The sequence below is a fragment of the Talpa europaea genome, assembly GCF_964194135.1.
Source record: "Talpa europaea genome assembly, chromosome: 7".
In the NCBI taxonomy this organism is placed as follows: domain Eukaryota; kingdom Metazoa; phylum Chordata; class Mammalia; order Eulipotyphla; family Talpidae; genus Talpa; species Talpa europaea.
In genome coordinates this window covers 68,586,305-68,874,662 of record NC_140074.1, presented here as the reverse complement: position 1 = coordinate 68,874,662, position 288,358 = coordinate 68,586,305, and the positions used below count along the sequence as shown (strand labels likewise).

Below are 288,358 nucleotides of genomic sequence, written 5' to 3'. Positions count from 1 at the left end.
GGAATCTATGTAGATTTCTGGAGTTAGTTATGTAATTCCCTTCTTTCTGGTACTATATCTTGCAAATTATAGTTATGTTGACTCGCTTGGACTACATTGTCCATCTTCTCAACTTGGTGAAAGTTCAAAACCATAATTCATGCCTTGAGGTGTGACCTGGGAAATGCCACTTGCAGTGATTGGACATAATCTTGACATTCACCTTGCAACCTGACATTTCTTGTTGTTCAAAGTCTTATCTTGAACTTATTTTTTTTTATTTTGTCTTATTTTCTAATTTTAAAAGATAATTGCAGTAGTGGTTAATACTTCATAGGCAGATGTAAAAGTATTATCCATGCATTTTGAAGGGAATCACATCTGTTGGCTTTCAGATTTTTTTCCTCACATATTACACATTCTCCCTAGCACATTAAATGTTATTCAACAATCTAATTTTAGATTCTTTGAAGTAGCATATGACTATTGAGGCAACACATTGTAGTTGGATATATAAGTAATTTCATCTCCAAAATAATGCCATTGTACATCTTTAAAAAAATAATAACTGAAAGTATCACTGGGTACAGTCAAAATACAGTACTAGAAAAAAGTGTCATAGAATCTTTGACGAGGGTATTCATTACCAGAAATTAGACTTTTCAGCTGGCTTGACCTCGAGATCCGAAACAGAGAAATATAACAAATAGTGTGAAATGCCATCAAAGGGAACATTTTTGGTGGGGGAAGCTTATCCACTCGACTTCTTTTTGGAAGAATCTTGAGCAATAGCTGCATATATTGCATGAGATGGCTTTCATGTTATGAGAAAAGGAGGGAGATACAGGAAACTATATGCTTTATTAATTTAATTTAATTTTATTTTTTTAAAGATTTATCTATTTATTTATACAAGCACTGAGTATAGTCAGAAGTGCAGGAGGGTGAGAGAATTCATCAGAGCCAGAGCAGGGAACAGAATAGGCAAAGTGACAAAATACACTGCTGAGGGGAGAAGTGTGCGTGGCAGGAGAGGTCTGTAGTGCCATGTGGGACACTCACTAGTGGCCGGGGATTGAACTGGCACTGCAGAGGCTCCAGGCAGCCTTGCAGCCCAGCGCTCAACCACTGTGCAACCAGGGGAGGCCCACTTTATTAATTTTAAAAGTTACCTTCTAAGGCATGATCTTACAATATAATTATTTTATTCACTGTCATTGTCTTCCTCATCAAAACTTAGAGCAATTTTTTTAGACTTATTTTATTTATACAAGAACTGGGGTACAGATCAGAGGTGTGGGAGGGTGAGAGAATTCACCAGAGACATCAGGGAGCAGAACAGGCAGACAGACTGAAGACACTGCTGAGGGGAGCAGTGGGTGAGACAGCAGAGGTCTGCCGCGCCATTTGGGTATCTCCCTGGCTGGCTGGGAATCGAACCCACGCTGCAGAGGCTGCGGAGGCTGCAGACAGCTTCACAGCATGGCACAAAACCAGCTGTGCCACCGGGGAGGCTCCAACTTAGAACAATTTTAAAGGACTTTTTTTCTATTGATGAAACAATGGTTTATAATATTATATGGGTTTCATGGGTACAACATTATAAATCACCATCTGTATATACCACCTTATGTTCACCACCAAAAGACTTAATTTCATTCTTCACCCTACAAGTGACCCTTTTAAAACAGTGGTTTTAGCCTCCCCTGGTGGCTCAGCGGTTGAGCGCTGGGCTGTGAAGCTGCCCGCAGCCTCTGCAGCACCGTTTTAATCCCTGGCGCAGGCGAGCATCCCACATGGTGCAACAGACCTCTCCTGCAGCGCCCGCTGCTCCCCTCAGCAGTGTATTTCATCAGTCTGCCTGTTCTGTTCCCCGCTCTGGCTCTGGTGAATTCTCCTACCCTCCCACGCTTCTGACTGTACCCAGTGCTTTTATAAATAAATAAATCTTTTTTAAAAAAATAAAATAAAACTGGTTTTAGTAACACTTTTGATAGTGCCTCCCTACCTGTAAGCATGGACTAAATATGGAATAAATACACACTCTATACACGTAGCACATGTATCCATAAGTGTTATACATTGCTGGGCCTCCCCCATGGCGCAGCAGTTGAACAGTATACTTCCTCAGTCTGCCTGTTCTGCTCTCCATTCTGACGCTGGTGAATTCTCTCAACCTCCCGCACTTCTGACTGTACCCAGTGCTTGTATAAATAAATAAATAAATCTTTTAAAAAATGTTATACATTGCTACACATATATAGTATATTTTTCATCACTAATATTTTCTTCTCAAAACTCATAGTGGGTTATCTTTGCTTGTCAAAGACACAGTTTTACCGACCTTGAAGATCACTACTTCTCAAATATAAAATAGTATATGTATGACATAAGCAGGCAAGGTAACTAATTTATTGAGTTCATATATGACAACTCAAAAAGTCATAAAATTATTATTCACATTTTGTACATAAGGAAGCTGAGGTTTAGAGAACAAAATGACTTAGCATATAAGGTAAATAGAAGAGTCCAATCTAAATGCAAGTCTCCTCATTCTGGATCTAATTAACTTTGCTTTACACCACTGTGTCCCATCCTTTGAATAATGATACTTCATCTGATATCTATAAACAATATCACCAATCAGCCTAATAAATACCATTAACTCAAAATCCTTCATAATATGATTAAAATCTTAGTTTCCAAAACAAATCACATAAGATATTTTATTAAATTAATACTATTTAATGATGATAATATCAATAGTAACAATATTTGCATATACAGAGATGGCAATTAATCCTGTGTTTCTATATCATTTGGGCTTAATGCTTTTTCTCATATTAGGTATAAGGTCAGTGGGAATTAACTTTTCATTTCCAGTTAATGAGGGGGGTTTAAGAGAAGGAGTATGCTTTAGAAAATGACATGGACATGAGCTAGAAGGAAGGAGGGAGAGCATTTGGAGAATAGAGCATGGGGAGTCCCAAATCCAGCTTCTAAAGACCAAGTAATCATACAGAGCAGACAGTGAAAGACTAGACTAGATTCAGTCACTGACCTAGAGATGAAATTCTCCATTTTCCATTATCGACTCGGCCAGAAATCCACTCCCCCTGGAGTCATACTTAGCCAACTTGCTATCTCCCTTACCCTGCCTGGTTCATAAACACAAATATAGGCATGGAGGTGCACAGCCCCAGCACTCTCTTCCCAAAGGGCAAACTATTTTTGTACAGCATCAAGCAGAGTGCAGGGGGCAGAAATGGTTGTAGTAAATAAAATAACAATATTAAATCCTGTTCACAGACCTGTGAGTGATGGGTAAAGGGAGATAAGAAGAGAAGATGAAGAATCAGAACTGAGAATCGTCAGCCCACTGGCTATAGTAAATACATTTTAGAGAGGTACAATTTGGTATAGGAAAAAGAGCATGGGTTTGACATAGAAAGCCCTGCGTTTATTCTTCCAGTTCTACCCTTTCCTGTAGCTATTTTTTAGTACAGCACCTCCACTTTCCTTGGCCTCAGTAAGCTGACATTTCTTTCTTTTTTTTTTTTTCTAGAGGCATGTCTTATTTATTTATCTATTTGTTTGTTTGTTTGTTTGTTTTATACATGCACTGGGTACAGTCAGAAGCCGGGAGGGTGAGAGAATTCACCAGAGCCAGAGCAGGGAGCAGAACAGGCAGAAAGACCGAAGTACACTGCTGAGGGGAGCAGCGGGCGGCAGGAGAGGTCTGCGCACCATGTGGGACCCTCCTCTGGTGGCCGGGGAGCAGCCGGGGATCGAACCAGCATCGCAGAGGCCGCAGGCAGCTTCGCAACCCAGCGCTCAACCACTGCGCCACCTGGGAGGCCCAGTAAGCTGACATTTCAATTGGGAATGCAATTATTGATGTTACCATGAGTTGTATCTGGATTATGTTACATTATCAATGTGAGAATGAACATGAGAATGTTTAGTAAACAGGTATTATTTACCTTTTACTAATTCTTCAGAGTCATGGTTTAGCCACTCTTCCCTCTCAGGACCTTATCATTTTATTACTTTCAACTAAAGTGACCCTTCCCGCTCTGAAAATTCTTTGGGATAGTTAAAAGCCACATTATAAAGAGCAACATGAAACCGATGGAATTCATTATAACATCACTGAATCTGAACAAGTAACCAGTATAAGTATTATTATAAATACCTGACATTCCTTTTCCATACAAACTATTTAATATATGTGTTCATTGTGCACTCACTGAACATAGCAGCTCAGACTACCCACGTTTCAGTTTCTCAAGCACATCTAATTGCTCCCACTTCCAAGAACTGGTACCAATGAAAACAATTTTCCTCCTCTCACCAAACTGGATGCTTTTCTCAGGATGCTCTTGAATGGTGACAACCAACTGCTCTGTGGTCTGGGGAAGACTCCATAATACCAACTCGGTGCTGTAATTTTAATCATTCTAACAATCATCCTGATAACTGAGATTCAAACATCAGATTGACATGGACGGAGTGTAGGACCGTTCAAGGTCATTTTAGCCCTGATTGAAGTACCCAGGGATACTTTTAAAGCCACCTTCAAACTTTCAGATAAGTAAAGCTGAGAAGAGAGTGGACAGACCAGATTAGAATACCATTGCTGTCCTTTTCTTCTCTGATAATGTTCAAAAGCTGGCATGCTGTTGGATTCCAAGAGATTCTTTTTGTGCAGTGAGAATGTAGATATGCCCAAGTGTGTGAGACTCTTGCTCAGTCTACCATATCCTAAATTTGGCAGACTCACTAAGGCATGGAGGATTATGTGGTTTAAATTGGATGAGAATAGTAATGGTTGATAAAAATTTCATCAACAACAGCCAAAAAATCAGAACCAAAAGTAAAACACAGACTCCCTCATCTACCAACTCAATAACATTTTATCTCCAGCCTTTAGATTAAACCAAAGATCTCTTAAAACCAGAACCATCTCAACTGAATCTGTTAATCCTAAAAATTCATAGCTATTAATTTGATGGAGGGGTTTGGAAAATGCCCTTGGATTTCCAAAAGCACAAAAGTTTTGGCAGAGGGCTGGATTTCCCTGTGTTTATGTGGAGGCCTGTGGGAGGGCCCAGATCTATGATAATGTAGTAGGTAGTCCAGACTCCTAATCTTATCCCAGTAGATAGCGATTTCCCAGGAGACAGATGTTTGTGCAATGAATTCTGGGCACAAATAGGATCACCACTTAGAGGGGTATTTGTTTGCAGAGCAGAGATGCCATTCACATTCCACTAGAGTCCTGGAAGGCAATGGAATCAGTGCAGCCCCCCAGGCTCACATTCAACCTGGTTTGAGCTTGTGATGAGCAGATCTGATGAACTATTCTGACTTGAAAATGATGCATGCTGCAAGTGCTTGAAAATGGGCTAGAAAAAGTCCTCCCTGCCTTTTCCTAGTCCACCAGCTGCATTTTATGAAAACAGTAAGAGGAGCAAGGAAGTAGGTCTGATTCTAGCTCAATGATTGAGGGATTTTGTGGCGAGTCTTGTGCATAGAATAGCAATGGGAAATGAGGGCCCCTTGCCCATTGAACCCCTTGGCTGCCTTCAATGATTTGCAGAGAGAACTGGATATACCCTGGCCCACTCTGGGTGTCCTGTTGGATTTGGGGAACCAGCCAGTGCTGAAACTCCTTGGTTCATTTCAGTGTACAAGATAACAGTAAATTAAAAAAAAAAAGTATCTTGTGTGTTTCTCATATTTTTTTTTTAATTTAAAGATTTATTTATTTATTTATACAAGCAGTGGGTGCAGTCAGAAGTGTGGGAGGGTGAGAGAATTCACCAGAGTGGGGAACATAACAGGCAGACTGACGAAATACACTGCTGAGGGGAGCAGCGGGCATGGCAGGAGAGGTCTGTCGCACCATGTGGGACAATTGCCGGCGGCCGGGGATTGAACCGGTGCTACAGAGGCTGCAGGATGCTTCACAGCCCAGTGCTCAACTGCTGTGCCACCAGGGGAGGCCCTATCTTTCTCGTATTCTTGACCTTCCTCACTGTATGTAGTAAAAATGGTATTATATACAGGGAATATTTTCTATTGTCTGCCTATATGTCATAATCCAACTCGGATTTTTGCTTGGTTAAAGGTACAAGCCAAAATACTATTTAGATATTCATTATGTCTAGGAATTTCTAATATCTTTGTGCGCAGAAAGAAAAAAAAAAACAACAGATTGGATTAGGTGTTAGTTAGCATAGGTGTGTTGATTTTTTCCCACAGTCAAGAGCATGAATTTACTAAGAGCACGTTCTATGGTAGGTAGTGCTCTGGGTTCTGCATTTTAATCCTGATCTGCCATTTACAAACCAGCTTTGGGCCTTCTTACCCTGACAACTAATGACTCCCTCTGATTTGGTCATATAGTATATTGAGAGTAAAGTGTGCCAGATATTATGCCAAGCACTACTACTTTTAATCTTTTTTCAGTTCTGTGCTCTTTATATTATTGGTCCAATTTTACATCGGAGGAAAGTGAGATGCAGGACCAATGAAACTAATCACAGAAGTGGGATTTGGATGTAAATTCATCTGCCTGCAAAGATTATATTCTTTTTTTTTTTAAGATTTATTTATTTATTTATTTATACAAGCACTGGGTATAGTCAGAAGCATGGGAGGGTGAGAGAATTCACCAGAGACAGAGCAGGGAGCAGAACAGGCAGACAGACGGAGGATACTGCTGAGGGGAGCAGCGGGTGCAGCAGGAGAGGTCTGCACGCCATGTGGGACCCTTGTCGGTGGCCAGGGATGGAACTGGCGCTGCAGAGGCTGTAGGCAGCCTCGCGGCCCAGCGCTCAACCGCTGTGTCACCAGGGGAGGCCCAATGATTATATTCTTTATCATTATGTCAAAGACTTTTATCACTACTCGGAACTATTTTCCTATAACATTGTATTATGACAACTCTAATTTCATATGTTAAACCTAACCCTAAATAACTCCTTGGGGTCTTAGGAGCTTTGTAACTATTACCAACTAGCTTTTAGAAGGTTGAAAACGATCTGATAGGATACAAAGTGGATCATTATTATCCTTAAGCAGGTTCATCAGAGCCACGTATTGGATGGGATTCTGTTGCTATAGAGCTAAGACCTGAGCATCATGGTTTGTGCTGCACCTGTTCCTGGTCTCTAGCTCCTAGATATGATGCAGCAGAGTTTCATACTACAGTTAGATCCCAAGTATACACCAGCAATCATGGTCTTCATGGCTGGCAGGCATGGATGGTACTTTGAGATGTTTCCACTCAATATTCTCCAAAATAAGGCTTACAGGGATTAAATAATATCAATGGGGTCTGTAGTATTAGGGGTCTCCATTTTAATAGAACTTATAATAACAAAAACTATATATATTTCAATTAGAGTCTGAAGACAGGAAAAAGCCAATGTCCCCATTGGAATGAAAGACACTAAAGCAGAAGGCAGGAGGAGTTCTCTTACTGAGGTGCTAGAATGGGGCAAGTTTTAGTTCTATTCAAGCCTTCGACTGATTAAATGAACCAACCATTTTAGGTCAGAAAATCTGATTTCTCCAGTTCACTGATTTAAATGTAAGTCTCATACAAAATAGCACTTTCAGGAACATCTAAGGTAATGATTGATCAATATGTTGGCACCCCATGACCCAGCCAAACTGACATGTAAAATTAACTGTTAGAGTGCCATACTATTAAATGAATGGAAAGCCAGAAGGAGGGCATGGCCTCTGGATTCTTAATTTCTTTCCTTTTACATGCTGACTTCCTAATTCTCTCAACATGTTGATTAGAAATGACCATCCATGTACTTTAAAGAAATCAATATATTAAAGCTACTGAAAGAGCTCAAGAGGTAGGACTATGCCACATGCAGGCGATAGCTAGTTATTTCATTGAAATTTAATATACAGATACCTGAATTATGCTCTGTGGTCTTCTTGAACCATGAAAAAGAGATGATTAAAAAAATATCTCCATCAATAATTTCTGCTTTCTAATCATATGTACTGTCTTCTATTATTTGTGATGCTTATGAGTTTGGGCATGTAAAGTTAAACAAGAAATAGAATTAATTCTTACTATCTTTGTCAATGTGTAATAACATCATTAAAACATTTCAAAATTAACTGTGATCACTGAATCGTAAAATGTGTAAGTTTCAGCAGTATTTGAGAATCTCTGATATAGTATTCTGTGATTCTGAAACGACCCTGAGAAAGATGTAAGAAAAATATTTTCTCTGACAAAATGAAGGTACAGGTTCTAAGAGGTTGCTGAAAGTGACACAAGTCTTAGTGAAAGTGAATTCCTGAGGCCTAGTGATTTTTCAGCTTAAAATTAAAAAAAAAAAATTGAAACTTGTGTTTGTTTTCCTGGGAGACCCTCATGGTCAGCTGTTATTTGTTTCACATGGACTGGTGATATGTTATCAGTCTTACTGATATCTCCTCCATATTTCTGGTAGTAGCACCCCGATTTTCTCTGGAGGACCTGTCTTTTAACTCATCTGTTTGATGTGATGTTGGATCATTCCCTGAATTTCGAGCATCAAAGGATCATGATGGAGCTTCAGCAAAGGGAATGAAACAGCCGGACACAGTCTTAGTACTTTGATTGGGACTGTTAAGGGCAGTGAACATTTGCATTTCATCTGTGCAGGGAGAAAGTCTACCTGAGAGCGAAGCCAACCCAGAGGGAGAAAAAACTGGAAGGCGCAGGATGGGTACTGATCACACGGAACCAAGCCCAAAGTGAGTACTACATCTAGGGTGTTGTTTTCTTGTTTTTGCCTTAGCCAATTTCATATGAGTTTCTTGTCATTTATAAGCAAGACAGGGCTAATTGATACAGCAAGTTTGATGAACTACTCCTTTTCAAAGTCTGGCTGGTATTGTGTTCCCCTGGGGTATGTAGCGATGCTAGAAGATGATTAGCATGCAAAAGTATATGCCTTGGTTATATCATGGTCTGATTATTTAACAATGTTATTATCAGTAAGATTTATTTTTTTAAATATTTATTTATTTATTTTTCACAAGAACCGGGGTACAGGCCAGATGTACCGGAGGGTGAGAGGATTCACCAGTGACAGAGCGGAGAACAGAACAGGTAGACTGACAAAATACATTGCTGAGGGGAGCAGTGGGCATGACAGGAGAGGTCTGCTGTGCCATGTGGGACCCTCGCTGGCTGGCTGGGATTGAACCGGTGCTGCAGGCTGCGGACAGCTTCACAGTGCTGCGCTCAACTGCCTGCACCACCAGGGGAGGCCCTATCAGTAACTTTTAATAGAGCAAATGACCTAGCTGAGAAGAATGACTAAATTCATTAACAATACCATTGTTTTACCCTTTCATTGTTTGAAAAAAAAGAGACATCATTTTATTTCTTGGAAAACCTGTTCCTAGCAATTACTACAATGCCCACATATCATTGACCAGCATTTGATATCTACAAATATGTCTGGGTTTCTTAAATATTGTATTTCAAACAATCAGCAGCAGGAACCCAAGCTCTATAAACAATTTCCTATGCTGACATCTATGATAAAACACAGAGAATGACAAAAGTCACGTGGTGTTTGACTTTCAGGGTAGAAAGGTAAAGATATCCTTAATTCACAAAATAGATATTCTTTCCACTTTATCTTGCCATCAGAGAAGCATGCTCTTATCTTTAGCATCTGCAGGGGTCCCTCACCTTCTAGGGAGTGACTATGCAGGGTGGACACTTAGGTTTCATCTCCTGTGACAAATATAATTGATGTGCAGTGGTTGGCTGGAAGGCTCTGCTAAGAAGTGATTTGAGGTTTTGTGGGAGAAGGTTCCATGATTGATTAGTAAAGGGTGCCCTAGGCAAGAGATGGACAAGAGATAACATCCAGGGAATACCAAAGATTGAAAATCTAAGAAAACCTAGTGGTTTTGAGAAAAATAGAGATCAAGCAGCTGAACTTAAATTAATTGTGATAGAAATCAATTATAAATAGTGAAAAAATATGTTTGTGTGATAAAATAGCAAACCACTATACCTTTTCAAAACGTGACTCTGAAGCTAGAAAATAAATGTGTTAATGTGCCATTTTGATATCATTATGGGCTCAAGCAGATGAAGCTTGCAGAATTTGTTTTGCAGTTTACAAAAGTGCAATCCTGCATGGCTGAGTACAGAAGAACATAGCAATTACTAAAATAGATTTGCAGGTTGGATTTCAAGTCAATTTTTAGCTATTAAGAGCCTTGTGTTCTTAAGCAAATCATTTCGCTGATGAGATCCTCTGTTTCTTCACTTAGGATAGCACAGTTAACCAGTGACTCAAAGTTTTTGTTTTAAGTTTATTTCAATGTCCTTAATTTATAAAATTAAACAATATTTTTGAAGCACTTAGAAAACTTTCTAGCACCTTATTAGCATGATGCTAGTAGGAAGTAAGAACAATGAAAAACAATCACACTAGTGATATCAGTCTGTCAGGGTGCAGGGAAGATTTCACTATTCGAAGAACAAAGAGTCAAAAACTCTCTGCCCTTATCTTCCCTTTTGTTTTAAAGACATCTAATTGGAGGTGGTAAGGAGTCAAAATCTAGTGCATTGAATTGTGAGCCCATCTGTCTGAATTTATTTATTTTTTATTTATTTATTTTTTTAAATAATAACTTTTATTTTTATATTCCCCATACAATTGCAACCCCCCATTCTGACCCCAATCCCTCCCCTCCCGCCCCCCACCCCCAAAAAGTGTCTCTGGTTCATAGTTTTTTGTTGATTTTGATTTTCACTTTCTTATAGTTATTCATTTTCCTGGTCCCTTATTTAAGTTTTCTAGATTCCTGCTATGAGTGAGACCATCCAGTATTTTTCTTTTTCTTTCTGGCTTATTTTGCTGAGCATGATCCCTTCCAGCGCCATCCATGTTGCTGCAAATTGCATGTGTTTATCTTTTTTGAATGCTGAGAAATATTCCATGGTATATATGTACCACATCTTCTTGATCCAGTCATCTATTTTTGGGCATTTTGGTTGTTTCCAAAGCCAAGCTATTGTAAACAGTGCTGCTATAAACATAGGGGTGCAGGTGCTCTTTGGAATTGATGTTTCTGTGTCCTTTGGGTAAATACCTAGGAGTGCAATTGCTGGATCATATGGAAGCTCTATGTTTAGTAGGTCCTGAAATCTCCACAAAGCTCTCCATATTGGTTGGACCAGTTTGCACTCCCACCGACAGTGCAGAAGAGTTCCTTTTTCTCCACACCCTCGCCAACATTTGTTGTTGCTATTTTTTTTTAATATGTGCCATTCTAATTTATTTATTTTTTAAAGATTTATTTATTTGTACAAGAACTGGGGTACAGGTCAGAGGCGCGGTAGGGTAAGAGAATTCACCAGTGACAGAGCAGGGAGCAGAACAGGCAGACCCATCGAAAACAGTGGGCAAGGCAGGAGAGGTCCTCCGCACCATGTATGAATCTCCCTGGCTGGCCGGGAATCAAACCAGCACTGCAGAGGCTGAGGACAGCTTCACAGTGAGGCGCTCAAACCCCTGCACCACCGGGGAGGCCCCCAACTGTCTGAATTCAAATCATAGGTGGGGCCTCCCCGGTGGCGGTGGCGCAGCGGTTGAGCGCTGGGTTGCAAAGCTGCCCTCAGCCTCTGCAGCGCAGGTTCCATCCCAGGCCGCCAGCGAGGGTCCCACGTGGCGCGCAGACCTTCCTGCCGCCCGCTGCTCCGCTCAGCAGTGTACTTCGGTCCTTCTGCCTGTTCTGCTCTGGCTCTGGTGAATTCTCTCACCCTCCCGCGCTTCTGACTGTACCCAGTGCTAGTATAAATAAACAAATAAATAAATCTTAAAAAAAATCATAGCTGGATACTTATGAATAATTCTCTCTTTAGGGATGAGAATCATAACACTGGGATTTTTGTGTTTAATGCATAAACTAATATGTAAGAAAGCAGTTAGCGAAATGCCCAGCTCAAGTAAATACTCAACAATTGCTGTTCTTAATAATTATATATTTCTTATTATGTTTCTTATATATACTAATTATATATTTCTTATATATTTCTTATTTGTGGATGACACATCTATGCCCATTGATTGAGGTTTAGTGCATGTCAGGCATCTTGCTAAATGATTTAAATAGTTATCTCATTTAATCACTGCAGCAGTAATTGGGATAAGTGTCACTTATTAACGAAACTATATGTTCTCAACAGGAATGAGAGGCTTGGTGGGGTTAATGTTACTGTGTCTATAAGGTTCCTGGTAAGGCTTACTGTGTATCTTCCTTGGAGGTGGTGAAACAAGCTTTGGACTTTAATTTATTTGACTCTAATGTCTATTTCTCATGCCACTATTCTCACTAATTTAAAAAAGATCTAGTGCTTATTCATACTTCAGAAAATTGTTGTCACCAGATTGGAAGACCATTTACTGGAAGTGAGCCATGGGGTAAAGGAAACTTATCTCTCACCCCCAATAAGTATGGTTATCCAGATAGAATTATCTTCAAAGTTACAGATGGTACAGGGAAATTCTTTATACAGAGAAGTCACTGGACACAATAGCTTTACAAGCTGTGTGGGAAGTACGCTTTATTCTCTAACCTAGGAAGTATCTGTGAATGGACATGAGGTAGGTTATCAAGGATTGAAGGATAAGGAATCCCAGATATTTAGGTTTTGCCACCAGATCATGCAACATCAGATCTGAAAAAAAAAAGTCTATAAAACTACATTTATTTTCCATCACTGTGAAAAACAATTCCTATATTTTAGGTACTTAAAAAGCATAGTATTTCCCAGAGGTTCTATCGATCAGAAATCCAGGCATGGAGTTGGATTCTTTACTCAAGATTTCATTTGACTGCAATGAAGGGCTCAGCAAGGGTTATGGTTGTCCCTTTGGGCTTGAAATCTTCTTCTGAACTCCCAGGATGAAGGCAGATTTCACTTCCTTGTGGTTTCAGGACTGAAGTTCCCATATCCCTGCTAGCTGTCAACCTGGATTACTTTTAGCTCCTAGAGACCACCTGCTATTCCTTCTATATAATATAACACAATTACCAGATTGGTATCCTATCATACTCACCCACACTCAAAGGAGAGGGGATTATCCAAGGATACATTTATATTACTGTGACAGTTTATATTACTGTGGAATCAGGTAGATGAAGTTTTCAGACTCTGGGGTCAACTCAGAGTTCTGCTTTCCATATATGCTAAGAAATATATATAATTTGTCTGGGGGCATACAGTCTACTATAGACAAAGCTGGATTGATGGCTACCCACCAGTCCCACGTTCATCTCCCTGCTCTGCTTCTGGTCTCTGTGGATCAATTGTCTCAAGGTTTTGTATCTAAAGCTCAATCACCTTGATTTATAATGTTGTATTAGTCCGAATACATTCAGTAGCAAGTTACAAAAACCTAAATCAAAGTGGCTTAAATAGAAAGGAAGGTTATTGGCTCCTAGGATCAAGTATGTGTCTGTCTTCTGACATCTCTGGATTTATTTCATGATTGAGAGTACCTCCATGTCATCTTCATTCCCAATCTAACCTCCACATCATGGTGTCAAGATTAATCTCTGGAACTCCAGACTTGAATGCTACCAGTTAGATATTCTTTCCACTTTATCTATATGTCCATTATTATTTTGGGGGTAATGATTTTTAATAATAGTTGCGGCAAATGTCCTGGAGATTTCTCAGTACCATTTTGTGTTAATACCCATTTCTAAACAAAGTGCAGTGACCTGAGGGATAGAACAACCTGACTGGGTCATGGCCATATGCCCTAGAGCCAGTAAAATGATCTATCACCTCTAGAACCAAATGGAATGATAAGCTAGAAGGGAAGTTTCCCCTAGAAGAATATGGTCGAGAACAGGGGTAGAGAGGGTATATTAGAAAGAGGAAGATGCCAATGAGAACAGAATGAACAGGTTGATTATTAAACCATCAAAATGGTGTTAAACAGAAAAAGAGAAAATCCACACAGCAACCTTAATGAGTTTAAGTATCTGTATTGAAATTGTATGCCCATCATTACAAAGTATTTTCTTTATTCAAGACCTACTATGTCCAAGGTGCTCCAGTTCCTTTTCTGGAAAGATTTTGCCTGCTGTGCCTACCTTATCTTTCATTCATTGCAAAAAATAAGGTCCAAAAAACCCCAGCAAGATAAGGAAGAAACTATTTGAGGTTTCAGAAAGACTTATATGTTCTGAATTATTTAGTTGAACTAGAATATGAAAATTTGAAATAGGGATATCCCTTGATACTAAGCCAACAGGGTAGTATTTTTCTGGACACCTCTTCTAAAACACTTTTTAGAAATCACATGTCACCAGGCAAGCTCAGGCCTAAGGAAGGTGGAACTTTGGAAACATGGAAGGAAGAAAAGAAATAGCTGAACACAACTGCAAAACAAGTCTATATGTGCTATGTCCAAATACATTCCTTTTCATGGCTAGTGGAGCCTGTTGGGAGATCAAGAGTGAAATTCCTGGTTAAGGCATTTGATGCCATGACTCTGGATTATCCCCATATCTCTGGATACTAAGAGCAAGGTTCACTGATACAGTAAGTGTCATAAAAAGGCAGCAAGTGAAGAATGCTGATATACTTAAAGACTGAAGGACGTGTGAAGAACTCATGATGGTTTAATAAATATTTACTAGTTTCCTCCTATGTGAAGTGCAAGGTTATGCAGAGGCTATGGGCTTGGTTTCTGTAGGGGGGTGGCCTGGCTTGGAATCCTGGTTCTGGCATGTGATATTGAACAATTTTTTTTAACCTTTCTGTGTCTCAGTTTTCCTCATCTGAAAATGAAGATTACACTCATCATAATACTGATGTGCAAGGTTATTTGAAGGATTGAATGAAATAATACTTGTAAAACACAGAGAAGTTCCTGGGATAGAGGCAAGGATGCATGATTAATACATGTTCATGGTATCTTGATTTACTCAGATCGTATCATGAAGCTCTCATTTATGCCTTTGGATTTTAACTCTACCCAGGAAACATTAAAACAAAGGGTAGAAACAATAACAGTTTAGTTACTATGGTGACACATATTATGAAGAAGATATTAAGGGTTGTGAAAAAACTGATAGTAGGGGTCTGCCTTGGTCTGAAGTTAAGAGAAGTGACATATACCCTGATTCTGGAGGGTGAGCGGGACCTGGCTAATAACAGCAAGTGGCTGCTGACCAAGGAATCAGCTAACACCAAGGCTTAGAGGCATAATGGAATTTTGCAAACACTGGTAATTGAAAGGGGGTCAATCTGGCTGAATTGGAGGAGGAGCCATGATATTAAAGAGAACGATCATGCACAACTTCCTGTACTTCATTTACAATATGTTCCATTCCAATAGAAGTGGTAGAGGATATGGTATGGGAACTAAGTGTTTAGGGAGGAGTCATATCTGGTCATGCAGAAGTAAATGTTGCTGGGGAAAGAACCACATGGCAGTAGAGGGGTCAGTCTGAACGCATAGTGAGAACAATCTGGGAACTAGGGACTTATGAGTCTTTAACTTTTGCTAAAAGAGTATAGATGTGATAACTAGGTATAAATCAGGTAGTATAGAACACAGGGACCACATGATGGAGGGCATTGAATTCCGGGCAGAAACATTCTGTCTCTGGTAGTTGGGTATGCAATTAAACATCCTCCAAGTTTTGGGTAAATAGAATAAAGCATACAGAGTTAGAATTAAATACATTTCCCCAGCAGGTTTGGGGATACAGGGGAGATATAGACACTCAATGTCATATGCTATTTTGATTCAATTGGGAAATGTTCATAAAAACCTAGATGAGAGACATGGAAAGTTTGAATATTGTTCATATATTGCATTTATTCAACACATATTAGTTCTTATTAAAACTGTTTTCAAAACAACATAAAATTAGCCCTTGATAGCTGCTAAATGTTAAACTTCATATAATGGCAATTTTCTTCCTCGTAGCTCTTGCAATATCTCTTATAGACCCTACAGTATGTGTCAGCTGCATTCTTTGATGCACTGTGATTATTTAGGGATAAGCATACTCAGTAGAGGGCTTCAGACTCTCGAAGAAGGGACTGGGAAAGATATTTATTTTCAAATCTTTCACACCAGCTCACATTCAGCAGCCACTTAACAAATGCAGGCCTCTTTCTGTAGTTGTTCAGTCTGTTCTGAACCCAAGGCACCAGATTAAGGGATTTTAAGTCCACTGAGATTTTACAGGAGCAGTAAACTTAAGCTTTTGAGACAGTGGAAGGTGGCTGAGAGTCCTGCACAAATAGGGCTAAATCTTATCTTTATTTAAGGACGAGAAAGGAGAACCTCCATTTCATTGCTAAAATTTTCTCTGTATTTCTTACTGATTGCTAGAAAAAATGGTGTTTACCCACTTATTGGTTTCCACATTGGCTTTGTCTTTCTAATTTCTTAACCTCAAATCTAAATGAAACAACCTATAAAATCTAAGGTCAGACTGGAAACCGGAGAAGTATCTATTTTAGAGTTTCTGAGGGAGGAGTATGTATGTATGTATGTATGTATGTCCCTGAGTGATATTGTCAAAGAAAGATTCCATGAGACATCATGAAGATTCTTCTGGGAATTTTTTTTTTAAGATTTATTTATTTATTTATACAAGCACTGTGTATAGTCAGAGGCACGGGAGGGTGAGAGAATTCACCAGAGCCAGAGCCAAGAGCAGAACAGACAGAGTGACTAAATACACTTCTGAGGGGAGCAGCGGGTGGCAGGAAGTCTGTGAGCCATGTGGGACCCTCTCTGGCAGCCCGGCCTGGGATAGACCCAGCGCTGCAGAGGCTGTGGGCAGCTTCGCAACCCAGCGCTCAACCGCTGCACCACCAGGGAGGCCCCTTCTGGGAATTTTAAAAATATGTTTTTCACAAGAGAGTACATCCTTAGAAATCATCAGGTTCTCAAAAAGGTCTGTAACTTTAAGAATATGCTCCAATATTTAGCAAACGATCATGTCGTGGTGAAGACTATAAAAGAACCAGTCCCTGGGGGAATGTGGTGTTGTAGTATCACCCAAGATCTATAGACAGGAAGTTCTTTCCTAAATCTACCCTAATCCCTTGGCATCTCCTTCCTATGCAAGCCCTTGGTAAATTCAGTGGAAGCAGCAAGCAGCTGCTCACCAACACCCACCCCAAAGAAAGAACAAGACATTTCTCACATATCTCAAGCTGCCTTAAATGTTCTTTCTTTGGCAAAGAAGAAAAAAAAAAGAAATATATTTTTGGCCTCTAAACCTTTTCCCACCCATGTGTATTTCTGCAGAAATGTTATCCATATGGTTCCAATTGCTTTCTCCATAAGTCATTAGGAATGCTTTGCACTGAGAACTTTTCTGATGACCAAGGAGTCTTTGGAGACTTTTAAAAATGGCCTTCATAGCCTTTCTTCATAGAAATAGGGAAGCTAAATAAAGCCAAATGCAAATTAGCTGAGACCAGGAAATGTTGGAGTTTTACTCAAAACTCAGTAACCACAAGGCTTGCATGAGTTTTAAATCTGTCCAGGCAAGGCCTTCACTTCCTCCTCCAGGGATAAGGGTGATAAATATTCCATTGGCACAGAAGATGTAATGGTCTCAGCCATTTAGATTCATATTTAGGGTTGGGTGCAGTGAGCCCATTAAATTCTAAGTTCTTCCAATCATGCTTTCATTTCCACATTATTTCCAGAGACCATAATAAAGATTTTGGACTTAGAGTTGGGTGTGAAATTCCTGACTCCATTGTCCTACTATATCCTGGCATGCTACTTGGGTTTTCCAAGCTCCAATTTCCTCTGCTGTAGTAATGGAATAGTCTTACCTATCTAATGCTTCACGGCATTTGGGGAAGTATAAAAGATAACCTAGGGATGCCCCAAATGAAGTATGGTACATAGTAAAAGTTCAGAATTCTCTCTCCCCTTCCTCTTTCTAACAATAGTAGAAATTGGGAAAGTTCTGTTTTTCCTAAGGTAATATAGATGGTTTGAAGCATGGATAGAAAGGCAGGAAAATGTTCCACCCAGTTAAGTCCCCACTTTCCAAGGCATATGGAATGCTGCCTATCTTGGGAGATGAATAAAGAGGGAAGATCTAGAAGGAACCATTCTATGCCAACCTCTGAAGCTGCCTAGCCAGGTTGTTTGAGACTGAGTCCAGAACTCCATTTCCAGCAGAGCCTAGTATCAATCAAGGAGACATATGCTAGAGGATGATGTAGGAACATGGAGAAAGGGAGATGAGAGTAAAGGAAGGGGAAGAGTAGACAGAAAAAAGGAAGGAGAAGGGAAATCAGAGACAATAATTTTGGGCTTCATACTGAAATGAGTGGAAGAAGCAGTGTTTATGGTGAGTGTATTTGTTTATGGTGTGAATCAAAGTCAGAACTGGCTCAGGGACCACTGCCGAGGATCTGAACCTAGAGCAGAAGCCCAGGGAAGGAGAAAAGTTTCCAAGCAAAAGGGAGAATTTACACCAGAAAAATCCCTGTGTTGGTCAGTGGCTGGAGAGCTGTCCGTGGTGCTGACTGTCCTTCATTTTGATTACATAGAAGCAGAGGGAGCTTTAATATGGTTCCATCTCTCCTCGCCTCCCTCACCTCTGTTCTGCCCTCCCGAGACATAGGCTTATCCTAACTAGTTCTCCTCCTGCTCTTGTTTCCCCAACCTCCTTTTCAATTCAATATTTTTTTCTTAGGTTCTTGATTGCTCAAGCATTTCTTTTCCATTTTGTTCTGTGAATCCCCTTCCTCCAATTAGTTCACCGCCCCCTAGATCCTTATAGATCTCCCTGGTTACATCTTTCTCCTATCACCCTTCAGATAATAATAACATTAATAACAATAGCAATCATAATTACAGATAACATGACTTGAACACTCACTAGGTGCCAGGGAGTATTCTAAGTGTTTTGTACATACATTAACTCATTAAAATTTTATAGCAACCTTATTAGGTAGGTAGTTTTATTATCATGTTCTACGGATGAGGAATTGAGACGCTTAAGAGATAGGTAATTTGGCCAGGATCACATAGCTAGGGGATCTTTAGCTACCTAAAGATACTCACCCATCTCAACTACACTTTTACTAAATCTGGGTTCTTTAAATTTCTTATCACTTCTTCCATAATGCTCCCTGCCCCTCCATCTGGTAATTTCATGATGCTTCCTGCGCCTCCATAAGCTTCCAGGGATAGGAATCTGCATTTAGTGATTTCGTTTATTTATTTGTTTTAGTGATTGGGTTTAAATTAAAAGAAAGAAAGAAAAAGAAGCAGCAAAGTAAGCAACCATACAGAATGTGCCCTGCGTGAGACTTCAGATCCCGTAAGGCCTTCTTTTTCTGTTTTTGGGAGAGCCCCCTGTCAGCAATCCCAGTGTGCCTGGCAGACTAAATTTGGCATCTTCGATTCTCTATATTATATTAACGTCTTAGCCCCAGTACCCTCGCCCCTCTCTGCCTCTAGTGGTATCCAGAGAACTTTAAGTCCCTACAGCTCTCACTCCTACAGCCTGCCCACGTAGAGAAGCACTTGCTTAATTCTGGTAGATTACGTGGGCTCAAGCCTACACATACAGAGAAACAGTCTTCAATACTCATAGAGAGACTCAGAGATACAAATGGACCCACACAGGCACCTCCCCCGACAGAAAGCCACACTCGGATAAGAAGACTCAGACACGCAGCACCCGCATACCCAGAAACACTCAGATACTCGCTACGCACACAGCTACAGACAAGCTTTGGAACAGCAGGATGCGGGGTTTGCGGACACACCACACACAGTCCCTTTAGGTGCACATCCTTCCAGACGTGCCACCGCATCCCCAGACCCACGAGAACCCCCAATGGCTCAGCCTCAGCCCACCCAGGCCGCCCGTCCCTCTCCAGAGGCCTCCTTTCTCTCCTCCTCTTCCTTCTCCTCCTCTGCCTAAAGATGTACAAAACACTCCTCAGAATAAAACCCAGCTTTCGGCTCCTCCCTCCCCGCCCCCCGGCCGTCTCTCCCCCATTCATTTTCGCCCGTCGCTGGGTAAGTCCCTCCTCCCGCGTAGCCCGGCCTCCGCTTCTCCCCGCCTGGAGACCGCGGCGCACTTGGACTTCCCTCTCCATTCGCTAGCCGCTGTGCTCCAGGTCCCCACGGCTGCGAAGTGATCTGGTGCGGGGGGAGCAGGAACGCGCAGGCGAGCGAACGAGCGAGAGGGCGAGCGAGAGCGCCGGGAGGCAGAGGGAGTAGTGACCGCCTTCCGGAGCCGGGATTCATGCCTGTCCTCGGGACCAGCGAAGGGGACTTGAGGGCTGAGTATGAGCCAGGCTGCTAGAAGCCAGGTACCCCCACGCCTGCAGTCCCCGCGCCGTTCCCGGTATGCGAGCTGGACGCAGGGCTCTCCCAAGTTCCCACCGAGCCGAATAAAAAGCGTCCGCCCGCAGCTCTCCGCCAAAGACGGACATTGACTCCAGGTAAGGCGGCGCCGGGCGCAGCACCCGCAGCCCCGCTGCCCTTGGAGGCGGCCGGGACCGCATTCGGGGCGCCTCTGCCTGCGCGCCCCTCCCCGCACCTTTCTGCTCTTCCCTAGCCCACCCCGCCATCTCCAAGTGCTCTCAGGTTCCGGCGAAGGCGAAGGGGTCCCTTATCTTGGTGCGCGAAGGGTTAAATGCGGGTTTTAGTAAGTGGCGTGTGTGCTCCCCGCGCGCTCCCGACGTGTGTACCATGTTGGGAACTTGATGTGGTGCTAGTGTGTGTTTGCGTGTGCGGCGTCGTTGCGTTTGATGTGTGTGTTTGTGATGCATGTGAGTGTGTGCAGGGGAGGGGGGTGAAGAGAGGTCCTATAACCTACTTAAGGCACGATGTCTGTGTGCATGTTTATGCGTATGTGTTTGTATGTGTGTGCTTATGTGCCTTTTTAATTAGGTCTCTCCAGCTTACAGAGAATGGAATCGTGCCTGTAGGATCACGTAGCCATCGGGAAGCCCTCTGTGGACTTCCTCTTGGGGCTCCAGACTTGGGGTTTGGGGAAGATTATGGGGATCAGGATGGTCCCTTATTTAGCCCAATATTAGTACCCTTGAAGGAAAATTCCTCCAAATGACGGAGACCTCCTACACTTGGACTCACAGTTTAATATGAGGGAGAAGCGGCCAAGCCCAGAGGCGAGGAGGCACTGTCACTTTAAATTCCACACTGGGCAGACTCCAGGATTCTGATGGGAATTTGGAGTCACTGGGTAGTGGGTGACAACAGTGGCCTCCTTATCTGGGGCTTGGCAAGTCTGGAATAGAGTGGAACCTTCCTCTCTGATTGTAATCAGAATAACATAGCAGCACCTCTTGCTTCTGGTGCTTTGGGGGAGAATCTGGGCAAGTTTGCCTGGACCCCCCTCAAGGGAAAGGAAAAAGAGTCCTTAGAGACTTGCTCATCCATCATAGTTACAGAGGATCACTGAGAAAATTTCATATGGGGGCAAGATTTCATTGGGTAGTAAGGCAAGAGATGGATGGGGCACTTCCCTAAGACAGAGCCTCCTTCCCTTCCCCATTTCAGACTGTCTTGGGAGATTCCCAAGAGATTCTCTTCCTGGACTGTGCCTTCCTGGTCTCTATTGGAGTTAAGAGAATAGTGAGAGAAGGGACAGAGGTGGGGGTGTGTGTGTGTTTCAATACTCAGGGAGACCTACAATTTGGGAATGGATTGTGGGTGGGGGATTCATGACAGAATGTGGCAGGAATTGACTTAAACTGCTGTCGGTTTGCACCTCACATCTCTTGTGTGGCTCCAACATATTGCCAAGGGCATGGGGGCAGTGGAAAGCGTCTCAGTGAGGAAGACAGCTCTGGTCAAGTCCCTCTTTCCTTTTTCCTTCACCTCCTAAGGGTCTTTCTAGGTGAGTCCCTTGGCCACTCTGGCTAGGTCTTGCTGGGTTTGGATTCTAGGGCCAGCCATTGATTTCATTCCCGGCTGCCTCTTAAAGGCTTGCCACACTCAGCAAAAATGCTGAGTTTTACTGCTGTTAGCATGGCTTCCAGGCTCGGCAGCTGTTACTTTCCCAAGGTAAGAGGCAGCCGTTCTGCTCTCAGGCGGCGAGTCTCGGGGAGGACAAGGGCTGAGAGCTGGGACAGAGCCTGTCCACCCCCACTGGAAGGGCCCGCTGAAAAGGCATTGAGGGGCAAATGAGTGAACATATATTTGTGTTAAAATATATCTGTATATTTACCTTCTGGGGGGAGATAACAGCAAACATGTGTTTGTAGGAAGCTGCCTTGGCGGGTGGGTGATGCTACCTGCAGGCACGCAGAGGCACCATTCTGGCTGGAGACTGACACCTCGAGCTGAAGCCTGCACTCGCCACAAGGAATATGCTTCAGGAAATGCATGTCGGCCTAGAGCTCCCTGGTTCATTTTGGGTGGCGGTGGGAAGGTAGAGGAGGAGACCCCACATTAGGAACTACTCTTGTTTTTTTTTTTTTTTTCAATTCATAAACAATTGAAGCTGATGAATATTAAAGAGCAGACAGGCAGGACCTGGTGGCCCATAGAGGGATGAGAGTTCCCCAGCATTGTCCAGAGAGTTGGTTGTATGCCCAGGACTAGAACCTCTGTGGCCTGACACCCAGAACAATGTTCTTTTCACTCCGCCACACTGCCCAGGGCCTCTGTATTGCCGTCCACCCCTACCCTGCCACCATGTTCCCCTTTAAGACCATCACTTGTCATCCCTCATCACACTTCTTATTTCAGGGATGCATTTCAAAGCTCTTCCATCTGGAAACATGACCCTGGAGAGAAAGAGTTCAATGCCTCAATCACTCTACAAACATGCGTGCGTGCACACACACACACACACACACTCAGTGGACATATATTCATTTTCTAGTGATTTTAGAGAATTACACATAAGCAAGTAAAAACAATGACCAGTAGACTGAATCCAGCAGGGCATCTGGACTGTACCTGAACTCTGTGTTAAGGAATGCTTTGCTTTCCAGAGAGCCAAGTGTACACCCAGCCACCATACTTCAGACAAATTAATTTATTTATATTTATGAGAATCTTTCCCCTGTACAATTACATATATTGCTGTCATGACATTAGGCTCAGACACGCAAGCACCCATGCCTTAGACACAGTGCACACAGAGATCCACAAACATTTCCTTCTTCTATTCCCCAAGAGAAAATTGCAATCTCTGGACTAAATTGTGTTCCCTTATATAAAAACATCACTAGGGAAGGGAAATATAAACCCCTTGAAAAATAGGCCCCGAATAAGACAGAAATCAGGGACATGCAAAACTGTGCTCCCACACTTCTAGATGCTGGTTTTGGGGTGCAGGTAGACACTGATAAAAAAAAAATGGGTTTTCAGGGCCATCTGCAATAGAGCCTTTCCACTCAGGCTTTTCCCAGGCTGGATGGCACTTCAGCTCCCAGAAGGGGGAGCTGTGACTCCACTCCAACCGAGGAAAAACAGCTCTGACATTCCAAATCAGCTGTTGGGCCCCCGTTGAGTTTAGAAGGCCCAGCTCCGTCTGAAATGAATACATTTGAAACGGTGCAAGCGGGACCTTAAAATCATTTTCCCCTGGTCAGTCCAAATAAAACATCTTAGAGAGTTTATGTTATTGACCACAAAGTCCTCTGCTTCTCTAGAAAGGTCTTTGCCCAAGGGACCTTCAGCTGTGTGAGGAGACATTTTCTGATTTGCATCCTCTCGCTTGCCCCTTCTCAGTACCTTAGATTACTGATGAAGCCATCAGTACACATGGCCTGTGCAGGTCACTCGGATGGACACAGCCTGCTCTTTTGCTCTCCCTGCATCCCTTGCTAATTTCAAAAGATTGAGAAATTAGCCACTGAACTCCTGGTAGTCGTATTAAAGAGAGTTAGGGACATGTGGAGAGGATACATTTTCCAGTGTCATTCTCCAAATAATTACCCTCCATGTTTTCCATTCTAACCCTTCCTCAAGGAATTTTATCTTATTTTCCCCTCTGCCATGAACGTTGTTTTATTTTTCCCTCCATCTCCCAACTTCTGACTCTCCTTTTTAAAATCTTACACATATTTAGATGTCAAGTTTGAATGACCCTTCCAAGAAATTGTCCCTTAATCTCATTTTGGAATGAATAGCTTTCTCCTCTATTCTTTCATTTATTTTCTCTGAAACACCATTGTGGCTTGTGGTTCTCATTTTATAACTCTGCAGGTGTGAGTTTAGTTGCCTTCTTCAATATGGCCTTTGTAGGAGCAACTTTTTATCCCCAGGGATCGACACATAATAGTCGCACTATAAATATTTGTTGTTTTCTCTCTGTTTCTCTGTCTCTGTCTCTCTCTAATTATTTTTCATATTTACTGAAAGCAATACAATCATGGCTTCAAAAGTTCTGCCACCTACACCAGCAATTTAGAGATACTAGTGATAGTTAGACAGGGAAAACTGTGTCCTACTTGGAAGTGAACATGACCATGTTCCAAGGCCTTTCTTTTTCTTCTCTCACTTAATTGTCCTTCCTGCACAGTAAGGAAAATATAGACCCTTGTGCAGAATTTACAGAAGAGGAAAATTAAACTCATGCTAGTTAAGTCCCTTGCCCAAGGTCACATAACTGAGCTGGAATCCTGCAGCATCTCTACTCTTTCCAGTGTACCACTGAGTTAAGGGTAACCTTTGTGGATGGTCAAAAGGACTGGGTTGTTTAGTAGAGTCTGTGAATAGCTGAGGCAAAATTTTCACTCCTTTAAAATGATGTTAGGGCCTCGCTAGTGGCGCAGGCTATTGAGTGCCGCACTGTGAAGCTGTTCGCAGCCTCTGCAACACAGGTTCGGTCCCAGCCGGCCGTGAGAATCCCACATGATGCGGCAGACCTCTCCTGTCTCGCCTGCTGCTCCCCTCAGCAGTGTGTTTTGTCAGTCTGCCTGTTCTGTTCCCCACTCTGTCTCTCGTGAATCCTCTCACCCTCCCTCACATCTGGCCTGTAACCCAGCACTTGTATAAATGAAAAAAAAAAAATCTTTAAAAAAAAATAAAATGATGTTATGAAGGAGTCATGGAGTCATAGGATTAAAGAATCTCAGTGTTTCAAGATTTTCAATAACCAAACAACCCTCCTCCTTATTCAAGAATCAAGAGTCCTTTTTGCAATATCCATGGCACATAGCTACTCAGTCTCATTTTTAGTACTTTTAGCATGGAGAACTCATTGCCGTACAAATTAGTCTGTGTTATATATGGAAAGCTTCATTGGAATGGTCCCTTACTTTGACCCTAACTTGCCTTCTATCCATAAGTCTCTGCTATCCCACAATATAAGTACAATTCTCTTCCAGTTGTCAGTTCCTCATACATTGTACATATACACACACACAAACCACAGAACTAGACATTACAAATGAACGTTATGGAAGCATAATCATACCACATATTCTTTTTCAGACTAGATTGATCTATTTCCATAGTCCTGTGTCCTGTACAGTCATTTGGGCCCCTCACCATGCTGGGTGTTCTCCATGGCATTGCCTAGTTTATCTCACCCATAGAGTTTAGAAAACCCAGAGTTTGGGGGGTTCACATGAAAATCAGTGCATATTAAAAATGTGCATTCATTCATCCATTCATTAAATATTTATTAGGTACCTACTGTTTTCCAAACATTGTTCTAGGTCATTGTTATCAAATAGAACTTTCTGTGATGAGGAGTATGTTCTCTGTGCTGTCCAAATGTGGTGCCACTAGCCACGTGTTATTGCTGAACACTTGAAATGTGACTGGTGTGACTGATGAACATAGTTTTTAATCTTATCTAATTTATATTTTAATTGAAATAACTATGCAAGGCTTGTAGTCACTATATTGATCAGCACAGATCTAGACATTAACGACAAGCATGATCCTATTTTCATGGTGCTCATAGTGTAGTGTGGAGATATGGATAGTGTAGATATGGATCATAGATGAATAAATGGATAAGCAAATTAATTTCACATGCTAGCCAATATCATGCAAATAATAGTTTAAGGTAATAGGCTAGGGAGGAACATGCATGGTATAACTCTAGATAGGGTCATCAGGAAAAGACTCACCGAGAGGTCATGTTGGAACTGAGATTTAATTGAGCAGGAACCAGCTTTGTGATTATTGGGGAGATTATTATAGGCAGAGAGGGGAACAAGGACAAAGTTGCTAAATAGGGGCAAACTTAAGAAATATAAAGGTCAGTGTGCTGATGATTGGAATGGGGGGAATGTCAGGAGATGAAAATATAAAAGGTAGGTCAGGGCCAGACCAGTAAGACCTTGTTTAAGATGAGGGAATGGAAGGCTAGACATAGCCCTCTTGAAATCTCTGTTTGGGAAGCAGGTCGCCTGAGGGCTGAGCTGAGGAGAGTTTGGAGATTGACAGAAGCTCATCATCAAGTCCTCTTAACGGGTTTTCATCTTGTCCATTTTTAATCAGTCGTCTCAATGAATTCTTCTCATCTTACTTTCTAGTCCTGCTCTCAGTGCTGCAGACTCTGGAAATACCCAAATCTAAAGGAGGGGGAGACACTGGAGAAGGGGAGATAGATCGAAAAGGAGGAAGGGAATGAATACCTGGGGAGAAGGTAATTGAAATGAAGTCTGGTGAAAAGGGATGAAAGCTGGAATCAGTTTGCATCAGCAGATATTTATTGCATATCTTGTCTGGGAAAGGCCTTGAAAAAAGTGACTCAGGGGTGTGGTGATGAGCCCTGCTAGGTGCTGGCAAGCTAATAGAGGGACTCTGCAAATTCACATACAATTATTCATGGTGGATGAAGAATTGTCATTTCTAGGAGTGTTTGGGTGCAAATTAGAGGAAGACACAGAGGTGGCAGTGGGGTTGAGGAGGGTGACGACAATGACTCTACGTTCTTAGGGGAACAGGCACTCTCTTTTTATTTTAGATTGCCCTTGATTCCAAATTTTATGTAGTAAGAGCACAGGGTCTGGGCACCAGATTCTAGCCCTGGCCCCTCCCATTGTGTATCTGCACTGCCTTAAGAGTCTGGTTCTTTCTAGTGATGCCTTCTCTTGATCAGAAAGGAACTTACTGTGGCCTGCCTCAGGAATTGCCCAGTTTTTTGAGCCTGTTGCATGATGAAGCAGAGAGAGGCACATACGGCAAGGCCATGCTTCATCATAAGGCTTGTCTGTCTTCTTAAAGTGAGCACATCTCAAAGAAGCCAAACCTCAGGCACAGATGGCAACTCAGGGCAAGGTGGCTGAGTGGGGTAGATGTGCCCCCTACTCTAACTCTTAATATCAAAGTGATTAAGTGGTGGCATGAAACCCCTGTCCTCCTGGAGCACAGTAGCTAAAAAAGCTGCCTAGAAATCAGTAGATAGTCCTTGCTACTGAGGGGGCAAAGAAGACAATTAAGAAGATAATGAGGCTGAGTAAAAGTGAAATTAATTTCTTTTTTTTTAATATGAGGGTGATGGGGATCTTTGTCTCTCAAAGGAACTATCTGTTGGAGTTTGTGTATGGCTTGAAGGAGAATAAACTGAATAAGACCGGGTGTGAGAAAGTTAAGAGTGGTAAATTGCCAGGGGTGCCTGCCATTCAGCAGAGGACACACACAGGAACAGAAAGCCTGGTGAGGACACAGAATAGATCATTCTAAACAAATCCTGTTCTCAGTTTGTGAAGATTTTCTCACAGGGCGCAAAGTTGTATACAACCTTGCTGGGCCATCTTGGGAACAGCTAAGAGACTGTATCCCCCCGAGGGTGAGGAGGTAGATTCATAAGGCAATTAACAAAAGCAAGATGCAATCTTTTTTGTGTAAACTGCAAAGGTCGGAGCAGCGGGGGTTCAAGTAAATGGTCCATCTGAACAGCAAGAAACCTTTGTAAGGGTTAACCCAATACTAGCCCAGAGGGGTTTCTGAGATATAATTTATCTAACCTTTCAGAGGTCCTGCAAATGAGCCAGTGGGAACCTCGATGAGAAATAATGGAGCCTGGGGATAATGGGGAGCAGCCGAGTTACAGATTACAAACAGGTTCAGATGGAGGAAGGGCAACCATCTAGGGCCTGCTTGCCTTTTGCAGGACCCACGCATCCAAGTGGTCAATTCTCAGGTATCCATTTTAAGAACTAGCAGCTAGCAAGAGTTGATGAAGCTTTGGTGAGCAGTGGGCCTCCTGGGACTACAGAAACCTGCAGGAACACTCTAAGCTTGGTGACTGAGACATCTCCCTTAAGTAAGTATGTTTCCGTGGATATGGCAGTGGATAAGCTAAAATTTGATGGGTTCTGCGTTATAGGCCCACTGTAGAGGAGGGGCCCACAAGGAGCCTTGGCTGGCACTATAAAAGCATCTGCAGAGAGCACAGGGGCCATTAAAAAAAAAAAGAAAATCAGTACTCTGGTATGTTTAGGAGTGTAGGGGAAAGATTAAAAAACATTGCAGGCAGGGGTTGGTAATTGTGTTTTTCTGCTGGGACAAATTTTGTAGGCTCATCTCTTCGAGATGAAGGGGTCCTTGTCAAACGCCATTGTCAGAGATAGCCGAGGCGAGGGAGGACGGTGAGGGGTCATGAAGAATTGTATTCCAAATACATACCAACGGAACAGCATCATTCACATTCCAGTGTAGCCTTGCGAATAACTCCTGAAAATATAGCCTGATTGGCCATAGTTTACCTGCCCTCTCCTCTCATTCCTGGCAGTGGGAACGATACATTTAAGGCAGAGTAGAGGACAGCATTTGTGGGGGTTCTGGAAGAATCTTCACACCCATGGTGTTTAGAGATGTGTGACATGTCACATTATGAAACCAGCCTTGGAATGGAGCCCTGTAGGTACCAAGCATGTCACATATTCCTGGTGGGTTGGATACGCCTCTGATGTAATATTCTCTAAACAAAGTCGTATGTCAGTGGTTTCATCCCCCATTCTAGACATGAGGAAATCAAGACTTATGCCCTTGTTCAAGGTCAAACACTGAGTGGATGGTCTGTGCCGAATTTGGACTATTTCTGTCTGACTTAAAAGTGTAGTGGTAGAAAGCTTGGATGCTAGAGGTTGAAGGTCGGAGCTGCGCTTGCTGGCTCTGTGACCTTGACCAGATCACCCACTGCTCCAGGGTCATTTTCCTGGGCTGCAGCATGAAGGTGGTGATGCTGACCCCTTATGCTAGGTGTTTTGATCATCAATACTATATAAACATTATTAGTGCTTTTTACTGTTGTTACACCCTGTGATATTATACTTACCATTGTTTGTGATCCCAAGCATTTCCCCTACTCGGGATGTCCTGCATGAAAGCCACTCTTGGCTAGCTTGAGGCACTACCTCGCAAATGAGCTTGCACACTCACGTTTACCAGTCTTCATTCTCCTGATCTGGCAAAGTGAAAATCACCGGTTAGGAAAAAGAATGAAAGAAGAGGAAGAGAGACAGAAAAAATGCAAAATGGCTAAGGCAGATTTTTTTTTATACTCTGTATTATCGTGAGTCAGAAACCAGATCAAGACAAGCTCACCCACTATTAGAGTTGAAAGACAGCATCGACATAATTGACATAATCTCTCGTTTTTTAAAATATAATGCCCTTTTCTCTTTAGTATCAAGCTGTATCCGAGCAGGTTCCCATACCCCACACTGCTCAGCCATGTCAATGTACCTCTTGACTTGGTTTTCTAATCTATAAGACCAGGGTATTCAGCAGGTGCCTACTAGAGAGGGGCTGATGCACTGCAGAATGCAGGCTCTGGGTGAACCAGGGGGCTCACCTCCTCATTGTGATTAACCTCTCACTCATTTTTAATATTTATTTTTCCAAAGTGCTTGCATGTCTAAACTTATTTTAATCTCAACTGATATTTACAGTTACACTCTGAAATTGGAGTCATTCTCCCCATTTTCCAGATGATGACCTTGTGGCTAGAGGTAAAAGAATTTTCCCCAACATTAACAATTAGTGACACATCAGGCCTCAGATCCATTCCATAAGACATTAATATAATGTTCTCCCACTGAGCTCTCTCCACCCATCTGTCAAGGCACTGTGCAGCCCGTGGCAGCTCGGTGGCCTCCCCAAATCAAGCTTGATTATTGCTACTTGGTCTCTATCGTCTTAGGTCAGGTCCATTGTGGCAAAACTTCAGCCATTCTGTCACCAAGGCCCTGCCCTCAATCCCAGTCTCATACATGTGTAATGAGAGGGACATTCATCTTGCATGTTCTGGAGATGCTTGGATGGTGCCCTGGAGGGGGCCTTCTTAAATCTCCTTAATAACCTGCATTTTGCCTTCTCTCCTTTTTTATCTGTCAGAATCATGCATATACCCCACTCTTCCAGTTCTTTCTGGCTGCCAACTTCATAACCTCTTAAAATAGTAATTTAACTTCACAATGTCTCGGCAGGAAACCTTAGCTTAGTTTGTTTATTTCATCCTTAAGTTGTGGAAGTTCAAATGCTGCTGAGACCGGGGCCAGTCATCATTGAATAAGCTACTTTCTGATTCTGGGCCAGAGCTAAGAGCCAAGATCTTACTTCTCTTGGGAACAGATTCACCAGAACCATTTCTGATAACAGTAACACTTTTAAAAACAGCTCAGGAAATAGCAGGGTGGAGGTGGCATGGATTGTGACAGCCAGATGTTGCAGGTATATATATATATCTGATCTCTCTTTCTCTACACACACGCATCACATGTATAAAGAAAGAAATATTGAATGCATTTCAGGATAAATAGGAAGAACAATACGTGGGGGGGAGCATATCCGAGACAGAGTTCTCTATTAATGGAACATGAGCCCCAATGTAGTCACAAAATCATCCACTATCCAAATGTTATCTAGGGGTAACATAGATAACTTTAACTTCTAGCTAAAATGTGTAGCCAATAAATTTATAAAAGCCAACACATTTGGGGCCCCTACTAATCAAATAAGTGAAAGTGTGGTGCCATGCATCTTCATTAAATGGCAAGAATGTGGGCACCTGCTTGCCCATGGCACAGGTGGATATTTATGTTGAGTACAGCCTTTTATGAAATGGGACTTCTAGTCTTTCATTGAACAAACATCTGTCATTGAACCCTGAATCGGTGCCCAATACTGTTCTAGGCATTTTTTTTTAATTTTTTTTATTTTTTTTAAACGTTAGTTTTTTTTTTTTTTAAGATTTATTTATTTATTTATACAAGCACTGGGTACAGTCAGAAGCATAGGAGGGTGAGAGAATTCACAGAGCCAGAGTGGGGAGCAGAGCAGACAGACTGACGAAGTACACTGCTGAGGGGAGCAGTGGGCCCCAGGAGAGGTCTGTGCACCATGTGGGACCCTTGCCCGGCGGACGGGGATCAAACCAGCACTGCAGAGGCTGTGGGCAGCTTTGCAACCCAGCGCTCAACCTCTGCGCCACCAGGGAGGCCCTGTTCTAGGCATTCTGAAGACAGCAGTGAACAAAACTGAAGAAGGCCTGCCTTCTTGGAGCTGACTTCCTAGTGAGGAAGAAGTAAATGGATAAATACATGTGTCTGATGGAGCTGAGAGTATAGGGTGGTGTGGCTGGGGAGGGCGTACTGTTCAGGATAGGGAGGTGAATCCTCATTCGGATGTTGGTATTGTGGAAACGGTAGGTGAACCTCCGGAGAACAGGCTAGCAGGAACGGAGCAGAAAGCATAGAGCTGCTGAGGTGGAGCTGGGCTTGGTGGGACCCCTCTGTTCCCAGGTGACTACAGTGCGGTGAACCAGGGGAAGCCAGGGGAGAGAAGGGATGGGCTCTCTAACATTATCATCATCTCTATCTCTGTCTTGTAAAAGAAACTGCAAATCCTTCTATTTTAAGAATTTCCCCATTCTGAAATGTAAATTCATTACAGGTGCACAGGTATGTGAAGAGGGGATTTTATCAGGGTTTTTGGGGAAAATAGAATATGAAGAACACCAAAACAAAACTCATAATGAAATATCTGCAGTCGTGGAGAGCGATAGAGGAGAGCATTTATACCTCAGAAAGTGGGATGCAGATAGAGAAAATGACTTGTAAAAACTGGGCTTCCTGATTGTTTTGCTGTGAGAGTGGATAAAGCGTTTAGCAATATTCTCATATATAGTAAATGCTTTTTTTTTTTAGATTTATTTATTTATTTATACAAGCACTGGGTACAGTCAGAAGCACGGGAGAGTGAGAGAATTCACCAGAACCAGGACAGGGAGCAGAACAAGCAGACTGACAGAGAAGTACACTGCTGAGGGAAGCAGCAGGCGGCAGGAGAGATCTGCAAGCCATGTGGGACCCTGCCCGGCGGCCGGGGATCGAACCGGCGCTGCAGAGGCTGTGGGCAGCTTCTCAGCCCAGCGCTCAACCGCTGTGCCACTAGGGGAGGCCCTATAGTAAATTCTTTATAAATGGAACTTCTTATGCTATTGATTGGCATGAATATGCTTTCAGTGAACCATTCAGTTAAAAAGCATATGATACAAAATATTACGTATAGCATGGCTTTTTGATAAGATGCTAATAGTTGAGTGGTTCTCTTTGGGTGATAGGTTATGAGTGGATTTCATTCTCTTTTATACTCACCTGTATTTTCTAATATTTCTCTAATGAATGTGTGTTACTTGGTTAATGAGAACTTTAAGTAGCAGGATGTGAGGAATCAGTGAGCAAATTTTTGATTTAAAAATAAGACCCACAGAAAAGGTGCATGTGTTAAAGCAGAAAAACTTGCACAATTTCTGTCTCATCTGAAATCATTTTAAATGTTTTTTACTTGACTTTGGTTTGGGCAATAATGCTGATAAAAAATGAAGAGTTCAGGAGTGATTTATACTTCCCAATACACATTAGAATAGCTTCCTCAGTCTTAAACAAAAGCCTAGAATCATTGCACATGAGACTTTGTGTATCAGACTATGGAAAGCACAGGGATGGTGGAAACCTCCATAGAATCAGGAAAAATTAGCTCTTATACCATCTTCACTTTGGGTTTTGGGTAAATCACATCCCTTCTCTGGAACTGCATTTCCTCATTTGTACTACACTTGATCTTAGCCTAAAGGCCGAGAAGCAATTCCTCATTTGTAAAATGAAGACGAGATTTTAGGGAGGTTCTATGAACCTGGGGTTCCTGCCAGGGGAGCAGGGAATGGGTGGGCAGGTGAGAGACACAGCATTCCCACCTCACCTCTTCACCTTGTTTTCTATGTTGGAGCAGCCCTCCTTGATATGCATTGCTTTGTTGTTCTTTTGTATACAATTTGAATAAGGGTTTAGGGCTTTAAACAAATGACTTGAAGTCAGCTAACTTAAACTTTAAATGGTCTCTAAAGTGGACCTACAAATGACATAGTTTCCTAAATGAAACCATTGTACTGAGCTCTTTGAGACCATGTGTGACAATGACATAATCCCAAGGGTTTAGTGGGAAGGGAGAGCACACTTAAGACTGTGTCATAGTCACCTTTGTCATCACAGTGTTCAGTGCATGACATGTAATTGCCAGCAACTGATTAAATTCCACCAAGTAAGATCTATATTCGAGACAGCCTCTCATAGAAATGAAATGTTTTCATAGGAGGCTTCAGGAGTGAAGAAATCATGCTATTTCAAGTTGCCCAGGAAAGGCTTGGGACAGGAAGTGGCACTGGAGGGGAGGACCTGAGACATGCAGATAGAGGAGATGGTGGTGAAAAGACATGACTCCAAGCCTGTATCTGCTTCTCATCACAGAGTCTTGGAGCAGAGGGAGATTTTAAAGTCTAATTTGACCTTTCTCAATATTACTTGACTGTAGAAGTCCAGCTCTCCCTATTTTTTTTTATTTAATTACTACTACTATCCCATGTAGCTTATTTTAAGAAACTCCACATTAGACAAATCTGTCCTTCGTAGAAAAACACAACAGCATGGAAACTTTTTTTTTTTTCAGATCATGCAGTTTAATACAATTTATTTTTTCCCAGCATTTAAAAAAATATTCATTTATTTATATATATATATATTTTTTACATCGTTCTTCATTTTTGTACAGTATGCTTTCTCATCTTGTTTGTAGTCCCCGTGAAACTCCCACCACCAATTCACCTGTGTCCCATCACCATAGTCCCTTGTGCTCTTCCCACCCCTGTTTTGATCCTACTCCCTTCTCTGCCCTGCTCCCCGCAGAATCTTGGTTTATAGTGGCCTGTTGATTTTGATTTTTACTTAATTATAATTACTTTTTTTTCCTGACCCCTTATTTGAATCCTCCAGAGATGATAGTCAGATTAAGAAGATTATTATAAAAAATAATAAAAAGACATGCGTCCCAGATTTTATAGTTTCATAAAGAAAGTTGCCTTATAATTCAATTTCCTGTTTTTTCAATTTCCTGTTTGTTTTTTTCTTCCCCTGATGATTATTCCTCACTGTCTGCCTTTCCGTTTATTCCCACTTCCTTTCCATTCTTTTCTCAAAAAAAATTTTTTTTGGAGGAACTACTGTGTTGTAGGTCAGTGTGCCTGGAGAGAATACTGAAAGGTGAAGGTAGAGAAATAATCTAGGATGTATAAAGCCTTGAAATATACAATAAGTAATTTGTGTTTAGGAAATTGTTGATAACTATTAAGGAAAAGGTTGACTTGATGAGATTTGGGATAAAGAAAGAAGACAAGGGAGAGAGGGGAAGGAGGAAAGTGAGGGCCTCTGTGTTCTCTTTAGCAGCTTATGAGAACAGCTGAGTGACAGGGAGAAAATGTCCTTCTAGGCTAAGGAGGTGGTAGGGGAGTGGGCAGACTGGAGAAACACCATGTTGTTGGGAAGTGGGAGAGGAAGGGTAGAGGACAGCATCCTCCAAGGTTATGCCAGATCTAAGCCTGCTCTCTCTAAATAGTACTTCTAGAAACAGCAGGGTCTCAATTATCTCACCGTGGGCTGTGAAATTCTAAAAAAAAAAAAAGTTCTCAAAACAAAATTAAGTTTAATTTGCTTTAATTGAAAAATAAACACATGCCATGTACAACGCTCTCAAGAGGAAGAGAAAAAGCTGGAAAATGAAATGAACAGTTGGATGTGGTAGGCCCTTAATTATTGGAAATCCTGAAATGAGAATTGGTATTGATTGAGAAAAGGAATTCAGTTCCATTCAGGAATGGGAAGTATAGGTTTCCTCTCTAGGTGTTGCTTTAGGCAAGGTCTTCTGAAGTTGTTGGTTTTATTATTATTAAGAAATTAGAAGACATGTATAAAGGCTGGAGTGGCAAATGTAGAGTCAATTTGGAGACAATATGGGGTTGATCCTTTTCCTATCACTTTAATTGTGTGATATTTGGCATTTGGTATTGTTGTGTTTCTCAGGCTCAGGCCCCTCAATGGCTGAATAGGAGCAATAATGTATACATCACTGAATTCCTGTGAGTATTATATAATTAGCATACACCAAGATCTAAGGGACTGTTTTTTTTTTTTTTTCACATATAAGAACTGGGGTGTAGGCTAGAGGGGTGGGGGGTGAGAGGATTCACCAGAGACAGAGTGGGGAGCAGAACAGGCAGATCTACTGAAATACGCTGCTGAGGGGAGCAGCAGGCAGGACAGGAGAGGTCTGCTGTACCATGTGGGTAGCTCCCTGGCTGAGCATCCAACTCAGGCCAGAGCTATGACAGAGCTGAGACTTAACCCCTAGGCCAGCAGGGAGGCCCCAGAGGACTGTTAAGAGATGATATGGGGAAGGGGAGGAAGAAGAAGGTGTGGAGGATGTTAAAAGGAGATGATGGGAAAGAAGAGGAGGAAGAATATGACAATGAGTGCAATGACTTGATTAGCCATACAGAATTTATTGAGAGCCTTCCCGCCCAGGCCTTGTGACAGACACTGAGCTCCCCTCTGTGGCATCTCTGTTCTAGTGACAAATCTCTAGGCACACAGTGGAGTCAAGTTTGAAGACTGAGCTAAAGGAGGTGTATAGAAAGCCTGGAGCTGGTACCTCTAGCTCTGTGCACTCCTTTCTTTTCACAACCACCACCTCCCCTGTTCAAGTATAGGGCCTCTGATGCAATTGGTTTCCCCCACCTCCTAGGGACAGACTGATAACTACTTCTCATCATGGAATGGGGCTTAGAATCATAAGCTCTAAGTGTCATATTCTTCTAGTCCTAGCATCTTACCATCATAGTTGTAGAATTTTAGGATGTATCCAAACTCAGATTCAGAGAATCTTAGAATAATAAAAACTCAGAAGCAGAATTTCATAGACTCATAGAGTATAATATTTCAGTAATATAAAAACCAATTCTTAGTAACCACCAAATCTTAAAAATCACAGAATCATGAAATTAGAGTCTTTTAGAAGAGAATGGCATTTTATGGTTATCTGGTCCACCCTCTTTCCCTATTCAGAGAAAATACTAACGTAGCATTAAAAATACAATCGTTCTTGAGAGTCTTTTATACAGGAAAAACACAAAATGGCTGCGAGGGAAATACAGTGCATGATAACAGGAATGATAAATATATTGGCTGGAGGACAGTAATGGGGGTGGAAGGTAGAGTTTCTGCATATTTAAACATTATTGGCATTCTGATTGTTGGCTGAAACCTAAGACAAACACCTGAAGCAATAGAAAGTTTGGAGAAAAGTTGGAATTAATGACCATAATTATTTATATTGGTAAACTTAGCCATATTGTTATTCTAGAAAATAGTACCCCAGATTTTGGTTTTCTTTCTATGAACAGAAACTTCCAGGAGTGTAGGAGCGATATATGGTTCTGTATGATTTCTATCAGGATTTGAGAAAAGTACTGTGGCTAGCTGGACTGCTTAAGCCAGTCTTACTGTCTTTTCCCTCAAAGTTTCCTCTTGGTCAGCTGTTGTTGTCTGTGTCCTTGCTCCTGTTTCCTCTGAGGTATTGACTTGAAGAGCCAAGGCTTTTTTTTTAAGAACTTGTCATCCATTTTGCGTGTGGTATTTGTTTCTCCCATATTTCCTCACAGGATGTTAGATCCAATGGCGTATTTGGACACTTAAAGGAAGAACCTGGCTTAAAGATGTATGTAAGGTATCTAGAGCTCTTTGCTTTATACCATGGAAGCCATGTGTGTGTGCATGTGTGTGTATGCCTGCACGTGCTGCTCATAAAATGTGAGTTTGGATATTTTTCACAAATTTGCAGTTGTATTGGGATGTATTCATGGATTCCTCTGTACATTCATATGTGGATAAACTTGTGTTGATGAATAGTTAGGATATGTAAATGATTATGTGGTTCTTGACTTACAGTGGTTGAACATTCACTATGTTTCTGACAGTGAAGTAACTGCTTTCATAAATGCAAATATTATTTGATTTTACAACTATGAAATAGTTTTGTAGTATCTCTTTTGAAGATTTGTCAACTAAGGATCTTATAATCAAAGTGATCAAACCTGGTGTTTGAAATAGATTGGGTATTAAAGGCATTCTTGTCTACATAGTTTTGTGGTTGAGTGAATGTTGTGTGTGTGTGCCAGGGCACACATGTTTTCATGGACATGCATGGCATGGGTCTACATGTGTTCCTTCTCACATGTGTCTCTTAACATGTGTGAATATGTAAATATATGAATGTGCATGTAGTGAAGATGTATGCAGCAATTGAAGCTGTAATCATTAGCAAAGCAAATCTGTGTGGTTGTTCTTGGGGGCCAGGAGACTGGATTTTATGAGGTGTAGTGGGAGAGCATTTAAGGGACAACTTAGTATAAATTCATCTATGTGCTGACATGGCTATGTGTTTTGCAGACATTCTACCACCAGTTATTAACCCCTGAGAACTTTATTCAATATAAGTATATCCAGGCCCAACCCATGCCTATTGAATTATATTTTCTTTGAGAGGGATTTGATTTGCGGGTTTCAAAAGAGGTATCCAACAAGTCTGGAGAGTGTTCCCAATGAAAAACCTCTGTTCTGGTAGACTTCATTGAGAACAAAAGCTTTGCTATGCTGTTGTGTGTCTGCATATCTGGGACATTGACAGACAGGGAGTATCCCAGCCTCCATGGTCCTGGAGCCTTAGGAAGTCTGTAGTCAGAACTCAAGATCTTCTGAAGAGCTTCAAGGGGTGTCCATTTCAGGTGATCCTGAGAGCACAGTTTGTGATATACTCATCTAGATATTCAGGTAGGCTTGAAAGATGGGAAAGAGGGGGAGAAAAAGGAAGCAAATGCCAGAGGACATTGTGATGCAGAAACTACAGGGAGAAAGAATTGGGATTAAAGGAATGTAGAAAAATAGAAAAGTAACAGGATGCTCTTGTGCGGTCACCTTGGGAGGTGCAGGATAAATGAAAAGTAGCATGGGATATTTCCCCGTGTTCCCCACATATGATTTCACCCAGAGCCTGTGGATCTCTGAGGCTGGCCCAGCTTTTCTGTTTTGCAGATGACTGATTGACACTCAGGATTAAGTGATTTTCTTCAAGTCATGTGGGAAGAACTGGATTTGAACCTGGCTTTCCTGCCCCATGCTTTTCCTCCTCTGCCTTTTCCCTCCCAGTTTCCTAGGCTGGGTGGTTGTTTTTTTTTTGTTTTTTTTTTTAATGCTACGACCTGAACCCACATAAATCTCAAGCAGTCTGATACCCAGCCAAGCCACTAAACATTCTGAATTCACTGCTGTGTGGCTCCAAGGGGCTGAAATAGAGCTCTGAAATTCTCCTTCACTTTTAATTAAAAAAAGATTTAGGCCAACCTTGGGCCCCCAGTTCTATTTAACTGCAACAACTTTTAACCGTTGCTGTTTTTTTTTTTTTTTATTATTGTTGCAAATGTGACGCACCGATCCATCTTCCTCGTAACGCTCCTCGGTTTCTGCTCCATCTGTTGAAGAGAAAACATTTGCAGAAATCTCTCGGCTTCTCTCCAAGGGCTGAAACTTCAGTTGTAACAAAGAACGTAGTGCAGGAAATGGGGTTGCCCATCAATGAAATCGGTAAATAGGCAAGATCTGTTTCCAGTATCTTTCTTTTTTTATATAATTTTTTAAAAGATTTATTTATTTATTTATTTATTTATTTATTTATTTATTTATTTATTTATTTATACAAGCACTAGGGTACAGTCAGAAGTGCAGGAGGGTGAGTGAATTCACCAGAGCCAGAGCGGGGAGCAGAGCAGGCAGAAGGATCAAAGTACACTGCTGAGGGGAGCAGCGGGCGGCAGGAGAGGTCTGCACGCCATGTGGGACCCTTGCCCAGGGGCAGGGGATTGAACCAGTGCTGCAGAGGCTGTGGGCAGCTTCGCAACCCAGCGCTCAACCGCTGTGCCACCAGGGAGGCCCTCCAGTATCTTTCAACGATCATTTCTCCACCTGCAGACTCTGCTATGTGCCCAGTCGCTGTCACTGTAGCCCACATGGGCATCTGGGAGTGGCTGGGCAGCCACCTTTGTTTTCCCACTCCTCCTTATAATGGACCCTTAATTCTGTGTCCATTTTTGGTCTGTTCCCAATAAACTAGCTCCTAGGTTGGGGCTTCTCTGATAATCATTATCAATTTTTCGTAGTATAGGCATATCTGTTGTGGCGTTGGGCTTAGCCTTGCAAGATTTGAGCTCAGGCTCAGGCTTTGCCATGGTTCATCTGGTCAGAACTCACCCTCTCTGAGCATGGAGCTTCAGGGCAAACCCCAGGAGGCTGTGGACATCAAATGGTTGGCAAGCTATGAAATGAAGCCTTCCAGTCCCACACCTCCATTTGGTTTGTTCATGCTTTCATTTCCTTACTTACAGGGCACTGACTGGATGAGTGCTGTACCCTGGGGCCTGCTTGGATGTGGTGATACTGACATAAGTAAGCCAAGTCCACACCCTCGAGATGCCTGCACATGTGGCAACATCATATGTGTTGGCACAGAGACGTGACTAGGTTGTGGCTTCCCCTTCATGGGGTTTCAGAGGAGTCTTCAAAGAGGGGTTGATCTTGAACTGAATCTTAAAGAGATTCAGGATTTTACTAGATTTGAGATGAACATTCCTTGGCAGATGGACCATCTTGGGGAAGAGTTAACAACGGGGTAAAACAGATTGGGGAGTGCTGTAGGCATCTTCAGGGAATCTAGAAGCAGGGTCAGAGATGCTGGGAAGAGGGATTAAGAGTGAGACATGGGGAATAATAGGGCAAAGTAGTCCAGGTTGAGAGTTGACATCTAGAGGTGGGAGGGTATAGTCAAGGAAGTTGTCCAATAGAAGCGATGACTGCCTTTTGCTGAACATATGCTGTATTTGGTTTACATCCATCATTTCAATGAACAGTCAAAAAATAAGACACTATTGAAGAGGTACAATTTGACATGGGAACAAGAGTGTTGACATGACTTCCTGAATGGTAGGGCCTGCAGTTGAGCCAAAGCTAGGTCTGTTTTCTTGTAGCCTCTACTTTTTATCCCCTCATTATCCAGGATGGCATTATGGACTATCTGGTTGGCTAAAGAAAGAACTGCCAAAAGGGAGAGGCCGAGCAGGTAACAAATTGTCATGACTCAGAAATAAAGGGTAATAAAATCCCTTAGAATGATAGAAAGAAATCACTGAGGTGCTGGAATTCCAGACATAATTCCTAACCATTGCAGGAACACATTTTGAGCCAGGGGGAAGAGTGTATGTGGGCTAATTCCTGGTGCACCTGGGGAGGAGACAGGCATCTGGAGGAAGTCAGGCCTTCTGACTTTTTGTACATTTCTGTATTTCCTGTAATACCTTCATGTTATCTTGCCCATAGGAGGTCATCAATAAATGCGTGGTAAGTAAGACACCAAATTCTAGGTAATTAAGGGCTTTTTCTATGTTCAGAGATGCTTGGTGTGGTGAAGTATATGCAAGAGCATAAATAAATTGTACTTGGTATGACACTGAGAGCCAAGCCTTCTTATCTGAGTAAGCTTCATGGGTAAGGGCTCAGCATCTGGGACTGGAATGCTTTGTGACTGCCCCATAACTAGCTATATAATCTCTATAAGTTTACTGACAGTGTGTTGCCTAGCTTATTGTTTCTGTGAAGTGGCTATAATAAAAGCCTCATAGGGTTATTTTCTAGACTATATGAGTTTATCCAAGAAGAGAGCCTGATATACAGGAAGGAATCTGTAGATGTTAAATCTCATCATTAGTGTTTATGTAACAGTAATGATGAAGTAGGGACTTGGATCAGAAGACCAGGGTGGAAGTTCCTGCTCTTCTACCTATTTGTTAGAAGAAAACTTGGTACATGACTTCACTTCTTTGTATACAATATTAACAGTCTAAAAAAAATAACATGGGTAGGATGCAAAAGTTGAAAAGGCTTTTTGAAGAAAGTCCTTTAAAAGAAGAGCAGGGTGTGTCTACAAAGAAGAGAGTGAGATGGGTGACTGAAAAAAGTGAAGTAGTCTATGGAAAAGAATTGGAGCCATCCTGTTTTTTCTTTCTACAAAATTCTTGGAAGAATTGCTAAGATGATTCTTTTCTTTTAAGGTGGGAGGTATTGGAAGTGTTGTAGCTGTGGGACATTCTTTTCAAAGAGACACCCAGAAATAGAATTTCCATTCTCCCCAGGAATTCACTACTGTGAAGACCCTTCTTATCCTCAGGGAGTTGATGAAAAGATGTAACTAAAGTTTAAAATGAAATTAATGGAACTCAAGTTGTTAACATAGTGTTGTTCAGGGTTTGGGATTGTTATTCAAGTATACTTGAGATGGGATCCATCTGGAATGGGTTTCTGCAGGACGTGAGAGGAATCAGATTCTGTTTGTATGTGTGTGTATATGTGTCTGTGTGTGTGAGCACACATGCACATGCGAATACTCACTGAGGCAAAGGTTGTGGGTGCTTCCAGCTCTCTGGATTTTGCTTCTTGCCAGAGATTAGGCTGCCATATGGATAATACCTGCATCTGAGATGTTGCATGGATCCATGCTGATTTTCGCAAGTTTGTCAACAATGCCTTTTGTTTACTTTTGTGCAGAGAAAAAATAATGCTGGAACATTAAGGTTATAAGAAGAGCTAGCTCATCATGTGGGGTGGGAGCAGGAAGCCCGTGGCTCTGTTTTTTATGTGCTTGGGGGATCTTGGTAAGCCACAATAGGGGCTGAGTTAAAAACAAAAATCAGGCATGAACAGAGATGACTGATTAGATAACCTGATTGTCCCTCTTAGAAAAACAAAGACTTTTGCACAACTGGGAGGTGGCTTCTAAGGTTGAATGTTTGGCCAGAAACTGGGAGGTAGAGGTAGTAGCTTCATACTTCAGTACTGGGCATCATTGTTTCTTAACAAATCCTGCAAATCCATGCATCCATTGACAAATTCATCTATTCATGCAACGGGCATGTGTGGATACGGGCATGAGTCTCCTCTTTGTACTAGACACTGTGGTTAAAATGACAAAGTAGCCATGTCCCTACTCTTCAGGAGTTTAATCAATTGATAGATGTTATGTGCCTACTGTGTGCTCAGTGCTGGATATATAAAATTGGACAAGATGGTGCAGCCTTTACTTGTAAGGAACTTAAAATTCAGGAGAAAAATTAATCTTTAGCAAACATAACATATTATGGGTACTAGAATGTGGGTCTGTGTGTATTCCTAATAATAAAGTATGTATTTATTGAACACTTACTATATGTTAGGCATAGTACTTAAACATTTTATATAAGTGTCTCAGTTCTCCTTGGCACTCTCTGAAATAGGGAGAATACAGCCATTATGCAAATTTTGCAAATAAGAAAATGAATTCAGGATGTTAAATAAGTTTGCCCAAGGAAACAAAAGAATAACAGCAGAAACCAGCTGAGGGCTTCTGACTCCAGCCTGCTTCCCATGAGGTTGTCTCTATCACTTCTGTCTCCACCAATCTGCCATAGAGACCCTGAAGAAAGGAAAAAGTGTTTAAGCTGGTACCATAGGTCTCCTCGGAGTTCATCGGGAGGTCATGTCTGGAGCCTTTCAGACTTTAGGACAACACGTGTAAACACATGGAGGTCTGAACCATTACCCACTGTTGAGAAAGAGCAATTAGCTCTGGGCAGATGGGCTGGGGGCAGTGAGGAAGTTCAGGCAGGAGAGCCCATCCAGTCCCTCCACAAGGTAACTATCTCAGGTTTCCATATCAGTCAAGGATCACTTACTTTTCAGGCACTGAGTGAGGGAGGAAGGATTCATTGACCTGATTTGGAACCGCCCTACAGAGATGGAGACAGAGAATGAGGAAGCCGGTCTTAAATGTAGAAAGATGAGCTTCCTGGTTTAAGAGCTCCTTTGAGGGATAGGGACAGCTTTCAAAACAGGCGCCATTGAGGAGGAAGGAACATTTTGCAAAAGCCAGATCCATAAAGTTAAATGCAAATGCAGTGAAGGTAGTAAATGCTAGCGGATGCGCAGCGGAGGGGCGCTGTCTGATGCCAGACAGGAAGGGAGCAGTTGTTAAGTTCAGCGTTTATGACTTGAAGAACATGACCTATCTAGCCAGCTTTCTCTTACTGATGTGTTTTTAATCGGATGTTCTTCTCAAATTCACCCTTCACTGAGTCCATATCTCATTCCCTGGAGGCAGTGTGGAGCAATCTGTTTGCATTTGCACTTTATACAGCTGTGGGCCCTTCTCCCATCACACTTGCAGCTCACGCCTTGATACAGCACAACAGCTCAGGTATCATGATTCTGAATGACCTTCCAGGAGCTCAGCATGACATGCCCCTTAATAATAATAACTTAGTGCATCCTTCCCAGGCTCCAGCCACACTGGTCACTTTGTCAGGTGTTATAATTGAAGCCAGGCACCAGCCCGATATTTTATATCGGTCTTTATTTCATAGATATTTAAGTGATAAAAGGCAAAAAAAGCAGCTTGACAAGTTCACATAGTTAATTAATGGCAAACCTAGGATTGGAACTGAAGGAGGTCTCACTTCTAGAACCTGGCGCTGAACCTCTGTTGTGCACAGCTTGTTGGATGTTGTGTGTAGATGTGCCATCGTGTGCATGGGGGCAGTTTGAAGCATTGCTATGCTGATAATCATGTCTTGCAGAAAGGAAAGTATTATCGGGCATTCAGAGATACCACTGAGTTAATTATGCTCACGGGTCAGGTCACCTGGAGAGTAGTTCTCATGGTTTGCAGGTCTAGAGCTCTCCTTGGTACTGAAGTTGTCCACGCCAGGTGTAGCTCCTGGCCATGTTGTAAAGGCACGTCTCCATTTTGTGGAGACATACCTGGAGGCTTAGACAGGTGATATGTCACTGAGGTGATTGGGGCAATGAGGCTGATCTAGTGCCAAGCTTCTTGGTATTGCATGAGATTTGAGGCCCCCCTTTCTTCTTCCTCTGTTTTTTTGTCCGTAACTCAAAGGAACTGGGTCAGATCAGTGCTTGTGAAATATGATTCTTTCGGGTCTCACCTCAATTTCTGCTCTCTTTTCATTCCATCTGTACTAATTAATATTTTTCTTTGAATTAATCCACTTTTTCTATGACTGTATACCCACCAAGGAAACTTCCCATCACTGCCACTGATTTTTTTTTTTTGAAAAAAGTGTTCTTTGCAATAAATACATGTACAAATAACACAATGAGGGCAAAAACATGCAATTTTATGGTCTTGCCTATATATATCCAGCTATATTCTTGCCTGTCCAAGGCTCTAATCTTTAGGTTTGCTCTTTTGTGTTACAAAGGAAAATTTTTAAATGTTAGAAAGAAGCTGAAGGCATAGTGGCACCAAAATGAGTCTTCTCAACCCACTCAAAATTAAAAGAGAATTGAAAAGAGATATTTTCTGCTGTATTAACTAAAACTACTTTTTGAAAAATTGGGTCTCTACTTCAAGCCTTGTGACTTTCAGCCAGTATAGACACCCTCATTCTGTGAATGACCTGGGCCTGAGGATCTATCACATCTCCCCTGCTCTTTCATTCTTAAAGAATCTTTTCATAGTCCTCACCTACTCAAAGACCCAGTTTGAAAGCAGTAGACCTTATCGGATAGTAAAGTGGAAGTGTGAATCAAGGCTGAGAAATGGAGCCATTGGTATGATGAAAGATCTGGGGGTGGGCAGGGACTGCAGTGTTTCAGATACCCAATGCTGGGAAACTGTGTTCAGAATCACACCCTCCCCTCCAACCTGTTCGCTGTGTGATCATTTCACCTTCTTGCCCAGTAGCTCCTTACTCTCTATGGCAGTTCCCATGATTCTCACCTACTTGTCTTTCCCTTGTTTGCCAGAGAGTGTGAAGGATGGATAGTGATTTAAAAAGCTATGTCTAATGAGGATTTGTCTTTTAACAATTCTGTAGGAGGAATTAACAAGAATCATATGTTTACTCTGTCCCCCTCCTTGGTTGGGCATTTGCCATATGTCATTCAATGATGTAAGTAAGCGTTAGTGTCTGATTTTACACATCAGAAAATGAGATTATGGAGTGTGTCTGACACTCAATGAAACCCTTCAGCTTCTCCAAATCCTGGGCTTTCTTTCATCTGTTGTGATGTGCTGGATTTTTGCCTGGTCTGGGGAAGAGGAGGTTCTGACATGGTGGGGCAGTTCCTGGACCAGTCCCGACATCCTGGGGGTGGGGCACACTGTCACCTCTCAGCTCAGCCTTTCTTTGTTCACAGGTAGCTGTATAATGCTAATGAGACCCTACTCATGGATTTTAGCCCCTTGGGGGCCAATTAACTTCACTTTACTTCAGCTGCCAGGAACCTCAGAACTAAATCCAGATCAATTAGCTCTTCCCAGGTGTCTGGTAGCATCACTTCCTTCACTCATTTTAACTATTCTTTGTTCCGTTTTTATTTTTAATTGTCCCAATTTATATCTTATTTAACTTTGTAATATCACTTTAGCTGTGTCTGGGGGTAGGGGTTATTTGAGTCCAAAATAAATGAAAGATGGTGTTAGTGTCATCTCTGGAGAGGGAAACAGCTCAAGGGTCTTCTTTGGGGCAGAAAAGCAGGTTGTTCCTGAAATGGAGAGCCACCTCTGGGAGGTGAATCCTCACTGGGGTACTAAGGGAACTCAGAGGGGCTGGTAGAAAGAAAAATGTGGGAGTATCTAGGCAGAGGAACCATGTCTCCATGGGTTAGTGAATAGCTTAAAAGTAGAGAAAGACTATTATTAAGAACTTATGAGGGAGCCAGAACCCTTGAGGACTTGTTTTCCTGCAGAATATAATCCAGAAGGAGGATGTTGCAAAGCAGTTTGTGTGCTGTGCTGTGCTTTGGTGTGTCTGCCTTGGGTTCAAATCCTCCCTCTTTAACTATAAGTGAGTTGTGTGACTGTGTCACTTAACCTCCTCGGGCTTGTCTCCTCATCTGTAAAATGGACTGGAGAATTCCCTAGAAAGTTAAAATAACTGTAAGCATGTTGTCTGCTACTTGGTGGGGGATACATTCATCAGCTCATTCATTTTCCCCATGCATTCATTCCAAAAAGATACATTAAGTTCACATTGTGCTATGTGGTAGGAGTTGAGGATACAGGATAAAGTCTCTGTCTTCATGGTGCTGATAATCTAATACAAAAGATTAGTAATAAGTTATCAAATACATATAAAACATAAGGTAGTTGTAATTTCTATGGAGGAACTTATAGATTCTATAGGCATCTGCAGTGGACGCTCATGGCCCGCATCTGGCCCACTGCTTGTTTTAGCAAATAAAGTTTTATTGAAACTCAGCCATGTTTGTTCATTTACTTATTGTCTATGGCTGCTTTCATGCTATTCTGGCAGAGTTGAATAATCAAGGCATGGGCAATGTAGCTCATAAAATCTAAAATATTTACAGAGAAAGGTTTCTATTCCTGGTCTAGCGGAAAACAAGATTATTATGAGATGCTGTCCCAATATAAAAGGAAAGTCAAGGCTTGTCTCCTTCCTTCTAATGCCTCACTTTTCCTTTCCTCCTGTATTTTTGTTCCTTCCCTCCCTTTCTTCTCCTCCTTCCCTCTCTCCTTTTCTTCCCTTTCCTCCTGTTATCGTATTCTGAGCTGAAAGATTCCTTCTAGGCCAATCCTTTCCATTTATAAATAAATCTCTGTCTTTCCCAGAGACTTGAAATGATTGCCAAGATTAGGTGGCCAGAGAATGGGTCATCAGGGCAATACCTTGCCATGCAGGTTTCTTCTCCCTTTATATTTCTCTTTCTTTAAATCCAGAACATTTTTAGGAGCTTCAAGGATATAGGAGATATAAAAATATAGTAAAAGCCTTTAGCACAGTGCCTGGCACTTAAGTAATCTATGATCAATGAAACTTACCTGAGTTAAAAATAAAATAAAACCGTAGTGTAATTGCAAAAGCAAAAAAAAACATATAACTACAGCCTTATTGAAAGGAACTGTCAGAGTCTTAGAGGTTGGATTTTTCCAGGTAGCAGCCAGGTTGGCCTAGAAAGCCTTTCCTATCCCCCATCTCCATCACAGCTGTCTCTGAGTCCAATTAAAAAGCTCCTGCCTTAAATCATATCCTTATTTCAAAAGTGTTGGCAATTTAGTGTCAGAAGGAGGAATTAACTTTCCCAAAGCCACACAGTAAGATGTATGTGTGGGTGGGTGGGAAGCCAGAATTAGAACCAGGTATCCTAGATGCCTAATCAAATACTCTTTCCACTGAAGGGTTCTGGTAAGTAATCACAGAATGGAGGCACATGTTTTCAGGGTCAAGAACAAGCATATATTCTCTAAGCTATGGGGTTTGAGATGAGACTGATGAGGTCAGAAAAGCATTAAAGAGGCAAGACTTGAATTACAAGTTCAAAGTTCCACATTGATCATCACAGAAGGATTTTTCTGAGTTCTAGGGAACTGGCCTTGACTGTGGTCTCAGCACCTATGCTCTTTGATGGAAAGCAAAAGCAAGGTTCGGGAGTTAGGTTAGCTCTGCTTATGGGAGAGGCTTGGGTATTTAATTAAGATATTTGGACTTGTAGGGCCTCCCTGGTGGCGCAGTGGTTGAGCGCTGGGTTGCGAAGCTGCACGCAGCCTCTGCAGTGCCGGTTCAATCCCCGGCCACTGGGTAAGGGTCCCACATGGCGGGCAGACCTCTCCTGCTGCACCTGCTGCTCCCCTCAGCAGTGTATTTCGTCAGCCTGTCTGTTCTGCTCCCTGCTCTGACTCTGGTGAATTCTCTCACCCTCCAGCGTTTCTGACTGTACCCAGTGCTTATATAAATAAATACATAAATCTTTAAAAAAATGATATTTGGACTTGCTCCTGTAAGTCCAGATCTACAAGCAGATGCACCTGTTAGCATATGGACGCATTTTATTTGACCCTAACAGAGCAGGGGTGGGGGAAACATTTTTCACTGCTTAAATATGGAGTTACTTCTTGCAAAATTCTGTATTTCCTTTGGGCTTCTGAGAAGTCAGGTGGCCTGGCAGCTTCGAGGTGGCGCTCCTGCATGGAAGCAGTCTGCTGTCCTGGACTAGGCCATGTGCTGACCATTTGTTGCCGTGATCTCTTTAAACCCGACACCTGGCCACTTCACTGCCTCGTGCTGATGGCCTGGACTCTGTAGGCTTTTGTGTGTGCATTCCCTGGACATGTGGTGACGCACTACACATCTGTCATCATTGACATGATGACATAGATGTTAGAGACTGCTTATTGACTTATCAAACATTTATTGAACATCTATTTCCAGCAAGTCTTTCAAAGGGAAGGTTGAGTTCAGGAGATGAATGAGGAGGCTGGTTCAGTGGTTCAGAGGAGAGAGGATGAAATCTTGTTTAGATGCGGAAGAGGTTGGGCCCTTCTCCCTCGAGCTCCATAATCTTCCTTTTAAAGCAAAGGCTGTCTCATCCCATTGCTATAGAATCAGGTGCCTGTCTTTTTAGTCTCTTTCACCTGGTTTCTTGTACACTATTTGAGCAAACAGATCCCTCTTTTTTGATTTTTGTATGATCTCTCCCTCTCTCTCTCATTTTATCAAGTGAACAAATACATCCCATCTGGTTCCCACTTCTTGCATTCACCCCCTGCATACAGAGTAGATGGTTGTGAGCCACTGAGGGTGGGTGTGTGCCTTCACAGACCTGCTGAGCAGACCAGGGAGGCCCAGCCTCACACTGGCAGCAGCAACCTCAGTGCTGTCTTTCCAAATCAATATCGCTGCTTTGTTTCCACCTCTGCATTTGACTGCAGTTTTCCTGTTCCCTCAGCTCCTGGCACTTGGTGCAGGGCCAGAATTTCCCTCCCACCCTCCCAGCCCACCCTTGCCATCACTTCTCCAATGTGCTTCCCAAAGGTCTCCCAAAAGTCTCCCATCCCTCATGCATATCATAAGATGATGCTCTCAGAGTCACAAAGAGCTGCATTTGGGGAGTTGACTTTACTGGAAAGAGTCATTATGCTAAAACAAGCCCTGACCACTACCACCACCATCCCCTAAAAATAATCAATGCCTAGAGGAACAGAGGAAGATGCTTGGGTAGTAAAAGTAATATGCAGGAGGGCACAGGAAGTCTTGGCTTCTGTCATTAATGGGTAATGGGACATCGAGCAAGATTTGGTTTCCCATTTGATAAAATGAAGCAACAAGACTTGATTCTCTTCAAGCTCGATATTCAGCCTGAAATAGTTTAGAGAATAAAGGGGACATTTCTAATGGTGTTTCTTTTCAATCTACACAAGGTATGTACATGCTGATACAAACAGGACTTGTTAACGTGCACACCAGCAGGTCCTTACCCAGGTGTCGCAGCCTTAGTAAGAATTACCTCCCTGGAGAGCAGGCAAGACTCAGGTGAAATGCAAAAGAACAACTTCCTGACTGAGTGAGATCTTAGTGGTTCCTTCCCTGGGGGTCATCAGGAAGAAAACGAACATCAAACCACGCGATGTTCAAGCTCTGCATTTCCTGGAGATTGAAAGTCAGAGCACGTGACACCTTTGGGCCATTCCTCCTTGGAAGAAACTCACACAAAGCTGATTTTAGGCTTATGGATGTCAGTTTCCTCACCCTTCAGCATGAAGCCTGGCACACAAAAAGGGTTCATTAATTGCCTTTGAATGAACGAAATTCACTCCTATTTGACCATAGTATATCATAGAATTCTTGAGTTAGAAGTGCCCTTAGAGATCACTTAAAATCTCCAATTAGTCTGTTGGAGACAAACTGAGGTCCACAGGTGGGATGAACTTTGACCCATTTCACACAGTAAATTAGAGACCAGAGGAGACTGGGGCCCAGTCTTCCTGTCTCACACCAGCGCTCTTCTATACCGACCAACTCCCACTGCATCCAACACTGTGACTTGGCTGAAACAATCTTAGGTTAACCATTTCCAGAAGCCCTTCTAGGTTTTGTGTAAATTATCGGAGTCTTTTAGGGGGAAGCCCAGCTGGTACATTCCCTCCTCCTCCTGGGCTGGCTCCTTCTGCAGGTCACTGTCAGGAGAACATTCTAATTTTCTCCCTGCTCTCCAGCAGTGCATGGCCACCACATCACTCACTCTAACAGACCCCGCTGAGCATCCACAGTTTATCTGGAAGCCATTTTCTGTTTGGAAGTTGGTGGCGGTCGGCCAACATGTCAGTAATATTTGCTTTCCTAAGGCTTAGACAAATCAAATTCATTCACCTCCTCAGACTCTATTCCTCTTGTCTGGCATGAGCTCCCCCTCATCCAGGGTAAGCCAAGATCGACCATGGCTCTCTCTCTCCCCTTCTCTTCCTTTCTACCTGCATTTCTTTGCCCTTCCTTTTCTCTCTCCTCCTCCTCCTTTTTTTTCCTTCCCCCCATTTTCAAATTTCTTCTCTATTTCACCAGTATAAGTGCATAGGCTGAGATAATGTTCAATCTGGAAGAAAGCTAAGAAAACACCTAAGCCAGTATAGGGTCAGGACAGATACAGGGCAGGTTCTCTGGTCCAGCAGGCCGGGTAAAGGAGGAGTCAGAGGCCTCAGAGGCTTTTTGCAGGTCTTTTATTTAGATTTACCAGACATATGCCAGGCAGGGGTGCTGGGGGGCCGGGAGGCTGGCAGTCCTCCCAGCCCCCAGCAAGTCTTCAGTCTATCTGGTCTCTCCAGCCTTCTCTCTGCTTCTCTTCTTCTTCTCTCGGCTTTTGCTGGTGTCCCTGTGACACCGCCCTTAAAAGCCCAGTCTTAGACCGGGTGAATCCCATCTACCTATGCATACACCCTATTCCAGGTGCCCGCCATCAGGCATGCATTCAGGACCACAGGGTTCCGTCATCCATCCTAATGGCGGGAAGGCAGAAAAGCCTGATACTTTTTAACTTACCCTACAGCCAGCTTTCCTGTGAATTAGTTCCAGAGAGATGGGGATCTCCACTGCCCATCTTGCCTCTATTGTGTTACTAGGATCGGGGCCGGGATTTAGGCATTCTCACTCAGCCTAGCCCAGTGGCAGTTAAACCTGATGGCATCCTCCGGTTTATCCTCCATAAATAACTCTGCTCCAGACTTCTCTAGCTGGTTGCCCCAGGGCTGGAGTCAGGCCTAGGAAGTGCACGAGACCATGTTTGGATTTTAGGTTCACCTGCTCACCTCTTTGCAGCAGTTTCCTTTCAGTGAAGTGAGGACTCTGTTTCCCCATCCCGGCAGGCAACACATCATTGTGGGGGTTGAATGAAATGCTGTGACCCCTTGCTTCTGGATGCTGGCATTTGACTGCTCCAGGAGCTTGGTCAGCCCTCTCCCTTAAATGGCATCTTCCCATAGTTCAGTTGCTTTTTCTAAAAGGAAAAACCAGCGCTCTTCTATATTGACCAACTTTGGGGGCACCCTGGTGACAAGCAGGTATGCTATTTTGGGGCAAAGCCTCTCTTGTAGGCACTGTTCCACTCATGTAGCTGCCCTCTGTGTGCCAGACCTTGGCCCCAGCAGGGAAGCAGCCATCTCCTTGGACTGCATTGAAAGTCGCCTGTCAGGGAGTGTGGCCGCTAGAAATAGACCAGGCGTTTCCTTTGGAGTTTCAAAAAATGGATCTTTTGGGTCAAAGGCTCCTTAATCTGCAAAACGCAAGCTGTTTGCCTGACTTGATGTCTCAGCAGACTTCCTAGGCTTGAAGGGGCTTTAGTATGGAAAAATGGTTTGTGTTTTGAAGATTAAGAGTCCTTTCATCCAAGAGAGGCATTTTTTTTCTTCGTTCCTCAAGTTCCCAATAAAACACCTTGTTCCTTTCTGGTTTCAAACTGGCACACCTCCTCTTTGTAGAGATGGGAGGTTATGTTGCAGGGCCCCTGTGGGGCCAAGGAGAAGACCTACGAGGAGAATGAGGAGAATGAATGCTTAGCACCTCCTCTCCAGGAGCAGCCTCCTTGCCTACTCTGAATGTGGACTGATTATACCCACACATGCATTGAAATCTTCCGGGCATGTTGTAAGACTACAGATTCTGAGTTCTTACTTCTAGAATTCCCGATGCTCTCTGGAGGGGAAAATGCATTTTAAAAGCAGACTCACAGCAGCTCAGGACTCACAAGGAACTAAAAACACCTGACTGGGGAACCAGAGTCCCCAGCTCAACAGCTGACAGTGCTGGGTGGAGGTGGAGAATCTAGTTGAGAATCAGATCTCAGCTCTGATGTTTACTAACTATGGTGTGACCTTGAAACTTTATTTAACATCATTGACCCTCAGTTTGTTTAATTACAGCATGGGGGCCTCCCCGGTGGCACAGTGGTTAAGGTCTGGGTTGCATAGCTGCCCTAAGCCTCTGCAGCGCTGGTTCGATGCCCAGCTGCCGGGTAAGGGTCCCACATGGCATGCAGACCTCTCCTGCGGCGCTTGCTGCTCCCCTCAGCAGTGTGTTTCCTCAGTCGGCCCGTTCTGCTCTCCACTGTGTCTCTGGTGAACCCTCTTACCCTCCCGCGCTTCTGACTGTACCCAGTGCTTGCAAAAATAAATAAATAAATCTTTAAAAAAATAATTACAGCATGGGAATAATAATGTTATCTAGTGTGTCTGTTAGCATCCCACATCCCCCACTCCTATCCCCCATACCACCACCACTAATTCAGTGGCTTTAAACAAAAAATGGCATTGCATTTAGTATTATAGGTCATGACTTGATAGTCCCGTTGGGGTCAGCTGATGTAACTCTAGGAGTCTCTTCTAAGCTTGGCTGGACAGAGGCACACGAATCAGATACTTTGCTCCACTTTCATCCTTTTACTGCTCTCATTCACATCCTTCTTGTGGTAAAGCAGAACCATACAAGGTCCACACTAGAGGCGGCCCACCATGACCTCTCCCTCATTCTAATGACCAATGAGGATAAGCCTAAGTTCAAATTATGGGGAATGGACTCCACCTCTTTAGAAAGTACCCTATATCTGTGAAGTTCTTGATATAGCTCCTGTCATATAACACATGCTGATAAATTATTTTAATCACAGGCATTAGTATAGATCCTATAGCATTCTTCCAAGAGATTGTAATTCAGTAGGTTAGGGGAGAGTGCAAAGAGACTGAGTTGTTATTAAGCATCTCTAGGAATTTTGATTTAGGTGATCTGTGGACTACTCTTTTTGATAGTTGAGGGGGCACCAAAAAGAGGGAAATACTGAATTCTGTTCATCTGTCTTTGGTTGATTTCCATGTTAACACAACTGGATATCTGCAATAGAATGGCAGCTCTAGGATTGTGCTGGAAAAAGGCAGCAATGATAAGGGAAGATAGACTGTGCCTGTTTACTAAAGAATACTTATGGTAGGAGTAACACCCAAAAACTGGAGCCATAGAGGTTTGATGGACTCACAGTAGTCAAGCAAATGTTATGTATGTGTGCAGATATGTGTGGAGGAATTCCTGTATTCTATTAGAACTTCGTATGTAGCTAACAGTACAGAACCCAACTCACACTGGATTCATGTTGCCCAACCAAAACAAACAACAGCAACAGCAGTATTGGATCAACATATGTCACTACAGGTCATGGGAAGAGCTTGGTGGGCTCTGAAGGGTGGCTCCATTCTCATCATGTTAGAATAATTCTGCCTTTCCCCAATTTCTTCTCTTATTTATTGAATGTCTCTGGTACTCCAGCTTCTGTTTATTTTATGTTCAGATCTGTCAGTAAAGTCTAGCTTTCTTGGTCCAAAGTGTCTGTCAGAGTCTTTTACGTCTAACTATTCCAAAGTGAGTTATGAACTCATTGCTAAAACCATTTCTCACATTCTAAGAACTGAAGGTGGAAAAGAAACAGAACTTTAGATAAAATTGGTGATGCTTAAGAGGAGAATAGGAAAGGTCTGTCACATTTACTATATGTAAGGCTGCAGATGAAACCTAAGGATACAGGAATGAATTGGACCCTGGGACCTGCCCTTAGGATACTCATCGTGTGGTGGTGGAAGCAAAAATCTCAAACATGGGATGAAATAGAAACAACTAGAGATGCGTATAAGTTTTAATGAAGTCCCCGCTATGGGAATGTTGATGGCATCCAATGTTCAAGCCCATCAAGAAAGATCTCCAGGGGAGAAGATACCGGAGATGAATTTTCAAGGGAGTGTGAATTCTTTACTTGAGCCATGTAGGCACTTTGGAGACTTTGCATTAACATCAAGGTAACTGGAAAATTTTGGTGTGCTAGATTATAGAGAATAGGGTTTTTGGAGGGAGGAGAGATGAGCCTGGAAAGTAAGAAAGCTAGAAATAGAATGCCTTGTTGAAGAATTTGAACTCTCTCCTGCAGATGACAGGAAGGTAAAGAACAAACTTGAATCGAGGAATGAAATAGCACTGGTATAACAATGGGGTCTTCAGGTCCTGAGATCTGAGGGGAAAAATTGACATTCTTTTTAATATGCTCACTTTCCTCACTGGTGGAATTTGACTCTTTCAGTATTGGAAATAGTTCTTTGTTGGTGTTTAGAATGGCTGGGGAACTATGAGACTGAAAGATCAGTTGGGGACCTCTTAGGTCTTGGTATATTCATTTCGGGGTAACATGGTAGAGACATCAGTGGCTGGTAGGTTGGAGTACGGAGTCTGGACCTGAACTATGTGGATTTGGATACTGCTGCCTCACATCAGCTGTGAGACTATGAGAGATAACTGAATCTTTCTGACCTCTGCTCTTCTGTAACTTGTAACTGTAATCATAACTTCTTCAGAGGCTTTATTTTTTTTAATTTTTTTAAGATTTATTTATGTATGTATGTATGTATTTATTTATTTATTTATTTATACAAGCACTGGGTACAGTCAGAAGTGTGGGAGGGTGAGAGAATTCACCAGAGCCAGAGCGGGGAACAGAACAGGCAGACTGACAAAATACACTGCTGAGGGGAGCAGCGGGCGGCAGGAGAGGTCTGCATGCCATGTGAGACCCTCGTTGGTGGCTGGGGATTGAACAGGTGCTGCAGAGGCTGCGGGCAGCTTTGCAACCCAGCGCTCAACAGCTGCACCAATGGGGAGGACCAAAGAACACTGCTTATTTATTGAACAATCATATTTTGAGCACTTGCACAGCTCCCTTTCCCAGCTTTGACATTTTTTCTTACCTTCAGGCTCTTCAGTGTGCATCTGTAGGGAGATCGACCTTTTCTTTATCATCTCTGCATCCCAGGCAGCATCTAGTTGAATGATTGGCACATAATAGGTGATTTTGCATGTCTCAAAATATTTTGCTCATATCGGTCTCACTATCTGGAATGCCTCCTGTTAAGTCACAGCAACACCCCTTTACCCCACCCCCCATAACTGGAAAATCATTAGAGGCCAAGAAAAATCTTACAATCTCAGTGCCCTTCTTGAACTGGCTCTATTTGAGTTTTCTCCCCTCCTTTGTTCCATTAACACTTTGTTCAGGTCGCTGATAAAACTCAGCTCATTGTTGTGAAATTTGGGGCACATGGGTTTATCTCCCTTACCAAGATGTGGCTCCCTGAAGCCATGGACAGTGTCTTATTTTTCTTTGATTCCCTCCTGACTGGTAGAGAATTGACATTCCATTCTACCCCCAGACCCTGTGTTCTTTCAATCGGTATTCATTTCCTATCTCTCCCATATTTCTCTTTTCTTATTTAATTCCTCTGAGTATATAAATATCCTCATGTTTCTATGAGGAAAAAAATCCCCCATTGACAGTTCATCTCCCTCTCTGGAGAGAGAGAAGTGCTGATAGTGCCCTTTGAAACTTTCCTTCTTAGCCAAGTGCTCTACATTCTGTGCCTCCTTGTACTCATGCCCCACCCATGCCTGATCCCTTTCAAAAATCTGCACTTCTTATCAAGTCATCAACAACTGTCAACCAGCTCTGTATCCTTAAGTCCAATAGGCATTTTGAGCCCCTATCTTTTTGGATAACAGTAGCTTTTTGAAGCTTGAGACCATTCTCTCCTTAATTATCTCTGCTTCTCTAGCTAGTAGTTGACATTACTCTTTCACTATTCTCCTCCAGATTACAACCCCTGCTTTCTCTACTTCGTGGGATTCTTTCCTCTTTACCTATTCTATATACAGCATTGTTCCATGTTGTTCCCATGACTGTTTCTCACTTATATTCTCATCTGCTTCTGGAGATCTCACCACAACTTTTTCATACTGATTTAGAAATCTTCATCTCTAGTCCTGTCTCTCTTCTGATTGGTACTGTAACCTACTGAAAATTCAGACTTGACAAATCTACAGACAGCTCAAACTCAATAGATCCAAGAAGGAACTTGTCACCATACACTCCAAATCATTATTTCTACTATTGTTTATCAGCCTGAATGCAACATCATCAGTCTAATCATCAAACTAGACCGTGGAGTCATCATAGACACCTTTCTTTTTCCCAGACCATAACAGATATTGCAGCACCTCTCCTTTCCTTGTTTATTTTTTTTTCCTTTCTCCTTATCAAATATGTCTCTCAGACCATATCAACCTAGCCTATTGTAATTTATTAATTTTACCTTTACCCCTTCATAAATCTATCCATTTTCCTCTGCAGTTGAAGTAATCCATCTAAATTTAAACTGTAATATAGAACTCCTCTGCTTGAAAGCTTTCAGCAGTTTCTTGGGATCCCACAGAGCTAATCCTAGCTCTTGACTTGTTCAGTTCATTCATTCAATATCTACTGACTTAGTGGCTGCTGTATGATTCAGATCTTCAGCACACATTGAGGGAGAATTGGAAGAATCTATGTTTGGGAAACTATCAGTTGTGTATAAGCACATGATTATAAAACAAAGTGACCCCAATTAGCTCTTTTTTTCATTTCTTGCCACTCCCTACTTGAAAATTCCAACTGTAGTAACTTTTAAATGTTTATAGATTCTAAATGCTCATCACAGTCCTTCTTTCCTCTCACATACCTCTCTCTTGGCCTGGAATATCTTCTAAGGCCTCCCTGGATATCACGGTCAGGAGACATTCTCTAAGTTCCTAGCTTGGACTCTGTGCTTCACAGAATACAGGGTGCATCCTGTCATTGCCCTGTTATGGCATATTTTTTTTAAGATTTATTTATTTATGCATACAAGAGCTGGAGTCTAGGCCAGAGGTGTGGGGGTGGTTGTGAGAGAATTCACCAGAGACAGAGTGGGGAGCAGAACAGGCAGACTGACTGAAATACACAGCTAGGGACCAGTGAGAGAGGCCATGTGGGTCACCTCCCTGGCTGGGGGAGCGAACTCATGGTGTTTGCCTTCTGCTCTGAACTATGAGCTAGTTAAAATACCAGGGATTCAACAAATATTTTTGAATTTTACCAAACTGGCCCAGAAAAGACATTCCTAAATCTTAATTTCACTTTCCAGTTGGAAAGATCTGTAGACACTGCTGATCATTTGGAAGGGAAACTTAAAAGGCAGTTTCCTAAATTTATGTTTTCACATTCCCAAATGTGACTGCAAATGAAATATTTAATTAAAAATAATATACATTTTATATTTTTCATTAAAAAAATAGCATTTAGGATTTCCCCCAAAATCACAAAAATAGTTTTTCCTGCTTTACAATTTCTTTGGCTTTAAGATTACCTTGATTTTCCCAATATTCAGCATTTTTAGAAGTTTCACACCTCAAGTTGACTTATCAGCTATTCTCTTTGTTAACCGCTTTACACTTACTTTGTGGTGGTTCACATGTGTCAAAACAAGAAACTATAACTAAGAATGATTGCATTTAAAATCCTATATCATTAATTATCTAAGCCCTAATAGGTGTTCATCCTTCTACATTTTATAAAGAGGGATCTAAGACACAGAGGGGTGTAGCATGTGCTCAGGTTCCCGAGCCTGGCAGGCTTCTGTGAGCTGCTTTTGCTGGAGAGCCAAGTTTGCAATTTGAGGTTCGGATGAAATGATCTGGAGGCCCAGGCTCAGGAGGCAGGTTCTGTGGGTGACCTCACATTTGGCAGTCAGCCTCAGGGATCCCGAGGACGGGGATCAGAAGAGGCATTCCACTCACCACCCCCCACCAGCCCAGAAAGTGGGTCATGGCCCAGCAATCCATGCAGAAAGCTCCGATGCTTGATGACACTGCCCTGGAAGGCCCTTCTCATTCCCTGTTGTATGGCAGCCTCGGATGTAAATAATTTACAACAGCCACAATTAGAGTGTATGCTGGGGGACGGACCCAATTCCCTTAATCACACTGCAGGCTTATATATAGCACGGTTCAGCCATGCCCCATCACACGTCACCAGCTCCACATCCCGCAGGCCACCTCACAGCCACCGGCAGTGACTCACAGAAGGTCACAAGGGTCAAAGACAGCACCTGGAATAGAACCAGCCTTTTTCTCAGCTTCGAAACCCAATGGCAGAAAATTTCTCTTTATGAATCTGTGTAAAATAAGCTCTGAAGTGCTTAGCCACAGATATCCGGGCTGTTTCTAGGGTTGGCAGATGTGGCCCTTGAACAGGAGAGTTTTTATTTGTTGTGTATTTATTATCTTTTTGCTTATTCACTTTGAAGGGAGGAAGCAAGTGGACAGTGATTCAACCCTGTCATATGGGAGAGTGAATTGGGTTCTCTAGACAGTGACAAAAACTTGGAAATGAATGGGCGACCTTCCCAGCAAGTATCATAGAGCAGAAAATGCTCATTCTCAATTATCCCATAAACATAGGATACCATCTGAATGTAATTTTTTGAGGTAACATTAATTTACAACACTGTATATGATCACACAGGTATATGATTCGGAGGTATAAGATCATACATATGCAGATGTGTGGACAGTTTTAAAGAGTTTGTAGCCACATTAAAGCCATTAAGAAATGGGTATAATTAGTTTTACATAATATTCTACTTAATTGGATACATCAAAAACATTAATGTTGTACATGTAACCAATATAAAATTGTAGTGAAATTTTACACACTCATTCCTATCAAGGCTTTGAATATGGTGGGTATGTGCTTTCTACTTGTAGTGCATCAATATGGATTAGCCTTGTTTCAAGAGCTTCATAGTCACATATGGTCAGTATCTCCCAAATTAGAAAGCAAGAGCCTGCGATTTAAGCTCTGTCACTTGTTAGCTTTTTGATGTCAGATCTATTACTTTCTCAACTTCGGTTTCCCCACCCCATGTGTAAAACAGGAACCATAAACTCCCGTGGTATGGATAGAGGTCACATGTGTAAAGCAACTAGTATAGTTTCTACACAAAGTAGATGCTCAGTAAATGGAACATTCCTTCAATGGACTTTCACCACAACCGAATTCTAAGTTCCTTATGGGAGACTGAAGTATAAGGTGGATTCTGACTATAGCTAAGTAGAAGATGTTGCTGACCTCTTCCTCTTTTTCCACAGATGTCTCTTCTTAGAGGCACGCACAGGGCTCCCTTCTTCAGGTCTCTGCTCAAAACCACATTCTCAGTGAAGCTCTTCCTGAAGTACCGTGTTAATAAATGACTTAACTCTCAATCCCCTTTTACCTGCTTTGATTTTTTTAAAGAATTCTTTTATTGAGCAATACTGGTCTACAACACAGTTTAGGTTTCAGACACATAGTCACTCACCTCAGCTGTAACAACAGGATGTGATCTTGCCATTCCTGCAAGATAGATAAAACTTGAGGGGAAGATACTAAGTAAGATAAGTAAGAAGGAGAAAAACAAATACCATAAGATTTCATTCATACGTGGAAGATAAAGAAACAAAGCAAACCAATAAACAAAACAAAAACAAACCTTACCCTTAGACTCCCGCAACAGAGTACTTTGATTATATTTGGAGTGCTCCACCACACCTGTAGTTAATGCTTACTGGGGACTTCTCCCAACCCAGTGGGAAATGAGCTCCCATGGCCGTAAGCTGCCCACTATAGGGTCTCCAGCTTGTAGCGCAGTTTCTGACTTAGAATAGCTGCCAAATCTGTTAAAGGATGAATCGTGGATTTATTGAACATCCACAATGCTTTACTCTTAGTGGGTAGAAGGAAATAAAATACACAGTTCTTACTTCATGAAGGGGTGAGAGAAACAGAGACAGAGACAGAGACAGACAGATAGATCAAATGCCTTGTTCTCACTGAAGAGTGCCACCCTGTATGCTGCGAATAGCACACACCCCAATGTTCTGCTCTCCCCAAACTGTCTCCAACATCAGCTGCTATTCCTTGCTTAGCCTGGCTCTGCCTTTGAAAGTTGTGATGTTCAGAATTTGTTTCCCCGCATATAGTCTGACAAGCCCCAGGACTTGTTTTATGCTCCCAGTTCAGCTGGACTTTCCTCTTCCCATCTCTGCTTAATGAAACTCTACATGCATTTAAGAACCTGCACCCTTTTCTAGATCTCTTCATTGGAAACAGTACCTCTGCCCTCTCTTCATCCATTGAATTTGTTTTCTTCATTATTGTATTTAAGACAGAGTATTTCTTACTGGAATTTCTCACTTGTGTGTGTGACTTCCCCTCCCCTGTATTTTAATAGCTAGAGGGCAGAACCTAATTCCAGCTGAGGTGGACTGAGAGTGACCCTTACATTAGCTCCAGTAGAACTGGTGCTAATATGGACTTGTCTGTGGAGTGGAAATCACAGTGTCTGCCATCATTTGACAACATTTAGGAACCCTGTATACTAGCCCTTATTCTTTCCTCAAAAATAGCTTCTTCTATTAAAATAAACTTGTAGAAACTTTCCTTTTTGTCATTCTGTGAGTCATTGTGATTTCCTAAGTCAACGGATAAATTCAGACTTCTTCCATGAAGGCCTCATCTCTCCTTGCCAAAAATATAGATTGTAGCATGAAGCCAACACCAGAGAACATTCTAACCCAGGCATACTCACCCACTGCCTCACCTAGACACCATGATAGAATGAAAATTAGGAGCTGGACAATAGCTCACTTTGTGTCCTGGTCTTTAAAAGGAATTGTATTAGAGTGGGTTTAACTCTGACACCATTGGCATTTTGAGTCCAGCGTTCTTTGTGGGAGTCTTCCTGTACATTGTAGGGTGTTTACAGAATCCTCACCCACTAGATGCCAGGAGGACTGCCCCCAAGTTGTAATAATCAAATATGGCCTGGGGTGGGGATGGAGGCTATGACTGTCCCTTGGGATGCAGTGGATTAGATCTTTCAGATTTCAGCTAGTTTTAGGACTGTCAGCTGAGACCTCACTCTCCTACACACTTACACTCACACACACATCCGCTGCTGTTCCATGCTTAGCCTTGTTCTGCTTTTGAAAGCTGTGATGTTCAGAACCTTGTTTCCTTGCATACAGTCTAACAGCCAAGCATTCTCTCGCGGGCTCTCACCCTGCACCCACTCACGAGCTAGATGGGCGACACGCTGCGATTCCAGTGTGTTGTAGCTCCCTGCCGGAGCTGGGAACAATCTCCCCCACCCCCTGCTTGCCACTCAGGTGGGCTCTGCAGATTGTTTTGGCAGCAGTAGCTGTGACAGTGCTGCACTCAACACGGACGGCTTTGTTTCTGACTCTGAACAAAACTTGAGACCACAGCCTCTGCCAGCTGCCTCCCCTGCTCACGTGCCTCTCGCCTTTGCCCCTGACAGCTGGGGCTTGCAGTGCCAAGCAGATTTCTGTAACGATTCAGAATAAAACAGTGCAGTTGGGTAATGAAGGGAGCGATCCAATTGGGTAGGAAATTCACATCTCTCGTTCTGATTTCTTCTCTCTTAGCTCCACTTCCCATTTTCAGCTGGGGGAGTAGACAAATAAGGCATCGTGTTTCTTCATGTTTATACATGGTTTTACTTGGGGTGAAATGTTTGTGCCCTTGCCACATTTTTAATGAAAATCTGATTTAGACATAAAAATCCAAAGTCTAGACAGGACAAGACTGTGCATTCACACAGCTAGCCATGTGTGGAAACAGTCTTTCAGAGGTTCTTGTCAGTGAAAAGCTCCCACAGCCCAATGAACAAGACAGACACAGAAACAACCAAGTATAATAAGAGGAAGAATGCTAGCAGACATTTGTCTAAAGTGAGCAATCAGAGCTGGGAGAAAGGAACAAGTTGTACTTTTTGAGAGGAATAGAAAAAGGAAATGACATTGAAGACCTGACCAGAAGTAGCTAGTGAACGATAATCAGGTTGTGGCTGGGCATTGAGGACAATCTGAATAAAGATGCTCAGCAGGGAAAACAAGGCATCATCAGCATTGACGTTCACCGTTATTGTTACTCTCACCATCACTGATGCCACATTTTGAGCACTTACTAGATGCCAGACATTGTGTAGGATGCATTATACAAATTATGTTATTTCATTCTCACACTAGTTTTGGGTATAAAGACTATAGCTAATAAGATATTGCAGATGAAAAACTGAGACTCAGAGAAGTTCAATAATTTGTCTCAAATGATGTTTATAATTGATGGCTCATGGAATCAAAGTTGCCTTTCAATAGAGAGTAAGATAAGCTCTTCTAGAATAATGCTGCGGGGGACACAGCCCAGGGTTAAGCTGCTTAATAGAATGATAATGAGATGATAAAGGCAAAAGTTGTCAATTTTTCAAAGACCAGGACTGGCCTGTGCTATTTCTTCTCTCCTCCCCATGGGGAACATCTGCCTAAGTGATCCCTTATTCTTAAGTATTTCTCCAATATGGCACATCTGTACTGTGCTACCACCTAAAAAATGAGGTGGGCAAGACCCTCCTAGCGCTTTGGCCTTTAGTTTCCCTTCTGCATACCCAGGAACTTGGAGTCTTGGAGTCATAACAGGTGGAGTCTGTGGTCACATTTCACTGGGGTAAATGGGGCATTCATGAAGCATTGAGAACTGGATGTGTGCAGGGCTCCACAACTCTTCATCTGTGAGATGTCTAACCATGTACCACCTGTGTACTGAGTACACGTTGTGAGAGGCAGGGCATTTGTCAAGATAGTAAATGGAACTTGAGTTCTGCCTCCATGTCCTTTTCCAGATGGAAAGACTATTTCTTCATTGACTAGTGTATTCATTGTTTTGACACATAATGCCTTGAACATCTGTGATCTGCCAAGAGTTGAGATCAAGGTGCCTAAGCCATCCTGTGTTAAAGAGGATGAAATTGTATCTCTAGGAGGCTCAGCGACTTGTGCATGTTGGCTCAACACATAAACAGCAAAGCAGGAGCAGAGCTCAGGTCTCCTTAGGTGCCCAGCTCTTAACCAGGAACTACTGACTTGTATGTACCTTAATCTGTTCTACTAATGTAAGGCATTATCATGAAGATGTATTGATCACATTCTCCTTTCTCTTCTCTTAATTTTGTTTTTCTTTTCCCTCTCTCTCCTCTCTCCCTCTTTTGTTTCCTTCTTCTCCTCTCTCTCCATCCCCACCCACATCCCTTTATTCTTTTCTCCTCAGGACTCCACAGAATGGAGCAAGAATGAGAGGAAAAAGGCCGGCAGAAAAGCATGAACTGGAGGTTTGTTGAGCTCCTGTACTTCCTGTTTGTATGGGGCCGTATCTCAGTGCAGCCCTCCCACCAGGAACCAGCTGGGACAGACCAACATGTCTCCAAGGAATTTGATTGGCTTATTTCAGACAGGGGGCCTTTCCACCACTCCAGGAGCTACCTATCCTTTGTGGAAAGACACCGTCAAGGATTTACAACCAGATATAAAATATACAGGTAAGATCTGGGCTGTTAGTCTCTGCCTTCTTTGCCTTTCATTTTGAGGGTGCCGTTGGGGTCAGGTGTTGCCATGGATCTTGGTGTGTGGAGGAGCATTTGGGTCACGGAATGGTACCCTTACAGTGTGTCATTTTTCACCTTTTTCATTTTGTTTCCACTTTGCACAAAAGGTTAATAGCAACAAGGAGATGAGCAAATAGCTAATAGTTATTGAATACTTACTGTGTGAGGGGCATAGTGCTTAATACTTTGTATACGCTGTTTCGTTCATTCTTGTAAGAACCAGAGAAGGCGGTTCTATTTGCTTTCTCCACTTCACAGATGAGGTGACTGATCCTCATCTAGGTGAAATAATGTCTTTGGGCACACACACAATCAGTCAACAGTAAGACAGGGATTCAGAGCCTGTTGATTATCTTCCATAGTCACAGCATTCTTAGCCAGCCATGTCAAGGGTAGATTGTGTTGTTTTGCAAATGTATTAATGTATCTCAAATATATTCACACATTTGGGGACAAGTAGGGACAGTCAATGAACATTCCTTGAGCAGGTTTGAACTGGTTCTTAGCCTATGGGAATCCTACTCATCCAATAAGGACTTTGCCCAAGGTCTTTCTGCTTGAAACCATCTTAGATGCTCCCCAACTCAAACACCCTTTCTTTGATATTTCCACAATTGTCTATATTTTACACCTCTTTAGTTTTTAGTCATTTGGAATTAGGGTGTATCCTTATATTTCTTTCCTACCTAACTGGAAACTCATATATATATATATATATGAATATTTATTTATTTATTTATACAAGCACTGGGTACAGTCAGAAGCATGGGAGGGTGAGAAAATTCACCAGAGCCAGAGCGGGGAACAGAACAGGCAGACTGATGAAATACACTGTTGAGGGGAGCAGCGGGCATGGCAGGAGAGGTCTGCACCCCATGTGGGACTCTCGCTGGTGGCAAGGGATCGAACTGGCACTGCAGAGGCTGTGGGCAGCTATGCAGCCCAGCGCTCAACCACTGTGCCACCAGGGGTGGCCCCCTAACTGGAAACTCTTTAAGGGAAGGTTTTATATATAACAAAGAATTCATTTCTGGCTCCCAAGCATGCTTTTTTTGGTCCTTGTGTTGTAAGCATGCAATAAATGTTGTGGATTTAAATGAATTGGAGTATGAAGCAATCTCCCTAGAGTTGTAGTTTTTGTCCTAATGTTAAGGAAGGAGGGACAAACCCCAATCCTTCTGGCCCAATTAGAATAGAAGAATGAGGAAGCTTGGTAGAGAAAGAAATTTGACCTGTAGCTGTGGAGACATGAACTCAAGTCCTGTGGATTTGATATGAAAAACAGTCATGTCTCCTTTACACACTCCAAGCTGCTATGGGCAAAGGACGGGTGACATGTGATATCCCTATCAACTCCAACTGTTGTAAATACCTGGGATTCTGTGCTGGGTATTCAAATCCTGGATTGAAAGTTAATCCACCAATGACCGAGGTCTCTTAATGGTTCCATCTGTGCAAGAGTCACAGATGAACTTTCTGTGGGCCTTGAAAAGTAGTGATAAATACAGAGTTATTTGGGCCTGATGAAAAGCAGGTGTATAAGGGAACACTAATATTATGTGTGCAAGAAAAGAAAAACAGAAGGATGAAAAATTCCAAAGGGAAGAATATCAGAATTTCAAAAATATAGTCTAGATTCCAAGGTCTGTTCTTTGGGAGAGCTATCCCTAAGTCTCCCAAGAACAATAGTTATCTACTTAATTTCAAATGTGGATCCCTAAAATAGTTCTGCTAAATATGGCCATTTCTGTTTGTGAACCCATATCCACCAAATATGAGTACTTGCTGATTACTCACTAGAACATGTCAATACCCTAAATCTCAGGTAGTGATGAAAATGCACACTGGAGATTTATTTTTATTTTTTTTTTTTTATAGAGGCATGCTTTATTTATTTGTTTGCTGGTCTGTTTGTTTGTTTTGTTTATACAAGCACTGGGTACAGTCAGAAGCGCGGGAGGGTGAGAGAATTCACCAGAGCCAGAGCAGGGAGCAGAGCAGGCAGAAGGACCGAAGTACACTGCTGAGGGGAGCAGCGGGCGGCAGGAGAGGTCTGCGCGCCATGTGGGACCCTCCCCCGGTGGCCGGGGAGCAGCCGGGGATCGAACCGGCGCCGCAGAGGCCGCGCGCAGCTTCGCAACCCAGCGCTCAACCGCAGCGCCACCGGGGAGGCCCCACACTGGAGATTTAGGTGAAGAAAAGTAGTAGTAAAAAGTAGTAGTAGTAGTAAAAGTCCAGATTTATTATTCTGTTTCTGCTTTGCCAAGTAATAATAACCTGTTAGTTTTATATGTGGCTTTGAGTCACCTGAGGACACTTTGAAGTTGGGATGACTTAGGTTTGTGTTTTCATTTTGAAGATCAGGAAATGAGTGATTCACATGAATTATATAACCAAGAAAGGGTGGAACCTGGACTGGAACCAAAGTCTGATTTTAAGTCTATAATCGCACTAATGAATGTGTTAGAATTAAAAGCATCCATGTATTTACAAAGGTTTCTTAGCAATTCTGTAGGAATGGTTCTTGGATAGACCTCAGGGAAGAGTTGACATGAAAATATGTTATACTGACATGACACGGGAATAGTTATAATGGTGTTTTACATGGGAATATCATACATGTTCCAGGATTAATACATTTGTGATCACTGTTGAGATAACCTTCACTACAGTGAATAGGATGAGTGGAACCACAGATACAGGGTACTCAACTTTTTCAGCCTTTTACTGAACACTATGATGGGCCATGGAAGGAGGACAGTCAGTTCTCACAATGTCCTGTTTTATGAGCAGTTCTTTGGTATCTGACAAATAGGAAAACCAGGACTCGGGGGAACTGAATGCTTTGCCCTAGTTTATCCACATGGTAAGGAGTGAAACTGGTGTACAAACACTGATCTACCTCACCCTCTCAACCACTTTCTTGCCCAACATGGCATCCACATGGAAATTTCAAGCCTCCGATGGGGCTCTTCCATGTATTTTTGCTCACAGCTGCTTTGTAGACCTTGGGGCCTGGAGGTAGTTTTAGAGATGCCAAGAAATTCTAATGAAGTGGGGGTGGGATCAGAACATCTGGATATTAATTCCAGCTCTCCGTGCACTGATTTTACAACATTAGGCAAGCGCCCTCCTCTCCTGGACCCTACCTCCTCATCTGCCAAATGATAGGTTGGACATAGATCAGTGCTTTTCATTCTATGCTCTTTGAAATGTTAAGGATCAATTAAAGTAGTCATAGAAGCCACAGCAGTGTGGGAAGGCAGACAAGGTGTATGGTGGGGCAGGGGGTGATCAGGCAGGATCCCAGCCTTACACGGTCTTTATTAGAGAGGGTTTGTATCGGCCTTTGTGCTCAGATTTCACATATGCTTTTTTTGGATTCTACTGTTCAAAACATACTTTGCAGTTTCCTAACAAACTGATTTCTAAGCTCCTGTGTAGCTCTAAAATTAAGTATCAGAGTTAACTAAGGACAGTTTTAATTAAATGATGGAGTTCAACAGAAGCCAGGCCCCTGGTCTTCTAGTTATTCCTTCCTTCCTTTATTTAATCCTCAAATAATTATTAAGCACCAATTACAGGCCCAGCATGGTGTTTGGGACAAACAATACAATGATGAGTAAAATAAACACGGTCTGTTCTCTCATAGGAGAGACTGATATTAATTAAATTCACACACATAGACACACACACACATGCACATACACACAAAAATAAAAAAGAAAAGAGTCCAAGATAAGTATAGCTGAGAGGTTGCTAAGAGCATAAATATTGATTTTGCGCCTACTATGTGCAGTGATTAGGTGAGGCTCTTGTCATAGGGATACACATGTGACTAGGTACCAAGAGACAGGTGTGCCTTTCTAGGCCAAGTGAAGACCAGAGCAAAAGCCAACTAGGACATGCTTACTGGAGTTGTCACATCCTCACATATTCTGTACTGTTGAAACATTAAAGCCTGTCTGTAGGTGATTTCCAGTGTGTCTACTTATGTGCTAGTTGGACATAGCACCTTAGAAACAACATCTGCATCATGAAACAAAGGCATTTCCACATAAAATGCCATATCATCTTATGCTAGATAGCTAGCCTTTCTGAAATGTCCTAGACCTCAAACTTTGGCCAATTTGCTCCATCTAGAGCCCAGACCAGAATCCAGGCTGATTTGAAAGTTTCAGAAAGCAAGCAGGAGGAAGTTTCTTCTCCTTGCTGAAGTGGGTTGAGGCCATCTCCTTCCTCATGCATATGCATAAGAGGCTGGTTGCAGCTCATAGAGTCGTGGTGGGGAGTTGGTGCCCTTGGCAATGATGAGAACCTTTCCAATTAAATCCCAGCAGAAGTCTGCTCTCATGTTGCTTCACAAGTCTAGCTGTAACATGTGTACAAACAGTGCTTTGGGTGCATGGGACACATGGTCTGTCACTCACAAGCGTGAGCTCACATACAGAGGCTGAGGGAATTTTCTGCTCTTGAATTTCTCAGGATGCAGAGACATTGATCTTGTAGTAAGGGAACCTATGTGCTGGCCCAGCTCACCTACCTCCCAGGTGTATATTTTGGTCAAGTAATAAAAACTTTTGAGCACCTACCTTCCAGATGCATGATTTTGGTTAAGTTGTAGAACTTCTGATATGCTGCTTCCTCATCTGTAAAATGGATGTGCTAGCTACGGTTGTCTCCAAGGCTTTCCCTTCATTGACATTCCATGATTCCATCAAGTGACATTGGAAAATAAAACATGAGGTGGTGGAGAGGACTCTGGAATCCTCGAAGTCCTCCAGATGTGAAGTCTGAAGACCTGGCTTTTGATTATTTTGGATAGTCTTTCTAGCTTTCTCATCATGGGGAAATTCAGTCATGCATCATTTATTCATACATCCATTGGCTTTGAACTTAGCACCAATCATGTGCCATAAGCTGTGCTAGGACAGCTTGGTGACATTAAGATGACCAAAGAACACAATAAAACACACACACACAAACCCCACAGCTTTCACCCATTCCTTCCTCAACCAGAAGAGGAAAAAAAAGAGTGAATAAGCAAACCATTGTCATTCCATGAATAGGAATGTACATATCACTGCTCACACACTCAACCATCTCTTCTATAGAAAGAGACAATAATGTCTGTTCTACCCACTAGGTCAAATGAAACAGAGTTTATGTGAGAGTGCTTTGTAAAATTACAATTTTCTTATATCTGGATTTTTTGTCATTAAGCTTCTAAATAAAACGTCTAATAAAATCATTTATTTCCCCCTTCTGTTAAGCCCATGCATATATTAGTCATTAAATACTCACAACCATGCTGTGAATGAAATAATATTATTGTCTCTACTGCAAATGAGAAAACTATGGCACCAAGAAGTTAAGCAAATTGCCCACATCACACATCTGGGAAGCAGCAGAGCTAGGAACCAGGAGCAGCCCTCTGAGATGCCAGAGCCTGAGCCTGAACCCTGTGCTGTCATTAATCTGCCCGGTTCTTAGCAACCTAGATTATCACCAAATACCAAGAGGGTTCCTTTGACCATGGGCAGAACCTCCCTGAGGCTCAGTGTTCTCATCCATAAAATGATGATAATGGTAAATAGTGAATGGTTGTGGTAAGCTTTAACTGAAACGTCAAGCATGTAGAACATGGAATTTTGCAGGAACTACATAAATGTCAGTTCTTTCCTCCACCTGCTGGCTGCATTACTCAAAAGGATTTCTTCTCATAATAATTTAAAAGCTGGTATTGTCCCAATACCAAATGTTTCCCATCGTTCCACTGGCATTTTGTGTTTTCTTTTTTGTTTATTTTTTGTTTATTTTTATTTTTTTTTAATAGAGGCATGTTTTATTTATTTATTTATTTATTTGTTTGTTTGTTTGTTTATACAAGCACTGGGTACAGGCAGAAGCAAGGGAGGGTGAGAGAATTCACCAGAGCCAGAGCGGGGAGCAGAGCAGGCAGAAGGACCAAAGTACACTGCTGAGGGGAGCAGCGGGCGGCAGGAGAGGTCTGCGCGCCATGTGGGACCCTCGCCCAATGGCCGGGGAGCAACCAGGGATAGAACCGGCGCTGCAGAGGCTGCGCGAGCAGCTTCACAGCCCAGCGCTCAACCACTGCGCCACCGGGAGGCCCTGTTTATTTTTAAAGACATTGAGATCATCAATAGTTGCAGTAAATTTAGCAATTATTGAAAAGGTGGATTTAATAGAAGAACTGTGGTACCCCGTGTGAGCTTTGGTTTTAAAGAGTCTGGACAGAGTGTGGCAGCCACATGCCACCAGGGTGCTTTCACATGGAGTGGTGTTCCCTGCAGGTTGCAGAGCAATTGGGGTGTGGGTTATGGCACACCTCCCTCTGAGCCCTAAATAAGTACCTAAAAGTTGACTGTAAATCAAATCTTTAGGTAAACCAAGTCTGATTTCCATGCCTGTTTTTCTCAGAATTGAATGAATCTGTTCTAATCCAACTGTTGACCCCTTCATGTGTTTTCAGAAATTATCTATAGTAAATTTTGTAGTAAATTTGCTTGGGTAAATGGATTGTCCTGAGCATAGGTGGAAGGTTGTGCTGAGATCAGGTAGATGCGATTTAGCCAGAATGTTCTAGGCTCTGTGGTGTTCCAGATCTGTGCATGGGGGCACCAGTGATGCACTAGTTAGGCAGGTACCTGCCTTCAAGAAACTTACAGACAAATGGGAGTGAGAGAAAAGTCCTCTCACCTTGTTTATTGGTGAACTTGGAAGGAAATCACCAGTGTCTGAATTCCAGATAGAATCTTGATACCACACATATCTATAGTGTGGTTAAAATTAAATTAGCATCCCTTGAAGCTTATTTCATGGAACTCCAGTCCAATGCTAAAAAGTGTTTTTTTGGAAAACAATTCCATAATCAAATAAAAAATAATAATAATGCCAACAAAATAATGTCAAGTTGATGGCCTGCAAGTTGATGCCTTGCATGGACACAGTGCATATGATGATTACAAATGATTGATGTGTGATGTGGGCAATTTGCTTAACTTCTTGGTGCCATAGTTTTCTCATTTGCAAGATCTTTAGTTAATAATCTCATCCACTTAATAATATTTGGCCAAAACTTTTTGGCCATGCAACCTTTTTTTCTCAAGGGAATTGGTATTCTGATGAGAAGATTTAGGGAGCTGCTGCCTGCACCTGGCTGTGACAGCTTGCCTTGCTTTTCTGGATGCAGCATGTGTCCAGCACTTTTACACAGGCAGCATTTCAGTTGGGGATGGGCACCTGGCTCAGTATGCCGCTCTACCTGTTGAGCTTTTGCCATGACCCACAGACTAAATCTACCTCTTGGATCATGATGAAAAGGAATGGATTTAACAGCTTCAGCTCCCCTGTCACAAGCAATGATTGTATTTTTTGTATTTTCCTTTTTCATATCCTAAATTTCTGCACTGCCATTTACTATTCCTAAATTTGGCATTTTGCCTGCTGTGTATTGCAGGAATAAGAACTTGACCAAAGGCTGGGGTAACAGTTGAAAAATAAGAAGAGACCTTGATTCCATATGCAAAGGAGTCACTGTATATGCAAATCACTTTCAGACTAAAAAAAAAAAAATGCCTGGGTCTTTCCTAAGATATTTGGATATAGGTGGTCAGGGTAGCTATGAAAACTACTGTTTGTCAATCAGTTTGCTTGCAGCAGGGATATTTGAAAATATCTGGAAGCAATTTTGGCTGTCTCAATTGGCTGAAGAGGGGGAATGCTACTGGCATCCAGTGGGCAAAGGTCAGGCATCAGGGATCCTGCTATTTTCCCTGCAATGCAGAGAAAGTCCTCTGCAGCAAAGAATTATCTACCTCATGATGTCAACAATGCAAGTGTTGAGAAATTATACTCTAGAACAAGTGTTCTTTGAAGAAAGGGAAAAAAGTGTGGTGGAAAGGCTATTAAAATAAATGGTCGTAATTTTAGTCTTCACGCATTTGAGTTGGAATAGGTGACATAGAGGCACCGGTGTAAGGGCTGGGTTCCCACAGGGTGTGACTGCAGGATCAAAGAGAATTTTCCATGTTTTCAGACATGGTCTTGGACCAGGATGGAAATTGAGGCATTAGGGCAGGTGGATCAATTTTCACTTCCTGCTACAGGAGGCAACATTTAAGTGAGACTGGTTTTGCATTCCAAAAGAGACAGTTTTCATTCCTCATGTTAAAAAAAAATTGTACCTTTTATATTGAGCATAGGCATAAAAACATGCTTGACATGAAATTTTATGAAAAACAGTGATATATCATGCATTTTGATAGTTCTACTTCATTCCTCTGAAATATAATTTCTTTCTTTTTTTAAAGATTTATTTTTATTTATTTATGTATAGAAGAACTAGGGTATTGGCAGAGGCGCAGGGGATGAGAGATTCACCAGAGACAGCGTGGAGAACAGAACAGGCAGATGTACTGAAATACACTGCTGAGGGGAGCAGTAGGTGAGTCAGGAGAGGTCTGCTGCACCAGGTGGGTATCTCCCTGGCCCGGGTATGGAACTTTTACTGCAGTGGCAGCTGATAGCTTGATAGTGCTGAGACTTTAACTCCTGCACCAGCAGGGAGGCCCTGAAATATAATCTATTTCTTTCTGCTTTCTTTTTTAAAATTCTGATGCTTACTAACGAAACAGAGCCTCCCCTTGTGGAATGAGCCTCGCAGTATGAGCCACACAGACTGAGAGTCAGCACTATGGTCACACGTGGGCTTGGAGGACAGCTATCCCTGTTGGAGGAACAGGGTTTGTCCTGAGCTCAGGTTCAGCAGGCTAGAACATTGCCTGACATGGGACACAGGAAGGAGTGACAGCTTTGGAACTTGAGACCACCAAGGCTGATAGACATATAGAAATATCGTAATATCGCTGTGGGTGCAGCATGGGGAAGTGTATAAGGGGGTCACAGAGGAGGGCTGGAAAGCTCTGGTGGTCGGTAACTCAAAGGACAGGAAGGGAACACAGGAACCATGACAAAGGCCATAAAGATGGAGTTCATTAACCCCCAAGCCCCACTCCATGCCACCAACAGAGCTGCTCCAGACCTACCTTCCAGGCAACTCTCTCCCTTGGCTACATCCAAGCTTACCTGCCCCAGTTCCACTCCGGGCACCGCGTGGCAGGATGCATTCTTTTATGTAGAGTTCTACAGCTGCTGGATACCTTTGTATCCCTTATGAAAGAAACCAGAATACCCAAGCTTCTGCCTCTAGGCAGTTTCTTTATCTCTCAAGGCCTTCCTTCTGGGCATAAGAATTTCTGGGTCTCATTAGTAGTGAATTCCCAGGCTGGCTTGGAAGAAGGCTTTGCATCCCATCCTTTATCTCCACCTGACTTATCCCTGCAAATTGTGATGGAAACTTCCAGTTGCAAGGCAGTCTCTGAGCTTCTGTGAACACTAAAACAGTCACTATAGCTTAGTGCCAAATAGCTCATCTTCAGACTCAGGCAGTGCTTCCCACCCAAGAATATCCTGGACCTACTACTTAAATTTTGTGACCCTCAATTATTCCACCTGTGCAAAGGGGATATATTCCAAGATTGTTGTGTGAGGATGTAAGAATATAACACACAATCACATTTAGCACAGAGCACACAGAGGCAGGGCTTGAGCACTGGCAGCTAAAACAAACATCTGAAACACCAATCCCTGGAAATTCAGCAGCAGAGATGCTGAGAAAGCTTGCAGGAGAGCTCCAGAGCTGGAGAGATGCTTGGTGGGTGTTCTTGTAACTTCAGTGCCCTAGGTAGGCAGCATTTGCCCTTTACTTAGCTAAGAAGATAATTTTTAGAAGGAATATAGAAGCAGAGAAAAGTATAGCTGCTACCCAAGGCACATGTGGTGGGGCTCCAGAGGTGCAGGCACTGGCAAGACACCCTGGTGCTCTCAGAATGCATTGATTCCTGGAAACAGACACATCCTGTGATGTGTAAGCATCTAATTTATTAATCAGCTAAGGTGATGGGAACAGTCTGCAACATCTCATCTTCCAGTTCCACGGCACGGAGCCTGCCAGGTTGTCTTGATATGTAATGCTCAGGAGGCATTCTTCCCTTAGGGCTGGCTTCTTACCCAAGCACTTCATAGCCATCAGCCAACACCAATGCATTTAGGATGGGGTGTTCAATATGTCGTACCTGTTTTTCTTGAATGCAAGATTGTGGTTCATAGAAGGCCAGCAAAGTGCAGCGGCAATCCCTGAGCATGTGTGACATCCTCTGTGTGACTCTAACATGACACCTGGCTTTATAGCAAATGTGTGGGGAGTGAAGAGTACAAGTGAAAGGGGGTGAATATAAGCAGTGTAGAGTCTCTGTACTGCTGAATGGTTTGGGGTTGTCTGACTTTATAGGTGGAGTTCCTCACCTGTGCATTCATTCAACAAGCAGTTGTTGAGTCTCTGCCACATGCAGGGCTGATGACACCAAAACATGACTGGTGACCCCGAGGAATACAGTAGGATTCCTGGACAGACAGACACCATGCAGCCAAGATGTGACCTGCTATAAAGAGCCTGGGAAAGAAGTATATTCTGGAGGAGTAATGCAGAGAGGGTCATTGAAATTGGTCTTGCAAAATTAAAGAAGGTCTTCAAGACAAGAAGTTTTTGTTTGGTTTGGTTTGAAGTTGAAATCTGGATAGTTGGAGTTTGGCAGAGGAAGGGAGAATTGTATGCAAATGCATAAACATAAATGTATGTATGTTGGGGGTGTGTGCAGAAGAGGTCCTTCTTATTCTGGGATCTGAAAGTAGTTCAGTGTGAGTGACGGACAGAGGAAATATTGGCATTGTGGGCCAGAGAAGCCAATAGGGGATCAGATCATGGAGCCCTGTGTGTGTTCTCTAAAATTGTTGGAACTTTATCATAAGGGAGTGGTTTCTACAGTTTCTCATTTCAAGCTGTTCTTTTTTTTTTTTAAGATTTATTTATTTATTTATACAAGAACCGGGGTACAGGCCAGATGTGTGGGAGGGTGAGAGGATTCACCAGAGACAGAGCGGGGAACAGAACAGGCAGACTGATGAAATACACTGCTGAGAGGAGCAGTGGGTGTGACAGGAGAGGTCTGCTGCGCCATGTGGGACCCTCGCCAGCAGGCCAGAATTGAACCGGCACTGCAGAGGCTGAGGACAGCTACACAGCACGGCACTCAACCACCTGCGCCATCAGGGGAGGGCCTCAAGCTGTTCTTAATGTCTCAGTAATTTTGTTATGGTTCCTGTAGGCCAGAGAAGTACTAATAATTCAGTTTATTAAGTAGTTACAGTCAAACAACTTAATGAATTATTTATATTACGACAAGTTTAGTGGCCATTTGAAAAATAACACTATGTGCAAATCTAAAGAAAAAGATATTTTCTTATTCTTAAATTAACACAGCTACTATTTCTTGAAACTTGCAAGTGTCTAGCACCGTCTTCACTTCTTTCTTATTCCTTATTAATGTTTCTGCAGTACTTTCTAATTGTACGAACTGCCCCAAATCCACCTTCACAAAGATAGGCCATCACTGAAAAGAATGTAGTGAGTTTTAATGTTGAAACTGTGAACTGCCTCAGGTTAGTAGTTTTTGTGATGCCCAATTAATGTCAAGTATCCCTCATTTCCCTTGAATGTTTAAAATACCCTGCTGTGCACCTGTGCATTTGCTGTGGTGCTCTGCAGCATCTCAGCACACAATTTAGGAACCAGGTCCTAAGGACAGTGGGGTGGGCTCTTTAGAGGCAGAGCGTGTTCAAGTGTCAGAAAGTTCCCTCCCGCTAAAATGGAGAGAATGTATTGATGGGCAAATTTAGGAGAGAGTGCAAAATGTAGGACAGGGAATGTTGAGGCAGTGACCCAGGTGAGAGAGACAAGCGTCTTGAACTAAAGTAGCATTGATGGGGATTTGAGATACATTTTTTAATTTTTATTTTGACATAATCATAGATTAGCAAGAAGTTTCAAAATAGTACAGAGATGTCCCATGTAACCTTCACCCAGTTTTCCCAATGATTATACCTTACATAACTATAGTACAATATTAAACCTAACAGATTGACATTAGGACACTGTGTGTACAATTCTCCACCATTGAGTCACACACAGGTAGAGATGAAATATCATCATCATAGTCAATAATGCAGACCATCACCACAAAGGCCTCCCTTGTGCTGTCCCTTTGTAGTCTCCTCTCCCATCCCTAACCTCTGATAGTCACAAAGTTGTTCTCCATCTCTATGACTTCATTCTTTTAAAAATGTCATATAAATGAAATATATCTTCAGATACATCAAGGAGATGGAAAACTCAATATTTGCCAATGTGGCTTAGAAAGGAAGGAAAACTCAAGAGGCAAGAGAATCGACCAGGATAGAATCACTGGGTCTAGATTAAATTGGTGGAAAAAATAGAGTGGAAACATTTTTGACTTGGTCGATGTGTGAGTAGTAGTGGAGCTTTTCATTGAGATAGGAAGCACTGGATGGTATGGGTACATTTTCGGGGCTGTGTATGTTTGAAGATGATGAGTCAGCTTTGAAAGTGTAGAATTTACATGACCTGAAACATCCAAGTGAAGACTGGGTTGGCAGTTGAATAATTGTTTCTGACCCTCAAAAGACAGAGCTTGGATAAAAAAAAAAAAGACACAGAAATATTAATTCAAAAGAGCACCTGCACCCCTATGTTTATAGCAGCATTATTTACAATAGCTAAGCTTTGGAAACAACCCAAATGCTCAAAAATAGATGGCTGGATCAAGATGTGGTACATATACACAATGGACTATTACTCAGCAATCAAAAAAGATAAACTCATGCAATTTGCAGCAACATGGGTGGAGCTGGAAGGGATCATGCTCAGTGAAATAAGCCAGAAAGAAAAAGAAAAAAAAAAAAAAAACGGACAGTCTCACTCATAGCAGCAGTTTAGAAAACCTAAATAAGGGACCAGGAAAAAGAATAACTATTAAAAAAAATCAAAATCAACAAGCAGCTATAAACCAGAGACAAACTATGGGGGCAGGGGATGGGGAGAGGAGGGATTGGGGTCAAAATAAGGGGGGTGCAATTTTATGGAGAATATAACCAAGATGAAAATGCATATATTGTGAAAAAATGAAAAATGATGTAAGAAATATATTAAAAAAAGAGAAAAGAAAAAAGAAAAAAAATGTGATATTCAGAGACATCCAGTTACTGATGATAATTGATGACATCCAATGGGGATGTTCTCACTCATGGAGGAGACTATTCTCTTTGTGCAGAGAAAAGCACTGAGAAGTGGAGAAATTGCCAGAAGTATAGAGGAAAATCAGGGACATTTGTTATCATGGAAGCTATGATAGAGGCATGTTTTAAGGAGGAGGATGTGAGTAATCAGAAGCCATAGTTTCTGATATATTACATAAGGCAAAAACTGAAAATAATCTTTTATACTTAAAATCTTGACCTTGGCAAGAGCTGCTAACATCGAATGTTGGAGACAGAAAACATATTGCAGTGAGTTAAAAGGCAGTGAGAAGCAAAAATAATAGACTTTTTAAAAAGAAACATTGCTGGGAAAGTGAGCAGAAAGGTTACGTAAGGAGAAATTTCTCGGTGTTTTATTGTTTGTCAGTTTTTAAAAGGGAGGGGGTCATTAAGACAGGGAAAGACCGATGCCTTGGGACAGAGTGGGGTTATGTTTGATGGAGCAATTCTGCAAGAAGCAGGGAGAGAAAGGATGAGTGTAGGTGAAGGCAAAAGGAGGGACATCTTTCTGTTGAAACAGGAAGAAAAAATGGAAAGAGGGGTGGGTGCAGATAAATCTATTGATTTTACTCATGGGAATTTGAAAGGACTTTTCTTTGTTAAGTAAAATCTCATGCTAGGTGCTGAGGAAGGGGGAGACTGGTAGTGAATACTTGTAGAGAAGGCTTGTTGTATTTGGAGAGATTTTTAAATAGTGAATTTGCAGAGTGGTAGGAAGACCTGAGAAGAAAATATAAAAAGATCACCAGAACGTAATTGGGACTCTGGTAATATTGGTGACCACCATTTGACAACATCTATAGTCTGCAGCTGGGATACTTTTATATAAAAGAAATGAAAACTTGACGTAAGAACATAAAATATTCAACTTTCCAATAGGGTGGAGGCTTGCAAATACATGGGATAGAAGGGCAGTTGGATAAAGGAGTTAAGAGTATCAGCCAAGAGCAAAGGTATGGATGTATGGACTTCTAATTTGATCCAATAAGAAGTGAAGATGGTATGTCACAGATCAAGTGAAAGGAGATCACTATGGACCCATATGTCTAGAAGTGGTAAAGAGCAGGTGTGACAAACAAGTCAGAACCTGGAAAATTTTAATGTAATATATCAGAGTTAGGGGGACTCTGGGAGGTGACACATTCTAGGAGTAATTAGGGAGGAAGTAGGAGACTGGAAGAGGGTATGGGTGAAGGTCATTGAGATGGAGAAGGTCAGGGGGTTGGAGGCCAAGGATATTGAATGTCAAACACAGGCAATGAAGGCAGGACTCTGGATAAAGACAATCTGAAAATTAGGTGCTAAAGTATTCAATTAACATGCCCAAGCACCTAGGAAGCTGGTTATTGATCACAACTAGGAAGAAATGCAGGAAGATATTGAATTGGGGGAGAACGCTGTCTGCATTGATTTGCATTCCAGTCTTGTTGTCTTCTCCACTAGCTCCTCCAATAGATATTTTTCCTCTCTTAGACTCAATTTCCTCCTCCTCTTCCTCCCCTGTAGAGCTGTAGAGTATGATGCTCAAAGGAGAAAGCAGAAGCCAATGTGCTTGGTAAACCCCAATCTCCATGTAAATATGGGGCCTATTATTTATGTTTACCGGCACCGGGAGTTATTTTGGATTCTTTCTCCTGCTCTATTGAAAGATAGTACTTTGGTACCCAGTAATGCATTTGAATGGCCTGATTTCAGAATATCATTTTAGGATAACAAAATGAATGGCAGCTATAATATTAGAGACACACCTTTAGATGTCCTATCTTTTAGATGTCCAGGATAAATGTGTGAGAACAGTTGATGCAGACAGGTTGTCCGATGAAAGAATGACTTGTGCCTCAACATTATGAGTTCATTTCTTGTGATTTAAGAAAAGGCACTGGGACACCCAGGCCTGAGATGATCTTCAGTTGAAGGAAAATGTAGCTCTGATTGCATTTCCTGTAGACGGCAGAGTCCTTCCTCTCTAACAGCTTCACCTCAACCTGATTTGTAATTGCTATTAGTTTTATGAAGAAGGGCAAAGGAAGGGACTGTAGAGAGCAGGGGTTGCCAAAGGGAAAGTGTTGAGGGAGTAGAATCTCCTTATTCTGTAACCCTCCTACTCTTAATGTTACAAGTCGAAATGAATGAGATAGTGGGAGGAATTCCAAAACAAAATCCATCTGGAATTCACTACAGGACCAAGAAAAAAGATGAAAAATAAAACAAAGCACAAACACAATGGGACTAATAACTAATTTTATATTATACTGACTATATTGTGGCTAAATAACCTAATAGCCTCATATTGAATGATTTGATCCTTACTGCAGTCCTGTAGGACAACTACTTGCTTTAACCCATTTTATAGATAAGGAAATGAAGGCTCATAGAAGTATTTCACCTGAGGTCCCACAGTTGGGAGATCATAAAACTGTGATTCAACCCAGGTTATCTGGTTCCACCTCTGTGCTTGTAACCACTGGATCTACACAGTCCTGGGAGGTGAAGGAACAATAGCCTGGGGGATCAAGGAGTTTGTGTTCCACTCAGTTCTTGACACTGAATCATCTTGTGGCCAGAGAAAATTTTCCTTTTCTAATGCTCCCTCTTCTCATTTCTTCTCCTTCCTTGAGTTCTCCTCCTGTTTTCTTTCCAATTCCTCTTTTTTCCTGTTCTGTTCCTCTTCTGTCTAATCAAATAGAGCTTTCACCTGTAATGATATAAAATCCATAAGACACACTTCCGTAAGTGGTAGGTGATAATATCCCATTTTACAGATGTGGTAGGCAAGTCTCTGAGTCACTAAATGATGTATCCAGTGAAACGCAGCTGGTAAGTGATGGGGCAATAACTTGATCCAAGTCTTCTGACACATCTGTCAATATTTGTTTGACTGTCCCACCCACAGCTGCCTTTTTATTTGATGATCCTCTTCTTATCATTGGTGTTCAGTTTAGGTGCATTGTTCATGCTGATTGCACCACATATTAAGGGAGAATAGAGAAGAGTTTTGCAAACACGCAGAACTTCATCTTGTGCTTGGATGAGGGTTTCCAAGGTGATAATTGAAAAAAAAGAGGACTGGGTGCACATCATTCTTACATGGTTAGGTTGTACAGCTCCCTTAACTTCTCTCAGATTTCAGAGAACAGCTCTCATCAGTTGTCACCCCCTGACTCTGGGAACAAAGTATTTTTTCTAAGATTGTTTTCTTAAAATTAGTAGATTGATGTGGTATCTTTTAAAACTACCAATTCCTCACACTGCTGGCTAGAGATCCTTTTGTCTCTTGCTACTGGAGGATGGTAGAGGGAAAGTGCATGGCTCTACCTATTATACTGTTCTATTTCAATCTTTATAATTATTTTCCTTTTTTGGGATCATATTCTTCTGCTGAGTACCACCCACCCACTTCAGGGAGACAAGGCCAAGTGAAAGACATCCTCTCAACTGCTTCCTTATCCACCTGCCACTGGATGCTGGATTCAGTACTAACTTGGAAGCTTGTCTGTTCATAAGAACCAGGGAAAGCAGCCCTGGCTGTGCACCAATACTTACTATGTGCAGGAAGGTTGTGAACCTGTACTAGAGATGAGAGAGTCCCCCGCAGGCTCAGTCTAAAGAGAGAGTTGGTAGCAATTACTAGAAGAGGATCTTCTAGGTTAGAAGGGGCTGTTACGCTCTTACCACCAAAGTGATTCTGATTAGCATAATCCAACAGAAAGAGAATGTGAGCACATGGGAAATTGGCTTCCAATACCTTTGATAACCCAAGGTTGTACAATTATAGCAAAAAGGGCTACTTCTTGTCATTTTGTCTGACTGATGAGCCAGCATTCTGCTTTTCAGTGGAGTATGTTGTGTGAGTGGAGGTGTTGAGATTCCAGATAACAATCTAGGGGCTAGTCCTTGTGTGGTTGACCTTCTATCTGAATGTTTGCTTTGGACCTTTCCTCTTCCAGATACCAATCAAATGTTTCCCTTCCTTGTAGTATCCCTGGGTAATTTCATTCACTCCCCGTTCTTTGATCATCACCTACTTTTCAGCAACTCCCAAATATATATGTTTCCCTTTCACCTCTCCTCCAAACTCCAAATTCCTTATACCCAGCTATCATTTGGATATTCCCACTGGACTTTTCCATGAAATCTCAGAATCCTCATTTCTCCTTTCTCTTCCAATCTACTTCTCTTAGTATATTTTCTGTCTCAAATAATGGCACCATCATTAGTCAAGAATTCAAGCCAGAAAGTTGGGCAGTATTCTCCAATCATTTCTCTTCCTTACCCAATAATAATAACATGATGATTAAAAATAATGATTTCTTAGTAACTACTAATATTTTGAGTGTTTACTGTGTCAGTCTCTATGTTAAACACATAGGGATGTGATAGGGATGGCACCTCAGTCTTTCCACTAACCTATGACTATTGCCCCATGTCATAAATGAAGGAAGTGGGTAGTTTGCCCAAGATTACCCTGCCAGTAGTGAAGAGGCTATGATTCAAAATGCCAGAATTTGTGTACTTAATCTCCTTGATGTATTGCTCTCATATCCAAGTAATCACCAGTCTCCCTCTCTCCTAACTTGTGTATGTATCTTCCAATTTATATACTTTTTCCTATTCCAACTTCCTTTTCTCTATCGTATTTCTCAGTTGCCTACTCCCTAAGTCAGTGGTCTGGGGTGATAGTACATCCTTATAAATAAAGAGAAAAGCCTATATCACCATCTATTTATGTTCATTATATATCATAGACATGTACTATATTTATGTGCATTTACACTTTATAAACATGAACTAATGTGCAATGTTCATTTTTACACAAGTTCAAAAAGACATTTAAAAGATAAATAAATGAGAACAGTTAAAATCAGTTTTGGAGTCAGAATCCATGGGTTTGGTTTGGTTTTATCTGTTGTTTTATTTCTTTATATTCCACATATGAATGAAATCGTATTTGTATTTCTCTTTATGATTTATTGCACTTAGCATAATCTCCTCCAACTATACCACTGTTGTTGCATATGGCAAGATTCCATCTTTTTTATAGCTGAGTAGTATTCCATTGTTTACACATACTACATCTTCTTTATCCAGTTAGACATTTGGGGGCACTTAAGTTGTTTCTATATCTTGGCTATTGTAAGTTGTGCTGCAGTTAACATAATAGTGTATATATCTTTGCAAATGAGTGTTTTTATATTTTTGATAGATACCTAGGAGTGGAATTACTAGATCATATCATATGGTATATCTATTTTTACTATTTTGAGAAATCTCTATAATGTTTTCCATAGAGGCTGTGCCGGTTATATTTCCATCATAGTATATGAGGGCTTCCTTTTCTTCACATCATCACCAAACTTGTTATTTTTGGTCTTTTACATTAGATATTTTATACCAGTACTACATCGGTCTTCACTACTGGTTAGACATTGGATTGGGATTTTGATAAATCTATATGCAAATTTTAAGAGAACTGGCATTTTAACAACATTATCTTCTGATACTTGAATATAGTATATTGCTTAAATTATCGAGACATTTATTCAATAATATTTTGTGGTTTCCAGTGTATAATTTTTGTACATGCCTTATTAACTGTATCTCTTTGTATTTAATGTTTTTACTAATATTGTAAATGAAATTCCATTTTTAAAAAATATTTTATTGATAGTCGACAAAAATATATTTAAATTTTAGGGCCTCCCCGGTGGCGCAGTGGTTGAGCGCTGGGTTGCGAAGCTGCCCGCGGCCTCTGCGGCGCCCGTACGATCCCCGGCTGCTCCCCGGCCACCGGAGGAGGGTCCCGCATGGCGCGCAGACCTCCCCTGCCGCCCGCTGCTCCCCTCAGCAGTGTACTTTGGTCCTTCTGCCTGCTCTGCTCCCCGCTCTGGCTCTGGTGAATTCTCTCACCCTCCCACACTTCTGACTGTACCCAGTGCATGTATAAACAAAACAAACAAACAAACAAATAAAGAAAGAAAACATGCGTCTAAAAAAAAATATATATATATATATTTAAATTTTATAGCTTACATTCTCTGACCTTGCTATCTACACTATTTCTTGTTGCTTTTTTTGTAGCTACCTTAGCATTTTCTATAGAGAGGATCCTATCAACTATGAAGAGTTTTCCTTCTTCTTTTCCAGTTTTTATGCCTCTTCTTTCTTTCTCCTGCTTGTTGTGCTTGCAAGAACCTCTAGTAAAATGTTGAATGGTAGTTATCTTGTTACTAATTAAGCAGGGAAAACACTCATTCATTCTTTCACTCCTAAATATGATATTAACCATAGGTTACTTTTTTGATAGATTCTTTTTTTTTTTTTTTTTTTTTTTTTTTTTTTTTTTGGTGGGACCCTCTCTAGTGGCTGGGGATCGAACTGGCACTGCAGAGGTGAGGGCAGCCTCACAACCCAGCGCTCAACCACTGCACCACCGGGGAAGGCCCTGATAGCTTCATTTTTTTTTTTTTCTATTTTGATTTGCTTTTTTAATATATATATTTATTTCTTTTTTTAATAAATTTTATTTTTATATTCCCCATACAATTGCAACCCCCTTATTTTGACCCCAATCCCTCCCCTCCCTGCCCCCCACCCCTCATAGAGTTTCTCTGGTTCATAGTTGTTTGTTGATTTTGATTTTTACTTTCTTATAGTTATTCTTTTTCCTGGTCCCTTATTTAAGTTATCTAGATTTCTGCTATGAGTGAGACCATCCGGTATTTTTCTTTTTCTTTCTGTCTTATTTTGCTGAGCATGATCCCTTCCAGCGCCATCCATGTTGCTGCAAATTGCTTGTGTTCATCTTTTTTGAATGCTGAGTAATATTCCATGGTGTATATGTACCACATCTTCTTGATCCAGTCATCTATTTTTGGGCATTTGGGCTGTTTCCAAAGCTTAGCTATTGTAAACAGTGCTGCTAGAAACATAGGGGTATAGGTGTTCTTTGGAATTGATGTTTCTGTGTCCTCTGGGTAAATACCTAGGAGTGGAATTGCTGGATCATATGGAACTCTGTTTAGTAGGTCCAGAAATCTCCACACAGCTCTCCATAATGGTTGGACCAGTTTGAACTCCCACCAACAGTGCCAACAGTGCAGGAGAGTTCCTTTTTCTCCACAACCTCGCCAACATTTGTTGTTGCTAGTTTTTTTTTTTGTTTGTTTGTTTTTTAATATGTGCCATTCTCACTGGTGTAAGATGGTATCTCATGGTAGTTTTGATTTGTATTTCCCTGATTACAAGTGATGTTGAACATTTTTTCATATGCCTGTTGGCCATTTTTATAGCTTCATTTTTAACCTGCTTTTTTTTAATCTGCTTCATGTAAGTTAATATCCAAATTTGGGAAATTTTCAACTATCATTTTGCTAGGAGCTTTTCCTCCCTATTCTCTTTCCTTTTCTTATAGAACACTGATCATCTGTGTCTCAGACTATCTGTTGTTGTCAGTCATGTCTCTGAGGTACAGCTCATTTTCTTCAATCTTTTGCTGTCTGTTCACTTGATTGAATAATTTTTATGATGCATCTTCCATTTTCCTGTTTTTCTTGTTTTGCCATCTCTAAAATACTATTGAGCCTACGCTATGGGCTTAAAATATTGCTGTGGTTTTCATTTCTACAATTTCCAAATTTTTAAATATAATTTCCACATACATATTATATTCATTTATTGTTCCTTATTTCCTTTATTGTTCCTTATTTCCTTTAATCTTTCAAATTTATTTTTTGAGATTTTATAATAGCTGCTTCTAAGTCTTTGGTAAACTTAAAATCAGTTAATTGGGAGTTAGTTTCTAATACCTGCCCTTGTCCCTCTTTTTATAGATACATTTTCTCTAATCTTTAGAAGCATAGTAATTATTGAATGAGTGCTGGACATTGTAAAGAAGATGATGCGGTATCTTTGGATTATGTTGTATTTTTATAAATATTTGTAGTCGTTGCTATTCTAGTATGTGATTAACTTGCCTGAACTTATTGTTATAAAACTTGTCTCAGTTCTGCTGTGCAGGCACTAATGGTTCCACTTTCTTTTCATCACTTCCATTTGCTGCTTTGACAGCCTGGTCCCCTGTGGGTCTCAGCAGTGCCTATGCAATTCTGTGGTCAGTCAAACATTTGGAGAGATTATTCTCCAAAATGAAGATCTCTTTTTCTCTTCAGTTTCCTTGTTTCTGAGGATTCTTTCTATCCCTTTTATTTTAAGCTGCCTGCCTACCTTTGGTTTTGTCTGAAACTTCAAACCCATAAAGATCCAATCTTTACCACCCAAGCTGTGCACAATTTAGGGCATGCACTCTTTGTTGAAATGTAGCAAAAACACAAGTCTTTCTCTGAGCATTTTTATAACTGATAGATTTTTTTTTTTCCTATTCTCTGCCTTCAAGAGTTCCCTAGTGTCTCTCATATATGTGTAATTTAGTGACTTGGGTCAGTTTTTCACTTAGATTTCCATCTCTTTTTGCCACCCAAACTCACTGTTAAAATTTTTCTCCCACTTTTTCTAGTCTCTGCTGCTCTGAGGCCCTGAAGTTACAGATCTCTTTGGAGTTTAGAGCCTTGGGGTTGGAGAGTACCCCCAGGCCAGAAAGTCATAAACCTGCAATTCTTACCTTTTCCAGTTGCAGTTATTTCTATTCACTTATTGCTCAGTATGCTTTGGGGCCTTTGCATTATCTTTACACTGTTATTCTTTTAAACATATGGTTTTTATAATCATTACCTCTAGGAGGTTTTGCTTGACTTCTTCCCTATGCTGCCTTTACCACAAGTTCCTGATTTACTTGGTAAAGAATCACTGTAGGTGAATTGACCAGTATGAGTACAATTTGATGTAAAGTGAAGCCATCAGAGGCTCTCAGAATTGCCAGGGGATAGGCTTGGATTAAATGACTAATGGACTTAATGAGAAATCATCAAATTTAAGAGGTTGATGATGAAAGGTTATGCCAAGTTATGTTGCCTATAAAGGTTGCAAGACACCATGGTCTTCTGACTTATGTCAATGGTCTATTGGCCAATGCTTAGCTTCTTCTAGGTCTTCAGTCTTCAGACATTGTGGTATCAGAACTCTGTTTCAGGTTCTTAGGGAAGTTATATCCTTCAGGAAGTTTCTCAGACCGATTAATGGGGGGTTATTTTGCTTTCTATATTGTACTTTGCTACTTTTTTCCACTTCTCAACTCCACAAGTTGTCTACTGGCTGCTAAAGTCAAGGCCTATGTTCTCGTCATCAAGTCTTTCTTCAGAACATATTTTGCATGTATCAGCTTACCAATTTATGTCTGAGTTATGAATAAGTTATCCCAAAAAAGGAGGAGATGGAGAATTGCTAAATGATTACTGTTGCCTCGTATCTCTGGTCTCCACATGTCACCAACTGACAACATCTTTCACAGTGAATTATTTACAGAAAACAACTGTGAGCTTGAGGTTATTTGTCCTCCTTAAATGAATCTCTCCAGGTGAGTTGAGAACTGAGAAGGATGGTGGAAAGAAGTCCTTGCATGCGAATAGATCAGGCATTTAACAACCATCCACCCATCTGTTTCATCCTGCAAATGTACTAGTTAAACCTTGGCCCAACAACAGGACATGCTTCTGCTAGGACCATAGTGAGTTTTGAAAAAGAAACAATGGGCCTCTGATTTAGGGGAAAGATGTTAGGTTTGAGAGAAAAAACAGATTTGATTTTTCTTAAAAAATTGAGGTCTAGCAAATATGTGCCTCACTGGAAAGATCAACAACGAACTGGAACTGGGCCAGGCTGCCCTGTCAGATGTAAAGTGTAGCAGGTGAAAGTCAGGCTTCACCACTAGGACCATGTAGTAGCTACATATGCACATGAACATCACTTGAATGATCCTGGAAACCTTTGATATCATGATTCCTTAAGACATTTATATTGCTTCAGTTTTATGTTCTTTAGGGGAGCAAGTCTAGCTAGTAGGCTCAGTGTTCTGCTATATGTCATCAATCATATTATAGCCTCTACCACAGAGATGTGACTATACCATTTGTACAGATGAGTGTTTGCAGTTACAAGAAGCCAATGAACTTGTCACATGTCCACAGACAATGATGAGCAGAGCTAGAGCTTTCTGCTGCTATGAGAATGTGGCTTAAAAGTAAAAAAAAAAAAAAAAAGAACTATCTCTGAGCCAAGGTAATGAGGAATTTTCATCTCACCACAATATATTTAGGATGTTATTCAAGATCTGCTCATAGGAACCACATCTCTCTTATGATGCAACATTATCAAAAGGGAGAGCTTAAAGCAACATGTGAATTATTTAAAACTAAAGTGCTCCCTATCCTTTGTATTGAACATTTGGAATAATCCAAGACTGGGGCTCCAGAGAGGAGAGAAAAACAGATGAGCTTTGCAAGGTGGGCCTTTTTTCCCCCTCCTATCTGAAATCTCTCGCTAACTTTAATTTACTCAAGGTAAAATCAACCAGACTATTTGACTATTTGTGGGGAAAAATGCAGCCAAAAAGATGTTCCTGCAATTTAAGTACTGGGAGAATCTTTAGAACTAGTAAAGTTTTTTAAAGTCTATTGAGCACTCACTTCTCATTTTCTTTTTTTTTTTAATTTTGTTTTTATATTCCCCCTACAATTGCAACCTCCTTATTTTGACCCCAGTCCATTTTATATAGAATAAACATTAGTAAGAGTGTTAGATGACTTGATCAACATTGTGTGTGTACAAATGACAGGCACAGGATTGTACTCCCCATTCAGGGAGTTCCTCTTCTCCTCCTATGTGTGGCTTCTTATGTCAGGTCTGTCTCTGATCGTTCAAAATACCAGACAGCACTTTTTTGGCATTTGAAAGTAGAGCCTTAGATTATCAATGATCTGATCTACCTTGCTGCATAAAAATTGCATATATGGATAGATTGATCCCTTCATTATTCCTATTGTCAGTATATATTAGGCCCGTGTTACAATTGTTGCTCTTTATTAAAAATGATGATGGTGACAACACTACTGGGTGATAACCCTAAGCTATGCAAAGGATATGTTATTGTTATTATTGTTGTTGTTTTACATAGAAGAACTGGGGTGTAAGCCAGAGTACAGGGGGTGAGAGGATTCACCAGAGACAGAGTGGGGAACAGAACAGGCAGATCTACTGAAATACACTGCTGAGGGGAGCAGTGGGCAATACAGGAGAGGTCTGCTGAGCCATGTGGGTCAGCTCCCTGGCCAAAGATCAAACTTAGGCCATAGAGGTAATAGCACTGAGACTTAATCCCTAGGCCCATCGGATATTTATTTATGGTGGGAAAGCTGCTGATAATGGTGATACCAGCAATGACAAAAAGCAGTGATGACAATGTTTTTATTGATAACAAGTATCCAACTGGTTCCAATGCTGATGTTTCAGTGAATGATGTTGAAGTTGTTAGCAAGGATGACTTAGAATGTGCTGCTCATTGAAAGAGGATGGTAAGCACAGCAGTGTTGTTTCCAAAGCATTCAACTTTACACTCAGGCCTATTCATGGTTCTGTTCAAACCCACTGGGTTCTCCTTTCCAGTATAAGCTCCATCCTAATTTCTTTTGAAAAAAAGTAAGTTAGCAGCATGCCATGACTGAAAACCAGAAGGGCACTCCCAGAGCCTCTGGTAAAGTTGTTTCCTCTTGAAGCCAGACACATCAATGCATTGCAGAGACAGGAAAACCTGATGAACCATCAGCAGAGGAAAGGAAAATAGATAGAGAGAAAGAATAGATAAATAGAAAGTAAAACTGGGGAAGTATAAAGAGTCTTGGAGGCAAAATGAAGTTCCCATGATGATATTAACCCATAAGGGCTAATTCTGGCAATCAGATGAGTAATTAGATTAAGGTTTATGCAACTGTCCTCTGGAGTCAGAGCTATCTAAATTGAAATTGTACCTCTACCTTTTACTTCCTGTGTGGATCTTGGGTAAATCAACTAACTGCCCTGAGCTTTAGGGCCACATGATCTATAAAATAAGGACTTTTTAATTGAATTTTCCCACTGTTGAGGGTGAAATGCAGAGCAGTGCATGGAATCCCTGACCCACCAAGCACTTCTGTCACTTCCTGAAGCACCATTGTCATGCCTGTTCTGTTGCAAACATGCAGATCCATTCTGTGCCAGCCCTGCAGGGACCACAATCCTCTTTCCCACTCGTTTGTTCCATGTCCTGATTTCTCTAGAACTTTTTTTTCCTGGCTGCAAGAACTTGATTAGTATGCAAAGGAGTGGCCAGTCCAGTCCCCACTGGAGCAGGCGCTCAGCGCACAGCAGAAGGCCTGGGGCCCGTGTGATGCGTTTCTCAGTGGCAGGCAGAATGAACACCGGACACGCTAAGCGTCACATGTTTCAAAAACTCTCATAAATTAACGTAAAGATGCTCTTTTTCCCCACCAGCCAGAGGACAGGCGTGTTTCAGTAGGCAATTAATCTTGGCTGATCTATATTAAATATTTATCTGCTGAAATGAGCCCAGTATTGTAGTGGTATTTTTCATTATAGGACTTTATCATTTCCAAAGAGATTTCCATGTGCTGGCTCCCTTGTATATATTAAATCCAAATTTCCTGTGGAATGACACATCTTTCTTGCTAGCGACCTTTTCTCTCTGTAACAAGCTACTGATATGTTGGAATTTACAGGGTGATAAACACATTTATTGAGATAGAGGGAGTTGGAGCCATCCAGTATTTGTGTCTCTAATAAAAACCCTAGGGACAGGCCTGGGGATATGGAAATAGGTGCCCAATCTCAGCAGCATGTGGTGAGGGGAAAGGGGAAAGAGCTTGAGCTCTGTTCTCCACGATGGAAGGAGTTGATTTCATATGAGTCAGTGTAATTCCTTGCATTTGAATTGGGTCTTTTACATTTATTCCCATATTCTCATTTGATCTTCACAACCAACCCAAGGTAAAGGTCTATTTCCATTTTGAAAATGAGACCCTTATGATTAAATGTCAGACACCAAGATGGGGCAGAGGGGAGACTGGAACTCAGATCTGATGATTGCTGGAGCTCAGGACCCCTGCCTATACCATGCTGCCTCCCACAGGGAGGAGGGGGAAGTGCAGCTTTTTATACTGCTGGCTCTGAACATGAAATGTGATATTAAGTCACTGGCAAGTGTGCAAATTGTTAAACCTGAAGGCTAGTGTAGGTCTAATCCCTCTAAAAAGCTTGCGCATTTGCAAGGGTAACTGAAAACAAAGACGCTGATAAGGAAGAAGAGTGAAGCAAAATGAGCCAGAAGAAGGATCCAGACTGGAGAGGAAAAGTGAGAAAAGATCTGGTGGCAGGTTTCTCAGATGTTAATGTGTATTGGAATTAGCTCCAGGCCTTATTAAAAAAGCAGATTGGGATTCATCAGGTCTGGAATGGGACCTGGTATTCTGAATCCCTAGGATGCTCCCAGGTGGTACTGAGGCTGGCCAACAACTACAGTGTAGGCTATGAGGTGGTGAGGAGTAAACCTAACTAAGGAGGAAGTAGGAGGGACAGGAGCATCGGTGCCACTGCACCCCTGGAGCCTAAACCGTTAACTCCTAGTTCAGCCCTCCTCCTGCTTCCCCCTGGCTCTGCATCCTGGAACAGGTCCTGTCAGCATTGCTGTCTTGAGAAAGGTGTGGGAAGAATCTAAACAGTGATGGCCAGTAAGGAGGATGATTTGTGTAGTTATGATCAATATATCACTGAAGAGGCATGAACCCACCTTCTCCCCTGGGTTGGTACAGCTTTTGTGTTTGTGGCACACGTGAACCACACAACCCCGAGGTAATCTATCACCTCACCTTCTCCCCTGGGACCAGCTATTACTCCCCTCTCGGTTTTGCTCAACATGAAAAACATGATTTCAGGAAAAATTAAATTAGGGGTTTTTGAAAATGAAAGAACAACACTTTGCTTCCTCACTCCCCTTTCAGAATCCTTTCACTTTCTTCCAAAGGTGATAGCTCCCGGCCTTGCTGCATATTGAATTTTTGAAAGGCGTTTCTGTAACAGAAACACTGCAGCTGAGCTGCCGCTGCTTCTCTCCCTTTCTTTGATTTCTCTTTTTTTGATTTTGCTGCCCATTTTGCTGCTGCTTCTCCACTCTTCTTCTCTTCACGTTCTTTCACCCCTTCCTCCCTCTCTCCCTCCCTCCCTCCCTCCCTCCCTCTCTCTCTCCCTCCATCTTTCCTGCCCTTCATTCCTCCTTTCCTAGAACAACTGACTGTCTGAGTCAGGAGACCCTCCAACATCAGGGCCAGCTTGCTTGTCTCGAGGGTGGAAGCCCTCATCCCTCTGTGGCCAAGCTTTGCAGAAGGACATGCCAGGGTCTCCATGTGGCCTAGCTGCAGGCAGGACTGCAGCCCAAGGGACTTGGCCCCTCCCCACAGTGGAGCTCAACCATTTCCCTTATCAGCACCTGCTCAAGTTGAGACCCCCTCCACCTCCACCATGGCATCTCTTCTATGCATTCTCAGGCATCGGGTGGAGTGCGGGGTGAGGTGAAGGGTGAGAGACTTTGTCAAGCCTGTTCAAACCTTTAGCGGCTGACCAACACTTTCAGGCCTTGTTGATATCAATATCATTTTATATATTTGAGAATTAAGATGTCTGTACCTGTGACTCTGCAGTTTCAATGTTAGGAATCATCTTTCAGAAACGCACACCAGGCATGCAGAGGTGCACTTGCAGAGACTTACACTTAAATGTTTACTGCAGCATTGGATTAACCAAAAAAAAGACCAAAAATGGAAACAAAAATATCTGTGAATTGAAATTTTTTCAAAAATACAGTACATTTGTATAACCCCATGAAACGACTGAAAAGAATGGAGACAATCTATGTTTACTGATCCGGAAAAAAACATGATTCATTGTCAAGCAGAAAACAAAGCAAGTTGAGCATATACACAGGGCCCCGTTTTTGCTGAAAATGAGTTTATGCATTTATAGACAAAGGTGCTAGATTTATGTAAGCAGAAATCCAAGAAGTAAAAATATGAGGATCTATAATGAAGTAGGAGGAGAGGTGATTTTCAATATTTTTCCAAAAAGAACTCTCCTCCCTTAGTCTTCCTATTCCCCGGTTGGATGTGCTGTTTTATTCCCACTCACCCATACAAATTCCCAGACTCTCTTAATCTCTCTCCTTCTCTCTCGCTGCCTCCCTCCCTCCCTCTTGTTCTCCTTCCTCCCCCTCTTCTTCCTCATGCACGCTGTGTAAGTGATTTTCAAGTGCTTGCATCAATGCAAAAAGACCCACCAAGGAAGAGCACTAGTTTCTTGGTAGTTCTTCCGCAAAGGCAGGCTGATTGATTGCAGATTGCAACCAGCTCCAACTTTCTGTCCCAAATGACAAATGAAGAGTTCTTAAAAACAGAATCAAATATCCCATATGAGGAGAAATATCTATGCCAGGCTGGGCATGAAGGCAGAGAGCAATGAGAATTGTGTGTAATACCTGACCCATCAGTATCCTGTCTCATTTCTACACTCAGGAAACCAGTCTACACTGGCTGGTGGCAGTGCTGGCTGGGCAACCTGGCTTAGTGCTCAAGGTCCCACCCCACCACTATCCATCCCCCAACTGCAGTTATCCCCATCACCTGCCTTTCCTGCACCCTCATGCTGGTGGCTCTGTGTGGGCCTGTATACATTCTGTGACCAGACTCGTGACTCCTCCATATCTTCAAGTCCTCAACAGTCTCCTAAATCTACCTGAATGTTGCCTCCTCTGGGAAGGATTCTCTCATAAACTCCTGCTTTTAAAATTAGACAGAACCCACCCATTTGCTCGATTATTAGCAGTTATTTAATGTTGCATTGTACTCCACTCAGTTGGGACCAATTCTTCACACAAGCTGGTTCTTGAAGACAGGAACTGTGTCTTTTTCTTTGTATCCTGAGTGCCTCATGCATGGTAGCTGTTCAATGAATGAAATAAAGGACAAATGAGGGCATAAAAGAGTAAGTAATAAATTGAGGAGTGAGATTCCTGGTTTGTTAGGCCTACTAAATAACTACTATTAAATCTCAATTGGCCTTAATTCAACAGGATTTAAGAAGAGTAGATATTTTACTCCTGTTCTCATTCTCTAAAGCAGTTCCATCCTTTCTCTTTCTTTGTATGTTACCATCTACCCTGAGCTTCTATATTAATTTTCTAAACACTTGCCTGGTTCCCAACATGTCTCTCTGGAGATCATCTACCATTTTCCATTCGTTGGAATCTTTATTTTATTGTCATCTTTTCAAAATTATAACCAAGACTGTTACGACCCTTTTTATGCACATAGCATTTTTCATCTTTGAATTATTTCCTTAGGATAGATTCCCAGGAGAAGGATTATTAGGTCAAAGCATATGAACATTCTTATAAGCCTCATTAGTTTTGACCCCACTAATTCAGAATTTGTGCTGATTTGGGCAGGTAGTGAGCTTTCTTCTCTTCTCTCTTTAGAAGGTAAATCGCTAAATAATCAGTTGATACAAACATAATTTTCAGCATCCTATTGACGATGTTGCATGCAAACATTTTAAGCATCTTTGTAGTCATCTTTCTCTTGCATACAGAATGTACATGCTAATGATAACTTATTCTCATTTGTTTATTAGTGTAGCCCTTCAGTGATCAACACTTGTTTATCTAATTTCCACCTTTTTCTACACAATTGAGGTGAATGAGACATCGGCTACTTCTGAAGACTCCTCCTGCTATTCCAATACATGAACATGTATTAAGGATCTGTTACTAGCTGGGTGTTATTTTAGGTGCTGAAGACACTGGCCCTTCTTTCTAAGAGTCAAGTCTCCAGGAGAGACTGTCAAGTGGACAAATGCAGCACAGCAGCTCAGGGAAGTGGTGCGTGGTACACAGTGGGCTCTGCCAGCACTGAATGGGGCACCTCACACAGCCAGAGGTGGCCAGGACTGAGTTCCTGTAGTTAATCTTGTAGCTGAGTTGCTTCTAAAGGAGTGGGGCTCTGCCAATATAGAATAAATGGGGACATATGTTTCAGTGACTATATGTACTAGAGGATGTTTGTTTGTTTTCAAATACCAAGTTACTCAACATTTTCATTAATTCAGACTGAACTTTCTCCAAACTGCCAGAATTCATGTTGCTTCATTTGTCTCCTCTGCAAAAAAAAAAAAAAAAAAAAAAAAAAAAAAAAAAACACTGGGGAGGATCTAAGGAGATCACAGTTCTAAGCCTGGCTCTGTTACTGATTTGCTCTGAATCAGGGACAAACCAAATCAGCGTCTCATCAACAAAATGGAAATAAAGTATTATCTCTGCTTCCTTAGTTGGGATATTATGATATTAGAAATTTGATTGAGAGAAAAATGCTTTCAATTAAGGAAAATACAAGGTGGATGACTGTCATATTTGCTCAGTCCCTCCAGAGCCTCCCTCAGCACTTCGGGATCCTTCATTCAGCTCCTGGTTTGAAGTGCCCCTTTGGAGCGAGTCACAAATACAGTCTGTGGAATGTGAATATGATTCCCTAATCAACTCTCTATGAGGCTAGGAAAAAAGTGCCAAACAAAATCAGCCAACAGCCAGTTGGGGGCGGTGGGGGCGGGCAGCACTGCCTCTGACTGTGTGGGGATGGTACATTGCTCAGGAAAATTAGGCTCAAATCTAGCCAGTACATTTGGCTGTGGGGAGATGCAGAGAGGAGAGAGGGTCTGTGGGAGAACCCAAGTAGGACTCTGAGGACTCAGGAGTCCTGGGAGGTACATGAAACTTCATCCAGTTCACAAACCTGAATTACAAATACAGATGGCATCCCCCAGAGAAGGAGAGGACAGGGGAACTGAGATTGTTTCTCTCACCCAAGCGCAGGGAGTGCAGAGGAACAGACACAGATATAGCTTTACTCATAAGGTTCAAGCCTCACAAGGTCATGAGTTGCTAGGCAATGGAAGTTCTTTATTCCCCGCCCCCATGATTTCTTTAGGTAAAATTGACAACTAAATCTGTCCATAATTAAGGGGTATAAAGTGAAATTTTGATAAATATATATTATAAAATGATCACACAGTCAAGCCAATTAACATATCTATCACTTTACAGAGTCAACATTTTCTTTTATGAGAACAATTAACTACCCTCCTAGCAAAATTCAAGATGTAGGGTACAATATTATGAGCTAGTCACCTGCCTGTGCATTAGATCAACAGAACTGATTCATTCTGCAGAACTGGAACTTTGTAACCTTTGGATAACATTTGCCCATTTCCCCTGCCCAGTCCCCACTAGCCCCTACTCTTCTACTCTCTCTATGAAAGTTCTTTAAGGGGACTTTGATGATCCCTTTCTAATCTATGGAGCCAGGGAATTGGGGAGTAACTGAGGACTGGAGATGCAGTAGGTCAGCCTCACAAAGGTCTTCAAGATCATTGTCCATATCCCTAGCTAGCAAGATTCCTAGTATACTTACATTTCTAGGAAACTTTCTTTTTTCTGCAAAGTCACCATCTTTTTGTCCTAGCTCAAGAAGCAAGGCGCCAGGCACTCTTTCTCTCAATATTCGTTCGTATTCATCTGTACTGCTCAACAGGTCTTTAAATGACTATGGGTTTCTTCTCTAGTTCTGGTGGTATGATCTTCTCTCACCATCAGTGATATGAGCTGTTTAATATCCATCAATAATGCATACTTTTTTCCCTCTATTTAAGTTCTGATATTAGTGTTCACCAATTTACATGGTGGAAATATTCCCACCATCAAGCTACCATCCTGAAGTTACTAGGAAGAATCCTCTGTCAGACTCATGAGCCAGTAGGAGCTGATTTCTGCAAACGATTGCCTGGAATGGCATGCTAGCTTCCTTGCTGGAGGTTTCATTGGTGTAGTCTATCGCATTAGTTAATGCATTTGAAGAGAAGGAGACAGGGAAAGGAGAAAAGGATATGAATAGGAGGGCAAGGTAAAGCCAGGAAACAATTCAAAAATCCAGCATATGAATTGAAAAACTGATGCATGTACCAATAATTATAAAGGAAATTAAGAAAGAAAACAAGTTTCCCTTTGTTTGGAGAGTAACTAGGCAGGATCTACAGCATTCAAAATGGGCAAGTCCTCTGACCGAGCACTCAATCCCCTGTTTTAATCTCTTCCCTAGAGAAAACACATCCCCATATACTCACAAGTAGGGACCAGGGTGTTCAGTGCCAGAGGATTTGCAAAATAATAGTGAAAATATTAGAAGTGGCCTAATAGCCACCATTTAGGTCATTGCATAACAAGTGGGGATTTATTGATAGTGGAGAACACTGTAGTCATTAAAAAGAGTAAAATACAACTTTTTTTTTATTGATAATCAAAGTTTCTACGGGGGATTTCGTTATGGAAGAAAGCAAGTCAATTTACAGATTGTTTTCCGTATAGATCACACACATACTCACACAAAGCAGTATTTTATATTTTCCCAGGGTATATTTATATACATGTAAACATAAAAAGAAAAATCGGGGGGGTTTATCATGATCATGGCAGTTATCTATAATTAAAACCTCTTTAAAAACAAAGAAACTGCATTCCCATATTGCTTGGATAATTAAGCATAAATGAACTGTCATTAGGAAATATTAGAATGGAAACTTATGGACCTTGTTTTAGATGTGTTTAGAAAAGCACCCAATTAAGATTTCTAGTGTAGATAGGAGTCCTCAAGTGAAGATGTTTTGTGCGCTGCCGTGAACAGGGAACGTGGAAGGGAAGGAAAGATAATTGACAAGGAAATAAAGGAAACAAGGACTAAAGAAAAAGTGGAAAGAACTGGAGAAGCTGCAGGAGGGAAGGGAAGGGGTGTGGAGGAAGAGAACAATGGGGAGGGGCCAGAGGAGATGGCCCTGTTCTCTGTGTGGGGAGCCACTTCTGAGAGTGATATCACAGCCTTCCCACTTAATAGACTTGATTTTGAAAGGTCTTAGGGTCTGTACCTTATAGACCCTTTGGTAGAGTAGCTCATTAAGATAATAGGCACCCAGAGACCATTTCATAATCCAGCGTATTTGCTAAAAGAAAAACAATTAATTTTCTTTTTAGATCTGCATTACAAATGCTAACCCTCTATTATCAGGAATCAAATAATGGAATAGTTCAAGCACATTAGGTTTGGAGTCCGGAAGACCTGAGTTCAAACCCCAGCTCTGGTTTTACTTATGTGCCCTTAGGCGAGTGACCTTCTTGTCTACTCCTCCATTTTCTTGTGTATAAATGGAGATGTGAATTGACCTACAAGCATATCATGTGAACATTAAATAATTTATAGTATATATGTAAATGCTTATGTACATATATGTTCATATGCATATATACTATGTATACATACTGCATACATGTATGCAAGTTATACATGCATGCAAATGTGTACATGTTTATAGATAGTATATACCTGTTTTCTATATGTATTGTGGCTACACACACACCTATGCATACACAGATATTCCATATTTCCCACTGTCTAAAAATAAGAGTATTCCTTTGAATCTTGTCAAAAGCCAGGATGGTATAGAGCAAAGACGCAATCACTATTTATGTGAACACAAGTTTTGAACATTCCAGACCCTCAAAAGTAACCTACCATGGGCCTCCCCGGTGGTGCAGCGGGTTGAGCGCTGGGTTGCAAAGCTGCCCGCAGCCTCTGCAGCGCTGGTTTGATTCCTGGCCACCCGGCGAGGGTCCCACATGGCGCGCAGACCTCTCCTGTCATGCCCGCTGCTCCCCTCAGCAGTGTACTTCATCAGTCTGCCTGCTCTGCTCTCCCCTCTGGCTATGGTGAATGCTCTCACCCTCCCATGCTTCTGACTGTACCAGGTGCTTGTATAAATAAATAAAAAAATCTTTAAAAAAAGTGACCTACCACATAAGACATAAATCCTAAAATAACATGAACACATAGTAAAAGCAGGAATGATGTGCTAAATACACAACCAGTATACAATAGCTTCTGGGGAAAGAGTCTGGTGGTGTCACTTTTGCTGCTGCAAAACAAATGGTGTATGCTAGTTTCACTTTTTGCCTTTTGTTGTAAAAGTGAAAATCTTTGGATTTCTGTAGGTGAGAGAAAACAGCGTCTAATGCAGGTCTTTCCTAAAAGCAATGTGGCATATTAAGAATTTTCAAGAAAGAGGGGATATCTATCTGTAAGTCCATCCATCCATCCATCCATCCATCCATCCATCCATCCATCCATCCATCTATCCATCTATCTGTAATTTGTGGGAAGATCTTCCCAAGTAAGTGCTGAGTTTACTTTCTGTGACTTGGAGCCACCCCTTTATGTTTTATGATTCTGACAAAATCACGTCTCTGAGACCAAATTTCCTAATTTGTAGACTGGGTAGGCAATTGATTCCATGCACATTTTCTCATTTGGCACTGACACTGACCTGTGATTGGACTATCCCTCTCATTTTACAGCCAGACTGGAGCTACCCCTCTCATTTTACAGAGAACACTGGTGGACACTGAGTTAGAGGGACTTTCTCAGGGTTGCCCTGCAAAAGGATGTGTGCTCCTCCAGCTCTGTGCATATTCTCTCCCAAATGAGGGCCAGTTGGGATTCAGTCCAGTGAAATGTGTCCAGACCATCTAGCTATATCCTTTGGCAGCAGCACATGGGCTTTCAAAGGTTTGCTGTAATCTCCACCAAATCCTCCTCTTAGTCGCCATGGTAGAACCATTTAACTCTGTTTACTCTTCATTTTGTTTTTCCTACTAGAGTTAGCTTCTGCCTCATGTCCCTCACATCCCAGTTTTCTGTTTTCCAGGACTGGCTCACTCATGACCAGAAGAGGGAAACTGGCTTCTCCCTGACCCTCCTTCTCCGGGGTGTGATCTCCTATTTCTCTGAGCTGGGTAACACCTGCTACTTAGAGAACACAGCCGGTGGGTGGGAGGAGAGAGTAGGACAGAGGTTTCCCTAGCTGGGCAATCTGGGCAGTGAGTCAGGATAAGTAGAATGTGATTGACTCAGTAGTGTTAGATTGCCAATTGCATTCACTTTCTGATTTTAACTTCCTAGTCTGCTACAATCTGTACCTAAGCCTCAACATCCAATAGCATCTTGCTTGAGTTTGCACTTTGATAGTCAGCTTTAGCTCTATGCTGAGCTCTGAGCATGCAGAGGTAGAGGTGACTTGTCCTTGGGAAGTTTGTCACCCACTAAGGGGATAAGTAATGGACAAATAAGATGGGTTAGGTGCAAAGAGATTTGGCCCAACTGGGCAACCTTAGACAAGTAACGGTTTCACTGAGCCTGATATTTTGCATCTTTTTCTTGAACTTTTGGTTGAAACAGTTGAATGAGATAATACTTTATAACACGTGGTTCAACGTAGGTGCTTATTGGTTTTTGCTAATGAGCATGAAGGAGAACATCAGAAAGAACGAATTCAGGCTGGAGAGGCAGAGTGATAATCTGAAAGGGTTCCTGGAGAAAAGGGTACATATGGGTTTTCCATGAAGAACTGGACTTAGTGGGTAAATCCTTGCATGTCTGTTGCCTGCATGCTCCATGTCTTGCTCACATGGGACCCGATCCTTGGAATTCCTTTACCCCATTTCTTAACTCACCTAAATCCTCACCACCATCCAAACCCAGCAATATTGGGCCCTTTTGGTTGACCATCTGAACTTCTCTGGCCTCTTTATTTTTATTTTTTAAATATTTATTTATTTATTTATACAAGAACTGGGGTACAGGCCAGAGGTGTGGGAGGGCGAGAGAATTCACCAGAGACAGAGCGGGGAGTAGAACAGGTAGAACGACTGAAAACACTGCTGAGGGGAGCAGCAGGCGAGACAGGAGAGGTCTGCCATGCCATTTGGGTTTCTCCCTATCCGGCCGGGAATCAAACCTGCACTGCAGAGGCAGTGGACAGCTTCACTGCTCTGCGCTCAACCCTCTGCACCACCAGGGAGGCCCTCTGGCCTGTTTTTATATCCAGATTAAAAACCACCTAAGTGGGCCTCCCTGGTGGCACAGCTGTTGAGCGTTGGGCTGCAAAGCTGCCTGCAGCCTCTGCAGAGCCAGTTCCATCCCTGGCCACCAGCGAGAGTCCCACATGGCGCGCAGACCTCTCCTGCCGCCCGCTGCTCCCCTCAGCAGTGTCTTCGGTCTTCTGCCTGTTCTGCTCCCCGCTCTGGCTCTGGTGAATTCTCTCACCCTCCTGCGTTTCTGACTTGTTTCTGATTTATACAGTGCTTGTATAAATAAATAAATGTTAAAAAAAAAAACACCTAAGATTCACATCCACTTATTCTCTAATTGGTCAAAGAAATGTAGTATATGTTTACAGGGACTTCAGGAAACTCTGTTCAAACCTTTGATTTTATATATAAGGAAACCAAGCCAGAGAGAAGAACTGCCACAAAACAGAGCGAGATTAATTGAGCCAGAAAAATGATCCTCAATCCACTCTTGTGTAGATTATCCATTTCTGGATAATAGGAGGCACTTGCTGCTATGTGATTCCAGGCCTTCCTTCTAGGAGAGGACCAAAGAATTTTGCATGCACCCTTCCCCCAGCCAACCTTCTCTGACCTAACCAGGACCTTTAAGGAGAGAAGACTACAGAACAGACGCTAGTTCAAATTGTCTTCACTTTTACTTATGTACCTGGGTAACTCACACATGAATGCAGCCCACTCTGAGGTATGGAATGAAGAAGAGTGGAGCCAGGAGAAACCTCCATGAGTCTGCATGGGTGATGTGGCTGCACCGCCCAGTTTGTCCTTTAGGGAAACTGGTCCCTTCTGTTTGTTGCTAGAGCAGGAAATGGTGTAGAAAGAAAGCAACTCCCCACATACTGGGACTGCATCCCCTCTGCACCTCTCTCACTACCTGCCTTATGCTTGGGTAGCTGGCTTTCCTTCTGGTGGGCTGGCTTGCAGGTGGTGTCCAGTGGCCTTCTCCACCCCTGTTGGGGAGAAAATGGCTTCATCTGCTCTGAGAAATTCAGCATGGGTTATCCATACATGCCTGAAACACAATGGCCCAGTGCTCCCTTCAGCCTCATGTCACACTGAAGTGCAATAAAAATCTCTCATTAAACAGAAACCTCCCTCAACTTTTTATTTTGAAAAAAAAAAAAAAAACTATCTCCCCAAAAGTGAAAAAAAGAAGAAAAATGTTAAAAAAAAAAAACAGGAAATCAGAAAAATATATATATCCACACACACACTCACACACACACTTACACACTCACCCCCCACACACACACACTATCTAGATTTGCGAATTATAGATGAGTTGCTACCACATCTGCTTTCTCTCTCCCTCTTGCTGTCATCTCCCTGGCTCGCTCTCTGAAATAATGAAATGCGGACACCACGCCACTCCCCCTATAATACTTGGGCTCACTTCTAGAAATAAGGGCATGCATAAATAATAAATAAATAAATTTATTAATATAAATAATATATCTTACTATAAATAATAAATATATAAATTTCATAATAAATAAGTAATTATGGCATTAAAACTTCTAAGAAAATTAACAATAGTTCCATAAGCTAATAACTAGTATATATTAATTCAAATATCTTCAATATTCTCCAAGAAAATTTCATTGCTGTTTCCTTAATGGGATCCAATCAAAGTTCACACACGGCTTTGTCTTTTGGTTTCTCCAATCACTTTTAACATAGAACAGCCCACTCCAGTCTTTATATATCTTTTTAATGCCTTTGGCTTTGTGAAGAATCCAGAACAATGATTGTAGTGTTCCCATTCTGGATTTGTCTGAGTATTTACTTGTGGTATAACCAGCCACTCTCTCTGACCCTTGCATTTCCTATAAACTGCAAGTTAGGTCCTGACTCTTAGCTCTAGACCCTTGATTAGATTCAGGATAAATCTCCTTGTCCACATACTTTGTAAGTGATACTGTGCATGACCCGGTCTGCACAACCAGGGTTTCTCCATTTCCTCTGAAGACATCACCTCTCCCACCCTCTGTGTGTGGACTCTGGACGCAAATGCTCCAGGTGTTTGGGTGTCCCTGAGTTAGTTCCCAGAGTAAACCTAGTGCATCTTGCCCCAGAAGAGGTGACACTTGAGTTCCCAGATTATAAATAATTTTTGGCCTCTCTGAGACCCTTCACTCACCCATCAATGCTCCCTGTCTATGCCAGCTGACCACCAAGCTGCCATCGCCACTGTTTTCAACAGGACACTTTGTGCCACCATGTGATTTACCAACAGGGACTCCCACTCACCTTTGTCCTCAATTTAAGGTGCACTATTTTCTGTAAATATGTATATTGGGGGTCTGCCACCGATCAAGCTCTGGGAATGATACAGTAAACAGCAGTCCCGATGGCCCATGTCGCAGAGCAAGGGTTTAGTTCTCTCTGCTGAATTGAGTTCCCCTAAAGGGTGGACTGATCTTTTTGATCACTGTTTTTTGTTTTTTTTTTCCAAAGATTTATTTATTTATTTATACAAGCACTGGGCACAGTCAGAAGCGCGGGAGGGTGAGAGCGGGGAGCAGAGCAGGCAGAAGGACCGAAGTACGCTGCTGAGGGGAGCAGTGGGTGGCAGGAGAGGTCTGCGTGCCATGTGGGACCCTCCTCCGGTGGCCGGGGAGCAGCTGGGATCAAACCAGCGCTACAGAGGCTGCAGGCAGCTTCGCAATCCAGCGCTCAATCACTGCGCCACCGGGGAGGCCTTTTTTTGACCACTGTTGACCATTGTGTCTCAGTGAAGTGCTTGCTGGGCACGTCACTCTGTCCACCTGCTAGACCGGACCGAGAAGAGACATCCCCATCCCCCTGGGGACCACTTGCTCTCCTGCATAGGCAGTAGCCTCCTCTTAAGTACCCCTGTTTCTTCTCTTGCTTCTCCACATTGTACTCCCCCCATGGAGTGACCTTTGTAAAACATAAATTAGGTCTTGCCACTCACTGAGCTCAATGCCCTGCAGTAGCTACCCATTTATTTCATAGTAAGACCCAACGTTATCACCAGGGTCAGCAAGGTTTTCCATGGTCAGGATCGTTTTTCTCTGGCATCACCCCCTAGTACTCCCTGTTCCCGCCCACTATTTCCCAGTCACCAGGTCTCCTGGTGTTCTCTCTGCTTGGAAAGTTCTCCCACAGGTGTCAACATAAATAACTCATTCCCTGGGGCTTTTCTCAGAGACACTGACTCTAAACCTCCGGTTGAAATTACATCACTTTCTACAAGCACCTACCATCTCCTCTCCCTGGCCCTCCTTTTCCTTTTTCCTTCTGGTGTTTTTTTTTTTTTTTCCCTGCTTTAAACTTTGATTTATTTTGCCTGTCTCCTCTTGCTAGGAAAAAAAAAAATGCTTCACAAAGAAAGGATCCGTGATTTGTTCATTGATAGAGCTCAAGTGCTTTGCAAACTTAAATATTTGCTGAATGAATGTATGTGTGGGTTAATTAATGAAAAACTGAATGAATGAATGAGTGAATGAATGAATGAGTGAATGGCTTGGAAAAGTGGGAAAAGGAGAGAGTTTAAAGTCACACGTACCTGGAGTCTCCTCCTGGACCAGCTCTTTTTGACTTCAATGACTTTGTCCAAGTCTTGCCACCTCTGCACGTTTGTTTTCTACATGCTAAATGTGCAATAAATGCAGTAAATACAAATCTCTACACATACAGCAACCATGAGAATTAATCTCAAGTATTTGAAATGAGCTTTGCAAACTAGAAGACACTATAAAATGTTTTCTTAAACAAGGATGAATAAAATAATAGGAAGAAAGTGTAAGGCAAGAGGAGTATATGGAAAACTCCCAGGATCCCAGTGCCTGCACTGGAGGGGATAAGAAGTGGAAACAAGACTGAAAATGCCCCGTGCCCCTGTGAAGGGGAGGGTGAATGGTTCCACAGTGATAGCAAGGAGTCTAGAAATTGCAAGTCAGTACATCCAGGCAGAGCCAACTGATATTGATTATTTCAGTGTTTGGTGGGAACAGATCCCACCTGTGAAATAACCATGTCCCTGGGCGGTGAGAGGTCCAGCACCTACTTTGGGATTGCAGAGGAGAGAAGGATAATGAGCACCTCAATGTTGCCAGACCTCTAGGAACATCACCTAGAGCACATACTAAGCGTATACTAAGCACCAGGCACAGTTAGTAGACTCATGCAATAAACATCCTAAGAACAAGACAATACTTTTTTTCTCCTGGTGTTTGCATTATGGAGGGGCAAAGGGCTAAGGCCTGAAGAGTTAATGGGGAAAGCTAATATGACAAACAAATGGATAAAATATCTGCAGGTAGTGACATGTTACCATAAATAAATGAAATGACCTAATGGGCTGGGGCTAATTTAGCTTCAGTGGTCAGAGATTGCCTGTATAGGCTGGTTACTTGGAATGGTGAAAGGGCAGGGCTGCAGAGATTGAAGGGAAATGTGCTCCCTGCAAGCTACAAAGCCCTTGGTATCCAGTGCACCCAGACTAGTTTGGGGGCTGAAAAAGGTCACTGTATTTGGGGTGCAATTAATGGGAGGAGAAATACAAGGAGAAGTTAGAAATACAAGCAGAGGACAATTCATATATGCCACAATGATGTTTCAGTTTTGCATTAATTAAAACCCATTCTTGACTTCTTTCTCGTTGATCTTCCCTGCTCACTAGGCTTGCCTCTGGTCAATCTCTAGATAGTGGAGCTGCTGAGGTCCACTGAAGCCCAGTAACTTTTCATGATACCTAAGGCAAAGTCTTCATCATGGTCCACCAGACCTACTTCTTGTATGTTAGCCTCTAACTCTCCAAACTGATCTTGTCATTTTTCAAATACTCTAAGTTTGCTCACAGCACTGGTCTTTAGGCAGTTGATTTACCCTTTGTTTAGAACACAGTTCAGTTTACAGTAGTTCATTTAAGTTTTTGGTCATACTTCTCTTCATCACAGAAGTTTCCATTGCCCACCTATAAAAATTGAGCCCTCCCTACCCCTATCACTTTTCTGTCCCTTGACTTAGATTTTTTTTTTCCATATGACTTACCATGATGTGGCATGTCATTACATACACATTGGTTTGTCTGTTGACTAGCTCTTCTGAAATCTAACTTGATACAGGTGACATTTTGCCTCCTTTTTTCATTGCTGCATCTCCTGCATTTACAAGAACAATTTACAAGATTACCTTGAACACAGTAGGTGCTGAAAAATTATTGATTGATTGAAAGAACAGATTGAAAATCCTAGAGTCGATCGAGCATGAGAGTGATGTGTTCCTTCTTTCTTCAGTTATTTCAAAATCTGCTCTATGCCAACCCTTGAGCTAGGTATTGATAATACCCTGAATAAACGACCTTTTCCCCATTTTCATGCAGAACACATCACATAGCAAGAACAGAGAGAAGTAAATAGGCAGTTGTAGAACAATGTCATACATACTTTGATTAGGGAAATACAATTGACAAGAATGAACTAGATAGTGGAAGAATTTTCCAGCAGAAAATGCCACTTGTAGGTAGGAAAGCATAGCAGTTAGTGGTTTTGTATAATTGATGGAGCTTAAAAATAAAATAAATAAACCTGTATATACCTGTGAGAAAATAGAGGAGATAAGGGATCAAGAAGTTGGTGATGCCAGTAGGCAGGACAGATCATGGAAGGTGTTTCTACTCAGTATTAAGGGGTCTGGACTGTAGATAGTTTCTGATGCCCATTAAAAATGGAATGAAATGGTGAAGATGCCTAAATTAGATATGAATGGGTTAACTGAGTGCTCAACTGGCCTGGAGTGAGGATAAGGTAAGAGAGGACTGAACTGGCCATGTTAAGTCTAACTTGTATCATAAGGTATCCAGAGTTTCCTACTGATCCTGTAGACAGACAGTGGGACTCACTGACTGCTTCCCAACAAGGTGGAGGAAGTGGCATGAGCCAACCCCCATTCTGAGAAGATAATTCTGGCTGTAATATTGAGGAAGAATTGCAGGGTTGGCAAGGTGGAAGCAGGGGAGCCAGGTGGGCGGCATTTGCTCCTCCATGTGTCTTGGCTAAAACCTTGTTTTATTTAATCCCACAAGAATCCTTTCCTACAGATCTCTGAACTTATTAAATGTGGTACTGATTAGAAAAGGGAAAAATGAAAGCACTAAGGTGTTAAGGATTAATTCCAAAATTCCTCACTTCTGAGGCTTAAATTGCCACCTTTGCCTACGCATGGAATGGGGTACAATAATAAATAGAAACCGGAAATCACTGAAGACTTGGCCCATTTGGAAACAAAATCCCAAGGTAACCTGCCAGACTCCAAGGGCTCATGTTGGCAGTAAAACAGCCTGATTGTGGGGAATGCCTGGAACATGAATTTCTTAATGCTGGCGAGAAGATCTATTCTTAAACGCTTTCTTACTGCCTCGATGTATTTAATCAAGGGTGTTTCATTCATTCCAGGAAAGTGTTAGAGCTGAGCAAAATAACTACATTTGCTGTCCCATGGAAATGAAATGACAATAAAATCATCACACAAATACATAATTGCCAGGTGGGGTCAACGTTCTGGCTGGGGGTGTTAAGGAAAGTTTTCCATAGTAAAGACCCACTGGCTGAGGCCCAATAGATTGGAAAGAATCTTACTAGAAGGGGAGGGGAGTAGATTGTGCAAAGTAGAAGGGACCTCAGTGGCTCTTCAGTCCTGAGGTTCGCAAATGTAGAAGGATCACTTGGGAGTTTGTTAAAAAGGCTGAGACTCTGATTTGTCAAGTTTTAAGTGAGCTCTTGTTCTGTATTTTAACATGGATTCCTATTGAATTCTGCTGTAGGGGCTTATGGACCTCATTTTACAAAACACAGCTGAAATCTGAGTCCAATAGTTTTCAAATGGTGCTCCTTGGCACTGAAGGTAGGTGGTAAGGAGAGAGATGGAATTTCGTGACAATCCCCTTTCCAGGATAAGTTCTACTTACAGCTAACATTCCTACTTGGTAAAATATTTTCTGGAATGTTAATCTTTTGTGTCTTCCCAGCAAGAGGCAAACTTTGTCTGCATTGCTCCCTTCTGGCTCCCTTACATGTAAAATAGAGACAGAATCCTGGTAGATGCTCCAAAAGAAATTAAAAAAATAATTGAAAGAGTGAGTTAATGAATCAGATATATCTAAACAAAAGTTTACAGATCACTAATCCATCCAACTATCCATTTTACAGATGGGCAAAGTGAAATCCAAAGTGGAATCATGACTTGTCTCAGGTGATCCAGCTTATTATGTAGAGTCATCGAGGGTACTTTTTCAATGCCTTTGCTCAGGATACAGGATGGTCCAAACTGTCCCTCTAGAAGAAATGTCAGCCTTTAAGGATGTCAAAATATTATCAGTACCTTTCCAATAATGTGGAAGGTAAGTGAGAAGTACAGGGTAGTTTAAAGAACAGTGCGTGTAAATTTATGGACTTCAAGTTCCTATTAGGCTGTTAGCTTACTAGATGCAATCTCCCGAAAGTGATCATAAGTCAGATTTGGTGTGTAGATTAGATAATAGACTTAATCCTGGATTGAGGTCTTTGAACCTGTGTTTCTTCATCTCTAAATTGAAGATGATCGTAATCACCTCCCAAGGTGCTTAAGAGTATTAGTGAAAAGCACCTGGCCCATTATTGGTAAATATATATTTATGCTTACATATATAGATCTGAAAAATCAAGCATACACTCACTTTTGAAGATATATACCGTGACTGCATTTATGGATTTAGGTGGCTAAACCTCTGCATAAGTGAGGGAGTGGACGGAGCTCTTCTGGAAAGTACCAAGTGAGCTTGCAGCACAATAGTCACTAGGCAGTGGCTTCTGTAGGATGTGGTTCTTGAAATGCCTTCAAGTCTAAGAAAAGTAACATTTGCTAGTCACCTGTGGAGACCCCAAAAAAGGGACACATCAGGCTAATTTGTTGGGCAGGACCCATCTTTGTGTGTTTTAGAAAAAAGAATAAAATGAAAATGAGAGTTCAGGGGTGCCTTGGGAGAGAGCAGGGCTGCCATCTTTCAGCATGTCTTGTTTCATGATCAACTAACTCAGAGTTGGAAAGCTAGTAGGTGATCTTTTACACAACTATCATCTGTCACCCTGGTGCCTGTGCCAAACAAACATAACTGTGCATGGCTGCAGCAGTGACAAGTGCCCAGTCAAGGGATTTCCAGTTCACTAGAGCACTCAGAAGAGAGTCCCAGATGTTCCATGCATGTTTCTTCCCAAAATTCATAGGGTCTCCTGGTCAGTAAGACAGTGACAGAAGCACTTTCCAACCACCTCATGGGTTCTGAACCCCTCTCTCTGTCAGTTGCCTGAATGCTGCTTCAGTATCTGCAGGCAGGGGCCTCCCTATTTCCCAGGGCTGCCAGTTCTGTTCTGATTCCTTCTGATGGTCAGAAAGAGCTTGTTTGATTGAGGGGGTTTCACTTTGCTTTCCGTTCTTCCTGGTCATTCACAATTTCACCCTTGAAGCCAGTTTTAATTCATTAGCTTCCACTATAGGAGAGGAAAAATTCCCTCTGTTTTTTCTAGCTTCTTTGACTAGTCTGATAATTAAATTGACGTAAAACAAATTAATAGGAGAAAGGCACATTTAATTTTAAACATCAGAGCCCAAAGATACGGGATTCAAAGAAATGACTCAAACATGAAGCTTTTATACCTTTCAGACAAAGAAGAATTGACAAAACAAAGACACTTAGGCTTGGGATGGTAGATAATGAATAAGTAGCAGGGTTTGTTTATATAACCTCCCTGGCCCTAAATTCATCTCTGGTGATGAGGATGTTTCTCTGTCTCTGGGTACAGGAAGGTAATTTCACAGGGGGAGAATTATCTACTGTTTTCAGGTAGACCAGGAAGGGTCAGAGTGTCCCTCTTGTATCAGCTATTAAGTAACTTTCATTCAAAATAATGATGTGAGAGGGGCACACATCAGGATGACAGATTCTGCTCTCCTCCCCCACCAACTATAAACAGTGATGGTGTCTTCCTTCTTTTTGTGATGTTTGTGTAATCAAATGTCTCTAAAATGCTTTCAACTCTGATGGTGTGGTTTTTTTTCCTGTCGTCATTGAATATATTAAGTCAATTACCTTGTTTAATCATCAAATCATAAATTCTACTTCAAGCATGTTTATTTTCTTAACTCAGGTGTGATCTGACCTTTTTTTTTTAAATTCATTCCTTTTAATTTGTATTTAAATAATGACTTTGTTGTTTAGAAATAAACGTGTTCCACACCGGCTGTGAGAAACATATTTGTTTTTCCCATTTGCTTTGGCCCAGTAGTTTTCAGCAAGGGAATCTTTTTTGTCAAATAAATGTGCACAGACTTTACTGATCTGGTTATTTTAATTGGCTCAATCTATAAATCTTTGATCTGGCATCCTTGATTATTTCTTTAAAATTGTTATTTGCTGGCCAGGTCAATGGGTGAATTCAGGGTCAACAAGCTTTTTCTCTAAATTCAGGTAGTAAATATTTCCAACTCTGGGATCTCATGGGTCTCTGATGCAAGTCTTCAGCTCTGGAATTGTAGTCCAAATATAAGAAGCCTAAAGGTGACTGCACCTGAAGGGGAAAATTCTATACCATCAAAACACTAACAAGGATGTAAAATGCTGGTGCTTTAATAAAAAATAAATAAATAAAATGGGTAAGTTGGAAAAAAAAGTAAGGACCCTATACAGTACATAAATCAATGAATGTGACTAAGTTCCAATAAAACTTTATTTACAAAACAGGCAAGGGGACAAATTTGCTCTGTGGGCCATAGTTGGTCACCTCTCAGCTAAATTATAGTTAAAGACATAGAATTAAAGCATCCAGAGGGGGGAGGAAATGAGAGAGGGTTAAGGACAAAGAGAGAAAGGAGCACAGTAGACTTTGGTGGTGGAGTATGGGTGAGTTGGTGGTGGGTGCACTGCAGTGTTAATACTTGATGGGAGAACCCCAAGATTATATCAATTAAAAATAAATTTTAAAGATTTAGGTGCATTTAAGTAAAGGATGACTTTTGATCCACAGCTACTGATTATTATGTGAATGTGCATTGAATGAGTTAGAGAAAATGCTATTTTTTAACTAGTTTAAAGCAGAGACAGGAAAGTTTTCTATATAAAGAAACAAAAAAACGAACCTCGCTGAGAATGTGCATTTGGGGAAAACTCTGAGATGGTAGCACACTAGCTAATCCTAAAATATTTTAGCAAGAAAGAAATTGGCAATTAAAATGCAGCACTACTTGCTGGAGAAGTTGTTCATTTTTCTCGTAAAAAAAAAAAAAAAAACATACACCATGGCAGAGGGAAATGAGCAGAGGTCTGGGTGTGGGAGATCTGGATTTTAAAACCAGCTCTGCAATGGACACCTTTGTGCCCCTGGGAAAAGTATCTCCCCCACATAAGAGTTGCTGCATTTCCATCTAAAGATTGAAGGCAACACTAAGACCGTCTCTGTGGTCCCTCAGAGCTCTCAAATTTTGTGATCTGAAAGAGAAAATTCATATAATTGCAATGTTTAATGGGATTTATGATAATTGGAAAATAATTGCTGCTCCAAACTTTTATTAATCTATATTTAGTTATGAGTCATGCTTTCACAATAGATGCTTTGGAAATAAGCAGAGAGACAAATCGAGTAAACAGAATTTTAAATATTTTATTTATATGCAGTTTGTGTAATCCCTGGAGCCCGTGGGCATATTAAGATCATTTAAAATATCCATTAAAAGTTATGTGTTAGACGACAAACTCTCCTTTTAGAATGCCTCGCCAAAGGGATAAATAGCTAACATTTATTGAGTAGCTACTACTGCCAGATTAATTGCATTCATTATGCTTAAAATCCTTCTAGCAGCCCTGCAAGGTAAAGATTAGGACTCCTATTGCAATGATGAACCCAGAGAGGCTGAGAAATCTGCAAACAATCACTCAGCTATTGAGAGGCTTTATAAGCTCATTCCAAGCCAGGTCTTTCTGATGTGGAATCTGAGCTCCTCCCACAATCTTCCAGGAAGGGACTGTTTATACCCCTCTTCCAGGTGCTTTGTGGAATGAGGATTTGCTTTTCCTTGATAGCCTATGATTTAGGTTCTTCTGCAGAGTGTTGCAGCTGCTCTTGGCAAGACATTTTGTGAGTGCTAAGGCCTGTCCCCCACCTGTGTGGTGACACCTGTGTGGGCAGAGAAGGAAGTAGTAAGAAACAAGGAAAATCTCAGGCAGAAAATTATGGAATCTTGAGTTTCTGCCCCAACTCCTACATTGATATTATTGCTGTGTGGTCAAACTGGCCTAGGTTTCATTTCACTCCTTCCCAACCTTGTCCGAGGATGCCAGTCACTTCCTCTTCCATGTTGTCAGGAGAAAAACGTTCCTGATCACAGAGTTCTTTCTAAGGACTAAATGTTCTATGCACCCCACACACTTTAGATAATGAAATGGGAAAATAGATCTGGCTAGAGGACATTGGATCTGAGATTAGGACCCCAGTTTTAAGTCTGTCTTTGCCACCAAATGGTGCAGCAGCCTTCGACAAGTCCCTTTCTCTCTCTGAGCCTCAGTTTTCTACTTTGTGAAATGACAGTGATGTCCCTGGATGGTTACTCTGAAATCCCTTCTTTTCTGATATGTTGAATTCTGTATGACTAGGCAGCGAGGCAGCTGAGGTGATTGAGCACATCCAGCAAACTCAAGTGTTCAAAGGAAAATAAAGCAGTGCATTCTAAGCTGACTTCTCCATGAGGAAGTCCCATAAACCCCCAGGGTACTTCCTGTCCTCAGTAATAGTGTTCTACAAAGAATCCCACTTGCTTTCCTGGTCTATTTATACAAGAGTTGGGCCATTCCAAATGTGCTTGCTGGTTTTCTATTCCCTCCTCGCAAGTTTGTACTCAGTGATAAGCCTATATCTCCATTCTTAGAGGTATTCCCTGGATTAGTGGTCCCCATTTCTCTGAACTTTATTCGCATAAGAGCCTTCAGAACTGCTACTGGAGTTGGTATTAGAATAAAAATGTGATGACTTAAGTGAACACACTTGGGAAAAGAAGGATTTTTATACAAATTGTAAGCAAGGATTATTTTATCCTCGAAAGTTAAGTTAATGTCGTTAGTTGTAATTAAAATAAAATTATTCATAATCATGTTTTCAAAGACAATTCATTTTCCTTATTTTTTTCAAAATTTTCTTCTTCCCAACCCTTCAGGGCAAAACTGCCCCAAAGATCCACTTGGATACTGCAGAGCATGAAGCAGTCAAGGGACTTGTCCTCGTGGAAAACCTATTGGATAAGATGCATCATTTTCACTTCACATATGACCTTGATTTCACCTTTCCCTTGAGCTGGCTGAGGTTCACATGGGGAGAGATTGGGAACAGCAGGCAAAAGAAATGTTTCCTTTCTCTCCTGCTCTCACTCTTGCTCTTTCTTTCTCACACTCTTTTTCTCTGAGGATTCTTTTCTGGTAACAATAAGGGAAGTGGTCCTGGAGGAACCCCCCCATCAGTTATGTAGACACTCAGATGCTTGTTTTTATTATACTTCCAAGGACTAGTTAATGCAACCACTGAGGCAAGCCCCCCACCCCAATAAACCAATGCAAACATCCCATAGCTATAATTAGTTATGCTTTCAGCAAACATTTATTGGAGATACAGTGTCTACAATATTCTAAAATGTATCATTAGATTAAGTTGGAACACTATCGAGCTACATATTTAGAGTTGATAGTGTTTCACTCTCACAGGTGAGTGGTGATTGCTAAATGATGATTTGAATGAATCAGACATTGGGGTGTCACTGAGGACATCAACCATCAGCATCAACTACATCCATCTCTTTATGAGAAACTGTCAGAGATGTTTGTGTTTTGTGACAAATTCTAGGAAATATGTGTTGCTCCAGCAACTTTTACTGCCTGCATTGTTATTATCTTCTTCACTGTAGAATCCCTTTGCTGGCTGTGATTCCTTTTTTTCCTTGGCTCCTAGGAAGCTCAGTGTTATTTATAGCCCCCTCCTATCTAGTTTTAATCCAAACTTCATTTTATATTTTGCAGTTACTTTTCTACTTTTCTGTATTTTAAGTCTATGAAATATGTGTGATTTTGAAAACCACTTCCAACTATTTCTGCCGTGAGCTCAGATTCCTGTCTAAAAAGCTGCACACCATGAATGGCTAAGAAGGATCAACCAACTCTTCACTTCTTCAGAGGTTATTACTAGTCCCAATGATTCAGGAAACAATGATAAAAACTCACATTTATCTAGCACTTATTATGGATCTAGGTCTGCTGAGGGTGCCCCCCTTATAGCCTTGAGTAGAAGAAATTTTCATCTTTCAAACATGTTTTACACAATGAAAACAGCATTATACACCCACCCTATTGAAATAATTTAAAAATAACCAGCAGCACCTTACCTTTGTCCATACCCAATTGCAATATAACAAAGACATTTTCCAGACATTGTTTCATTTAACTCTCAGCACAGTTTGGGAAGATACATGGTTTTCATCTTCATCACATATAGAAATAGACTTGGAAAGAGGTTATAAAATAATGTTGGCCTGCTTCTTAAATTCAAATTGACTACTCTTAACATGTGTCACAAAAAGCAAATCCCATGTGTCCCAGAAGTTCTACCTACTGGTGACTTTATTTTTTATTTTATTTTTTAAGATTTTATTTATTTATTTTTTGCATAGAAGAACTGGGGTGTAGGCCAAAGGTACAGAGAGTGAGAAGATTCACCAGAGACAGAGTGGGCAGCAGAGCAGGTGGATCTGCTGAAATACACTGCTGAGGGGAGCAAGGGGTGAGACAGGAGAGGTCTGCTGTGCCATGTAGGTTAGTGCCCTGGCCTGGGATCAAACTCAGGCTGTGGAGGTGATAATACTGAGACTTAACCCCTAGGCCACCAGGGAGGCCCCCTACTGGTGACTCTAAGAACAGCATGTCTTAATCAATGATAACATTTTATTGAGGGCTTAATTGTATCCGGGTACTGTGTTTCAAGATTTAATATAATCCTAAACTCTTCCCTGTAAGGAAGATATGCTTCTCTTAGATTGCATCTACATTTTATAGTGTAGGCAAACTCATACCTGATTTTACAGCTAATTGGTGGTAGAATCAGTTGTTAACCTAAGATTGCTTTCTCCCAAGCCCAGCCTGAGAGAGAGAGCAGGTCATCATCTACTTACTTCCCAGGGGAGCAAACCTCTTCCCAAGGATACGGAACCAGCTCTCCTTTATGTCCCTCTTGCCCTTTCTCACTCTCAGTGCAAGCTTGTGTTCAATATGCCATTGAGTATGAATGTGTGTGTGTGTGTGTGTGTGTGTGTGTGTGTAGCAGAGCAGAAGGCATGTGAAGAGGATGAGGAGGGATTCCTATAAAGACAGTTATTAGCTCTGAAATGAAGGCTTTGTCCTTATCATTTTCTCTCTAGCTTCATCTTTAATCCTGCAACCCTGACTCCTGTCCCCATCCAGCCTCTGACCCTGTTGTCACCCACCTTCTGCTCTCCCAGTGGGATGGGCCTTGCCTTTGCCACCCCAGGCCTTGCATCCAGGATCCTTTTTTAATCTCAGTCTAATTGGTTTGCCCACCCTGCTGGGATGCTTAATTGGGCATAAGCATCTTCCACAGATCATGTGCCATTGTGAATTCTGCCTTCTCCTCCAAGGGGAATTTGCTTGCTCTGTGGCCTCAGAAGAAAGATATATTTTGTGTTGTGTTCAATTCACTGAGAACTTATATGAAACTGTTCCTGAGCCAGCAGAGTCATTAGACAACATGACAAGCAAGACTTTCTCAATCTCCTTTCTTTTCTTTAATGTTGCTTAAGGTGGCACATTGAGGGAAAGCAGTGTACTTGCAGTCTTGAACCTTAGATTTTCATTTCTGCCCTGCAAGTCACTTGTGGAATCTTGGGCACCTAAGTTAAAGTCTTTGAAATTCTTAAATTGAGTGAGATGATGACTCCATGAAAGAAACCACTGTGATATTTTTGGAACAAGGGTCTTCCTCCTTGAGGGCAAAATCCAGCCTGCTATCTGTTTTTGTAAATATATTTTTATTGAAATATAGTCACATTCCTTTGTTTATGCATCATCTAGCGCTGCTCACACTACAGAGTAGCTCTAACTGATACCTGTGCCATAAAGCCTAGAATATTTACTATTTTTCCCATTTAGAAAAAATGTGTGTGTGTGTATATATATATGTATATATGTATGTGCATGTATATATATATATATACATGCACACACACACATATATATATACATAAACATGGGCTGCACCTCTTTTAGATTGTATCATTGTACAAAACTTTCTTTTGACTTCCTATTTTAGAATTTTAAAACAAAAATCTTTTCTAACCTCCTTTCTTTTTTTTAAGATTTATTTATTTATACAAGAGCTGGGGTACAGGCCAGAGGCGCCAGAGGGTGAGAGAATTCACCAGAGACAGAGTGGGGAGGAGAACATGCAGACGTACCAAAAGCACTGCTGAGGGGAGGAGTGGGCGAGGCAGGAGATGTCTGCCGTGCCATGTGGGTATCTCCCTGGCTGGCTGGGAATCGATCCCATGCTGCAAAGGATGTGGACAGCTTCACAGCACTTGCTCAACCTGCTGCGCCACCGGGGAAGAGCCTCTAACCTCCTTTCACTATCTGTGCCCACCCCATCCTATATTTTAATGAACTTTTTTCTGTCACCCTTTCTGTCATCTCATCTCCTGTCCTCAGTTCCTCCTCCAGAGCTGCCTCTTTTGATATTCCCCAAACGTGGCAAGCATCCGCTACCTCTAGACCTTTTCACCTGCTCTTCCTTATTCCTGGATCATCTTCTACCAGGTGGCCCCCAGGTTTTTTCCACATTTCTTTCAACTCTCTCCTTAAATGTCATCAAATCAGGAAGGTCTTTGTGACCTCACCTCTTTGCTGGACCTGCAGACTCCCTTCCCCTGTTGCATTTATCTTTATAACACTTATCTCTTTCTGACACTTCACACATTTGTCTCTTTATTATACGTCCACTTTCACCAGAATGTAAATTATCTAATAGTAGACTTTTATCTAATTTGTTTATTGCTGTATCCTCAGAGCTAGAAAAATAGCAGGTGCTTCAAGTTTGAATACATAAATCAACCATTTCAGCTCTAATGTTGTTTAAATCTATTTCTGAATAGTTCTAGGCACTATGGAGTACTTTCATTTAAGTGTATTTTGGTAAAAGATTTAAAATTGCAGAATCCTGTGACAATTAAGAGTCTTTGCTCCAACATCCTTATAGTGGTCACAGTCTCATAAACTCTTTGAACATTTTCAGTTTGAATTGTTGGCCAATAAGAACAGTTTATAGACTGAACTCTAATAACATAATTTGGGACACAAGGCCCTTCATCATCTGGTCCTTGTCAACCACTCTGTTTTTACCTCTTCTCATTTATATATCAATGTGTGCATCACATTCACATGTTCATATAACTTTTGTCTCCAAGTACCGTATCCTCTCTTATTCACCTCTCTTTATGCACAGGGAGGTCAGTCTTCCTGAAACACCCTTCCCCTATCTTTGTCTGGCTAAGTCTTATATTTCCTTCAAGATTCAACATGTGGGGACTCCGTGGTGGCACAGGTGGTTGAGCACCACACTATGAAGCTGCCTGCAGCCTCTGCGGCATGGGTTCAATCCCAGCCTGCAGGGGAGAAACCCATATGGTGCAGAAGACCTCTCCTGTCTCACCCACTGGTCCCCTCAGCAGTGTATTTCATCAGTTTGCCTGTTCTGTTCCCTGCTCTGTCTTTGGTGAATCCTCTTACCCTCCCGCATATCTCGCCTGTACCCAAGTTCTTGTATAAATAAATAAATCCTTAAAAAATAGGACTATTCTTTAAAAAAGAAGATTCAACATTTGTAGAATACTTTAACATCCCCATTCATAGAGGCCTCATACTCTTCTTTAGACTGGGTCAGGGACCTGCCTGTCTAATCCCTCTATGACTTATCATTGCAATTAACATACCACAGTTTGATAACTTTTTTAAGCATGGATTTAAACTTTTTTTTAAGATTTATTTATTTATTTACACAAGCACTGGGTACAGTCAGAAGTGCAGGAGGGTGAGAGAATTCACCAGAGCCAGAGTGAGGAACAGAACAGGCAGACCAACGAAATACACTGCTGAGGGGAGCAGCGGGCGCTGCAGGAGAGGTCTGTCGCACCATGTGGGACCCTCGCTGGCAGCCAGGGTTCAAACCGGCACTGCAGAGGCTGCGGGCAACTTCTCAGCCCAGTGCTCAACCACTGCACCACCAGGGGATGCCCGGGTTTAAACTTTTTTAAACTTTTTTTATTAAACTTTTAAAATTTTCTTACATTGTTGCTCAGGTGTAGTGCCCATAAATCTCCCACCACCACATCACCTGTGAACCATCACCATAGTCCCTTTTTTTCTTCCCTTCCCTATTTTAACTCATTTCCCACCCCCATCCCTGCTGTATGCCTCAGATCTATAGTTTCACTGCAAGTTTTCTCTCTCTCTTTTTTTAAAAGATTTATTTATTTATGCATAAAAGAGCTGGGGTACAGGCCAGAGGTGCAGGGGGTGAGAGGATTCACCAGAGACAGAGTGGGGAGCAGAAAAGGCAAATGCACTGAAATACACTGCTGAGGGGAGCAGCGGGTAAGACAGGAGAGATCTGCCTAGCCATGTGGGTTGTTCCCTGGCCGGCCAGGGATCAAACTCCTGCTGCAGAGGCTGTGGATTGCTTCATAGTGCGGTGTTTAACCCCTTGCACCACTAGGAAGACCCTCTCTCTTTCTCTCTCTCTTTTTTTTTTTTTGGCCCTTTGTTAGGTTTCCCTATATTCTTCCTATAAGTGAAACCATCTGATATTTTTCTTTTTTCTTCTGACTTATTTCACTGGGCACAATCTCTTCTAGTTTCATCCATGTTGCTGAAAATGGCATAAGTTTATATTTTTGATTGCTAAATAGCGTTCCATTGTGTATATGTACCACATCTTCTTGATCCAGTCATCTGTGGGCTTTTGGGTTGTTTCCATATCTTATCTATTGTAAGTAGTGCTGCAATAAACATAGGAGTGCAAATTTCCCTTAGAATTAATATTTTCACCGTGTCCTTTGGATAGATTCCTAAGAGTAGAATCACTGGGTCATATGGTAGATACATTTTTAGTAATTTGAGGAAAATTCACACAGTTTTCCATAGTGGTTGAACCAATTAAGCATGCACTTTCCCTCGCCCCGCCCCACAATGTAAATATTCCCTAGAATTCAGGAACTCTGTCCATGGTGCTGAACAGACAGTTCAGGCAGAGTCAGATTTTAGCAAGAGTATCTCCCATTAGTGGAGCTCCACCCAAGGGCCCGACAGTGTCCCAGTAGGACACATATTTCCTCTGCCTTATGTCTTGCATCCATTCTGTGATTGGGTGAGGAACTACAAACCCAGCACCACCTTCCTCCTGAGTTTTTTCCAAGGATGTAACAAATAAACCCTTGGTGTATTCACAGTAAGTGTGCAGATTGAGTAAATTAAAGGAAAACTGTGTAGATTGATTAAATTAAAGGAATTGAGTCATAGGCTCATGATTTGGTGGTGGGATGGCATTAATTTTTGTATCAATCATTGTTCTACTATGGCTTTTATATTATTTTTTCTCCATATCTGCATTGAAAGAGTGATTTGAGGGCCTCCCCTGGTGGCACGGCAGTTGAGCACTGGGCTGCGAAGCTGCCCGCAGCCTCTGCAGCACTGGTTTAATCCCCGGCTGCTGGGAGAGGGTCCCACATGGTGCACAGTCCTCTGCTGCAGCGCCCACTGCTCCCCTCAGCAGTGTAGTTTGTCAGTCTGTCTGTTTTGTTCCCAGCTCTGGCTCTGGCAAATTCTCTCACATTCCCGTGCTTCTGACTGTACCCAGTGCTCGTATAAATAAATAAATAAATATTAAAAAAAAGAGAGAAAGAGTGATTTGAGTACCAGGATACGAGTTTTCTACTCCCAGCTCTCTACATAGCTGTGTGCAATTTTGTATGTTAGTTAACCTCTCTGTTTATAAATGCACATTCGTTTTGAGGAACATAGATATAGTCAAGTAAATAGTAACTCAGGTTTTACTACGTATAGTTGATAGATATAGAGATATATGGAGATACAAATCTATATGTGGGTTATACTGAAGTAATTGTTAATATACCTATATGCAATTTTGTAATTGGAGGTATTTGTAGTTTTATAAATTCCAGGTATAAACTGATAAGACTTTTTTTCTCAGAAGTATTTAATGATTATCATTGCCTTTTATTGGTCATTTAAAGCTGAGTAACACATTGGCACATATTTAATGGCTTAATACAATGATATTTATTATCTCACAGTTTCTGTGGGTCAGGAATCTAGATGTGTCTTAGCTGGATATCCTTGTTCTTCTCATGCTATAGTCATTTCAAGTCTCAGCTGAAAACAGTCATATACAAGGTTACCCTTACTATTAAGGACCTTGTGAGGCCTCAGTTCCTCAGAAACAACTGACCAGAAGCTACTCTGAGTTTCTCACCATGTGAATCTCTCCATAGAGCATCTTACAACATGGCAGCAAGAGAAGAGATGGAGACCAAAAGAAAAAAAAAGATGTGTGTGTGTGTGTGTGTGTGTGTGTGTGAGAGAGAGAGAGAGAGAGACAAAAGTCACAACATTTTGTAACCTAATCATGGAAATAACATTCACCACTGTCACATTCTACTCATTAGAAGTAAGTCACTGGGTTCCATACTCAAAGGAAGGAATTATACAGATGTGAACACCTGGTGGTGGGATCATTGAGAATATTGCCCAATGTTAGCTACAATACCCATAAAAATCCTCCTTTGCTGGCTCTACCCTCTCCCCATATCTGGTCACCCCATTTGCCACTTCTTGTCTGCTCTTACGTTCCTTTCTCTGAACCCCTCCCCCCTTTCAGGTTTTCCCATGATGTATTATATATTCCCTACTCTCATTCACACTGCTCCTGCTTTTTCCTCCATGTGCATAATATCTTTTATTATTTGAACCACTTTTCCATTCATCTAAATCCCATGCAAATGTAAAAACGATAGTCCAGACATGACCTCCTTTGTGAAGCATTCCTTGGAGGCCTGAGAAGACTGTGCTCCTTCTTTTGCATCCTATAATCTCTTATTTACAATAGACTGGAAATGTCTTGACTTTCCTGCCAGACTGTGAGCTTCCTAAATACATAAGACTGTGAGGTATCTGTCCCCCTCCTCTAGACATCTTACTTTTCACGTAGTAGGTACCTGCAAAGGTTTATTAACTGCAACTGATTGACCTACAGTGTGCATAGTACTTTTCTTAAAATTTCAACTATTATCAGTTATAGACAGAGATTTCTTAAGAAAACACAAAGAAAACATAGACCATAATAAGCTCTGAGGCTTGGAACCAGCCTCCATTCCAAAAGTTTTTTTTTTTCAGACTCTGCTGTCTCTGCATCAGGGGTCAGACTGTACCACTGAATTACTAGGCATATTCCGGCCTGATTCCCACCCTGTTCTGCTTATTCTTGCTCTGTGCCCCTTGTTTCATTTGTCTCTCCCATCTTCTGGCAGGAGAGAGAGACCTTTTCATTGAACTCTCATTCCCAACATTTATCCAGACAGACCTACAGTCCTCTTGGCTAGTCTGTTTTTTCTCCAGGGACCCGAATCTTATAATTCAGGCAGGTCAAAGAGCTGGTTGTTCTAAGGGGAGCTTAATCTTTGGTAGGGACATAGGTCATTATTAAATAAAAAGTAACCCAAACCAAGAGCCTTTAAATTTTTGCTTGCATCCATTTTGCATGTTCCATGTTCATCATTCATGAACCTTTAATGATTTGCTTGTCCAGAATTTGTGAGGAAATACAGTTATACAACTATATTTCTTTTTTTTTAAATTTTATTGTTATATTCCCCATACAATTGCAGCCCCCCCATTCTGACCCCAATCCCTCCCCTCCCGCCCCCGCCCCCCTAAAAGTGTCTCTGGTACATAGTTTTTTGTTGATTTTGATTTTCACTTTCTTATAGTTATTTATTTTCCTGGTCCCTTATTTAAGTTTTCTAGATTACTGCTATGAGTGAGACCATCCGGTATTTTTCTTTTTCTTTTTGGATTATTTTGCTGAGCATGATCCCTTCCAGTGCCATCCATGTTGCTGCAAATTGCATGTGTTTATCTTTTTTGAATGCTGAGTAATATTCCATGGTATATATGTACCACATCTTCTTGATCCAGTCATCTATTTTTGGGCATTTGGGTTGTTTCCAAAGCTTAGCTATTGTAAACAGTGCTGCTATAAACATAGGGGTGCAGGTGTTCTTTGGAATTGATGTTTCTGTGTCCTTTGGGTAAATACCTAGGAGTGGAATTGCTGGATCATATGGAAGCTCTATGGTTAGTAGGTCCAGAAATCTCCACACAGCTTTCCACAGTGGTTGGACCAGTTTGCACTCCCACCAACAGTGTAGAAGAGTTCCTTTTTCTCCACACCCTCGCCAGCATTTGTTGTTGCTAGTTTTTTTAATATGTGCCATTCTCACTGGTGTAAGATGGTATCTCATGGTAGTTTTGATTTGCATTTCCCTGATGGCAAGTGATGTTGAACATTTTTTCATATGCCTGTTGGCCATTTGCATTTCCTCTTCAGAGAAGTTTCTTTTTAGCTCTTCTGCCCATTTTTTGACTGGATTATTTTCTTTGTTGTTGTTGAGTCTCATCAGCTCTTTGCAGATTTTTGTGATCAGTCCTTTATCATTAGTGTTGGGTGCAAAAATGTTCTCCCAGTTGGTGGGGTTTCTCTTTGTTTTTGTTATTGTCTCTTTTGCTGTGCAGAAGCTCTTTAATTTGATGTAGTCCCAGCTTATACAACTATATTTCACATTGGATTAATACCTGGCAATTTCCAAAGGTGTTTTCACCCCTCATGTTTCATGCAGTCTGTGCACAAGGAATAGGAAATAGATGATATTAATTGGATTTTATAGATAAGGGATTGTAGGTAGAGTCACATGCTCTGGCCAAGGCAGCATCACATACTTTGCAAGGGGTAGAGTGAGATCTTGAGTTGCATTCCCAAGTTCAGTGTTCTTTGGTCTTGATCTGTTCTAACACCTAAAGGGAAGAATGGCAATCCCACCTCCCCCAATACACACCCACAGTCATCTGAACATAGTTTAATTTCATCAAAACAGTAGCTGCCCAATCAGTACATGTTAATTTTTTTTTAATTAAACTGAGCTCTGGGCTAATTATTTGATTTTTAAATTCTCTTACAATAGATTTCAAGTTGCCTTGTGTCTTAGGTCTTATCCAAAGCCTTCCTCCTTCCTTCCTTCCTTTAATTAATTTGTTTATTTGCCTACCTAGCTAGAATTTTATGAATCCTGTAACATTTACCATCCACCTAAGAAAATTCTATCTCTGTGGCATTATTCACAATCTAGTAAGAGAAATGGATAAGCAACCAGACAGCAATGATAATGGGGAAAAAGGTCTTGTGATAGGTCTCAGAAATGAGTAATAAATCCCTATTACATTGGACATGATATTCTTGTAGACTTGAACATAACATAAAACCTTTATCATCATCATTATCTCAATTTATCACACTTTTTCCTCAGTCTCTCAACCCATAACCTACTAAATGTTATTTCTTATTTTTGTATCCCTGATGCTTTGCAAGTAACATGAGAAGATGACTGTGTCTAGCTGGTTTACCACAGTATCTGGGGCATGAGAATAGTGCTCCACAAATATCTGTTGGCTGTCAGCATTGAGAGCCCCAGTTCTGACTAACACTTGACAAATATTAAAAATAACTATAGTCACTCTCTCACCTAGATATGTCTGGATGGGACGGTTCCGTCAACTTTGTCTTGGGGACGGGTGTTAAGTTGAGCACTGTCACTCATATCTCCTGCCCAGGGAGTTTGCCCGTTGGAAGGTGAGGAACACAGCCATCGAGAGGAGAGACCTGGTCCGTCATCCAGTGCCCCTCATGCCAGAGTTTCAAAGGAGCATCCGTCTGCTTGGCAGGAGACCCACCACTCAGCAGTTCATCGATACCATCATCAAAAAGTACGGCACCCACCTCCTCATCTCTGCTACCTTGGGAGGTAGGTCAGCACTGCTGGGCCTAAGTCTTGTCATGACTTTGGGTCTGGGATGAGGAGAGGGTAGGATAAAAACCTTCTTTTGCATCTCTGCCATTGTACATCATTCCACAGCACAGATTGCCAAACACTAAGCCAAATATCAGGGCAGGCAATTTTGTTCTATGGGTCAGTCTAACTCCAGAGTTTACTGATTTTTGTGGAAATATGGTTTCACCTTGGAATTAGTGCAGTTCGTTGAGAATCCTTAATCTGATGAACATATTAGTTCATTTAGAATATAGTCTAATCTAGGGAGATAATTAAATTTCAGATGTTGTTTAGCAAATTGCCTTTGTTTATTTAAGTCTACTTTAGGGACTGATAGCTAGCTCGAGGTTATTATTTTGCAAATGGAGTATCATCATCTGTTTCTTACTTGAGCTTGGGGTAGGTTATTGGGGAAGCAGACTAGTTGTTTCACGCTGTTCAGCCTTGTTCATCCCTTCCCATTAAGTGCAATACATCTTAAAGGGAGTAAGGATAAGAAAAGAGGATAAAGGGAGGAAAGAAATGCAAAAAATTGGGAAATGGAAGAGCCGGGTGCATTTAGATGTTAATTGCCTGCAGTGACCATTTTATATCATGAGCTACAGTCCCCTGGGTGTCAGTTTGTTAGCACAATGACTGGGTCCACTGAATTTTGCAAAAGCCCCTCTGGTAGTAGAGCCCTGAGTGACCAGCTCAGAGAGCTGCTCAGTTGGATTTAGGTATGTCCATGCCAGCTGGCACATGTATAATGGATGGTGTATAATTATAATGGTCAATATCATGAAGAGGAGGGTAAGCACCATGTGTTGGAATGATTAGTGCAGACTTCATGGGGACGGTAGCTCGGCAGAAGTGGCCTGGCAGGAGGAAGGTAGCCAGGGTTCCAGGTTGCTCACACTGCACACATTCTGAAGAAGGCCAAATTAGTCATTTGATAATGTGGGGAATATGGGTGAAGTGATTGGTTGGATAAATTCGTTTATTCTTATAATATTACTGTAAGAGTATTTGCCCATAACAGTCTTTGTCCATTGTCTTTTGTCCTCAAAAACTGCAAATTACATGATACGATCTCATTTTATAGCTCAGAAAGCTTAAACTCAGAAAAGGTATAGCTAGTAAGTGACAAAACTATTTTTAACTTTGGGTTTTCTGTCCATGTCTGCATTTTTGGACCATACATCAGTCGCTTCTTACTAACTCACACACCCACCCACTGGAGCAAACAACCAACCCATTCTCAGTTCTCACTTGTTGCTAGTCAGATATAAAGTTAAATAGGACTTTGAATGCAAATCATTAGCATAAATTCTATTCTATTGTAAAGTGAAGTGAAACCACTTCTGTGTTGAGTGTGACATTAACCCTTACCCTTTCCTTTGAACTTCTTCCACCTCCCATTTCAATTGGAAAAAAAAAAATTCATCGTGGCCAAATCAGTTCTTCTATTTGAAACTGTATTTTGTCTGAGTCCTGGGAAATCCCAAATAGCAAAGACCCTTCTTTTGCAGTGAAATATATTTTTAATTTCTCCAAGGCAAGGTGGTGAATTATTCACAGAGCCTTGTTCCTCTCCTGTTTTTACAGCACAACATTTTAAAATATGCAAAGCTTTGGGTTGTGTTCCAGTGTTGGACAGCAAACCCTAAATGTTCCCTCAATCCTCACTGTTGAGGAGTGGAGAGAATGAGGGGGAAAGATTTACTGTTGACAGGCACAGGTAATCACCACTATACTAACGAGAACCAGCCATAAGATTTACTGTTGATTAAACACAATGCACCAGCACTGTACAAGGTATTTCTTACCTCATCATTTCATTCATTCATTCATAGAAAAATATTTCTTAGGAGCATCTTTGTGCAATGGGAGAGAAGGGAGGTGTTAAGTTGTATTAAATGAAGGACGCACACACTGGGGTTTGATAAGTGTAGTTCTAATCCAAACTCCTGACACTCACCAATTTCATGTCACCTTGGCAAGTTACTCAATCCTCTAAGCCTTAGTTTCCTCTTTTAGAAATAGAAATAATAATAGTTCTTCTCTCATGCATATTGCAAAGATCAAATAAAATGATGCATAAGACTGCTTAATACATTTGGCATCTATCTAATTATTTTGCTGCTATTGTCATTCTTCTTCTTACTATTATTATTATTATTATTATTACTATTCATGCTCTCATTTAGTGGGGCTGAGGAACTGAAGGGCTTGAGATAAAAGCCCATAACTTCTACTTAATAGATGGAGGCATTGAGAAATTTACTCTTTTGTCGGGATATTAGTTTTCCTGTCTAAATATAGGGAGGTGAAAATTTTATTCACTATAATTTTTCCTTAGGAGAACACCATGTTCATTTAGAAGACATACTTTGATAAGCAGTTCGAGGTGTCAGGTGAGCTCCTAAGGGCATACTCAAACAACAAAAGATGATCCTTAAAATGTCACATGTAGTACAATTAGATGCATTTGTTTGGCTCCTAAGCGAGAAGAAGGTGGAAAGGATTGAGGTCTATGGCAAAAGAGGAATTGGAACCAGTAGTAGGGCTGACATCCAAGACATATTCATGAAATCTCACATTTTTGTTGAAATTGGTTAAACTTAAAATTCTTAATATGAGAATTTTCTTTGAAGGGTATTGAAGGAAAAATTTTGGGACCTGGAATGGCACAGGGAGTAGAGGGACAACTATTTTCCCTAGGTCCTCTGAAGATCTTACTTTGGATCAAAGGAAACACCTTGGAGGCTGTGATTCTAAGTGATGTTAAACTTTCATGTGTGAATGGGATGCCTACTAGTGCTTGGAATGAAGTTAACCTATATGTGGACATACACACATAAGCAGTGCACACATGCCTATACACAGGACCCACAGATAGGGATGCAACCTGCACATACGTATCTGTGAGCTTGCACTTCATGCTGATATTCACAAGGTGCATGAATGTCTTCCTATGCATGAGGACTCATGTTGCTGTATTTGTGTAAATATTTAAATATTTGTATATGTATTCATAATTCCCACCTTGCACTATGGGACATCTCCCTTTGGCTAAGAGGAAGTCCAGGAATAAAGTCCCAGGGGCTTAAAAGGAAAGGATGAGGGATGTTTCAGAGGTTTAAAGTCCAGTCATCCCCACCCCAATTAGGAGGCAGTATCCTCTGTTGACTCCGAAGTTGAACCTGTCAGCTCGCACCTCATCTGCGAGTCTGAATCTCACTTTGGTCCTCTCTGAGGAAACTGCTGCAGAGAGTGAGGCAAAGTCCCCTGGAGGACAGAGAGACTGAGAGAAGGTCTACATGGGGTGAAGAGGCAATTTGCAGGAATGCCCAAATGGGAAAGCAACTCTAAACAGAACATTCTCTTAATAAACAAGAAATTAAGTCTTAATAGTACAGCAAGAAGCCCATTAACCCCTTTTGATCTAAAGTTTGCTTCTGCCAGTTCTCAATCCATAGGGAACTGGGCTTATTTCACCTTCTCTTTCTCAGGGCCCTTGTGGAGTTTGAGCTGACACTTGGAATATCCATTTCCTCTGCCTCTTGATCCTAATTTCTAGCATTTTCACTTATTTACTCATCTGCCTCTCTACTTATCTGTTCATCTATCCATTCAATCATCTATCTCTCCTTCTGTCCATCCATCCATCCTCCATCCATGAAATGACAACTGAACATCTGCTCTTCATCTGACCTTGGAGAAGCATCAGGAACATTACAAAGAAGAATCAGATAGATGCTTACTTTCCCAGGCCATCTACATCCCTAGAATCCAAAATATAGTATATATAGTCATTTTTTATTTCAGACTTATTCAGGTCACTGTTAAATGCAAAGGATGGACTAGCATGTCCTCCTGCATAACTAGTGAAAGTTTCGTGGGAAAGTACATCCGAGTGTTTTAATCTGAATTCAACTCAAATCTAGGCATGTGGGACCCAGAGATTAATTTTAATGATGAAACTTCCTATGGGGGAAATTCAGTCTTAGTTAAGGCAGCTATGTCAATCGATAGACACTGTAGAGTTGGGTAACTTCCACATTTATTCTTTCACCCACAAATCTCTTGGTCATTTGCCAAGCATGTGACACATGCTTGTATTATGCTAAGCAAAAACACCGAAATGATGAAAGACCCTATGTAGCCTCTGATTTTACATAGTTTCTCCTCTAGTGAAGCAAACAGCTATATAATCTATCAGTAGGAAATGTGATAGGTGATGCATTGGAGAAATAAACGGGACTGGGAAGACATGAAATTCTTAATCTAGTTTAAGAGTAGGAAATCAGGGGAGGCCTCCTAGAGGAGGTGTTGTCTTAGGTGAGACCTGAGGGACAAGTAGAAGTCAGGAGAAAAACAGAGCCCCAACGATGAGAGAAAATAGGAGATATTTGTGTGGGATAGAGAATATCTACAGTGAGGTCAAGAGTGTGGCTGGTGAGACTTGATCTCACCAGGGCCTCATGTCCCACATTATCAATAGGGTTGCAGGCACCATTTTCCTGCCTACATTCTACCCTCTCTACCATGGCTATTCATCCAGTATATGACCCCTGATGTCTGTGTCTCCAGAGACCACCATTGACCAATACAAGTATAACATGAGCCACAAGGATGAGTCAGATATGCCACTTCAAATTTTCTCATAAGCATTAAGAAAAATGGGAGAATCAGTGTAACTATATTCTATTTAACATAATATGGCCAAAATATTATTTCGATATGTGATCAATAAAATAAGCAACTCATGAGCTATTTTACATTTTTTAACATTTCCCAGATAGAGGAAACCTGCCATATAGTCTATACCTACAGCGCATCTCGATTTGGACAAGCAATATTTCAAATGCCCAGAAGACACACGTGGCCAGTGGCTTCCCTGTAGGAAGGCATCTGTGTCACCACTCTGTGACTCTACAGTGGGGACAGCATCCCTTCCATATGTCACTCTGGTGTCTGCCAAGTACTCAGCATAGATAAAATGCTCAGTGGGTGCTGAGCTGAATGGATGAGTGGGAGAATGATAGGGGAAAGGTGATGAAATGCCTTTGAGTTGAGGGTGTTTGGGGTAAGCTCACTAGCAAGGGTCTGGGGAGTGTGCAGAGGATGCCAGCTCAAGGGCAGAGAGGGGAGAGTAAGAGAAAGTGACACTTGAATTGAGACCACTTGAATTGAGAATGCTGGGTAGGATTTCAGCAGTCAGGCATCTGGAGGAGGGAGAGCTAGAATGGCATTCCAAGCAGAAGGAAAAGGAGTCTGAGGAAAGCCTGGAAGGACAATTGACAAAAATGAGTGATGGAGGCCGAAGAAGTGGTTTGTTGAAACATGGAGGGGGAAAAGGGCTAAACAGCAAACTGGAGGCTGAAGGAGAATATGGAGGGGCAATGGTCTGTGTCCCAGAACAGTCCTGGAGGGATCTGAGGCAGAGGAACTGACCTGAGGGTGAGGACTGGGCCCACTTCCTAAGGTAACCCCTGTCCCTTGGAAAGAAAATTGGTTCTTCCCTTCAACTCACTAAGTCCTCAGCACTCTAAAGAAATTTCACTTGTCTTAGATATCAGACTTTTGTCCTCAGAAGGCATAATAGTGTTTGTGCTCTGAATACCCTATTACAGTGGATTGATTAGGTGGAAGAATAAAACTCACACAACTGACGCTATTTTACATGATCGGATAATGGTAGTTACTGTGTGCCAGGCAAGGTTCAGGTACTTCATGTAATTAACTCCTTTAATCCTATGCCCGCCTGATGAGGTAAGTATAGTTAGTATCCCCAGTTTTACACGTGAAGAAACTGAGACATGGAGAAGGTTAGTACTTTGCCCATACAGCAGCCTCAAGGGCAGGCCATCTAGTCACAGAGACGACCTCTCACCGCTGCTCCTAACCATCTGTGGTTGCCACAGTAAACCAGACACTGACACAAGGACGTTACATGTTTTGATTATTTTTCTTAATAACTCTATGGAATTGGTGCTATTCCTTCCCCAATTTGTTAATAAATAAGCTACAGATCAGAGAAGTCAAGAAACAACCCCATGTTCACAATTGCTGGATGAAACCAGGTGTATAATAATGAGACCTGTTTAGTAGACATACCTGGAGCTTCCTTTCTGCAGATCTGGAAAAACATCTTGTTATCCAAAATAAAAGGTACCAAAGCTAGTTAGTCTCATTGTTAGTAATCCATGCATGTATCTCTACGGAAAATCTTATGAAGTAAAAATCAATCTCTCTCTCCCTCTCTCTCCTCTCTCCCTTTCCCTCCTCCCCCTCCCTCTAAATTTCTTGTCATCCTTTTTCTCCCCCAAATGTCACTTCACCACTGTATTCTCAGGACCTCAGTGCCTGCTACGTAGTGGTTTTTAAGAAGTGTTTTTTAAATGCATGAAAAGAAATGGTGAATTTACTACCTACTCACTACCTACTGTATGCCAAGCACTGGGCTCTGTAGGAAGGATAAAGCAGTGACTAATATAGACAGTGCAGAACTCACAGTATAGTTTCCTTTATATTTAGGCACATAGCTTTTCCTGTCTGTCTTTATCTGTTGCCTAATTATCTGTCTGTCACCTCTTATCTGTCTATCTATGTACCTATTCTCTGTACTTACATACATGCAAACATATGTATATCTCTCCTTCTGTCTGTCTAGGAGGGTTAGCAGAAGGGGAAAGAGAGGCAGAGAGGGAGGGAGGGAGGAGAGTGATGAGAGGAGAACAAGGAGAATGTATAAGATGATAAGGAAACAAAGGAAGAGGAAAGAGGAATGTGACTGGAACACCATTTTGCAGAAGAGACTGGGCTCAAGGAGAGGAGGTGAGTGGCATTAGAGTTGATGCTGGTGAAACTGAGCACTGTTTAGTAGGAGCTGGACTTGAAGTCTAAGGGTGTTTCCATGACCCTTGTCCAAAATGCACTCGGCACTGTCAGCCACCTCTGGGCTGTTTCTCCTTCACTGAACTCTATTTTCAGTGGCAGGAGGGAGTTTGGACAGTAGGTCTGAGGCTGTTTGCAGCATCCAGGCCTTGGAGACCTTCTTCCACCACAAAGCTCGATAAGCTACCTGAGCTTCCTTCCTCTTCCATGCAGGGGAGGAAGCCTTGACCATGTACATGGACAAAAGCCACCTGGACAGGAAGTCAGGGAACGCCACTCAAAGCGTCGAAGCTCTGCACCAGCTCGCGTCATCCTACTTTGTCGACCGCGATGGCACCATGAGGAGACTCCACGAGATCCAGATATCAACTGGGGCAATCAAGGTAGGCTTGGGGTGGTGGTGGCTGCCAGGCCCTCAGATAACAGCACTGCTGCTCAGTGTTCTGAAAGTCGAGGGGTAGTTACAAGCCTGGGGCTCACATGGGTCACAGCACCCTCTCCCCACCTCCCTGGGCAAAGCTGTCAAGTGTCTGAAATATCATGATTACTGTCATTCAAGCCACCCGAGGTGTTGATTTGCTGGTACAGTCCTGGCTGTGGTCATGGCCCTATTGTCAACATCCTCATGTTCCCTCTTAGTTTACCTGCGTGAATGGTTTTCAGGCTTCCCAAAAATTTACAGAGCCCAATTACTGATGCTTAGCTCAGTCCTTTTTTAATGTCTGTTTTTGAATCCTCCCCTTTCCCATTTTACAGATGGGAAAACTGAGGTCCAAAGGTTAAAGACTTTGCTCAGGGTACACAGCTAGAGAGTCACTTAACAAACCAGCGGGCAGCAAATATTTTATGTGAAGGGCCAGTCTTATGTTAGGTTTGGCAGGTCATAAGGTTTCTGATGCCACAAGTCAGCTTTGCTACTAGAGCACACAATCAGCCACAGACAATGTGAAGACAGCGGCCTGGCTGTGTTATTCACAATAACAAGTCTGTATTCTCCTCTGCCCACCGAGGTCCAAGAGGCCCATCCCTGAAGACAGAAATTCTACACCATAGCCAGAGTCATTTGGGGTGTGGGGCACTTGAGATGTTCCTCTTCAGGAGTTAAGTTTACAAGTTTATTTCATTTTACTTAATGTCTATATCAAAGCCACATTGGAAAGAGTAGCTGTAGATTTTCACTTCAGTGCCTTAGAACACAGATACTTAGGGGGGAAAAAAACAACAATCCAGAATCCACTTTATATGCAATATATTCAGGGATTACCTTTATAAAGAGAATGAGGGGAGCATTTTTGATATAAAGGATTAGTTCTTCTGAGGGTTTCAAGTCAGATATTTTTGCATCTCAAATTTTCTGAAACCACATTATACCTGCATTTTACTTCTCAAGCTTCAGTCCAATTTCTTCTGAATAAAATGCAGACCTAGTCTCTTATTAAGACTTTCATATATTTTCAGGGCAGAAGGATGGGGTAGAAGCAGTGCTGGGGGAGACTTGGGCAGATAAGTCAGAAATGAACCAAGTCAAGAGAAAAATATGTAAGGGAGGAGGGAGATAAGAAGGTGAGAAATGCATCAGATCCACAAACAAAGACCCAGCTTATCCGAGAAGAATCACCTACATTATTGGGATTATGTTGTTAGGGAACCAGACCCAGAGAGATGGGCCTTTATGAAGCCATCACAGTCGGAGTGAAGCGAAGACCTGGTTTCATTATCACCCACTGGTCCTCTTCCCCCCTGCCATGGGATGTGAAATTGAGATATTGAAGCTCTGTCAGAAGATAATCCTCTTTTGTGCTCCTGGAAGGGCAGCCAACCTCCTTATGAGGACTTTCTTAGAGAAATTGCACAGATGACATTCAAGAACCCATTTTACAGTGATGCTGTCGTCTACACTCAATCTGGGACTGGGATTTTTCTTGCTATTTTTTGACTCTACCTCCAGGCACAGCTGACTAGACTGGTCTCTCTGCCAGCTTTGTTTAAGACTGGCAGCTGGGCCAGGTGGGGGAGTTTTACCCAGGGCTTTCCTTTTCCAATTTGTCTTTAGCAAAGTGAATTAGTAACTTTGACCCTCATTTATTAATATGTTATTGTTTTATACAAAAAAATAATAAATTGTTTTAAAAACAAAGCATCATATTCAGCCACTTATATACCATGTCTAAAGTCCTAAATGCACTTCAAAAAATATAATATTTTATGTTGTAAAGTGGGCAATGGTGTTATTAGCATTTTGGAGGTGAGGAAGTTGAGACCTTGAATGGGAAAGTTACTGATCTGAGACATCAGAGCAAGAAAAATTCAGAGCTGGCAATTGGAGATTCCTGTGATCACTTCCCAAATCATCATTCCCTCCAGTACTTGCTGCTGTATCTTTAAAGTCGGGTGCAAACCTCAAGACAATCCTATGAAAATGTGTGAATACTGGCAAGTTATGTCTAAGGGAATGAAGCAACCTCTTTGCATTCCGAACCATTCTTATTTCAAGGCTATGTATTGGATGTGCCTATTATCCACCACCTCAAATATTCTCAGAGAATGATTTAGAAAGACATTGCCCCAGGACTGGGGAGTTTCATTCTGTGATGGCACTGATGGTGCCCATTGTTAGAATGTCTCTTGGAAAATGGAAATAATTTTATTGTTCTTACCTAATAGTAACACATATATATTCATAACAATTTTATGGAGACTTCTGGTACTAAGGTGTATGGTGTCAAACATCTTCCATGTATCTGGCATGTGCACCCATCATGTCTCATCTCACAGCCTTTCTGGAAAGGAAAGGTTCAGGGTGTTGCAGAAGTTTAGAGAAGCTAAATGACTTCCTCAGCTCACACAGCAAATCAAAAGTTCAACCCAGATTTAAGCACTGATTCTTCTAATTCCAAAGCCAAGGTTTCAAAATACACTACAGTGTTTCAACCTGTAATTTCATATAATCCTAACACCACCTTGTGAAGTGAGGCCATGGATGTGCACACACACACGTTTGCACACACACACATATACACATACACATGAGTGCTCAGTTGTCTCACTATCCCAACATCTGCTTGGTGACAACCAAGCGTGGTCCTTGGCACAGACTAGTGCTCAGGAAGCAGCCATTGGCTCAGGCTAGAAGACTTTCTCTGCTGGCTTTGCTGGCTGGGGGCCAAATCTGCAGGTTCTGTGCCCAGCAAGCGCACCTGTCTCACACCTGTCACCTTTGATGTCCACTCTAGGTCACAGAGACACGCACTGGGCCTCTGGGCTGTAATAGCTATGACAATCTGGACTCTGTGAGTTCCGTCCTTCTGCAAAGCACGGAGAGCAAACTGCACCTTCAAGGTAAGATGCCCGGGGAAGAAGGTAGACCAGGGGGAAGAGGGAGGGGACTCAAAATTGCCAGGAGGCATGATGTGGGGGGAAAACAAAGAAGATAAAAGGCAGAGAAACCCATGAAGACTACAAATATGGAAATTAAGACAGTTATGATACGATGTCTTTTTTTTTAAATTTTAACATACCCAGGACATTAAACTCATGGTTATTAATTAGTTTTCAGATATAAAGTATGGAAATGTGGGCTTTATCTGATTTTTTTGATGAAAATGTCTAAATAGTGTTATTTATAGATGTTCCAGATCTAATATATATTAAAGTTTCATATCATATCATCTGAATTCCCCACATTATTGTGTTTGATTTTCAATGTATTTGGCAGGTGTTATTTGAATTCAAAGAACTATAGGACATTTTATAGAATTTTGGTTCTATGTAATCTTCTTTTTCCATATTTGTTAATCATTTGTGCTCTTCAATACACACACACACACACACACACACACGGCTGTGTGTGTGTGCATGTGAGTGTGCTTTTAGCATGTGTTCTTTGTTCTTTACAAAGAACACACAGTGTTGGCTGGGGTGTGGAGAGACAGAGACTCTTTGACACTGGCTGCGAGAATGCAACAATTACATGAATTAATTTGCTGATATATATAAATATTTGTATTTGCTTAATGTCTGCTGTATATCAGATCTATATTATGTGCTCCATAATACTTTTGATCATAAAGAAAAATATGCCCTTTAAAACAATAATTTCACCCTTATTAATTCATCATCAAGAAGAAAAGAGATTGTGGGGGGAAATGACAAGACTTTTAGAACAGATAGTGCTGTCTAAAAAGCATAATTTATAGCAGAAAAAAATAAAAACATCAATTTTGCACATGAGGAGACTAAGTGAATTATATAGCATCCATACCACATAATATTAGGCAGGCACTAAGATGTTTTTTAAAAGAATTTCTAACACTATGTGGGCATATTTAATATAATTTTAATCAAGAAATGGATGGTTTCTGGTTGGATATAGAGCATGATCTTAACAATGTAAAAGGATACGAAAAAATGATATTGCAAGGAAATAGACCGATATGTTAAAAGATGTTACCTCTGGATACTTAGGTTATAGATGATTTATTTTAGGCTTCCAATTCCTTTTCTAACATTTCTAAAATGATCATGTATTTAACTTTATAGACAGAAAAAATGATGTTTTAACTTTGAGTAGACTAAAAATGTAATCTTCCAGAAAGGTATATGATAAAGGTGATTCTGAATGTCAGTGGGTGAAAAGTTGCGTTGGATTGGCAGGTAGAGCTAAGCAGAACCTAATATGACTTGTATATTCTGGTTTCTTGGCAACTCTTTGATTTATGGTCCTGTAAGAGAAGATGGCTGGAAAATGGTTCAGGAAGGGCTCAGTAGTGTCACTTGGGAGCAATGAATGCAAACCCCTCTGGGAAATTCAGGCTAAGAAAGTGGTTTAGTGCTAAAACAAAACACAACTCAACCTCAAATACATGAAGAATAACCTTATCTCCTCCTTATACAGGTGGGTTTGGTAAATGTAGATAAAAAGTCAATAAGAAAGACAGGTCTGTCTTGGGTGTGTCAGGATTTTTAACTGAACAGTTTTTGTGATACTTACAGTTATATTGAGATGTGAGAGTAGGGTTGGACCAGGAGGTCTGGCCCCAGTCTGAATTTTATCAGACTCCAATGAAAGTCAGAGGTGGACTTACAATTGGGGTAAAATTAGAAGGTATTAATAGAATTGTACTAGGAAGCTATTTAAGTTTTAAAGATATTTAGGATCTGATTTACCATGAAGCTAATAAAACTTAAGGTTCAGAGTTCCCTAACCTTCTATGTCCTCAATTTTTCTCATTCTAAATATTTACTTTCATGTTTAATTTTTAATTCCTTTTCTCAGAAAGCAACTATAGAATAAGACTCAGTCCTCCAAAATTCAGATCTGCTATAGGTTATATTACTAGAAGTATGTTATTTACAAAAAAAGGTGGTGCTAGCTCTGTTCTGCTGTAGATTTGTGTCTTATGATAAATAGCTGAAGAATGACTTGGAGCAAAATCTGTCAGCAGACAGCTAATAAGCTATGTTGCATAAAACATAGTCAATTTCATTAAATTAATAAAATGAGTCCAACCTGACCCATGAAGGGGGAAGATTACAATGATCTCAGCTTTTATTCTTTTTTTAAAGATAGATTTATTTCTTTATTTATTTTTTGTTTGTTTATTTATACAAGCACTGGGTACAGTCAGAAGTATGGGAGGTTGAGAGAATTCACCAGAGCCAGAGCAGGGAACAGAACAGGCAGACTGACAAAATACACTGGTAAGGGGAGCAGCGGGTGCGGCAGGAGAGGTCTGCCGCACCATGTGGGACCCTTGCTGGTGGCCAGGGATCGAAATGGCACTGCAGAGGCTGCAGGCAGCTTTGCAGCCCAGCACTCAACCACTGCACCATAGGGGAGGCCTGGATCTCAGCTTTTAACTCAATATAAAACAGATCTCTCTATGCACATTCATGCCTAAGCTTAGAATGATCAACTGAATAGTGTAGTGACTCTATATTTTCAGAGTTGTAAGTAGATGACATTTAGTGAGAGTGTTACAGAAATTGTTTAATGATCATTTTGTTGAGTGATTGAAGCCAATGGTCTTCAAGTCCTCAATTCTGATTCTAGAACTTATGAAGACCACAAATCATCAAATCTTTATTTAAACTGTCCATGTATCAAATCCAATGCTTGAACATATGAGCACAAATCAGTTCAAATCAAAAGAAATCTTTTTAAGAATCCATGTTGACATTGAGCTAGGCCCAAAGATACAAAGATACAATGGTGTAGAAGACAGACATAGTTTCTGCCCCCAAGAAATTTTACATTCAAAGATGATGGACTTAATATAGTAAATGTGATGAATCTGAGTAGAGAAAAAGCACTGGGATTCTGTGGTGCCAGAGAGCATAGGAACTTAACTTACTATGGTATCAGGGAAAATTTCTGGCTAAAAATAATATGGTTTCAGGGAAAATTTCTGGCTAAAAATAATCTAGAATAAGACCTGAAGGATGAAGAGGAGGGCATGGGGCTTGGGAATGGAGGCAGACAGTAGCGTCTTTATAAAGAGGTATTTGAGGAAATAGAAAGTCTCGAGAGATTAAAGCAAAGACATCAATGATGAGAAAGACAAACAATGTTTCAAACCCTGAAAGACCTCTGCAGTGCATTAATGAGTTGAACATTAATTTGAGAGTAATGGAAACCATGTAGAGGTTTTTTAAAGGAAGTAGCATGAAAAGATTGATGTTCTAAAATATCACTCTGGCTGTTGTGTGGTACATTAATTAGAGATTAGAGTTTGGTGACCAGTTGAGGTGATTACAGTCTTCAAGATGAGATGTTAGAAATTTAGACAATGGAGACAAGAGTTGAATGGAAAGATACAGACCAATTTTAAAGTAACTTAGGAGGCTTTATGACCAAGTTTTAATGGAATGACCATGAAGATTAGATAATTGGATAAATGGAGGATTGGGGATGAGATAGAAAGGATGGCATGTAAATACATATGTCTAGGTAATATGTCATATAATAGAAATAATAAAAGTAATTTGTACTATTACGGAGTATAATAGTACTCAGAAAATTCATTCCATCTGTCTAGGTAGAGGAATCATGAAAAATTATATCAGAGGAAAAATCATATTCTCTTGCTAGAAGGTAAAAGAAAAAAAAAAACTTCTTAACTATAAGCCAGAAAAATATCTCATGACTTTTCAGTAATCTGATATGTATTTGGTAGGATACCAAAAAAGCACTAACTTTAAAAAATGATGGCTAAAGTGGTCTAAATTAAAGTTAATAGTTTCTGTTTATCAAAAGCTGTTATTCATGGAACAAAAATACAAGCTACAGAATGGAAGTTTTTGGGATATAATGTATCTGAAAAATAATCCTCGTGCAAAAATAAAGAATTAAAACCTATAAGAAAAAGGTAAATAACCCAGTAAGAAAATAAAATGGGTAAAAGACATGCACAGGATCTTCAAAAGCGAGAATATCAAAGTAGCACATAAGCATTTGAAACTATGTTTAACTTTTTTAGTCCACAGAAAAGTAAATGAAAGACACAGCTCAACATCATAACCCAGCCATGCGTCTGTATCAAATGAAAAAGACTGACAACTTCAAGGAGTGACAGTGGGGAGCAGTGGGTACTTACATGCATTTCTTGTGGGAGAATTAAATTAGAGCAACTGCATTGGAAAATCCTTTTCGCAATCTCTTCTAAAAACTTGTTTTATGACCCAGCAATTGCAACTCACCAAAAGATATGAATGTTCATAGAAACTTTACTCTAAACAGTCCCAAATTGAAAATGCCAATCAGTGAGAAAATAGATTACTAGTCATACAGTCACCTGATGGACTATAGTACAGAAATGAGAAAGAGTAACTACCCTTTCATGCAAGAGTAGGGAAGAATCTCTTGAACATACTATTGAGTCAAAGAAACCCGATACAAAAGAATGCATGCTGTTAGATTCATTTCTTGCACAGGCCCCAAACAGTAAAACTAATCCATTGTCTGGGGAATCCAAAGTTCATCTTTTGGGAGGGGGAAAGGGGCAGTGGCTGAAAGGGAATGAGAGAAACTTCTGGAGGGGATCCATTTCTTAATCAAAACACCAGTACATAGTTGCCTTTACTTTGTGAAAGTTCAGTGTTCTTCATGTACAATTTATATGTATACAGTTCTGTATCTAAAAGTATAGCTACTGTGGCAGTAGCTATACTGCCTGTGGCACAGCGGTAGAGCGCTGGGTTGCGAAGCTGCCCGCGGCCTCTGTGGCGCTGGTTCAATCCCCGGTTGCTCCCCGGCCACCGGAGGAGGGTCCCGCATGGCGCGCAGACCTCTCCTGCCGCCCGCTGCTCCCCTCAGCAGTGTACTTCGGTCCTTCTGCCTGCTCTGCTCCCCGCTCTGGCTCTGGTGAATTCTCTCACCCTCCCGCGCTTCTGACTGTACCCAGTGCATGTATAAACAAAAATGAACAAACAAACAAATAAATAAATAAAACATGCCTCTAGAAAAATTTAAAAAAATAAATAAATAAAAGTATAGCTACTAAAATTATTCGGTAATGTGTTCCATCTTGAAATCTTTTTCTGCAAAGAGAAATCATGAATAAAGCAGAGACATATAAAAAAATCAGGAGGTGGTCCAGCCCAGCTGGAAGACAAGCTGCAAGGACTGAGGGTTGCAGAGGCAGAAATAAGAGACCCTCTTCAGTCAGTGCTTCCTCATGTCCCAGGGACTATGCTTGTTTATTTTTATTAACTGTTCATTTGTTTTACTTTTAACCAATATTTATTTGTATTAAAGAATTGTACTATTGCACTTTGAACCCTCAGATCATTCTTGTAAGGAAGGCATCAGAGGCATCCTTTTCTTTACTTGAGGTAACCAGGGTTGAGAGTTTACTTGATATGTGATTGAGTCAGAATTAAATCTAGACAACCTGACTTCAAGTCTGTCCTTCTTAAAAAGGTGTTGCTCTCTACTACTCGCTAATTCCTCTGAATGAGGCTGAGAGGGGAATTGCTACTGCGACTTATTCTGGTAGAGGGAAGAGGATATGAATGGCATGCTAATGACACTCACATTGTGGTTTTTCATAAAATGTTGATAAAACAGGGCAAAGGTAGAAGGCAATACGAAAAAGAAAGATGATAGGAGAAGGAGACTAGAAATAAGAAAGGCCTGTAGCAATGAGCAGAGGCTATTAGTAGTCGAAGCAGCAATAGCCGGGCCAGTAGTAATAATGCTAATGGCATAATGATAACTTCTTATTTTTATACTTCTCTCTCCAAGAAGGCCATTGAGTGTTTTACTGACATATTGTCTTGTAATGTAATCTAGTATCCATCTGGAGAGGTATACAGAGAGCACAGCTCTGCCTCAGTAGGTTAGTGATGTGGAAAGGGATGCACAGAGAATATTTTGCTGAAATCTAGGGATGATCCAGAAATGTATTCATTCATCCATTTGGTCATTCATTTAGCGATATTTATTGAATATCAAGGGTATGTCAGATATTGTTTTAAGAGCTGGATATATTGCAGTGAATAATCTAATTCTCAGTCATTTTAGAGTTTCAGTGCATGAGTTTTAGAGGAGCAGACAGCAAATAAGTAAACAGAGAAATATAGTTTCTTTACAGAGAGTGAGGGAACAGGTCATATGGGAATTTGTAGACCATGGAAAAGACTTTGTATTTTACTCTGGATGAAATTAGGAGCTAGTGCAAATTTGGACAGTGGAGTAAATGGACCTGACTTACATTTTTAATGAATCACTAGAACTGTTCAACAAAAGAGAGCCTACACTGGATAAGAGTACATGCCACGAGGCCAGTGAGGAGGCTATTTTGTTTATCAAGGTGAAAGAAAATGGTGGCATGGGCCATAATGATGGCAATGATGCTTGTGAGAAGGCATTTGATCATGAATGTACTTTTAAGCACCGCTGACATTATTTGACAATGAACTGGAAATGCTTGTGAGCAAAAGTGAAAAGGGAAGGATGATCACAAAGATTTGCCTGAGCAATTGCAATGATGGGATTGCCTCACTGACATGGCAAAGGCTGTGGGAGGATCCATTTTGATGGGACTTGAGGAATTGAATTGGAACCTAATTGGGTTTGAACCTCAGTTTGAGAAGTCTATTATATATAAAATGGATACATTGAGTGGGCATTTGGAAAGTCAAAGGGAGAACCTGAGATATAAATTAACATAGAGATGGTATTTAATGTTGTGAGACTATATGAGATTATCTTGGGAGAGGGTATGGATAGAAGAAAGAAGGAATCCAGTTATTGATCCATGGAGAATTTAATGTTGAAAGATTGGGATGATATTATGATTATGATAGTGAGGAATAAGAAAGGAAAGCTAAAAGGCAGCCAGGGAGACAAGAGAGTATAGTATCCAAGAACCCAAGTAAGTACAGAGTATTTTGTCAAAACAAAGAAATTGGATAATTATGTCAAATCCTGTTGATAGAATAAATAGTCCTCACCTTCAAAGTGAAAACAGAACTAACGTGTGGAAGAAGCTACAAGGACATCTTTGGTAACCTTGATAAGAGATGTTCCTATGGAATTATGGGGATAGAAGCCTGAGTAGAATGAATGAGTTCAAGAAAGGAAGTGTGCAGGCAGAGTTTCTAGCAGACTGTACAGGGGGAGATTGCAGTCAATGACACACTAGCAGAAGGTGAGGTTTTCTTCTTTTTTTAATAAGCAATGAAATTTTTATATGCTGATGGGAATTATTCAGAGAGCAAAATTTTATTCTGTGAAAGATTTATTAGAAAAATAATTATAAACTAATAAAATAATAAAATCAAACAACTATTATAAATTACTACTAATATTATTTTAGGAACAGAGGTGATCAGGCAAAATAGGAAAATCTTGAATGTAACTATTTATTTATCTTTGATGAATGTCTACCAGTTCATCCATAGTGAATACAGGGCAAGGAAAATAATGAGGGCATTTTCCTGAACTTGTAATTACTTTTCATAAATTTGAGTTGCATGATTGTTCATATTTTAATGTGTCTGAAATCAGAATGTTGTAGTAACTGAGGATGTGCCATATTTTAACCAGCAGGGTATTTTTTTTTCTTAGTGTACTTAAAACACTAAGTTTTGTATTTTTGTAATGAATAACTTCTTGGAGTCTATGAATATGGTCTTTTTTTTTAAGATTTATTTATTTATGCTTACAAGAGCTGGGGTACAGGCCAGAGGTGTGGGTGGTGAGAGGAGTCACCAGAGACAGAGTGGGGAACAGAACAGGCAGACTGACGAAATACATTGCTGAGGGGAGCAGCAGGCGCGGCAGGAGAGGTCTGCTGCGCCATGTGGGTTGCTCCCTGGCTGGCCGGCATTGAACTCGTGCTACAGAGGCTATGGATTGCTTCATAGGTTGTGTCTTAACCCTTGCGCCACCAGGGAGGCCCCAATATGGAATTTTTCTTAATGACAAAGGACCCCATTTCATTTTTTGATGTCAGATCATTTCTTCTCTTCCTTCCCGCTTCCTTCATTTTCCTGTCTCTGCTCCTTCCAGCTCAGGTTCTACCTCCTATCACTCATGTATCCAAAATCTCTTCACACCTTAAATGGCCTCTCCTCTTCCTGTGTGGAGTGCAGTCCATCTCCCAATACTCCACACAAAGTCTCTGTCTTCTTGACAGGAGTCCTCCCCCTCCCCACCCTGGGTCAGTTCCTCCATCCTTCTCCCTTCCTGGGATCATTCCATCAATTGCCAATCCAGCCCCTTTGACTTGGACCACTCCTGCAGATCCCTCCCCATCACGGTGTGATCTTCCTAAAATCAAAATCAGATACTGTCACTTCCATGATTAAAGCCCTTCACAACCTCTGTAGAGATTTGGGCATAAAGTTCAGACTTCTTAACTCAGCACCAGGTAACATAGCAAACGCTTGCCTATCTTTTCATCTTCATCTTCCACCAGCTATCATATGCCCATTCCTGCTCTCCAGGCCTGTGGAATTTCTTACAATTCACTATGGGCATCTTATTTTTATTTTTATGTTACTTTGTGCCTGTGTACATCTACTCTCCAATTCCTGGGCTTCTGCCTTTCCAGGATAGCCTTTTTTACCCCTTCTGCCCAAATAGGTGCCTTGCCCACTTGTTCCTTGACATACAAGCATGTAATCATGTTATTACTAATCTGACTCCCCAGGTGGGGCATAAATTCCCTGATGGTAGGAAGCATCTCTGTGCCTCTAGCACAATTCATAGCAGCTGTTATATAAGCAGTGCTCAGAAAATATTTGTTAAGTGATTGTATAAATGACTGAATAAATAATTAAGTGAAAGGGTCATCCAGTGAGTTGCACTTTCTCTCCCACTCTTCCTTCCACATCATACTGAGTCCACTTCCCCCTAATAACACCTTGCTGAGGGCCTGTGCTGCTGTGTCAGTTGCTCTGCCACCTCACCTGGATTATGTTCTTCAAGAGTCCATGAGTCTTCTCTCTTACATTAGTGTCACATCTTTCAGGCAAGGGCTAGGCGCCTCAATCCTCTGCATGTCACTTGTGAGAAGTCCCTTTTCAACCCTGTGCCATGGGAATAGGCACTCAGTACATATTTACTAACTTGAAGTTTTATATATGAATGGTATTACAGTGGCAACGAAAGCAGGATGACTAAGAGAAGCGGGGAAAGAAGAGAAAGAAAGGGAAAAGGAAGTGATAAGAAAGGAAAAGGGAGGCAGAGGAGGAGAGACAAGAATATGGGAAGTTAGTAGAGGTGGGAACAAGTGGAAGAGGCTGAGGAAAAGACTTAGTATCAGTAGTCGCTCTCCTGGAATCCTGGCATCACAAATGTTGTGAGGATGCCTGGAAACCATCTCACAAGTCATCTATAGAAAAGAACATAGATTTTCAGAAGTATTTAAAAAATAACATATTTGGAGCTGCTACTCCTTCTTGTGTTGTGTTTATATACTTTGGCCATTTTACCTCCCCACTGGAAGTTAGTGATCGTGCTCCCCATCACACAGATGAAGAAATTAAGGCTCCAAGAGATCAGATGTCTTGCTCAGCTTCTCCCAGGTTTTAGTTCCTAGTCACCTGGGCCCTCAGGTTACTTGATATAACCGGGGTAGCTGAAGCAGCACAACACAGTCTAGCCATGGGTAGAATGAGGGTGAGTCCCTGCTCCCTGCTCATCTGTAGTGGCAGCAAGAGAGGGGGCAGGACATGATCAGGTCTCCGTTTCACTAGCCCCCTTACCTTTCACACTCGTGTCACCCTATATGGCCTTGTGACCCATGGTGGACGCTGACTGATGGTCGCCAGTGCCTGCTGTAGTGGGAAGCTTTGGGAAGTCCTCATTAAGAATTAGTCCAGAGTCCTAAGCAGTGGTTCATGACTAAGGTGCTTTCTGTGCTATTAGCAGAGCCTTGGAGGAACTGGTGGGAATCTATGCTTCTATCTTCCTGGGGTTTTGTCTACAAGGCCTGTTGAATACAGAGTAGCGTCTCCGTGACAAATGGCATTGCTGATTTCCACCCAGCTGGCTGCATCCAAATATTGGTTTTCCTTTATAGCCAAGGAACACTCTGTTCTTTGTCTTGTGAGAAGGAAAAGTAGAGTTCCTCTTAGAGGTGCATCGAAGATGCAATTCGAGACTCAATGGGAAAACAAATAAAATGGGGAGGTCAGGAGAGCAGTTTTGAGAGTGATAAGACCTTGGACTAGTTAATTCAGTCTCTGAGCTTTGCTAGGTCTTCTAACCTGCAAAATGGGAATGAAAACACCTCTTCCTCCAAGGCATTTTTCTGCATTTAATTGGAAATATGAAAGCACCTGACCTAAAAAACAAGAGGCATCATACTAAGTAATCATCATAACTTGAATTCACTAATTCTCATGTGCCAGTATAGAGCTCACTTCTCTCTATCAACATATCAGGTAAACTTTAACATGATGTGTTTTACAAATTTGAAAATATTAGAGTCACAGAGTTAAGTTATCTCTCTTAGAGGTGACAGAGCAGGAGTTTGAACACAGTGCCAGTGCTTATCAACTAAACACCATATTGTTTCTCCACAATATAAATCACAATCATGGATCTTGTTAGAGCAAGTAGTAATATAGCCTTTTCTATATAGGTTCTCCGATTTACTTTACAAAGTTTGTGATTTTCATAAATTGACTGACCAGTGTGTGTTTGTGTGTAGCTGTGCCATTTCCACACTTCTCAAAAGGATATCAAAATTCATACTCTCTAAATGATCCATATTTGGAAAAGATCAAATACCTCTGGAGCAGATGATGACTAAGCCCCACAGCCTTCCCAGAGTATATGACTATAAAAAGAGCTTCTCTCACCTGGGGCAATCAGGAATCATTTGGTGACTCAAGATTCACAGAAAGAGGTGGCAATTCTCCTGGGCTATAAGCTGATTTTGAGAGAAGGGATATTTGCATCCTTTCCTCTTGCTATGTGGTCACACAGTGTTCTGTCTTCCAAATAAACTTGTGTCCGAGTAGCAGCATGGACATCCACACTGATAAATGGTCAAGATCGCGATTTGGTCCATCTGCAGCTGTGTCCCATCCCATGCCTTATCAATCTCACTGATTACAGAAACCAGACATCAAGAAGGCTAAAACCTAAATATGTCACTGAGAACCAATGTCACTAACTCCATATAAACACCAGCCCTGTTTATTTTCAAGTCAGTCCTTATGCTTTCCCTTATCATTCATCTCAGAATCATCATCTCCTTTGGAGCTGCAGACCGCACTTTGAATATCTTTATATTAGACACCTTCTCCATTCTCTTAATGCACAATTATACCCCATTGGCTACTAAATTTTAACTAAACTCCTGGAGAGGGGAAACCACATGCCTTTTCTATTTGTTCATTAATAGTGTCTCCTTAGTTCAATGTTTAAGTCAACAAATATTTATGGATTTGAATTTATTTGCACTGTAAAATCATTTTTGTTTGGTATCTTAGGTTTTTCAATTGTGCTAGGAGGATATATAACATAAAGTCAGACATTTGGATCATTTCAAAAGCATGACAGTAGTTAGATTCAGTGTCATGCAACTATCATCACTAACTAGTTCCAGAAATTTCCACCACCCCAAAAGGAAATTCCATACTCATATTCCCATTCTCTCTTCCCTCTAGTGCCTAGCAATTGCTGACCTTCTTTCTGTCTCTAAGGATTTGCTTACTCTGGATATTTCATATACACCAAATGATACAATGCAATCCTCTACATTGAGCACCTCATTCACCAAGACGTTTTCAAGGTTCATTCAGGTTGTAGCTTGTATCAGCCATTTTTTTTGGCTGAATTGCTATTTCATTGTATGAATATACCCAGTTTTGTTAGCCAGTCATAGGTTGATGAACATTTTCATCCATCTTTTGACTACTGTGAATGTTTTTCTAGGACCATGTGTATGATTTTTTGTTTGAACACCTGTCTGCACTTCTTTGGTGTATATGCCTTAAGAGTGGAGTTGCTGAATCCTATGGTAAATCACTTTTAAAAAATGGTTTGATACAAAAATAAGTTTATGTTGTAGATTGCATGGGCCCCTTCTGCTGAGAGGGCTATATATACCAGCACATTGCAAAAAATAAGTTTATGTTGTAGATTGCATGGGCCCCTTCTGCTGAGAGGGCTATATATACCAGCACATTGCCACTGGGCTGGCAGTGCTATCCCATGGGAGATGTCTCCTTCCCATCTAGTTGACGTTCAACTTGGTCGTGTAATTCAGCTCTGACCAATGGGACGTAGGAGAACATAATGTATATCCCATCTTATAGATGTCTTAGGAGACCTTGCCTGGCTTACATTGGCTCATTTTCCTCTGTCTTAAGAATGGCATGTGCCTGAGAAGGCCGCTTCTTCAGCCTAGATCTAAAATGAAGACATCTGTGGTAGAGTCAAAACCTAGTCAGCTGAACCCTGAGCAAGAAATAAACCTTTGTGGTTATAAGCCACTTGGATTTTGTGTTTATTGTTACCATACAGTAACTTGATAAAAATACAATAACAGTAAAACACAGATTAAACAATATAAACCATATAAGCCATACTTGTCCACTGCAGGACTTCTCAGTGCATTGACTGTGCTGATTTGTATTATGAATCTGAAGACATGGATTAAATACAGTGTCATGGATTAAATACTTGATCTGAATATATTTACAGATTTATAATTTTATGCTTTATAACGTGGTGAGTGCTAAATTGTACATACCATTTGGGTTCAAAGCTATCCAAAATAACTCTTTAAAACTCCTCTACTTCTACAAAAGTAGAGAGTTTTTTTTTCTTTCTACCAAAACTTGTGTCTATTTATTTGTATATTTTATTGCAGTTGCACAATTAGGTTTTGTCTTCCCACCCAACTGGAATGTGTTTTCTTTTCTGGATCTCCAGTATCGAGTACAGCACCTGGCTCGATGAACTGATGCATGAAAGGACTTTTCTATAGTTGCTGAATCATACAGTTTTATTTTTGCACACCTACTTTGATCTAGCATTCTGTTTAATGTCTTGGAAAGAATGCAAAGAAATATATGAAGCATGCTTCTGTAACAAACATGATCAAAATCATAATTTGTAGCAATAGATTCAAAGCAAAATATGTGCTGAAATTAGTGGCTAAGTCCTTTAGTATCATTGTTCTCTGTGGATGATTTTTGGATCTATGTACTTTTTTCTTCAGATATTTTGGAGCACCTATCTCTTTCCTTACTAAGTTGAAGTTACAATAGCTTCAGGTGTTAGTGAAAATAATACAGATTTGCCCCAATGTGAGAAAAGTTGAATAGCTCTAGAATTGAGGGATAGTGCTAGGGAGGTAGTGCATACTAACTAAGCCCCAAGCAGAGTACTTTTCTCTTCATTCTCTCTGAAATCACCCTATTCAAATATATTTACTGGGGACACACTAATGTGCAGATGACAGAGAACTGGGAGGTGAATGACACAGTGCTCTTGTATTCAAGGAGTTCACAGAGCAGGAGGAATATGAGTACAAACATGCAAATAAAATGAGTTCAGAGTTCTATTGGATCTGAACAATGTACAATGTACTTTTTTGGTTGCTACCACAGGGGATGTCTGAAAACCTCCAGGGAAATCAATGAAAACCAAGGTGAGGGCAGAAAGTGACATTAGTGAAAGAACTGTTGTATGATATAATTGACTTTGTTTTCCAAGGCATCTAGGTCTAATTTGTATACAGAAAAATTCACCCTTTTGGGGTGAACAGTTCTATGAGTTTTACAAACATATCCAATCATGTAATTATCATACCACCACAATCAAGATATCAGATAGGTTATATTATGTTAACACTGCCCTACAATGAAAGCTTTATTGAGACTCAGAGATGAGCCTCTTACTCTTAGCTTTTCAAGGTTTTGCACCAGTAGGCGCTGGTGCCAAAAGTTGAACAGGAAGAATACTGGCACATTTGGGTGACAGAGGCACTTGTATTGCAGGATACAGCAAGGAAAGGGAGATAGGTCAGAGAGGAATCTGGAAATATCAGCTGATCTAGGCATCAGGTAACACAGTCTTACAGGTATCGACTTGGTTTTTATCATGAATTATACAAAAAAATTTTTGTTTAAATTGAATTGATTTCTTAGAGCTTCAAGGATATCTTCATGTTGAAAAATTTTAAGTTGAATTTAAAAGCAGGTTGGCCTCCTTAGCTTTGGTAATTTCATAATTTAAAACATATTCTCTTTTTCAAAGTTAAAGTTGTCATTTAGAAATCTTCCTGCTCCCAAAATCTTTTATCAGGATAAATCCTCCTGTATTTTTATTTATTCATTGATTGTCCTTCTCCCTAAATAAAAGTAAGTTTCATGAAAGCTAGGCTTTTATTTCTAATTCCTCACCTTTATTCCAGATCCTAAAAGAATGCTTGGCATATAATAAAGGCCTAATTGATCTCTGCTTAATAAATTATTGAACAGCAGAAACTAATAGAAAATCAAGATTGAAAGAATCTGAATACCCAACTAATAGGGATAGGCAAACTTTTTCTGTAAAGGGTCAGATAGTGAATATTTAGGTTTTGTAAGCTACATAAAATCTCTACTGCAGCTATACATGTCTTCCATTGTAGAGTGAAAACAGTGATAGACAACACCACAATCTATATGGCTGCATTTCAATAAATTTAATTTACAAAATTTAGGCAAAAACTCCATTTGACCTGTGGGTTGTAGTTTGACAATTTCTTGTATCTTTCGGTATAAGTGAAGTTATATTACACTAACTAATAACCCCTGACTCTCAGTGGTTGGCGACAGTAGACAGTAAATGTTTATTTCTTTCTGATGCCACAATCACAAATCAATTGTGATTCTGTCCCCTTGATGACCTCCATCTGGACCATTACTATTCTTATCTTGACAGGAAGAGAAACACTGATGAACTCATGTGTTGGTTTTGGGGGCTTGAGTTTGGAAGTTGGAAACATGATTTCCACTCACATTTCTTTTGCCAAAAGAACCTATCTGAGTCAGTTTTGTCACCTGACCCCATCTGAGTTCAAAGGGCAGTGTGTGTCATTCTCTCAAAGGGAGAACTGTGTGGGAAGGACAATGCATATGAGTTAATGACAACTCAGTCTAACCCTTACCATTTGGACCTTGCATTCTCTGGAGCTTCCCTCCTATGTCTACTTTCAAATAATGCTAATACAGTTCCAGTGATAAACAGTCCTCTATCAAGTGAGACTTTCATACTTCAAAACTTCTGATGAAAATGTTTTAGTTTTGTTGTATCAAATTTCATCTACCTGTATCTTTCATCCAAGGGTTCCCAGTCTACTCTCAAGATCCCACAGAATAGGCAGTTATACTTGGGAGCTCAGAAGAGAGTGGAGAGTTTCCTAATTCTTACATGAACAGAGTCAGAACCCACCCATCACCCCCTCACCCCCCAGGTAGCTGCCTTTCTTCATTTCCCTGAGTGCAAATGACCCATCACCGAGACAGGGCTGAACTTCTGAATGAGATCATAGCCTTTTCGCCCTTTCTGCACAGTTTCACCCGGTGAATTATCGTCTTATTTTCATTCCACTCCAATGAGCTGTCAGCGATGGATACTGTAATTCACAGCAATAGAAACACAAACAGATGGGTAATTGACCTGCATGCCTTCATTACACTGGAGTTCAGAATGGCTGTTGGAGCCATAAAGTCCTTTATCTGCCAGTCTAAAATCCCTGGGCTTTCACAAGGAAGGGGATCAGGCTGACTTTTTGCAAAAGGTGCAGTCCTTTTGTTGTTCGCCCTGCCTCATGCTTTTCAAAGATGGACAGAATTTGACAAGCAGAAGTTAGCAGTTACAAGACAACAGCTGGGATTCCTTTCGGACTCAGAGCTATCTACAGGGGACCACATTCTGATGCAAGAGCAGGATAGAAAAATACCCTCAACCAAAATAGAACTTGCATTTTCCCTGCTTCCTCTGGCATCATATGAGATTGCACGTAAGACCTAATGAAATGGGTCAATAAAGTACAAGTCCATCAGAAATACCACTATATAATTTGTTTGGTTGTGGAAAAATCACTCGACAAAATACATAGTTTTCATCATGAACAAGACTTAGATGGATCCAAGCCTTCACACACTGACCCATCTTTGCTTACGTAGACCTTATTCTTGGAACACTATGGGAGTCCTTTATCCAGACCATGCTTATGCTTTGAGACTCAACCCACACCCCCGACACACCACAAAGTTTTCCATAATTATTGTATCCGGTCTTATTTCCTTTCATCTTCAAAAGAGGTCACTGAAATATTTGATATTTGAAACATGTATTCAATACCAACTGTGTACTAGACAGCATGGCACTATTTTGTTTTAATCAGCAGTGAAGGCCTTTGTCTCTCTTTGTTGGGTTTGGTGCTTTAGATTTGAATCTCCAAGTAGACCCTGTGTGTCCCTAGAAGGTAGGGATCATGTGTTAAACCTCTGTCTCATCAAACAGTTTCCCATGTACTGCTTGTTGACAGGAGGAAGAAGCAGCTAAGAGTTTCTATCAGTCATGATCAGGGTCAGAGTTGAAGTTTGGACTACAATCTTCAGGTTTTAGGGGCACTAAATGTTCCCTAGCCTCACTGGACAGTCATCTGAACAGGAACCTGTTATAGGTAGCAATATCGACAGTGTAGTTGAAGGTCCCCGTGGATGCAATGTGAGTCTCTCTTGAAAGTTCTTCTAATATTTTGGCAACCCCACACCCCAATGGTTGAAATTCAACAACACAGTGAGTCCACAGTTCTTTCCCTGAATCTCAGGCTGATTCCCTGCCTGTCATGGAAATTCTCATTTCTGTTGCTGTAAGAAGTGCTGTTCTGATAATGAGCGGAACGATCTCTGCTCTGTGTCATTCTTTCACTCAGAGTTTTGATCTTCTCGGAGGCACTGGAACTCTTACTTTTCTATAGGGAATGTGGAAGTGAGCAAGCAAAGATGAACCTCAATTAGAAAAGGTCATGGTTAGGTTGCTTCTTCACTGAGAGGAGTTCTGTTGTCTGAAACCTTTGTAGGTGCTGTTTCTGCTTTCTCCACTGCTCTTCCTGTGGGCCCCTAATTCCGTTTTTCGCTTAGGTCTCAGCTTAAATGCCACTTCCTGTAGAAGAGCTTCTTTGACCACCTCTGCTCCCTTCTGAATAGGTGTTCTTTTCCCTTTGTGTTTGCTTAGCAAGCTGTCACTTCTGGTGAAGCAAGCACTCCTCTCACTGCCTCAGGATGCTCCATACACACTGGTTCAGTGCCTTCACTGAGCCATGAGTTCTGGGGGTTGGGGGTGGTATCTAGGGACAATGCCCCCAGCACATAGTAGGACTTAAGCATTATGTGTGGAAAGAAGTAAAGGGGAATATAGATGAGAGGAACTGAGAACAAGGGAAAGGATGGGAGGATGAAATAAGAAAGGAAGGGAAATTCATGGAAGTAAAAACAGCAGCCGGACAAATACTGAAGGCCTGCGGTAATTCCTGTAGTGCTACTAAGAGAGAGTGCACTCTTGGCAAGTTTCCTACTGGCTTAAATGGGACTACTCGAGGATTTTTCCAAGAAGGACTCAAGTTTGGTGCAGATAATGGATTATGAACTGATGAGGCAGAATTCGGGGAACCTACCGTTTATTGAACACATAATTATGCAACATCTTAATCTACTCAGGCTGCTGTAATAAAATGCCCTCACTGGATGATTGCAACAAGAGAATATTTTTCACAGTTCAGAAGAATTGGAAGTGGGAGATCAAGGTGACAAGAGTTTCTGGTAGAGACCAGGCTTACAGACAGCAGCTTTTCCTCTGTGTGTTTATGGCGGGGATGGGGAGGTGAGAGCGCTTGTCTCTAGGGCAGTGATCCTATTGTAGAGGCCCTGCCCTTATAAACTAATTATTCCCAGAGGCCCCATCCACATCCTAATATCTTCACACTGGGAATTAGAGTTTCAATATATGAATTTCAGGGACACACACAAACATTTAATACTTCATGAGGTTCGGCTGAAGTGCTATTTGTGCCTTTTTCTTCCTTCATTTACTCCTCAAGACAGTTCTGGAAGGTGGTTATTGGGATTTTAAATTCATAGACAGGAAAGCTGAGTTTCAGAGAGGATAGGATATTGCCAGAAGCTGCTCTGTATCCGAACCGCCGCAGGTACCCAAGTCCAGGACTTTGTCTCAGTTTCCACACCTTCCAATGGAGAGGCAGAAGGACCCAGGGTGTTGCAGAACTCAGTTGGCATTCTGAGCCCTAGGTCTGTTACTTTAGTTGTGGAGCTATGAGCTACCTACCCTATCAGTTTTAACAACTTTAGAGTTATTAGGGACAGTGGTCTTTTTACTTAGCATGAAAAAGCGGATACTTCATACGCCCAACCAGTGAGTGTCCGGAGTGTCTACACTAGACTTGGCTTTAATTTAACTCTGGGGTTCATAAATAGACAGACAGGGCCCTGCCCCCGCCCCTGCCAAAGCCCAAATTGGAAAAAAAAAAATAGGCAAACAAATTAATAACATAATTCGAACCAGGAACTCATTCTATAAAGACAAGAGAAAGGACAGTTTATTTGGTGTGGTGGGGGGAGGTCTGGATTTTGCAACAAGGGAGCCAGGCAGAGATCTGGGAAAGAATATTCTAGATGCAAAAAAGGACAAGTAGGAAGAAAAAGACTGGCTTAGTGGAGGAAGTGGAAACAGGGTAGAAGGCTTACTGTCTCCTGAGTAGGGAAGAAAATATTAGTGGGTGAGAGGAGGAGGTTAGGAAAGAGAGCTAGCCTGTGGCATGACAGACAGGCAGACATTACATCTCGGCACATAAAGACTGTGCGTAAAATACAAAAGATATGTGGGATATGTATGTTAAAGGTGATATAGGAGGAAAGACTGAGGGGAATGGGGTTAAAATCAGAAATGGAGACGATGACATGGTGTCCCCACACCAGCATGCCCACTCAACCTGCCAAACTCTGGAACATTCCATTTTAAAGTAGAACTAGAGTCATTGTGAATTTGTTTTTTTTTTTTTTTCCAAAGTATAACGAGATTGAGGGGAAATATTCCATATGCTGTGTGTGGGTGATTTGATGTTCAAAGGAAATTCTCAACCATTGCCTTCCCAGGTTTTGTGAGGCAGAATTTATGTGCTCAGCAATAATGGTGGCCTTTCTCAATCCCCCTCACGTTTTCTCAGTTTTCCTTTCTCTCTGTGTGTGTGTGTGTGTGTGTGTCTTGGGAACTGTAGAGACAGAAAACTCCCCCCAGCCAGCAACTATATATCTTTCAAACAGTGGTGACACAGGCCAAATCCCCCTCCAAGTTATTTATGACCTCCATTGAAGCCGGTAGCATTCAGGCGCCCATCTTGGAGGTCAGCAATGGGCCTCTTTGTCGGATGCAGGTCACCAGGAGAAGACTGTGGCTGTGACTGCTGTGTGAACCTCCGCTGCCGTGGAAATGGTTATATAACTTTGAACAGTAATGACATTTTGCAGAAAAGTGCTTTTTAATTGCTATGTCTTCATTATTCCTTTCAAAATTGCCCAGGAGATTCTGCCTCAGAAACAGCTCTGAGTTTCCATTTTTAAAGAGCAGCCAGTTTTATATTTCTGCTGCTCCCAGAAACCCCCCAACCCCAAACTTCATCTGTTGTCAGATGCATTAAACGGGGGTAGGTAAAAACCGCCTTTTGTATCCTTGCCAAATGGAGAAATGATTTGACGCAAATTTCTAAAAATGCTTTCCCCAAATTCCTTTTGGGCTGGGACCAAGAATAGAATATTTTATCCCCTACAAAAGAGAGAAAGAAAATGATGATCAAGCTAAAAAATAGGACTGAGAGTATAGTCTATAGAGTTCGTTTAAGCAACAGAAACTTAACCCCAATCCATAGAATCAAATGCCTATAGGGGATTGAGATTCAGCTAAAAATAAATTTTGCTTTGAAAGTGAAAATGGTGATACAGATAAAATGACTCAATAGTGCCTACTCTGAAAGAATTGTAGACCTGGTTGGAAGGGACTTTAATGCTTGATTAGTTCCTCCCCACCTTTCAGTGTTTGTGACATACCCCTGGATTTCAGCCCTTCAGTGCAATCACTCAAACTCCTATGGGCCCCTTGCTCGTTGTCATATGACAGCAGTTCACTGCATATGGTGTACAGCTCCGACTGGTAGAACCTTCCACACATAGTGACAGAGGGTCCACCATTCTGAACAGACCACCATTCTGAACAGACCTCCCCCCTGCTGGCACAGCATCCTAAACCTTACTTCTTGTGAAAGTCTCTAAATACTTGAATGCTAGTATGTTCATCTTTGGATTAAATGCCCACTGCTTTTGTTCTTCATTTATCCTGAAGGCTCAATGAAAAACTGAAAACCTTTAATTGAGGAGTGGCAACATCATCACTATCATCATTGCCATCATCATCCTTATCAAAATGAGACTAGAAAAGTTTCATTGTTTGCTTGCTATGTGACAGGAACTGTTCTAGACAGCTTGCAGAGATTCTTCCACTTAGAGCTCACAACAACCCTCTGTACTAAAAATATCTCCAATTTACAGAGGAGAAAGGGAAACCTTAGGGCAAGGTTGAACATCTTGCTTGAGATGATATGGGTAAGATGTAGGGGTGTCTGGAGCTTCCCTGGTGGTGCATGGGGTTGAGATACAACCTATGAAGCTATTTGCAGCCACTGCAGCATGAGTTCAATCCCCGGCCAGGGAGCTACCCACATGGCACAGCAGACCTCTTCTGACTTGCCCACAGCTCCCCTCAGGAGTGTATTTCAGTCAGTCTGCCTGTTCTGTTCCCCACTCTGTCTCTGGTGAATCCTCTAACACCCCCCCACCTCTGGCCTATACCCCAGTTCTTGTATGCACAAATAAATCTTAAAAAAAAAAAGAAAGGGTGTCTGATTGGCAATGCCCAGCACTTAACTACCTTATAGTTTCCCAAATAAGGCATAGTCTTCCTTCCCACAATGCCCCTCTGAGGACAGACTGAAGCAGCAGGGCATCATTAGTGTGTGTGTATATACACATAAATAATTTGAAGGGGAGAGGCAAAAAGAGAAAAATGTGGAAACAGAATTGTGAAACAAAGAGTGAGATAATGCTGAGCTTATTTAGCAAATCCCCAATAAGTAGGGTTAGGGTTAGGGGGTGTCCCTGAAGCATGAATGAGAAAAAATGTAATCCAAATAAGAACACTGTTCTCTTTGACACCATGGGTAATAAAACCATTACCCCCATATGCATTGATGGCTAAAGTTGTTTCAGATGAGCTAAAGTGAAATGCCCCAGGTGAACATGCTTTCAGGAATTTGTTTGGCCCAAAGTTGCCCTTGTATCTGTATCCCCCAGTTAATTGCCTGCTATGCTGCTATTTCAACACTATGTGGGTAGTGCTCACACCTATCAATTCTCTTCCATCACTGGCTCTCAGGACAAAGTATAGAGAAAAGGTCACAAGATATGGCCAGGTTATCAGCCTCTAACCATGAGCAAGTCACTTCTCGGTGGATCTTGGCTTCTTGTCTTAGGACAAAACAGAATAAATTAATTCTCTCTGACTTCACCCTCCACTGATATTTTACTTTTTTTTATAATCTAGTGGTCCTATTCAATTGTATCACTCTACTTATGTCATCCTTACCCTTGAAAACTACAAATTATCCCCATTATCCACAGGATAAAGTCCAAATTCCATAGTATAGAATAAAGCTCTTTGCTCTCTGGAATCTGCCCCTCTCTAAATATCTGTTCTCCTTCCACCAATTGGAGTTAGATTCAATCGGTAGCAATCAACTAACTCCAAGACACATTATATCTTTGATCTGGCTGTTCTTCTCTTTGGAATGTGCTTCCCCTTTTTTTCTTGTGATGATCTCTTACTCACTTTTTAATCAGCCCAAATACCATTTCCTTTACAAAAGCTCCCCTCCTTTCAAAGTAATGTTATCCACAGTTGTCTGCTGCCTAGTAGCCTCCCATGCCCCCACTGCTCGAGGTGTGTCAAGCTGTGTTATTATCATGTGTGTCCATGTGTATCCCTGCTGAATATATTGTAAGTCCCCAAGGGCAAGGATCCTGCCTTTTTATAGACTAGAGCCTAGCTCAGGACTTGAGCTTCTTAAAGAAGGTTCATAAATATTTGAGGAAAGAAAAAGGAAAAAAATGAAGGAAATAAGGAAAAATAAACAATAACCATGTGCTTTCAATAAGGTTTATTTTTTTCCCCCAAATGGAAAAGGTCTATACTAGATCTGACTCAAGTCTCAGTCCTAATATAATGGAATAGAGTTCAAGTATTTCAGAGATGGCCAAGATCATGACCCGAGATGTTGAAGCAGAAGTAATTTAACCAAAGGCCTGGCCAACTATGTCCTGCAGAACTAGGCAGGCCCAGAGATATTTGGTTCCAAAACAGAGAGAGAAAGATAGCATCTCCAGATTCCTTCTTTTGAAACTGTTAATGAAACACCCTTTTTAACTATTCTGTTTCCCGTTCTTGCTATTCCCATGCAGGTCTTCAGATCATCTTCCCTCAGTATCTGCAAGAGAAGTTTGTCCAGTCAGCCTTGAGCTACATCATGTGCAATGGTGAGGGGGAGTACGTGTGCCAGAACAGCCAGTGCAGGTGTCAGTGTGCCGAGGAGTTCCCGCAGTGCAACTGCCCCATCACCGACATCCAGATCATGGAGTACACGCTGGCCAACATGGCCAAGTCTTGGGCCGAAGCATATAAGGACCTGGAGAATTCAGGTAGAGAATCAAATCAATACTACTGTGTGAGTGGCCCTGAAACAAATCTAGAAAGCTGTCTAAGTGGTGTTGGGACTGCTGAACATGACCCTGACTTTTTCTCTCTGGAGGGTCCAGAGACAGGTCTAGCAGCTTTCATGGTATAGACACTCAGTGACTGTCCCCTGAGTGGAATAATGACTGGCATACTCAAGTCTGTGAGTCTGTGTCTCTGTTGTATCGAGAAGACAGAGGAATAGCTTGTGATGTATAGGGAGCTTCTTGAGAATGAGGGCTCAACAGTAGTTGTGTTGGTTCCAAAGCCTGTGTGTGTGTATGTGTACAAGTGTGTGTCTTTCCAAATAAATAAATACATACATACATATATATGCATATGTGTAGGTAGAGATAGGTAGGTAGATTATGCATACGTGTATGTAGAGATAGGTAGATAGCTAGACATTGACATATGTTTACATATCCAAATGATTCAGAGTGTCAAAGGTGGAAGTCACCTTTCAGATAGTATAGTTATTTCTTATTTTTCCTGGTTATAAAAACAACAGTTTCAAGGAGGAAGGTGGTCACCCAAGATCATAAATTGTGTGAGAGGTAAAATTGAATCTCTGCCTTAAGGGAGCTTTGAGATCATGGAAATGCCAGACATTATTTACACAACCATGCAATAGTGATGACATTTTAATTTATGTATGTGAAGAATGAGAAAGTCCTGTGAACAAGTGATATGTAGAGTTGGGAGCTGATGTGGTCAGGAGAAGAGGAGAAGGATATTGACATGAGATTAGTAAAGTTCTTTAGGTATGTTTGACAGACAACTTGATGGACATTGGCTCCATTCATTGAGCTACAACACCCTGGGAGTTTAGCATAGGAGAGAATGTGCTCAGTTTGGGAATATTTGAAAAACCTGAGGATCTTTGAGACTTCTAAGAAGTGGTGCCAAGTAGATACTTAGCATATGAGTTCAACTCTGCTGTATAAATGACAAGACTTATAGAGCATTCCTGTTTTTTAAAACAACTTTATGTTCTTTAAACCTATTACAACCACTGCATTAAAGTGGTGATATTCCTGCATTACAGGGGAGGGAAGGTGCCAAAAATCAGTGTCTCCCTGGGGTGACACACTTAGTAAATGGCAGAAGCAGGAACGGATTCCCTGATTCAAATCCAGTGCTCATAGAAGCTTTTGTAGCCTATTAATTCCACTCTACTCACCCCTCCCAAGTCTCAGTTCCATCCACTGATAAGTGAGATGACATGTTTGTGTTTTTAATAATCAAATTAATTTAACTCTTCAGCCACGAAACCCTTTGATCAAACACAGTCGTACCTTGGAGTCGCTATATACTGCAGATAAAAGCTGAGTTCTCTGGAGCAGTGTTTGAAAGCCACTGGTTCCCATGAACTTTAAGCCCCCAACCAGTTCTGGGAGCACAGAAAAAATCAGCAGTGCTGCTCAGATAGGGTCACGCCACTCGAAGGGAGCTATGGATGCCTCTGAACCTGTACCCATTAGTCCATTTAAAAACCTGGGAATTCACAGAAGAGAGAGGCTCATGATGGAAATGTATGATGGTGATCAGTAGGCCTCCAACAAAACTAGCATTTGAGAAAATGCTTTTGTAAAAGAGATTCCACTAATTGCTGAAAAGCAGAGGGGGCTGCAGGCTGTGTGCACAGGCTGTAGGGACACTTCGCTTACATTCCTCATTCCCAAGGAAGAGAAATCACTCTGAGTGAGCAGCTGAGTGGATGGTGGGATGCTGCGGAGTACAATGGATAGGTCACGGAAATGATTTATGTGTCACACTTCCTCCCTGAGAGCACACATTTGCTTTAAATATCCCATACTTGTCCATTGGAAATGGCTTTACCCCCAGACACATCCGTTCATGAACAGGTGGCTTGCATGTGTGTGTGTGTGTGTGTGTGTGTCCTTTCCATTTCCAGTGCAGAATCTTAATGACTCAGTACCAGGGAATTGGGGTGAATGAGTGAGTGTTGGTGGTCAAATAGGACCTAGCTTACATACACAGGGGGGTGGACACCTCCGTTGTTAGGATAGAACCCTTCTGCTTTTATTCAAGAAAGGTAAACCCTTTTAACTTTTAGGTTATATTTTCTTTTCTGGTCCAAATTTGGGTGCATTGAAGATTGTTGTTCCCTTTGAGGCCAACAGAGCTTTCCAGAAGATGGGCTGCATGTCTTCCATGGGGTGAGACTAAGGCTATCCCGAGTGTCCCAGTGTCAGCAGCAGCGCCAGCCCCTGCTCCCATGGCTCACTGAATGAGCCCATCAGTATGGCCATTCAGAGTTTCAAAGCTGGAAGTCACCTTTCAGATAGGGAAGTTATTTCTTACTTTTCATGTTTATAAAAACAATGAGTCTCAGGGAGGAAAGTGGTCACCCAAGATCATAAAATGTGAGAGAGGCAAAATTGGAGGTGTCCTACCTACCACACATGGAACGCCTACTATAGATGGGGAATATGAGGCAGTCTCCTCTGTCCTCTCCTCAACATTCACATTAGATGCTGTTACACCAGTTTGATAGACAAGGAAACTGAGGTGTTGAGAGAAGGCTGGTGGCACAGCTGGTTGGTGGTCCAGATGTCTGACCATCTATCACCAGATGCCAGAGTTCTCTAGGGTCAGAGACTCCTGGTCTCAGCCCTTTCTATCTACTTATTTTTCTCCCCACACACTGATAGTCTTTGTGTGTTGAGAGAGAGTGTAATTAATATGCTAAGTAAGAGCATAGTATTTGAAGCCAGTCTGGAGTTCTGTTCTACCATTTATTGGCTGTGTGACCTTGGCAAGTCCATTAACTTCTTGATGCCCTAGTTTCTATAAGAAGGGGACAGTCAAACTATCTCTCTCATAGATTGCTATAAAGTAATGTATCTATGACCCTGGTACTTACTGAGAGTTGTGTAAATATATATATGTGTGTGTGTGTGTGTGTGTGTGTGTGTGTGTGTGTGTAATCAACCCCTTAGTTTTGGTTTTTTAACTTTCCCAATCATTGAGGACTGGGGGAGCAGATTGGGGGTGGGGGTGGTAAGAAAGGGATGAAAATTAGAATAGAAAACAACAACAAACAACAACTTGGGTTTACTTTTGCCTCTTGTCACTCACATGTGGTTCTACCTTCAGCTGATAATTTTCCTACATGGGGCTTCAGTATTTTTGTATGTAAAATAAGAAAGCTGACCTAGATCATTTCTAAGGCTGTGTCAGGTGCTGACTTTCTGAAAGTTAGCACCACAAACTGAAGCAGGAGCCTTCCCCCAGGACACTCCCAGCTCTAGGGCACAGAAAGCATCAGCTGGGCTGATCCTGTAGGGTCATGCCACTTACAGGGAGCTGTGGGTGCCTCCAAACCTGCACCTACTGATCTATTTAAAATCTTGGAAGCTGGGGTTTCCTCAAAAGTGCCATGGCTTAGGACATGTGCTCAAATGAGACTAATCACACAGTGGGGAGGTTGATCCCTTTCAGTTCTCTGTCAAACCTGCAGATGACATCAAAGAGAGCCTTTCAGTGGATGCTAATGCGCCTTTCACACCTCTCTATCACTAGCTACCTTCCTGCATTTCAAAGTGAGAGCAGGCACTGGGGTCTGATCACTTAGCAGGCAACTGTATCTGCCTAGAACTTATTAATATTGTTTTTATATTATATATTTGTGCAGTTTTTTTTTTTATGGCTACCTGATGCTGAAGGCATGTGATGGTTGTTTTTGATGTAAAATTGAAAAAAAAATTGGTTTAACTGTTTCAAAGAAAATGTTAAATGCAAATGTCATGTGAATATCATGAAAAGGTGGCAGTCAAATGACAGAGGTTTGCATGGCCCTGAATTCGAGGGAGGGGCATGATGCAGTTCTGCTCTTGTAGCCACAAAGTAAAAGAAGCTTCAAGAAAGCCTACAGGGAGCACAGCAGGCACCTGCATGTAGTTGGGCCTGAAGCAAATTCTTTTCATTTGCAGACCTGTGTTTTGGGAGCTCAGCTCTGAAGGCCTCCTTGATGGGGCCAACATGCTCAGCCCTTCTCTCTTGGCCTTTGTCTCTTGCTAGATGAGTTTAAATCCTTTATGAAGCGTCTCCCCAGCAACCACTTCCTGACCATCGGGAGCATCCATCAGCACTGGGGCAATGACTGGGACCTGCAGAACCGCTACAAGCTCCTGCAGAGTGCCACCGAGGCCCAGAGGCAAAAGATCCAGCGCACTGCCCGCAAGCTCTTTGGCCTCAGTGTCCGCTGCCGCCATAATCCCAACCACCAGCTGCCTAGAGAGAGGTAAGCACACCTGGCCCCCACCTCTGCAGGCTCACACCTGCAGTCGTTTCAGAGGGAAATGCAACAGAGATGATGAACTGGAAGGTGGCAGCAAGGAAGGCCTTGCATGGTGCAGACCAACAGTCCCCTGGTGGTCTCTGACCCTCCCTTCCTGGTTTGTACTGGTTGGATTTCTCCTTCCTGAACTTTCCTGCATAGTCCTTGGCTCTCTGCCTCTGTTCTGTCTAATCCATCTGCCTGAGGCAGGGAACTATCAATAGACCTTACTGCTATGTGGCATTCAGGTTGCTTGAAATGGATTATCAGATTTTTTAATTATTTGGCAAAGCAGATTTTAGCATCCCAGCATCGTGGTGAAGATACTAATCAATCAGTCAACTATTTATGGCAGGTATTTGCTCAGGGCTTGGAGTAGAGTGAAGCCACCCACAGGAATCACCTGCCATGAAAAATTTCAGATGGACCCCCTCACTGGGTCAGGAGAGGGGCTCACTGAGCATACATGCCCCATAAATGCTGGCTGCCTTGCTTGTGTCACCCTAGTTCCAGCCTTGTTCCTGATACAGTTTTCTGATGGATGACAGGGAATTCAAGGGGGAACAGACAGACAAAACAGGGTCTGTGCCCCACAGCACTTAGGGTTCCCTACTCTCTTGGAGACCTATAGGGAAGAAGCCAGGGTTCACATCCAGGTCTTTCAAGTTCCTTTCCCCCAGGACATTTAGGAGAGGCTTCTGCAAGTTTTGTGTGGTGGCGCCTCGAGGGTTTCCATGGTGGCAGCATCTCCCTGCCAAGGGGCACTGTCAGATAGAGGTGCTAACACTGAGGACCCTGGCACACCCGAGCTGAGCAGGTGGGAGTTTGCAAATGAGCAGATTGCTGGGCTGCAACGTGTCACCATGGGCAAGGTGTCCGTTGGCCAGCGCTGTCACTGCTGCGTGTGTCCCTGGGATTTCAGCTTGTGTCACAAGGGGGTGGTGTGGACAGGACTTCAGCTGCATATGGACTGGGTTCAAATCCTGGTGCCACCACTTATCAGCCACAGGGCTTTATGTAAGTCCCTGCTTCTCAGACCGCACTTGCAATATGATCATAACACTTGCCTTCAGGTTCACAGTGAGGATTAAGATTTAAAAATTTAAAAAGCCTAGTGGAGTGCCTGATGCAGTTAAAAGAGAGTAGAGAGAAGCGGGGAGTGGCTGATACTCGGTAAGTGCCTGCTATCTTACGTTATCTTACGTGAGTGAACTCATGTCTTCTTCCCTGCAACTTTATAAACTAGGAACTCCTACATCTTACGTATGAATAGAGGAACTGAGGCACAGAGAGTTTAGTAAATGGCCCATAAATGGTAATTATTGTATTGTTACTTCTAAAGGGTTTGTAATCCTGTGCTGCCATTAGCCAGCTGTGTGACCTTGGGCAAGTTACTTCTCTGTTCTGAGCAGTTAACCTATAAAATGTAGTCAGGTTTCAAGGCCTGATGGAAGTGTCTATCAGGCTGGAGGCTGAGAGGGGTTTTGGTTATGGTTGATGCCAATAGTCACTGCGAGACTTAGTGACTCAGAATGATTCTTCGTCATTATCTCATGATTCTGTCAGTTGACTGGGCACAGCTGGGGGTCTGTCCACTTGGCGGGCTTGGAGTCCTCTGGGGGCTTGACTGCAGAGGATGTCCAAGATGCCTGCCTCCCAGGCCTGGCTGTGGATGCTGGCGGTCAGCTAGTAGTGGCTCAGTGGGAGCTGCCAACAGAGTGTCTACACGTGCCCTCTCCATGTGGCCCAGGCTGTGTGCAACACGGCAGCATCCAGAGACAAAGAGGGAGCTGTGGGGCATCCCATGTCTTAGCCTTGGAAGCCAGAGAGCAGCACTTCCATCATATTCTATTGGCCAGAAACCCCAGCCCAGACACCAGTATGTGAATATCAGGAGGCGGGGTCTGAGTCACTTTTGGAGACTAAGTATCACAGGACAAATTGAGTAACTGGAGCTAGAAGTGACTATCCTTTTGTAGGGTGAATAAGATTAAGGATGGTCATAACGGTCCCCACAAAGTAACAACCATTTATTGAGTGGCTAATATAACAGACAATAGAACTGGCTAAAGGTGAAGAGTCTGGAGTCAGACATCCCAGGTTCAAATCACCTGCTCCACTTCATAATGTGGACAATTTACCACCATCTTCATGCCTTGATTCTCTCATCTGTAAAATGGGAGTCATAACTGTGCCTACATCATATGGTTGTTGTGAAAATTAAATGCTTTAACACACTCTAAATGCTTAGAACAGTATCTGGCACATGATAAAAATTCAATATATATTCTTCTTATTGTTATTTTACCAGGTACTGAGATTTTGTATAGAAATTGGTAAAATCAGTGTGTATCGATGATGATGATAATATCTATTTTTTCTTCTTATCTTCACACTATTTTTTTAATAAGAGAGAAGACACTTTTTTATTTTATTTATTTATACAAGCACTGGGTACAGTCAGAAGCACGGGAGGGTGAGAGAATTCACCAGAGCCAGAGCAGAGAGCAGAGCAGAGCAGGCAGACTGACGAAGTACACTGCTGAGGGGAGCAGCGGGCGGTGGGAGAGGTTTGCGCACCATGTGGGACCCTCACCCGGTAGCTGGGGATTGAACCAGTGTTGCAGAGGCTGCAGGCAGCTTTGCAACCCAGCGCTCAACCGCTGCGCCACCGGGGAGGCCCTCTTCACACTATTTTTATAAAGCCAGTGGTATTGGATTTTTCTTATAGGTGAGGGAAGTGAAGGGGCAGAGAGGTGCTTAACTTGCCCAATATCACCTGCAGGTAGGTGGCAGGCCTGGAATTTCCTTGCTGATGGCTTTGGTGGACTTGTAAAGGACCTTGTCCTGAGCAGCATGTGGCGGCAAGATGTGCCTTTGTTTGGCAGGGCATCCTGACACCCTGATTTGAGAATGATGACAAAGTCAGGGTTAGCTTGTTAAGGTAGTGGGGGTGGGGTTGGACCAGGATTAGAATTTTAGAGGCTCTAATTTGGTGTGCTGAGATGCAGGACTTGACTCCAGTAATGAATCCCTGAATCCACTCTGGAGTCCAGGCATCAACCCAGTCCAGGCAGATATATCATCCTCTAGAAGTAGAGAAAAGAGTGTCATTTTGATGCAGGTAAACTCAGTTTTTCCTTAGAACTCAAGGAGTGTTCAAGTGTAGAATCCCACCCCAAGACTCAGTGCTTGTTGTGGTGAGGGCAGAAAGACTAATCCAGATCACACCTGCCAATGATGTTTTCAGTAGCCACACAGATATTTGATGAATGACCATCGAGTAGTAGGTTCTTCTGGAGATCCAGAGATAAAGTGGTGATTTCCATTAGCCTGTGTAGGAGCTCACCCTAGTGTCAGACCATTGTACTGTAGTTGGACCCTTGGGGGATGGTGGGGACCCACAAGTGAGGTCCCTGTTTAGTATGTCACCACCAGGAGCTCCTTACATGGTGCAGAGTTAAAAAGGGAGCAGTACTGGCAAGTGAACTTTGAGTTTGGTCTCTGCTATTAATAGACACAGAGTTTGTGAGCCTCGGTGTTCTCATCTGTGAAATTGGCATGATAATTTCTTCCCAACAACTCAGAGGTTGCTAGACTCTGCTGAGCTGGTGCACTTTGTGAACTCCAGGTGCTCTGTAAAAGGGGACTATGTAGACATGATGGACTTGAAACCAAATTCATCTGCAAGAGAATGGGCCTGAGTGTGGCTCCAAAGTACCATTTTCTAGGCAACATTTCTAAGGTATCGACCATGTACCAGGCACTGTGCTACACACTTAGCCTCACTAATCATCATGACAACCTTATCTGGTAGCAGGAACTCATCTAAATAATCCACTTTTCAGAGGTGTTAACTGACTTGCTGAAAATTATTCCATCAGGGAAGAGTTGGAGTGGAAAGCCAGGCAGGGTCCTTTCCTGTAACTTCCAGGTTCTTCCCCCGAGACTCGATGACCCAAGGTGTTCCAATGACCTGCCTAGACTACAAACTGTGCCGTGGTGGAAATCAACTCTCATTGCAAAAGGAAACAAAGGGTGGAGGGAATATGAGAAGGACAGAAGAAAGGAAGGACCAGTTTGAATGATACTGAATTCAGCTGGCTTCTCTGTGGTGTGATAAATGCTCACTGGCCACCTGGTCTCCCAATGCCAGACACTGGAGGGCACTTACGGGAACAAGCAACAGGGCCTTTGTCCTGAGAACATCATTTTTCAGCCTCAGGGTTTGCTGAAGATGCCACTGTTTTGGGCCAGAGGGCCTGAGTTCAAGGCCCTTGTGTGGCCTGGACTAAGTCCAGGATGGTCTGTAGCAAATACTTCAGAGTCCAGGTGCCAGGAACCTGCCCTGCAGAGGTGGGTGAAGGTTGCCCGATGAACAATGACAGCCCAGCTTTCGAGAGAGCAACTCTTTATTGTTTTCTTGATGGGAATTCTGAATTAAGACTTATTTGGGAAAATAAGGAAATGAGGTGACTTTTGTATTTTTCTGAAATGGTCTGAAAACAACTGGGCTCAATTATCTGTGAGAGCCTTCCCAACTCAAGGAGAAATATCACTCATGGAGAATGAGAGAGTAACAGTTCAACTCCAAAGTAGTGCTAGTGTCAGTCACTGAATCTTCCCGCAGTATTGCTTTCAGATGATGCTAATTAGTCCATTTTAATGAGTAACCTTTGTTCAAACTAAGCTTCTTTTGCCCCAAATTACAATGGTATTTTAACTATGTCTCCCAGAACCCACTCTAATGACTTTCCAATCTATGTTCCATGAGGCAGTCAGAATTACTACTGAAGAGGCAAATTCGATCTTGTCACATCCTGCTTAAAACCGAGAAGTGACTGATTATCGCTGGTCTTAAGAGAAGGAGCAGACTAAAGAGGGCCTGCATGTTGACCACCATCTGCCCCCTGCCCACCTCTCACACTCTTTCACACTTTTTCTTGGTTTTCTTGGCTCTGTCAGTGACAGGACTGCTCATCTTCCTTCCACTTTCTAAGCATGCCCAACCCCCATCCACTCCCCAGACTTCACACCTGCTCTCCCTTTACCTAGAACTGTCTTTCTTTTCATTCTCTGCAGTGGCTTCTGCCTTTCTGCAGGTCTCAGTTCATGGGGCTGACTTCCCTGCGTTGAAAGACCTGTTTTATGTGCATTCCTGCCATTGTGACTTTGCACATGAAGCTCAGATGGCTGCTGACCCCAATACCTTTATTCATTGACTCACTGATGTTTATTCATTAATGAGACTTTGCTCCCCATACCACCCCACCTGTGCCCTTGGTCTCCACAACTTCAGCATCACTGCTTCCTAGCACAGTCATTGGCACCCAGAAGCTGTTGGAAAACATGGAAATGAGTTTCTACTCAGAATGGGGTCCCAAAGGCATGTTGGCATCATCTTTTAGATTTGTACCCCATTGCCACGGAAATAATCTATGGATTTCCCCCGTATTTTTGTATGTGTTTAGATTGTCTTCCTTTTTTGTAAAAAAAAAAAGAGCTTAGGCCAAAAGGAGTTAAGTGAGTTGCTCAAGGTCAGTTAGGGAATCTGTGAACGGCCTGTTGCTAAGAGGCAGGCCCTGGGCCTTGGACAGTGCGGGCAGCTTGAGAAAAACAGCAAGTGCAAATGAAGATTGTCAACTCCCCTGGATCCCAGTCCTGAAAAGTCTCTTGCTCAGTCTAACACTTTGGGAAATGTCCCCTATTAAAAGAAGACGACAAAGACAAAAATAGACACTTTTCACAGTCTGTTAAATTCAGTGAGATGAAGTAAAATTCCTCGCACCGAGTAGGTACTTAATGTCAGTATGATTTGATGTTGCTTCCTTAGATTCTATCACCTAATTATTTTAGAGTGTATAGTGTTGTGGAGGAAAGAAGATCACAGGAACTTTAACTAGAGGCCAGACGGTATAATTATTGGCATTTTCCAATGACTCTTGGTCTTTGGTTTATTTTTACTTCTCATATTCACATGGCCTTGACCTAGCAGTGCAGGCCTTAGCCAAGCACAATATAATTATGCATTGTTGAGAAGAAAATCTCCTGGGGGCATTCACCTCATGCTCCAATCCTGGGGCCATAGCTTCTGAACCCGTGCCAGCTTTTAGCATATTTCTTGCTCTATACAGTGCTTAATTGGTGTCTCCAAAAAGATTCCACCCACCAAGATAATCATTATCTCTATTATGATGACCCTCAATATCCATGCTGGGTTTGATTCTTCTTTCTGAACCCTACAGTTACTTGCCTCGAATGTAATCTCCATAGACTCCTGCAGTGGGGCAGAGGGATGTGACTCCTTCTATTTTATTAAACTGAAGTCAGTTTCAGTTTATTAGACTGACGGTCCCAGCTCTGTCACTTATTAGATATGTGACCTCCAAAAATCTCTAAACCTGTTAAGCCCTCTGTTTCCTCATCTATATGATCAGGATAAGAATAGCTACCCGGTGGAGCTGATAACCCAGTCAATTTATGTGATACATTTGAAAACTCTTCATAACCTGTAAAGAAAGGCACAGATACATTATTCATATAATCAAGAGCACAGCAGTAGTAGAGCTTGGATGTTAGATGAAGACACCCTTTTGGCTTCCAAGAAATAGATGTTTCCATTGGAGAGATAAAGTATCAGCCCCCAATTTATAATACAGTAGAGAAGTAATGGAACTTAAGATACTTAAAGAGTTCAGACTCTGAAGGGGTATGATTGCTATTTAGTAACAATGTGAACTTGGAAATCAATCAAAGAACATAGTAAGAGGTCAAAGCACAAGGCTCTTATCAGAGGAACAATAATTTGTCAGTTAAGTTAACTGAAAAAAGTTCCAGTAGGGAATCCTAAAATGCACACAAGCTGCATATAGATAAACACATTTTCATTTAAAACATGTGAATGTATATTCCTTGGCCAGCTTTATCAAGAGGGCCCACATCTTTTTTAAAGCTGTTGATGTTTTCTATTTGAATTTCTACTGGCTTTCTTGCATAAACCACACCCATGATTGCATGTATTTCCAACTTTGGTGAATGCCAAGTAGAGTAATAGTTTAAGGATTGTTAAGAGACACTATTACTATTTCTGGATTTTTATGTATCCTTTATTTATATTGATGGCAGTTCTTTCAAGCAACTTATCTTCATAGAATTTTCCACAGAATTCAAATTATTGATAGTTTCCACAAAAAAGGCAATTTGTATTTCTTTTTTTTTTTTTTTAAATATTTATTTATTTATTTATACAAGCACTGGGTACAGTCAGAAGTGCGGGAGGGTGAGAGAATTCACCAGAGCCAGAGCGGGGAACAGAACAGGCAGAAGGACCGAAGTACACTGCTGAGGGGAGCAGCGGGCGGCAGGAGAGGTCTGCGCGCATGCGGGACCCTCCTCCGGTGGCCAGGGAGCAGCCGGGGATCGAACCGGCGATGCAGAGGCTGCGGGCAGCTTCGCAACCCAGCGCTCAACCGCTGCGCCACCGGGGAGGCCCGGCAATTTGTATTTCACTGATTCATATTCATTATAGTCTATGATATAATAATACCAAGTGCAAATAGCATAAATAGATTTGGGAACCAGTAAAACTGACTCTTATTTGGTATACCTATTACTGGGGACAGAAGCATGGGTGGGGGGATTGAAGGAGGAGGTCAATTAGGAGAACTTGCCTGGAGACAGCAAGCTCTTATTTCTAGTAACATGTTATTATTAGTGGAGCACTTGTTCAAGGTCATATAGAAAGAAAAAAAAGTGATCATAATAATAGCTAACATATACTGACTGTTATAACCAGGCCCAGTTTTAAATGGCTTAGCTATTAATTCATACAAACACCCTAAATATTAGGTTCTACTATGCTTCCTACTTCATCAGCATGGAATTGGAATAATAGTAATGTAAGGAGAGAAGTGATCCATCCTGCTGGGAAGACAGGAGACTCTCTTTCTGTCTTTGCCTGAATTACTCTACTTTAAAGTTTAGATCAAACCCCTGTTTCTTTGAGGTGCTTGTCTCATATACTGGCCCAGTTTCACTGTCTTGAAATTGTCTTCCCTGCACTCTACATGGCATTTTTTCCCCAACATTTGGCATAGTTGTAATGTTCTATTTATCTCAGATGCCTTCTACTACTTGGCCCCAGATTCCAGGAGGATAGGGACTCTGCTTTTTCTTGCTTACCCTAAATAACAAGTATAGTGCCTGCATAGTCTGCTCAAACTCAAGTGAGGAAACACTGGAGATGAGAGTTGAGGGATGATGATGTTTTGAACTTGAATTGGAGAGAATCATTTTCTAATAAACAGCATATCCTTAGGAAGAATTAATAGGGATATTAATTTCAACCAGAAGTGGGGAATCAAAAGTCAGAAAGAAGATATACATCAAGATTGAGAAAGTGGACTTTGGAACCAGACAGTCTGGTGTGAATGCCTAGGGAGTGGTATGCTCGGTGTCTTCTAGCCCTGAGGGCCAGTATCTGTAAAACGAGGAAAGGAAAATAGCAGTGCTTTCTCCATGGAGTTATTGTATTTTTAGCATGTGTTAGGAGGTCAATACATATTAACTCTTAATGTAATGGCCCTTAGTGTTATTAAGATTGGACTGGTATATATATGTACCACATCTTCTTGATCCAGTCATCTGATTTTGGGCATTTGGATTGTTTCCATAGCTTCCCTATTGTAAATAGTGCTGCTATAAACATAGGGGTGCAGGTGTCCTTTGGGTAAATGCCTAGGAGTGGAATGGAATATTACTTAGCAATCAAAAAAGATAAACTCATGCAATTTGCAGCAAAATGAATGGATTTGGAAGGGATCATGCTCAGTGAAATAAGCCAGACAGAAAAAGAAAAATACGTGATGGTCTCACTCATAGCAGGAATTTAGAAAACCTAAATAAGGGACCAGGAAAAAGACTAATTATACTACAGTAAAAGTCAAAATCAACAAGCAACTATAAACCAGAGACACACTACAGGGAGGTGGGGGAGAAGGGAGTAAGATCAAAACAAGGGGGGTGGGAATTGTATGGGGACTATAACCAAGATGAAAATGCATACATTGTGCAAAAATGAAAAATGATGTGAAAATATATAAAATAAAATTAAAAAAAAAGATTGGATTGGTGTATTGAGTTGAAATTATGGAGGGATTGAATGCCCACCTAGGGAGGTTTTGTATATTATTATTTAGGTGATGAATACTCATTGTGGGAGGGGATTAGAAGGAATGCCGTGGGTTAGTAACTGTTTTCTGGTAGTCATTTGAAAATGAACTAGAGATCAGTGGAATCTCTCTCCAAGGTATAGAAGTATTAGTTATTTCTCCCCTTTGTTGATGTGAACTTTATTACTAAATGATGGACTATCGTAGAGGTTCTCAATCTGGAGACGGTATCATAATTCCCTGGATGGCTTTTTGAGCACAGATGGTTGGGCCCTGCCTCCACGGCTTCTGATTCAATAGCTCTGGGATATATCCTAGGTCTTAGGTCATGCTGATGGTACAGTTCTGGAGACCAAAATAATCTTAGATTGGAAGACTCTTAATCTGTATATATGAAATTACTAGAAATGAAGTAAAATGAGTTCCCCTAACTTAATCTTCTAGAGTATAATGAAAGTAGAAAAGTGAACTGGTATCTGTAATTGAGCAAGTTTGGGAGATGTTGAGTTAAAAAAAAAAATGCACTAGATACAGAAAGGGTGAAAGTTGTCTATCTTTCAACAATATTTGACTAATAGAACCCTTCTTGAAGTTTTTCAGGAGATTAGTTTCCTCACTATATTCAGCCTTTGAAAAGTGATTTATAATCGACTGAGAGGCACTGACCCACATTATTTGGTGTGATGCCACAGGCTGTGATCCTTCCCTGTCGATAGAGACCCTCATCCTTCACCTATTCCTAATCCTTCAGTAGTCTGCCTCAGCTATTCATCTTGGAGTTGAGTTTCTCACACCTTCTGCTTAAGCAGATGCTAAAGACTTTGTTTCCCAGCAGGTACCACTCCTGTTGAGAGGTGGCATGACAGCTACCAGCAGCAGCCAAAGGAACAGCAGGAAGGCACTCTGTTCCTGATCTAATTAGGGAATAAATTTACCCCATTTGGCTTAGGGACATTCCTAACCTTAAAAAGCAAACTATTACTAAGACAAATACCTTAGGTGGAGGTTTTTATTTTGCAAAGGACTTTCACAACAATAATCTTACCAGTGATTAATATCTTGCATGGGGATGCTAGAGCAAGGATCACGCTCCCCATTTTCAGTTGAGAAAACCAAGGTTCACAGACATGCATTGCGCAGCATTATGAAATAACATTCCTTCCTCTGCCCTCCATCACAGCTCTTTGTTCTTGTCAAAGGATATTTACATTCATATGCATAGTGAGTCTTCATTCACTTATTCATTCCTTAGTTCAACTACTTAATGAGTACTTCCTAGGTGTCAGGATTTAGGCAACAAGCCATGGCATGGCAGAGTGGGGAAAGAGACAAGAGGTATGTGTTGACAGAGAGCTTTGAATCTAGCAGATAGGGAACAGCTGGCTCCAGAGTAGATTGTACCCGTGTTTTACCTCCTGCATCTGAGGCTCAGGCAGGTTACAAGACCTAAAGTTGTGAAATCAAAAAAATGTCAATAGCTGTCAAGGAACCTAAAAGATCATCTATTCTGCTCCTGTCATTTTATTAAAGAGTAAATGAAGCTGAGTGCCAAAATGTTAGCCAGAGTAATGCATGGGGTGTGTGTTACTGTATAACAAATAACCACAAATCCATAGACTTAAAACAACACACGTTTATTATCTCCCAGGCCCCCTAGCTCACCGGTTCTGGGTGTAGTATAGCTGGGTCTTCTGCTTATATCTCACAGATTGACACTGAACATGCTGAGGTTTTGGGGAACAACCGATTTACAAGTTCACTCAGGTTGTCATCAGAATTCAGTTCTTTGAATTGTAAAGCTAAGGCCATGTTTGCTCTTAGTTCTTAAAGACCATTCTCCATCTTGAAAGGAGTCCTTCTCACATGGCAGATGGCTCAGGGTTTTCTTTTTGCCCATAGCCAGATAATTCTCTGCTTTTAAAAAGGCACATATGATTAGATTAGGTCCACAGCAATAATCTCCCTATCTTCGATCCACTGTGCCAAAATTCAGATAATTATGGGAGTGATTGCTTTTTCTAGTCACAGGCTCTAGAGATTAGAACCTGGAATCATATTTAGAATTCTGTCTGTACCAGAAAGATGGCTTGAGAGCAATGGAATGTAGAGAGAGTTTATCCTGAGTTTTATTTGGGGCTCAGAATATACAGTGGTTTGAGTATCTCTTGCTGTATAACAAATAGACAAGAATTCTAGGGCCTTAATGCACCGATCACTGTATCATGCTCGTGATTGATGGGTCACGAATGTGTGCTGGGTTCATGTGGGCAGTTCTGTTCTCCGGAGAATGAACTGGAGTCATGGGTGTACAGGTGGAATCTGAGCTTGGCTTTACTCACATATCTGGTGCCTTAGCAGAGATGGTCAGAAGCTGGCTCCACTGGGCAGCTCTCCCTCTCCCTCTTGTCACAGAATCCCCCCAGCAAGGGAGTCAGATTTTGGGTAAGGGGTCACAGAGCACCAGGAAGGAGTTTTTTAAGAGCCAAGAGGTGGAAGCTTCTCGTCCAGTGAAATCTGAGTCTATGAACTGCTCAGTCCATGCCTTGTTGTATTGATCAAAGTATTGGGGGAAGCTGCCTGGATATGTGGGAACAATCACATGGCCCAGGAGAGAAGTGTCCGGGAACGGTGTGACCCTGCCATCCAGAGTGGGACTCCCATCTGTTTATTGTGCCTGTGTAATTCATTTCAGTCCCTAGGGGTGTGCGTGCTTTTCACAGACCTTGTAGGAAACTGTGATACCAAAATTGCCCTTTAGCACCTTGCTCAGTCACCATGGCAGCTTAATGGACTTATCAAAAGCTTTATACCCCTTGCTACATGCTTCTCCCTATGTGCATGCTTGATTTTGTTGTTTTGCTTTCTTGGAAGCTGGTTAAAGGGAGAGAATGTTCCATAAGTGACTAATATGTTATTACTTGTTGTGGATGTATGTGTAGTATGGATACCTGAAATGGGAAGGACAGAAATTCTGCCATTGATGAGTGATCAAATCACAGAGTATTCCCAAGGGTGGGTTCTGGAACCAGGGAAATAAACACAGGAAATAACCACTGGACGCCCCTATATGAGCTCCAGACAGTGGCTCCTTGTGCTCCAGAATCTATGTTCTGATTAGTGGACCACAGGGACATTTCCTGTATCCTGGAATTAGAGCTGATGTCCAGTAACCCTCAAAAAGTCTGAGTATTTCCTTTTATTTCCAAGGTCAGATAACATGATATGGTCCTTTTGGGGGAAAGATGAGCAGTATACATTTTTTTTAAGACTTATTTTTATTTATGCATACAAGAACTGGGGTGTAAGCCAGAGATTTGAGGGGTAGAAGATTCACCAGTGACAGAGTGGGGAGCAGAACAGGCATACTTACTGAAATACACTGCTGAGGGGAACAGTGGGCGAGACAGAAGAGGTCTGCTGCACCATGTGGGTCAGCTCCCTGGAACAGGAATTGAACTCAGGCTGCTGTGGTGTAGCGCTGAGACTTAACCCCTAGGAACACCAGAGATACCCCGTATATATTTTTGGTAATGTGCAAGAGGACTATTCTGTTTCTGGGCTTCCAGGTACTACTCCTGTGCCTGTCATATTACCTCTCTGGGCTGCTTCCCTTGAGTCAAACCCATGTAAGCATCTTTCAGCTCCAGGATTCTGAAAATCTGCCACTCTGAGTCCACAGACTCCTCCTGGAGTAAATGGTTACTTTAATTTTCCTGGACCTACTGATTGTTGTGCGCATATGTGTGTGAGGGGAGTGGCGATTTGGTGACAAACACCTATTGTGAGTGTGTATTAAACTATGCTATAAAATCAGAAGTACAGATCCACAGATGAGCCCAGGCTAGCTCAGGGAAGCTTACTGTCATGGAAACCCACCAGGGTCCCCAAACTAGAGGGCCACAAGGCTCTTACTAAGAATATCTTTGTGTTTCTTTCCTGTTTATGGGAGTGAAAAGAGCTCCGTGGAACCCAAGGGTAAACAGTCTGGATGTGGTTCAGGATGCTGCCTGCTGGCAGCTGAGCTTCATCCTGAGTGACCTTCAGGGTTTATTGAAACCCTCATGGCCAGGCTGTGTCCATCCCCATACCTGCTTGTCATTCTGCATTTGTAGCAACTAGGGCAATTGACTCACTCGGTTGGCTGACGTAAGGCAAGAAAATAAGCATCTCTAGACCCTTTTTTGTTGTTGTTGTTTTTAGGTTTTTTTTTTTTTTTTTTTTCTTCCCTGGGGCTCGGAAGTGGCTTCCTGTTCAGAATTGAATCTAGAGGCTCAAAGGATTGAGTCAGAAATAGAACCAAGTTCTTACAATTTCTGTGGATAGCTCTTTCTTATCCTCCTTTAGAGCCACTTCCAGTTCTGCTCCCCACCTCCACCCTCACGTTGGCCAGCAGGCTCCCACGTTGGGGAGGCCTCGCCAGAGTGACGTGGCTCTCCCGGGCAACCTTCTGGAGTCACGTCTGGTCCCGAGGCTCGTCTTTTATGTTGTTAAAATGAAATTCCTGATGCCCTCTCTCAAGCCATCCAATAACAGAAAAGTTGTGAAGATCAAAATTAGGGAACAAAACAGATGAGCTTTAGGAAGTTTCAAAGTGATAGAGAAAGGTTGGGTGCTGCCTGAATAGTATTATTCTCATCATTGGAAAGGATAAATGTTTGAAAAAGGCAAATGTTTTATGGAAGTACTGAAGACACAGAATGTGAAACTGCAGCAAGGTGCATTTTCACAAAATGAATTTATAGAGGTTGTGAACACCCAGACTGTTAAAAATGGTATATTTTCTGCACTGCCAGCCCCCTGCCCTTCCCCATAGACACTTCTTGTTGCTACCCCCCCTGCAGCTTGGTTTTACCTCTTGTTCTGCCGACTGGACTCTTGTGTCTGAGTCTCCTCCTTTTCATTCTTTTCTGCAAGTCCTTGATAAGAGTTTTGCGGATCCCGGGCTCCCTCATCCGCCAGGGTATTGTTTTGTGCTCCTCCCAGTCTCTTTTGTGGCTGATGGGCCCCGGATAGTGTCCAGTTAGGATTCGAATGAATAGGTGTACACCCATCTGCGGGCAGGCTTCTCCATGCGTTTTTGCTGTGTATATACTTGGAGTAGAATTGCTGGGGCGCAGAGTGTCCCTGTGTTCACCCTCATAGACACTTCAGTAGCTACTTCCAGTTTCACAAGTCTGATGAACAAATTTTATCTCCTGCCAAGAGCAGAAAGTTTAAATTGTTTCCCATGCATGTCTATACCGAGGGCTCCCATTTTTTTCTTTTTCTTTTTTTTTTTTATTTGTTTTAGCCATCCTGCTGCAGCAGTATCTTATTGTGGTTTAAATTTGCATTGTCTGATGACTAATGTGATGGAGTTTTTTGTGCTTATTGGCCTTGTAAACATCCTCTTCTGTGAAGTGTCTGTTCATATCATTGGTCCCTTTTCTCTATTTGTTATCTGACTTTTATTTTAATTAAAAATATTTTTTATATATACAATAGCTGGGGTATAGGCCAGAGATGCGGGAGGGTGAAAGGATTCACCAGAGACAGAGCGGGGAGCAGAATAGGCAGAGTGACGAAATATACTGCTGAGAGGAACAGCGGGTCTGCCTCACCATGTGGGTATCTCCCCGGCCGGCCAGGAATCGAACCCACACTGCAAAGGCTGTGGACATCTTCACAACTCCATGCCCAACCCGCTGCACCACCAGGGAGGCCCATGAGTATCTGACTTTTTCTTACAGACGTCTAGGTTATTTTTTTCTGGGACAAATCACACTTATTGAATAGATTTCAGAAAACCTTTAAAAAATAAAAGTTGTGATAATTGCAACTTGGTTTAAAGAGATACAGGAGGGAGTGGCAAATCATAGGCAGAATAAAATGCCTTTTAGTGGCACAGTATCCAGCTAGTGGAGGAATTAGTTCTATGTTACAGGTATGCTCTTTGGTTGGCTAAAGGTCTTGCAAACATGTTCCCTCACTCAGGGCTGTCTCTTTACTCTCTGCATGGTATCTTTTGCTGCTGGTTTCAATCGCAATGTATCACTATTAATTTTTGTCTTTGATGGTGAGTTGTTTGAAGAAATATCTGCTTACTCTAATATCATAATGATATTCCTCTGTTTTCTTCTGAAAACTGTTTTGTGGCTATGGTTATTATTTAACTTCTCACATTCAGATCTGTAATTCATCTGTTAGTAATTTGGGGGTAGAGATTAAGTGTCATAAGAGGTTTTGTTGTTTTAATATCAATATTCAATAGGCACAGCAACATTTATTGAATTCCTTCCCTGCATTTTTCAATCTATAATTATGTATCTCAAAGGGACCATTTTCCACGTGAGCTAAGGCACAGCACAGTGGTTGTGTTCCCAAGAGACAGTATGCACCCATTATATGTCCAAAGCTTTAAATTCATCATCTCATCTAATCTTCAAGACACATCTACACTTAACATACTATTATTCTATTCTGTAGTTGAAAAAGCTAAAGCTGAGTAAGGGAAAACAATTAGCTCAAGGTTAAATAACATGTAGCAGAGTTAGGATTCAATACCCAATCTGTTCTAACTCTGAGGCCCACACCTAACTCCCTCCATACCGTGGTGTCAGCAAGCATTAGAATTGTAGCTGGTGAGTGAGCAGTGAGACTAGGATATTAAGCTATAATCAGCTGGGCTGTTCTAGTAACCGAGAGGAACATTTTTACCTGGAACATTTATAAAGCACAGTCATTCTTTGCCCTCACTAACAATAATAGTTAATGGTCAATCGTAATTTCCTTTCATTGGGAAACTCCCAGAAGCTCTGCATAACTGATTCCAGTGCTTTAGAAAAATATTAAAATGAGGATAACCTTTCCTATTTGGCAGACAAGGAAACTGAGAACCAAAGAGGAGAAGTAGCTTAAAGTCAAGTAACAAGGTCAAATATCCAAGGCCAATAATGGTAGAGTGGATCAAGCATATACTCAGCTATCTCCCAAGCCTGCCCTCACCCCACCTCACTGCCCAAGTCATTCGTCTAGAGGACATTATTGCACTTCAGGGTTAAGCCCGTTAGACCCGATTAGCCTCCTCTCACTAGCTAGTCTTGTGGTTTGGGCTTCCTCTTCGTTTACCTGATGATTGTCCAGGAAGAAAACAAACACTTTTGTAGCCCTCCCTCTAGGAGTCACAGGCTACATTTAACCTCTCTGTGGGTGTAAAGAGGCTTCTAGATCATTCCTTCATTAGTTTCTAGCGTATTCCCGCCCAAAGCAAAATGCTGAACGTGAATATGGAGCTGGGTTGCCTGTCACCTCCTCCCAGACACGGAACTGTAATTGCAAAAATTGTTTCATATTCCTCCCCAGTTAAGCTCCTGACAATCTAAATTTAAAGACTCCATTGGATTTTTACCTTGCTGCTCTCCTCACACTTACTCCCCCCATACCTCTGCCCTTGCAAATGAGACCTAATGACCTTCACCCCACAACTCCATACTAGAAAGCATGCTCATTATGACAAGGGACTACAAAAGTCTTTGGATCTTTTCCTTCCTTTTATTACTTTTTACTATCCAGTGAGTCTCTGCCATCGAGTGAATAACTGAGAGATGGGAAAACTGGTTCTTAAAGCATTGATAGAAACTCAAAGAGGAGAATGATTAAAACTAAATATTCTTCAGGGCAAGAAAGATGAACACAGAGTGGGTCTGATGGCCAGTTATAATACATACTAGCACATCCATAAACTGAGACTTCTTTCAGCTGAGACCCAACCATTCTGACACCACTGATGTATTCATCTTTTATCAGTGCCACCCTTTAACACACACACACACACACACACACACACACCAGCATATCATCAGAAACCTCAAAACAACTGTTTGTCATCCCAGTCTAGTCTATAAGTCTCCATTTTGTGGAGTTCATGGAATTACTCAGACACTCATTACAATGTCAAAGAAATGCCAAGGAAGCAGCACAGGGTATAAATAAAAGAATAATCAGACCTTCAATATCTTTATTTAAAAGTAGAGAGGAAATGAGAAAAAAAATCACTCCTGGTAGGCAATTGGGAGTTATGGATTATAGTTTTCTATTTTAGACTAGATCCGTCCCCCCACCTCGCTGGCACTCAATTTGTATGATCTTCCCTAAAATGCCACTGGCCCAGTCCCACATTCCTGTCTTAGGCAAAACCTCCAATTAAAATCAGCAGGGAGTTTGCTTGAATTAGGAATCCCAGCCTGGGCTCCCCACCCGGGTGGTCCTGAAAGGGAGATGTGTGCCTTTGAAAACACTGATGGGAAGCCCTGGGTGGCGTAGCCTCTGTCCTCCAAATGATGAGCAACTCCAGCTGTGTCCCCCAGAGAACTGTCAGGACGGCAGAAAACCCTGGCTGAGGCAGAGACAGAGGCAGCAGGGGTGCAGCGGAGGTGTCTCTGTGTCCCAGAACCTGGCACTGCCTCTGGTCTGGGTTTCAGAGCACAGGGAACATCAGCGGGGGCAATGAGGAACCACTGGACTCAGATTGGGAAATCACTGGGTCTGATTGGCTATATCCATGCTGCGTGACCCTGGGAAAATCACTGTCCCTCTCTGGTTTTCAACATCCTTGTCTGCAGAATGAAGGTCACACGGAAGTCCTGCCACATGGAGGCGACATGAGGATCGAGATAACCTGCCATGACGCAGAAAGCACACAGGCAGCATTGCTCCTCCCCGTAGCCACTCAGTTTCAGTGTTCAGGTCTAAACATGAGGGAGGTGGGGTAAATACTCCAATGCTTTCTCCTTGAAGGTTTCCTGCCATTAAGGTGCAAGTCGCCTCCCAGTCAGACTCCAGGACTCTCCAGCGTTAGAAGCAAAAATGCCCTTTCGGTCTCCTTCCTTTTTTCCCTCCTCTGAGCCCCCCATCTCAATAAGCTGAAATCCCATCCAACAGAAAGATGCTGACAGATACATTGGAAGTCAGCTCTGGCTGTAAATGGAAGATGTCTGGGATCCCCAGGGATGGAGAAAAGCATTTAGGAACTTGGTCGTCACTGCTTCACACGGACCGCGTTGTGGTGGGGCTGTGTCAGCCCTTTGTGAGACCCTCCCCTCTGGCACCAGCCTATTAAGAGCCTCCTCTGTTGCCAGGGTGGAGGCAGACTGTCACCGGCCAGCCTGGGAAATGGTATTTATAGATCACAGTCCCTCCTACCCCAGTCCCCAGTCTCTCCCTGTGCACTCGTCGGTGAGCTCCAATTATCTGTGAATGGAGGAGAGGGATGCTGGCAGGTCCAGGGAAGCAAGGAATGTGATAATAGGCCCTTCACACACGTAGACTTCCAGTATTTTTCCATGATTTCAATGTATTTCTCTTCTCGTGGCCTGCTTCCTTCTTTCTTGCCTTATCATTATCACTTTACATCATGGTGCAGAGCCAAAGCTGCGTCAATGACGTGGAAGCTAGAGACCTGGCCTCAGGACTGGCTCTGTGATCTCAGAAACAGGTTGTCTCCCTTCCCCAGACAGGTAGTTAGACATGCTGTTGGGGAGAGCCTCCTGGTATACGGCAGGGGTTCAATAGTTGTAAGTTGCTGATGCCGTGGCCAGCACAGAAGCTGCTCCATAATGAGCATGTCAGGGCCCCTGTGGAGCTGTGATCACTAGCAGAGCAGGGGCGGGAGAGGGAGAAGGTCTAGGAGGTTGATCTGATGGCAGATTCCACCTCATCACACGTGGCCTGTGTTCAGAATGACTACATTGAAACCTGGAATGAGCTTGTTTTGCTGGTTTGACTCTTCTCCTCAAAATGAAGTAAGAAAAAGTAAAGGTTAATTCATTGACCTTGGGAACAGGAACTCACTGGAGCATTGCTCCCCACTTTCCATTTACTTCTTCAGAGCAGGACAACTTGACCTCGAATTGGTCCATCAGCATCCACATTCCGCAAATCTGAGTTCTGATAGGTGAAGACTCAACTGAATTTGTCCATTTCTATTCTACCCACTCTGGTTGCATCCCATCACACTCCCTCCCCATGTGGCCATGTGGGTTGAGCTCCACCATCTCCCCCATCACCTCTAACACCAAGTCCTTTTCTCTTCTATCATCCTTCCCCATGCCCCACCTTTCCCCTCCTTTTTCTTTACCCTCTCTCCCTGTGCCTTGGCTCCCTGCTCCCCACACACCGCCTTCTCCTAAGCCCTCTCACTGTATCGTTAATGCCTTCTTTGATGCAGCCCACAACCTCATGATTATTCTGAGGTCAGGAGACGCAGGTGCTACACAGCTCGCTATCGCTCCTCAGAGGGCCTCTGTCCCCAACCCCTCCTGCCCGACGGGGCTGGAATCCTAATGGGCCGCTCGCCCCTCTGCCTGTGGCAGCACCACCAGGAACGCTCATCTGGGTGTTCCCCCCACTGAGCGTTCTGAGGGTCCAGCCACAATGAAGCATTGATGCAAGGAGTGGGGGCTGTGGTCCCACAAAGGGTCCCAATGATGAGACACGAGAAAGGGGGTGCTCTACGGGCTTATAGAATGCCTTGCAGATGGGGACAGAGGAGCTCTAAATGGGGTACTGTCCTGTCACTTGGAGAGGGAGTGACAGGGGCAAGTGTGGGCCATTTGAAAGAGGCATTTTGAAATGACACTCTCGTCAGATGGAACCACGCAATCTGAGGCGTGTGGCGGGCCCCTGCCGCTCGCTGAAATATCAGATGACTCATAGCCAATATTCAGTCGATGTTCTGCTTTGGGAGGCGGGAGCCGCAGAGCTCATTGTTATTCCAGCACCGTTTCCTGAGGCTGGGCCTGCTGCTGTTCTCCAGGCTGTAATAGGATTGGTCTCAGGAAGCAGAGACTTGGGGAGGCTGGGGCTGTGTGGGTGGACTGTATCGAAAACTAATACTGCAGTCCTGGGGAGGGAGAAGAAAAGTTGTGGGTTGTGTTTTTTTTTTTTTTTCCCCATGAGAAAAAGGAGAAGAAAAATATTAATACTGTCTGTTCATTTGGTCAGCAAGCATTCATTCATTCAGCAAATATTTAGATAGAGCCAGGTTCTGGGCAACATACTCAGAAAAGGGGGGCCCTCTGCTCTTGGGCCTAGAGGGGAGGCTGACAAGGAAACCAGGGCTTAAGATACAGTGTTTTATGTTGGGAGGGACTTTCTTTTGCTACTGGGCAGGATGGTTCCATGGATTTGAAAACAGTTTCAAAGAATGCACTAATTAATCCTCCATTTTCTCTCAGCTGATAAGCAACATATTTAAAGCAAAGCATTCTGGGAAGTCATTTCAACAGTATCCATTTTCAAATGCCCTGTGTAACAAAATGGCTCCCCTCAAACTCCAGAGAGATAGTGAAATCCCTGAGTATGTCTCAGTACCTTCAAAGGAATAGCTTATTGTCTGGGATAAGAGTACTTACTATCATTACCTTTTTAATAACGGTCTATGCCAAGCTCTGTGCCACATGTTTTAAATCCGTTATCTAACTCAGGTCTTTCACCAGCCACATAAGATGGGCTTTGTTATTGTCATTTGAGATATTGGTCCTGAGGCTCTAGAGACTCAAAGTGAGTTGTTCCTGGTTAGAGAACTGAGCTTTGACCACAGTTTTTCCTGGGCTGCTTATGGCTCGGCCCTTGTGCTCAGGCAGTGGGTCTGATAGGACAGATGGACTGTTGACCCTTCCCACAGAGGCAGCATAAGGCAAAGGGGGCTTCTGTTTCCAGCTTCCTGAAATGAGGACCACGAAGTACAGCTCCACCATCGCCTTCAACGTTACCACAGGACATCGAAGCCTGTCTTGACTCTGACTTGACCTGGAAGGAAAAAAGGCATAGTGATGAGCCCAGGGACTTCTCTACTCATTGACTGATGACTTTAGTCCATCATTTCACCTCTGGGCTTCTGCAGCCATGTCTGTAAAACATGGAGCTGAGATACAAGTACTAACTGTTATTGAGTCCTTAATACCTACCAAGTTTGGGGCTAAGCCATCCTATAAAAAGTCATGTAATCCTTACAACAGCACTGTGTGGTCGGGCTGATTAGGAAGGTGCAGTAAACCTCAGCTCATAGGTGGAGGAGCCAGGATTTTAAGTAACCTCTGGCTGACCTCAAGTCCCAACCTATTTTCAGAGTGGTGTTATGAGACTGAAGTGAGAAAATGGGAGTACACATGCCCCGTGCAGGACAACAAGTGCTAGATACATGTAGGAGATTATTGGTAGCAGGGAAGATAGCCAAGAGGTGTCTTGTACAGAAATGAGGAAAGATGAGAGACCTCTGAGCTGAGTGCCTTACATATTTTTACCTATTCTTCTGTTGCTTCTTATCTGATTGAGTATCTGTCTTCATCAGAATGCTCAGTGGCTGGAATCTAGGGGCAGGCTTGGGTATCATTCATACAACTGTGAAAGGCTGCAGGAGGGGGACTTAGAGGTATGTGTTGCAACAGAAATTCCACTGAAATGAGGGGATTGGGGGGGGAGCTGTAGAAACATGAGGGGAATAGTATCTTTCGTACATTGAAAGGCCTCTCTGAGATCATATAGGATCATCCCTTATGGAAGTGCTACATGATCTCTAGAGTAATATAAAATAGAATTTGTTTTTGTTGAAGTCATTGGATTTTATATGCCCTTATAAGAGAATTTCTGAAGGGGGTGGAACTATGGGATGAAGTTTGAAAGACAAAACCGCTAAGGTGGTTCCCTCCCCCGCCCCCATTGCAGATTTTTTATAATATTATGCCTTTGGCAGGGCTGTTTGGGTTGAGACACTTATTTCCTGAATGAAACTTGTTTGGGACAAATGTACAGTGAAATATTTGAGCTAGAAGAGCCCCCAAAGTACATTTACTCCACCCCCATAGTTTTGCAGATGAGGACGTTGATTAGTATAAGGTGGCGTAGCTGTTTTGCAGCAACTGCAATGTCATTTATATTCCGTACCCTTCCTACTATAACTATTCTACCTAACCCTTTCTTTCTTCCCGCAGCTACAATTGCATTATCAGTTGCATGACCATAACTCACCCACGGTGTTTAACATTCTCCATTTTCCCTGTGTCTCGCAGAACGATTCAGCAGTGGCTTGCAAGGGTCCAGTCCCTTCTCTACTGCAATGAGAATGGTTTTTGGGGCACCTTCCTGGAAAGCCAGCGGAGCTGCGTGTGCCACGGTAGCACCACGTTGTGCCAGCGGCCCATCCCCTGCATCATCGGCGGGAACAACAGCTGTGCCATGTGCAGCCTGGCCAACATCTCACTCTGCGGCTCCTGCAACAAGGGCTACAAGCTGTATCGAGGCCGCTGCGAACCACAGAATGTGGACTCGGAGCGGAGTGAGCAGTTCATCAGCTTTGAGACCGACCTGGACTTCCAGGACCTGGAGCTGAAGTACCTGCTGCAGAAGATGGACTCGCGCCTCTATGTGCACACCACCTTCATCAGCAACGAGATCCGCCTGGACACATTCTTTGACCCCCGGTGGCGCAAGCGCATGTCCCTCACTCTCAAGAGCAACAAGAACCGCATGGACTTCATCCACATGGTGATCGGCATGTCCATGCGCATCTGCCAAATGCGCAACAGCAGCCTGGACCCCATGTTCTTTGTCTATGTCAACCCCTTCAGCGGGAGTCACTCAGAGGGCTGGAACATGCCCTTTGGGGAATTTGGCTACCCGCGTTGGGAGAAGATTCGTCTCCAAAACAGCCAGTGCTACAACTGGACTCTCTTGCTGGGCAATCGGTGGAAAACATTTTTCGAGACGGTCCACATCTACCTACGTAGTCGGACTCGGCTACCTACCCTACTGCGTAATGAGACCGGCCAGGGCCCCGTGGACCTGTCCGACCCCTCCAAGAGGCAGTTCTACATCAAAATCTCGGACGTGCAGGTGTTCGGGTACAGCCTGAGGTTCAACGCTGACCTCCTTCGCAGCGCGGTGCAGCAAGTCAACCAGTCCTACACACAAGGCGGCCAGTTCTACTCCTCCTCGTCGGTGATGCTCCTCTTGTTGGATATTCGGGACCGAATCAATCGCCTCGCCCCTCCCGTGGCCCCGGGGAAACCCCAACTGGACTTATTCTCCTGTATGCTGAAACACCGCCTGAAACTGACCAACAGCGAGATCATCCGGGTGAACCACGCCTTGGACCTCTACAACACCGAGATCCTCAAACAGTCGGACCAGATGACAGCCAAACTCTGTTAGCCTGGGACTCTTTGCCACGGACTTTCCCTTTTGTTGTACAAACATAACAGAACAAAAGAAAGCAACACAAAACAAACATAAATTTGTAAAATGTAATTAATATTCAAAGCAAAGGAGGAAAAATCTTCATTCGTTGGAAACAAAAAATGTTCTAGCAACTGTATAAAAACCGTTGGGCATGTTTGTTATTTCTATACTCTGTCATGAAGAAGGGTCTCAGCCTTTTGAGGAGCTTGGGGGGAGTTGCTTCTTAGGCCTCAGGTGCTGTGTGGAGGGGGGAGTAGGGGGGAGAGCATATGCAATGAATTGTAAAGATCTCTGCTGTGCAGGTGCTAAGATTAAACACTAAAACGAAAGAGAGATATATGTAATGTACAACCGACACTGCCATTTTTCCTTGTGGGAGGAAATGGACATAGATAAAGAAGATATTTCTTCGGTTATGATTTCTTCCCTCTTTATGCTTAATTTCTTGTGGTTCGTTTGTCTTATTCTCACACATGGGTGGGGATGTGGGCATATTGCCTTCTTACCACAGAACTTTCTTTATTCTGAATAAGCTAAAAGTAGAGGGGCTGGGGTAGTGAGATGGTGCAATTACTACATGTAGCTGATGGGGTACTGGTGGTCCTAATAAGCCTGACTTCAGGGCCTGCCAGTGTTATTCACATTGCAGTTTTGTTTCTTCTGCAGGTCCTTAATAGGTATTCAATAGCTATGGTTTCTTCTGTAGCTCCTTAATAGGCATTCAGTAGGTATACTGAACCACAGCAAGGTGGGGGCTCCTGGGTAGCGTAGGGGGCCAAGCCCTCAGTGTCAGCACTGCCATGGCCTGAGTTTGAGCCCTGACCAGGAAGCCCAAAGCCGGACATGGAGGAGGCCCCCGCGTCTCCCCATGGAGGGGGAGAGGAGACCCAAGTTCGAGACCCGGACAGGGAGCCAAAGCCAGACAAGGGGGAAGACTCCCCCATCTCCTTATGCAGGGGGAGAGGGGGAGATCCCCATGAAACTGAAACAAGAGCCTGATTGTTTACAAATTATAAGCTCTTTAATATAAAACAAAAAACATGAGTTGGGAAAGGTGAAATAATGCGCATATTATAGTAACAGGAAAAGAAGGAACAAGTTTTGGGATCATTTGGAACTGAACCTGCAAACCATCACCTGTGAACTATCATGGAAGAAAACTTGTAGAAAACATTTTCCAGAAAGTTTCCAGACTGACCCTCTCTAAAAATGAGACTCTCACATGACCAAATCTGACTCAGGCAGCACTCACAATGGCCACTTTGGTGTTTTCCCTTCCAACTAAACTGCCAAAATACAAAGTATTTTCCAGTTTTAGCTTTTTTTCTCCCTTTTCACTCAGAACCCTTTTTCTCGTCTTTCCCCCAAAACATGTGGTAGCAGACTTCCTAGAAATGTTTTGCATATGGAAGTTTCAGTTTGGATAAAAATCAATAAAACAAAACAAAATAAAATAAAACAAAATACGGTAAGTTTAAATATTGAATTGCTCTTCCTGGCAGATGCCCCGAAGTAACTATCTAAAAAATTATTCTTCATTCAGAAAACACACACACACACACACAAACATACTACTGCCATGTGTTTGGACTCTATGAAAGTGAAGAAGCCGTGCATGGGACTTGGGGTTACATTGAAAAGTCAGAAAGAAAACTCATTTTGAAACTCTCCTGTGGAGGATTTATGCAGGTACCATGACTTAGTCTCCAGGAACTCTGAGTTGATCTTTTTACTAAGGTGGTACTTGCTAGAGGAGTGTGCGAGCATCACATCCTCGTGTCTATATTGACAGAGAAACAGGGCCACCAATTTCATGTTTGGAAGAGGACCTAGAACTCTGCTCTTACTGTCTGCCCAGTGCCAGTCTTTTCCTCAGCACCTTAGGGAGATGACTGCTCTTTGCTGACTGGACCACTGCAGGGACAGGAAGCTAATAAGTTCCTTCTTCCCCTTCCTTGGATGCTGCTTTACTGCAGGAGAGCAACAGTGCTCATGTCAGCATGTGCTGAATCTCATTACTACCTCATCCTCCCAGACTGTTGCATACCGTCCACCTGCTGGCTCCAGTTCTGGAATGTGTGTTCGTCTCCCATGGTTATATGCTCCTAGATAAAATACAAAAACATATCTTACAGATGACCAGAGTCTGAGATGATATGGCAAAAAGAACGCAATCCACAAGAGAGTTTAAGATGAAAGGAGAGAGTTTCAGTACATTGAAGGCAAAGAATTTTCTGACTTAAGTGGAGAGAGAGGTGGTATTTTTTTTTTTAATAATTTTTTAAAGATTTATTTATTTATTTATACCAGCACTGGGTACAGTCAGAAGTGCGGAAGGGTGAGATAATTCACCAGAGCACCAGAGCCGGAGGGGAGAGCAGAGCAGGCAGAGTGACAAAGTACACTGCTGAGGGGAGCAGCGGGCGGCAGGAGAGGTCTGTGTGCTATGTGGGACCCTCGCCCGCGGCCGGGGATCGAACCCCGGGGATCGAACCGGCGCGAGGCTGCTGGCAGCTTCGCAACCCAGCGCTCAACCGCTGCGCCACCAGGGAGGCCTGAGAGGTGGTATTTTTTATGCACAGTGATAAGGTTCCACGTTAATGTTCCAATATGAATTAGTATATATTTTGATTCCTATTTTAACACTTAATATGAACTTCACACTAACGATTTTTTGGCCTTCAGATTTCGAGAAGATTCAGTGCTCATGTAGGTTGGAAATTCTTCATGCCAGAGGTCACATAGCAGTTATTCATCAAGCCCAGGATTTTGCAGGTCAGTAAATCACCAAACAGGTCATCAACACCTCGGGAACACATTAAAAAAAAAAATGAAGATTTATAAGGAAACGGCCCATGCTATTGTGCCACTCACAAACCAATGAAAAAGACAGATATTTGAACTATTAAAAAAATACACTATTGTGGGGTTGGGCACAGAGAGGTCCCTAAAGAAGTTATTATCTGTCCACAAGGCTGGTAGAGTCTATATGGGCACATCCGTTCTAAGTGTTGAAAACTGAATAGGGATGTGGGCAACAGCAAGGAGAAGGGCAAAGGAACTAAGGATGAAAAAGTAAAAAGGTCTAAATATGCAGGATATTATTTCTGGACAGTTAAAATAACCTAAAAGGTCTCATTTTAAAATGATGAACCTGCCAAAGGCAGTGTAAGGATTTTGACTATATAAGAAGTTGAAATAATAATCCCTAATCTTTATGATCTGAAGGTTAAAGTTCAGATCACCTCTAACTTGCTTCTCTTCCTTATTCCCTTCATCTCTATCTTCCAAATAGTTCCAAGCACTCATAATGTGATAAACCCTTGTGTTTGCACAATACTTTACAGATTGGTAGGCAATCTTGATCTGCACTGTGCTGCCTCATCCTTATCTCAGTTCAGTTAAGACCTTCAAACGGAGTTTGAGTTCTTCACTTCAACACTCTCTCTCTCTCTCTCTCTCTCTCTCTCTCTCTGTGTGTGTGTGTGTGTGTGTGTGCGTGTGTGTGTAGGAACTGCCTCTTCCCTTCACCTTGAAAATACTAACTCTGTCATGTCATTACAGAGAGAATGCAGCAATAGCTAATGATGGGAAAGGTCATGAAACAGAGAAATTTTCACAGAGAGACATCAAAATATTTACTCAAAGGTAAAAGAAACATACTTTACTATAAAAGGGTGCAGATTTCTGTGAATTTCCAAGTGTCTCCTGCATCCTGCGTGGGTCTGATCCTCTGAGATAACCAGGATCCCCCCACCAACTGGGAGGAAGAGAAATGTGAAGCCTTCAAGTGAGATTTTAATTCAATTAGTGTCTTACCAATTTGATGCAGCAACCAAGGACCTATAGTGTCTGATTAATATGCGGGTGATAAGGCAAAGGAGTGAACAGAATACCCATTTGGATAAGGCCTGGCAGCAAAGCGTGGCATTGCCATGGAAACCACAGAAAACCATTAATTAGCTATCAAATAAAATCATTGGAAAATACTGGACCCTGACATATCTGCCCTCTTCAGAGAGGAGGGCAGGAAGAGGTCACACTAACAGCAAGGCTCCCTTCAGTGATCAAAATTATAGTTTCACAGAGATTACATGTCACAAAGTAGAGGACAGATCTAGTAGTAAAACAAATGGACACAATGGAAGGACAGAGGCTTTGGGATTATCTAAGTCCAAGAATATATTTTTAAATATGGAGTATTTTGCTGGGTTGCCTCTGCTAATGAAATTCTCTCTCAATGACACACATTTTCTCTTAGTCTCTGTTCTGTGGAAAAAAAGACTAACAACACAGATCCACTAGATGGTGATAAATGATCAGGGGAAGAGGCCATAGAGTCAAGGGGTAAAGTATGATTAACCCCTAAAATAGCAGCTATAGATTGTATAACTTTCAATTTAATAGAGGACATTAGAAAATTTTAAATGAAGGCAGAAAAAGAGAAAAAAAGAATAATTAAAATAGCTGGACATATAATAACAAAACTTACACATAGATAATCACAACAAATATAATTGGATAAAACTGGCCAGGAAAAAGATTGAGGTGGTCAAACCTCAAGTCACAAATGTCAAGAAAAAAAAAAAGATAAATACTGACAATTAAAGGAGATACTAAACAAATATCAACTAAAGGGAAATGGATGTAGCAGTGTTAATAGCATTCAAAACAGATTTTAAGGTAGAATATATTTTAGGGGTAAAGATGGTGAATTTGGGAGAGAGGAGTTGGACACATGGAAACACAAACTCTAGGATAAAGGAATCGCTAAAGATCAATAAAACTTTGACCTTAAGAGATGAGGGTCCTACCCACAATTATTCTATAGCTTTTGAACACTGACCATGATTCCAGTTCTTTTCACTATCTCAAAGGAAAATATTTTCTAATCCAATCTCCTAACCAACACAAGGCAAGAATCAAGAATCAACTCAATGAGCTATAAACTAAGGAGCTACAGAAACTCATACATGTTCTCATATAAATATATGTAGATGTATTTTATACACATGTATATGGAGGGGATACATATAGAGAGAATATATATACTTATATATATATATATAATCACACACACACATAAATATACTCACACATATTCTTATGTCACAGAAAACTTAAGCATTTCATATAGGACCAACTCTCATCCTTAGATAGTTATAATGTGACTACGCAGAGATCACTTACTTCCTGTTATCAGTAACATCAATAACGCCAGTCCTGCCAACCCTAACAACTTGGCTAACTTAGCTAAGCTGTTAGAGGTTACCTGAGTGAACTCTCTGTTCTCAACATTCCTCTATCTGAGCCATGAACAGAATCTAAAGTTACAAGTATAAGGTCATCCATTACTTTTCAACACTGGATCTAATCATAAACGTTCTGAGTTAAGCATTTGGTGCATCCTCTGATTAGTTGAAATCCTCCTTCCCTCTCAATAAATTCACACAGCAAGATGGATGCACAGAATGGAATGAGTTACTTGTAATCAGGAAGTCAACTCAGAAGTGACCTAGTTAATTTGGGGGGAATTTCAGATCTCATTGAGAAATGTAAAATCTGTGGGCTCCTTCCCAATGAAAATGCATCTTACATCACATTTTTAAATATTTCACAGATCCTTTAATGTTTTTTTTTTTTGAGCATTCTGGAATGCTACAAACCTTCAGTAAATACCTCTGAGCTAATCTAAAACTTTTATTTAAAAATAAAAACTTCTGTCTTGAGAGATGAGGAGTTATTCCCAAAGTTATTCTATAACTGTTAGCATGACTTTAGTTCCCTCTTCACTGCTTCAATTATTTTGGGCCTAGATCACATATGAACTTACTACAGTTATCCAACAGGAGCCTGTACACAAGGAAGGCAGCTTTTCACATAAAGCTATATGTATTGATGGAAATAGCATTTACGCTCACTTTAATAAAACCCAAATGTATCACTTAGATGCACTTTTTATAAGTAATGACTAAAAGTTCTCTATATTGGAAAGGCATGAGCTTGGTTAAAGGTGAACAGGGGTGCATTAGAAAGTACTGCATCCTCAGTAGACTGCCTCTTTCATGAAACCTGATACAATGACACATGAAGTTTGAAGGAGAGTACTTGTCTTAATCAGCTTGGGCTGCTAGGAAAAAAAACTATCATAAACTGGTTGGTTTAGACAATAAGCACTCAGTCTTCACAGTTCTGGAGGCTGGGACCTCAAGGCACTGGCAAATCTGGTGTCTGATGAGGTCCACACCACTCTTCTCCAGGGCATCCCCCGCCACTGTGTCCTGAAAAGAGAACTCTTGGGGCTCTTTTTCATAGGTCTAGTGATCCCTTTATGGAGGGTGTACCCTCATCACCATATCATCTCCCTACCTTGTAATACCATCACATTGGGGTTAGGATTTCAACATGAGAATTTGCGGGGGACACAAGGTTTTGTCCATAACAATGTTGAGTCAATCCAAGAAAAACCTCCACAAACAGCTTGAAATAAACACATTTGCTTCCTGAATCACCAGTGGAGCTGCTGAGTTTTGAGTATCTGACCTCCACTCCCAAACTTCCTTTCTTGGTAGGTGTCCCCTAAAATGGTATTGGCTCCACCCAAGGGCGAATCTCCTAGGAATGGACAAGGAGCCTCTCCACAGTCAAACTTTCAAAGTTCCAGTCAGACTTCAAACTGTAGCCATACAAGCTTTAGAGCTATGAAAAGGTTTGGGATGCCCAAACCCCAGGTCTACATGTTGCACACCAATGTCACCAAGAATGTCTGTGCCCCTTGTCAAGTGACCCCTGCAAGTCTTAACCAGGGACCAAAGATTGGTCTGTTTGGCACAGGCCTGTGCAAGAGAGGAAATGATAATGTTCTTTTGAATTAGAGGATGGTTATAAACACTTCCAAGGGATTGTTAATTATATGGTATTAGCTGTATAACACATAATAATTATGTCACCTAATATTTTGTTAGTGCACAAAAGGATGCTGAATTTAAAACTTGGACCCATAAAACTGGGGTTTTCTAGGTAGTTTGGTAGCAACAAAGCCAGGATTAGAACTCAGATTTCCCAGTTCCCAGGTTAGTGATTTAACCATTACCCTCAAGTTTATTCCTGACACGAGAAAATAACTGGGAAAGACCCAAAGACAGGAGAGAGTGATTAGAGATCTGCTACACACTTGTTATTTAAACTCTTTGTGCTTTCATTTCTTACATAACAATAATAGTTCTTCTCTGATATGCTTGTGATGAGAATTAAGTATATTTGACGAAGCTGGAACATTTACTGGAATATGGGAAGTCTATCTTTTTGTTTAATAGATGAAATAATAAAAATACAATTTAAAGGGGCCTCCCCAGTGACACAGTGGTTGAGCACTGGGCTGTGAAGCTGCCTGCAGGCTCTGCAGCACCTGTTCAATCCTCGGCCACCGGCGAGGGTCCCACATGGCACACAGACCTCTCCTGCCACAACTGCTGCTTCCCACAGCAGTGTATTTTGTCAGTCTGCCTGTTCTGTTCCCCGCTCTGGCTCTGGTGAATTCTCTCACCCTCCTGTGCTCTGACTGTACCCAGTGCTTGTATAAATAAATAAATAAATCTTTAAAAAAAAAAAAGGGTGTTTATAAAAAAATACAATTTAGATAGACAGGCCAATCAATAATCCTCATAATAGCAAAAACTAATTAAGCTCTTTTTATGGGTCAAATACCATAGTTAAGAGTTCTGAGGCAAGTTATCTCATTAAATTTCACCACAACCCAAGGGTCTAATTATCACTTCAATTTACACATGACGAAACTGAGTCCTCAAATGATGTAGTTTTGACCACACAGCAAGAGATGGAATTATGATTTGTTAGTCTCCAAAAGTAAGTCTCTGTCGCACACAATTTCCCCAGTAAGTGCAAATAGACAGTCAAACAAAGTCATCTAGAAGAATAACCCAGACCTTAAAACCACTGTGTACTTTTAATTGGAGCACTAAATTCTGCTGTGAGTCCCATAAGGTTTATCCATGTGCTGTCAAATGTACTAGCTCCTGGGATCATGGTGCGACAGCTGTGATCCAAGAGGAATGGACTGTATAGAGTGGACTTTACATCTGGGACAGCGGGACCTAGCTCCAAGTCTAGATAAACTTCTTACTCCTTCTCACATACCTCACAGGAGCCTACTGGCTCCAGGTAGAACCTGCACCCATTTAAGCAAGACCCAATCAGCTTGTGCATTGCCCTTCTCAAGGCAAGGGCTGTGCTGAGGAAGCAATATGGGAAGGAGGTGAGCAGAGGATGAAAACCATAGTTTGTTTCCATAGTTTTCACCCAAAGAGGAGGTCTGTGACCTCCACCTGTGCAGTTCCCATATGTCAATTGAGTGGCTGGAACTGGAACCTGTCTGAGCCAGGGCTTGTGAAAACCCATTCCAGGCCACCCTCTGAAGAGCCACCGAGTTGTGTATCTTTGGACCAAATGGGAAGGTGGAGAGTGACTTCCATAGCCAGTAAGTGGGACCCTGTTAAGACAACCTCATTGTTCCTAGATCAGCTTCCTGCTGGGACCCTACTTTCTTAAACTATTTGCATCTCCCCCTCACCATCCCAGGAGTTCTGGAATTGCCATCATTGGCCATAACACGAAAACCAGTTTTCTTTTTCTTACGGGATAAGGAGACTTAATGGATAGAAAGGCAGAATCAATAAAACTAGTGATCAAAGGATTTTCAATCTTTACAAAACAATCACTTCTACATGTATTTTCTCAATATCTATGGAAAAGGACAATGTAAATATCTGTTTTACCTTTAAACCTGGTAAGGTCAGTCAGGTCTTAGGTTATGGCACTCAGCACACAATTTCAGAAGAAAAAAGAAAGGCACACGATGTTTACTGCACTTCTAAGAGGCCCCGAGTATTTAACATGAATTTAATGTAATCCTCACAAATCCCTAGAAGAGAGTTACAATTTACATCATGCAAGTGAGCAAACTAAAGGTCAAGTAACTTCAGCCCAGCTTTGCAATTTACTTATGTAGCACAGAATTAAATGGTTAGCAGCAAGGATCCGGGGCCTGAAGAGGTCTAATTCTTGGTTCCCTCTACATCTGTTATGTGGAGCGAAGAACAACTTCCACTTAACTGGGTTGTCACAGGGATGTTTGTTTTTCTAGGTTTTCTCCCCTTACATGAGTTACTACAGGTGAGAACTGTAAGATCTGTGACTTCCCTGGAAATGTCTCCAGCACAGGAACTAAGTGGGAAAGGCAGATAAATCCCAAAGTTCACAAGCCACTAATGGCACTGAAGATATTTAAAACCCAAATGAAGGGCAGGGTGCAATCAGAATTGAGACTGTTTTTTAAAAGATAAAAGTGAAATTTGGGAATGATAGCAGGACTTTGTAAGAGAAGAAATGAAGAGACAGAGTTCTTATTGACTGTTCCCAGCGTCCTGTCTGACAGCACAAGGTACAGACTCACCTCGTTTTCAGGCAAGCAGGGATGTTGCTTAGCAACCCACTCACAGTGGTGTGAGCTCTGTGCTGGTGCCTTCAGGTTGCTACTGCAGCCCTGAACAGGACCAAACTTTTGCCCAAAGTCCCCTCCTGCACCACAATAACAACTGGCAAATTGTACACACCTGACAAGACAGTCATGTGCAGGGTTGAGCAGAACGCAGGTGAAGGGGAAAATCCTGTCTAAATTGGTGAAAAAATATGGAGATATTATTTTTTTTATTTCCTTCAAAAACTGTGGACACTTGATGTGCTAAGAATGAATTGCCAAGCCAAAGGCTTGGTGAGTTGGCATCACTGAATGTTGATGTGGCAATTTAGGCCAGTAGGAATGCGCAGTTCCCAGCTCATGGAGACCACCTCACCCAGCAGCTGCAGCCACTTGATTACCACCTACAAGTTCAATCTCAGAGTAGAGATCTGGAGAAAATGTTGTCCTGTCAGTAGAGATTGAAGGGGTTAAGAGTTCAACCTATATTCATTTCATTCAACAGATACTTTTCAAACCTTGCAGTTTAGAGAGGAAGACAGGCATTAATTTCTAAGTGTGACACATGCTAAGGAAAGGGGTGTATATGATGCTGAGGGAGTATTCAGCATGCACCCTTATCCTAAGTTGAACAGGAAGGGGGGAGGTCTTTGAAAACACCAGAAGACCTGATATTTAATAAGAAAGTGGAATGATAGTTCAGAGACAAACAAAGAGAGGAAGGGAAAATTGTTCCACGTGCAATAAATAGTTCAGGCAGTTCAGGGGATGATCCAATTTAATGAGGGGTGGGGGAGGGAGGGAGGGAGAGGGAAGGAGACAGGGAGAGCTAGAGGGAGGAAAAAAAAAGGGAGAGAGGGTGAGAGGGGGAGGGGGAGAGAGAGAGAGAGAGAGAGAGAGAGAGAGAGAGAGAGAGAGAGAGAGGAGTGTAAGAATGTTCCAGAGAGGCAGAAAGGGAGGGAGGGAGGGAAGAAAGGGGGATATGAATTGGGATGGGGATGGGGGTGAGAAGTAGAATCTGGCGATTGCATACTCATATGATGAAGGGTGTTGCAACTCAAGTAAGGATTTTTACCCTAAGGGCAAATGACAGCCATTGCAGGATTTCAAACATGAATGTGGGAAAATGTACTGACATCTAGCTCTCTGCTATCACATTATAAAAACTCAGTCATGGGGTTCTGGTCTAGTCTCCTGAACTACTGTCTTGGTCTTCTGCCTAGTTGCCTAAAGAAAGTAAATCCTCCATTCTCAATTTGGCCATACTACCACCCTTCCCTAATATAACTCTTGAACCTGAGCCCATGCATCATCCATTTACCTGCCTCCCCTCTGGCTTGGTCTATGTGAAGAGTCAACCACAGGGATTTCCCCTCACTGGCCTCCCATACATCAGGAAGGCTGGATGAACTGCCCTTGCATCACTGACTCTTGTTTTTTTTTTTTTTTTTTTTTTTTGTTCAGCCTATACCAGGTAGAGAGTGGTGGTCACCTCGTAGGCTGCAACAGGTGCAATTGAACCAACTACTTGCCCAGGAACCAAACCACTTCCAAGAATTTCTCCTATCAAGTACTGTTTGGCCTAGTGATGATGCGAGAAACCCAACTGGCCCATCTTCTCTGTAGAATGTGGTCCAAGCCACAAAGTCCCACTGAGGGAAGATTGAGCATTAGCTCATCTCTCTAACCTAATTTTACCATCTTTATGTGAAGATATTAACACCCTCCTCCTGGGGTGAGGAATAAGTGGCAATGGAGGGAAAATACCTGGCATATACCTACCTTTTACCTAGTTTGACCTAGTAGGAGAAAAATAAATCCTGCTTTCTTTCAGCTCTTCCTCTAAGAGTGCATTATCTGCTTACATTTCAGGCTTTGATCCTCATAGTGACTTCCTAAAATTGGAGGATTAAAGGAGATTATATGTATAAAAAAAACAGGTACATAGTAAACACAAGATAGATATTAGCAATTATTATTAATTATCATAAATGAAACCAGATATCCCAACTGAGAGATTAACTGTGTTTTATTTTCTTGAATCATAAACAAGCAAGAAGTTACCATCCATCATGAATATCCTTTTTTAAATAAAATTATGAATTTACCATTGGCTTATAATACTATGTATGTGTTAGTAGCACAGCATCAACTCTCAACATGCATACACACACACCACACCTACCCTCCTGGTGTCAGTGCCCCTCCCCACTACCTAGTCATCCCTTCATCCCTTCCTCCCACCATCCTTTCCCCTCCCGTCTGGGAACCACCATATCTTTACCAGAGTTTAAGCTTATTTATGGTGTGTTTTGTTAGTCTATATGCTTTGTTACTTTGTAGTCAAGATATTAGGGAAACCATTTGGTATTTGCCTTTCCCCTTTTTAACTTATTTCCTTTCCTATAATCCCTTTAAGTTCCCTCTCTGTTGTTGCCCGAGAGAGGATTTCATCCCTTTAAATAGCTGAGTAGTATTCCGTTGAATATCCATATACATCTTATCTATTCACTCATCTTCTCATGGGCACTCGGGTTGTTTCCATGTCTTGGCTATGGTAAATAGTGCAGCAGTGAACACAGTTCTGAAGGCTGAGATGTCCACCATCAACGTGCCAGCAAGTCAGTTCCTGGTGAGGAAATTCCTCTTGGCTTGCAGATAGCCATCTTCTTTAAAAAAAATATATATATATATTTATTTATTTATTTATTTATGTATAGAAGAACTGAGGTACAGGCCAGAGATGCGGGAGGTGAGAGGATTCACCAGAGACAGAGCAGGGAACCGAACAGTCAGACTGACTGAAACATACTGCTGAAGGGAGCAGTGGGTGAGGCAGTAGAGGTCTGCTGCACCATGTGGGCATCTCCCTGGCCAACCAGGGGATCAAACTCCAGCAAAGAGGCTGTGGATAGTTTCACAGCACTGTGTTCTACCCCTTGCGCCACCAGGGAGGCCCTGATGGCCATCTTCTCATTGTAGTTTCCCATGGAGGGGGTAAGAGAACATCAGACCCTTCCTCTTTTTATAAGGACAATGTAGGGGAGGAGAGAAAAATGGTCTCCTGCCTCCCTGGGTTCTTCTTGGACTGACAAAGAAATTCAAATATACCTGATGGATTAGAAGAAGAAAAACAGATTTAATAGTATGGGCCCTCCCTGGTGGCACAGGGGTTAAAGACAGCACTATCAAGCTATTGCCAGTCACTGCAGCATGAGTTCAATCCCCAGTCAGGGAGCTACCCACATGGCACAGCAGACCTCTCCTGTCTCACCCACTGCTTCCCTCAGCAGTGTATTTCAGTAGATTCTCCTGTTCTGCTTCCCACTCTCTGGTGAATCCTCTTATGTACTGCACCTCTGACTTACACCCCAGTTCTTGCATGCATAAATGAATAAATCTTAAAAAAATTAATTGTATATGTATGGAGAATGTACATGGCTGTAAAGTCTAGAGTAAAAAGGACAAAACAGTGTTTTTTATTCTAAATTAAGGAATGGGACAGGGATATATGACTTTGAGGGGAGAGGAGAGTGACTCATATGAAAAAAAAAAATCAGATGCTCTGTAAGTAGATTCTTTCCCTGTCTTGTAGATAGGTTTTCTGATTCAGGGTTATTTCTGGAAGTAACTCTCAATCCTGGTAATGTGTTCAATTTTCATTTTTTGGTAGTTAATTTTAAGGTAGTGGAAAAAGTTTTTCTTGAAGTCTACAGAGCTTCTGTTGATGTTTGCCTGAAATAACACATGCCAAGGTGACACTGTTTGGAAGGCCTGTTCTGGACATCTTGGGGAGGAATCTGAAAACTTGAGGAAGGCTTTTCGATCAACACTCACTAATGCCATCTTGACCTCATAACTTCATCCAAATCTAATTACCTCTCAAGTCTTTTCTCTAACTACCATCACATTGAGTTACAAGGTTTCCAGGGGACATACAGGAGGACATAATCATTCAGTACATAGCCCAAGGCAAGAATGGAAGTGCTTGACTTTCAACCTAGTACTCTGCTCAAAGCTTGGTAGATACTTCCATCCAGTCTCCAGAGGCATCTGCCTGGATTAAGTCCATGGCTGACAGAGAGATCTAGTATAACAAATCCTCTCTCTGTCCCTGCACAAAGGGAATTTGCCATATTCTGTGATCAGTAAACTGGCAACATCAATCTGGATGTTCATTAATGGCACTGACCTAAATCTGTCATATTGCAAGGAACCCACTACAGCTGGGATTTGCTGCCGTATAACGGCTTTATCGTATGTGGAACTCTCTAATAAGCTGATTAAAAAATAAATTTTTGAAGTGTCAATGTGTACTTTTCAGACATCTGATAAGAAGCAAAGTGAATGGAAATACCATGCTGAGTGAAGAAAGCAGGACTCCTGCTACATTAGGAGATGTTTATACTTGTATTGCAAAACAATTCTCACAGTTGCCAGAGTAGAGGTCTGGCATGGTATCCCCATTTAAGTCTTTCCTTTTTTTTTTTTTTTGTTTATTTTTTTTGTTTTTTTTGTTTTTCAAATGCCAGTTCATCACCTGAGGAGTAAAGTAGTAGGTAAGCCTTCCTAGGATGGACTTCTGACTATCTCTCATGAAGCAAGAAAATTTTGTTACTCATGTGCCTAGTTCTGAGTTATATCTCTATATAACATCTCTAAATCTCTAAAAGACTCTGAACAATAGCCATAGCCATACTCATTTTACAGTAGAGAGAACTGAGTCCATAAAATATCTTTAGCTTTGGGGTCTGGGAAGAGTAGGATCCACACCAGTTCTGTCTACTTAGAAATGCATATGATTTAAGTTATTCATTCCTTCTCTCATCTAGAAATTTTGATTACCTCTATGGGTTGACACCGTATTAGATGCTTTGTTGATGCAAAAGGAGCCGCAAAAGGAACTGCTAAACCCTCCCTGATCAAAGAATTTTCATAGTATCTGTAGTGTAGCTGTCTTCTGGTTAAAATACAAACTTTATTTTTACTAGTAATGTCCCATTATATTAAGATACTTAACCTTATAGATGAGTACAGCACTCTACATTGACCATCTTGCAGGAAAGGATTAGCTTGCTCAATCCATGCACATTTCTAATAGAGGAAATGTCTTCAGGCCTGGCTCTTGGCCAACTCCTAAGAGATGAGTTCTGAGCCCTTGAAAATATTCTGCATAAGAACATTTTTGAACATCTGGGGTCCTCAGGCATCCTTTTTCAGTTTGTCTGGTTGCTCTGGATTATGCGATTTAGGGTGAATGCCTGATTTTGCTCTGAGGTCAGTTACGTAAACACTGCAGGTCTATGTAACTGACCACCAGTGATGCCGGATACTAAAACTGCATTGGTATCTTGGTCATTTCCCTGTGTGGCAACACTTCATCTGTGTTCTCACACATACTGCTGGGAGATGTAAGGTTGTCCCTGCAACTCCAAAGGAGAGGACACTTGCAAACTTGCATTTGTTTTCACTTTGCTGATTTTTTTAAAGATTTATTTATTTTATACAAGAACTGGGGTACAGGCCAGATGTGCAGGAGGGTGAGAGGATTCACCAGAGACAGAGTGGGGAGCAGAACAGGCAGACTGACAAAATACACTGCTGAGGGGAGCAGCAGGCGAGATAGGAGAGGTCTGCCGTGCCATGTGGGATTCTCGCCGGCCAGCCGGGATCAAACTGGCACTATAGAGGCTGCGGACAGCTTCACAGTGTGGTGCTCAACCACCTGTGCCACCAGGGGAGGCCCTCACTTTGCTGATTTTAATCTGTACATGTTTACTGTAATAAACTGCAACATTGAGAATAACAACATTTGAGTCCTATGATTTCTTCTAGTGAAACACTGAGTCTCAGAGTGGGACACATTTCTTCATCCCCATCTCCTTTATCCCTCACCCCACATCTTAGAGCACCTGCATTAGTATATCCATTGCATGGATGTGCAACCCCAGTGGCCTGAGGTCAAGTGCCTTTTTGTTGATGTTCTAGGGGACCAGATGTTACCCCATTCTACACAAGTGAAGACTGAGAAAGTTTAAGCAGTTAAACATCTAAATCCCCTGTCCCACCAGAAAGGGATTAGAGGGTGTGAGAGCAAGTGAACTGTAGGATTAGTCCTCCCCAAAAATGTTAGGAGTTTTTCCATTACGTGTCACCTTGGCATGTGGAGCTAAAGTCATGTGAGGCCCTGTGAGCTTCAAGAGAAGCTGTGCATTACCTTAAAGAATGAAGAGTACCCAGATTTAGGGTCATCTCCAGATCTAAACTTTTATCAGAGAAACCTATCTTAAAGCAGGGCGAATATATACAACATCTTGTGAAGTTATTCCCTGCTGTCTCCTGACACCCTGCCCCTACCCCACTCCTTCGCTCAGAATATAAAACCTCAGTCTGTCCCATTTACTCTAAAATTTATAGCCATGAAAATCCTCTATATGTATGTAATTCATTTTGGCCTTTTTCTCCTACTAGCCAGAAAAGAGCCCAAGGGTGGGATAATTTTCCCCTGCACATATACAATACCACAGAGGGCAACATGCTGCTATACACCAGAATTACAGATATGCATACTCTCGTGAGGCAACCAGCTCAGGGCGGGCAGGGGGTTGCAGCAAGCACTCCCAGCCTCCAGGGAATCCTCTTGCTTGCTTTCTCTGGGTTGTCTCTAGCGTTCTCTCATGGTCTCGCCTCTTCTGTAATCACACGTCCTGTTGTAGCCATCCTCCCATAGCCGTCCTCTTAGCCCATCCTCTACGCTCAGGTGTGCATACTTACGCATGCCCACACCCATTCTCCATATCCACCATCAGGCATGCGTGCCCCACACCCAATCGCCTCCTATATTAGCAAAAAGCCTGATCAATGCACTTACCCTTCAGTGCACCCCTCAGGGTTTTTTCGCCATATGATCTACCAGTCACTCCTAAGTTTCCCTTGGCGAATATGGAACGCTGTAGCCAGGATCTGAAAAAGTAAAACGAATGCAAATTAATACTACAAAATACAACTAAGCTCAGTCCACTAGATTGTTAGGGCACTCCAGCCTAGGGGCACAAAGACAAGGTTATTGGCACCAGCGATTCAGCAAGTCTGCTCTGAAGGCACTCCTCCATGTGAGAGGAAACCATTCTATTCACTCACAGTAATCAACTGTGGCAGGACCTACCAGGCTTGTTGGCCTTCTCCAGTTGTGTCTCAGCCACAGCCATTGACTACACCCACCCCAAGGATGTACTCTGAGATTGGCGACATGTACACACTTTATACTCCTCTGAGGGTAATTCCCTAATCCCCAGGGGTGCTCTCATTGCTGTCATTCTGACACTTGGTTTTCATAGCTGACAATGTGATATGCAGACCCCTTTACCAAGGTCAGAACTTTGCACATGCACATGGGTTGGGGACCCGTTGCTAACAAGCTCCACATGCGACCATGTTCTGGTTCCCACTTTGGCTGTGTTCTCCCCCACAGGTCACGTTCCCTGCCTGCCCTCCATGGACAGTTCCTCAGCACCTTACCCTTATTAAAAAGCGAACAGGGCATCACCTGCAGGCTTGCTTGCCTTCTTTAGCAAACTTTTGGTGGCTTAATGACCATTCAGGACTTCCTGCCCCTTGCACCAGCTTTTTGCCTTCTCTAAGCTGCCTTTCAGATACACCTCCTGCATGGCTGCAGAGAACCTGGTGAGGGCTTCCTCCCTCAGCCAGCCTTGGGCTGATCTTACGCCTGCTCCAGCCCCCACTCTAACCTGTCCGCAGGAGCCATTGTCATACCTGTGTCCACTGCAACTCCCTGGCTTGTCGAGCTATGCCACCCACTGTGGCTCTTGCACACAAGGCTGCTTTAGGCCACCGCTTGATTTTCATCTCCTGGGGTGTACAAGTGATTCCATCCAGATCCCTTAGACATAACATCAACCTGCCTTCTGGTGGGATTGTCTGGTTTCCTGCCTTCTGGCAGGATTGTCTATCCAAATCCATCAGTTTTATCTTTGTGTGACCCTTGGGCAAGCTCTGAATGTCAGATGGAGTCTGCTTTCTCCCTGACGAGTCTGCTGCTTCAGGGGTAGTGGGCTGGTCCTTGCAGGCCATCTCTTCCACTGCATGAGGTCTCAGGGGTCCTGCAGCCACAGCCTGTCTCATAGCTCCTGGACTCTGGCCACCACCTGTGCTGCCATGGCACCTCTAGTGTTGTCCTGGACTCCATTTACAGAGCAGAGGGAAACTCATTCCCCAACCTCCAAGCAGGCACTATGTCCTTCCAATTCCCTCTCTACGTGTGCAGAGTCCTCTCGACCTGCACCGGGGTCTCAGGAGGTGCCCACAGAGAAAAGGCTAGCTGCCCAGCACCACATGCTCATTCCTGGCACACCTCAGTCCCTCCTGAGGTCTTCAGAGGGCTCCATACTCGTCTGCATCAGATCATCCTGTCGTCTATGCCAAATGTGGCAAGCCCACAGGCTGGCAAGGCAGGGGAGCAAGCACAGACCAGGCAAGGGGCATGCTGGGAGCAAGGCAGGTAACAGAGCCTTCCAGCCTGCCTCCCCCACCAATCTTTATATTTCTCTCTCTGGGCACTCTCTTCTCTCATGGTCTCGCCTCTTCTGTAGTCACGTGTCCTCTTGTAGCCATCCTCTTGTAGCTGTCCTCATTGGTCAGCCTCTACACTCAGGCGTGCACAGTTATGCATGCCCCCACTCATTCTCCAGGTGTCCACCATTAGGCACCCATGCCCCGCGCCCAAACACCCCCTGCATTAGCACAGTCAAGGCTGCAGGTGACAGCCACAAAGGCTAGTGGCCCTAGTGATCAATTCACTGGCCCTACAGTGCCCAATCACAGACAACCACAGACATCTCTTCTTAAAGATAAAGCTTCATTCTAAGTGTGTGGTGTATGGGGGGGTGGCAAACCAGTATGCCTCTTTGTAAGAAGGCTGATTCCAGAGAATAAAGCACACCCCCTCTTCCCAAAAACAGCAGTTAGAATATTCACTCCCCTTTCAAGTGAGAAATAAGTGACGAGGCACAGAGTGGCCAGGAGCTTGGAATCAGTGTACCATGGAAAAGAAAGCATGCTGTAACTTGCAAAAGTGACACTACCGGGATTATAATTCCCAGTGGTCTCAGAGCACAGGGCAGGCGCCCAGGGCTGACACCATCGACGGTGACTGCACGCCACACACTGCCTGCTACTGCTGACTTTCAATTCTCAGGGTCTCCAAAACACTGCAGGTGTTTAAATGCTGATGCCCTCAGTAACCTTCACAGCTCTTAATTAACACTACCTATTTAAGGAAAAACAACTCCCCTCTGTTCAGACCCAGGACTATTTTCCAAAGCCACACCTGATAAGCACAAACTTATAAATAATATTCCAATTGTTTCACATCATAACAGAATTCAGTCAAGACATCCAAACCCGGATACTCAAGCCCTTCCTAGATCTACTTAAACTTTCTTCACCTTTACAGACTAAAAAATGTTCTCCGACATAGGAGTTCTGGGTCTTCACTTCTATCTTTTATTTATTCACTAAATGAACACTCATTAAGCATTAAACAGCAGCTAAGTCTGTGCTTTAGATGGTTTACTCTGTTTTAGAAAGTGGGGGTGGAGTGGGAAGGAGCTCACAAATAAAACAAATATATGGCCCAAGAACAATGATAGATGCAAGAAAAAGCCAAAGTATAGAGAAAACAGCTGGGCCTGAGTGATCCAACTCTTAAATGCACTGCAAAGGCATCTACTCTACTCCAGCCACCCCCATCAACTCCCCTTTGTCTCCTCAACCTTCATTTGCAGTTTTGTTCCACTCCCCAATTATCCCCAGTATCCACTTGTGATTAGCCCACTCTCATTATCTCCATCCCTCACCAGCCCTGATGGTTCAAACCAGATGCTCTACTGAACACCCTCCTGGTGCTCAATCTGTACTAAATCCAAGTGACATTCAAATTTGGGCTGGGTTTGCCTTGCAGACTGCCTTAGCATCATTTGCTGCAAGGTTCTTGCTGACAGAGATGAAATTGTACTTCCAGAGACCTAGAGTCTGTGGGGGTACTTTCTAAGGCCATTCTGTACCCTGGAATTGCTTATCCAAGCTGAAACGCAATCCACTCCTCCTGGTTGTGGGACAAGATTTAAAACCTTAATGGTGTCTCATTGATTTCTTAAGGTATGTTCAGTCGGGAGCTCTGCTGTTGCATATTTTAATTGTTACTGTTTTGTTCTTGCATCCCCAGGTGATTTTATCAGGAGGAACACATGCTTGAAGAAGCTGAATTAAATACAGTCAAATCTCATTAATTCAGACTCCACTAATTCAGGCTGGGTTGAACCATAACTTTGTGTTATCTAGAAGTAAAAATATTTTCTAAGTAAATTAAGGGTAGAAATAAGACTGTAGGGGAAGAGAAGATTTCACCTGTTTTAAAGGCAGTGTTCCCAAACAACTTCAGGGATTCTAGAAGGATCATCAACATAGAAACAATTTCCTTTGTCTTCATTCCTTAAACTAAAGACTTGTTCTTTAAAGAATAATTTCCTATTTGGCAAATGTTTCCATTAGTTTGTTAATCTGTAGAGTTGGAAAACAATAAAGCTATCTATCTTTTAAAATATTCACCAAATCTACCCTCTCCATAATGCTAAATATATCATAGACATACAATGTCTTTATGGGTATAAATACATGTGTGTGCATTAAACATTATACAATAGAAACATCTTAAAATGAAGTAGCGTATTGATAGTTGGCAGGATTAAAAGTAATTTATACTTGTCACTTCAAATTTATAAGTATTTTCTGTAATGACCTTTTATTTTTATCAACAAAAAATTTAAAAAAATAAAACCCCAAATCATTAACATTTTCTAATATTAACAGATCTTTCTCTACCCCTCCCCCAACCCTAAATAGTTTCTACAGAATGAAGTTGAACCAGCACAGGTTTTAGAATTAAAGGATTTGGTAGGTAAAGTAATTAAACTTGCATACCACAATATTTATCTTCACACCATCTTGGGAGGCAACTTGCTCCTGAAATCAGTTTAGAATTGGAAGTGAGCCAAGAGTACCTCATACTTTGTATCAGCTCCCATCCATTTTTCTGTGGACAGGATTGTGTGGATGAGCAGGACAAGCTGATGGCTGGTGCTTCCTTTCTGTATTTCCCCGGGAGCTCATAGATGTCACAGTCAAAGAGAGGTATAGCACAGCAGACCAGGTAGGTGATGGCCCAATGCCTGCGAAGCTACTAGGCGTGCTCACCACCTCCAGTAAAATTGTGCTAACTGCTGCTGGTTACTATTGCAATTATTGCAGCTGTCTGGATATCTCATTTGTGCCAGGTAATTTTCCAGGCAGAACTTAACTTTGTTTGCTACAAATAAGCGTAGATGGGTGCTCAGGGATGTCAAATAAGTTGCCCAACTTCCCATGGCTAGTAAGTGAAAGAGGTAATATTCAAACCCATTCAGCTGACATAAAGCTCCCCCACCCTCTTGCCCCAACCCCAAATTCTGGTCAGGGGAGGGGATCACAAGTCTAAAAGTCAGTCTGCATTCTGATTGTCTCCAAGAACTTTTTAGGTGATGCTGTAGGAACTATATAAAGGGCCCTTAGTGTTCACTGATGATTCTTGGATTTCAATGTTTGAGTCTTAAATTGGGGTTTGGATTAATCAGATAACTTCCTTTGAGACTGATAAATTTTTAGGCTCAGAGAAAGTGTGGTGTATAGAAAGAATACTGGACTAGAATGCAGACACTTTAACTGAAACTTTGTGTCTGCTACTAATTTAATGAATGACCTTGAGCTTTGTGCTTAATTAATCTAAACCTCAATTTTCTGTAAAATGGTCAACATACACACTTTCTGAGGTCAACACATGAGATAAAGTGTTTCACAAAATCTCAGGGAGTTTTCTTTTTATGAAGATGTCCTCGAATTAAGAGCATCATTGTGATCAACTACCCCTCACAGGTTTAAGCATGCAATGTGGAGTTTACTGCACTAAATGATGCAGAAAAAGTTATATTTCATATGGATTTCCAGGTCTTTCTGGAACAAAAATGTGCTCTTTGAAAAAAGAAATAGCCCTACTTGAGTCCAGTCTGGAATCAGGTGTTAGGAATTTCTCTTTCTCTTTCTCAACCTTTCTAAAACTCAAAACAAAGCTCAGATATTTTATCGCCAGTGGAATAATGTCCTGATAGGCAACCACTTAGGGAGGCTGATTGATCAACTGCAATAAGCCCCCAATGTCAGTGCCATAATATCATGTCATTCTATTTCTCTCATAGTATAACCCAAAGTAGGTGGAGTCAGTCTTGGTGTTACTACCCCTTTAGGTAGTAACTCCAAATTCAGACTCCTTTTGTCTTGCAATGTTGCTATCTTGAAGACATGACCTCTGGGGGTCACTATGGAAAAAGAGAGGGAAGATCTTTTTGAAGATTTTAGAATGCTGTCCTGGATATGCTAGAGAATCATGTTGCTCTACTTTATATTGAGTTACATGGTTCAGCCTACAGCGAATCTTCCTGAGGTCCAGGAAGAGGAAATGGAATCTATATAAAATGTGGTTTTCTTTTGGAAACAGGGCTGCAAAGGAATTTCTTCAGTTCATCAGTATGCCCAGAGTCTGTTCACACTGTATAGCAGTATTAGAATTGTTAACCTTTATACGCATGGGGAAAAAACTTTATCAGCTAGAGTTCCATGTTGCTGTGCAGTTTCTTTGTCTTTTGTCTTGCAGATTCTATTCATTTCCAGTAACTTGGTTGGCATTTCCCTTCCCGCCACCAACTTCACTGAAGCTATTTCACACATTGGTGATACAGTTAGGTTCTTTTCTCACAATGTGCATTTCTTTCTGGCATCCACTAACCTCCTAAATGATTTTTTTTTGCATTTATTTATTTGTATATATTATGGTTTGCTTTTTGTACTGTAAAGTTCTATAGGTTTGACTAAGGAATGTCATGTATTTGCCATTACAGTTTATACAGAATATACTCACCATTCTAAAAACTCCCTCACTTCACTCTCCCTCTAGGAACTATTAATCTTTTTATTGTCTCTATACTTTTGCCTTTTTCAGAATGTCATCTACTTGAAATCACACAGTATGGAGCCTTCTGAGATTTAATTTTTCACTTATCAGTATGTATTTAAAGTTAATCCATAACTCTGATGGCTTAATAGCTCATTTTTTTCATTGCTCCATTTTTTTATTTTTTAATTTTTTTTAAGATTTATTTATTTATACAAGCACTGGGTACAGTCAGAAGCACAGGAGGGTGAGAGAATTCACCAGAGCCACAGTAGGGAGCAGAACAGGCAGAAAGAGCGAAGCACACTGTTGAGGGGGAGCAGCGGGCAGCAGGAGGTCTGAGTGCCATGTAGGACCCTTGCCAGGTGGCCAGGGATTGAACTGGTTCTGCAGAGACTGCTGGCAGCTTCGAAGACCAGCACTCAACTGCTGTGCCACTGGGGAGGCCCTCATTGCTCCATTTTAAGATTATACCACAATTTGTTTATCCATTTACCTATTGAGACACCTCTGAAACATCCCCCGTTTTGGTGATTATGATGCAGTCACTATATCAAGATTTTACCTGGATATGTGTTTTTATATAAGTTGAAAAAAGACCCCAGATGCACAAATATTGAGTTTCACAGTAAACCTAGATTTGATTTTATAAGAAACTTTCAAACTTTATCCCATGGCAGGTTTACCATTTGCTCTCATATTAGCAACAAAACAAAGTTCATATTGCTCCATCTTCTTACCAATTTTTTAATATGAATAAATTGAAATTTTATTGAGATCTATAATTTCCTTATTATTTTTTAAATTTATTTTTTTCTTACAATGTTTGCTTTCTTTTCTCATGTGTAGTTCTCACAGAGTTTCCACCACCAATTCACCCAAGGCATTCAAGAAGCCGAATTACCACAATGAAAGAAAAACTACAGCAAGACAAGACACATAATAGTAAAGCTTCTTGCCAGTTTTTGGCATCAGCCTTTCTAATAGGTGTGCCAGTAAGCAGGCATTGTTTTCCAACTTTGCCTATTCTGGCATCATAGTGGGAATAATCAGACAGTGGCTCTGCAGATCCTCATGGCTTAGACATTATTAGCTCCAGGCAGGGACATAGAGGGTAGCAGGTAAGATTATAATGAGAAGAAATGATGGTCCCCATGATAACTGATGAACAACCACACTGAAGTAGGTTAGGTAAAATTCTCGCACACACAAAGTCTGAAAGATCAGATGACCTGACCCATGACCTAGGTATTGTCACTATTTTCGGCACTGACTCCTCGGAATTCCTCTCCTACACTCCTGCAGTCAAACGCTCTGCCACACCTTCATGCCTCTTTGGAACACAGATCTGCTGCTGGATCTTCTCTGTGATCTTTTTCATGTGGATAAATTAGCTAGATAAATATCAATAGCTCCAAATCACTTAGAAAGCCATGACAAAGTAGGACTTCCAGAAAAGCACAAGATTCTTGCTGAAGAAGAGAAATCTATCAGTAAGGGGAGGAATGACCCCATGAGAGAGGGCAGGGTAAATAGAAGAAAATAAACTGTTACAGAAATTAAATCATCATGAGAAGTAGAGGAAAGGAGTTAAGATTCCAATGAATAGCAGCCAGTGATATCCAGGACACTGGGAGCACCTGCAGGGCTGAAGAAACACCAGGGAAGAAGCTGCATGTTAGAGGCATGAATGACTTTCAAATCACCCTGGCAAACAACCTCTAAGGAGCATCATGGTTTCAACACCTCTTGGGAGAGATGAAAGTCCTGACTGATCCACCAAATACCAAATAAGAATTCAAAACCCCCCCTTCCAACCAAAGGGCAGGGTCTGGATCAAACTGCATAAGCCCAGAAGAGGACGAGTAAGTAGCCCCCTGTACCCCATTTAAGAAAAAAAGAATCCTTGGGCACTTGGCACAGTTGATTTCCTGTCGCTATTGCCTATGTGACCTTGTGAGTGTACTGCCGTTTTGCTAAAAATGCCCTTTTTCTACGCCTGGATGTGGCTTTGAATACTTTGCTTGACGCAGTCAAGAACCAAGGGACTCTCAAAACGGTAACCTTATGAAAGAAAAATATTGCAACAAAATACAGAGGAGAGCAAACACATAGATGATTTATATTCTTGATGAACAAATTAGATAATATTTTTATGATGTAACAGAAAAAATATTGAATTACCTAATATACAAAGGGAAAATTGTGGGCTCCCCTGGTGGCACAAGGGTTTAAGTCTCAGCACTATGAAACTATTGGCAAGCACTGAAGCATGAGTTGGATGCCTGGTCAGGGAGCTGACACACATGGCACAGCAGAACTCTTCTGTCTCGCCCACTGCTCCTCTCAGCAGTGTATTTCAGTAGATCCACCGGTTCTGCTCCCTACTCTGACTCTGGTGAATCCTCTCACCATCCCCCCCCCCCCCGGCACCTCTGACCTGTGCACCAGTTCTTGTATGCATAAATAAATAAAATAAATTGTTAAAAAAGGGGGGGTAGTTGTCCTGGAACAAATCCTATGAAAGTTGATTTGACAGACAAAATCACGCCCTTGTGACACAGTCTTGAGAATGATTGAAATGAACTTCAAAGGTGAAGAATGGTTCCTAGAGGTATTTTAACACACACACACACACACCCTACAGATAGGGGGTGAGACACAGACTGGCATGCGTCCTGGTCTAGGCAGCAGTCAGTGCTGACAGACAGTGAAGATGTATACAAGAAATGTCTACCCTGGTCCAGGAACTGGAAGCGTGACCCCAAAATTTCATGCCATGCCAGATTGGTGTTCAAGCATAAAGACTTGAAAGCCATTTTTATACATGGTAGAACTCAGAGGAAATGTCACCCATGAGCCTTTCTTAAAGAGAAAGAAAAAAAAAAAAACATGGTCATAAAACCCAGTCAACCAAGAAATGAAGCCAAATAAAATGCATAGAAAGGAGGAAATATGGAAGCAAAGTTCTTATGCACTGACTTTATTTTAATGCAGACTAAGGTTAAAGAATTGTGAGAATTTGGGTTATTATGCAAAATGTAACTGTTATGAACCATGAGAATATATATGAAAATGAAACTAAGAACAACTAGAAGAGAGGAGGGGGGTTTGGGCAAAAGTGTGTCTGGGTGTGCGTGCACACACATGCTATTTTCTTATTTTTTACTGTGGTGGAGGATTACATAAATAACACTTGTATTGGTGAATTAAGAAAAACATGTTTATACATATTATTATCAACTATAAATATAACAGGTAAAATGTATTTTTATGGTCAAAAAGGCTTGCAATTTGTCAGAAGGAAATCAGAACTACAAAATGAATCAAAGAAGCACATGCACAAAAGCAAAACAGAGAAAATCTAATGAAAATAAAAAAAAAATTAACATAAAACAAAAGGATAGTATTAAACTACAGTTCAGACATATTGCTTAATGTCCATGAGATAAGCCCAAAAGTAATTCAATAGACTACTGCATTGACTCAGAGAACTACATAGAGTTAGAAGCAGTTGAAACAAATGTCTTTGAATGATTGTAAAACACTGGTAAAGTCATATTGCTAAAGCAACAGTAAAACCAAGGATAAAGGTGCAAGCATAAATAAAATTAAAATCTGAGTATAAAGAATTAAATAAGACAAAGAAAGTTATTTTTTAATGATGCAGAAATGGAGAACTCATTGCCAGGCATTTTTATGCACTGATTTCAGAACACTGACATTAAGAAAAAATGTAGAAAATATAAAAATTAGTACATAAAAGCAGCATTGGAAGGTAGTTTTAATTAAACTCTCAGTTTAAGAAAGACATCAGGTAGAATAAAAGAAAACAGATGAGATGTTATTTAAGTAATATAACTAGCAAGACAGCAAATACCTCTTCTTGACACATGTCCATGGAACATTTATATAACTCAATACTGTATTTGCTTACTATTAAACTAGGAAAAATCAATCAAAACTAGAGATTTAAAGACATCGCGTTTTCTGACCCCAACAAAATCATACCCCTAGACCAAAGAAAAACACAACTAAAGATGTTTGAATATCTAGAAATAACAATAATGTAAATGCCATAGATTGGACCTTATATAATAGAACTTTAAGACTCAGAATAATTCATAACTATAGACACATTACTATGAAAAGGCATGAAAAGAAGTGAATTAGTCATTCAACTAAAAAAGTAAAATTAATAAGTAAAAACTAAAATTAATTTTTTAAAAATAAACATAAAGTAATAATAAAATGAAAGGTTGCTCTGGAAAAAAAAAAGTAAAAAAACAAGACAAGTATATTTGTGAGGAGAGTGATTGGGAAGGGACAGTATTGATATTAAACACAGTGAAGTAGGACAAAATAAAAAAAAATGCAAATATAGCCTATCCTGAATATTGATATTAAAGCTCAAATCTTAGCATTTAGAATCCATCTTCACATAAATTAATAGATTAACATGTTATAAGCAAATGGATTTTTTTCCCTTTGGATGGAAAGGACTACTCAAGATTACATATTTAATTAATTTTATTCAATATCTTAATAAATCAAAGGAAAAATGGCACAGCATGTGGTAATCTCAATAAATACTCAAACAGATGAATGATGATATTTATCCATACCTGATTTTAACAACATAAGAAATGGATGAATTCTTCCTTATTCAATCAAATAAGTGGTGAAAAAACGGTGGCTAATTTTGGGACAACAGAAACATTTCCACTACAGTCAAGAATGAAGCAAGGAAAACACTGTATTGACCATACACAGCATTTAGAGAAGAAAATATAATGTATAAAAATGGGAAGATGGAAAGTTATCATCAACATATAAAAATGTCTATGTATCATTAAAAACTCAGAGGAATAAATTATTAGAAGATAATTTATAAGGAAATTGGTTTGAATTGTTAATAAAAATCACTAACACATATAATTATATGCTATTAATATAAATTTAATGTAAAAGCATATCTCATTTATAAAAGTAATAGTAAAGACTAATTTCCTAGAAATATACTTAACATGATATATATAAGGAAGGTTTATATGGAAAAATAACCCACAAACTATAAAACTCCACTATGACCACACAAACAAGTTTGAGTCAATGAAAAACCATAACTTGTTCTTGTGTAAAAATGTATAAATGGTTTCTAAAAATCAATTAAATTACTCTAAATATACAATGTAATCCCCCAAGTATATTAATATTTTACATTGGAACTAAAAAATAGGACTCTAAAATTTATCTGAGAAATAAGCATGAAGACATTGCCAGAATCAATTTGAACAAGAATAGAAATGTGGGGGACCTGGCACCCTGATATATTAAAATTCATTACAAAGATCAAGTAATTAAAACTGTGAGTGATAGAGCAAGAATAGACTAACACATTATTGGGACATGACAAAAATTCTCCCCATGGACCCAAATGTATATAGAACCAATGGATTATTTCAGAGTTTTAAATGTGAGGGAGGAAGATGGTTTATCAACTAGATATTCTTGGACAACAGACCAGACATTTGGTGTGATCAGAGGAGTGAAATCTAAATCCCTATCTCACTTAATTTAATTTAATTTAATTTTATATATTTTTACAACATTTTTCATTTTTGCACAATGTATGCATTTTCATCTTGGTTATATTTCCCATATAATTCCATCTTACTTTTCATATCAGAATAAATAATTGATGAAAGGTTTAAGATAAAGTGTGAAATGGTAAGCATAAAGAAACATATAACTTTGACCTAAAACCACCAGCTATACATATACAGATTAGTAAGCATCTATACATAAGTACTTCAGTGCAATATTTAGAATGAAACCCCAAGTAAAAATTTAAGATGCACAATTTTGATATGCAGCACAAAAGGGAAATGATGAATGTTCCTTTATTATGTAAGGAATTCTTAGCTATTAATGAGAAATAAAATAACTATTGCCCGACATGAAACTGAAAAGGGCCTAAAAAAATCAGTTCATGGAAAAATGCAGTGTTGAACAAACACACACAACACCAGTAACATTATGGGGGAAAAGACTTAAAAATTCTCATAATTAAAGGAAAAGCAAATTATAATTGCAACCAGATGTTATTTTTAGTTCTTTTCCCTGAAGTCTATTTGCCTACCTCAACTGAAATGAACCATACACAGATTCTCTCAAGCAACAATTAAAACTCTAAAAATTCATCCTATAGAGACTGTTAGTCACATATGTGTAAGACTTTCTTCTGAATGTCCAAAAAAGACTCATCAAATTAACTAAGGTACATACATGCAATCGGCTACTTTACAGTCACTCAAAAGATTGGGAATTTTCTTATGCGCAATTATAGAAGGATCTTCAGTCAACATTTAGGGGAACATAAAGTCAGTGCACAAAGCAGTACATAGTAGGACACTATCTTGTTGCTAATAAATTAAATAAAGTACATATATCTGCTTGCTCGTGGCTCAACATTTCTAAAAAATAAAATAAAATTACAAAGCAGTTCACAGCAGTGTTCCTTGCAGTGTAGACATGAGGCTGACTTTTCAGGGAGAGTTCTTTTCAGTTGACTACTTAAACTACTTAATTTCTTTTTAACCATATGCATCTTTTCATTCATAATAAAAGTTTTATTGTATTGGTTTATTATATGAACCAGTGAGAGAGCTAGGTGACAATATTATTTATAAAGAATGTTTCAAAACCTATATGAATTGATTTGCAACTATATTAAATATATCTGATATTTATATAAAAGGAACTAATAGAGAAATTATAAAATATTACATGGTGATTAAAAGGCTGATTTGTGGAGCCCTGCAGGCACTAGCTGAGGGTCTCACCCTGTCACTAAAGTCATCCATTCAACAATGGAACCATGCTCTGGACTTATTCTCCATAAGCTCCAATATCACATTCGGATGGGGATGATAGTAATAATAATAATAATAATGAATAATAATAATGAAGATTATAATAATAATAGTAATAATAATAATGAAAATTACATTAATGCCTATCTCATAAAACTAAGGATTAAATAAGCAAATGACCATAAAGCTCTTAGTGTAGTTCCTGACACCGTAAGTACTTAAACTCTATGAGTAATAATCAAAAAGACCAGAAGAAAAATGCCAGCTATCCTCTCACTCTGGGATTAACTATGAAGACATTGGAAAGACAGAGGGAATGGAGAGAGAGGGAGGAGAAGAGGGAGGGTGAGAGGGAGGGAGAGGGGGAGATAAGGAGTTGGGGGAGTACACACCATGTAGAGATGCAGACACATCTATTTCTGCTCTAAATAAAGTGGGATTCATATTATCTGAAAAGCTGCCTTTACCTCTGAGCAGTAGATTGCCAATACCTCCTGCATCAGTGAGTACACTTCCATGCCCAATGCCATGCCTTGGTTAACGCCCCTATATTTTCTTTCCGAATTTTTGCAACAACCCCCACTCCCTATCTCCCTAGTCTCCACTCTTTGCCATGTTCTAGTTCTTAACTTCACAAGATTGTTTGAGATCACCCTTCGCCCACAGGGTGCACACAGTCTTTGCCTGATCTACTGCTTGTTTATTTGTAAGGATTTGCCTTCCATCAAACTCTTCTTCAAAAGCATCTTTATGCTCTTTCCCAGCAGAATAAAACACTCAAACCCATGCTTTTCCAGAGGCAGTAATGTAGACTAGACATGGCCAGCACGTACACTTTGGATCCTGATGGACCCACATTCTATTCTTGGCTCCACCACCTATTATAGTGTGGTTCCAGGAAATGCCCATGATCTTATTTGCCAATAAAATTTGCTTTTGTGAGAAAAAACGTTATTGTTTAAGCATCAAAATAATTATTCGGTTTATAAGTCAGTACACAACAATAATTAACAAGAAGTCCAGTGTTCTCCACACAATAATAATTATCTATTTTTTTTTCTCTTAGAATAACAGCAGTCTTTCTCACATCTGGATTTTTCTGTTTCTTTCCACCATCAACATCTTGGTTCTCTTGTTAACTCATACCTGGATTATTGCCTTCTAACAGGTCTCTGCATCTCTGTTTGGTCCCTCTTCCTGTGCTTTTTTCAAATTCATCTTTCTGAGCATTTTTCTGAATTTGTAGCTCTGCTCTTCAATGAGTTCCCATCACCCCAAATTGAGTGCCTATCGCCTGCAGTTTATTCTTCCAGCCCCGATGCATCTGATTACCCTATTTAACCTGAAGGCCAACATACTCCAGATCTTTCCTATCCCTGTCCCTGTGCTTAAATTGTTACCTTTGCCCTGAACATCTTCACTCTCACCTCTGCCCTTTGGGTTATTGTTCTTCCTTCCTGCTCACATTGCCAGCTCTTGCACAAAGCCTTCTTTGATGAAATTGGTTTCTTTTTTATAGCTGCAGAACACTGTTTGGTATTCATCACATATATATCAATCCACCTTTTTGAAAAATCTTCTTTCTTCCAGTAGATCGGGAGCCCCTCATGGACAAGAGCAATAACATTCATCTTTGCAATTTCCTCACCTGGAACCCTAGTTGGATAACAGTGGTGTTTTGAAAGAATATTCATTAAATACAGTAAGTCAGCGACTGTGTCTTCCCCATTACAGTGTTGTTGTTTTTTTTTTCCCTTGTCTATGGGCCCATTTTAGGACACAGGATTCCAGAGGTTGACTGATCTTCTCAAGGACATTCACCAAGCAAAGAAACAAGCATTAAAAATCACATGTAGAGCTCAAAAACTTTCAAGCCACAGATTAGACTGTATAGCTTCCTTGAACGATATGCCAGCACCTATTTTACTGTACCAAATAAGACATGACACGATCATTATTCTGTGAGGCTGGTTCATGACGTTCATGCAAGAACAAGTCAGGAGACAAAGTTATAAGAACCAGATCACCAGGGCTTAGCACACATGTGGCACTGTTGATACTCGCAGCCACAGGTGATGGCAAGACACAATTATAGCAGGAGGTACACAAGCATCAGCGATGCCACTCTGAGCTATTTCAGTAGTGCCATCCTGAGGAGAAAGTGTTCAGGCTGAGATGATAGAGACAAATTGAGTCAAGAAGCATTTAGAAGGTTGTACATTTGACAAGTTCTCCAATTTCCTCTTGAGCAAACTTCATGCAACAACGTGAAGTTCATTATTGCCTCCAATATAACTGTTAAAACTAAAGTGGAATTTGTGGTTACAATAGTCCAAAGGCCTGAAGTTTATTCTGTCACCATTAGCAAGGATGAGGGCTCTCCAACAAAAAAAATGGTCATTTTACTTGGCCACATTATTATATCAGTTTAAAAGATGGCAAGGCACAGCATTCACGTGGGTGTAGAGAGTCAGTCTTCCCTTTGTAAAGGGATCAATAGTTGTTCTTCTAGCAATGTTACAAAGCACCTTTTAAAACTAATAATTGTGGAGAGGCTGAATCCTTCATAATAAAATCTTTAAAACCTTTATAAAATTCCTCTGTAAAGCCATTTTCCTGGGGAGACCTATAATTATTGAAAGGCAAGATAACAGCATCAGCCCATTTCACATAAACATGGACATACAAGACTCTGCCAGGAAAGCTGAGGGTAGAGAAATAAAATCCAGATGAGAAAATGAAAAGCAGGATCAATTTCTCTTTCCAATGTATATTATTGTATACAAATGATAAAGCATAAACAGCCTCTGATTTCCCAATAGACTCTGATGATTTTTTTTTCAAAAGACTATGTAACATAGAATCTCAAATCTTTTCACTCAAATATACATGCCACACTCACCCACTATGTATTCTGCTATAGTTAACCCTCTTTCCTGTGACTATTTCTTTAATTTTAATTAATTTAATTAATTTTTCTTTAATTTTAAATGTGTGTGTTTAGTTAACATTCAGCATATTCCTCTTTCTTCTGTCTCTTATAAATCATGTTTGCTGGGTAATTACACCACTCAATCTCTCCTCAATATGTACTTTGTTGTTCAAAAAGCACATTAAATGTGGTTAACTCAAGTTCACCCCAACCACAACTAACAAGCAATACCAGGGCTGTACTTCCTAAAAGTCTCATAGGATGGAGTTAAGTCTCAAATTCTTATCACAGGGCAAAAGAAACAAGAGGTCAGAAAACCAAAACTCTGTATGGATTGGCAGTCCATTTCATCCCTTGATCTGTTTCCTTATCTCACAAATGAAGGAATTGGACTAGAGACTGGAGACCAAATAATTTTAATCTCTTAATACAATTCTGTCAAATGAATAGTAGCTGCCTCAGGCACTGCCTGAATTCCAAGGTGAAATCCATGTTCAATGGGAAAGTGGGAATGATTGATTAGCGATGTCTACTAAGAGTGTAGGATACGGTAATGGCAGTGTGAGTGCCAATTTTGGACATTTCTGGAATGCGGCGCTTTTAGTACTTTTATAGGGCCTGATCCTTCTTTGTAAATAAGAGGAAGCCTGTATTTTGGATTAAGTATGTAGATTCAAGTGTTATGGAAAGGTGAACTCAATATTCCAGAACAAGATGATGGAATAGGGATTAAAAATAAAAGGTGATCCAGAGGCAAATTATTAATTACAGAGAAAGAGAACAAGGAAGTGAAATTAGAGACACAAATTATGTGCAAACATAGAAATTGGCTGAAAATTGAGACAAGATCTGTTATTTGCAGTTGGTTTCTCCCTGGCGTGATGTTTAGAGACAACTGTATATAATGAATCAGGGAAAAATACACAAAAAATAAACCTTCTGATGTTTTTGAATTAATTATGGTATAATGCACCACTCTTACAAATAGGAGATATTTCATGACTTTCATAAAATCCTCAATAAAGAAATATTAAGTCAAACCAAGGGTTAACTCCTCAAACACCAGCAAGGAAATATGGAAGTATATGAAGATATTTTGACTGACATACTAGGGCATGGAGGGGCGGTGGATAGGGGAGTACTACTGACATCTAGACTGCAGAGGCTAAAAATGATGGTGAACTTCCTAAAGTGCACATGATAGTGTGTATAACAGATTTTTCAGTTTCAAATGTCAATAGTGTTGATACTAACAAAACTGAGAAATCCTATAATGAATGAATGAGCAAGAAATGGAAAGTCCTACCCTACAGGTGTTCTAGTACACTAGAGACTCCAGGGTTCATCTCATCAGCTGTTTGATCTCCTCTTCTTCAAGCTGGTTTTAGACCATGTTTCCTTGCTTTGCTTTACATACAGGCAGATGTGGCCATGTGACTTAGTTTGGTTCAGTGAAATATGAGGGGAAGTTACATATGGCATTTCTGGGACTAGTCCATTAATCAAGCTCAAAGTATCTCTATCTTCTTGCAATAGCCGAATGGAGAATTATGCTATGTCCTGGAAAAGAGAGAAGACACAAAATAGAGGGACTCTGGGTCCCTAAATGCAGAGCAGATCATGTCACCAACTCCTTACTTTTTGCATTGAATTGTATTGTGAAGGAAAAATATCTTTAAATATTTCTTTCATTAGGTCATTGAAAGTTGAAGGTTGTATGTTATAGGAATTAGCAAAATTAGAGTACTTCATCTAAAGCTTAAGTGTGCTGTGTGTTCTTCCCTAGCATGAATGACAGGTTAGCTCACTCACACATACTTTCTCTGTCTCTCTCTCAACTGTCATATATATAGATACAAGTTTTATTAACTTTTCTTTGGTGGTCCCTATTCCAAATCTAAGCTTCCCTATTTTTAGGATCTCATTTTTCATCTTTTTTTTTTCCTTCTCCAAAGCTGTTGACAGTTCACATTAGTAGCTACAATATCACAAAAACTGGAGCAAGGGAATAAATATCTACCTTTTATGTATCAGAGTTTCTGGGGTCCTGAGCATCATGGCTTCATAATAGATTATAGGATTCTTGAATTATCTCAAATTCAGAAGAAAATAATATGTGATGCCCTGGACTAGGCACTTATAGGTCACAAAATCTATTATGATTATTGTCTTCCAAGAATTTATAGTCCAATAAAAATCAATGTGAAATACAGGGAAAGCTAAGCCAGCCAAGAGAGGATATCACATGTGGTTAGAGACTTTGGAGTAGGATGGATTGAGGCAAATCCGGACTCGGAAGTGGGGGGTTTGGACAGACCAGCATGATTAATTCATGAAGTCATTGAGGTGCTAGTTATATCTTTTAAGGGAGCAAAATCCCAGCATCTCATTATCTGACTATCACTGAACCAATTTTATTGCTTTTACAATGTATATCACACCAGATTTCTTTGGAGGTGTGCATCCTATGCTTACTATTATTAAATTAGAAGGTCGCTGGACACTAAGTACTGTGCTTCAAATGTAAGCTTACTTTAATTTGCAACACCACCCAATGAGACATGTGGATTTTACAGAGTAGGAATTTAGGGCTATGACCTTGATCATAAGGTCATAGAGCTAGTGCATGTTGGATATAGGAAGCTCTGCAGAGCAGAAGTCCAAGGGAGATGGAAGAAATAGCATTTCACCCAAGTCTAGGTATGATTAGGCTTGGGAACTCAAGCAGGAAAGTGCTTGATTATGTTTCACATCTCTGTGTTGTTACTCTGTGAGCTGTCACCCGGGAACACCCGTCACCCAAGCCACCAGGTAACCATGCCTTTCTCATTCTGCCAGGCACAGACAAATGCTGCCTCATCCACAAAGATGTCTCTGCATATCCGAACAGATCATGCCTACTCCCTCAGTCCCACAGAAGATTTGGCAAACGCTTCACTAATACTGTCTTTTGGTAGCTGTTTAAAAGTAGTTCGCCTACTGGTTCGTGATGAGTCACTTTATTTCTTTGCATCTCAATTTCCTTTTCTTAAAATGGAGATTCTAATAGTACTTATCTCATAGTGTTGGTGTGATAATGAAATGCCAAAGGGATAATACATGTAGAGTCCTTAAAATAGGGCCTGGAACACAGGAAGGGATCTATACTGGTTAGCAGGTTAGCAATTATTATCCTCACTATTATTAACACTCAAATGAGTATAAAGAATTTGCATCACTTATTTCTAAACCTTCAGTTCCCAAATCACATCTCTGACCCAGTAAGTGTCTCCTAAGAGTCTGGTGAAATGAATCATGGTGAAATGCTATTTCTTCCATCTCCCTTGGACTTCTGCTCTGCAGAGCTTCCTATATCCAACATTATCCTATTTTTGGCTTCCAATGAATTTAATGTTTTAGACTTCTTTGTTTTTTGAATAGCTGTCTGCTCAGTAAGAATCTGCTAGATCTCAGTTTATTCTTTTAATTTCTTTTTTCACTCCCTCTGCTTTGCTTCTGTTTTAAGCCTGAAAACAAAGTAATGAATAAAAGACAATAGTTTCTGTTTGTATGTAAATTTCCTTTAAATGAATATGACAACACTATACAAGGCTACAAGTAAATACACACAGTCTGAAAAGAATCAAACCTATACAATAACAGAGAATATAGATTAATTGGAAGGAGATGGCTATTTTAATAAGGCAGAGGTTTCTCTGACAAGACCTATATAGCAGACAAAATCAATTCAAGAGCCAGGCAAGAGTGTTACCAGGTAAAATGAACAGCATTGAACAGGTTCTGAATTTGGAATAAGTTTGTAGTTTGCCAAGAATCACAAGAAGAGACTAACAGAGAGAGGAAATGAAGCCAGTGAGGTTGAGGGATGCCAATTCATTCACGGTCATGTCAGAGACTAAAGTGTGGAATTTCTCAAAGACTTTAGGGTTTCCACTGGAGACATTAATGCAGAAAGTGACAAGATTTAATTTACACTTTAAAGGGTTCACTCTGGTTTAAATATAGTGAAGAAGAGATAGGAAGACAAGAGAAGATGCTGGAAGACCAGGCAGAAGTCATTGAAGAATCCCAGGTTATGGTGAAGTTTGAATTAGGGGTGACTGGGAATGTGGTATGGCATTTAAGATATTAAAAAAATGCTATGGAAATCTTCAAATAATTATAAAAGTAGAGAAACTAGATAAATATTTTATGTAGTCATCACCCAGCTTATCTGCATTCCATAGCTATCTTTTTTCCTCCATACATTTTCTTTCTTTCATTTCCCCCCATTCCCTCCCTTCTTGCTGCAAGGATTAACAAACTATCTCTATAAAGGAACACTCAATAAATAGTTTCATTTCTGAAGGCAACAATTACTGCTACAATTACTAAGTTCTGTCATTGTGGTGCAAAAGCATGTTTAGACAATATGTAAATGAATGGGAAAGACTGAATTCCAAAAAGAATTTTCTTTAAGAAGTGGCTATTGGATTTAAGCCATGGGCTAAAGCTAGCCACTGACCTTATAAGGCAAATACCACACATCTTATTATATTTACTAGCAATTAATTCAACAAGTATATCTAACATACGCAGACTACCTCTTTCTTGGCTTCCTCTCCTAGTCATTATTTTTGTTACTGTATTACAAGTATCATACTTAACAAAATTATGAAGTTCTAATTTTTCCATTATCTAATCTATGTTTGCTATTTCACTAATCTGTCAAAATTTTTCATGTTTTATGAGATTCACCCCCAAAATTACAATCCAAATAAGATTTGCAAATTGGGTAAGGTTGATGTGTCTTTCAAATGTACTTTAATCTCTAACAGTCTTCTCTTCTTTTTACATAAATTAATGAATTAAAGTGTTTCTGTCTGAGTTATTAAAGCAGGACTCTTAAAGCAGGGCCCCTTAAATTATTAGACCCATCCCACTGAGGGACATCAGGTGCAGTTTGCCTCCAGTCCTGCTGAGGACAGCCCACCTGAGTTCCTTGTAGTACTCCAGCCTAGGAGACAGCCCTGACCTCAATGCAGATTCAGTCTGGCCAGGGGCTGGGCTTTTCCCTTTATATCAGGCTCCAGGACATACTTAAGTATGGACCATATATCTAAGTATGGACCAATGTGAGTGGTGCTTGATCAGCACCAATCAAACAGCTGGGATTGGAGTGACCTCTTCTCCACCCCCCATTTTTGACAGTCATGCAAATATAGGTTTGTAAACCTCCTGTGTTGATTGGAGCTCCCATGGTTGCCAATCAACTAAAAGGATCAATCCGGTTCAAAAGGCGGGTACCCTGTAGTGTAGTTAAACTAGACCCCGACCAGCTTGATGGACGCATGTGGTGGGGGAGCTTGGAAGAAGACTTGAAGAGGACTTGAAGGGGCTGTTGAAGGAGCTGTCAGATTCATCTGGAGGCTGTAGCCCTGAACCCTGTTCTCTGGCACCATCTATTCATAGACCTGACCTCCAAGTCTGCCTCTGACATTGCATACTTTATAACACCATTGGAACTGTGCTAGGTGTCCCTAAAAGATCTGATTGGTGTGGGTTTTATGCCTGGCATCTGTGAGAGCTGTAACACTGGTCTGTGCCTCTGACATGTCTGGCACCAACCCCTGGTGCTGTTACCCTTGTCTAGTCCGCTGTTAAGAGCTGCCCAGCCCAGCCTCTGGATTGCTATTGCTGACTGTTGTGGTGCCACCTCTGCTGAGAATTTTGAGACTTCATGACCTTCAACCTTCAAGACCTTTCTCACCTGACACCTTCATGACCTTTGAACCATTGCTGCTGCCTCTGGCTTTGCCTCTATTTCCTTTCTCACAACTTCTCCAACTTCTCTCTCTCTCTCTTGTAAATAAACCCTCAGGTAGATGAACCCTGAGCTTGAGCAGTCTTGCAATTGAGTGCATGGGTGAGAACACATAGACAGTGACCAGTCCCCAACCTTGGCATTGTCTTTTGAACTGTATCACACTGTAGTTTGGCACAACTGTTTTCAGTACAATTTACACAAATCATAAATTCACAGCTCAATATATTTTATATAACCATATAAAAACCTCACAGATTATAAAGCAAATTATCTCCAGCCACGAGAACCTTCCAATCAGTCTCCCCCAGAAGGAACCACCATACTGTCCATTGTAGTACATATTGGCTTTTTACTTAATTATAAAGAAACTCTTCCATCTGTTATAAAATTAACATTGTTTTATGTTTTTAAAAACTCAGTCTTTTGTGACATAGACTTGTCCGCATTCCTTATTGGTCTGATTATATCATCTATAATGTCATCTATCCTGTCAGTCCTAAAATCAGGAAATTATATCTCAAGGACTGATAAGATTCAAGTTCATAGATGATGATGGAAAACATAGTCTGGTGGCCACTCTTTAGGTGACTTTGAGGCTGATCAGTGATATCTAGTATTATTTTTCTTTTACTCTTTACTAAGTTCCCCTTGAATGTGTTATCTAATAGTTTTAACAGTCATGGATGGGCGCTGCCTTTATCCATACTGTTTCATTAGAGTAGAAGGTGTCTTGTTGAGCTGATAAAGTTGATGCCAGATGGAAGAGGAGAGTAGAAGCAAGGACTTCCAAACTCAGTCAATAGGCCAGTGGTAAAACCACTAATTGCTTAGGGATGATATAACTTTAAGGGAAAAATCAAGTTTTGATTTTAAAGATTTTTCCACTGAGATGTTTATTCTGTATTCCAGTAAATTTATAGAGTATGACAGACAAGTCTCAAATTTCAAAGGCTTTGTTACTGAATATCTAATTTGGAATTTTCAGTCATTTTTGAGGTCTGGGGGGTAAAATATAGTCCCCAAGGAATACAAATTGTGAAGAGACTCTACATGAATACCTCTATGTGACTACTATTTCATCTATAAAAGGTTTTAATACTTAAGGTAAAACACAGCTTAGAAAAATCTAGACTAATCCTATGATTTTATAGTTAGAGAAAATGAGCTCTAAGGTGGCAAGGAAATATAACACTTAGACAAGGCGGAGTTTGGAATCAGAGCAACCTGCTTGGCCATTTGGTCATGGCAGGACCCTGAGGGACATGCTGTTGCTCTGAATCTCAGCCTCCTAGTAAAATAACAAAACTCAATACTAGTAAAATAGTCAATATTCATTTGTTTGACCCATTACCATAAACACAAAATGGTATTTTAGGATTCTGTATAGTTCTATCTCTGGAGAAGCTTTCTATAACTTTCTCTTACCTTTCTGCCACTGAATTGTGCCCCCCCTGGCATCTCAGCAAACTTTTCTCTCAGCATTTTAACCTTGTATTACAACTCTCCATTGTGAATTACTTCTCTTTCAAGACTGCAGTCTCCTTCAGGGCTCCATCAATGTCTAATATTTTCTTGAAAATCAAGAACCTAGTTCATTATCTGGCACAGGAGAAGCACTCGGTAAATAAAGATGAAAAGAAGGGAGAGAGTCAAAGAAGGTGGCAAACCCTCTTACTAGGTGGAGTCTCTCAAGGGGGAGAACTCAACCACCCTATATAGATCTTGTCCACATTCATAGCTTACTCACTAAATAGTTCATATATTTCTGTGTTATCCTTTAGATTCACTTGTGTACTGAGATAACACTTAAACACTGTTCTCTCTCTCAGTTTCAACCCTAATGTTTGCTAAACAGTAGGTGCTCTACAAATGTTTCTGAATGAATTGGTTGATTTTCAGTCTAGAGGCATCTTTGTGCCTAAGAGCTAACATAGATTGACTGGCAAAGGTTCTAGTTCTGGTTCAATTACTGGCTGCTCCTGGGAAGAAGGAAAGCACTTTAAAATCGCTATGCTTCAACTTGCAATCCATGAAATTGGCATGATAATCTCTGTCCCTATAACTCTCAGGGGTATAGTGAGGTTCAAATAGAGTAATACAGACCATAAACTGCAGTGAAGATACAAGGTTTTATTATCCCAGTTACATTATATCCTTCTCTGTCTACTTGCTATACATATTACCACTGTCTCATTTAGATGAAAACTCTATAGTCACCAAATGATTTTTCTTAAATCAATAATATAAACAAAGAGAACAAGATGATCTAGTAAAAGAAGCTCAGGAAATTGAGTGTCAGGGGTGTGTGTACAGTATTTTCTTGGAAAGGTAGGCTGATATAATATGCCACTAACTCTCTAAGCCAGAGAAGAATTTACCAGAAATCTTGCAAGTGAATGCATTTTCTACAATTCACTCTAGCACAGCAATTCTCAAGAGATAACACCATTAATACTCCATTTCAAATTAAAAAACATATGCTTTTCCTCTCTTAAAAGAAAAGCAAGGGAACATGGCCCATTTTCTTTCCTTTACAAAAACAAAAGCTTTTAAAATGATAAAAATTGCCTCTGCTTGATAAAACAGCCATCTGCATCTGATTTAGTTAACTGTTGTTCTTGTATCTTTTTATATTATTATTATTGCTGGCTGGAGAAAAATGCATAAATATAAAAAGAAGTCTTTGGGAAGGTCAATTTCTAGTTCAATTATCCCTGAAACTTCACCTCACCTTCAGGTTGACCTTAAAACTGAATCTTAACCCTCCATGGAAGGATTTGAAATAAAGCTCAAGGAAAGATTTCTAACTATTTATGTATAATACCTTGCCTTTCTCTTCCCCCATTTTTATGATGTTGGTGGAGAAACGACATTAAGAAACTTTAGAATGAAGAATAGCTATTGCATTTGGCATTTATATGACCCTCTATTATTGCAATAATTTTTATTTGTTATTTCTCATGTTGGTTCTGGGAGAGAGATTGGAGAAGCTTAGTATTCAGAGTGGGTGAGCTCCCCATATGCTGTTAACTCCAGTATGATGGTCATAAACACCAAATGGCATGCCATATGAAATAGCCACAGGGCGGGCTTTCCAAATATGCAATTAAGATAACTGGAGATGGCATTGCCTATACAAATGCAGCAGCAGCTCAGAATTAATATTACAAAGATGATTCCTTTGAATATAGGGCAAAGGACGCAGGAGAGAAGAACTGTTGAGAGTGTTCCATAATGTACTGCGCTAATGTCACCAATGGAAATCTGAAGATAAGGTAGCTATGAGAATGGGATTGGGTGAGGTTTTGACTTTACATATTTATGCTTGAATTGTGTGGTTGAAAAATAGCATTGCATAGGATTATATCAGACAAAGAATTCAAAGAGCACAAGACACACATTTCAGACCCTAGTCTATAACCTACAAATTTCATGACTTGGATCTTGTCTTTCTGATTTTTGGTCCTCTGTTTGGTCAGCTATAAAATGGACATTGTGACTTTGCCTCTTAGAGTAATGAGAGGGAGGAAAGTGTATAACGTAGACACATGAAGAATTAAGGGAGAGACTGTAAGCAAAGGAAGGAACAGCATGGGTTCAGTCATGGGGGGTGGTTCCTGATATGCATGCCACGGAGCTCAGAGTGGTGGACTCTGGAAGGAGAGCAGTGAGATCTGAGCTGGCCTAGATCACAGAAGTATCGGGAAGCTGTGCCAGGGGCTTGGCAGCAAGAGGTGAGAAGCCGAGGTTTGGTCCCTTTTGGTTGTAGTCCTCTGCTGGTTTATTTGTTCATTTATGTTAGCAGAGAAGTGAAATGTTCAGTGATTTTTGAAAACAAATCAATCCAATTAAGTAAAATGAATTGGAGAGGAAAGAGAAAAAACATGGTGAACCAGTTGGGAGACTTTTGAAAAATGTGGTTCAAGCCAGTGTAATTGCATAAGAAATGGAAGGTGGTGGAGAGCTACAGGGATAGAGTTAGAATTCAGCACACCGCCTGTGTCTGCATGACGGATATATACAGGCAGAATGTGTTATCTGTTATAATTTCCTCTGCTGGGCTGTCCTTTGCAATTTGGAGATGACCCCTCTGATGGTGATTACTATGTTGTGTGCAGCTGTGGCTGAAGAAAGTGACTTGAGGGAGCAGGATTTATCACATGAGTCAGAAGGCAGCCTTGTGGAGAGGAGGCTGTAAGGCAGATTGAGACATCCATTCAATAATCTTTCTTTTCTTTCAGAGTTTCCCCCCACCCCAATCTCCTCTGGCTTCCTGTGTCCACTCTCCCTGTCAGTATGAATGATAGAATCCTGAAAGGATAGAGCTCCAAGGGATGGACTCATAAGAGGAAAGCAGCATAGATATTGACAGACTTTGGACAAGAAGATAGTGAGTTTAAAGTGGCAGAGGGTTGGGTTCAAATCGTCTTTCTATGCCACATTTCCAGCATGAAGTCAATAGCTTCTGATCTTGGAAGAGAATAAAACATCTCTTGGCTTTAGTTTCCTCACTTGTAAAATGGTTAAAAGTACATACATTATGTGTAAGATTGTGCTTTAGATAAGATAATGCATGTAGAATTTTTAGCACAACCCTGTTCACAGAAAGGATCTGAGCCAATGGTAGCTGTTCTAATGAGTCTGGAGAAGCTTGTTCACCGGCACAATTCACATTCTCTTTTATATTCTCTTTTTCATGAAGACATTGACTTCCCAGAGTCAGATTGCCCTCCTGAGAGAGCACCTTTCCAGTTTTCTATACTGAACAAGACCTATCCTAGAGAGCAGCATAGTGCATATGAGGTAAAACTAGGAAGATTGGTAGCATGGATACTGGAGACTCTACTTTCTGACTATAAAGAAGCAAACACCAGAAAGACCAGTTGGACTGAACATGCCATCATATAGATCTTGTAAGACATACCTTGAATTTTTTTAAAGATTTATTTATTTTATTTATTTGTACAAACACTGGGATACAGTCAGAAGCACGGGAGAGTGAGAGAATTAACCAGAACCAGAGCAGGGAACAGAACAGGCAGACTGACGAAATACACTGCTGAGGGGAGCAGCAGGCGGCAGGAGAGGTCTGTACACCATGTGGGACACTTGCTGGTGGCCGGGAATTGAACCGACGCTGCAGAGGCCCAGACATACCTTGAAATTGAATGTGAAACATACATCTAAATTAAAACATACAACTTGAAAGGTTTATTTCTCAACAACAACCAAAAAAAAATCAGTGGAGTAAATAGTATTTGATTATGGTGAATAATGAGGTTGATTCTCAAATAATCAAGGTGGTTGATCTAGACCAGTGGTTCTCAACCAGGAGCTGACTTTATCCCCAATGAGTGGATTTATTTGGGGCTGGGAAAGGATGCTGGTGACATCTAGAGAACCACAGGTGCACAGGGTAGCATTTCCAGGACTAAGAATTATCTGGTCCTAAAATGTCAGTAGTGCAACAGTAGAGAACCCTTGGTCTAATGCAACTGTCATAACTCTTTCATTTTTGCCATTTATGGGTTCAGGAAACCAGCTACAAGCCAGAGACTGTATCATATTCTGTTGGTGTTTTCTATTCATTTGGTATCAGTATGCACTTAAATTGGTCAAAGGGAAGAAAATATTTTAAGGCTGGGAACCTTAGTTCCAGTTCAAGGTGCATAAGTAAACACAGCATTCCAGGTGCTGCAGGCCACCATCTTGTGAGCTGTAGAAGAATGAAGCTGAGGAAGAATCATGTCTTCGAAAGACAGCAGAGGAGAGAGGTAGAAATAAGTCAAGTTCTTGATGATGTTGCATATTTTCACCCACATATCTTTCTAGTTCTGGAAATTTCATGATGTGAAACAATAAATACCATTTTAATACAATCATTATTGTTTATTTACAATTGTTCCAAGCAATATATTCCTCCAATTTAATATCCTGGTCTACCAGCAGACAGAACATTCTCTTTTCTTCAGTTTTTCACTAATAGAGCTTATACTGGTTTGGGTTAAAAAAAAAAATCCCAAGATAGAAAAAATGGAAGTTGCTGCAAAGTTTTTCACAACTCAACTCAATTAAGAAGTATTAAGCAATTATGAAGAAACACTGATAACTGCTGTGAGCTATCGGTACACTGATTATGAGAAATAGCAGAATTCTTTTCCACAAGGAGCGCAAAGCCCTGTGCGGGGGGACAGATGAGTAAGGGGTTGATGAGACTATGAAGGGATGCTTCCAATAAGTGTAGAGAGGATAAGGAAGAGAAGCAGCCCAGAGGAACGAATCATTTAACCATCACCTTTCTCGTGTATCCTTCTGTCTTTCCTCTATTTCTGAAATGGGCAATTCCATTTACAATTACTTCTTAGTATTATTTCCCAGTCACCTTGACCCCTCTGTGATCAAGATGAATTCCCCTCATTCTAACCATCCTTATCTCCTTCCTTTAGAGGCACAGAAGGCCAAGCCACCCTGATGGACCTTTCCAGGAAGAATAAGGGTCCAATATCCATACGGGTGAGGAAGGGCAATCGGTCCGACCATGCTTTACATTCATTACAGTTTAATGCAAAACAATTGATGATAATTCAGTGTGAGAAAATGTGATTGAAATAAAAAAAAATATGCAAACACAGATGGGGAGGGTCACTCCCTCATGCACACAAACTGGGGACAACGGGTAGAACTACAAAGAGAGATGAACAAAATAAATAGTTTAGTTCTAGGAAAAAAAAATCAATAGCATTCAATGACATTGGGGATGAAAAAGAGGGTAGTGTGAAAATGAATCTGGCATTTGAATACAGATAACTTGGAGAGGGATGGTGTCACTAAGAAGGGTGGGCTGGAGAGAGAGGTGAGAAGGAGCTGGTTTAAGAAAGTAACGACAAATTTGTTCTTAGTCATATTGCCTTCAAAAATCTACTAGACTTGCAACTTACTTTGGAAATCTTGTCATATTCTAGGACTAACTGAAGGAAGAACACACGAGGACATAAGCTAGGAAACCTAAGGGAAAAAAATAAGTTTTTTCAAACTCTATCTACAAGTGGTCAAAAGTATCACGAGTTAATACATCTCTCCTGTTTCCCACCCTACCATTTCTGTCAAGCATAAAAAATAGACCAATTTGTCACTGTGTCTGCATAATGTCAGGATAAGAGTGTACTGTTCCCTTCTGTTAGCAGAGGTCACTGGAAAGAGTGTCTCCAAGATTGTCTGAAGGAAAACAAATGAGCGAGCCCAGAAATTGGAGGCAAGGTACTCTGCTGTGGCGGGGGAAATGCCAAGATGATGACTTTTGGAAAATTGCATCAGGTTTATCCAACACAGGACTGTTTTAATCACTGCACTGGGGGAACAGCTTCAAGGACGGATGGATAATGCATGTTTCAGAAAGGCTGATAGGGAGATAGTGTGGATCCTCAAACATCTTGAGCAAGTCATTAAGTGAGCAAATGCCCTTGCACATCTGCTTAGGGGTGTGGGGCTCAGAGTTTTTGAGGAAACTTTGTGGTTTCCTGGTGGGCTCTGAGGAGCAGTTGGGAAGTCCAACTCCAGCAGGATGCTAGAGAGAGAGTGAAGAAGCACATTTTGCAAAGTCGAATCAGAGCTTAAATTCTCCCCAACCCTGCCTAGTGGGAGCAACAGGAAGATAAATGACTCATAGACCAGTGATTAGACATTTCAACAGATATTGACCTTACTCTAGTGACATCTGAAAATTTCCCAAGCCTTTCTTTGAATGAACTCTAGTGCCAAGAATTTGGGGATACCCAGTGGATGGGAGTAGGTGCTTATATTACTTTTAACCTTGGGAATTTAATGGCATAGGGAGAAGCTTTGGCATATATTTATCCAGGCTTTGTATTCTTGTCTTGTGATGGGTTACTTGTGCATCCCTGGGTAAGTCACCTAACCTTCTTGTATCCAGTTCTTCTCTTGTAAAGTTGGAATAAGCATTCCTATCTGATGACACTTGCACACCTAAAATGTTATTTAAATAGCAGATGCTGTAACAGTGACTTCTTTTATATTTGACATTATTATTATTATTATTTAGTGATGGGGTTGCTGTATAGCCATAGAAATGCCATATTGCCTCTGTGGGTCTTAGTTTTCTTCTGTGCTAAATTAAGTAGCAGTTTGATTAATGATATGCATAATCATACTAATAATATTTAGAGAATTCTTGCTATATGCCCAAACTGTTTAAAAAAAATAATGAATTTACTCTCAAATAAGTTTATGCCAAAAATATCATCATTGTTCCAATTTTGGGATTTCAGAAAGAGTGTCATGCAGAGGTTGAACTTCTCACCACAGGCCACAGAACACTACATGCTCTCATTTAGCACTAGACACAGACCTTACACAACATCAAGACCCTGCTGTAATCTTCTATGTGCATAGAATTGAAACCCAATGATCAAAATGATAATTAATCAGAAAATTGGGTTATGAATAGGTTGGAGCATCTCTATTGAAGCAAGCATTAAGTTAATGCCTTCATAAGGTTGGACATGCAATAGGTATTTTATCAAAACTTCTAGAGTAGCCTGGACATCTTAGATAGTAGACCCATGATTCCTCTATTCATCTTTTAATGGTCCTCCCATCTCAAGTTCTTAGCTGAGTCCTTACTTTAAGAATATAATTTGTGGTCCACAATATTTGTGAATCAGCAAATGAATTGTGTTGTATTCACTGACCACCTTGGAATAAAAAGTATTACATTGAGAAAATATTGCTGTGCCATTGAAAGGATGCCTTAGCACAATTCCTGCCTTAAAGCAACTTCCCATAGACATTTACTATTAGTCTTGCTGCTCTGAGGGCTTATAATAATCTCTGGGATGAATGATGCCTCATGAAGGATCCTCACTTTCTTCTTTTTTTTTTATTTTTTTTTTAAATAGAGGCATGTTTTATTTATTTTATTTATTTGTTTGTTTGTTTTGTTTATACATGCACTGGGTACAGTCAGAAGTGCGGGAAGGTGAGAGAATTCACCAGAGCCAGAGCGGGGAGCAGAGCAGGCAGAGAGACCGAGGTAAACTGCTGAGGGGAGCAGCGGGCAGCAGGAGAGGTCTGCACGCCATGTGAGACCCCCCTCCGGTGGCCCGGGAGCAGCCGGGGATCGAACCAGCGCCGCCACAGAGGCCGCGGGCAACTTCGCAACCCAGCACTCAACCGCTGCGCCACCGGGGAGGCCCTAGATCCTCACTTTCTTTTTTTTTTTTTTATTAAATAATAAATTTTATTTTTATATTCCCCCATACAACTGCATATGCCCCATTCTGACCCCTGACCCCAATCCCTCCCCTCCCGGCCCCAACCCCCCAAAAAGTGTCTCTGGTTCATAGTTTTTTGTTGATTTTGATTTTCACTTTCTTATAGTTATTCTTTTTCCTGATCCCTTATTTAAGTTTTCTAGATTCCTGCTATGAGTGAGACCATCCGGTATTTTTCTTTTTCTTTTTTGGCTTATTTCGCTGAGCATGATCCCTTCCAGCGTCATCCATGTTGCTGCAAATTGCATGTGTTTATCATTTTTGAATGCTGAGTAATATTCCATGGTATATATGTACCACATCTTCTTGATCCAGTCATCTATTTTTGGGCATTTGGGCTGTTTCCAAAGCTTAGCTATTGTAAACAGTGCTGCTATAAACATAGGGGTGCAGGTGTTCTTTGGAATTGATGTTTCTGTGTCCTTTGGGTAAATACCTAGGAGTGGAATTGCTGGATCATATGGAAGCTCTATGTTTAGTAGGTCCAAAAATCTCCACACAGCTCTCCATAGTGTTTGGACCAGTTTGCATTCCCACCAACAGTGCAGGAGAGTTCCTTTTTCTCCACACCCTCGCCAACATTTGTTGTTGCTAGTTTTTTTAATATGTGCCATTCTCACTGGTGTAAGATGGTATCTCATGGTAGTTTTGATTTGCATTTCCCTAATGACAAGTGATGTTGAACATTTTTTCATATGTCTGTTGGCTATTTGCATTTCCTCTTCAGAGAAGTTTCTTTTTAGCTCTTCTGCCCATTTTTTGACTGGGTTATTTTCTTTGTTGTTGTTGAGTTTCATCAGCTCTTTGCAGATTTTTGTGATCAGTCCTTTATCATTAGTGTTGGGTGTGAAAATGTTCTCCCAGTTGGTGGGGTTTCTCTTTGTTTTTGTTATCCTCTCTTTTGCTGTGCAGAAGCTCTTTAATTTGATGTAGTCCCAGCTGTTTATCTTTGCCTTCACTATCACTGCTTTGGGTGATGTGTCCGTAAAGATGTCTTTGATATGCAAATCACGTAGTGTTTCACCTATATTTCCTTCTATGTATTTAATGGTTTCAGGTCTTATGTCTAGTTCATTAATCCATTTTGAGTTGATTTTTGTGTATGGTGTGAGGTAGTGGTCAAGCTTCATTCTTTTGCATGTAGCAACCCAGTTTTCCCAGCACCATTTATTGAACAAACTTTCTTTGCTCCAATGCATAGTCTTTGCTCCTTTGTCAAAGATTAGTTGACCATAAATCTGTGGGTTTATTTCTGGATTTTCTATTCAATTCCATTGGTCTGTATGTCTGTTCTTGTTCCAATACCATGCAGTTTTGATGATTATGGCTTTGTAGTATAGTTTGAAGTCTGGGAGTGTGATGCCTTCATTCCCTTATTTTTTTTTCAGTAGAGCTTTGGCTATTCGGGGGCTTTGGTGATTCCATATGAATTTCATAAATAATTGTTCTATTTCTTTGAAGAATGACATTGAAATTTTGATTGGAATAGCATTGAATCAGTATATTGCTTTTGGTAGGATGGCCATTTTAATAATGTTTATTCTTCCAATCCATGAGCAGGGGATGTCTTTCCATTTGTTTGTGTCTTCTTCTATTTCTTTTAACAGTGTTTTATAGTTTTCTTTGTATAGGTCCTTTACCTCTTTTGTTAGATTTATCCCCAAATATTTGATTTTTTTTTGTTTCGATAATAAAAGGGATGTTTTTTTTTTATTTCTTCTTCTTCAGATTTATTGTTTGTGTATAGGAAGGCTACTGACTTTTGCATGTTGATTTTGTATCCTGCCACTTTACTGAATTGATTGATAAGTTGAATTAGTTTTTCTGTGGCGTTTTTGGGGTTCTCTATGTATATTATCATATTATCTGCAAATAGTGATAGTTTGACTTCTTCTTTTCCTATTTGGATTCCTTGGATGTCTTTCTCTTGTCTTATTGCTCTGGCTAGGACTTCCAGTATTATATTGAAAAGCAGTGGTGAGAGTGGCATCCTTGTCTTGTTCCAGATCTTAATGGAATTGCTTTCAGCTTTTCACCATTGAGGATGAGACTGGCTGTTGGCTTGTCATAGATGGCCTTTATGATGTTGAGGTATGTTCCTTGTATCCGAAGAATTTCAAGGGCTTTTATCATGAATGGGTGTTGCACTTTGTCGAAAGCTTTCTCAGCATCTATTGATATTATCATATGGTTTTTATATTTCTTTTTGTTGATGTGTTGGATAACGTTGATTGATTTTCTGATGTTAAACCATCCTTGTGTCCCTGGAATGAATCCTACTTGGTCGTGGTGAATTATCTTATGGATACATTGTTGGATTCTGATAGCTAAAATTTTATTGAGGATTTTTGCATCAGTGTTCATTAGGAGTTTGGCCTGTAGTTTTCCTTTTTTGTGTTGTCCTTATTCGGTTTTGGTATTAGTGTAATGTTGGCTTCATAGAACGTGTTTGGTATTGTCCCTTCCTTCTCAATTTTTTGGAAGAGTTTGTGAAGGATAGGCACTAATTCATCTCTGAATCTTTGGTAGAATTCATTTGTAAATCCATCAGGTCCTGGGCTTTTGTTTTTGGGAAGGTTTTTGATTACCATTTCAATTTCGCTGCTTGTAATTGGTCTGTTTAGGTGTTCTATTTCTTCTTTATCTAGCTTTGGGTGATTGTAGAGTTGTAGGAATTTGTCCATCTCCTCTAGATTGTTGAACTTGTTTCCATATAACTGTTCATAGTAGTTACTGATTATTCTTTTGATTTCTGCTGTGTCCGTTGTGATTTCTCCTCTTTCATTGATGATCCTGTTTATTTGTGCTTTCTCCCTTTTTTCCTTTGTGAGCCTGGCTAAGGGTTTGTCTATTTTATTGATTTTTCCAAAGAACCAGCTCTTGGTTTCATTGATCTTTTGGATTGTTTTTTTAGTTTCAATTTCATTTATTTTTGCTTTGGTTTTTATCATTTCTTTTCTTCTACTGGTTTTGGGTTTTTTTTGTTGTTCTTTTTCTAGATCTCTGAGCTTCGAGATTAGGTTGTTTCTTTGAGTTCTTTCTTGTTTTTTGATGTGAGCTTATATTACTATATATTTTCCTCTTATTACTGCTTTTGCTGCATCCCATATATTTAGGATATTGGTGTCCTCCTTGTCATTCAATTCAAAGAATTTTTTAATTTTGTCTTTGATCTCCTCGTTAGTCCAGTGGTCTTCCAGTAGTGTGGTTTTTAATCTCCATGAGGTAGGATAGTTCCTTGCCTTCTTTTTATGGTTTATTTCTAGTTTGATGCCTTCATGGTCAGAAAAAAATGGTTGGTATGATTTCAATCTTGGTGTATCTGTTGATGTTTGTCTTGTGCCCCAGTATGTGATCGATCCTGGAGAATGATCCATGTGCGCTTGAGAAAAATGTGTACTCCATTTTTTTTGGGTTTATTGTTCTATAGATGTCTGTTAAGCCCAAATGCTCTAGGTCCTTATTTAGAGGTTTAGTTTCTTTACTTATTTTTTGTCTTGTTGATCTATCCATTGTTGATAGTCGTGTGTTGAAGTCTCCCACTACGTATGTGTTTTCTCTGATGTCTGTTTTCAGAGAGGACAACAGTTGTCTGATATATTTTGGTGCTCCTTCGTTTGGTGAGTATATGTTAATGAGTGTTATTTCTTCTTGAAGTATTGTCCCCTTGATCATAATGTAGTGACCACTGGGATCTCTTTTTATTTTTTTGAGTTTGAAGTCTTTTTTATCTGATATAAGTATAGCTGTTCCTGCTTTCTTTTTTTGTCCATTTGCTTGTAGGATTGTTTTCCATCCTTTAACTTTGAGCCTATTTTTATCTTTTGTAGCTAAATGTGTTTCCTGGAGACAGCAAAAGATTGGGTTTTGTTTCTTAATCCAGGCTGCAACTCTGTGTCTTTTTATTGAAGAGTTTAGTCCATTTACATTTAGAGTTAATATTGATATGTTAGCATCTGCATTTGCCATTGTGTTTGTCTTTCCTTTGATTTTATTTATTTATTCTTTTAATAACTTTTTTTTGGTCTTCTTTCGTTGTTATTCATCCCTCTGAGGTTCTGGCTTTAGGATTCCTTGTAGTATTTTTTGGAGTGGGGGTTTAGTCGTAATGAAATTCCGGAGTTTCTCTTTGTCTGGGAAGGTCCATATTCTTTCTTCAAAGAGGAAGGAGAGCTTTGCGGGATAGAGTATTCTTGGTCGGCATCTGTTTTCTTGGAGTCTGTTGACTATGTCCCTCCACTCTCTCCTTGCCTGTAGTGTTTCTTCAGAGAAGTCTGATGTCAGCCTGATTGGTTTTCCTTTGAATGTTATCTGTTCCTTCCCTCTTGTCAGCTTCATTATTTTTTCCTTGTCCTGGATTCTTGGGAGCTTTACTATTATGTGTCTTGCTGTGTTTTTCCTTTCATCGTGGAAGTTTGGTATTCTTCTTGCTTCTTGTATATCAATTTTCAGCTCCTTCTTCGCATTTGGGAAGTTCTCTTCAATTATCTCCTGGAATATTTTCTCTGTTCCTACATCTCTCTCCTCTCCTTCTGGAATTCCTATAACTCTTACATTTCCTTTCCTCATGGAGTCATATAGTTCCCGAAGTCTTTCTTCGTTCTTTTTCCTTCGTACTTCTCTTTCCTTTTCTGTTTTGCTTCTTTTTATTTCTGTGTCTTCAAGAGTACTTATTCGTTCTTCCATTTCATCTATTCTGCTTTCATTGCTTTTCCCAGAGTTCTTTAGTTCCTCCATTAATTCTTTGATCTCTTGCATTTCTTTTACTTCCCTCTTTAGGTACTCAATTTCATTCTTTTGACCATTGTTTTCCCTCTTTAGGGACTCAATTTCCTTCTTCTGATCATTGTTTTCCTTTATGACTTCTGCCACTTTTTTAATCAGGGCAATTTTAAATTCTCTTTCTGGAAGGCTCAGAAGTTCTTCCAAGTTACTGTCGTTGCAATCTGGAGGGTGGTTTTCTTTTTGTGGTGTGCTTCTTTCCTGAGGCGTTGTTAGGTTGCGTGTGGTTCTTCTACTCCCTACTGTCTGTTTTCTAATTTGTCGTATGCATTGGGACACTGTGTTGCTCGGACTGGCCGTCATCTTGGGTGAACTTCTCCGCTCCCCTCTGGCTCCTCCAGGAACCATCTCTGGCTTCTGGGGGGGCTTTCTGCTGGTTTCAGGAAGTCTTTACTGAAGAAATGTCCCTTTTCTAAACTGGCGAAGCGGGACGCAGTCCCTGTACATCCGGTCTCAGGCACACACTTCTGCGTGCCCGGTCTGCCCCGGACGTGGGTGCCTGCTCCCTCTGTGGGCTCAGACTGCTGGTTGGAAGGGGCCTGGCATGGGCTAACTTCCCAGCTGGCCACTGGGTCCTCCAGAAGCCTTCTGCCCTTTTCAAGAAGTCTTAAGAAATTTCCCTGTTCTATGGGGTGTTAGTGACTTTTTTTCTGGTCGCTAGGTGGCGCCAGAGATCTCTCCTATTGTCCTTTGGGGGGCTGTTTTTCAACCCCTCCACCCCAGTGAGACAGGGAACAGAGAGCGAGAATGGTAGGGTAAACCTCAACGGCTTTGGGGTGCTGTGTCTGCCTTGTGCCCCACCGTCGTGGAGAACCCACGCCCCGAATTTTGTACCCCGGGTCTCAGTTCAAAGCCCTCAGGTCCAGGACGAGGGCTGTAGCCCAGTTCAGTGGTGCAGGAATGGCGCCTTTTGCACCCCGCTCCCATGCCTGGGCGCCTGGTTCCTGCTTACTCAGTAAGGGACTTTCACCCCCGTGAGGGCCTCCGCGTGTCTCCCCGCAAGCCTAGGTCGCAGGCGCGGGGGCCTGGGCAGCCACGATCCCGGTCAGGTCCGCGTTTGCTTTTCCAGCGCGCCAAGCGTGCCACTTTTCTGTGCAAGCTTACCAGCAGCCCGGGCTGTGTGCGGGTCTCCCGGGGTCTTTGTTCTTCTGTAATGGCGCCCGGAGCCGTTTGCTCACCACTGCAGCGAATCCTGCAGGGTTCTCCACAGCTCCCGTTCACGGGGTGTGGTGGCTGCAATAGTTCCTTTCCACGCACAGTCCCGCTTGCTGCGTCGTTTGTTCTTGTTAGTCGTTTTAGTTTGTTGTTTTCCTCCTCTCTGCAGGTCGGAGAGTGCTGCCTCTGTGGGCGGGGGAGGGGAGCAGGGTTCTGCGCTTCCCTCCCTTCTAGTCCTCTTTTATGGCAACTTTCTTCTTCGGGCAGTTTGCTGGCGTCACCCGTTTATCTTCCGTTTATCTTCCATGTCCCACTTCTCATTGGGACCTGCCGCTTTTCCTCCCTATTAACTTTTTTTTAATGGGAGATCTTACTCGCAGCGTCTCCTCACCGCCATGTTGCTCCGCCCCTTATCTAGATCCTCACTTTCTATATGAAGTCCCCAAATGAAGGGAGATTGCCACATTAATAAAGAAATATAACACATTATAAAATTTACTAATGGTGAAGTCACAAAGATTTGTAAAAGACATGTGGATACTAAAAAACACTTATTATCCATGTCGTTGAAGGCAAATTCAAAGCAGACCTCATATAGAGAAAATGTTGAACAGGGTTTGATGGGTGAGTAGGAGCAAGGAAAGCTAATTCCAACAGAGTTAACAGGGTACTATTTGCTCAAAGTAATTTTTTTTTTTTTATTTCAAGGTGCTCATTAAAAAAACAATTAGCAAACTGGAAAAGGCCTGTGTGGAACTTGGATTTCTCAGAGCCTACATGAACTACACATCGACCCTCAGTCATTGACCAGAGGGTGTTGAATAGAGAATATCTATGATGGAGAGGTGATGAGAAGTGATGAGGATTCATGCTAGGAAGGATGGATTCCTGAAGACTATTCCATGCTGGATTAGGAACTGAGAGCATGGATTGAATGCAACAGGAAAACTTCATCGAGTTTTAAATGGGAGAGTACCATGGTCACATTTGCATTTTAGAATGTCTTGACAGAAGCTTAAATACTAACAAAGAAGGAAGAAGTTACTAAGGAGTGAAAAATATTAGAAGGCGCTCAATGATCTGGAAATCCCACTTCTATATATAGCTCCAAAGGAGACACAGACAGGATGTCAAAGAGAGAGCTGGCCTCTGTGCTCAGCATTTTCATTGTTCCCAACAGCCAAGATACAGAAACGATCTAAGTACTATCACTCGGTGAATGGATAAAGAAGATGTAATAAATGCATGTGCATATATAATTTTTATTATATTATTCTTTTGTATTATTCAGCCAAGAGAAAGAAGGAAACCCTGGCACTTGCTACAAAATGGATGGATCTTGAGGACATTTTGTTAAGTGAAATAAGCCAGAAAAAGACAAATGTTGTATGGTATCACTTATACATGGGGAATCTTAGAAATAGTCAAACTCATGGAAATATAGAAGATAGTAGAAAATTATTACCAGGGGCTGGGAGTGGGGGGTTTGGGAGAGGTTGTAAAAGGGCATGGACTTTCAGCTCAAAGATGGATACAGTCTGAGGATCTAATGGAAACCATGGTGATGACAGTTGATAAGACTATATTGTATAATTGATATTTGCTAAGAGAGTAGATGCTGGATGTTCTTTCTCACTAAAAAAAAAAAAAAACAAAGATAAATCTGTGAGGTGACGGATGTATTAATTAACAAGATGGGTGAGAATCGTTCCACAATGTATACATATATCAAATCATCACGGTGTGCACTTGAAATATCTAACAATTTTATTTGTCAATTATACCTCAATAAAGCTGAAAAAGTATTGTCTTCAGAAAAGACTTAAGGAAAGATATAATTTAGGTTTACCATTTTATCTTGTGCTCATTTGAATCTGGTGACTATTGTCTTCAACATGCAACTATTGAAATCAAGAGATAATGATCGAGAGAATGACAAAAAATGAAAAAAAAAAAAAAAACGAACACAGACAGGAGATTACAGAGGCCTGAATAAATTGGTGGAACAGGGAGAGACTGACAGAAATTTAGGTCATAAACTTCACAGGATGTGGTGAGAGATTGGGTGCAGAAGCGGGGGAACTGGGTGGGACCCCCCCCCCCTTGGCTGATGTAACAGAGCTTAGCAGACTGCCAGCCTCAGCTTGTGCTCACATTCCTTCGGGTGCAGGATTCCAGCCCCCACCCCCCGCCCTTATGGGGGCTGAGAACTGTACAAGCAGATTGTTCTCTTCTAGAGCCAGCTATGAACGGGGATCCTGGCAAAAATCTTCCCCGCACACCTCTCACCCTGTTCTGTTTATCACTCGAGCTATTTGTCTTTGCCGAGCGAACAAGACCATCTGTTACTATAACCCAACGATGAAAAAAAAGAGGCTTTTATTTTTCCCTATGTCACTTTGTACTGCTTGGGTGACACCTTAAGGAAGAAAAAAAAAAGGCGGAAAGCAACAACAAACGGCATCAGTGATGAAGAGGGAGGCTAAGCTTCCATTGCTCACACAGCTTCGCAAGGAGCCCCGCAAAGGCCCCACGAGACGTGTGGTAACAGCAGGGCGGGTACAAATGCTAGAGTCTGTACACATCGCATCCTTCAACGTGGACTCCTGCTCCTCCTCCCGATTCTTCCCGTCCCCATCCTACTCCTTTTTCCTCTTCCTCTTCCTCCTCTTCTTTTCAAAAATCTCCTTACCCTACAGGGAAACAAACACAAGATTGTCAAAGTAAGATCCAAGCTCAGGAATTTCTCCCTCTCTCTTTAGCACATGGCACCTAAGCCAGGATTATTTCCCCTGTTGGCTAAACCTCTCTACGGTACAAACTCAACCTACTTCTTTTCAAAAACTTCCATTTCTCTTCTTGCTCAGGTATTGAAAGCCCAGACCAAAGGCAATTACCTGTAATTCTCAGGACAGGGTGCACTTTTTTTTTTTTCCATAGCTATCCTCTTAGAATATTATTTTCCTATGTGTCCTCCTGACTCTCAGCTCCAGCCTCACTGACCTGGTTTCTATTCATTAGACTACCGCATCCCTCCCTCTTTAGGATCTGATCTCTACCTGACTCCCCACCTCCCATTAATCCAGTTGCTGCAGATGTTAGCACCAGTGTCACTTATGCAAGTGTCAGGCCTGCCCTGAATGCTGTCACCACTCTTACTGATTTTCTAGGGTGTGATGGTCCCAGTAATCCATAGTGATATATGTGTGTGGACTCACATCCATCTCCTCCCTGGGCTAAATGTTCCATCATGCTCATAAATGAACTGCTGTGGGAATGAGAGAATTAATAACTGATCGTGAAAATCCTGTTCATGCCTCAAGGACCATTCCTAACACTCCCTCCCCTTAGAAGCCTTGTCTTACGGGTCCTCACACATAATCTTAAAGGAAGCATGCAGAATGTGATGTCTTGGTCATCTGAAAGTTTGGAACATAGTTTTTGTAGCTCCCTATGAAAATTTTGGAGGATAGCTTCTATTGAGGTAGGGTGCTATTTTTGACTTCCTGATTAACAGTAGAATTGAGAGGGAATGTTTCTCTAAAAAAACTGGGCTTGCCTTTTATTTTCTAGGGTTAGACAAAGATACAGCTTGTGAAAGCTCTTCTGGCCTTATTAAGTAGAGACCTGTGAAGGCTCTCTGAGGTGTGTTCAGACTCTACACCTATTTAATTGCCTCCATTGCAAGATAGGGCATCTGTGATCCCTTCAAGAGAAAAAAGTCACCTGCAAGTTAATAGCAGAATATAGTCAAGAACACAGGTCTCCTCACTTCCATCCTAGCCCTGTGTTTACCGTCACATAAAAACAAATAGATATGGCTGACAAGAAAGAGACAAGCTATTTACTCCCCTCACTTCAAACACATTCCTCCTATGGCACAGAAATCAGCATTCTATATGCTGGGTGGTGGATTCCAAGCTAAAAAACTCAAACCTTCCTGCCAAAAATCGGCAAGATGATTCTCTACAAAGTTGCAAAGAATCATTAAATGAGCCACATCCATCACATGCTGACAAGTTGCTGGGATAACACAGAGCCAAGAACAAGAGACCCCAAACGTAGGTGTCATTAATAACCAACACTGATTGTATGAAGCAGAATATTAATGGAATTTTTTTTACAATTTTAGAGCTTGCAATTGCTTTGAATTCAGCACACATTTAACTTGAATATGTGGGTGGAAGAGCTGGTAAAGGAGGGGGTCTTCAATTCAATCCAGTTTAGCAAACCACAGCTTGTTGGGTGACCTCGGGCAAGCCAGTGCTGCTCTCAGTTTGACTGTTTGTAAAATGACACACTTGGATCAGCTTAATAGGTAGTTTCTCCAGAACTTACTCAGAGTCTGCTGTTTATTTGGGCACATAGTTAATAAAGATCTGTGATGTGAAAGGCTGGAGTAGTGATTAACAAAACGTCAGCCCTGACTTCAAGGTGTTCAGAGCTTAGAGAACAGAGCTGATATATATAAAATCAGCTTAAGTGAATATAATTAAAAAAAAAAGAAAATGTGAATCAGCCACCTTAGGAAACAGAGAGAACTTATAACTTAGGATAGAGAGACAATGTTTAAATGGGTGAAAGAATGTAATGTGAAATGCTTTACTAATGAATTTTAAGTGTCTAGAAATTACTTTTGCTTTTTTAAAAGATAGATGTTCCTTGCAGCATTATTTGTGTAAATAAACATCAGAACAAACTTCATGTCCATCAATTATAGAATATTTGTTTATAATGGGTCATCCATACCCTGAAAGGTCTGCAGTTGTTTAAAACAACAAGGCAGATAATAAAATGCTGATGGTGAGAAGAATTAACAGGTGTTGAACGCCTACTATGTACCAGGAAATGAACCCAGTGTTTTATCTGCATATTTCATTTAAAACCTTGGACAACCATGTAGAAAGAACTCCTATTTGATCTGATTATTTACTCATTCATTCATTCATTTATTATTTCAGGTTACATGAGTTTACAATACTAAGAAGTTTCAGGAGTGCATCTTCACACCTCAATTAATATATAAACCACACTACATCCAGTACCCAAGGTTTAGTTACCCCCCTTACTATCTAATTGGTCCCCTCTACCTGCTCCTTCCCCCTCCCTCCCCCACTCTACTGATTATCATCATTTTGTTGTCAGCATCGAAGGGTTTGTTTTGCTTTATTTATTTGCTTTGCTTCTTTTTTTAATCTCTCACACTTGTGAAATCATACAGTATTTGTCTTTCTTAGAAAATTATTTTTTCAATAAATACAAATGTTTGAGGTTGGTATAAGGGTGTGTTGAAAGTCTGTGTGCACAATGATCCTAGGTGTAATGTGCAAATTATCCAATAGCAGAAATAGTGCAGAACAGAGTGTTTAATAGAAAAAAAATAAATATTAATATTTAAGAAACAGTTTCTCTGTTACATTGATCGTTCTCAAGAACATCAAAAAGAACTTGTAAACAATGTAACTTTTATTAACTTGTAAACTAACACTATAGTTATTTCAAAATATTATATGTTGGCCATGATAAATAAGTGGTAGTTATTAAAATAATAATAGAACTAATAATAATAGTAACAGCAATAAGAAAAACCATGATATGAACCAAACTAATTTAAATATAGAGTAAGGTAGAGGGACAGGCTGAGAGATTATTTTTAAATGTTCATAAACTGATTTTAGATGTATGAATCAATATGTAATACCAGCAGCATTTCAAATCAATAGGGATTAGATGAATTGTATCATAAATCATTTTCAGATTCAAAGGCAGACAGCGAAAAGAGATAACATTTTTGTGACAGATAAAGAGTGATAAAAAAACCTCATCTGAACCAAAGACAAAAAAGATAAACACTGCAGTAGAAAGTAAATCAGAGGACCCAATTAAGAAAATCACAAGAGAAAATATTTATATAATTTTGATAATCTAAGGAATATATATATTATACATCAAAGAGTGATTATGTTAAAACAATGAAGTATATTTTTGGTCAATTGACTATCACATATCATATGTTTACATTAGCTTGGTGAGGAAATGGGCACACTTTGCTTTTGGAAATGTAAATTAATAAGATCTTTTTGGAAGATAATTTGGAAATGTGTATCAAAAGGCTTAAACTTGTGCATCTTCTTTGATCCCAATATTCTTCCTGTAGACATTTATCTAACAGAAGTAACTGTGATCACACTCAAAGGTTTAGCTACACAGAAAGTAATTGGTTTCTTGTTTGTATTATGAAACTTTTGGATATAACTGTAGTTCAAATAAGAGGAAATCGTTTCATTCATCTGAGGAAACACTTTTTATCATTGACAATAACATTTGGAAATATTTTTCAAGGCAGGAGATAATTCTTACAATGTACTCTTCCATTTCAAAAAGCCAATTAAAAAACAATATGGATACTCTGACTATATTTTTGGAAAATATATTTTTGGAAAATATAGTTGGAGAAAGGACTAGAGGCAAATTCTACCAAAGTGTTAACAACTATTGCATCTGAGAGACAAAATTATGGATGATTTTTTTTTATTCTGCTTATCTATATGTTCTAAAGGTACATATATTACCTTACAGTAAAAAGAAGGGAACATTAAATGTCTTTGCAAAGTAAAGGTTATCTTTTTTAAATAAACCATGGTTTGGCACTAAAAAAAAACAAAGATAATAGGCCTGGGAAAAATGTGGAGACTCTTCCTGAAAGCAGGAAAAACAGTACTTTGAAAAGATAAGGAGGGTTAAACCATTTTTCAACAGATAGCAATTAAGAGTTCCTATATCTCTACCTGACAGTTGGTTTGAGTTAGAGGTGAAGTTAAAGACATTAGAAGTCAGATCATGCTAACTCAGAGCATCACATCATGCTAAGAAACCCAGAGAATCCTCTAGTACATGAAGAACCATTTAGAAAAGTTCCTCTGGCAACACTGTAGAGGATGAAAGGCATATCTGGAGAACAAAGCTACTGGCAATGCCACTGCAATGAGCCTTGCATCTGTGAGGATTTGCAATAAGGAATGACTGAAATTGAGATAAGCTTGACTTAACAGGACATGGTTACTATCAAGATGTGGAAAATAGAAGTGAGAAAACCATCAAGGAACCTGAATATGTGATTTTAATCAAATGATGTATAGAGGCACAAATGAGCCATTTTTGCCTTATTTTTCATATGTAATTTCTATTTACTATACACACACATTAATTTAAACCATTGAGGTGTATTTAAATGTAAAGCAAACCAAAACTAGTCTTCAAAAAAAATCACAACAAAAATAAGAAAGTAAAAAATGAGAAGAATGAATAAATATAACAACATCAGAGAAAACAAAAGATCTGCTAAACTTTCCAGGTAAGACTTTTGGTCAAGAGAAAAATATGAATGAATCTATGACTGAGACGATCAAGGAAGATCAGTATTTGCTTTGTGCTGTAGATTTGGGGCTTCAGGTAGAATCAAAATTTTTCTTAAAAAAAATTCCAAAGCAGATTACTTTTCCATATTGGGAAATGCAACTTTATTTTTTCCATACTTTGTTCCATTTGTAATTTAAGTTATTTTCGTGATTGTTGCTGCTCGCAAGGAGCATAACCATAGCATTATATAAGCTTTCACTGTATTCGTGACATTTTTGTGTGTGTGCTGGCGTGGAAGAAGTAAGTGTGGGCAGGAAGGCACCTTGGTGGAGCAGAATGTATTTTTTTTTGCTAGTCACGAGAGCTTTTCTTAGTGTCTACAGCACCCACTCCTATCACAGCCTTTGATGCAGTTTACAGAAGTAGATTCATCACTTTTCTTCCATTTGAGGTGCATTATACAAGATAAGGCAGGGGCTTTGTTAGGCAGATGGATGAATAGATGACACATAATTGGAGGGACAGATGGCTGGATGGATGCATGGATGGATGAATGGATGGAAAGATGAGTTGGAAGATAGAGACACAGATAGGTGGGTGAATCCATTCATTCAGCAAATATTCAGTGAACTCCTACTCATATCTGAGAAAGGAATATGGTGAAATCCCTAATATAATGGAATATACACATTTCCCAGTCTCCCACACCAACACCTAACACAAGCAATAACAAGCTTGTGATTCACCTAACACAAGCAATACCCTAGCCCTCGGATATTGATGGGGAAGTCCAAATGCATGGTAATTTTAGGGTACAGATTATGGAGACGTCTCACTCCAAATTCTCATACCGCAAGTTCTGTCCCCACTACTTTGGCCAAATCCCATAACTTTTCTCTATTAAAAAAAATTAAAAATGAATTTAATTTAAAAAATAAATTAAAAAAAAAAGAAAACACAAGTACCACTTACTAGGTTCTATAGTCCAGCGCTATCATGTAAAGTCATTCATTCTTCAAACTGTCTCTATGAAAGTCTAATGCTCTAATCTTCATTTAATACATAAGACAGAGCAACCAAAAACACTAATCCAAAGTCACACAGTTAACAAAGAGTAGAGTTAATAAGCAGTAAGCAGGTTGATTCTAGGACTGAGCTCCTAAATACCATATTGCTGCTCTCCATAAGTAAAAGGCTACAGTAATATAATACCAAGGTATAAATATGAAAAAGTGCTATGGGAATTGCTTAGGTTAAGAGCAGTAGATGTGGGGTTTTGGCACAAGGAAAGCATCATTAGTGTAATGATTACTGCCATTTCTTCAGTGTAGATAATAGAGGAGGCAGTAAGTCGGGTGCTTTATTTACCTCATTTCATTACATCTTCACATATCCCTTTCCATGTAGTTAATACTATTCTTATTTTTATGGGTGAAAAGCAGGAGAAGTTAAATAACTTCTCAAATGTCCCTCGGCTCCTGCACTTTCCTCGGCATCACAGCCCATGGGGAAAGGAGCAGATCAGGAAAGAGAAGTCACGGTGAGGACTTGTATGTTGATTCTGTGGCTACACATTGTGGAAATGGTGGGTAAGAAGGTTGAGGTATAAGCAAAATGCAAGCTAAGAATCTTGGGCTTTTCCTTGCAGATTAACCATGAACCATTAACAGTTAAACAAGAGTTGCAACCAGACATTGTCCCCCAAGTAGGCTTGGAGAGCCTGTCTCAGTTGATGAAATTCTAACTGTATTGCTCTGCCCCCCCCAGACGCACACAAAATGGATTCTTTAAATTCAGGTAAAAGTCTGCTTTGAATATGTAGTCTGTACCACTTCTATCCTCTCCTGAATTTTACACAATTTACTGGCAGTGCTTACTGCTGAGTGTCTCCTGCTACTCATGTTTAACTGCCTGAGACTCGCCTGTCCATCTAGGTTGCATTTCCAAAACACCAGCATCAGCATCGCAGCTTAGGTTTTGATGTGTTAATTTATGTTTGCACAGAGTTGACTACTGGTGATGCAATGGATCATTTACTAAAGGATTGTCTCATCTCCCAAGGAGCAAAAAAGAAGAGAATGTCTCCCATTAGTCAACAGTCAGCAGATCGGGAATCTTCCTCTTGTGATGACATGGATGGAACTGGTACGGAGTAAGCTAAGTGAAAGAAATCAGGAGACAAAGACAATGCCAGATGACCTCACTCATTTGTGGCCTATAAATTTAAAAAAGAAAAAAAAAAAGCCCTATAGGACTCCAACAGGATGGAGGTTGCCAGAGGGGAAGCAGGGAGGGTTGTGGGTGGTAATGGCATCTGATTGTACCTGATAGGGTGGGTGGCAAGGTGGTGGGCATGTGAGAGACAGATGCAGAGCTGAGAACTGCACACCTGAAACTTACACACTGTTGTACACTACGGTGATCTCAAACAGGAAACAAAAGAAAAAGTGAAAAGATCTGAACTCATCTCAGAGTGACCAATGTGGGGGTAATGCTTCTGACCATAAGCCTCAATTTCCTCATCTGGAGGAGCCAATATAGTCTCTGAAGACTATATATAAACAAAGAACAGGGACAATTCCCAGCAAGCATCTAGCATATGGTAGGGATTTCATTATTCTCATTTGAAGGAGGAAGCCTAAGGAGGGCTTGGAGCCAGAAAATCCTAAACTTAAATCCTGGCTTCATCTGAAGCTGCTTGTAGTGGACTGCTGCTTGTAGTGGACTGAACTGTGTTCCCCCAAAAATACACATGTTGAAGTCCTAACCCCAATTATCTCAGAAGGTGTGTATTTGGAGATGGCTTTTAAACAGATCATTGAGTTAAAATGAGCTCATATGGGTGGGTCTTAAAGAAGTAAAAAGTAGGCTATTACCTCATTAAACATCAGCTTATCTGACCTTATATTTCCTTCCCATGCATTGTTATCAGTTTCCTCTTCAACCCTGAAGAAGAGTGGTCATGTTCTTACCAGCACTGTCATCCACTTCTAAAGACAATCAATTGACATGTACCTTCTTTTCCCAGGTCCTGTATCAGAGAGCAGTGCTCTCTGCTCCTGAGCACATGGGTCTGGGGCACAGGACTAGTCTGTTGAGATATGTGTTTCTGTTCAGTTTTCAGCGTGTCATTGCTAGTATGAGACCCTTCTGAATGCAGCTTCCCTTAGACATGATGACCAGAAAAGGTTGTGAATGGATTTTCGAGTGACTGTGATGAGATGTTGCTGATTCACAGCAGACACACAGCTTCCATGAGCCACCGACTCATTGATTCAAGGCACCAGCATTCCCAAGTTGTTAGTTATTAGAACTGTTAGCCCACACTGATGGGTGCAGCCATCCTACTATATATTGCTTTCCTGTGTTGTTCCTCCTGGAAATCTTCCCTGTTTACTCATATTCTCCATTTCCTGTCTTCTCTATCTTCCTCTGTTTCTTTCTCTCTCTCCCTCCAATTCGGTCTTTCTATGCAATTCCTTTCTGTAGCCTTCTTTATGAAGGAAGGAGTTCCCTGGGGATAACCTCAGTATAACTGAATTTAGGAGCAGAGTCACTCTGTCTGGCCTCTTCATTTCAAATTAGGATCAGAATTTGGACCTGTTCATGAAATGCAGTCACTGAAGCCAGGTTTCTGAGACCCAGGTGCTGGCCAGGTGACCAAAGACGTGCTGCACTGCAGGCATTATCTTCTCAAATATAAGCTTGTGTCCATCATGGCCACGTGGAGTATGTCCACTTAACAAGGACAATAGAAGAGATTTGTCCCTAAAGGGCCTTGAAAATTCACTCCACTAGCATGAAATGGGTCAATAAAAATAAGAAATGAAATTGAGGTCAGAGACTTTCTCTGGTAAGATAGTAAATAGCCTCCGAGGCAGCCTGCATGCCCCAGTCCCCATGGTGCTGCAACAAATGCATCAGAAAAGGTGTTGATTAATAGCCAAAGGAAATGTCACTGCTGGGTGGTACCTAAGGGACCATGGTCCTCTACTCCCAGGAGACAACAGGGAGCTGTGAGGAATTTGTGCAAGTCAGGCTGGGTCTGTAACAGGCAGCATTATTTGCTTCAGTCCTTAATTCTCCATTTGTAGTTGAAATCCTAGGTCTAAGTTCATGGATTATAACTGGGGATTTGACTATGTTAGATGTATTTTAAGGATAAGGTTAGATCTTGTTCAAAGTTATATTTCAGTGTCTAGCATAGTTTATGGGCTATGGTTATAGTTTTCAATGGATGAGTGAATGGATATAGGATGTCTTCACTCATTTGGGCTGCTCTAACCAAGATACCAGAAACCATGTGGTTTTAAAAACTACCAACATTCACTTCTCACAGTTCTGTAGGATGGGAAGTCCAAGATCATGACATTGGCAGATTTGGTGTCTGATGAGAGCTTGCTTCCCAAACAGCTGTCTTCACTGGATCTTCACATGGCAGACACAGGAGCTCTGTGGGGTTTAGCTTATAAGGGCACTAATCTCACTCATGAGGACTATGAGTGTTAGGAGGTCTGATCCTTAGCACTGGAGCACTGGGGGTTAGATTTTAGTGTATGAATTTGAGGGGTCACAAGCATTCAGTCTATAGCAATGGATAAACTACAGGAATCCTTTCTTCTTCCTCCTCCTCCTTCTCTTACTCCTCCTCCTCCTCTCTCTCTCTCTCTCATTCTCTCTCTCTCCTTTATATGTTACTATTCATTGGCTGCATTCTCTATTAAATTATATTATCCTTGTTTAAGATTCAATGTCTTGAATTTACCATAGTGCCCCTCTGTATGCACCCTATTAAACGTTTGTGCAATGAATGCTCAAACCATCTCTATGTAGGGACAGAAGAACTTTGCTAGCTTTGAGAAAAGGTCACTCAATTAATTAACATAACACTAAATGTTGACTATGTGTACGTTCTGATACACATAGGAATGAGAATACTAATAAGACAAGACTCTGCAGTCTCCTTTTAGTGAGGAACACAGACCCTCCCACAAGGGATCTCAAGTGCAGTGTAGGTGAAGAAAGCATGTGGGCAAATGCAAAAGACAGGAAATCCCCTCCCACCCAGGAGAGGGAGAGGAAGAGATGGCCTCTTGGCTTTTGACCCTTGACCTGAGGATTGGCAGGATGAATCGGTGCTCACCCTGTGGATCCATCAGAGAAATAGGCTTTCAGGTTGAAATTTTATCCATTTTAACATCTGACCTTTCCAATAACTCTGGGTGAATCAGTAAGACAGAGGTTGTGGCCCCTCCTGAAAACCTTCAGAAGAGGTACAGAGAGAGCTGAGACATCTGGAATCTTGCAAGGGGCACTCTTCAACGTGGCATGGTCCATCCTTCAAAGCCCCATCAAGTGTCATCACCTCCAGGAAGCTTCCAGGTGAATCAAGCAAAGATTTCCAGCTGGTAGGTTTTGACTGTCCCAAAACAAGCTGTGTGATCTCAGGGAAGTCACTTTCAATGTTGTATCTGCTAAATTAAGGTTTGAAGCACACCCTGCCCTCGAAATCATAGTATAATTAATGACACAGCACCTGGCAGTTCATCAACCTTTCAACTTCTTGTTTTTTTTTTTTTTTCCCTCATCTATGAAATGTTGTGGTAATAAAATGAGTCAACAAAGGTAAAACAGTCAGCACACTGAATACACCTAACAGGCATGTATGAGTGCTAACTATTATAATTTCTGCTCCATATTGCATTAATTCCTTAATACACACCACTTGGTGTTAATAATAATGTCTGAGAATCCTTTCCACGCTGAGCTCAACTGTTAGTGAAGTTGGTGGCCTAACATCAGGGACCTTGTCTGAAAATTGTAACTCCTGGCCCAGACCTTCCCTCACCAGCATTGGTCAGCTCCTGCATTGGCTGAGGATTGAGGCTACTGAATCATTCAAGCTGCAGGTGCCCTGCTCCCAGAGCCCCCTACCTTCCTCCTTGGCTGGAGGACACTGTGGGCTTATCTGCCTTTTTTCCAGTGATGCTGGCAACATAGGCTTTTCTGCTGCTAAAATTACGCAGCTTGAGATTCAAGGTGAACCAAATACATTGATTTTCAACCTGGACAAAGATGAGAAGCAAAATAGTATGCAGGGGGCTTCTGTTGGGACTTCAGAGAGGTGGGAGACTTATGTTTTATTTAAAATAATAAATACAACAATAAAAGCTATTGCAGTCTTCAATTGGCTTGATAACTGTTAATTCATATTCACACCAATGCCACTTGATAGGAGGTGGGAAGGGGATTTCTCGGTTTTATAGACAGTCCCTCTGGCATCAAAGGGTTAATCACCCTTTTACTTGAACTTCATCTCTCTGGGGTACTTCCCTGATGATCTCTGGTCCTTAAATGTTCTAGATGCCTAAGACCCAAAAGCACTCAGAACCTTTTCTTCTGGGGAATTCTGTGCATCTTGACTTCTGAACTAAAAATACATTGATCTAATTCTCCAACAATAATAACGGGACATGTGGGTGTAGCACTTTGTTCTAATCTCTAAGTTCTATAGCAGAAATACAACATTTTTATAAGAAGAATTACAGATACTTAAGAATTGAAAATACTGCAAAGAAAATGCTGAAGTGCTAGCTAGGTACATGTAGTGAATAAAACATAAGTGAATATTATAGTCAGCATCATGGAAATAATCTTGGTAAGTCTCCACTGCAAAGGATCAACATCTATTGCACATTTTAACCAGACAATAGGCTTCATTCCACCCATAAAATATATCATCTAATTCTTATTAAGAGGATGGTGACAAAGGAAGCAATGGTTCCATTGTGCAGATGATGACACTGAGCTCCCAGGGGATTAGTCAGCTGGCCTAAGACCACACATCAAGGGGGTGAAGAAGGAAGGATCACACCAAATGTTAATGCTCTGTAGAGACCAGGACTCTTTCACTCCAGGGAAAAACCAGAGTTTTTCAGAGTACAGAGTTTTTCAGAGTAAAGAGAGGAGTCTGTTTAGTTGGGGTCCCCGTTCTGTAGCATTAGCATTCCCCCAGCCCTGTTAAAACTATAAATCTTCTGACCCACCCCAGAGGTACTGAATCAATAACCCTCAGGATAGGACACAGCAATCTGGATTTAGCAGCTTCTGTGGCCTCACTAAGATTACTGAAAAATACTCTCCAAAAGACAAAGTAAATTGCCTACATTAAACATGTGATGTTATATGAAACATGTAATGTTGCAGGTTTGTTTTCTATAGTGAATAAAGTCACAGTGTTCAAGTTTTAGTTTTCTAAGCCACCAATGAAAAACAGCAAAGTCGAAGATGCTAGACATTGAAAGCAGCTCACCTATTTACTAGCTATGTGGTTTAAGCAATTTCTTAATCTCTTGGTGTTTAAAGCTCCTCATCTACTATATGCCCAGCCAGGCTGTTAGGGCAACATCAAGAAACTGCATGGGAAGTGCTTTTGCACAGGGCCTGGCACAGATCAGAAGTTCAGTAAATAATGAGTTTGTCACTATATTAATAGCTCATCCTCTTTCTCGCTAGGTAAGTCAGAGACTAGCCTTATCCAGTGCATGCAGCATAGTAGGTATACAATACATGTTCAGCCCTTTCTGTTCTTTCTAATTCAGGCTTCTTTTATTCTCTCTGACAGGCTAAGTGCCTTCCAAACTGGTGTTTCGCCTCCTGGATTTTCTCCCTGCAGCCAACTCCCTTAATGTCAAGCAGTGAAAATAGATCCTGGGGAAATAAATTCCAAAGCTATTGTAACGAAAAAGAGCTTCAGTCAACTTTAACATTAAACTCTTAATCAGATAGTCTGCCCCATAAAGGAGTTGCCTTGCAGCCCTTTCTCCTAAGACCTCAGGTTATTAACCATTACCCCCTGGAGAGCACCCCCTCCTATACTCACACACAACCCCTTTCTGGGCAGCTCCTGCTTTTCCCTGCAGAAGCCCTGGAGAGTCGCTGCATCCCACTTGGTAAAATAGCAATTTAATAAGATGCTTAATTATTTTTGAACCAACAACAGTATTTTGCTGAATACTGTAATTGCATTTTCCATTTTGCTAGAAAATTGAATGCTGAGAAGCATGTGAACTTGTCACGTCGGTGCACAGCCTGGAAAATCAACAGACTCAACACTAAAGGCTGTAGCTACTTTTGCAATCATCCATAATACCCCACACTCACAGCAACAGGTTTCAAGGACTCTCTTAACCAGCTCAAGAGAAAAAAACTCCATGTATATATAATGTGATTGACAACTAGTAAGTAGAGCTAGACAGGCATGGATTCTATACAAGGATTCCACAGTTACTAATGTGTACTCTTGCAACAACATTGCATGACCTCTCAAGTCTTAATTTACTTCTGAAATGAGAATAATAGAAATGGCTACACTATTACACATCGAGAGATTCAAAAGATACTGCAATGATATTAGTTGATACCAAGTAGGTGTTTGATAAAACTGAATCTCCCCTTTGGTCCGAGAATATATCCGAGAGAAATTGACATCCGCACTTAAAAAACAAACAAAAGCAAAACAGAAAAGGGAGAACAATGCCTCTGCACTTGGCTCAGAGGGAGCCAAAGCTCAGAACAATTAAAGCCAAGTCATTCTGGTGCTTCATGCCTCTGTGTTTATCACTCAGTTCATTGTGACACTCATGCTTGTGCTCTGCCTCTGTAATTTCGGCCCCCACTCTGGCAGAGAGTACTAATGACAAATTGCTGTTTCCATGAATCACCAGGTTGTTAATCCCCACTGTCTCCCTAAAACACATACCTGTATTTCACATGACACTGCTTTCTTTCTTTACAAATGTTTTAGTTGCTTAGTTACTGGGCTAATATTGATAACCCCTGCTGCATTGCTCACTCTGTTCTTCTCTGACGTTCAGAGCGTACCCCCAAACACCTTGTGGGCATATTTCTGACCCAGCTGCTTGCTGTGATTTGTCTTCCTTCTTTTTTTTTTTTCCTGCCCCGCCATCTCTTTCTCCACTCCTTTTAAAAAATCACATGGAAGTTTCTGAAAGATAGGCTCTAGCTTTCTCTGTCCTTTACCCTCACTTCATATACCTTACGTCCTACTGCATGTGCCAAAGCCGTGTGGATTCCGTGGAAGAGTCCCAAATGGGGGACCAGGAAGTTTAGAATCTTGGAGTTCTATAGAATCTTTACTTTTTAAAATATTTCACTTTTCTACTCTCAAATTAACGGATCATTATTTAAAAATTATAAAATATAAAAATTATAAAACTATAAAAATGATAATAGAGAGACAAATACAAATACACAGATAGATATAGATCTATAAAACCTAATGGTAATCATTAGGGATTTCATGATATATTTCCTTTAGGAATAGACAGATACAGATATACAGATAGATACAGATCTATAAAACCTAATGGTACTCATTAAGGATTTCATGATATATTCCTTTGACTAGTTTTCCATTCACAGTTTTATTTTATCATTGAAGTCACATTGGTTTAGAACACTGTGTATGTTTTAGGAGTACAGGTTTCACCCCTTCAAATGTATTCCACATCCATCCCCGAAGAACCAATAACTGTCCCCCTTAGTCCATGGGGTTTCCCCTACCTTAATCCTCGCCCCCCAGTTATCTCAGTTTTACAGTCAGAATGCAAGGATTTGTTTTGCTTTGATTTGGCCTATTCCTTTGCTTTGACTCTTTATATTCCACATCGGAAGCAAAATCTTTCTCCTTTTGATTTATTTTGTTTAGCATAATCCCTTCCAGTTCCATTCATATTGTTGCAGATATCAAGATTTCATCTTTCACACAGCTGAGCAGTATTCACTATATAGTATTATTTCCTATAGTTGAGTAGTAACTACTATAGTTGAGCAGTATTCCATTGTGTCAATATACCACATCTTCTTAATCTACTCTCCTGTTGTTGGGTGCTTAGATTGATTCTATCACTTGGCTGTTACAAATAGAGCAGAAATGAACATAGGGGTGCATATATTCTCGAAATTAGTGTTTTTGCATTCTTTAGCTTGATCCCTAGAAGTGGAATTACTTCCCATTTCAAATTCCATTTAAATATTTTGAGAAACCTCCAAACTGTGTTTCACAAGGAATAAACCAGTCTATCCTCCCCCCCAATGGTGTCCCACAGCTCTTCTGCAGTTTGTTTTTCATGCTATGGTTATTCATACTTGTACTTTTATTTTCTGATTCTTTTAAATTATCTTCTTCATATGTATGCTTTCCTTGTCAGACTCTCCACAAACACCATTTAAATGGCTGCATGCTATTTCTCTGAGTTTTTTGTAAACTTTCTTCTAATGCTCTTCTTCGAGGTTTTTAAAAAAAAATTCTTCTTCGAGTAAGTAATTTTGTAATGGGTTACTTTGTCCATAAAGTGGCCATTGTCAGACATGAACACCTTGGGGAAATCTAGCCTTCAGTTGCAATAGAACAATTGAAGATTCACAACAACCTAAACCAATCTGCATTTGGTGTATTTTGTCAGGCAACAATAGATAACTGGCATGCTGATGAAACCCATGCTCCTCACTTTATCAGATGGGAAAACTAAGATGTACAGAGAGCATATTTCTTTCCTAAGACCTCCCAGCTAGTTCACAGCAGGACTAGGGCTAGAACCTTCCTCTTTGGGTTCTAGTCCAGTGTTCTTTCCCTGAGCAGAGATTTAGGAGAGGCTCCGCCTCCCCATCCCCCCTTCCCTCATTAGGGCTGCTCCCCCTCAGTTTACATTGACATTTATGGATCACATTCTCAGTGTCAGACCACAGATCTGGGAACATTTACATACTCACTTCATTCAGTCCATCCAGCCAGGGGTGTTCTTTGGGAACCCAGACCATGCCAACTAGCAAAGAGGGATGTCACCAAGGCTATAAAATGAAAGGCAAGTCCAGCCAGAGTGTAAATTGACCAGAATATATTTCATTCTCCTGGCTGCAAGGCCTCAAGCCTTTGAATGAATATGTGCTTAACTATTTATAATTGACCTTTGCACAAAGGAACATGAAATTTTTATAGCCCAAAGCTTCATTTATTAACTTTAGTGGAGTGTAAAATATTGCTGTTTGCCATAAATTTATACCAGGACAAACAATATATATGCTAATTAGTAGTCTTGTCATCATCTACACGCTGTTGTGTTGGCTGGCCATTTCCAACAGACAAAATAGCAGAATTCAATCGACAAATGACAATTGAGTCGCTTGATACTTGCTGTTCAAACAGTGAAGTCTGGAGTGGTGAATTAATGGTGTTCATTTTAACGAGTCCATTTCCTTTTCATTTCCTTTATAAATTAGTCTAGAGAACATGCTGAGTCCCTTCCAGAATGGCTCGTGGGAACCTGCTGAGATACACCTGCAAAACCTGCAACTCAGCAGAATCCCTCTGGCTCTCATCCTGTGGTTTTCATGTTCCTTATGGAGTTTCAAAATCTCACAGAGGCTTCAGGCCTGGGAGGGTCCTTGGAGATTATCTCTACTTGCTTTACAAATAAGGATACTGAGGCTTATGGTGTTAACCATAACGTCCAGGGTCATAACAAAATGCAGAGGTGGAATCAAGACTCAGAAGTGAATCTCAGTGAAAAGCAAGACTGGAAAAGCCCTTTGTGGTCACTGTGCCTCCATATAAAAGATGGAAAAACTGAGGCTCAGGGAGGGCAAACTCCAATGCTATGGGGAGCCTGGCATCCTCAGGTAGAACCTAAGGCTACATTCTATCCATTCATTTTTCCACCCATTTAATAGATTGATATTGAGGATACCAACAATTTGCTGGTGCTGGTGATATAATGTTGTCCACACATACATGCCATATCCCCTGCATATAGCCCCTTCTTTCACAGAGGATACAGTATGGAGAGATATATTAAGCCAATTGCCACACAATTCTATACTACCATGATTTGATAAATATTGAGCATTCTGAGGTAGCAGCAAGAAATATAATCTCTTCTGAGACAAAATATATGTGAGAAGAGATTTAAATACTAATAGGCACTGATAGGTGAAGTGTGATGAGGAGGTGGAGGTAGATGGAGAGAACAGAAGTAGAGAGAATGGCTGGTGCAAAGGTCATGGGGTATGAATAAGGTTGGCCCATTATAGGAACTAAAGAAAAGTTGTCACAGATTTGTGCGATGAGGGAGAAAGATGAATCTAGCAGGGTGGTCCTGGTTTGGAACATATTGAACTTAGTGGATTTTAGTTCTTTAATGAAAAGCTTAAAAAAGCACAAATAAACCCTTTAAAGGACATGGGAATGACAGGCATAAATTGAACACTTGGTCTCCATTGTAGCACATATTATGTCAACTTGTAATGTTGCTTCCATTGCTGTATTTCTAACTATGAAATGAGGAGTTGAACCATGACTACTTCATGTTTTCAGGAACTAGTTGAATTCTTGGTATGAATAGGAGACCTGAATAATGCCTGCTGCATGAAAAAAGTGACTTTCCCACCATCACCTTCAAAATACTGGCAAAGAAGAACCTACTGCTTTGTCTTTATACCACATGGATTATTCCTTCCCATCTCCATCATAATAAGTGTGAATATAAAAGTAATCCAAAGTCATCCTCTATTCACCCTTGCAGATATACTCCATTTTATTTTTGAGAGAAAAATTCCCAGCTAAATTTTCCCTCAGTAATATATAAACCAAAGTCTGCTGAAATTTTCTGGGAAAGCTTTTATTCCTTACTGGCAGGGACAAATGAAGCTGGTAAGGCTCCCTGTCTTTCTTTTTGCCTTGAATTCAAATGAAATATCTGGAGCTGCAGCAATCATCTTGTGATGATGAATCAACAAATTCTAGAAAATAACAATGGGACCTATTAATAGATAGATAACAGTTTCTTCAACACTGTTAAGCAGTCAGAACAATCCCTCTGACCCTATTTGATAAGAACCAAAGAAACTTCTATTAGTTTCAGTGACTCTACTTAGGGTTTCTGTTATTTGCAGTCAATCACAGTTCAAATTGTTCTGATCACAACAAATTTCTAATATAATACTATCACAAAACAGGAACACAATATTTACTGTCATCTTGGATATTTTTCTTAAGCATTTCTCCTCTGTGTAATCTCTACTTTTGGGTTCACCATGCGTGCTCAAATACTGGAGAAAGTAGAGATGGAGAAAAAGATGGTAGAGACAGAGGTATGGAGGCTCCTCAGACTGCTACAAATGTAGCTACCATATGACCCAGCAATTCCACTATTAGAGATATACCCAAAAGACACAAAAACAGTAATTCAAAAGAATACCTGTAACCCTATATTTACTGCATCACTATTTATAATAGGTAAGATTTGGAAACAACCCAGATGCCCAAAATAGATGACTAGATCAAGAAGATGTGGTATATATACACAATGGAATACTACTCAGCAATCAAAAAAGATAAACTGATGCCATTCTCAGCAATGTTGATGGAGCTAGAAGGGATTGTGCTCAGTAAAATAAGTCAGAAGAAAACAGAAACAGATGGTTTTACTTAGAGGAGGAATATAGGGACACCAAATAAGACATTAGGGAAAAATAATAACAACAAAAAACATAACAAAACAAAACAAAAATAAACAGACAACTATAAATCAGAGACATTCTGCAGGGGAGGGGCCAGAAGAGGGATCAAAACGAGAGGGAAGAGCACAAGGGAATGTGGTGATGGTGCAAGGGTGGTGGAACAGGCAATGGAACTGGATGGTAAATTGGTGGTGGAAATTCTATGGGGACTACGCCTGAGAATAGAAAGCAAACATTTATTTTAAAGATTTATTTATTTATTTAATTTATTTATTTATTTATTTATTTATTTATACAAGAACTGGAGTACAGGCCAGATGTGCAGGAGGGTGAGAGGATTCACCAGAGACAGAGCGGGGAACAGGGCAGGCACATGACCAAAATACACTGCTGAGGGGAGCAGTGGGTGAGACAGGAGAGGTCTGCCGCACCATGTGGGACACTCGCCAGCCGGCCAGGATGGAACTGGTGCTGCAGAGGCTGCGGAGAGCCCCACAGTGCTGCACTCAACCGCCTGCGCCACCGGGGGAGGCCCAGCAAGCAAATTTTTTTTTAAATGAAAAAATATGTAAAATAGAAACAAAACAAAAAGAATGCCATTACACTGAGAAGTTCGAAATCCTAGTGAAAACAGGAGACTCAAACAAGCAAAAGAACTCCACAAACTTCCTCGTTGACAAAATGGGACAAGATCTGTGCTGCAAACTCTATCCTGCGATTAGCAATAGTGAAACTTTGGAAAGTCACTTCACCATGGAGGAGGCTTAGCTCTTCCCTAATTCAGGGCTTCTCAAAAGGTATTCCAGCATCTAAATTACAGTTGAGGCTTGTTAAATGCTGATTGCTGGCTCTGCCCCAAACTAAGAATCCCTATGGTTGAGTACCAATGATTGGCTTCTTAAGTCTGTTCCTAAAGACATTACAACATCAAAGTCTGAGAACCATTGTCAAGGCCTGTTTTTGATTTAGCATTCTGCTTCACTGGGCATGAAGTGCAAACTCTGTACTTTTGATTGTGCAGATAATAACAACAAAATGATGTTTTAATGCATTGTTTTAATTGACTTAAGATGACTAAGAGTTTAAGGCTCCAGTGCAGCTGGAGATCCCAGCTCCTCCTGAATCAGATGTGAAGTTTAGTGACAATTGCTGAATTAAATTATAGGAACCTCCAGTGTTTGCTGCTAGAGCTGTTCACAGTGTTGTCAAAATACCCTCTGTGCATGTGGATCTGTGTGGATGTGTGTTTGGACACAGGCATGCCTGTGTATAAATATAGGCACGGCCACATATGGATCTGCACGTGGGCATGTGTGTGCCATGTGCTTAAGCATATACGAGTGTGTGTGCAGGGGAACTGACCATGGATCTCAAGAGGTGACTACATGTGCTTATAAACACACACATTTCTGCAGTTAGATTTACACACTCTCATAAGCATACACGTATGGGTATAAATGCATCAATTTTTATGCCGTTTGTTATGGATTCTAAATTGATTTGTGTACAGAAAACACAAATGCTCTTCAGTCAGTGGTATTTGAGATACAGGGAAATTGAAGAAACTGGGGGATTTGCAGCTTGGACTAAGGATATTAATTTCATTTAGCTTCTTGGAATATCTTGCTGTGAAGAAATTTTTCTTTTAATGGTTCAAGGGAGGGAGCCCTGGACTTTGGGTCACAGCATACATACTGATGATCTCAGGTAAGTCAGTAATCTCTATAGACCTCAGTTTCCCCTACTTTTTCTGTAGTCTCAGATCACTTTTTGTTTTTTTAGATTTATTTATTTATGCATCTAAGAGCTGGGGTGTAGGCTGGATGTGTCAGTGGGGGTAGGGAGTGAGAGGATTCACCAGAGACAGAGTGGGGAGCAGAATAGGCAGACTGAAATACACTGCTGAGGGGAGCAGCGGGCGAGCCAGGAGAGGTCTGCTGCACCATGTAAGTCACCTCCCTGGCCAAGGATTGAACTCTTGCTGCAGTGGCTGCAAAATACCTTCGTAGTGCTGATGCTTAACCCCTTGTGCCACCATCAAGTCCCCAGTCTCAACTCACTTTCATAAATAAGTTGGTATCCCTATTTTAAAAAAGGATAAACTGAGGTTCAGAAAATTGAAAGGCCATCTTTCTTCTGAAGTTATACAGCTGGACATTTTAATTTTCTTTTTTTTTAAAAAAACTTTTTTTAAAGATTTATTTATTTATACAAGAACTGCAGTACAGACCGGATCCACGGGAGGGTGAGAGGATTCACCAGAGACAGAGCAGGGAACAGAACAGGCAGAAAGACGAAATACACTGCTGAGGGAAACAGTGGGCAAGACAGGAGAGGTCTGCTGCGCCATGTGGGATTCTCGCTGGCCGGCCGGGATCGAACACATGCTGCACAGGCTGCAGACAGGCTTCACAGCGCAGTGTTCAACCACCTGTGCCTCCAGCGAGTCCCATGGAAATTTTTCTATTCATTACTATTTTTCCCACCACCCACCTCTTGGCCCTTTCTCCCTAGCCCCTCCTCCTTAACATCAGAAACCTTACTTAGATGACCAGTTTTCACTAGTTTGTCATTATTCACTTTTTCAGTTTATCCCCTTTGATTCCTTATTTTACTCACAAATGTGAATCATCCAGCATTTGTCCTTACCCTCCCAATTTACTTTCCTACACATAATTCCCTCAAGTTCCTTCCATTTTGCTATAAATTACTGAATTTTATCCTTCGTCATAGCTGAATAGTATTTCGTTGTGTGGATATACTACATGTCCTTTATCCAGTCCTCTGCCAACAGACATTTAGGTGACTTTCAAAGTAGTCTTAGTGCTCTTTGTTTAAGCCTAAATAACACTTACAGCTTGTGTATATTTTCCTTTATTCTGAGGAAAATGTCCCTTTGATAATAGGAACTGTATCTTATTCAGCTCCATATCCTCAATGTGTACAGAGAGTAGAGCATATCATGGTGATGGGGCTAGAGATGAAGGTGATAATAGTAATGATGGAACTAACATTTCAGTTCCCACTTTGTAGCAACACTTTTATTTTTTTTTAAGATTTATTTATTTATTTGTTTGTTTGTTTGTTTATTTATTTATATAAGCACTGGGTATAGTCAGAAGCACGGAAGGGTGAGAGAATTCACCAGAGCCAGAACGGGGAACAGAACAGGCAGAAGGACCGAAGCACACTGCTGAGGGGAGCAGCAGGTGGCAGGAGATGTCTGTGCACCATGTGGGACCCTCTTGGTGTCTGGGGAGCAGCCGGGGATCGAACAGGAGCTGCAGAGGCTGCGGGCAGCTTTGCAACCCAGTGCTCAACTGCTGTGCCACCAGGGAGGCCCTGTAACAACACTTTTAATACTTTATAGTTATCACTACATTTATTTTCACAACAAACCTTGAAATGAGTACTACCATTCTCTCTGTTTTAGAAAGATAGGGCTCAGTGAAATCAATTAACCTGTCCAGTGCTATCAGGCCAGGAATCAACATAACTTGAATTTAAATTTAAGTCTGTCTGACTCCGAATGGTCATAATGGATCACAATGCAATAGTGCTCAATAAAGAGTTATCGAATGACTCACCAAAGGAATGACAATTAGAAATGTTTATATAGCTTCCCAAAGAACATTGACTACAGGGGATGGACTCTGTTTAGGATCTCATTTGAGAGGCACATTTTCAGTTGGTAGGATCACAAAGATCTCCAGACTCAAGTGGAATTATTATACTTAAAGGAAGTTGAGGGCCAGGGAAATAGTGACTTGCTCAAGGCGACATGATTGTCATTTCCACAACCATAATAAAATAGAACCCCACAATCCTCATTCCCAGTCCAAGGCTCCCTTCCACTGGTCTCCAGGGGCTCTGTATCCATTCCTTCTTTTAGACAAAAAAGATAAAAGAACTTCAAGGCTACCTTATGGAATATACAATAATGAAGAAAATCACAAGCAATTTCACACACACACACACACACACACACACACACACACACACATAAATGAGTTGCCAGGACCAGGACAGGATAATAAAATACACTGAGATGCCTTCCATGACTCCACAGGAATCCAGGAGATGGAGCTTTCATGGACCAATCACCTCATTCCTCCAAAGTGCCCCATCTCATAATTAAAAATTAAACCGTTTTCCAATGAAATAATTTTGTTCATTCTTCTTGCTCCCGCTCCAGTGCCTGTGGCACCAGCTAAATTTCAAATTAAATAATTCAACTGCAGTACATTTAAAATAGATCACGTTTAGTGCCACACTCCCATTGGCTGTGAATCCAGGCCAATTGAACAAGATGTTCGTGCGTGTCACCCACCAAGGGTGTGCAAGGTATGGGATCCCATTAATAAGGGCTGGCTACCTCTCCCTTTTTCTCATCTCATTCTCAGGTGCTAGTACAATCAAGCCTTTCTTCCCCCTTAACCATTTTGTTTCATCTATATCCCTTTGTTCTCATTTTTCTCCCCTTTGATCAAAAGCTGCTTTTAAAAACAGAATCCTCCATTCTGCCTTTCTGGTGGGCTGCTCTCAGCTTGCTTTCAACATCTGCTTACTTGCTAAGGCAATGGAGACACATTACAACTCTCCCAACCCCTGCAAGGGGGAGGCAGCAGGCAGGATGGATTAGGGGACTGCTGAGTCAAATGCTCTCTCCTCCTGGGGCTGCCAGTTTTCATCTGGCTCAGGCTGCCAGGATCTCAGAATCATTATTTCATTTGACAGATAATACTATAACAATAGGCTGCACTGCTAATGGTCCTCACCTGGGGAGCCAGCATGGCAGGCAGCAGGGGGTTCTGGGCAAAGGCTCCAAGTGCGGAGGGGGTATGTGTTTGAGGTGCGGGTGTGTGATCTCCAAAGAGCCACTTAACTGCTCTGGCCTCAGTTTCCTCATCTGCCCTGCCTAAACATTCTCATTTCCTCTATTGCCAGGCTCACAAGCAAGTGGGAAACCTCAACCACACTTGACTTTCTGGGAAGGTCAACCAGGTTAGGGGTTAATGATGACAGCACAAGGGATACCAATTGCTCAGGAAGGGGTAGGGATAATGCTATTCCCCATGAAGGGAAGGAAATTCTTCTTTTCACTGGCCCACAGGGATCAGAGACTTGGCTTCACCCCACCCACTCTTTGCCAGAGGGCAGGTGTCACTTATAGGATTGCAGAGTTTGAGAGGAATAGCTGTGCTTTGACAAGGGCCTGTGCTCTCAGACACAGCCCATCTGCAAGATCAGCACACATCCACTTTTCCAACAGTTAGCTGCTATGGGCAATATCTGCCCAGATTTGGGGTGGGGATTAAGGGGCCCAGTGCTACCTCTGATGGGTGGATAAGTTGAATTTAGGGGTGAAATGAAAGGAAGCATTCACAACTGTTAATCTGATTCCCCTTCTGAATAAGCTTTTGTCAGAAACAAATCTGAGCTGTTTGATTTTCACTGGTGTGTTTCTTGAATCTTATGTCAGCATAAGTTCTGAATGTTGGAAGAGTAGAGGGGTATTGTTAATTAATCTTCTAAAAATAATCTGAATCTCTGCAGAGGCCCGAGGAAAGACCAAAGTGCCATTTGGTAAAGGACAGCACATGTTGGCTCCTTGACACACTTAGGACCAATAGAAGCTGTTCCAAGGAAATATTTCAATCCTGAGAAGGTGGAGGGGAGTGCTCCTTTGGTGGTGAGCTCGTCAGCACAAAGGGATACAAGCCTGGGCACCATCCCCCACCACTAGGCACTTCTAGACCTGGGAGGTTTTCTTTGATGGAGAAATGGAAGATGCGATCATGAAGATTATTGATACTATCCTGCATCACCTGTTTGAGTCTTGTCACTTTCTTCCACAAGGGCTTCTACAGCAGACGGTGTCAGCATAGCTGGTGTATTTTATAATTACTGATTGCATTTGTCATTTATAGAGGTGAGTTCATGTAAAGAGAACAAAAGTGTACGACATAGCACCAAAGACCTAGGGATGCAGTTCTTTTTTGTTAGTGCACTTGGCCAGGGTGTCTGCATGCACACAGACACACACACACATAAGCATGTACCTCATATGTGCAAAATGTCCACCTCACACATGCATACACACTCCCTTGCACATTCATGTGCTCACACAAGTGTTCAGGAAGGCTATCTGTTTCACTTATTCATTAAAATATGCTTGAGACTCACAGCCTCCTTACAGAAAATGGAAGAAAGATAATGGTAAGCAATTTAAAAGAAAAGCAGAAGCTATAGGTCTAGTTATTATGCTTATAGTGCTCAGACCCAACCCAGGGGCATGAGAGGAGAGAGCCGACTGAGATGCCACTATGGTGCGGCAGCAGACAAGGAGATACTATGGTTAGAGACCAAAAGAGGAGATCATCTGTTATACTGTGTAACTTTCAACATACTTTCAGAGGCTTGGGTTTGATCTTAGGGCTTCTTATTGGTAAACTCCCAAAGGACTTTCTTTTCTGGTCATATCCAGTTCCCCTTGGTCTGGAGCTAGCGCTGAGGGGAGCCTGCCGTCCTCACAGGATGGAAAGACCAAGGTTCAGGCTGGTCACTGAGAAGGTACCTTATGCCTGATCTTCCTGTAATCTGGATTCAACATCAGCACCAAGGTATGAGCATTAAAATCAACTACACATTGGTCATGCTCATTTTTGTTTTGTTATCAGTGTAATATTAATTAGCATTAGAGAAAGCACAGGTTCCATAGTCAGTGATTTGGGGAAAAGTGCAAACTGGAAACATCCCTTTCCTGAATAAGACCCCTTAATTTCCCATTAAATCAACTCACAGAATGGTGGGAAAGAGCCTCCAATTTGGTGACTGAAAGCCTGGGTTTGACAAAGGGGCTGATCACATTCTGTCCTGTGGTTCTGGGTAGCTCACTCAACCGCCTGTGCCTTAGCTTCCTCATCATTACACAGCCCTTCCCTCAGGCAGCAGTGGTGTAATTTTGCAGGGATTCATGGGCATTAAAATATCCAATGCTAGAGCATTAAATACAATGGAGTCCTTGTTCCCTCCCCATTTAGAACTTTGTGAGATTTTGGTGGTCAAACATATTGTATGGCAATCATATATTAAAGGTCCTGATGGTCCCCTGCTGTAAACTAACAAAAATAAATATAAAAAAAAACTTTCATTTTGAAACCTAGAATTTTCAAAATCTGTTTGCCCTTGACTTCAGTTTCCTGAAGGCACCATCAAACACCCCATTTCTGTATTTTGAGGGATGAAAGTTCAGAAAGAAGCATCTATCTTGTCAGATAACTGAGCTTAGGGCCGGCGTGGCCTGGCATCCAAGCCAGGGAATACATTTAAGCTTATAAAACTCGACTCCCACCCCCAAATATTTTGCTTGATGATTTTGTCCAAGTTTGGTGGCGGTTTGGCCCAGTGAATCCCCACAAGTTAGGATCCAATGGGAATTTGGACAAGTGCCTTTCTTTATGAGACTTCAGTGTCCTTGGCTGACTTATGAGGCGAATACTCCAGACCCACATGAGCTTCCTAGAACCACTCGAGCTTCTAAACACAGACTCCTGAGCTCTACCCAGACATAGGCCAGGAGCAGTACAGCTGCAGGCCAGCCATTCCCCCCCTGGGGAATCCCTCGCCCATGGGGTTTGAGAAGCAGTGTTAGAGAACAATCCTAGAGCCACATCAAAGCCACCATCCTCGGCTTTCCTCACATTCACACACTTGAAGTTAAGCTTCCAAAGAATAAGGAGAGGTTAGTGCATTAATATTTTCACCTTAGTGTTTTCATATTCTTTGGGAAAATCCCCAGGAATAATATTGCTGGATCAGATGGAATGACCATTTTTAATTTTTTGAGGCACTTTCATACAACTTTCTGTAGAGGCTGCACCAAGTTACATCCCCACCAACAGTGGGTGAGAATTCCTTTCCCTCCATACCCTCGCCACTCTTTATTATTCCCTGTCCTCTTGATATAGGCCATTCTTACAAGGGGTAAGGATATATCTCTCCGTGGTTTTGATTTGTGTTTTCCTAATAATAAATGATGTAGAATGTTTTTCCACAAGCCTGAATAACTTCTTTGAGGAAGTGTCTATTTAGGCCTTTTGCCCATTTTTGTGACTGGGAAGTTCATTTTTCTGTTGTGGAATTGTATGGGTTCTTTCTATATTTTGGAAATTCACCCCTTGTCTGGACAGTGATGAGCAAATATGAATTACTGCATACGTCCACACCTTGTAGCACTGGCTGATAAAGGTGAAGAGCATTTCCTGTCCCCACACAGTCCCTCCATGCCCTTTCCAACCCTCAGAAGAAACCACTATCTGCTTTCCCTGTGATTTTTTTGTCGACTCTATGTTCATATTCCCATCCTGTAATAAAAGGGAAAAAGAAAAAAAGGTAAATTCATCATCATCCAGGAAAAAAATATTATCAGGTTGACTTGTTTTTCCTCTTGGTTTTAGAAAACAGAAAAAGAATCACTAAATGCCAGTTCAGGCAGCGCAGGAATTTTGTACATCTGGGTCAAGAGCACTTCACCTTTTCGGGAAGTAAAACTCCTTTCCCATGTCAATTTATTCCACGGCTCCCACAGGAGATGCATTGTTGCCTTTTCAGTGTCTTTGGTTAAGAAAATAATATACAGCAGCTCACAGGGGTGGGGAGAGGGCATCCTAATAAGGGGAGTTAGGGTTCTGTAGTTAGTTTCAAGTTCAGAAGATCAAAATGCTCCTCAGTTTGTTGTGATGGTGCACTCGAAGCCACGGAACTGCCCACTTAAAATGGCAAAGATGGTAAATTTTATGTTACCTGTAATTTTCCAAGAATGCAAAAATAAAAAGAGTAGCATTAAAAAAAAATAAATAAATACATGTCAGGAGCCTGAAATGAAAAGTGGCACCTCATCAAGGGAAACCCACCCAAGGCAAGGCTCAGCTGGGGCAAGTATCCAAGTCCTTCTCCCTCAGTGGAGCCCGTACTTCTGTCCTCTCAGCCTTGCGCGGTCATTCCAAAGCGGCTTCTCGCGCATACACAGATGCCGCTCTGAATTGCCCCATGTGAAGCCAGGACTGTTGGAGTGAAACATAAAATATCACAGCATTGATTTAATGGCCTTTAAAAGTCCCTCCTGAGAGGCTGGGGAGCTCCTTGTCTGTATCTCTGTGCACCGCTGTGCTCATAAAGCTGTCACCATTAATCGCTGCCCACTATCCAGATAGCATCCGGGTCACACATCAAAGGGAGGGATGTGGCTCTGCAAGGGGGTCCGCTGTGGTTGTGGCCAGACCCGCTCTTCCCAAAACCTCAGTGTGGGTGTGGTAGCTCGCTTCCATTAGAGACCTTGCTGATCATATTAAAAGAGGTGGACTCTTTTAATTTGGAATGTTCACTCTCCAAGCTGCCCAGAGCCAGAATCTGATTTTATTCCAAGTGTTCCTTGTATTTGCTTGGGCCCGAGTATGAATTAACCTGTCCACATCTGTGTAATTCTGTGGACTTTGGTTTTCCGTGGTTGTTATTGGAGAGTAGCACTGTCCAAACAGAAACGGAACTTGGCCACCATGTGAACAACGTATGAAATTAAAACATTTCCTAGTAACTTTGTTTAAAAAAGTAATTCTTAAAAACCCAAGTAAAATGAACTATTAAAGTGTTTAAACTATTAAAATATTTAACCCCATATAGTCAAAATATTATTTCCACATAGAATCACTGTACATAGTACTAATAGGACATTGTAACTTGGGAGTGCATGTCAGGCTATTGAAACCCAGTGTGTATTTTAATAACTTTGGCCTGCCCTACTCTGAATTCGCTACATTTCAAGTGCTCAATAACCACGTGTGGCTTCCAAACTGGATGGCACAGTTTCAGACAACAGGAGTGAAACTATTTAGTGAACATTCCCTTATCCACTCATTCATACCTGCTTTGAACACTGACTCTGACAGATAGAAATCTGGGAGCTAGGCTACAGAAATCAAAGTCACAGGACATCTCTGCTTCCTGGAATTTATCATCAGATGGGAGTAAGAAACAATAAGCAAATAGAAGAATGGCAGAATAATTTTAGACTACAATAAAGATTACGAAGGAGAAACAGACCAACAGACAAATAGGTTGCTAGGACAGAGTAAGTAACTCATAGAGAGGAGACTTGGATCAGATCAAGTTACAAAGGACAAATCTTAGAGCAAACTCCTGAAGGACAAACCTTTGATTCATTTACTTTTTCATTATCCTAACAAGCACTTCAGTACCGTCTCAGGACCTAGGTGGCCTAAAGTGGTATATGGAATACTTGACTGAATCTTGGTGCGTGAGAAAATGGCAGATTGTAGTGGATATTAGCCTGTAATCCATATACAAGCAAGAAGCAAATTCCCAGGGACTAGAAAAGTGTTTTGCTCATAGAACCTCCTCAATATGTACTGACTGGTTGGGCACTGGAATAAAGGCAGAACCTGAACCTTGCTTTTGAGATTCAAAGATGAAGTGGAAGGCTAAACAGATGAATTCTGCTTCTGTTGGTTTGTTTTTGGGGCTGAGCAGTCCTGTCTGGTCTCTATAGAAGAACAAACTGCTCGTAGGTGCCTCTCCCTTGTGGATGATGGCAGCTGATCTAGTCAGAGTTTGACAGAAAGAAGGTCTTTTTATCCTCATCCTTCCTGAGACTTAAGAGTAGAAGACCAGGTTCAGAAAAATGTGCTCTTAACTACAGGCAGGATTTGTGCCATTTGCTCAGATATGAAGAATAGAAATGAAATTTAAAAAGGTAAGTTTCACCATTGTATTTAAAATAAGTGTTGTTTTTTTTCTTTAAAAATGACAGCATTTTGTAAAACTTCTAGGAGAAACTGCCTCAAGGGATCGCTATTTTTGGAACCATAAAAAGGGATGCAGGAGAAGGGGCATGCACCAGAGAGTACTTACACTCCACTCACATTTGTTCATTAAAGGAAAAGATACTTTTAGGACTTTTATTTACTGTGTTTATTCATTTTTAGTGTTTTTCATTTCCTACCTCTTTCCTCTGTGACTTTCATTTAACCAACTACCCTCTGCCAATAATAATAGCTAACACATATTAGCACTAACCCCATCAGTGTCAGACATTTCCTATCTCTATGAAATGAATACTTACATTTGATACTCAGAACAACCCTATTATTTGGGGGAAAATGTGATCCTTATTTTGCACACGTAGAAACTGAGGTTAGTCAAGGTTAAAATATTTGCCTGAGATCCCAAGAGAGTGGGTGTCATGTTTGGTGGGAAGTCATTTACATTGTTAATAATTAATGAGTATGCTACATTAATTTTCTCTTTCTGCCTTAACAAACTACCTCAAACTGAGGGGCTTAAAACAACTTTGCTAAAAATTAAATTGGGGACTACAAAAATGTGCGTAGCTCTATTTCTGGGCTCTTCATTCTGTCCTTTGATCTTCGTGTCTTTGTCATGATTGATGCAGCTTAATATGGTCAGTCTGGATGCCAGACACCTAGTCCTACCACCTCGTTCTCCCTTCTATACATTTTAAAATAAATTTTTCTGCACATACATAAATAAAACAATTTATTATTTTTTTAGATTTATTTATTTATTTATACAAGAACCGTGGTACAGGCCAGATGCGTGGGAGGGTGAGAAGATTCACCGGAGACAGCGCAGGGAGGTCTGCTGCGCCATGTGGGATTCTTGCCAGCCGGCCAGGATTGAACCAGCACTGCAGAGGCTGCAGAAAGCTTCAAAGCGCAGCGCTCAATCACCTGCGCCACCAGGGGAGGCCCCATACAAAACAATCTCGATAGGATTTTGAGAGACACTGAGTTAAAAATGAATTTCAATATGGGAGAATTGGCATCTTTATTGTCTTCCAATTCATGAGTATAATATGTTTCTGTGTTTTGTTTGATCTCTGATATTTTGCTTCTGTGCTGTATAATATTCTGCAAACACATCCTATATATGTTGTGTTAGATTTGCACTTTTTACTTCAGTGATTCTATTTTTTTGGTAATATTATACTATCTGTTTTTGTGTCTATATGTTCATTGTTAGTACAAATATGTATGTGTATGTGATGTTTATCTTCTATTCCATACCAACTTGTAGAACTCACTAGTTCTAAATTTTTTCGATTTTGATTTTATATTCCTCCTTGCAATTTTTTTAATGTAGACATATCATTTCATATAGGGTTTTTAAATTTTATTTTAGGAATTCTTTTATAATTTGTTTGCCTCTTATTTCATCTCCTTGCTTCACTATACTGCTAGAACTTCTAGTACTATGTTGAATAAGATTGGTGAAATTGGGTATTTTTGCCTTGTTAGTAATTTCAGACAAAGCTAGTCTTTCACTATTAACTAAGATGCCCATTGTAGATTTTGAAATATAAATTATTCTTATAAAGGTGAAAATTTCTCTGGTCCCACTGTTTGGGAGCTTTCATTAAATTTTGTGCTTTCTTTTTTTTTTTTTGAACATTGATTGATATGTTGTGTAATTTTTTAGCCTGTTAAGTGGTGGATTCTAACTGGGAAAGACTTCTTTGCTTCTATCCTAACGGTTCTAACAATACTTAATTCTCATGTCTGAACATTTAATTTTGGCAATAACCACCAGCCTTAGTACAGATACCCCCAAGAGGCCACAAAACTACTTTCACTTCAGACACCAGCCACAAGTTTGTGGGGTCCCCACACCGCTCACATTTCTGATTGAATGGCTACAATTTCCAGGGCTCCCATGACCCTTCAAAATCAATAATTTGCTAGAACGAATAATTAAGAATTTAGAAAAGTGTTAGACTTACAATTGCAGTTTTATTATAAAGGCAACAACTCAAGATAAGCCAAGTGAAGAGACATGTAGGGTGAGGTCCAGAAGATTCCAGATCATGGAGCTTCTGTGTTCTCTCTGGAATCATAGCACATCACCCTGTCGGTACCTCAGTGTGTTCACCAACCAGGAAGCCACCCTAAGCTTTGAGTCCAGGTTTTCACTCAGATTTCATTGTCTCACCCTTATACCACATATTGTTGTCAAAGCCAACACACAATTAAAAACACTACCAATAAAGAATTATTAAGCTTTAACAACTCTCGATTACTAACAGTAAGAATGGATTCTATGTGCACACACTCATACATACATACACATACTCATATTATGTGGCATATAAATGTCATTCACTAAATATTATTCAATAAATGTCCATTTGCTTTGCACTTTACCAGAACAAAACAGCTGCGTCGTACTCATTTTATCACCCATGATAGTAATGATAATAGCTACTATTTATTGATTTCCTCCTATGTGCCAGATCGATTACACATATTTCATTTTCATAAAAGCCCCATGAGATAAATATTATGATCTTTAACTACCAAGGAGGGAAACAAGTCTCAGACAGTGGAAGATACCTACTCCAAAATCACCCAGTCAGGAATTAAAACAATGGTCCTCTCTACCTTGAATGTTGCCTGTTTAATAATCTCTTTTAGAGTAAATTCTACATGGCTTTAGTGTCCACAGGCCCAGTATAACTAGCTCGATTGCTCTCCGTTAAGCCGGATCAGCTAGCAGAACAGGCATTGGCTTAGATTCTGAAAAGACCTCTGTAAACAGAAAATCTTCTTTTCTCCCATAGTCTGTAAAACCAGGGGGGAGGTTGTGATCACTTATCTTGCCTGTTAATCAGTCTTCCAGGTTTGTGTCTCGCCCCTCTGAGAGCCATCTGGTCCTCCATAGCCTCGTATCCATTGATCCTTTAGCTTAAGCCCTGAGAGATAGCTGTGGTATTGATGAAATCCCTACTGGTATTTTACCCCCGAGTTATCAAAGAGAGGACTATTAAGATGGGAGATATGACAGAGACCGGAAGACACAGGAAGGGGTAACTGACTGGAGGTCAGGAGGCAAATGGAAGAGCTCATGGTGACTGTGTGTGGTTTAGTCTACATAAGACAGGGACAAAAATCTGCATATTAATGGTAATGATGATGGTGATAGATTACACTTATTTGAGCTGAGGACATGAGTGGGTCCCTATGTGGACAGCATTTCCCTGTAAAAAAATTTAATTCTTATTCTAACCCTTGGAAAAAATCACTACCATCTTCATTTTACAGATGTGAAAACAGAAGATGAGGATCTGAAGCTGTGGGTGTGGGGCAGAGGTAGAAGGGGAAACTGATCAAGAGACTGGCTTTGTGTATGAATTCCGGGGAGCTGTGAGCTACCCCTTGGGGTTCCCCAAGCCACTCGTGCCTGCTCAGTTTCATGCAGGTGAAGAAGGTATAAACCAGTGATTTCATGTCAGCTCTGATGTTGCCCAAACTTGTTCTGGACTTTGATTTCCCCAACTGTAAGACGGGGCTCCCCGTCTGTTCCTCCTCATGTACTTCCTCACCTGACCTGTGACCCCTGCACACTGGCCATCCTCATCTCCTCCAACTCACCAGGCTCCCCAAACCCTTCCAGCGTATAATGCACATTCCATTCTCATTTCTACTGTTTTTTCAGTTTTTCTTGTAGGGCACCTTCAAGATATTCATTCTTCATTCTATTTCTTCCCTACTCTCCTTCTTAGCACTATTCACACTGCAGTTCAATATTTTTCTAATTTTTTTTTTTATTAACTGTCTCTTTTACTCTACCGTCAGCTCCGTGAGAGCCCTAACCATGTGGTCCTTTCCCTGTTTTTCCTCCAGCAGCAGCACTGGGTCCACTGTGAGCTGGCTTCTCCATGTTACTGAAGGAAAGAATGAGACGGGAACCAATGAACCACTGGCCCATGTTTCTGGTGACACCTGAACACTCCTGCATCAGCACCATAACTCTCAAGGTCAGCCTTGGTGATTCTGGACTTCAGACTCAGACTTCCCAGTTCACAGTAGTTTTCTGAGTACCCCTTTCAGTAATCTCAAGTCCCAAAGTGAACTTCTGAACTGCAAGCCCCAGGCAAGCAAAATATTTTTAAACACCTCAGAGGCCCTAATATGTTGCTGGCCGACATGTCCTCCCGGGGATGGGAGAAGAGGTTCCCTAGCCCTCTGGGGCTGCAGGAAAAGAAAAAGGAGGAACGAGAGTAACTTTTACTAAGGAGGAATGACACACAGAAATGCACATGTGCATGCATACACACACACACACACACACACACACACACACACCCTTGCACTCACAGGTGATCACTAAGTGATATTTCTTTCTTTCTTAAGCTGTAACAAAAAGAGTGAAAAGGAGAGATGAGTGCTTCGTTGGAAGAATTGTGAAAGCATAAACAGATGAACAGATTGTCCCCAGGACCTCGGAGAAGATATATACAGGCAGGAATCATGGTGCCTCTAAGAGCTGCTCCCCTTGCTGACTTCAGATAAAGTGCTGCTATAGCTCACCCAGGAGGAGGAGGGGCCAGCTGCTCAGGGACTGCCTACCGGCCGCCCCCCAGTCCCAACAGCAGCTCCTTGGGGATTACTCTAAAGACCCAGCCAGGCAGACACTGATATTCTGCAACATTATTGCTCCTCCTGGCAGGGCAGGATGCAAGACTGGATCTGTCTCAGCTTGTCCCTAACCCTCTTAATTGACTTCCTCCATCATAGTGCCCCCCACCCCCATCTTCTGAGTGACTTCTTGAAATGTATCATATTGTTTATTCTTTCCAGATATTTCCATGTTCTGGCAGTGCCTTCCCCCCACCCCAGCTTCTACTAGTCAGTTCTCCTCATTGGCCTGGCTGACCTGTGACCCCTGCACAGAGCAAGACTAATTGTCCATGTTCCATGTCCCAAGGATCATAAGGGCAAGGTGATACCTTCTTTTTTCTCAGTGTTGTCTGTCTAATGTAGTTCCAAGGCACAGACAGATCAATGACGGCTCTTCAGTATAAATTGTCTCTTTATTTAATTGGAGAAATTCTAAATTTTAGCATAGTATCTGACCAATGAACAATAGGCCACTTATCATAGCTACCTTTACAGCCTATGGCAGTCAAGGGATTACATTCTAGTCACCAGTATGTGTGTGTGATGTATGGCAAGTGAAAGAACAGGCTAGGTGAAATTGTGTCCCTTTCTTCTTCCTCAGTGCATGGAAGGGGATGAGAGCTGGGAGTGAAGTTAGATCCAAAAGTGAAAGGTGCATTTTTGAGGCTGACAGGGCCACCCAATTAGCCTTGGACAGCTTAATTCTACATGGAAGAGAGATAAAATTTCAATTTGTTGAAGTCATTATATTTAGGGATCTGCTTGTTGTAGTTGGTATCACAATTGTAATGGGTAGGTGTTCAATAAATATTGTTTTAAATTAATAAGTGGGGGTCCTCCCTGATGGCACAAGGTGTTAATATGATTCACTATGCAGCTATCTACAGCCACTGCAGCATTTGAGTCTGATTCCTGGCCAGGGAGCTAACCCACATGGTGCAGCAGACCTCTCCTGTCTCACCCACTGCTGTTCCCCTCCACAGTGTATTTCAGTGGATCTGCCTGTTTTGCTCCCCACTCTGTCTCTAGTGAATCCTCTAATCCCCTGAATTTCTGACCTGTACCCCAGCTCTTGTGTGCATAAATAAATGAACCTTAAAAAATAAATGTCATTTTGGAGAGGTTTTGGGTTAGGAAAATGGGATCCTGGGTTACCACTGAGAAAAGTTTCACCAGAGCTCCCCTTTTAGCAGCACATGGTGAGTTTCCCCATAAAGCAGAAACTTTTCTTTCCATATAAAAGGTCAGCCTTATTATATTAAAAACAAAGGAGAAGACAACCCTTGCACAGATACAAGCATGCAAGAAGAGTTGCCTCTGAAAGTGCCAGGATTGTTAGGAGAGACACCTGCTCAGTCACAGGTGGTCAGGAGGCTGTGTCTTGCCAGCACAGAAATTCTACTGATACAGTGTTCTTTTCGGTGGGGGTTCATTCCTGTGTAGGATTGTTATCTATTGATAAATTAATTACTTCTAGCGTGTGACTAGATTCATTCTCCTCAATGTCCCTCACTTTCCATACCCTCACCTCCGGTCTGCTCCTTGGGATACTTTCTGTAGCATCTCATAGACTTGCTATGGCAGTTGGTCCCTGATGACTTTTCATCTCTATAGCTGGCCTAACAACTGTGTTCATCATTTCTACCCCTATCTTCAGGTTCTGGTCTTGTGATGCCTCCATCCTAAACTTTCCACTCCTAGCCTCTGTCATGATGACCAGCTGAACTTTCCAATTTTCTTCTGATGTCTACTTATTGTCTTAGTCATCATTTATTTCTCATTTTAGAGCAAAGTGCCTTTCATGGCGCATGTATGTGTGTGTGTGTGTGTGTGTGTATAAGACAAAGACTGAGAAACACAGACAGACCTACAAGAGACCCAAGACAGAAAGACAGTGACAGAGACAGAGAGAAGAGGGACATAAAAAGGGTCATTTGAACTTTAAAATAACAGTGAAATTGTATTAAGTACCAGCTAGCTCTTATGCCAGGCACTGATCTAGGCACATTATGGGCACTCATTCATCCAATGCCCACAGGTGTCTTATGAATAGGTGGCATTACTGTTCCCATTTTACAGATGGGACCCTGAGAGCCACAGGAGCTGAATGCTTTTCCTAAAGTTGTACAGAGCCGTGAAGCCCAGTTACTAACCCCAGTAGTCTGACATCAGAACCTAAACTCTTAATGATTGTATCACAGAACTGCCTGAAGAAAAGCCAATAAAAACAGAAATGATCAGTGTTGAAGAAATGTTAGGAAACATGAAATCCAGTTTTTTCATTTTACAGATGAGGAGAGTGAGGCCCAGTGAGAACAAATGATCTTTTTAAAGTGAAAAATAGAAGGAGATTTCTATTTCCAAGAACAATGAACAACCCCAGGGATGGCAATTTCCACCAAGTACTGAGAATTAAAAAGGAAGAGAGCAGACAGAGGAGTAATTCACACCATGTGTAGGGGGCTGAGTGGCAGAAAGCATGTGTGCACTTGGATATTTGGTCCCAATTCTTTGTTCCCTATAAGACAACCACACTCCTTGTGAGGCAACTTCACAGCACCGCCTACTGTGCACATAATCCTGTACCATTGACAGTGGCCTTCAAGACATGTGTTTTGGTTAATGGAATTTAACAGACAAGGTGTCAGCAGAGAGAAAAATGTACATGTTCATTTGCATGTCTGTGCTATTCCATAATAAAAACATGCCTCAGGAGATGCTGATTCCAGGAAAAGAAGGAGACACATGGAGCAGATCAAAAATTGAAGCTGAATTCTGGGAAGCATCCCCACTGAATCTGCAGACTGAAGTGGAGCTGTCCCAGCAACACTCATGTTATACCAATCACTGGGGTGCGGGTAGATATATCACCATGGCAGAGCTGGTGAGTAAAGCTTGAGGCATCTTTGCCAAATGTGCCTTATATTAAGCTGTTCATAACCATTTCATATTCTCTTTGTATCTTTTTACTTACTATAGTTTCCAGAGTTGGGACATTTGAAGGAAGATGAGTAACATCCAATGTGAACCTGTAGAAATTTGGAGGGATGTGGAAAGCAGAGGCTGAGAGGCTGTTTGGAACAATGTAGGGAGGGTATGGATGCTCCAAAGGGCCATGGGACAAATACCCTTTTAAAGCAAAGGGTCTTTCAAGGTGGGGTGTGTGTGTGTGTGTGTGTGTGTGTGTAAGACAGAGACTGAGAGACACAGACAGAACTGCAGAGACCCAAGACAGAAAGACAGTGACAGGGAATCCTATAGGATTCCCAGACATGGAACATAATAATGCAGCAGTCCGGGAAAGCGAGATTGGCTCCTCGAACATTCATGTGATAATATGGCAAGTATATGTTGATACTGATCATCATGCTATATTTTCCCAGGTTTGAAGCAGTTGATTGTTTTCAGGGCTATCCCCACTGACAAGTGAACTGGATAAGAACTTGGATTTATTTCTTGTAAATCAAGTTTAGAATTTGGGTGATGTCATATGGTGTGAAGATCACTGATCTAGAAAGCCTGATTTCTGTTGTGAGATCCCAAGGGTTGCTAAGATAAAGATGTCACAGTAACACAACAGGGTCACATTTTCAATACATATCCGTGCACCTGCCACTGTGGAGCAATAGTCTAAGTAAAGATTGGGCTGGTGCACACGGCTTAGGTGTAAGGCCTAATAGGGCCTTTCACTTCTCTTATTGTACACCCCCCACATAAATCTTGAAATCTGATTTCATGTAGCTCCTTGAAGGAAATGAAATGGGGGGAGGGCAATACATGGCCAGGCCTGAGAAGTAACATGTGACACAGTTTACCAATTCCATATAGGAAATAGGGGGGCAAGTACAAGCATGTGACTTGCCTCCCCATGTAGCCCACTTCCTCTGAGTAAGCACATGGGAAGCGTGGGGTTCTGCTCTAAGGCCTCATACCTCTGCCTCCACCAGTCAGATAGTTCTTTCCTTGCTGGGTGTCCCAATATGTCTGGCATGGAAGCAGGACCTGAAATACTGCTTCTTCTGTACTATATTTCACCCAAGCTCATCAACTATGTTAAGTCCAAATAGTGTACAAACACTCAAGAATGTTTGTTGAATAAACAAAGATGTGCCAGAGGCAGTGGAAGACAGCAAACACCAAGCCATGGCCATAAGCTGGAAGAACTGACAATCTGTCAGGAGGGATCAGAAAGGCACAGAAATTAAGTGATCGAGCCATGTCGTTTGTGTCCTGTGTGACAGGACCTGGGCCACCAAGGCAAGTGACACACAGCATCTGCCCTCCATCAACTCGTGGATTGGGGGTAACAGCGTCACACTGGTAACTCTGCAATAGCTACTGATAATAGTTAATAGAAGATTTTATGGAACCACAGAGACATAGATTATCCTATGCTGAGTTTGGAAAGTGAGTTGAGGTGAGAAAGGGAAATAAGTAGGTAGAAGAAATAGCAAGAAGGCTTGCAGAATTCTGGCATCTTTGCAGAATGAAGATCAAATTCTTACAGAGAATAGGTGAACTATGTGTTGTTGATATGTTGGTCTGCGAGCATGATACAGTTGGATGGTTAAAAAGTGGTAAATGATGTTTAGCTAAAATTTAGTGAAAGTTCAGAGAAGTTGAAATCCAGCATGGAGAAGCAGAGTAAAAAAGAAATTCTTCACAAAGGAGGTAGTGATATAAATGATGACAACAACAAGGAAAAGCAGTACTACCTTGAACTTTTAACAAGTGGTAAGTGTTTTTCCTACACCATCTCATTGGTATCCCCATGCCATCTCTTTGAAGAAGTGGCACTGATTGTCCACTTTTTATAGATAAAGAAATTGAAGCTCAGAAAGGTTGAGACATCTGCCTAGATCATGCAGTGGTGAAGGGACAGAGCAGCAACTCCAGACTATGTCTGTGTGCTCCCCAAACAGATGCCTTAACTTCCAACTCACATAATTGTGAGATGCACTTTAAAGATAAGCAAAATGTGGTGATGCAGAGGTGGGGATTATACATTTTATAAATGGCTTTGACCACCTCTGGAGTTCTGAGGTGCTGGTCCCATTGGGGAGCCTGAGAAGCTACAAAGATTATAAAATGGGTCCCTAGGTGTCCGCACTTACCTCCCTAATGCATCTCCCCAAAGAGCCTGCTGTCATCTATTCCAGAAGACAAATATTCACCACAAAGTTGTAAAGAGCAATTTATAAAAAGTGCACCCAAAAAAGTAAAACCTAATACTTGAAGCTGATGGTTGGACAAATTGGAACAGAGAGTAGTTTATTATTATTAATTTCCCCCAAAAAGCGCACCGTGTCTTCCTATTTATAAGTCACTGATATAATAAAAGCATCTCATCACATCAGCAGTCATTTCTACAAATAGAGCATTGACGCTTTAGATATTAACATGTGTTATAAATGTCATTGATATATTAAGACTTTTCAGAATGTCTATCTAAAAATAGAGGAAAGCCAGAGGGAGAGAGGAGGAAGACACAGAACAGACTACTTCAATAAGGAAAGGGAGGACCTGTTCTTGTGCAATTAAGTCAAGCAACACAAGTCAACAGCTGATTTGTGGTTTGAATTATTTTCACCAGCAGAGTGTGATGCAGAGAGAGGTAAAAAATGAAAAAGAGATGGAGAAGGGAAGAGAGGATATGTGTGTGTGTGTGTGTGTGTGCGTGAGAGAGAGAGAGAGGGAGAGAGAGAAAGAGAGAGAGAGAGAGAGAGAATATGAATATATGAGAATGAAAGGATTGTAATATTGAAACAGACTTGGAAATTCTTCTTTCCAATGACTTCAGTTTGAAAGTGGGGAAACTGAGTTTTAGACAAGCTATACATCGTGATCGACATCAGAGTTTCTTGGTGTTAGGCAAGAAAACTTCAGCAATCTGAGTGCTACATCAGATAGTAATGGGGCCAATCATTTTTTTCTAAAGAAAAGTGGAAACAGCATTGGCAAGGCTTGGGCACAGGAGTTAGGAAAAAAGACAGAGACAGGGAGCCTTGGCAGTGCTGAGTACCTGCCACCTGATTGGAGCTTTGTAAGTGTTACCCATCTTGATATTCTTACTCTATCAGCGCTGAAAAGGAGGGCTGTTAGATCTTCCCAAAAGCCAGGGAAGACTGCCATGTGCTCAGGGACAGATAAGTGAACTGGCTGCACTGATACGCATCACCAGAGCATCCAGGCCTCTTCTCAGCAACACTGAGCAAGGACAGAGTCCCCACTCTGCATTAACTTTAACCTTTATGGTGGTGTCCGAGGGCCCCAGATTATAGGACATTCGCCTGGACAATGAACTCACTGCACAGCAGGTTCCCTGGAGGCCCTGGGGACCCTGTGTGTAGGCTCCCTGTCTCTGCCAGGACTAGGTCTCAGCATTACCCCTTTTCCTTCCTTTCCTTAGGTAAACCTGAAACCAGGTCCATTTCTGTTCTATATCACACTGATTCAGTTAAAAAATAATAGAAACTAGTGGTTGTGCAATTAAGTCTTGCATTGGTGAAATCTACAGATAAAGTCTAGGCTGTGCCTTGTATTCAACTCTTCATCACAGATGTTACAGTCATGGGGTTGTGCCACAGAGGGGGCACAGGGAAGGACCCAGGGAAGAGAGGAAAGAGGTTTTTTGTGGGATACCAAAACAGATGCTCTGAAAATGGTAGTTGTAAGTTGGTCGTTGTGGGGAAAGCAATCTAAAGAATTTAATTGCCTGTTGACCAGCAAGCTGAACCCTAACCTGAGGCTCCTTATCCCCTCCCCCTCAGGAGATGTGCTCTGTTTGCATTTCTGCTCCCAGAAACTGCCCAGAAACCTGTGTCCTTGAAACTACCTGGACCATGCATGTGATTAAAAGCACATAAAGTCTATATACAAGCTTTTCAGATTTAGGGGATGAATGTAGAACACTCTGGTGTCTTGGAGCCACCCAACACAAAGCTCCATAAATAACTTCCCTTGGCTATTAAAACTGCCACCTGCCAAATGGAGTGTTTTTTTTTTTTTTTTCCTTACGTCTCTCCTTACCCTTTGGGTATGAGGGCCTATTTCGCAGTACACTTGCTAAGCTCCTGAGGTTCAGAGCGAACAGCAGTGCAAACTAGTGCTATTGACATTGCTATTATTATTATTGGCCTCCTCTTAAGTTTCCTAAACCTATATGACCCCACAGCCTCTATGACCCCACAGCCTCTATGACCCTAGAGTCATAAAAAAGCACAGGAGACTATAGCTACTTCTGCTTCTTCTCTTTCATTTTCTTCCACCTCCTCCTTCACTTTTGTATCTTCTCTCACTCCTCTGATCATTAAAATTTAAAAAATTCTTTTTCTTTTTCCACACTGATACTGAGCTTATGGTGGCTTACAATAACCCCTAAGCGTTTTGCAGATGCTTTTTAATTTTTCAAACCACAAATTATTTTTATGATAGAGGTAATACATAACGTAAAAAAAAAATCTGAACAAAATGGAAGTCTATAAAATAGAAAGTGAAAACTATTAAATAACCTCATAATCTCAGGCCCGGATACTTGTCTTCACAGTGTGGTTGGGAAGCAGGATTTAGCAGTTAGAAGAAGGGCCTGGCTTCCTTCTGGATTTGTGACTCAGCTCCACCACTTGCCCACTTCCATCCTGTGTGGTGTTGGGCAACTGACTCAAGTTCTCTGAGTCTCAGTTTCCTTAGGTGAAAAATTGGGACTCCGTGTCGTGACTGTCTCCCAAGGGCTCCTTGTGAGAATGACTGAAACAATGAACATTACCCAAAGCCTGGCCCACAATGACAACTCCCTATATCACATTTTCCATATGCACACATGTATAGGAGCAATTGATACTTTTTCAGTGGGACTGTCCATTTTTGTTCCTCGAATTTTGATTTGCCAATCATTTACCTAACTATGTAATTTTGGAGTATAACTTTGCACCTCGACATCTGTACATGTCTCACTCACCTTCCCCCAGAACTCCAGTGTCCATACCCATCACCTCCCCCTCCATTGCCCTCCCCCACCACCTGCAGTAACCACCATATTCTTCACAGGGTCTTAAGAGTCCCTTGTATTGAGCCTTCCCAGATCCTATTTTGGTTATTTATATTTGAAAGTGTTCCCCTTAATATATTATGTGGGCCTCTCCTGACGGTTGCAGACTTGAACTTATTTTTTTAAACATGTCCATTTAAGGGATGACCCACTCAGTTCTCCACTGATCTCGATTGAAAGGGTGTCCAATTAGCTTTTCCTTTGAAGCAATGCTGCGTGAATGGCTTGACTCTGACATTTGAATGCCTCCCCAGTCCTATCACCTCAGGGCCCATTTGTTATAGGAAGGCCTGCTGGGTTGCAGGATCCCCTTTGAAAAGATGAGGGAGACATTCTTGGTAGTTATTTTTGCTTGGACTTTCCCTGATGACAGGGTCTCCCACTGCGGTTCTTTCAACAAAGGCTTAATGGGGACACTGGCACTGTTCTGGGGGGCACCTCATGTGTGATGGAAGATGGAGCTGGGGCTACTGCAGTGACGTGAAGCAGGCTGAAACAAACAAACATGAAGTTGTTTCCCAATTTTGGTAGAAATCACTGGAGTTGACACTGTTACTATTTTATAAACATCTTTGGTTACTCAAGACTTTTTTGGGAAAAGATGATGTGATTTCAGGCTCCCCTGAGACTAGAGGATGGTGTTAGAAGAAACTAGCTGGCTTTATCTGGTAATATTTCTTGTTTGGGTGCCTTCTCTTTGGCACCCCATTAAAGTCACCGCCACAGGGCGCTCTCTGAAACACAGCCTTTTTACTTCTCAGCTGCCATTCAACTTCCCTGTGCTTAGGGAAATATTTTGTTGCAGCTTTTCTACTTCAAAATATCACAGGAGAAACCACTGAGACTTGGGTCTGTAGCAGCAACTGGGAGGGAAACCAGAGAAAATAAATGGGGAGAGGAAAGAAGAAGCTGACATTTTCCCCCAGACTGAATAATGTATTTGAATGTTTCATTTTGCTGTAGATTGCAAGGGGCTTAAGGGGGAAAGAGGTGAGAGGGGGAAGGAATGAGGAGAGAGGGATGTGGAAACCCTCAGAGATGGCCTTGTAATCTCAGAAGTTATTTCTCAGCTGGGCTCAGTTCCAAAGTTCACCCCTGAATTATGTGTTGGGTGTTTGGAGAGTCCCTGCTGCACCATGACACCCGTAAGGTGCTGCGTGTGGGGTGATTTTTCCTCTTTCAGGACTTACTGCAACCTGCTCAACTCCCCTCCCCATGCCGTTTTTGTTTTTTGTTTTTTGTTTTTTTTTTTTTTTTTTTTTGACTTCTTATTTCATTCCCCATCTCTTTTTTCCCCATAGTTATTTTTAAGTCACAGGGTAGATGCTCCGGAAATGTTTGTTTATAACCATCTGAGCATTCCCTTCCTTATAACAGAAATTAAATTAAAAAACAGAAAACAACAGGACTAGATCAACTCGCACTAAAAATGCTTTGGACACTGAATGAACTCCGTGGGAAAAAGCATCTGTGCTTTATCCCCTTCCGCTCTGAAAAGACATGGGAACCTAGACTGTGTCTCTCATACATCAGGAAGGTCTATACCATGAAACTAAAGGACATTTTATATGAAAATGTGCTTTTGAAAAACTGTTCTAAGATGGTTGCAAGCTATAGTGGAGACTTCTTAACCCCCTTAAATAGCTTATAGTATTTAACAGAAAATATGAATTCACCAATTAAATGTTAATGGTGCTCAAAATAGGTTGCAGAATACAAAGCCAATGTAGATGGAAGTCTTTATTAACATTTGGTTCAATCGCTTAAAGACTTGGGAAGGAGGGTAGGGGGTCAGTGAGATGGCATCTGAATACAATGAAGAAGGAACAACTGCTCCATATCAACTTAGCACACAAATATGTGGTACAGGAGAGAAGAGAGTCCCCCAAGGAAGAAAAGGACAAGGCCTAAAAGGGAGAAAGGGAGGAAATGATAGATTAGGGAGGGAGGGGAAACAGAGATAAGAAGGCAGAACAAATGGATGAAGATATATAATAGCCACTGCTTTCAAATATTATGCAGAATGAGAAATCATTTCAAAGGAGTAAACATTCATCGTGAGTGGGGGCTAGGGGCAATCTATCTGGAGAGTCCAAAGGGAAATTAGTTGAAAATATATAAGGTGCTGACCACACCACCGGCAGGAAGCGAAAGGGAATGATTCAGGGCCAAGCTTAATGAATAAGCTTCAATATCAGACTAGGCTAATTTCATCCCCAGTTTTTTCTGTTTACTATATCTATGGCTAGGGCCAGTTCTTTAATTTCCCCGTGCCTCAGTACTCTCACATGTAAAATGGGAATTACAATTCCAGGGCCAGAGAAAGAATGGGATAAGATGTTACGTGTTGAGTTTTAGCAGACTGTGTATAGACTGTTTTTTGTTGCTATTATTATTATTTATTATTATGATTATAAATCTTTTGAAAAAAAATGGCTCAATATGTAGGAGAAAACCTACATATTTATCCTAGCAAATCCCCTCCTGGAAATGGATCTTAAGAAAATAATTCAGTAAAAGGATAAAGCTAAGTGCTCATCATCATAGCATTAACTATAATTGCCAAAAAAAAAAAAATAGAACAAGTTAAATGTCCATCAATAGGGGAATAATTTATGGTAAATTATGATATATCAACATAATAGGGTATTATGCGACCATTACAATGATAATTATGACAGTGTAGCATCATGAACAAATGCTTACAATTTAATGCTAAGAAAAAAATAAAAAGATACAGTATGATCGTAGCTTTGTGAATATATGCATACACATTGGCAAGTACTGCCATCTTAAATGCAAAAATTGAAATAATTATGTATAGATGTGCACTTAAAGATTTTTTCTTTTTACAAATTGTTTTTTAATATTGTTTTGAAACCATCTTTTCAATAATAAAAACATGTAGCAGGAGATGACTAAATAGAGAGGCATACTTGTTATAACGCACATCAGTGAATTTGTGGTAAAAACAGATTTGCCTCGAGACATGTAATCTAAAGACTTTGGGACACTTATCTGGGCAACATTTATAAATAATAAGCAAATAGTTGATGTATGGGTCTTCTACTATGCACCAGGTATATAACCTAGTATATTTCAGTTTTTACATTCAATTTTTCACTACAACACTTATGGATAAGAAAACTCAGGCAGAATGTAGCTCATTAACTGACTAGAATTTTCATGGCTACTAAATATTGGAATGGGGTTTGAACCTCAGAGTCTGACCCCAAATCCAAACTCCTCATGGTTTATGGGTGTATGACTCCCACACTCCACAAGGAGCCCATATGTGGAGCTTAGTGTTCTGTTGTTGCCATATTAAAATGCTTCATCATATTCTCTTTGAATTTGTGTTTTGTAAAGTCAGGTCAGACAGGATGGTACAGCATGCAGAGGCTTAGAGTCATGGCTCAGGAATGAATGGCATTCCACCTTCACCCTCTGTCCAGGTTGGGGCCTGTATGAGGTCATGGGGTAGACTGAGGTTGGGGATGTGCCTGAGGGCATCTGGTGGTGGGCATCCTGTTCTTGCTTGGGGTCCCATGATGCATTAACTAAGCAACTGGGTACAGCTTCTTGTCTAACCCTGATCCAGGTACCAGATATTCTCCTGCTATAATCAGCAATTGTAATCCTATGGACTGTTGCCCCCCCTTGCCAAGGGGTGAGGCCTTGCCTATAAGAGGTGGAATGAATCTTTTAACACCTGATGAAGACCCAGCTACCTGCATTGCACTATTTCCCATCAATAACATAGTTAACCCTACATTCTGCTGTGGTTTTATAAATAATCACAATGCAATTAAAATGGAAATTCCTGGCCTTGGTCTAACACAAATCTTCAGACACAGTAGAGGGGAGAATCATAGAAATGATGCTTTTCCAAATGGTCTGTGACCGAAAGTTCTGTCCAACTTTATTTGGATGGAATGAGTAGAAGTTATATTACCTTAGCTGTCTCCAATACCAGAAGCCAGAAGCCAGCTTTCGGCAGCCACTGTCACCAAGGAGATGATGCTGCTCCATGGTAAACACATACAATTGTGACCACTGCTCTCGGATAATTGTGACCACTGCTCTCCAGGTAAGCTGTAACTGTGCCACCTGTGTGACCTTTCACTATTCACCTTACCAATTCACAGAAAGAATGGGATCTTTTTTCTAAGGAAGAAAACTAAATAAACCTGACTCTAAGGAATAAATCAGGTAATGTCCACAAAGTAGTTATTAAAATAGTGCTGGCACAGAGCAAATTTTACTTGTTATCCAGTGCTGAGAGAGAGACAGCCTCCTAGACACTGAAGTGAGAACTTTGTGCGTCAGATGCCATATGGGAGAGGGGACGGTGAAAGATGACATTCTGCTTGGGAAATTTAAGGAACAGATATTTTAATCTTCCCATGAGTCAAGCACACCTGAACAGTAGGTACTAAGAGGTAGCACGAGTGTATTTTATTTTGTCAGAAACATGCTTTGAATGTGCTCATGTTCTCTTATAAAGGCTTAGTTGAGTTCCCATGTTATGAAGAGTCACATGGGAGAGCGGGCTGGTAGGACAAATCCAAGCAGATGCTGTCAGCTAACCCTTTTGTCCATAAAAAAAAAAAAAAGAAAAAAGCCTGAGCCTATCCCATGAAGGGCTTGATCATTTTAGAATTTCAAATGAATGATTTGCAGTTATAGAAACTCCCTATGGGAGGGTGCCTTTTAACTTCCAACTCTCTTCTAATGAATAAGTTAGTGATAAGTCAGCTAGACCATGAAGAAGAAACCTGGTTGACAATATTTAATGTGATAAAATTCTTGTACACATTTTTTAAATCGACTTCTCAGTTGCGTAGTTTGCAACAGTAAGACAAATGTGCCCTTTTAAGTATACAAATCAATGGGTCTTAGCAGATGTGTGCATGCCTGCGACCACTACCGCAATCAAAATGCAGAGCATTTCCATCATCCTGCAAAGATCCATTGTGCCCCTTCTCAGTCAATTTCTCACTTCCCATTCTAGAAAATCAGTGATCTTATATCTATTACAATAAATTATTTTATCTAGTCTAAAACTTCATGAAAACAGAATCATACAAAATATACTCCTTTGTCAGGTTCCCTTTTCTCAGTGTAATGTTTTGTAGATTCCCTGATTGTATCAGTGGGGTTCTCCAGAGAAATAAACCTAATCAAACCAATATATACACACATATATACATATATACACACACATATATACATACACATACATATATATATATACACACACACGTAAGTATTTATTTTGAAGAGACTTTTCTTATAAGGCTTTGACTCACACAATCATGGGCTGAGAAGAACTTCGATCTACTGGCTACAAGCTGGAGATGCAGGGAAGTGGGAGAGTCCTCAAAAGCCTGAGAACCAGAGAGCAACGGCATAGATCCCAGGATCACTGAGAGCAAGAGAAGATTCCTGACCAGCTGAAATAGTCAGGCAGGTGCAAACATGACCTCTCTCAGCCTTTTTTGTTCTAGTCAGGTCCTCAACAGATGGCTGAAGCCCCTCCACACTGGAGAGGCTATCTATCAGCTTTACTCAGACCATGAATTCAAATGCTAATTTCATTAAGGCTTTCAAAAACACTGCCAGAAATCGTAATTAACCTGATATCTGTGTACCCCATGGCTTACTCAAGTCAATACATAAAACTAACCATAATACTTAGGGGCTCTGTATACCTGCAGCTTCTTTACTTTGCTAATCAGTGTTACATCCCAGGGGTAGCACATCTGTTCATGCAGTCACCTTGATGGACACTGTTCCAGTTTGGGGCTATTTTATATTAACCTGCAGGGACATTTCATTAGGGGTCTTTATTTGTAAATGTAAGTTCATTTCTTTTAGGGAAAGTGACATCTTCATATATACTGGGGGAGTTCTGGGTCATGGGGAAATATATATTTTTATCTTTGAGGATAATGTCAGACTGGTTTTCAGGTGCTTTTGCCATTTGCACTTTCATGAGAAACACTCAATAAATATTTAATTAATAAGTTATTTCTTAATGATTTTATTAATCATGAAGAAAGGAATTAGAACACTTTCA

The 288,358-nt window shown here is 41.3% G+C and overlaps 1 protein-coding gene across 1 annotated transcript; it reads left to right on the top strand.

Annotated features, from left to right (window-relative positions):
* Positions 1 to 63,810: 63,810 nt before the first annotated feature.
* BRINP1 (BMP/retinoic acid inducible neural specific 1) lies at positions 63,811 to 184,417 on the top strand (the record flags this gene model as incomplete). The annotated part of the gene is made up of 7 exons (XM_084238183.1): positions 63,811 to 64,028; positions 123,338 to 123,528; positions 130,651 to 130,820; positions 133,671 to 133,776; positions 156,484 to 156,720; positions 160,802 to 161,024; positions 183,277 to 184,417. 7 exons carry the CDS (start codon positions 63,811 to 63,813, stop codon positions 184,415 to 184,417), a joined length of 2,286 nt encoding a protein of 761 aa, XP_084094309.1.
* Positions 184,418 to 288,358: the final 103,941 nt, after the last annotated feature.